This window comes from Engystomops pustulosus, chromosome 3, assembly GCF_040894005.1.
Source record: "Engystomops pustulosus chromosome 3, aEngPut4.maternal, whole genome shotgun sequence".
NCBI lineage: Eukaryota > Metazoa > Chordata > Amphibia > Anura > Leptodactylidae > Engystomops > Engystomops pustulosus.
This window is the reverse complement of record NC_092413.1, coordinates 199,968,737-200,257,094: the sequence shown is the minus strand read 5'-3', so window position 1 is coordinate 200,257,094 and position 288,358 is coordinate 199,968,737. Positions and strand designations below refer to the sequence as shown.

Here is a 288,358-nt window from a genome sequence, read left to right as displayed (position 1 = left end):
GTATTTAGTATACAGTTAGTGTGCAAATTTGAAGTGTGTATACTGTATGAGTTTGTATATATGTGTATAAATGTATTTGTTTACATAAATGTATGCATATGAGTGTATACATGTATGTATGTGGATGCGAGTATAGGATAGTGAATGTATGAGTGTAGAACTTTATATGTGTGTATATGTCTGTATAAATTTGCATATATCTTTTAAAGGGGAAGGGGGGCCCCATGCAGAAATCTGCTATGGGGCCCAGCCACTACTAGTTACGCCACTGTCCCCCAGTCTATATAGAAACTGTACAAGAGCCTTTTCAAATCTATGTAGTAACTGCCTTCAGGAAAGTCTCTAAATAGTTTGAGGAAGACTGTCTCGGACAGCCTTTAAATAGAATAGAATGGGAAAGGCTGTCTCAGACAGTCTCTAAATAGATTGGGAAAGGCTGTCCCTGGTTGCCTTGGACCTGCTGAATCTCCCTACAACGTACAATGTAGAGACTGTCCAAGATGGCCTTCGCCACTTCCCCACCGCATGTAGAGAATGTCTAGAGTGTATTGGGTACCGTGTCCTCATAGATTATATATTATTATATTTTGTATACTATAGACTATAACTACTTCTATACTCTGTAAACTATAGAGAAAAGGTCCCAACCTTTGGGCCTTGACCCAAGACTGGGCCGGAGAACACCTGGTCCTGGGCTGTGACCGAGCTGTCAGGGACTTCTGATATTATTACATTAAGTTGAAATCACCCACAAATAAAAAAAACAATCATAGACATGTTACCCGTGTCCCAAAATGGCAGGTCTATCAAAATACACAACTGAATATTCATGGTGGTAAACCCCACAACTGAAAATAACATCCAAATCGCAATTTTTTCATCATTTCGCAACACATAAAAATTTGTTATATACATGTTATGCTCACTGCAACGTGATTGGGTGCCATAGAGCTAAATGGGGGCTTTGATACTGTATGTGTATCTATATAAGTATAAGTATATAAGTGTGTGTACAGTATATATGAGTATATAAATGTGTGTGATGGTAACTCACATGTGTGAGTATACAAATATGTATACTCATACATGTGAGTATGTATATGGGGGTCAAATCTTTTATGCTCTAAACAAAATATAAAGAAGAAATCTTGGAACAACCGCCCTACTGTGGTTACTACTTACAGTATGGAGTATAACAAAATATGGAATATTATTCAAAAATATTTACCAGTTTTAAATGCGGATGATAAACTTAATGTACTTATAAAATTGACTGTACGGAATGTAACTTGTCTTATGTTGCATGGCAAGAAAACTTCAGAAACCTATCGGCGAGCAAATAAATATTAACAAGAAAAATGTTTCTAGTGCTGCGTTTCATTTTCGAACCGTTCATGATGGAGAAACCTCAAGTTTGAGGTTTTCTGGCATTGAAGACGATGCCTTTTGAACAGGGAAGGCTTTTGGATTTTATTACTATATAGCTCCACATGGTATGAACATTAAAAATGACTTGATTTTTATCTACTAATATTTTGTATGTTATTAAACTGTATGAAATAAGATAAGTGATTGTTAGAAGTGTAAGTGATTTCGTCTAGCTCCTCCCATTTCTGGGCGTTATATATGCAGCACGGTGGCTTAGTGGTTAGCACTACAGCCTTGTAGCGCTAGGGACCTGGGTTCATGTCCCAGGGTCAACATCTGCAAAGAGTTTGTATGTTCTCTCCATGGCCTTCGAGTCCTCCGGTTTCCTCCTACACTCCAAAAACATACTGGTAGGATGATTAGATTGTGAGCTCCATGGGGACAGGGACTGATGTGACAAGCTCTGTGCAGCGCTGCGTAATCTGTGTGCGCTATATAAATAAAGGAATTATTATTATTATGCTTTCACTTTGACTTGTACTAGTATCTATGATTGAGAGTCATAATAAGGCTCATTTACTACGGGTCCGCTGGATGCACTTTCATCGGGTTTCCCGACTATTTCCGTTTTGCGCTGAATTGCCCCGGAACTTTGGCGCACGCGATCGGATTTTGGTGCATCAGCGTCGGCTTGAACGTGACAGAAATCGGGGGGCGGCCATCGGACAACCAATTTTAAAATGTGATTGTGTCGCAAAATCAAGCTCTCACATGCACCGGGAAGAAGCAGGTGAACTCCGGCGAACCTCGGCGCAGAAGAGACACCTGCAGGAACTCGGGCGCACGATCTCCATGAATCACGCCAGACCCGAATCCTCGTCGGACAATGCGCCGCTGGATCGTGATAGGACGGGGTAAGTAAATCTGCCCCAATGACTTAAAACGTGTAGGATCTTTGGACCCAATTCTCTCTGATGTAATGTTCTTATGGCTTTATGAAGATGGAATAAAGAACTTGTGTTTTCATCTTATTCCCTAAAAATTGAATTTTATGGAATTAGTATATTAAAATTAATACGTAATCACATTTGCATAAAATCTCAGGCTTAACATTGATGTTGAAAATCCCATTTGGTGAAAGAGTCCCACGATGATAAGCATACTGCACCCCACATGCACACATCTGCTGATATCCCATGGGTTGTTATATAGCATATATAACATAGATATCAATGCACCATGCATGAAATCACTTGTTCCTCCGCAGCTGTTCTCCTCTCTGGCCGGGAGATTTTCTAAACAAGGGACCCCCTCTATTAACTCTAACAGCCCCTACAGGATAGAACAATTCTCCAATTTCAAAGAACTTCATGACATGTCACAAAGTATCGCTGGGGGTCTACATAGTGTGCCCCCCGTTGTGAGAGCACTCCAGGACCACATTGCCCCTATCTATGTAAGTAAATGTGTTAGACACTATTGCGCCTCTTACGGCATATAACGCAGGTACAGTTGTGCTTAAATTGGAAGTGGACCCTCTAAGCTTCAGTGCAATTGATGATGATTATACTGAGGTGCTGGGTCTAAGGGATTTCTGTGAACTCACCTTGTTACCCTTATACTGCATTCACACAATGTATGCCCGCTGTACCTTCGTCCCAGATTTGTCTCGGAAAGGCAATTGTAATGAAGAGTACAGTGAAAGTGGTCAGGAGCGATCCCGGGGTTGTCAACAGACAGTAAATAACCTTGGAGAAAGAGTCAGGGACAGCGGAACCAAGAACAGACCCGGAGTCTACAAAATGACATCATCTTCTGCCCGGACTACTGTAACTTTCTTCTATGTGGTCTCTCTAACGCCCCTCCAATCCATCCTTACTGTCACGGTCGCCCCTGCTTATCCAGGCGAGCAGGCACACTCGTGTACCTCTGTGTGCCCCCGGAGCCTGTCCGCAGGAGAACTCACCTCTCTGCGGCTTCAGCGGTTCAGCACGCGCGTTCTCCTAGGGCGGATCACAAACATTTAAAGGGCAGGCGCTGACCTGCCGCCTTCCGAGATAAATTCCCATCACCTTCCTGTGTCCCCTGCCGGATCTTTGAGCCTATGCTATAGAGAAAGCTCCCCTGCGTTATTCCTGAGTACTCCTGCATTCCTGGTTGTTCCTGTTCCCTTGTTCTTGCATTCCTGTTCCCGTGCTCCTGTGTGTTCCAGTCCGTTGCTGTGTTCCCGTTTCCCTTCTGCTTGGACCTCCTGTTGCTGACCCCGATTGGACCTGACTTTGCATCTCTGCCGCCTGCCCTGACCCTCTACCTGAACCTGACCACGAGACTGTCTCCTGCAAAGGTACCTCGACCTCGGCTGCAATCGTGGGCTAGTCGCACCTACCTGGTGGTATCCTGCCTCAGCAAGTCCAACCCACTTTGCGGCGGGCTCTGGTGAAGACCAGGTGCCACTTAGACTCCGGTCCCAGGTGTTGGCTAGTTCCATCTCCCGCGGTGGTACAGAGGATCCACTCATCCTGCATCCTGACACTTACCTCTGCTGCCCGGCTAATCCATCTGTCTCCCCACTTCTCCTCTTTCCCAGCCCGCAGGCTGTTTAAGCCTGGGGGCGGCAGGACTGGCAGTGTTCAGTCCTCCCCTTTCTGTTTGTTAAAACCCCCCCACACACACACACTCGTCCCCCTCTCATTTTCTGGCCACTTTCAGGAAGTTCGCCTGGCCACTGGATGGCGCTAGTTCAGGGCTATTTAGCCCTGAGCGCGGAGCTAGTCCTGCCTCTTTTGGACTGCTCCGCGCTCAAGAGATTCCCACCCACCCGCAGGTAATGTCTTTTTGGATTTTGTTAGGTAATTTTGTTAGGTAAATTTTTTGTTATGCATATTTATTTGCACAGTTATTTGTTTGTATATTACTTGTGTTTTTATTTGTTTTCACTGTTGCTTTTTGGTAGTCACAGCTTGGCCTGTGGTGGAAGCCGGACCCTCTCGGCTTGTAGCGAAATCACCTGTCGGGCCAACAAGGTCATTCCCCCGCGTAGGCGGGGCCAGGCATGCGAGGTGAATGATTCGGGAAGGGTCCGTTTTTTTCCCACAGGTCAGTTTAGTTTTGTAAATATTGTTATTTAATAAAGCTGTGGCCGACCTCCACATTTTTTCATCCAGACAGCCTCGATGTTGTTTTTTGTACGGGGGACGGGGGGAGTGTTTTGGGTTGGTTTATTGATACGGCCAGTCCTGCCAGCCCCTCTATTGGTTACTCATAGCACAAGAAATTTAAAATAGTTAATTTAAATAAGTTTAAAGAGTAACTGTAAAAAAAAATTTTCTCCAAAAATTAAGAGCTCTTAGAATGTAAAACAAGTTTGCCTTTTATCTTTGTTGACCATATCCAGCTGTTTCTTTGCTACCCCCCTGAAAATTACCTCAGTGCTGCAACATCTGCTTCCTCTCCCTGGGGTCCGGAGTTTGTTTACCTGTCAGTTTCATGGGAAGGAGGGGCAGGTCATGTGACAGAGCTCTCTGTGTAGGTAGCAGGTACAAAATCTCCCTGTTCCTTATTAGTCCCTCCATCCCAGAACTTTCTCTTCACCTCATGATGCTTCCCCCTCCCCCACCTTGCCATTGGCAGTATCAGAACTGTGCAGATAAGCTATTAGCCCATAGTGGTCAAACAGTAACTGGTTTACTTGTATTTCTACCACTTATTACATGTTCCCTGCTCCTCCATGTGATGGAAGCTGCCAGGCTGTCACCATATACATCCTGTATGTACTGTGCATGTCCCCTGCTCCTCCATGTGATGGAAGCTGCCAGGCTGTCACCATATACATCCTGTATGTGCACTGTGCATGTCCCCTGCTCCTCCATGTGATGGAAGCTGCCAGGCTGTCACCATATACATCCTGTATGTGCACTGTGCATGTCCCCTGCTCCTCCATGTGATGGAAGCTGCCAGGCTGTCACCATATACATCCTGTATGTGCACTGTGCATGTCCCCTGCTCCTCCATGTGATGGAAGCTGCCAGGCTGTCACCATATACATCCTGTATGTGCACTGTGCATGTCCCCTGCTCCTCCATGTAATGGAAGCTGCCAGGCTGTCACCATATACATCCTGTATGTACTATACATGTCCCTTGCTCCTCCATGTGATGGAAGCTGCCAGGCTGTCACCATATACATCCTGTATGTACTATACATGTCCCTTGCTCCTCCATGTGATGGAAGCTGCCAGGCTGTCACCATATACATCCTGTATGTACTGTACATGTCCCCTGCTCCTCCATGTGATGGAAGCTGCCAGGTTATCACCATATACATCATGTATGTACTGTACACGTCCCCTGCTCCACCATGTGATGGAAGCTCCCGGGCTGTCACCATATACATCCTGTATGTACTGTGCATGTCCCCTGCTCCTCCATGTGATGGAAGCTCCCGGGCTGTCACCATATACATCCTCTATGTGCACTGTGCAGTGTTCACTGGATTTACTTTTGGGAAACTAATTGGATTTAATGCTAAATTACTGTGAGAGAGAACACAAGACATCATAGGATCTGTGGGCAAGCTAACTGGCCTCAGCTTGAGGGCATAGACAGACAGACATAAGTCTCCACCCACTTCAGCTCTGGTGAGAAAGATTTTTGTCAAACACTTTCAGAACAGAAAATGGCAGAACTTTGGAAAGGAAAGGACGAGCAGCACAAAGTAGGCATCAAAGGGGGAATCACATATGATAATTTTGTAAAAACACTATATCTTTACAGTTACGCTAATCATGACTTATACAGCCATCCACACCCCGTCTACACACATCCATATATCTCTGACCTAATCACCCAATACCCTCCTACACAAAGGGGCACATTTACTTACTGGTCCTGCGCAATCCCCGAAATTGTGTTGTCCCACCAGAATGCACAACTGCCGTGATTCAAGAAGATCGTGCGCCCGATTTCCTGCATGTGTCGCTTCCCCAATCAGGTCCGCCGGAGTTCACCTTCTTCTTCCTGGTGCATGTAAGTGCAATGTCTGACCGTAATGCACATGCAATTCACTAAGATTGTGCGCCTGCTATCCTGCATGTGTCGCTTGATGCTTGATGTTGCGACACAAATGAAAGTTAAATCCCGCCCTCAGTCCAAATCAGTCGAATCGTTAGACGGCCCGCCCCCCTGATTTCTGTCGCATTAAAACCCGCGCCGATGGGACAAAATCTGATCGCGTGCGACACAATCCCTTGCTAAATACCTGTCCCAGCGGCTCAATCCCCGAAAACGTTGGAAAACCTGACAGAAGTGCGGCCGCGGGACCCTTAGTAAATAAGCCCCAGTGTCTCAGTTCCTTTTGGTTCCCTCTATTACCATCCGCTCTTCTTACACTATAACGAGCCGTGCACCTGTGTGACATCACAGGACCAGGGGCGTTATTTATCTACAGGAAGTAAGCAATGAAGCTTCCTATATAAAGACAGCAAGCAGAGATCTAGAAAACCTTGAGGAATTGAAATAGAAAGTATATTGGAAAATTATATAACTTTTCATTGCACAAACAGTATCAATTATTTGCTGAAAGCGGACGACCCCTTGAATGTATTGTACATCACCACAAAATTCCATAAATTATAATTAATACTTATTGTGAATTCAAAGTATAAAGAAAGGGAAGCATCAGAACCTGGATGTACAATTGGTGCAACTATACTGTTCTTGCACAGGTGACACCTACTGTCAGCGTCCACCACTGACCAGAATACTTGTCTAAGAAAGAATCAAAATAGTAGCATAAAAATGAAGCTCAAAGGCATCAACGTTGTAAATGTCATAGTGGTAAAAATGTATTTTTCCAGTTTTAAAACAGATCAAACTTTCATAAAATTGGGGTAAAATATAGTTCAATTGGAGTACAGGTGGTCCCCGACTTAAGGACACCCGACTTACAGACAACCCATAGTTACAGACAGACCCCTCTGACCTCTGGTGAAGCTTTCTGAATGCTTTACTATAGTCCCAGGCTGCAATAATCAGCTGTAAGATGCCTGTAAAGAAGCTTTATTGATAATCCTTGGTCCCGTTACAGCAAAAAATGTTTAAACTCCAATTGTCACTGGGGCCAAAATTTTTCTTGTCTGGATCTACAATTATAAAATATACAGTTTCGACTTACATACAAATTCAACTTAAGAACAAACCTCTGAACCCTATCTTGTACGTAACCCGGGGACTGCCTGTATTTGAAAAACAATAACTTTAGTTTATGACATGTATAAAAGATCAGTCTAGATAAATCTTTCCCATAATACACTTTTCAGAATATAATACCCTCCATGCAAAGCAGCCTACTACATATGGCATATACATACATGACACAAGATGCACTATACTAATAAGTCAGCTAATTAGAATAAAAAATAATAATTAGTGGCTGATCATTGTAGTGAGGATGTGAGTACTGTATTACTATTCTTTTACTGACCTCTACTGGTAGGAAAGCAGATTGCAATCATTTTAAAGGAAACCTACCACTATAAAATGCCACATATAACCCACAAATACCTTGCACCAGCTCAGGGTGAGCTGATGCCGGAGCATATCATCATTATTTGTTTAAAACTGTTTTATTCTTTATATTCCAACCCCCCTTCGGCGCACGACAATATGTGCTCGAGGCACCATGCGTGCCGGCCAGGAGTATTAGCATGATTGCTTGTTCATGTCCCATGGTAGAACAAGTAAAAAAGTAAAAAAAAAAAAATTTTCAATAATAAATAAGTCTATAAATCACTAAAAATGCACATAAGCCCCTAAATCATAACACAAACACCACATATATAGTATCACCACGTCAGTAACAGTCCGTAGAGTAAAATTAAATAACTATTGAACCAGTACGATGAACGCCGTAAAAAAAATCCCACAAAAAAATGCAACAAAAAGTGATCAACAAAACATATGTACTCCAGAATGATACTGTTGCAAAGTACAACATGCCCCGCAAAAAACAAGCCATCAACCAGCTCCGTGGCCAAAAAAAAATGTTATGCCACTTGGAAGACGGCGATGCAAAAATGATAGATTTCCCCCCACATTAGGGTTTAATTTGGAAAATTTAGTAAAATATAAGAAAAAATATTCATGTCTGATATCCCCGTAATCGTACTGACCCATAGAATAAAGATAACATGATTATTAGTCTATACGGTGAACACGAAAAAAAAAAAAGTTAAAAATCCAGTACAGAATTGATGCTTTTCTACTCGTGACCTAAAAAAAAAGTTCCTAAATTTTCAACAATAGGTGATACCAACCCCAAAATGGTAACACTGGAAAAAACATGCTGTCACGTGGCTACAATAACGAAAAAGTGAAAATGTTATAGCCTACAAAATGGGGGAGGAAACTAAAATCCTGGCAGCTGCAGGGCTCCTTCCCTTCTGTGCCTCGCTGTGCGCCCATAAAACAAGTCACGGCCACATGTGGGGGGTCTCTGCACTCGGGAGAAATTTCATAACAAATTGTAAGGTGGCACAGAAACACAGTTATTTGTGGTGCCCCTTAAGGAGCTTCTCACGGTATAAGACCGGTCCACACAGTCTTAGAAATAGTCCACAGCGGGGGCGTGTCCAGATGTTCACGGAGTCGGACGCGTGAACTGGTAGCTCCGTCCGCCCGGGCTGAAATCAGCACAGCAGCCGCCACCAGATAGCCCTGCTCGGCTTCCAATGGGGAACCGCCGCCGCACTAAAGCTCTGGGAGCCTCACCGTACCGGTCCGGCGCCTCTGTCTCCCATACCTTAGATGATTATGTGGTCCGGGAGACACGCGCCGGACCCAAGATGGCGCCGACCGCAGAGCCTGAGGTGCCTCTCAGCGCTCAAACCCCGCCTCCACCTCCAGCAGCAGCCCGGGAATCCGGCTCACAGGGGGACAAGCAGGCCGCAGCCACAAGAAATGAGGGGCTGCAGGAGCGCAGCACCCTGGAGGTAGGGCCACTCAGCCAGAGCCCCTTATCCCCACATGAGGGAAAACAGGGCAGCAATCTGCCCTTGCTAATAGACCTGGCCATACCAACAGGGGCCTTGTGCTTGCAACCGAGCCCTAGCCATCAGGCCACATTATCGGCAGCCCCATCTCCACTTCCGCAGAGGCCACGATCCAGCAATTCACAGGGACACCATAACAGAGGGCTGGAAGATATGGATTATGCTAATACGCCTCCCACTCTGAGGCCTCAGTCAGGCCCGGGAACTTGGTCCCCAGAATCGCATCAATCATCATTATCTGATCAGTTGCGGCCTCCACCAGCGGACTGGTGGTCTCATGTCCATCAGTTACCTACGAAGCAAGATTTTCAGGCGCTGATACTTGAAGTTAAAGACACTTGTCGTTCGGCTATAGCCGAAATGCGCCAGGACTTAACAGCAGTAGCTAATAGAGTGGATCAGCTAGAAGACGATCATGCGTCCTCTAGAAAGGTGGTTAATGCTCTCCACTCCCGTCTTCTGGCGCGGTCTGAAAAAATACAAGATCTGCAGTCACACGTGGAGGACCTCGATAATCGAGGCCGTAGGCACAACATCAGGGTTAGAGGAATCCCGGAGGCGCAGAATGTTGAAAATGTTCCAGAGGTCCTCAACCTGCTGTTTTCTTCCCTGCTGGGAAGGAATCCAGATGATCCAATTAAGATGGATAGAGCCCACCGCGCACTTAGACCGAAGCCAATATCTGGGCGTCCTAGGGACATTATCTGCTCCATTACAGACTTTCTCCTGAAAGAAGAGATTATGGCTAAAGCACGTAATAAACATCATATTGAATTCAAAGGTGCGCAGGTGCAACTCTTTCAGGATCTTTCCTGGGTCACTTTACAACGCCGGAGAACATTGCGCCCTTTGTTAGAGGTCCTACGAAAAGCTGACATACCCTACAGATGGGGATTTCCTTTCAGCCTGACTGCCCGCAAGGAGGGCCGAACAGCGACGCTGCGATCTCCAGCAGATTTAAACAACTTCTGCACTTCCTTAGATCTACTGACTCCAGTCATCCCAGAATGGAGTCTACCTACATCAGACCCTCCGCTCTCGCCGACCTGGCAACGCAATGCCCCCAGGAAACAGCGGAGGAGGTCCCCAGAATCAAGCAGATCCTCTCCTCCCTCTGCCCACGCGAGTTCTACATCGAAAGGACTAAGGCGCTGAGAGATGAAGATTCACAGGGTCCTTAGAGGCCCTCAGGCTGCTCACAGTATCCTTTTTATGCAAAATACAAGCCCGAGGCGGATGGCTTGGGATGGCTGGTTCAGTGCAATCCGCAAGTTGGACATCTGACATGTCACCCATAATTGGGTTGGTGTGCCTCCTTTTGTGTTGGTCCTGGCGTCAGGATCGTAACATAACTGGACGTACCGCCCGTACCTTGGACTCAGTGTGGGGTTTCGTGGACTTCACATGGGGTCTTGGGCATGTAACCAAATATGTTTTTGTTCTAATTTTTCTTTTAAATATGTTGTTGATTGTTTATACAGTTGATGTCACTACAAGGATATATAGGAATTGTATGATGCCATCTGAGAGTAGGAAACAACCTGGCACTCTTTGCGGTGTACTCTGCCCATATATGGGGATCTTGCATGATCTAAACTCACACAGTAAGAATGGTTAGGATTGTTACCCTAAATGTTAAGGGGTTGAATTCAAACTCTAAACGTCAGTTGTTGCTGCAGGAGTTGAAACGGCTTAAACCAGACATAGCTTTCCTACAGGAAACTCATTTGACGGCATCTGGATCGTTCAGGTTCGCTAGAAGGAGTTTCCCCCAGAGCTTTCAGGCTACTGCAGCAACAAAGACGGCGGGGGTGGCGATTTTGATTGCTCGCTCTTGCCCTTTTCAAGTATTAGATACTTATCCAGACCCAGAGGGACGATTTATTATTTTGAGGGGGACCCTTGGAGGGCGCCAGCTGGTCTTATGTAATGTGTATTCCCCAAACTCTGGACAATTGGGTTTTTTATCTGGAGTCTTGTCCCGTTTAGCCCAATACCGGTCGGCACCGCTTCTGGTAGGAGGGGATTTCAATATTACATTCTCTGAAATCAGAGACCGAATGTCCATACAGAATACCTCCCCATCGCAACAACAATGTAGGCTGTCACTAGGTTTTAGAAAGTTGGTGCGTAGACACAACCTCTTTGACTTATGGCGGGTGGACAATCCCACAGCACGGGGATACTCTTTTTATTCACCCCCACATAAGACACATACACGCATAGACTTTTTCCTCGGGGATATCTCTATACTTCGTACCCTACACTCTGCGGATATTGGATTAATCACCTGGTCGGATCACGCTCCGGTTACAGTTGAACTATCATTTGTGAATCCTCCGCCACGTCCCCTACACTGGAGACTTAATGAGACACTCCTATCTCACAACATCATAAAAGAGGCGTTACGCACTTCTCTACTCCAATATTTTGCAGATAACTCCCTATCAGCACCCTCCCTACCCATACTATGGGAAGCGCATAAAGTAGTATACTGCGGATATGCCATATCCCAAGCAGCCTACAAAAAGAAAGCAGTAGAGGCGGTGAGACAGCAATGTGTAAGGGAACTTAGAACCTTAGAGAATAGACTAGCTACCCATCCGTCACTTACGATCCTACAAAAAGTTTTAGCCGCTCGAGCACAACTACGGGAAATAGATTTGGTAGGGGCGGAAAAACTACTAAGATATTCTCGCCAACGCTTCTATGAATTTGGTAATAAGACACATACATTATTAGCACGCCAACTTCAAGATAGGGCGATGGCATCTAACCCTTATAGCCTTAGGGATAGTATGGGAACTATCCATTATAACCCTGAGAAAATTGCCCGAATATTTGAAACATATTATCATGATTTATACAATCTCCCTGCTCGCCCTCCGTTGGGTTCTCAAGCCCAAGGACTGACTTTGGAGCAATATCTTAGCGAGTGTAGCCTACCTAAACTGCCTTCCACTGCTATAGAGGCCTTGAACCAGGACATCTCAGAGGAGGAGTTAAGGGAGGTGATAATGGACCTACCCAATGGAAAATCCCCCGGCCCTGATGGGCTTCCATATATATACTTTAAAACGTATTTAGATATTCTATCCCCCTATATGATTAAGCTGTTCAATTCCTTTATGTCTGGTACCCCAATCCCTGAGGCTATGCTGAGATCCTTTATAACAGTAATTCCAAAACCAGGAAAGGACCCCTTAGACTATAATAACTATCGCCCTATCTCCCTTTTGAACTCAGATTTGAAGATCTTCACTAAGATTTTGGCAAATAGGCTGGGGGACTGGCTTCCACAGATGGTTCACAAAGACCAGGTAGGCTTTGTACGGTTTAGACAGGCAGGAGACAATACCCGACGGATAGCGGATTTATTGGAGGTAATAAGAATAACAGATGGGAGTGCTATTTTGCTCAGTTTGGACGCCGAAAAGGCATTTGATCGCCTAGATTGGGGATTTATGATGGCAACTTTACGACACTTTGGACTAAGGGGCCCATTTCTACAGGCTCTGCGGGGATTGTACTCTATCCCTAGCGCAGCGATTCGTCTTCCTCATGCTAACTCCCTGTTCTTTGCTATCCGTAATGGAACTAGACAGGGATGCCCCCTCTCCCCCCTACTATATGCGCTTTGTATAGAGCCATTAGCAGCGCTTATTCGAACATCAGAAGATGTGACAGGAATACGGGTGAGAGATAAACAATTTAAAATCTCGCTATTCGCGGATGACGTGCTTCTTACGCTCTCGAACCCTTTGGTAAGTCTACCAAACCTTCATAAAATACTAGATATATATAGTCACTTCTCTGGGTATAAGATTAATAGACATAAGACCGAGGCCCTCTCCATAAATATCCCCCCAGATGAGCTGGCAGCCCTTCAGGGTTCTTTTAAATACACATGGCAGTTAGAATCGTTGAAGTACTTGGGGGTCCAGATTACCCGAACTTATAAGACTCTCTATGCTGCGAACTTCCCACCAATGATCAAGGAAATTCAGGATCTCTTAACCAAATGGCAACCTCTACATATATCGTTGCTGGGTCGTATAGCAGCTGTCAAGATGTCTATTCTACCAAAGATACTGTATCTGTTCGAGACTCTACCAGTGGCAGTCCCAATGGGGGTGCTGGGTAAATTGCAGTCTATGGGGCACATTTACTTACCCGGCCCATTCGCGATCCAGCGGCGCGTTCTCTGCACAGGATTCGGGTCCGGCTGGGATTTAAGATGGTAGTTCCTCCGCCGTCCACCAGGTGGCGCTGCAGCGCCGAAAATAATCTTAACGCCCCGGAATGCACCATCCCATAGAAGGTGAAGGTGAGCGCTCCCCAAGCGACACATTTTCGGATTTTAAATGCGGCGGTTTTTCCGAATACGTCGGGTTTTCGTTCGGCCACGCCCCCCCGATTTCTGTCGCGCGCATGCCGGCCCCGATGCGCCACAATCCGATCGCGTGCGCCAAAAAACCGGGGCAATTCATGTACAAGCGGCGCAAATCGGAAATATTCGGGTAACACGTCGGGAAAACGCGAATCGGGCCCTTAGTAAATGACCCCCTATGTGTTTGAAATTCATATGGGGGGGCAGGAGCCATAGGATTTCTAAAACAGTGTTAACAGCGGGGGCTGCTAGCGGAGGACTAGCCCTTCCCGACTTTAAACTTTATTATTTAGCGACCCACCTCCGTCACATTGCCTCCTGGTCCACAATGCATGCCTATAATAGATGGACGGAGCTTGAAAAGCTATGGATGGCCCCACTACACCCAGCCACTTTAATATGGGGTCCCCCACCGGTAGGTTCTACTCTGACATTACTAGGTCCCATGCAATTTACCCGAGACATCTGGTATAGGTGCAGGATACGCTTTCAGTTGGCCTCCATGCAATCGCTCCTTACTCCGATACTATACACATCACATCTCCCAGATAGTCTCAGGCCCTGGGTGCAAGCCGGCACTTTCCAAGTCCGGACCCTGCTGGATCCCCATACCAGGAGGGTGCTCCCACTGAGGGACCTCGTGGATAAACATCCGTGTCTGGTGGGGGCAGAATTCACTTATCACCAGATTACACATTTTATTTCCTCCCTCTTAGGTCCTGAAGTCCCTCCTAGACCTACACCATTTGAATTGATTTGTTCGGAGGGTCCTTCTACTAGGGGCCTGATTTCCAGCCTATATTCTATACTTAACGAGCGGTCGAATATCTCCCATCCCTACATGACTAGGTGGGAAAAATGGTTAGGCAAATGCTTTACTCCTGAACATTGGCAGATTATTTGGGCAAGAGCTCGCCAATCATCTATTTGTACGCTATATAAAGAAAACCAACTTAAAATTTTGCTAAACTGGTATCGCACTCCTGAGCTTTTACATAAATTCTACCCATTAGTTCCTAATCTCTGTTGGAGGTGTGGAGGGTCGGATGCTACACTGTTTCATATTTTTTGGAGTTGCCCTGCCCTTCTACATTTTTTGCTGGAGGTTAGGTCCCTTGTTGGGGGGGTCCTCAATGTACAAGTCCCACTGGACCCTGAAATTTATGTGCTTAATTTGTATCCTAGATCTCTCAAGGGTCCGAGTGTCAGGTTGTTCCTTCATATAGTAACAGCGGCGAAATGTTTGATCTCTTTGCATTGGAGACGCTCTGCGCCTCCATCATTACTGGAGCTATATGCACGTCTGAGAGATCTCCGATCGATGGAATATATTACTGCTGTACTTCGCCACACTAGTGAAAAATTTGAAAAAACCTGGACTTTATGGGACGAATATAACGCTAGATTGATTTCCTGATTACTAATGTTTGATTATGCTAATAGAGATGTTATCATAACTTTGCTATTATATTGGAAATACTTGTTATATGTGACGAAAGTTAATGTGGTTCTATTTAGTTTTCTTTTTCTTTGTTCCACTGCCATAGAACCCTATATTGATTGAGGTTCTCATGTTTGCCTTACATGAAAAGCACCGATTGTATTTGTATTGTAAAAATTATGAAAAATTAAAATAAAGAGTTGAAAAAAAAAAGAAATAGTCCACAGAAATAGAGAAAATAATTTCACTATGACCGGAGCTCCAAATAATATTCTTCTCATTCGTTATCACAAATTAAAATGACGGGACGCTAGCTTTCATGTCCGCCCGACCCAGGGTTTCGCCGGCAACGCCCCGGAAGAAGCCTTGCCGGTGAAACCCTGGGTCGGGCTGACATGAAAGCCAGCATCCCGTTATGTGACTTGTGATATGCACATTTTTAATTGACTCTTGTGAGTAAGAATAGTATTGGGAGCTCCGGTCATAGTGAAATTATTTTCTCTATTTCTGTGAAATTGTATGGTGGGTTTTCTTTTTTTATCTTTTGGAAATGTGTAAATTTTAGGGCTAAATGAACGTATAACCGACAAAATTTGACCATTCTAAATTTCACCTCCATTTTGATTCAGTTACTATGAAGATCTCAAGGGGTTAACAATCTTCCTAAAAGCTGTTTCTGATAGCTTGAGGGGTGCAGATTTGAAAATGGGTTGATTATATAGGGGGTTTTAATGCTAAATATGTAAAATTTCATTTAAAACAGTATTTATCCCCAAAATAGTAAATTCGGAAAATACGGAAAATCGATAATCTATTTGTAAGCCGCGTGACATCAAAATAAATTATCCAGACATTTCAGAAATTATGAAAATGTAAAGTAGACAAATGGGAAATGTTATTCAGCAACTTATTTAGGTGGTAAATCTATCTGCCTGAAAACGCAATGATTTCGCATTTCGAAAATGGCAAATTTTTTCTTTGTTTTGTAAATAAACGCAAAACTTATCAGCCAAAATTTACCACTAAAATGAAGTACAACATGTGGGGAAAAAACAATCTCAGAATCGCTTTGATAAGTAACAGTGTTCAAAAGTTATAACCATATAAAGAGACGCAGGTCAGAAAGGAGTTAAAGAGGACCTGTCACCCCCGAAAAATACCCCCACGGCAGTAGCGCATGTATTGCGCAATCGCGGCCGGCTCTATGCGATTGAATAAGCCCCTCTCCAGTGCGCCGCATCGCATAGAGCCGGTAGCGATTGCGCAATACATGCGGTACCCAAAAACCAAAGATGACTCCTGTCTGCAGCTGCCACTACGGTGAGCTAACTACTGTATATACAGCTTTATAAAGCTTGTATTCAATGGCAGATTGGTGTGTTTTTGACCAGTTTGAATTTAGAAAATTGGTCAAACCTGTCAAAAACGCATGTGTTTTTTTTTTTTACGGACTGCTTAAAAACGGCCCTGCGCCATTGCTTCAGCCAACGGATAGACTGATACACACATAAATTCTTTAAGGTGGTTGTAACAGAACAGTGAAAATAATAAAGCATTTTCAAGATTGGGGCTATGAAACGGAGGCACTTCAGATTGAGAGGTTTTATAAATGGAGTTGCTAGAGGGAAGGGTAGCTTTATAATATAGGAATAGCGAAGAAGAGTCGTTATATAATTTTGCCGGGCACAAGAAAGAGGTATTAGAGTGATGCCACACACGGCGTTTTGAACCTGTCATAGACTGGTTTAAGCAGTCCATTAAAAAAGCATGCTTTTTTGACAGGTTTTACCAATTATCTTAATTAAAACTGGTCAAAAACGGATGGGTTTTCAAAAAACATGTGCGTTTTTCAAAAACGTGTGCGTTATTTAACACATGTGTTTTTGGGTGGACTGCTTAAAAGCGGACCAAAAACGGGTTCAAAACGCCACGTGTGTCTTCACCCTTATACTTTTAACGGAGGAAATTACATGATGTTGGGGCCACTGAGGAGACTAAATAGTGTTGGGGCCACTGATGGGGACATTACACGGTGTGTGGGTGTGTGTGTGTGTGTGGGGGGGGGTCACAAATATATATTTTGTCGGCACACTAGGAAGGGTTATTGGTGAGCTTCGAGGGTGAGACTCTTCCCAATGTACTATATGTCATGTTCACAGGAAGTTTTTGAATTGTGTTTCCAATGCATTCATACTGAGATTACATAGTGTTTATGGTAAAGGCAGTGTTAACACAATGTTTACATAATGTAATCGGATGGCAACCGCAATTCAGGAGTCCCTAAAGTTGGAAGATATGAAGATATGTTTAGGACTATTTATAGCTCATAAAATCCAATAGCAGGCTAATAACGTTAGCCTTCTGCTTTCACAGAAACATTGTGAAGAAGAGAAATCTGTAACTTATATTTACTGGAGATTTATTATTAATTTAAATGCTGCTCACATAGAGACCTCTATAAAATGTCTGCCAGGAGACACTTCTGGCAGCGCAGGCTGAGCTCTTGTGTCCGGAAAGTCAGCTCCCTGGTTCCTCCAATCAGAGCTTACATAGCAACTCTTCCAACCAATCCGAGGCTTGAGTTTCGAGTTTAGGAAATCCCAACGCCGGATTGGTTCCCGCGCAGTGACGTCGCCTGACATGTGACTGGCTAGTGGATTTGGTGGCGTGCGTTTTGCCGCGGATTTCCCGGTGACGGCGCCGCCTTGTACGGTAATAATGGCGTCACCGGCCCCTTCCACAGACAGCATGGAGGTGTTGCCCGGAGACGGGCCTCCCGACATCGACACTGAGGTAACGACGTGACCGGAGATTGCGGTATAATGTGATGACTAGATCTGTGTGATAACATTTAGGACCTTCCGATGTCACGTGATCGCGGGTGCGAGGATAAGCCGAGTTGTCCTTCTCAACCAGTGAGCTTCAGCCTTAAAGTCACGTGACGTTAATTTGTGCTTATTAGTAACAGCAATAGTGACGGCGCCATCCTGTGGTGACCCCAAATGGTAGCCTGTGATCATCAGCAGAGAAGAGTCATGTTTACCTGAGATAAGTCAAGTTTAGAGGAGGAATGTCACTATCTTCTGCTCTGTAAATCTCTAGAAAACATTTTTTTGGTGTCTTATTAAAGATATGGATATAATCTTTTATATTGGACCAGGTTTGTGCTTCTGTGATCAAGAAAACCGCAGATACAGACAGCAGCGTTTAAATTTTTTTTTTATACATCTTGTGTCACCCCCTCATCCTCATAGACTGTAAGCTCTTGTGTCACCCCCCTCATCCTCATAGACTGTAAGCTCTTGTGTCACCCCCTCATCCTCATAGACTGTAAGCTCTTGTGTCACCCCCTCATCCTCATAGACTGTAAGCTCTTGTGTCACCTCCTCATCTTCATAGACTGTAAGCTCTTGTGTCACCCCTCATCCTCATAGACTGTAAGCTCTTGTGTCACCTCCTCATCTTCATAGACTGTAAGCTCTTGTGTCACCTCCTCATCTTCATAGACTGTAAGCTCTTGTGTCACACCCTCATCCTCATAGACTGTAAGCTCTTGTGTCACCCCCTCATCCTCATAGACTGTAAGCTCTTGTGTCACCCCCTCATCCTCATAGACTGTAAGCTCTTGTGTCACCCCCTCATCCTCATAGACTGTAAGCTCTTGTGTCACCCCCTCATCCTCATAGACTGTAAGCTCTTGTGTCACCCCCTCATCCTCATAGACTGTAAGCTCTTGTGTCACCCCCTCATCCTCATAGACTGTAAGCTCTTGTGTCACCCCCTCATCCTCATAGACTGTAAGCTCTTGTGTCACCCCCTCATCCTCATAGACTGTAAGCTCTTGTGTCACCCCCTCATCCTCATAGACTGTAAGCTCTTGTGTCACCCCCTCATCCTCATAGACTGTAAGCTCTTGTGTCACCCCCTCATCCTCATAGACTGTAAGCTCTTGTGTCACCCCCTCATCCTCATAGACTGTAAGCTCTTGTGTCACCCCCTCATCCTCATAGACTGTAAGCTCTTGTGTCACCCCCTCATCCTCATAGACTGTAAGCTCTTGTGTCACCCCCTCATCCTCATAGACTGTAAGCTCTTGTGTCACCCCCTCATCCTCATAGACTGTAAGCTCTTGTGTCACCCCCTCATCCTCATAGACTGTAAGCTCTTGTGTCACCCCCTCATCCTCATAGACTGTAAGCTCTTGTGTCACCCCCTCATCTTCATAGACTGTAAGCTCTTGTGTCACCCCCTCATCCTCATAGACTGTAAGCTCTTGTGTCACCCCCTCATCCTCATAGACTGTAAGCTCTTGTGTCACCCCCTCATCCTCATAGACCAGTGATGGCGAACCTTTTAGAGACCGAGTGCCCAAACTATAACCAAGACCCACTAATTTATCACAAAGTGCCAACACAGAAATGTAATTTGTGATTTATACTCTTCTCTGTCACAGCTTTCATTGATATCAGCACCTGAGGAAACCAATAAAGCAGAAAATAGGAGAAATTTGGATGATCATTGTAGCTTCCCTCCAGAGTCCCATAAACTGGAAGAATTGTCAGGGCCGGAGCAGGAGCTCCAATAGTAATCCAGATCTGTCCACACCTTCCCTCTCCTCCAGTAGTCCCAGGTACAGCTGTCACTTTAATATAGCTCTGTGTACAGCAAGTCCTGGGCTGTCTGGGACTGCAGGAAGATACAGGGAGTCCTCTCTGGTGATGGCCTGAGTGCCCACAGAAAGGGCTCTGAGTGCCACCTCTGGCACCTGTGCCATAGGTTCGCCATCACTGTCATAGACTGTAAGCTCTTGTGTCACCCCCTCATCCTCATAGACTGTAAGCCCTTGTGTCACCCCCTCATCCTCATAGACTGTAAGCTCTTGTGTCACCCCCTCACCTCATAGACTGTAAGCTCTTGTGTCACCCCTCATCCTCATAGACTGTAAGCTCTTGTGTCACCCCCTCATCCTCATAGACTGTAAGCTCTTGTGTCACCCCCTCCTCATCCTCATAGACTGTAAGCTCTTGTGTCACCTCCTCATCTTCATAGACTGTAAGCTCTTGTGTCACCCTCTCATCCTCATAGACTGTAAGCTCTTGTGTCACCCCCTCATCCTCATAGACTGTAAGCTCTTGTGTCACCCCCTCATCCTCATAGACTGTAAGCTCTTGTGTCACCCCCTCATCCTCATAGACTGTAAGCTCTTGTGTCACCCCCTCATCCTCATAGACTGTAAGCTCTTGTGTCACCCCCTCATCCTCATAGACTGTAAGCTCTTGTGTCACCCTCTCATCCTCATAGACTGTAAGCTCTTGTGTCCCCCCTCATCCTCATAGACTGTAAGCTCTTGTGTCACCCCTCATCCTCATAGACTGTAAGCTCTTGTGTCACTCCTTCATCTTTTGTTAACCCTTTCTATTTTGTTATAATAAGAGCAGTTATTCCCTATCGGGGCAGCGGCGGGAGCTACAGCCAGTCTCTAATATAAATGAGACCTGTGTCCTGGGTGTCCTGTCCATTCTCTACCTTCAGGCCATGGACGATGCAGGACACTTTGCCTACGAGGCCTTAGGCTACATTCACACGATGTATGGCTGCCGTACCGTAGTTTGCCGGGTATACATCGGCGCTGCGGAGAGGAGCAGGGGATTAGCGCTGCTCACCCCGCCCCTCTCCATAGGGAGATACGGCGCCGTAATGCGGGGAAAGATAGGACATGTCCTATCTTTCCCCGGGCTACGGAGCGGTACGGTGCCGCACGTGTGCTGCACCGTACCGCTCCCGTACAGGGCCGTGAGCCCATAGAAGTGTATGGGGGGGCGTATATCGCCCGTATATACGTCCCCCATACTGTAGTGTGAATGTAGCCTTAGGCTTGGTTTGTACAGGTTCCCTGTGATGACTACATGTTGTGCAGGGCATTGGGATACACAGGGTCCTGGCACCCATGGGGGGATGTAGTTATTATGTGAGTAGTGATGGGGCAAGACACGTTGGGCTCCTCTTCTTCTCCCGTGTTCTGATCTGGAATTTGCTGGCACCTTCTACGTTCCGTTCTGTGTGATGATATTGTGTAACCGACATTTGGTTCTAATACAGACGTCTTGTTTCTTCTCGTACCCTCCGCAGGCCATGGCAACCAATCCCGATGATGAGATCAAGATGTCTACGAAAAGTAAGTGCCCCCCGTGTGCTCGTATTCTTTGATGAAGACATGTTGAATATTAATCACAATACAGGCAGTCCCCGGGTTACATACAAGATAGGTTCTGTAGGTTTGTTCTTAAGTTGAGTTTGTATGTAAGTCGGAACTGTATACTTTATAATTGTAACCCCAGTCAAAAAATTTTGACAATTGGATATTAAATATTTTGGATTGTCATAAGAAGCAGGATTAACAATAAATCTTCACTACAGACGCCTGTGATATCTGTTACAGATGTTTCTTGTAGCCTGGGGCAGTAAATTACCAAAATCCTGAGGTGCGTTTGTAACTAGGGGTCGTATGTAAGTCAGGTGTTCTTAAGTAGGGGACCTCCTGTATTCCCAGATCTCTGCTTCTAAAGTTCTTCTTAAAGGGGTTGTACCTGGTCAGTAAAGGGTTACATTGCAATTAGTTTACAAAAAAAAAAAATTGGAACCTGTCGAGACATTTTGGGACACTACACCCTGCACAGGTTCTTGTGGGCCTTTGGTTTGGCTTCTCGTGGTCCGAATTTGGTTAAGTAGCTGTAACTTTTTTCCTTGTCCCGTATCACAGGGTCTTTGTCCTTACCCCGCCCTCGTTTCGATGCCTCGCTCTTCTACTTAACCCGAAAATTCATGGACATCATCCGCTCGGCACCGCAGGGCGTTGTGGATCTGAATGACGTGGCCAAACAGCTGGGGGTGAGGAAGAGGCGAGTGTACGACATCACCAACGTACTAGACGGGATCCAACTCATCCAGAAGAGATCCAAGAACCTCGTCCAGTGGGTGTAAGTTGTGTCTCCTCTGGGTTCTTCTAGTTAATACCTGTGAATAATTTATTAGCCATTTCTGCCTGTAGGAAGGAGGTCACCACTTATGTTGTGTGTACATGTGCTAATGCAGTCCAGTGATTGATATCCCACCAGTAATAGCTCTGCAAGTTTACAGCTTATGTGTACTACCTCATCTTACCACTAGGGGGAACCATATGATCTCCTGAAATATACTGACCTACAGTACGCTACACAAATAAGATAATACCTTACAGAGAAATAACATTGTCATATGGAACAATAGGAGTGAGGGTCCTGCTCACAGGAGCTTACGGTCTATGAGGATGGGGGGTGACACAAGAGCTTACAGTCTATGAGGATGAAGGGGGTGACACAAGAGCTTACAGTCTATGAGGATGAGGGGGTGACACAGGAGCTTACGGTCTATGAGGATGGGGGGTGACACAAGAGCTTACGGTCTATGAGGATGGGGGGTGACACAAGAGCTTACAGTCTATGAGGATGAAGGGGGTGACACAAGAGCTTACAGTCTATGAGGATGAAGGGGGTGACACAAGAGCTTACAGTCTATGAGGATGAGGGGGTGACACAAGAGCTTACAGTCTATGAGGATGAGGGGGTGACACAAGAGCTTACAGTCTATGAGGATGAGGGGGTGACACAAGAGCTTACAGTCTATGAGGATGAGGGGGTGACACAAGAGCTTACAGTCTATGAGGATGAAGGGGGTGACACAAGAGCTTACAGTCTATGAGGATGAAGGGGGTGACACAAGAGCTTACAGTCTATGAGGATGAAGGGGGTGACACAAGAGCTTACAGTCTATGAGGATGAAGGGGGTGACACAAGAGCTTACAGTCTATGAGGATGAGGGGGTGACACAAGAGCTTACAGTCTATGAGGATGAGGGGGTGACACAAGAGCTTACAGTCTATGAGGATGAGGGGGTGACACAAGAGCTTACAGTCTATGAGGATGAGGGGGTGACACAAGAGCTTACAGTCTATGAGGATGAGGGGGCGACACAAGAGCTTACAGTCTATGAGGATTAGTGGGTGACACAAGAGCTTACAGTCTATGAGGATGAGGGGGCGACACAAGAGCTTACAGTCTATGAGGATGAGGGGGTGACACAAGAGCTTACAGTCTATGAGGATGAGGGGGCGACACAAGAGCTTACAGTCTATGAGGATGGGGGGGGGGTGATACACAAGCTTACAAAGTCCAAATCTTTGAAAAGTCTGACTGCAGCACCTGATAGGTTAAAGGGGTTGGCCACTTTTACATTAACTGTCCATGTGTCTATATTGCCTTAATAATGATCATCAGTTGATTTATCATGCCTGATGATTCCTTTACTGCTGTCTGTAAAATCTTTGTTTATACGTCTGAGCACTGAAGAGTAGTAGGAGCTGCAGTAGGAGATTATGCCAAATCCTTCTCAATATGACAGTGAGACGGACTGAGAGGGAAAATGGAGACAGTGGGATGGATGGAAGAGGGAGAACGGGAAGTTGTATAGTGATGCAGAGGGCAACATGGTGAGAACAGGGAAAGGTTGAAGCTCTTATTGGAGGCAATGTACAGGGACATACACGTGCAGAGACCTGTGTAATGGAAGAGATTTTTTTGGGCCAACCCCTTTAACTTCTATGATCCGCGCCAGTACCGGCAGTTGTATAACACAGAGAACACCCGCCATGTGTAGAGTCTGGTTTATAGCACCCTGACCACAGCAGATCAACCAAGGAGATGTCTGGTAGTTTCCAAAAACTGGGCACCTGGCAAAGCAGGAGAACAAGTGTTGCTTGTAAAGTAGACATTTATTATTTTCTTTATTTCTCATAGATTGATAAAAAAAATTGATACAATTCCCCAATGTTCTTGTGTTTAGGGGGACAGACCTGAACCTCGCAGGCACCGAGGTCTCGCAGCAACAACGCATCCGCAATGATCTTGGCGATTTATCCGCGATGGAGGAAGCGCTGGATGAACTAATCCTGGACTGCGCTCACCAGTTATTCCGACTGACTGACGATGGAGCCAACAAGAAATATCCTTTTCTGTTTTTGCTTCATCTGTGTACAGCTCTCCTGGCATCCACTTACCTTCATGCCGATCCTTTCACATAGGTTGTCTGGTAATGTGATTCATTGTCATGTGCTAGATCCATACATGACTCTCCTATGGATGAGTAGTACTATAGGAGGTTCTCTTACATGTTGTCACTAGATTTTACTTGTTCACATTCAAGCAAGCTCCTGCTCCTTAACATGGGCAACATTTGCATATGTAACGTATCAAGACCTCCATAATATTGACACATACAACGAACAGATAATTTTTGCTGTGAAAGCTCCGGAAGAAACCAAGTTGGAGGTGCCAGCCCCAAATGAGGTGAGTCAGCCATGTACAGGTGAATGAGCCTAGTGCACACTCAAATGCAGATATTTGTATGTTCTCTCCTTGTTTGCGTGGGTTTCCTCCGGGTCCTCCTATTTCCTCCCACATTCCAAAACATACTGGTAGGTTGATTAGATTGTGAGCCCCATTGGGGACAGGGACTGATTTGGCAAACTATGTGCGTAATCTGTGTGTGCTATATAAATAAAGGAATTACTAAATATTTATATGCCTAATATCTATGGCTTTAAAGGATTTGTCACAAGTTTTATTGTTAGCTCTTATCCTGTGTATAGGGTATAACAATTTGATCTGTGCTATGACTGTGGGGGACCCTTACCGATCATAACACAGACCTGTTCCTACTAAATGATAAATCAAAAAAGCTTCATTATAGACTCCTTACAAGACAGTGCCGTGGAACAACCGGTCCTGGGGTATGGTCAAAAACTTTAAGGGAAAAAAAACTGCACTTGCTCCTCTTGACCCTTAGACTTTGACTTCATCTCTCCTCAGGTTCCAGCAGGGCATTTATTAGGGGCGGGGAGCACTGCTGGGGGCATTTATTAGGGGCAGGGAGCACAGCTGGGGGCATTGCAATGAAAAGCCAAAGACAAAATGGACATTATAGGTGTGTGGGTTTTTCTATAGAAAAAGGGCTATTATTATGTCCCCTTTTCTGTAGCCGTCTTATCAAGTCATTAAAAGATGGCTACAGAAAAATGGGCACTATATAGGGGGGTTGAAGAAAAGGGGGCATTTTAGACCAAGTGCTGCAGGAAATGGGACCTTTCGAAAAGTTTGGGGAACACTGCCTTGCAGCTGATCATTGCAGCCAGGACGAAAGTAAAGCATGGGCAGAGAGGTCCGTATGTAACTAGGGGTTATCTGTAAGTTGGGGACCACCTGTATTGTGTATCTTGTGATGGATCTGGAACAGATACAGTTAGGCCCCTTCCACACTAGCGTTGCGTTTCACGTCAGGGTGCAATGCGTGAAAAACTGACGTTTTTGGCTGCGTTTTTGTTCCATTTTTCCTTGGAGTAATTAGCGTTTTTGCGTTTTTCACGCGCGTGTTGTTAGCGTTTTTTTTGCGTTTTCGGCGCGTTTTTCACGCGCGAGTCAATGGGAGACTCAAGCATTTTTCAAAGTGACCATGGTTTGGGATTAAAATGTGTTATTTAATTGAAAAATAATGTCTTCTGATAAGTTGCAAACATCTGCGATCTATTCTTCACTGTTCCCCGTGTATATTATCTCCCGACAAGTTAGCAGATGTGAAGAACAGTGAAGAATAGAATAAAAACAGTGAACACAGGATCATTTAAGAGAAAAACACAGTGCAGAACACTATAGTGGAGAAAGCAAGAAGCGGCACTCACCGGACTCGTGCAGAAGATTTATTCAAAACCACAGAGTTCAGACGTTGGACATGGTGCAGACCGCGGCAAGCGACGGGCCGTTTCGCGCCTGTATGGCGCTTTCTCAAGCCTACAAAGTCGCGTCTCCGGAGCTGTTCCTCTTAAAGTCGACTTCCGGTGGCGTGCCGGTCATGTGACGCAGCACTTCCGGGAGTCGGGAGGAGGTGAACGCCCCAGGTGACGCCACGTTGCTCAGCAACACAACAACATAGAAAACATTAAAGCAGTATTCATGGGAATGCCCTTGCGGTAACGAGATCGCCATAATTATGCTAAGTCTGTCAAACAAGACCGGACTAATCGATCGATAAAGGCATAATCACTAAGGGGATATAGGAAATACTTATGCCTATATAGTATATATGTCCTAGCATAATGGGGTATAGAAAAAGACCACCTGAGATAGTGAAAAAGAAAAAACAGTGTAAAGAAAATTAGTGAGTAGGCGATCTCGGTGAGCAAAGGGTAAACCCAGGAGACAGTCAAACCAGATGCACAGATAAAATGTACAAATATACGGCATTATGACTTTTTTCTATTGATCTTCTTGGTTATACGGACATATGTTTATCTATCTAAATGATGGCACAAGTGGGGAGCTGTAAATCGTAGCACACAAAGGTACTGCAGTCTCGTTTATTCAAAGGAGATGCAGTAATCTCATTTAATATTCCTTTTTATGTTACATTTTATTTTTTATTTTTTTGCTCCTAATCGTCTTTTGACCCTCCGATAATAGTACTTAGAATAGAGGATGTTATATATATTACACTTCTGCTCAACCTGTGCCCAAGAAGACACTAAGGTCATTTCTATCATTAAGGCCCAGCCTCCCCATGGCATCAAACCGTATAATGTGTTTTGCCTCACGGCGTAACAATTCTTTTTCCTTGTTACCTCCCCTCGGATCCTTTTCCACCCTTTCGAGGCCAGCAAATTGGAGTACCTCTGGGTTACTTCCATGTTGTTCCCTTATGTGTTCAATGATTCTGGGGCAGCCGTTGCCCGTCCCTATAGATCTACAGTGTTCCCTAAAGCGTACAAAGAGACTACGAATAGTTTTTCCTATGTAGAAACGTCTACACGGACACCAGATTATATATACCACATGTGTGGTTCGACACGTTATGAAGGAGTTGACTTTCCATTTAATGCCACCCATATCGATACACTTAGCCTGACTGTTAAATTTGCAAAAACTACAGGATCCGCATCTAAAATTCCCACTAGGGATGCTGCGCTCTAGCCATGTATTTTTTGTGTTTTTTTGAGAAGAGAACTGGCTACTAACTAGATGGTTCCTGATAGTTTTACTCCTTCTAAATGAGATAACAGGTCTCTGCATAGTAATTTCATTTAGTTGGGGATCGTTTTTCAGAAGGTCCCAATTTTTGTGTATGGCCGTTCGAATAGCATCCCCATGTGGGCTATATCCAAAGGAGAACGCAAATCTCTCGCTCTCCTTCGGGCGTGCCCCTTTAGAATTCTCTGAGGTTCTGACTGTGTCATGCCTTTGGGGGGAGTCTATGGCTTTTTTTAAAGCTGTCTCGATGACTTGTGTAGGATACCCCCGCTCTAATAATCTAATCTTTAAGTCATGTGCTTGTGATCTGAAGCCTGTCTCAGTGTTGTTAAGTCTCTTTATTCGTAAAAACTGGCTATAAGGTAAACTGTCACGGGTGTGCTTTGGGTGAAAACTGTCGTATCGTAATAGGGAATTAGTGGCTGTGGGTTTTCTGAAGGTGGTCGTAATGAGGGTTTCCCTTTCTATATTGACTCGTACATCCAAGAAGTCCAGCCTCTTTCCCCCAAATACAGAGGTAAATCTCATATTCATATCATTGACAGTATTCAAATATCCCACGAACCGTGAGAATTCATCCTCTGGGCCATCCCAAACTAAAAACACATCATCTACAAATCGCAGGTAAGTTTTGATATATTTAGTGAATGGGTTTTCAAGAGAGAACACAAATCTGCTCTCAAATACTGCCAAAAAAATGTTGGCGAACGTGCAGGCCACGGGAGTGCCCATGGCCGTACCGGTCTTTTGAATATACCATTTCTCATCGAATATAAAGGCGTTATGTGTGAGCACGAAAAGTAGACCTTCACAGACGAACCTGATGTACTTTTCCTCTTTTTTTGCATTTTCTAATACCGTACGGACACTCTCCACCCCCGCCTGATGCGGGATACGCGTATAGAGGCTCTCTACGTCGATAGAGGCCAGATGAAAAGTATCTTGCCATTCAATATCTCGTATGGCCTTCAAAAATTCGCCCGTATCCTTCAAGTATGAAGGGATATTTTCCAAAATGGGCCGCAGAAGCCAATCGAGATATTGAGAAATAGGTTCAGTGAGTGACCCAATACCCGCCACAATGGGGCGCCCAGGGGGGTTGGAGAGTGTCTTATGTACCTTAGGTAAAAAATACCAGTTGGGGTATTTTGGGGAGGTGGGGAGGAGTTTTTTTGCTGTTTTTTCAGAGAGTATCTAATTTTCGACACACCATCTAAAGAAAGAACGTAGTTGTGTCTGGAACTTCGTTGTAGGGTTTGAACTTAGCATACTATACGTATCTGTGTCTCCCAGTTGTCTATGCGCTTCCTGCGCATAATAGATTCTGGTCATGACCACGACATTGCCCCCCTTGTCTGCCGGTTTAACCACGAGGTCATGGCGGGATTGGAGCCAAGAGAGGGCTCTTCTCTCAGCGCCAGTTAAGTTATCCCTGACCTGTGGATAGAGAAGAGCTTTAACGTCTTCTTTTACTCTAGTGGAGAATAGCTCGATCGGTGACGGTGTGTGAAGAACAAATTGCAGATGTATTTAAACATCTGCAATTTGTTCTTCACACACACATATATATTGTTCTTCACATGCTATTTTGGGCGCACCGTTCCGCGCGTATCTCCCGACATGTAAGCAGATGTGCCGAACATCTGTAATCTATTCTGCACTGTGTTTTTCTCTTAAATGATCCTGTGTTCACTGTTTTTATTCTATTCTTCACTGTTCTTCATTGTGTTTTTTAATTAAATGATCGTTCGCGAGCAGGGGAAATACTGTTATTCTGGTCACCTAGCAACCCTTACGTTTAAAACGCATTGCACTCGCATTGCACTTGCAATGATTGCGAGTGCAATGCGTTCTTGATGCATCTCCATAGACTTGAATGGGGCGTGAAAAACGCGCGTGACTCGCAAAAGTAGAGCATGCTGCGATTTTGACGCGCGTGAAAACGAACGCAAGCACGTGCGTGCAAAACAACGCTAATGAAGAAAGACCCATTAAATACAATGGGACAGAGTGCAATGCAAGTTCTGCGCGTCAAATGCACACGCAGAACTCGCGCGTGAAAAACGCCAGTGTGGAAGGGGCTTTACTGTGTTATGTCTGTGGGAGACACTTGATTCCACATGTGAAAGCACCAAACCCTTGACTACAAGCCGTTCCCCTGCTCACGTTTGGCTATGGAGATGTTGAGGCAGTGCTGCTCCTGCTGCTGCTGAGTTTTCCCACATCTCCTCCTTTGTTCTGTGTCAGTACATGTAATCTGTTCTGAATCTTGTTCCATTTCCCCTCCTGCAGGACTGCATAGAAATCCATATAAAGAGCACGAAAGGGCCGATCGACGTCTTCCTCTGTGAAGTGGAGCACGAGAACGCGGATGAGAAGTCTTTTGAGAAAATAACAAAGACTATGAAGATGGAGCCAGAGCCAATCCCTATAGATGAAGGTACAACACTAAACATCCCTCATGTGACCACGTCCGTTGTGTGCCCTGTTTCTGCGGTCCCGGTGTGTGGCACTAGGACAGTAGTAAGTAGGTTTTTAAGTGAACCTTTAATTTGAATATTGAGGCTCCTTGCATACCAGCGTATGCTCTGCTTACCCATCCCCTCTCCGTAGAGAAGCGAGCGGCCGGTGCCGTAGAACTGTGAAATAAAAGACACCGTGCGACTAGGCAACGAGTGTCACAGGCATCAATATTGTGTATGGGGCCTAACCCACATTTTTATACATTTACAAGACCTTGCCTCTGTTTATCTGATTCATTTTACTATATACTGATATTCTACTGTATAGAGTAAAAGGTGTTTTCGACACAAGATCTGTGCAAGTGGCACATTGTAACAGATTTTTTAAAAAACAACAACAAAAAAAAACAAGCCCTTAAGACTGCAGATTGTACTCCCGTCACGGGGAGCAACGATCACAGCCAAGATGGTGGTGCCCAAGCCTCGCCGACTGTTACCTGCCGCCAGCAACATTGCTGTCTGCATTGATAGAGTTGATGCCCGTGAGACCCCTTCATACACCCCTTGCAGTGCCATGATATTTGTGTATGTCCTGGTGTGTCAAGGGGTTAATTAAAGCCATAAAAAAGCTGATGCTTTGGTCATTAAGGGGTTAAACATAAGTAAATCCAAACCTGTTGTTGCACATCCTATAATTTTCCTGATATTTATGTGACAGTCTCATGTTGTACTGTAAAAGCCTCTGCGTTCGCTGCCTGTACACGGCTTATTCCCTGTATCTCCAGTTATCCAACTCTCACTCCTTACTTGGCTCCGTCCTCCTGTAACCCACACGCAGTCAGTAAGATACGACGCAGATGTGAGATTTACGGCATTAGCTTTTGGTTGCTCTGTTACCTGTCTGTGTAATGACACATGGAGGGCGGCCGGGGAAACATCTGCGCGCTGCAGATAGCGAGGAAAACCTCTGATAACTAATTCCAGGCTGATGGCCCATAAATCTGGAGCAGGAGCTAGACTGGGCATCTTTTTTATACACATACATACGTTCTATAGGTTTGTTCTTAAGTTGAATTTGTATGCAAGTTGGACCTGTATATCTTGTAATTGTAACTCCAGACAATTTTTTTTTTTTTTTTTTTGTTTCTGTGACAATTGGATTTATAAAATCAATAAAGATTAATAACAGACGCCTTTAATAACTGTTATAGCTGTTTATTGTAGTCTAAGGCTAAAGGATAGTAAATTACCGTTTGTAACTAGGGGTCGTCTGTAAGTTGGGCGTTCTTAAGTAGCGGACCGCCTGTACATAATATATTGACTGATTTCTCGTCTCTTTTACAGACTGATCTATGATGGATGATTGCGACAGTCTTCCAGTGTGTTATACAGACATTTGGAAGGGATTCACTGATTCGCTGACCACTAATCCGCTCGGCCCACGCTATCTGGATACCACGGATGCAGGAAGCTTCAGTCTCATCAAAGAAGATTTAGTAATCTTCCTACAGGGAGTACAGGTTGTCATTGTCTGCCCCACAGAGATCCTCATTTTTGACTTTTGCAATGTGGAGGTTTGTTTTTGTTTTGTTTTTTTTTAAGATTTCCCAGACAGCTGCTAAGAGTTTTGGGGTACGACCACATGGAACATATATGCAGTGGAATAGCTTCTAACCCACAGCATGTTCTGCGTCGCATTGTGCAGTTTCCATTGTGACTTTTGGAGAATTGACGTTTTGTGAATTTAAACTCCTATTTTTATTTAGCAAAACTTATGAATATTCGTTCAGCAATCAAGAAGTTTGTACAACCAGTGTTCTGAAATAAGGACAAGTTCACAATATCGTTCAAACCCGCATTAAAAAAAAAAAAAGTTAAGAACAATGGTTTAAAGGAAATCTACCACCAGGATGAAGAATTGTAAACCAAGCACGCTGACAGACTGGTGTGTGCCCCAATGGGAGGATCTGCTCTTCTTTTATCTTCTTCTTCCCTGTTTTTTTTTTTTTTTTTAAGAAAAAAAGGCTTTAAAAATTATGCAAATGAGCCCTAGGGGCTTCATTAACACCTATGGAGCTTGGAGCTCCTTTGTCTTGTTTGCATAATTTTAAAAGCCTTTTTTTCATCTTTTTTTTTTTTTCTTTTTCATGTGTGGCACCATATTGCCGTCTATGTGGTCGTATATGTGGCAGCAAATTTGGGGCCACATATACATCCCCCACAGACGGGTGTGTGAATGAGGCCTAAGTCATACGTTACTGGGATATCAGGCAGTGGCGTCCCTGTTAGGGCTATAGAATCAATAATAATAATCTAAATGTAAATATGTACAAACAAAATGTCGATAAGGAAATACAACAAAGCAAAAATCGTAACTAAAGTCAGCAGCCCCAATTCTACATGTGAGACATGAAACTAAGTGTATAACACGATGGTGACAATATCCTGGGAGACGTGTTGTAAAGATCTACCCACCTCTCCCAGTATCTGAGGGATAGTTGAAATGGCCTATTAGTAATTTATTCGGCTTTATCCGGATCCTAGATCTGTCCCCATTTATCTCAGTGATTCGGATGTAGTTTGCCATAAATATGGTGCTTGCTATTCACCGGAGGTATCTGATAACTGGGAGCGAGACCACCGCGATCCCAAGTGGTCATTACTATAACTGCATCTGTGCTTCTGCTCCATTCACACAGGGACTTCTGTTCTCCTGAGCGCAGAGGGTCCTAATGGTCCTAGCACCAGCTATCAGACATGTCTGCAATCCTAAATGTTACTTGTGAGAACTCCCCCTCGAGTATCTGCAGCAGGTTTACATCTCATTCATACAGCGTCCCATGTGAACACAACCCTACAGTCACTGCATCTCCACAACCATGTGACATCCGAGGATGTCCTGCGATGAAATTATACATATCGTTATATCCGGATAATAATTATACTGGACGGATACATTCCCCATGATGCACTGGGGCTAATTGTACCTTTCCTGTAACCTCAGAGGCGAATCACATGAATGGGGGTGGGTAATGTATTTGTACATGGGTTTATTTCTCTGTAGATCGGTAAAGTCTGTGTAGTAGTTTCTGGGAAAGTTTGGGTTACGGAGGGTCTGATCCGGGCTCTCCTGGATCCTAGACTGGCACGGGCTGTGGTGGGAGACATTACTCTGGGCATTGTACATGTGGGAGTATCTCGGCAGAGGAGATGATACATATCATAGCAGGCGCCTCCGGCCTCCTTATCATTCATCTTTTTATCATGACAATACAGTATCCAGATCCAGTGTACAAGGAGAGATGTATTACCATGTAAACTCGAGTATAAGCCTAGTTTTTCAGCACAAAAAATGTGCTGAAAACCCAAACTCTGCTTATACTCAAGTAAAAAAAAATATAGGTTTTACCAGGTTTTTGTGGTAAAATTAGGGGCCTCTGCTTATACTTGGGTCAGCTTATACTCGAGTATATTTCCATCTATTGTGTTGGCTGGGGGGAAGGATGAGGATGTTGCACATCAAAACACCCAAAAATTCTCCCAATAAGGAGAAGGGTCAGTCATTCCCTGTTCTTGTATGTGTATGAAAAGATCAGGAGGAAAAGGCTGTGATCACAGGATGATTTGGTGATGGCTGTGTAAGGTCTAAGCCATGTCCCCCCATTAATGGGACCCTACATGAAGACCACTGCCTATAGACAAGAATCAAGTAGTGACTGGTTGATAATGGCCACAATCCCCAATCTCCTCTTCCCTCCTGACCTCTGGGAAACCTATTTCAAGTAGTTATAAAATTACCAAGCCCACTCGGCTTGTTATACACTGGGAACATATTTGCCCCCGTGATGGCAAAGGAGCGAGAATAGCGGCCATATTGGTTTTCACAAAACCTCTGGACAATCCCTTTAAAAGTTATGAGTATCAGAGGTCTGATGTTACACTAGATAAGTTCTGCAGCCCTTGAGCTCAGAGTTTGAAAAACATGACTGCTTTCTTCTAAAAACCAGAAGCACCCCTCACAAATGGTTTGTGTCAGTATCTCGGATGCATAGAGATGAATGGAGCTTACTTGCAATACCGGCACATGCCATGGTCAGGGGTGGCGCTGTTTTTAGAAGAAGAAAGCCATGTTTTTCCACCTCTGGACAACCCCTCAAACATACCCCTTTCAGGATTGCCTTTTTTATACAACAAATTCTGTCTATGACATAAGTTCACGTCTCGCCTCTTCTTACATGCCGGGATTCACACCTGTATTGTCCTGTCACCGGCAAACAAGGATTTCCCTGTCTTCCTATTTGTATTGTTTTGTACAGATCTGGTCTGTTTTATACAGTGTTTGTACAGATGTAAAGTTTTGTAAACTGTAATAATAAAAAAAAAAAGCTACAATCTACATTTCATTGTCCTCAATACTACAGTTATCTGCATTCTAATCGAGGGGAAAGGAATCTACCTAAATATACCCATCAGGATAAACCAGGGACATTACTCATAGATCCAGGCACCGGGACTGTGGTCATCTTCTTATATGATATAATCCATGGGCACCTTTTACAATCAACCTTTACAATTATGCTAATGAGCTAAAAGGGCAATGGGGGTTGTTACCAGAGCCCCTCCATGATGTTGCATTATGCAAGAGCACTTCCTCTGCTGCAGTGAGATTGCATCAGGCAGAGGGAGAAACGAGAGAACGACTGAGGGAGCAGAAGGGGAGGCAGTCTAACAGCCTGTGAATCTGCAGCATGGAGGAGCTCTGGTAACATCCCCTAGAGCCCTTTTTGAATCATCAACATCATTGTAAAAGTTGATTTTAGAAGGAAGGAAGCCATGGATAGCAAATATAAGAAGGTTATCAGTCACGCTGCCTGAATTTATAGATTTCCTGTAATATGGACACCAAAGACATGTTTCAAGGTTGTGTAGAACCCAAGACATGGACATCTGTAGTTACATCCCCTCGCAGCCTCTAAAAGTGACTCATCGCATGTAAAATATGACTCATCTGTTCTCTTTTCCTTGAGACAATTATTTTATAGGTAAACAGATGAGATTTTAAATAGGAGGGTCGTTTCATCCCTTGCCTGAGGGGAAGGTAGTGCAATGGGATAAAATCTGTCATCCATAATATAAATGAAACCCGAAGATTGCCACAGTCACGGAGCCTGGCTCTATGAGTAAGTGGTTTATCATGATGGATTTTGATGGTAGATTTGAGGGCAGTCTAACTTATGCGACTAGTGTTATGGTCTAAGGCAGGTTAAAGGGCATCTACCGCCAGTATTACGGATTGTAAACCGAGCACACTGACATGCTGGTGCGTGCCCCCTCTAGCGGGATACCTGGTTTATTTTTTAATATGAGGACAACTTTGCTCCATGGATATTAATTATGCTCAGAGTCCCTCAGGCTAATTTGCATAATTTTTAAAGCCTTTTTCTGAAAGGGCAGCTAAAATAAGAGCAGGTACACAGCAGCATGTCAGTGTGCTTGCTGCTGTACATATACCATATCTCTCTAAGTTGGTTTTCTTCATATAGTTCAGAAACCCCTTTAAGCAGGTAAAATTAAAGGGAACCTGTCAGCACAAAATGCTGAATAATCCCTCATTTCATCAACGTCTGGCAATGATCAATTTGATATGTAAAGTAGCTCTCATTAGCCAAGGAGGTGGTAACCTTTTATATTCATACACACCCCTGAAGAAATAGGGTGACGCCCCTATGTCTAATAGGTGTTATTTCACATATGGGTGCTATATCTATGGGACCGGGTGGACAGATGAGCGACCATCTTGTAAGCATGGGAGCGATGACTACAGAAGGATTGGGAATGAGGGGGCTGTAGCAGTAGCTATTCCCTCTACCTATTTGGGACACATGCAAAATTGGCCGAGCATGCATGTGCTGGGAAGGAGTCGTGGGAGTGTAAAATGGCAGCGCTATAAAAGCTTCTGTAACTGTAAATAGCTGTGAAGATGTAAGACATAGGGGGCACATTTAGTTACCCGGTCGCTGGAGTTCTCTGAAAGTGCATTGTCCCGATGATGACTAAGATCGTGCGCCCAATATCTAGCATGTGTTTCTTCCCCACTCAGGTCCGCCGGAGTTCACCTTCTTCTTCCTGGTGCATGTAAGTGCATTGTCTTGCGACACAATTTGAAAGTTCAATCCCGCACTCCGTCCGAATCGGCTGGATTCTCCGACGGCCCTCCCCACCGATTTCTGTCGCATGAAAGCCTGCATAGCTGTGCCAAAATCCGATTACGCGCGACACAATCTTAGCGTAAGCGTAAATACCTGTCAAAGCTGCAAAAATCCCCAAAAACTACGCACAGTCGAACAAAAGTGCGATCCGCGACCCTTAGTAAACGAGCCCCACAATCTAGATTAGAGAGACAGGATTTCCCTAAATGAAGTAACCCCGGCCTAACTGTACAACAGGTAGCGTTCAGTTACACAGCAAAAACGTGTCATGCGCCTTTAATTCTTTCCTTGAGCAGATCTCCCTCTCATCCTTATAATAGGAATTACAAGATAGTTATGTCGGCAATGCGACTCTACAGTCTCCGCAATGCTCCGAGGGAGAGGAGGCAGATATGGGAATCCCCCCGCCATAGTCTGTAGTGCTGACTCTGAGAAGAGGTAATGGAGTCATATATATTTATATACCGTCTCTGCCCTCCCCTGTCCTGGGGATGAAATGTAAGATATATATAATCTCCTGTCACATCATCTATTTGGGGAAGATCATGCCATTCATGTATCGTAAAATGCTGGATAATGTCACAGAATTTACGCTGTGAGGTAAAATTGAGTTTTTGTGAGGTAAAAAGTTTTTGATTTAAAGGAATTTCTAGCTGCTTCAGGTAGGAAAGGCTTCAGTCAGCAGACTCTGCCATAAAGCCCTGACTGCCGGAGGCTTCAGTGATAGTTTACTTTGAAACTTTCTCCCGTGTCCTTACTGCTCTAGAGCTCTGCCACAGTGATCTTAGGGTTCTTCTTTACCTCTCTCACCAAGGCTCTTCTCTCATGATTTCTTAGTTTGGCTTGCAGAAAAGTTGTGGTCATCCAAACTTCTTCCATTTAAGTATTATGGAGGCCACTGTGCTCTTAGGAACCTTGAGTGCTGCAGAAATTCTTTTGTAACCTTGGCCAGATTACTGAGCTCCTTGGGCAGTTCTTTAGACCTCAAAACTACACTTTTTTTGGCCATTTTACAACATATAAAGAATGTAATAAAACGTAATCAATAGGCCGCACAGTCCTCAAAATGGTAGCATTGAAACGTCAAGTCATCTCGCAAAAAAAATAATGAAACGACACACAGCTCCGTACACTGAAGTATGAAAACGTTCTTAGCGTCAGAAAATGGCGAAATTAAGAATTTTTTTTTTTTGCACAAGAGGTTTTAATTTTTGTAAATGTATCAAAACATTCTAAAACCAATATAAATGTGGTATCCTCATGATCGCACTGACCCAAAAAATAAAGCAGACCTGTAAAATTGAAGCCCACAAGAAAACGGCGTAACTGCGTTTTTTTTTTTTACCAATTTCTCTGCATATGGAATTTTTTTTCCCGCTTCCCAGTACATGTCATGGAATATTCAATACCATCACTGCGAAGTGCAATTTGTTACACAGAAAATAAGCCCTCACAGAGCAGCATGGAGAATTGTCACTGCCAAAATTAGAGCTGCCCGAGAGAGGCGCCAGGCGTATGGAGACTTCCTGCTCGCTTACATTGTGGTGAGGCTGGGGGATGATTGATATGTGCTTATCCCACCACACGACTCCTTATCTCTACCTCTGTAGCACTTGCGGGTGACAGGGCTTGTTATACATCTTACACTTCACACTATGAGCACACTCCAAAGACCAATAGTGGTCAACCTAACAAATTAGGGGTTTCAGATGTGGCCCCTCAGTCCATCCAAGTCCCACATTGTTAATTCAGAGTCTGGCTTTCTGCACCTATGAATCTGCTCAATGTATTTTCTGTCTATTCTGTTTAATGTACTGAAAATGGGGGGCGCTGGTCAGAGGGGTCACGGTAGTTGTACTGGCACCAATATATACTCCTAGATAAAATAAAAAAAACTTCGGAAACCTACCATTTGATTTGATGCATTATGAAGCAAACGTACATTGAGAATACTGTAGCTACACTGATGCAGGATCATATCTTGGTTAATCCCTGTGCTGAGTGGCTTTGCCGAAAAAACAATTATAACATTCAGAAGCTTGGGAAAGCTGGGTCAGGCTGGCTGACATAAAGACATTACACACGGGAGCTTGTAATTACAAATGGAGGTTAGTCAAGACATGACTAATCAATCTGAGCTGGATCACTCATACACAGCAGCTGATTGATGGTGCAGCAATTGATTATTCTGCCTTCAGCCACAACCCAGGGATTACATCATCCTATGAAGCAATGAATAACTAATGTGCTAGGAGAAGCACTGACCAAGCCATAGAAGAGACAGAGCTTCATTATCATAAATTTTATAATGGTTTTATCACCAAAACCACTCAGCACAGGGATTAACCAAGATATGATCCTGCATCAGTGTAGCTGCAACATTCTCAAGGTATGTTTGCCTGAGATGAGTCAAGTTTAGAGGCTGCTGGGGGAGTGTCAGTTCAGAAGCCCCTATCTTCTGTTCTATCGTACCTAGAACCATTTTTTGGTGTTGAGTTATAGATGGGATGCGAAAGATGAGATTCTTATCAGTCTTGCGGTTCTTTGAGCTACAGAACCAGAGATACAGCCAGCTAAACTAATAGGAGGGAACTGGATCTTGATCTGCAGTATGCTGTCTGTATCTCTGGTTCTATAGGTCACAGAATGACAAACATGGGATCTGAAAGATGATATTCTTACTATAGAGCCCAACATATGGCCATATGACTCATCTCATGGCTCTTCTCTGCTAATTTTCATATTACTTTGGGGGAGGGTTTGTTAGGACATTGCAAACATTTTTAGAACCCTCTAGCCGTGGTTTGTCTCAATAGGTGGCCCATGTATATACTTCACCAAATGTTTTACTCTCTGGATGACTCACAAGAAAACCAGCCCAAGCTCAGAGCTGCCTACGTGAACATTGCCAATGACAGCAGTGACCTGCTGTATAGATGACTCCTTAAATATCTATATTGTGCCCCTCCCAGTAGTCACAGGAGTGATATAAAGTTCACAGTAAAGTTGTATGCCTACTCAACCTATAGCCAACATACTGTACATAGAGATCATGTCAGCAGATTCATGGTTAATTGTATTCATGGGTGCTATGAGACACCCCTAGATGTCTCCTTATAGGGTTATCAATCATAATTTGCAGTGCAGAGCAGTGCATATGTGTCTTTCTGCTTTCTCTAAGCATTTGCATTACAATATAATTGTGTTCTATAACTTACCTTGCACCCTGACAGAATCCTCTGTGTAGTCCCAAGGGTTGGGCTTTGGTTTGGATGCATTTAAAAAACAACCCATGACTTTTCTATGCTGCAGACTCCTCAGCTCTGAGCCCCCACCTTTATGCTTCTGTACAGCTCCTCCCTCCCCCACTGATCATCTCACCAGGCTGTGACCTCTGTGAAGGAGCATGATGGAGGAGTTGTACAAGAGCACAAAAGCGGGGGCAAGGAGCTGAGGAGTAAGCTGCACAGACAGGTCACATGTTTTGTTTTTTTAAATGCATCCAGATCACAGCCCAACCCCTGGCACTACATAGAGGATTCTGTCAGGGTGCAAGGCAAGTTATAACATTGTAATTATAATTGTAAGTTATATTGTAATGCAAATGCTTAAAGAAGTCAGAAAGACATATTTGCACTGCAGGTGTGATGGGCTTCTGCAACCTGTCTTTAGTGAAAATGAAGTCCCTGGTGACAGGTTCCCTTTAATAGTACTGGATGTGGAAAAAGCTCCTTTTTAAAGCGAATCTGTCAGCAGTTTGAACCAAGTTAAACATGTCAGTGTTAGGAATTGGTCTTAGAGAGCTGTGAACACAACGCAGCCACTCCACTCTGTGTAGCTGTAGTATTCAAACAGAAGCCTTATATAGCTGACTAAAAAGAGACAACTCTCAGCTCGTAAACAGCTCTTCATGAAATTTATTGAGAAACATTTTTAGGGGATTTGCCACCCAGATCCACTCTGATTTTATCCCGATTTTATCCCGTGATACAAGGGTTGCAGTCACCCACTTAGTGGCAGGGTTAATTGAGCCTCCATCTCGTTGTTAAAGGGCATCTACCACCAGGATGAAAGACTGTATGCAAATGAGCCTGGAGCCTTTCAGGCTCATTTGCATACAGTCCTTCCTCCTGGAGGTAGATGCCCTTTAAGTAACTAAAAGTGGCAGCTCGTTCATGGACAAACAATCACTAGGGGGGAGAGGCTTTGCTGTGTTCATAGAAGAGATCTAGCAAATCAGAGTACCTTAAGTCCAGCCACAATCCTGGAATATAAATGCACTTTTTACATTCCTGCTGCTACACACACATAGGTATGCTTACACAGGCCAATAGCTTGGGTGCTCTTCATGTACAACTCCCAAGCTGATCATCACATAGGAAGTGCTTATTAATGGGGGGTACAATTCCCATACATTACAGCTGTAATCCCAGCGCACACTTTACCAATTATAGTATTGATTCCCAGTCACTGTGGCAAAGGTCAAGTGGTTGCGGTTTTATTATGATGTTTCCTTGTGTTTTAGCAGTAAAATCAATAAAAGCCGCCGTCTACCTCCGATCACGTTACGAGGAAGGTAAAGCTGTTATCACCTGCATCATTTTAGGGTAATTCAGAGTTTGAACCACATTCTTAAAATTTGTGGGGGTCCTAGTGGTCAGATCTCCAGCACTTATATACTTACTCCCCATCCCTTAAAGGTCTATAGTGGCCCAACTTATTTAAAGGGGTTGCACACTCAGGTTTTCCTATATTGTGCTGATCAGTAGGGTCCCAGTGGTGGGAGTCCCATGGATCAAATGTACAGGTTTCCGTCATACTTTCAGATGGTTGCACATGCACCCTGCTGCACTATTCATCTATAGGGCACTGGCGGAGGTAACCGAGCACAATTTTTGTGATCCGTGGGGGTCCCACCAATGCAGGTTATCCGTTATACTATGAAAAAATTGAGTTGGCTTGACAATTTTTAGGTTGATTAGATTGTGAGCCCCATTGGGGACAGGGACTGATCTGGCAAACTCTGTGCAGCGCTGTGTAATCTGTGTGCACTATATAAATAAAGAATTATTATTATTATTAGCTGTTACACTGTGTAGGAGCACTTCCCCCTCCCACTGTGGGAGACTACAGCAGGCAGAGGGAGGGGTGAAGAGCCCTTAATTTTAGAAGGAAGGAGGCCATGAATAACAAAAATATTTATCCTGGACAGTGGCGTAACTAGGAAGGGCCCCATAGCAGGCTTCTGAATGGGTCCCTCCTTCCAAAAAAAATTATTAAAATATATATTTGTATACCCACACATGCAAGTTACAATCACATACATTCATTCATATATATATATATAGTGTAATTTTACACAAATATAGTATATACATCACATATATGCTATATACATACTTCTATACAATGTGAAGCATAATATGTATATAATGGTGAACCTCCTCCATTCTTTAATATGTCTGATCGAATGATGGGGCCCCTTGACACCATGGGCCCCATAGCAGCTGCTACCACTGTAGCTATGAGTAAGTGCCCTTGGATTATCATGCTTTATTTTTATGGTAGATTGGGGTTTTCCCATGAAAGAAAGTTCTCAAATTTTGATCCCCTAGTGATGTGTACATGATAAAGGGTTAAAAATTATCTCTAATTTGCAATTTTACTCTATCACTCAGTGATGGTCAGTGTAAGATTCCAGAGTGTGGACGTGATTCTCTAAGCAGACTCTTCATGATCCCTCTGTGCTATGAGATGCTGTGTGCTGACAATGTGCTTAGATTATCAGAGTCCGGGGTTATACACACTTTTATTTAGCTTTTGTACTACCAATATCTGACACATACAATAAGAGATGAGACAGATCAGATGAGAGATCCATATAACACACAGTGACATTCTCTGCTAACTCACCTAATCAATAAGTCAGCTCTGCTTCCCTCTGCAGATATTAACCCAGGACTCCAGTGCTGCAAGGCTGCAATGCTAACCACTAAGCCACCGTGCTGCACTAACATAAAATAAGGAATGTCTCAAGGAAGAAGAAATAAGTTTTGATTTTTACCCTAAATTTACAGTACGAACTTCAAGTTCCCACAAATTCCTGCTCCCTTACATGTATCTACAGTCACTCTGAAAACATCTCATTTGTTCCTGAGGTCAACATTCCATATGGAACTTTACCCTGCGACACATGATGACTGCGTATAACATGGTTCCATCTCCTAAATACCCAGTGCTGTCATTGTTGTAGCATGTATCCCTTCTATATCTGGCCTCCTTTATCTCTTCTACAGTATGTAGGGCTAATGTAGCGCCGATCTCCTGGGATTAGAGGCTTCCATTAGGCTTATCATAGAAAGCTTGCAGTTGTGCTATTCATTGGCAGTAAATGGCATTATACATGCTCGGCTCAGCTAACAATAGAGCTCACTTACTGGTAGTGCATATCTCTGCACTTATTACTTGGTTTTTCATTTTTAATTTTTTTTTTTTTTGTATCGATGTTTCTATTATGATTGTTTTATTCATTTAACAAAATGCTGCGTTTGCTGCCATAACCAATAATATAGGGACTCATCATAAGCAAAAGGACATAAACTGGTGCATAGAATTTTAGTCTAAAGGTTGAAGTACAGGCAGTCCCCGGGTTACGTGCAGGATAGGTTCTGCAGGTTTGTTCTTACGTTGAATTTGTATGTAAGTTGGAACTTTATATTTTATAATTGTAACCCCAGGAAAAAATTTTTTAGTCTCTGTGACAATTGGATTTTAAAAATGTTGGGTTGTCATAAGAACCAGGATTATCAAAATCTTCATTACAGACACCTGTGATAACTGTTACAGCTGTTTATTGTAGCCTAGGGCTAAAGTACAGTAAATTACCAACATCTAGAGGTCTGTTTGTAACTAGGCGTTGTCTGTAAGTCGGGTGTTCTTAAGTAGGGGACTGCCTGTAATACCCTATATTGGGGATAAGGATATGATCGGTAAGGGGGCAGGTTGCTGGGACCCCCACAGTTGTCCGCATTATTGTAAGCTCCCATAGTATGTCGCAGGATATAAACAAGACCTGCCGCATCATACAGTTAGTGAGAATTAGATTTTTGTTTTGTTCAGCGATGGTCATCACTTCCACTGATCAGATGGTTATCCCCTATTCTGTGGATAGGGGATAACATCTGAAGTTGGTACTACCACTTTAAAGGAAATCTACGATTCAAGCATGATATACTAGGGACACTTACTCATAGATCCAGGCACCATGACCGTGTTAATCTTCTAATATTTCTTATCCATGGCCTCCTTCCTTCTAAAATCATATGTTAAAATTATGCTAATATGGGCAGAAGTGCTCTGAAGGGCGTGCGTCAGCAGAGGCCCTCTGTGTAGTGCTGAAGGAACAGAGCTGGAGGGGGAAACTGTATAACAGCCTGTGAAGCACAGATTCGTTTCATCAATAATATTTATCCCCTACCCGCAGGTCTCCCTGATCTTCTCTATAGCACAGGGACTTGTGGGTTTCGGTCGTGTCGTAAGCCGATCTGGAAGTCCCATAGAACATCTTGTGCTACATTGACTTCTGTGGGACTTACTGGCCAAAGTGCAGAGTAGATCAGGTGAAATTTGGATTTTAGGTTATGCTGATTGGAAGAGGGGGAAACCAATAGCCGAGGCCATGATCTTACATTTATTATAAATATTATTAATGACACAGCCCGTTGAAGTTGCCATTAGTCACTTTTCCACATAAGTTCCAACGCACATCCAACCTGAATATGTTCTTCTGTCTTCTTCTGGTAGGTCCAGGGTCAGCTCCAGGTATCAGTAGGCCCCTGGGTGACAGCCTCAGTGGGCCCCTTTGCAGTGAACTCATGTGGCAGCATTAAAAATTCAGAAACTAAAACAGTCTCCTGTTCCTTAAAATATTCCCTAGTTTATCATCCCAAACAGCCCCCTCATGGTTATTTTATATAAGTCCCCCTCACACACTATGAAATCATTAGATACAGCCCCTCTCACCCCCATGTATTCCCTATGTACAGCCTTATGTGGGCCCCCCCCAGCAGCTCTGGGCCCCGGCACTTGCCCAGGTATGCCCAGCGTTGGCGCCAGCCCTGAGTAAGAGACAAAGCAACTACATGCGAAACGAAGTATACTGGCACAGGGTATAACTGTAGTGGATGTGAAAGTAGCACAAATAAGGAGATAAATACTAAACTGTACAATATATTCATGGACCTGGTACAGATTTTGCATCGGAGGACCCAGAAGCTCCTGGTTACTCCCTTGTTTCTAAGCAATGATAGCAAAGTTTATATAAATTGAAAGTCTTGGATTTCCGAAAATCAGACTCACTCGCAGAATTCTCTGTATGTTTAGCAGATTAACACTGTGTGTGTTCTGTCCCAGTCATACGCTTCCACTGGATTCTGTCTGTGACCACGCTCATATCCTCATCTGACACGCCGGTAGTAATAGGACCAATTATATTTCATAGTTTAGGTATCCGATGTCTGCATCTCCGCATGGTAATATAATCTGAAAGAGTTGATGAAAAGCAGAATATATCTCTGGCCCCTATAACCACAAAGTAAGTCAGAGGCAGGAACACGGTGTAATCTTTCCATTACAGGCCACTGCTCTAACGTGACACCTCGGGCACATCCAACGTTAATCGGATCTTCTGTCTTCTTCTGGCAAGAAGATGTACTTACAGTATGATGGTACGGGGTGTAACCATAGTGAAAGTAGCAGTCATCATCTGGGCCATTGTGTATAAGACACATAAGGAGGAGGCCCAAGATCTTTAAAGGAGGTTTCCATTTAACAATTACTGATAATCTATACATAGGTCACTTGCCCACGAGTGAGTGCAGTCGGCTGACTCCTGTATCACTAGACTCAACTCAACATGTCGATTCAGCCCCAGAAATCTCTCCACTGCAATTAGCTATTTTCTTCTTTGGACCCCAAACTGCCTACAGGAGGGCTGGGGATTTCATTGGCTATCTCAAATAATGCTTGGCAGCCACTGGCCCCCATGCGGCCTTCAAGGGGTGGGCTCAGGCTGGTAAGGGGGTCCACCCTAAAGTTATAAAAATCAGGAGGACACGTGGGGGTTTCTCTTTCCTTCTGCCCTCAGGAGTGGAGCCAGATTTTAGTTGTCCAAATTCCTGCAGTCCTGACTGTACTCTCTCGTGGCCAAGTAGCCTTATGATAGCTCCTCAATATCAGATTGTTGTAGGTCTGAGGCCTAGGATCAACGGTGATTATTAGTGTGAAGAAACAATATGACTATCCATTCATCACCACTTTCCATGGCACATATGCCAGGTCATTTTGAGATGGTAGAGTCCCTTCAAAGGGAACCTGTCACCAGGAGGCCCCTTTTTAGCACAACCACTCCCCTCCTCCCCCCCCCTGGCCCCGTAGAGCGTTGCACATACACTGCTAAAAAAATTTTTGTATGAAAAATCGGTTTTACAGAACAAAAGATAACGTATATAAAACCTTTGAATGATATGTGCTGTGTGACTAATCAAGTCGCCCCCTGGGCGGGGCTGAAGAGGAGACGTTTCCCTTCATCCTCGGGAAACCGCCCCTCCGTGTGTGATTTTAAAAGAATAATCCTGCCCTTCTCCTTCATTCATACGCCGCCTGGCTCGCTCCACCTACCCACATCACACCCGCTGTCCGGAACTCTCACATTCTCGCGCCTGCGCAGTCAGCATGTCTCGTGGCATGCGCCACACTACGCTGCCGACTCTGAGTAGCTAAGTAGCTCCTGACACCTCACTGTCTACGTAGCTACTGCAAGTCAGCAGCGTAGTGTGTAAAAACGATTTTTAATACAAAAAATGTTAAGCAGTGTATGTGCAATGCTCTATGGGGACGTGGGGTGGGCAAAAGGGGGTCTCCTGGTGACAGGTTCCCTTTAAGGGGTTGTCCAGGAGTTGCTTTCTTCCAATAGCAGCTCCTCTCCTGACCATGGGTAGGGCATGGTATTGCAACTAAGCTAACTAACAGATGTAACAGATTTGAAAAGTACATGGAGAGCAGGGTGGTTGGCCAGGCTGTGAAGAATATAATTCAAAGTATGGAGTAAACAGAGAAAAGTTAGCTTAGGGTGAGGAAATGTTGAAGAGTTTCATCAGGAGATATGATATGTTTGCCTAGGGCATGTCTGAAACTGTGGATGGTGAGGATTGAGGTGATTTTCCAGGGAAGAACATTCCAGAGAACTGGTGCAGCTCAAGAAAAGTCATGAAATTGCCTGAGGTCATTGGAAGAATGGAGAAGATGAGTAAGGTGAAGACAAAGGTGGATACAAGTGCGGCATTTCATGTGTATTCTGTGGTTGATTATATATCAGTGATGGCGAACCTTTTAGAGACCGAGTGCCCAAAATGCAAACCAGACCCACTTATTTATTGCAAAGTGCAAACACGACAATTCTAGCATTAAATTATTAAAATCTTCTTGCTCCATGCTATACCACAGCTTTCAAGGGTCCTGAGGACACCAATATCTTTTACAGAAGGTGAGAAAATTCAGATTGCCATTGGAGCTTCTCTGAACCTGAAAAATTGTGGGGCCAAGAGCAGGAGCTTCTTGGCTCCAATGATAATCTGACCATGTCCTCACCTTCTCTTCCTGCAGTCTCAGGTAGACCAAGGTGCTTCACGTTTTGGGCTACTTGGGCCTGCAGGAGGATCCCTCAAGTCCTGTCTGGTGAATTCTGTGCTGGGGCAACAGCCTGAGTGCCCGCTGAGAGGGCTCAGAGTGCCATCTCTGGCACCCGTGCCATAGGTTCGCCATCACTGTTATATATGATGGGGGCAACATTATGGGGTATTTCATATGGGGTCCACAGGAAGGTGGCATAATACAGAGGGGGTTGTCATAGAAAGAGGTGATTATACTGTACGGGGGGCATATACTGTGTACAAGTATGTGGGGTAAGGGATAGTGCAATGTGTGTATGTCCCATCTCATGGTCTACTTGCATTTGGAAGATATAGGTCAGTCCATGACCCTCTCCAGTTTATCACTGGCTTACATATTTTGTAATATTGGCGTCACTTATTTACTTATGTTTTAGCGCTAAAGTTAATAAATCTCCTTTCAATCTGAAATCTGTATGTATATAGAAGTGACCCGTACTGGGTCTTCCCTACAGAAGTGATGGATTACTCTGCCCCCCTCCTATGATTATACATGAGGGCCTGTCAGAAAGCCATGTAGTACAGCCGGGGGAAATTCAATATTGACCGTCCCTCTATTGCCATTTTATTGTATGCTCAGAGTAAAGTCAATACAATTAGCAAACATAGCAGACAAATAGTGTGACCCGCTCCCTTCCTGAGCGCTCACAGACTGATAGTGAGGACTTCACTAGCGAGCTTCCGGGGAGTGTGCTGGACTTATCTCCGGAGGTATTCCTTCATGATATGAGATAGGATCCCTAGGATTAGGATCATTGCGCTCCACCCAGTTTTACAGTCACAAGAGCCAAGTTTTCATCTAGCTGATATAAAACCAGAAATATTCCCTGTATTCTGTGTCGTAAGATCTACTTGGACGACCGTATACGGTACATGAAGTAGGGACTATGCCCTGGATATTTATGGGACAGAGTGCAGCCCTCGGAGCAGGAATCCACACACTGAAGCATCATAGATTTCACTTTTCAGTAGAAGTGGTCCCCTACTTAAGAACACCCGCCTTACAGACAACCCCTAGTTACAGACAGACCTCTCTGCCCACTGTGACCTCTGGTGAAGCTCTCTGGACTATACTTACTATAGTCCCAGGCTGTAATAATCAGCTGTAAGGTGTCTGTAATGAAGCTTTATTGATAATCCTTGGTCCCATTACAGCAAAAATTGTCACTGGGACAAAAAAAAAAATTTTGTCTGGAGTTACAATTATAAAATATAGTACAAACCTAAAGGACCTATCTTGTACGCAACTACCTGTACTGCCTGTTAAATTAACGCAAAACACCGGCGGCTCGTTCCCGATCGCAGGCGTTTCCATAGAAACGCAGATGTGATCGGGCCGAGGCCCACCCCGGTGGGCGCGACTTTGTCTGCGTTTGCAAGCGCAGACAAAGCGCCACGTGTGGCGCCGGCCTTAGGGTGGTGACACACATGGCGTTTTTAGGCCGTTTTTGGGCCATTTTTAGTTAGTGCGTTTTCAGATCCTTAAAAACGCATGCGTTTTTGACAGGTTTGACCAATTATCTTAATTCAAACTGCTCAAAAACGCTTGCATTTTTCAAAAACGCATGCGTTTTTTAACACATGCGGTTTTTTCCAATCTAAAAACGCTCTACTAAAAACGGCCCAAAAACGGCCTAAAAACGCCACGTGTGTCTTCACCCTAAGGCTGCGGTCACATGTTGGGTTCTGTTTGCATTTAACACATGCATTTTTTACAGCTGAAGAGGAGATTTGCCTAATTAGATTGTTGTCAACATTGTGTTTGCAAAACGCATGCGTTAACCGTTTGTTATAGACTGCGTTAACACAATGTTAACGTATGTGTATGTTAATGTTGTGTTGACGCTTGTGTTTTGTAAATGCAATGTTGACAATGTAATTAGGCAAATCCTCTCTTCAACTGTAACCGCAACCTAAAATGGAAAAAAATTGGAGCATTTCCCCCATCCTTCTGTGCTTAGTACCCCATAATGAGAATGTGAAAAAAACTGTAAATTTATTACAATAAAAAAAAATTACAAATTAACTTGGACATAGACATAAGTTGATATTAAAGGGAACCTACCACCCCGATTCTACCTATAAAGGTAGAAGGGGTGGTAGGTGGATGAATGGGACATGAGGATAGCCCTTTTTGGGCTAATCCTCACGTCCCGGCTATCTTTTTATAAAGTTTATTGCGGGCATATGCAAATTTATTTATGCGGCTACTGGGGCGTGGAGTAGCCGGACATGAGGCTACTAGTTGCGGCTACTCCACGCCCCAGTAGCCACATTACTCCGCCTACCATTTAATCTTCGGCGCGCAGCTCCTCGTAGCTGCGCGCCCTCGTCCGAGTCCCCCGGCATCTGCGGCCTACTGCGCATGCGCAGTAGCTCCGGCCCCGGAGCCGCGGCTGCGCAGCCAAAGGCCTGGGTTCTGCGTATGCGCAGAACGCAGGGGACTCAGACGAGGGCGCGCAGCTATGAGGAGCTGCGCGCTGAAGATTAAATGGTAGGCGGAGTAATGTGGCTACTGGGGCGTGGAGTAGCCGCGACTAGTAGCCTCATGTCCGGCTACTCCACGCCCCAGTAGCCGCATAAATAAATTTGCATATGCCCGCAATAAACTTTATAAAAAGATAGCCGGGACGTGAGGATTAGCCCAAAAAGGGCTATCCTCACGTCCCATTCATCCACCTACCACCCCTTAAACCTTTATAGGTAGAATCGGGGTGGTAGGTTCCCTTTAAGGGCGTGTTCACACGTTCAGTCTCTTAGATGCAGTTTTCAATGTCCAGACAAAGAGTGGAGTCAAAAAATGGAGTAGCAGCACCTCTCAATGATATGTTCTCACCCATTATTATCCACACCTGCTTTTGGCTTTGAAAACTGCATCTGAAAGACTGAGGGTGCGGTCACACGTCGCGTTTACCGCATGCGTTAAAAACCGCATTGGAATAGCTGGAGAGTGATTTGCCTAATTAAACACCTCTTAACACTTGTGTTTACAAAACGCATGCGTTAACCGCGATGTTAACGCATGCGTTAACAATGCGTTAACGGTTGCGTTTTGTAAACACAGGTGTTAGCAGCTGTTTAATTAGGCAAATCACTCTCCAGCTATTGCAATGCGTTTTTAAACGCATGCGGTAAACGCGACGTGTGACAGCACCCTGAGGCTGCAGTCACATGTTGCAGTTAAAACTGGATCACAATTAGTTTTGGGTTGGTTTTAGGTGGTACTACTTATTTTAACAAGTGAAAGACATCAAATCAGCAGGTGAATGACATTTGTGGAACAGCTTTCTCCTTCAAAATCAAATTCACCCATTCAGATCATGTCTTTCACCTGTGAAATTGACAAAACTGCAGCTAAAACCACCTCAAAACTAATTGTGATGCAGTTTTAACTGCAACGTGTGAACGCACCCTCAACGTGTGAATGACCCCTTATCTCTGGGGGGTTGCACTTGATCACCCTTTTTGTTTCTACACTTTAAATTGAGCCCACCTGTCGTACATTCAATTGACTGAACAAGATTTCAAATGATGCAACCCGAGGGGTAAAAAGTCACAATTTTTGTGCAAATAAACTCCAGTCCAGAGCAGGCGTAGGCAATGGATTGCTGAAACATTTTAGACTTTTCTGCGACTTGCATACAAAAGTCTCAAAAAACCAACACACTTGCCTGCCTCATATATATCAACCACCAAGAGTAATGCCACACTTGGCGTTTTTCGTCAGTTTTTAAGCATGCATTTTCAGTCTGTTTAAAGAGAATCCGTCAGGCAAAATAACCCCCCTAAACAAAATATATTTTCATAAACTGCCATTAGAGAGCATTGCCTCTATCCCTTCATTGCCCCTCTACATGCCTGTAAACTTAAGCAATGAGGTCCTAAAGCTGTATGCAAATGACCTGTGAAATGTCCAATGAATCATTAGCATATTCAAGCTGTCCAGCTTATTCATGAGTGGGAGGCACAGCCACACTCTCAGTGCTTGACTGACAGTCTGTATAATGATGTGAGGTATAATGGTGTAATGGCTCCTCCATGTGCGTCCTGGCGCTGGCGCCCCCTGCAGCCTGTATGAGAACCTACTATACACATGACTGACAGCCTGTATAATGGTGTGAGGTATATTGGTGTAATGGCTCCTCCATGTGCTTCCTGGTGCTGGTGCCCCCTGCAGCCTATGTGTATGAGATACTTCTATACACATGACTGACAGCCTGTATAATGATGTGTGGTATAATGGTGTAATGGCTCCTCCATGTGCTTCCTGGTGCTGGCACCCCCTGCACTCTGTGTATATGAGATACTCCTATACACATGACTGACAGCCTGTATAATGGTGTGGGGTATAATGGTGTAATGGCTCATCCATGTGCTTCCTGGTGCTGGTGCCTCCTGCAGCCTGTGTGTATGAGATACTCCTATACACATGACTGACAGCCTGTATAATGGTGTGGGGTATAATGGTGTAATGGCTCCTCCATGTGCTTCCTGGTGCTGGCACCCCCTGCAGCCTGTGTGTATGAGATACTCCTATACACATGACTGACAGCCTGTATAATGGTGTGGGGTATAATGGTGTAATGGCTCATCCATGTGCTTCCTGGTGCTGGTGCCTCCTGCAGCCTGTGTGTATGAGATACTCCTATACACATGACTGACAGCCTGTATAATGATGTGTGTATATAATGGTGTAATGGCTCCTCCATGTGCTTCCTGGTGTTGGCACCCCCTGCAGCCTGTGTGTATGAGATACTCCTATACACATGACTGACAGCCTGTATAATGGTGTGGGGTATAATGGTGTAATGGCTCATCCATGTTCTTCCTGGTGCTGGTGCCTCCTGCAGCCTGTGTGTATGAGATACTCCTATACACATGACTGACAGCCTGTATAATGATGTGTGGTATAATGGTGTAATGGCTCCTCCATGTGCTTCCTGGTGCTGGCACCCCCTGCAGCCTGTGTGTATGAGATACTCCTATACACATGACTGACAGCCTGTATAATGGTGTGGGGTATAATGGTGTAATGGCTCATCCATGTGCTTCCTGGTGCTGGTGTCTCCTGCAGCCTGTGTGTATGAGATACTCCTATACACATGACTGACAGCCTGTATAATGGTGTGGGGTATAATGGTGTAATGGCTCATCCATGTGCTTCCTGGTGCTGGTGCCTCCTGCAGCCTGTGTGTATGAGATACTCCTATACACATGACTGACAGCCTGTATAATGATGTGTGGTATAATGGTGTAATGGCTCCTCCATGTGCTTCCTGGTGCTGGCACCCCCTGCAGCCTGTGTGTATGAGATACTCCTATACACATGACTGACAGCCTGTATAATGGTGTGGGGTATAATGGTGTAATGGCTCATCCATGTGCTTCCTGGTGCTGGTGCCTCCTGCAGCCTGTGTGTATGAGATACTCCTATACACATGACTGACAGCCTGTATAATGATGTGTGGTATAATGGTGTAATGGCTCCTCCATGTGCTTCCTGGTGCTGGCACCCCCTGCAGCCTGTGTGTATGAGATACTCCTATACACATGACTGACAGCCTGTATAATGGTGTGGGGTATAATGGTGTAATGGCTCATCCATGTACTTCCTGGTGCTGGTGCCTCCTGCAGCCTGTGTGTATGAGATACTCCTATACACATGACTGACAGCCTGTATAATGATGTGCTTCCTGGTGCTGGCGCCCTCTGCAGTCTGTGTGTGTATAGGAGAGATACAACAGCTCCAGGCTGCAGCCATGTTATAGCAGAGCATGTCAGGTACATGTGTAGCTGATGTCTGTGTCTCTGTGTATTAGGAGGGAGAGAATGTCAGCAGATGCAGCACACACACTAGCCATGCTTTACTATACATTACACACAGACATGAGCAGGGGGAGGAGAGGGGAGGGGTAACAGGGGTGACATCACTGCCTCTGACCATGTGACCAGCCTCATTTACATAATAAAGAAAAGATGATTTTATAATGATTAATGTATGAAATAACTAGATAAAGGCTGGGATGGGATCCTTGTGAGCTGCTCCAACAGGTAGAAGTGACAGGACTAGTGGCAGAGACCTGATGACAGGTGTCCTTTAAGAAACGCATGCATTTAAAAAAAGTATTTTACTGTTTACCATGCATTTAGCTGCTTCTATTAAGATAAACAGGATCTAAGCAGCCAAATACATGGTGAGGCCGCGTTCACAGGTACCGCTAGGCGTCCGTTCATAACGCGACGCTAGCACACAGGGGGCGGTCCTCTGCCCGAACGCACATGCGTTTTCAGGGAAACGCATGCGATCGATAGGCTGATCGTATGCGTTTCCCTGGAAACGCATGTGCATTGGGGCCGAGGACCACCCCCTGTGCGCTAGCGTCGCGTTATGAACATGTGACCGCGCCCTCCGCGGTCAAAAACTGATACGCTTTAAAAATGTTTTTAAAGGGACTGAAAACGCTTGCTTTACATCCTAGGCCTAGGCCCGCTCATGTGAACGCATGCGATCTGTAAACAGAACAATGCAAGACACTAGGTGCTGGTTACTAATCGCATGGGTTTCACTAGAAACGCATATGTAATCGGGCCAAGGCTCGCCCGGGACGCTTGCATTGCATTTTATGACTTGTTTTCTGCGTAACAAATTGCACTTCACAGTGATGATATTTAATATTCCATACCGTGTACTGGGAAGCATGCGTTTTTTAACGGACTGCTTAAAAACGGCTTAAAAACTGGTTCAAAATGCCAAGTGTGCCGCCGGCCTTACCGGCTAAGGTGCGGGCTTACCATGCACCCGCACCGGACGTGTGACGTACTATTACGTCATATGTCGGGAATGGGTTAAGGCACACTGGCTATTTTCTGTTCGGTCTCGCCCCCTTTACCGAGGACGTGCCCCTTTTTCAGAGAAGTCAAAAAACAGACTAATGCTCCATGCACATGTCCGCGAGATAGGACGTGACCTAGCCGGAAAGACGTCAGCTAGCTCAAAGCCGCCTTAAGCCTGGACCCCATGGTTCGAACATATTGGGGGAAATTTATTAACGCACTTGCGCCACAATTCTGGTGGTTATGTGTAAAAAAAAAAGTTTAACCTGCCTTGCACCACATTTGTCAAGGCTTTTAGACCTTTTTTTGGCCCATAATTAAATACCCCCCCCCCCATTGTGTCTCACTGCACTGTGTCCAACCCGTGGCTATTGGGGGGGGGGGGGGGGCAGTTCTCACCCTTCCCCTATTCTCCAGGCTGCAGACGTGTGCATGGAGCCTTAAAAGACATCTACCACTAGGATGAAGGATTGTAAACCAGAACACTGACATCCTGGTGTGCGCCCCGCAGGATCTGCTCTTCTTTTAGTTTCTTATGTCCTGGTTTTGAAAAAATCATGCTTTTAAAATCATGCAAATGAGACCTGAGGGGCTGTGGGCTTTCAGACTCATTTGCATAATTTAAAAGCTTTTCTCTTTTTTCCTTAAAAACAATCCTTCATCCTGGTGGTAGATGTCCTTGAATGGTCTAAAACATTCAGTAAATTTGGCACGTAGCATTTCAGGTGCAAATTACTCCAGTTTTCTGGTATAGACAGATTGATACATTTACCTGAAGAACTCATTGACATTAACTATGTGCAAAACTCAGAGACATGAGGAGAGAACTACCTGTAGAGCTCAGTGACATGAAGAGGAGAGAACTGCCTGCAGAGCTCACAGTCATAAATGCCACAGGGACGGGCTTTTCCTGCCTGCATATGTGTTTTCATTGAAATGCATGCAATCGGTAATGAGCACCCGATGTTTTACATTGTTTACATAATTCTAAAAGCCTTTTTTGTCCAATTGAAGGCATAAGGAGCAAAAAACAAAAGAGCAGCTCCTGACCGAGGTGGCACACACCAGCTTATACGTGTGCTTTGTTTACAATACATGATCCTGGTGGTAGATTTTCTGCTAACTGTGGTATTCTTAGTTGCACAGTGTGGAGATGTTCTGTGCGGAGATGAAGATATATAGTGGAAAATGCTGCCACATTGGCCCCCATTTAGCAAAACTAGTGCAGTACTGTGCTTTGGAAGTGGGCGCCATTTTTTATTTTGGTACACTTTGTTCATGCTGGAGAATTGTGGCGCACGTCAGTAATAAATAGGGCACATTTTTTTGGAACCCCAGAATCAGTTTTACTTTTGGGCCCTAGGTACCCCAGAACAACAATGTATGTAGGAGTCAGCATTTGCCTGAGAGCCTATGTCTCACTGTGGTCCACCCTTAATTTAGTGGGGCACACCAATAAGTAGCCTCGCCACTTATCTTGTGAACATTTGGGGTTAAAAATTTAGTGGGGAGTTCAAAGACGTGATAAAAGAACATTCTGTAGAGCTCAAAGACATGAGGATAGAATTGCTTGTAGGGCTCAGAGCCCAGAGGAGAGAACTACATGCAGAGCTCATAGGCATGAAGAATAAAGAACTGCCTGGAGAGCTCAGAGACAAGAGGAGGGAATACCTGCCTGCAGAGCTCAGAGACATGAAGAGTAAATAACTGCCTGAGGAGCTCAGAGACAAGAGAAAGGCAGGCCTGCCTGTAGAGCTCAGATACAAGAGAAGAAAACTGCCTGTAAAGCTCAGAGACAAGATAAGAAAACTGGCTGTAGAGCTCAGAGTCAAGAGCAGAGAACTGCCTGTAGAGCTCTTAGACAAGAGAACTGCCTGTAGAGCTCAGAGGCAAGAGACGATAACTGCCTGTAGAACTCTGAGACAAGAGAAGAGAACTGCTTGTAGAGCTCAGATACAAAAGGAGGACATACCAGCTGGTAGAGCTCAGAGACAAGAGAAGAGAACTGCCTTTAGAGCTCAGAGACAAAATCAGAGAACTGCCAGTATAGCTCAGAGACAATAGATGAGAACTGCCTGTATAGCTCAGAGACAAGAGAAGAGAACTGCCTGTAGAGCTCAGAGACAAGAGCAGGGAACTGCCTGTATAGCTCAGAGACAAGAGCAGGGAACTGCCTGTATAGCTCAGAGACGAGAGATGATAACTGCCTGTATAGCTCAGAGACAAGAGAAGAGAACTGCCTGTAGAGCTCAGAAACAAAAGCAGAGAACTGCCTGTATAGCTCAGAGACAAGAGATGAGAACTGCCTGTAGAGCTCAGAGACAAGAGCAGGGAACTGCCTGTAGAGCTCAGAGACTAGAGAAGAGAACTGCCTGTAGAACTCAGAGACAAAAGCAGGGAACTGCCTGTTAAGCTCAGATGGATGAAGAGGAATGAACTGCTTGTAGAGCTCAGTGACATGAGAGATTTGCCTGTAGAGCTCAGTAACTGTCTGCAGAGCTCAATGACACGAGAGACATTAGGAGGAAATAACTGTCTGTAGAGCTCAGAGACATGAGAGGGCGAGAACTGCATTTCGACCACATAGATTAGTGAAGAGGCACGGATCTGTAGAAGGGTGACCGATTTGGCAAGCTCGGTGCAGCGCCTGCGGAATCTGTAGGTGCTATATAAGTAAAGAATTATTATTATAATATTATTGAGGGTACAAAAAAATGGACCCACTGAATGTTCCCAGGGGCGTAGTGGCCGTCATAATTCTTAAATGGAAGAAGTTTGGAACCGCCATAAAACTCGCTGCGCCACCAAAGTAACCCAAAGTAGAGACAAAGGGTCCTGGTAATAGAGGTGACAAGGACCCAGAGGTCATAAGATCCCCAGTACAGACTGCAGACATTCTGCTATTGCACACGGTATAAGGGGGAGTTGTTGGCAAAATCCGGACAATTACTTGAGACCACCTACGTCTGGATGGGGTATACACAGCCATGGGAAAAATATTATTTTTTGGAAAATTCGGGACAGTCATCCAGTTGTTTTGTTCTCACAGTATTAGATTATTGCTTTTTGGCCATCCCTGGATATAACTACAGGCAGTCCCCGAGTTACATACAAGATAGGGTCTGTAGGTTTGTTCTTAAGTTGAATTTGTATGTAAGTCAGAACTGTATATTTTATCATTGTAATCCCAGCCAGAATTGTTTTGGTCTCTGTGACAATTGGATTTTAAAAATGTTGGATTGTCATAAGAACCAGGATTAACACTAAAGCTTCATCACAGACGCCTGTGATAACTGTTACAGCTGATCATTGTAGCCTAGGACTAAAGTACAATAAATTACCAATATCCAGAGGTCTGTTTGTAACTAGGGGTCGTATGTAAGTCGAGTGTTGTTAAGTAGGGGACCGCCTGTACTCTCATATTGTACTGGAGGTGGGTGTGATAAGCAGCTGATGATACAGTCATTACTGAGTATCCTCCCGAGACGGATACATTTTCCACAGTTACTTAGGCCAAGGTCTCATCGGCTGTCACATCTAAGAATACCTCCTGATCTCAGCACGGAGTCACCTGCGTTGTTTACGTTGCTTACATACATTACACCTCAATTATCTTCCAAATAGAAGCTGCCGGTACATGAATCAGATGTATGCGGCTGTGTATACAGGTGGTCCCCTATTTAAGGACACTCGACTTACAGACGACCCCTAGTTACAGACGGACCTCTCTGCCCCTTATGACCTCTGGTGAAGGTCTCTGGATGTTACTATAGTCCCAGGCTGCAATGATCAGCTGTAAGATGTCTGTAATGAAGCTTTATTGATAATCCTTGGTCCAATTACAGCAAACAAATTTTGACACCCCAATTGTCACTGGGACAAAAAAAAAATTTCGTCTGGATCTACAATGATAAAATGTACAGTTTCGACTTACATACAAATTCGACTTAAGAACAAACCTATGGACCCTATCTTGTATGTAACCCGGGGACTGCCTGTAGCAGGTTTTAAGTATAGACAGGGGTGGATAAGACACCCATGGGCCCTGGATTGTATGGATATTATAGCCCCTACAAGTCTGGAGTCACTTCCTACATCTGGTACTAGAATAAACCTTCTTGGGGAATGGCGGATGTGTCCCTTCTGCCTGATTTCAATTTACAGATTCAGGACCATCGGAGGACCTTCAAAGGTCCTGTAATGGCTCTTGTGTACATTGTGTATTGACAGCAGGAACAAATGTACAAGTATTTTATTGGTGAAGGTCCTTCTCAGTATAAAATCTGGTTTCCTATATTCTAATCTACTAGAAAGGGAATCTGAGGCACCATTTAATATTCAGTGAAATGTACTGGGGCTTTTAAAAAATCCACATTTAGTACAATAGACAAAAAAAAAACCCGCAGCTGACCCATTTTATTACGGGCTAATAGTTTTCACCATTGAGTCCAACTGATACCTCCTTTTTATTCTCTTGATCAGTATGATGTTGTAGCTTCACAGGCTGTTACACTGTGCAGGAGCACTTCCCTCCTCCCACTGTGTGAGATTACATCAGGCAAAAAGGTAGTGCTGAGGGAACAGGGGAGACACTGTAACAGCATGTGAAGCTACAACACGGAGCTCTGGTAATAACCCCTTCCCCCACCCCTCCCTGAACCCTTGGTTTTAGAAGGATATAACAAATATAAGATTATCACAGTGACGGTGCCTGGATCTTTTTGTTACAATTTTTATGGGTGGGAATATTTTTTTAAAAAGTGGAGATTTGGACATTTGGATGTTTTTTTTTTAATTTATTACAGGGTTCACTGTATGAGATAATTATTTTTATATTTTGTTAGGTTGGGCATTTTGGGATGCATGTATATGATTTCATTATTTTTTTTTATAAATGTGTTGTAGGAAAAGGGGGGGGGGGTGTTTAGAATTTTTACTCTTTTATTTGTAATCTAAGGCGGCATAGTGTGCGTGCGACTGCAGGGGTTGCCAGGAAGAGAAGAAGATGGGGCTGCATGGAGAATAAAGTGGAGGTAAGTATAAAGATGTTTTTTTTTTTAATTAGGGGGCTCTGCAGTGGGCATTTCATTATAGGGGGGCTCTGCTGTGGGCATTTCATTTAAGAGGCAGCTCTGCTGTGGGCATTTCATTAAAGGGGGGCTCTGTAGTGGTCATTTCATTAATGGGGGACTATGTAGTGGGCATTTCATTAATGGGGGGCTCTGTAGTGGTCATTTCATTAATGGGGGGCTATTTAGTGGGCATTTCATTAATGGGGGGCTCTGCAGTGGGCATTTCATTAAGTGGGGCTCTGCAGTGGACATTTCATTGTAGGGGGCTCTGCAGTGGACATTTCATTATAGGGGGGCTCTGAGGTGGGCATTTCATTAAGGGGGTCTCTGCAGTGGACATTTCATTATAGGGGGGCTCTGCAGTGGGCATTTCATTATAGGGGGGGCTCTGCAGTGGACATTTTATTATAGGGGGGCTCTGCAGTGGGCATTTCATTAAAGGGGGGCTGTGCAGTGGGCATTTAATTAAAGGGGAGGCTCTGCAGTGGGCATTTCATTAAACGGGGGGCTCTGCAGGGGGCATTTCATTAAAGGGGGGCTGTGCAGTGGGCATTTAATTAAAGGGGAGGCTCTGCAGTGGGCATTTCATTAAACGGGGGGCTCTGCAGGGGGCATTTCATTAAAGGGGGGCTCTGCAGTGGGCATTTCATTAAAGGAAGGCTCTGTAGTGGTCATTTAATTTAAGGGGGGCTCTGCAGGGGGCATTTCATTAAGGGGGGCTCTGCAGTGGGCATTTCATTTAAGGGGGGCTCTGCAGAGGGCTTGTCATTAAATGGGGGCTGTGCAGTGGGCATTTAATTAAAGGGGAGGCTCTGCAGGGGGCATTTCATTAAAGGGGGGCTCTGCAGTGGGCATTTCATTAAAGGAAGGCTCTGTAGTGGTCATTTAATTTAAGGGGGGCTCTGCAGTGGGCATTTCATTAAAGGGGGGCTCTGCAGGGGGCATTTCATTAAAGGGGGGCTCTGCAGTGGGCATTTCATTAAAGGAAGGCTCTGTAGTGGTCATTTAATTAAAGGGGAGGCTCTGCAGTGGGCATTTCATTAAAGGGGGGGCTCTGCAGGGGGCATTTCATTAAAGGGGGGGCTCTCCAGTGGGCATTTCATTAAAGGAAGGCTCTGTAGTGGTCATTTAATTTAAGGGGGGCTCTGCAGGGGGCATTTCATTAAGGGGGGCTCTGCAGGGGGCATTTCATTAAAGGGGGGCTCTGCAGTGGGCATTTCATTAAAGGAAGGCTCTGTGGTGGTCATTTAATTTAAGGGGGGCTCTGCAGGGGGCATTTCATTAAGGGGGGCTCTGCAGTGGGCATTTCATTAAAGGGGGGCTCTGCAGGGGGCATTTCATTAAAGGGGGGCTCTGCAGTGGGCATTTCATTAAAGGAAGGCTCTGTAGTGGTCATTTAATTAAAGGGGAGGCTCTGCAGGGGGCATTTCATTAAAGGGGGGCTCTGCAGTGGGCATTTCATTAAAGGAAGGCTCTGTAGTGGTCATTTAATTTAAGGGGGGCTCTGCAGGGGGCATTTCATTAAGGGGGGCTCTGCAGTGGGCATTTCATTAAGGGGGGCTCTGCAGAGGGCTTGTCATTAAATGGGGGGGGGGCTCTGCAGTGGGCATTTCATTAAGGGGGGGCTCTGCAGTGGTCATATCTCTTTTTATAATTCGTCCCTGGAAAGTTTGTAGGGCTGACCACATTGCCACACAAGAATAGAGCTGGACTGAGATGGCGGAGTGCAGGAGCGCGGCCGGGCGTGCACATACATGGCAATGACCTGTGGCGCGCTATTTGTGGGCAGGGTAAAGTTTAGGGCAGCAGTGAGTGTCTCCTCTCCCAGGCGGCATGGGTGTGTGAGTGTGTGCAGGAAGAGGAGGGCCTGTGCTCAGGGAGGAGGCCGGCTCTGTCACCGAGCACTGCACGGCTATGGACGCCCGGGAGGCAGCGTCACACCCGGCAGGGAGCGAGTAACGCCGGAGCACAGTGCACACACAGCGGCTGCGGCAGCGCAACGACTAACGCAGAGAACAGCGCAAACTCAAAAAAGGCGGCGAGTGCTGGAGCGTCCGGGAGGGGGAGCAGCCCCTGGAGGAGGAAGAGGAGGGCGCACAGGAGGCGCCGCAGCTCACCCGCAGGACACGGGACAACCAGCCGCACTCCAATAGTTTGCCAGAAATTTTTGGGGGTCTTCCCCAGGAGGGAGAAGGAATCTGCTGCTTGGAAAGTGAAGGATCCCAGCCCCCCTGTGATGCTGCGCTGTGACCCTACACTGTAAGGGGTGCTCTGCACTTTATGGGTGCAGGTCTGCAGGGGATACAGGGTAGACTTGTAAAGTGACAGCCTTCTTATGGGACTATAAAGTAGGACCCTGTGCACACTCTGCGACTTCCTGTACACAAGGAGATCTTTATAGAGTATCACTTTTTATACAAAAAAGAAGAGTGCAATTCTTTTATTGATCCTCTAGGGGGCAGCCCCCATGTTGCCTTCTCCCACAGGAGGGTGAAGGGGGCTTCTGATCATCCAGGTGGGACCCTCCTAACAAAGCTGATATAAGATGTCCTCTGCACTGGAGATAAACATGGCCAGCCGGCAGCACAAGCTGGAAGCCATCCTGAGGAACCCACGCTCACCCATCAACGTGGAAAGTCTGCTGGTAAGTGTGTGCTGGGGTGGGGTGATATTGGCCCAGTGGGCAGTGCCATGAGCGGACAAAGTTGTCGGAAGGTTCTGTTACAAAGTTGTCGGAAGGTTCTGTTACAAAGTTGTCGGAGGGTTCTGTTACAGACACCGGGGTATTGTGCCATCGATGTGAATGTATAGACCTCTGCCCCACAGGGTGGCATATGCTGTGCCACCCTCTCTAGATTGACTCTCAGTGATGCCCTGTTCTAGAACAAAGTTGCCTGCAGTTTTGGTTGCTGTAACTCCTATATAAATAGTTTCCCTCTTCTATCTTGAGCCGCGGGGCATGTCGAGGCTGTGCCCATGAATGGTACAGTTGGCACTAGTATAGCAGAAGTGGGCGCTGATCTCACTCGTGTGACTGCGCTGTGCCATGAAGGAAGACATTGTACGTTTAGGGTCGAAGTCTCCTGTGATTATCGGAGGAGCAGTCTCCTCCGTGATAAGGGAACGTGTACAGTGTACGGAGAACCTCGCCGGCCGGGCACCTTAACCCTTTAGTTACTGGAACGTATAGGCTTCTGTATAGTTGGCATCTATGCGCTGGTGGCATCACTATCGAATAATCTGTGTCCTGGTAACAAGCTGCCATCTGCACAAGGCAGGTGGCATATTAGCAATTTTTGGCACCAGCGCTTCTGGTGACCCTGCTGGTCACTATTCTTCTAGGGTTCTATAAAAACGAATCCTTAGCGGGTGCCCACCTTTGTTTCCTGGCGGCATCATCCCATGGCTAGTGCCCAGTTTCTTGATTTTGTTACGGTTATCTGGTGGGGTCATGGACTTGTCACATGAGGGGATGAGACCCTCGTTGTGGTCATCTCAGGCCTGTACCCTCACCACAAAGATATTACTACCTTGTGTGACGGAGAGGGGGCCTCCATAACCATGCAGATGGCACACGGTAGGAGGTGATTTGGTGCCCTCCCGCAGAGGCGTTTCGAGAGAAGATGATGATGACAAGGTGTCCATGGAAGGAGTGCTTCTAAATCTACTTCATCTATGATTCTGGTGTCCATACTTTTGGAGTGTTGGGTACCTCTGTCTGCACGTGTAAAGCATCGGGATCCATGAAGAACTTTGGAGACTGTCTACTCCATGGACATCCTAATGTATGAATATTTGTCTTTTGTGCATTCGCTTTATGTGGTTGTGTAAATCCAGCCTTATACTGAAGCGAGAGACTCTCTGGAGGGGTCCTGAGTGGGCACCTCGGGACATCTATGTGCCTGAATCGTCCATATGGACTGGTGGTACAGTCAGAAGTGCCAAGATTACAGATGAGCTGTATTATAATCCGGTCCTCACACTATATATTTTTAGGTATACTATAATAGGACTTGTATAGATGTGTAATATAGACTGTGACTGGTATTGCCCTACATTTATGTGGCATGCTCTAGTCCCTATCATGGGGATTGTGCCCAGCGAGGTCATGTATTTTGTGCGGATGACACAAGCGTTCCGATGTCTGCTGACGCCATGGAATGCTTATAGGACGGTGGTCCTAATCCGTGTATCCACACGTCATGCACAGGGCTATAATGGGATTTCTATCGATGAGTTACTCATCCCGGTTATGTCTGAGAGGATATGAATCGAACCCCTGTAAAGGTCGATGTGGATGATTCCTGTACATGTAGGGGAAGATTTAATGGGGTGATCTAACTTTTTCCAAACTTATGTTGGGATCACAAGTGCTGATGAGAATAGGTGCCCCTTTTAGTGCCCTACATTGATGCCTGAGTAGCGCTCTGTTTACTTGTATGGGTCGCGATCTCCTGCGGCCCCTAGGATCCATAGGTCATCCTCTATCCTGGTGTCATTAGTGGTACAAGCCCTTTAACATTTATAGCATATACAGACTGAGAGGTTCAGGTCTGATCCCTAGGGACCACTGTCTCGTACGAAGGGGTCTGCAGTGCCTTTAGCTATCCGACATGACGCCGAAAGTCTGTGCGTGGCATTGTAGCCCAGTGGCATCATTGGCATAATTGCGGGTACTAGATGCCAGAGAGTATTGGTGCGTAAATGAAATTTGGTCTCTTTTACTGAAACTAGGTTTTGGATGTCTCAGAAAACCCTCGACCCTTCCTGCTGTTATCTTGTGGCACTGATGCGACATCGGGCAGCATGTGGCATCTGTGTTGGTGGACCAGAAGTGATGTTGGTGTGGATGTCACATCCTCTCTGCGTAGTCTTGGTTGTACAATAATAGGTGGTATCAGGGGATGCTAGTCACAGTGGCACGCTGCACCACTTGCCATGTTAGGGCATACAGATGTCGTGGGGTGGTGGGCTGTCTTTTGGGGCCTATTCACAAGACGTGCTTCAGTGCCCACAGAGACTATTGTGGGGGGTTGTGGCGTGTCTCAAAACAGAAGACAAAACTGATGCCACCAGGCGCATTGCAGGACCCTGTTTTAAATGATGCAATTTTTACATTTTTTAATTTTCCGTAGTTAAAAATAACGTGAGGGCTGGCTTAACGTGAATCGGCCGTTACACATTTTATTTAGTCATTTTTGGCATAGGCTCCGCAGACAGATCTGCCTTGTTACACTGTGGCATATGGGTGGAGCGATGAATCACTGTATATACCGTATACTTGGGAGTCTGGCAGAGCTGGGTGGGAGCAAGAGTGGTGGCCAAAGACGTTATTACTTACTAGCTATCCCCAGTAATACACATGATATGAAATGGAAGAATTCAAATGGGAAAATGCTTAAAGGGGTTTTCAAGAATTTCAAGAACATGACTTTCTTCCAAAAACTCACCCAACGCCATTCGCTTCATTGAGCTGTAACACCAGACACAACTTGTGGATAGATGCTGTTCCTCAAAATTAAAATATATGTTTTGATCAGTTTGATCTGAGTGGGAGGGGGGTGGTTCTGTCTGCTGGGACCCCCACTGATCATAAGAATGAGGGTCCTGTTCTCACTAATTGATAGAGCGACAAATCGAGCATTTTTTCCAGCCAACCAATTCAATACTATGGTAGTGTAGGAAATTGCTGAGCACAGCGCTCTGTTATCTCCAGCTCTCCCTTTCACCGTCTATGAGGGTGCAGGAGATACCTGACTGTTGTGCTCTGCAATTTCCGGCGGTCCCATAATATTGAAAGGAGTGGCAGGATTCATGATCGACCTAAAACTTTATTCAGTTACTGAGAATGGGACCCCTGATCATAACGGGGGTCTCGGCTTTCAGACCCCAACTCATCAGATTGTTATATAAACAAACTTTATACAACCTCTTTAAATACATACCAATAACTTTTTTTTAAATTCAGAACCATTAATATAATGGTCATCGCAATCAATTTTCGGAGATATTGCTCCAGAAACGATGATCCCTATGACCAGCTGTAGATCGTATATTCACATCCTTGTTTGTGGAAGTGCTGACAGTTTTCCATTCATGACACTGATCTTTCTCTTTTCTTTTTCTTTTTTTAATGTTTGTTCTTGTATGTGGGATCTGGTTATTGTATCTGGGATTTTTCATCTGTATTCTGTGTGCTGTCTGTGTATTTCACAGCATGATTGGGATTTTTCTGAAAAACTAAGAGTAGAAAAAAAAAAACAATAGTACGTTTTGATAGATATATTGAAACCACTGGATCTATTTTCTGTAACCACTGATGTGTCCAAGTCCTTAGACCTTGGTTCTAGATCTGTTTTTCTAGGCATTCATATTGGACACGATGTCCAGCTCGTTTTAGTATTTCGAATATTTGAGACTTATCCAGAAAGTGACAAATTGATTGTGAACTTCTCCTCGAACCGTTCAAGTAGCCGGCGAAACACTTGGTTGTGCGTCTTTGTCTGTGTCGACCCCTATCTTCTGTCCGTGTTGTTTAATACGAGGGTCTTCATACATAACCCTTTAGTAATGTGTCTTCTGACAGGAAAGCTTCTGCCGCTGCCAAGATTGTGTCTGCGGAGGAGCTGTGAGCCAACTTCCTCTGCCCCCAGACTTCACAGCAGTGATCTGTTCCCAGGCCTGTCCTTCTCCTCCCCGCTATTCCGTCAGCACAGATGACACTTCATTCCTTGTCACAGCTGCCCGTTCCGTCTTTATCGCCTGGAATATTATTTCTGAACTCTTCTGCTGTCTCCAGTAAGTACAGATAGAGACGTCCATAGATCCCAGACCCCAGTGGCGTAACTAGAAGCTGATGGGCCCCAGTGCAAAGTCTGTGCCAGGCCCCCGACTATAATGTATGGTTTATAGTAATAGTCTTCTCATATAGGAAAGTGACGGGTGCGACTGCAACCTCTGCACCCCCTCAAGTTACGCCCCTGCCAGACCCCCTCATCTGTATGGCCTCTGTATAATACATTTCCACTTTTAATAGCAATCAATTTATTGATCATTTTTTAAGGGGTTGTCATTTGATTACATAACATTTGCCTCAGTCCTTGCCTCCACTTCTGCATATGTACACATTCATTTCTATGGGCTCTTACACACGACTGTCTGTAACCACCAACACTACCCTATGGGGTCCCCCATAGAAGGCAATGGGTGCACGGAGCAATACGGCGCTTTACACGTGCGGCACCATACTGCTCCGTACACGGGAAAAAGATTGGACATGTCCTATCTTTCCCCATGTTATGGGCCGTATGTAATGCATTGCTATGGAGAGGCGCAAAACTCAGAGCAGGTCCTGTTCATGCAGTCTGGACAGTCTTAGGGTGAAGACACACATGGCGTTTTTGGGCCGTTTTTACTAAGTGCGTTTTCAGATTGTTAAAAACGCATGCGTTTTTTGAAAACGCATCCGTTTTTAAAAAACGCATGCGTTTTTTGAAAACGCATCCGTTTTGTCCGTTTTTCCGAAATTGCGCAATGAAAAACTGACAAAAACGCATGCGTTTTCAAAAAACGCACGCGTTTTTAAAAAACGGATGCGTTTTTTAACGCATGCGTTTTTAACAATCTGAAAACGCACTTAGTAAAAACGGCCCAAAAACGCCATGTGTGTCTTCACCCTTAGGGTGAAGACACACATGGCGTTTTTGCACCGTTTTTGGGCCGTTTTTACTAAGTGCGTTTTCAGATCGTTAAAAACGCATGCGTAAAAAAACGCATCCGTTTTTTAAAAACGCATGCGGTTTTGTCCGTTTTTCCGAAATTGCGCAATGAAAAACGGACAAAAACGCATGCGTTTTCGAAAAACGCATGCATTTTTGAAAAACGGATGCGTTTTTTAACGCATGCGTTTTTAACGATCTGAAAACGCACTTAGTAAAAACGGCCCAAAAACGCCATGTGTGTCTTCACCCTTAGGCTGCATGGAGGTACGGTGCAGCACACATGAGGCACCGTTCTGCAGCTGGGGAAAGATAGGGCATGCCCTATCTTTCCCCGGGATATACGGCGCCATGCTCCATGTTTCTCTATGGAGTGGGCCGAGTGGAGCACCCTCCTCCTTTCCCTGGTGCCGACATGTGCCCGCCATACTACGGGCGGGCACACGTTAGTGTGAATGTAGCCTTAAATACATTTATCATCGTGTGAGCAGACCGCACACTCTGATGACACATGGGCCCAGAGGTCGCACTAACATTTTTCCAGAAGGGTAATAATACTCCTCTCACAATTTTTGAGGAGTATTTTTAACCCAGGAGGAGTACGAAATTTTCACTAATAAATGTATAACTCCTAGGCGTATATATAGTGTTAAGAGACGTCTATTAATACAAGGAAAAAGTTACAGCTCCTGTTTTCTGTGCTTAAAAGGGTTTTCCCACAAATTCAAGTTAGGCCCTATCCACGGGATAGGGTCTAATTTGAATTCTCGGGAAATGCACACGTTTTTTAATGCGTTTCTGACGCATCCAAAGGCTTCACATGTTGAAGTAACACTGCGTTTTAGCAAATGCAATGGAAACGCAATGTTACTTTAACATGTGATCAAGGTTGAAGCCTTTGGAATGCGTCAAAAACGCAACGCATCGTGTGAAGGCTCCCTCAAATAGCAAGTATGTATTAAACGAGTGGTGCACAACATTTTTATGGTGTGTTCACACATGGCATTTTCAAACACATAAGAACAGCTGAGAAGAGATTTGCATAATTACATTGCTGTCAATATTGTGTTAACAAAACGCATGCATCAACGCAATGTGGACAGCAATATAATTAGGCAAATCTCTTCTCAGCTGTTGTGATGCGTTTGAAAACGTATGTAATAACCTCACCCTTAGGGCGCTGTCCCACGTTGCGTTTGCAAACGCAGACAAAACCGCGCCCACCGGGGCGGTCCGCGGTCCAATCGCATCGACGTTTCTATGGAAACGCCTGCGATCAGGTACGAGCCGCCTGTGTTTTGCGTTAAATTAATGCAATGCACTGGTGGCTCGTTCCCGATCGCAGGCGTTTCCATAGAAACGCCGATGCTATCGGACCGCCCCGGTGGGCACGGTTTTGTCTGTGTTTGCAAACACAACGTGGTACAGCGCCCTCAGGCTACATTCACACTACCATATGGGGGCGTATGTAAAACCACAAGCTTGTGGCTGTACATATGTCCCCAATAGATGGCCACACAGAGTGATACCGCTCAGTACATGGGAAAATGACATGTCTTTCCCCGTGTACGGCCAGTACCCAATGCATTTCAATGGAGAGGGTCGGGGTCACCTCCTCCTCCTCTCCATGGTGCAGACCGTACGCCTGCCTGGCTCCGGCCTGGCGGGCATACGTTTGTGTGAATGCAGCCTTATTGTCTACCCAGCGGACTATGGCTGACGGCGGCCCCCAGACCAGTCCGGGGCTGATGCTGCTGAAATTTTATTTAATTCGGTTTCTGCGGTTTGGGAACATAACCCTTTTTTTTTTTTTTTCATTATACAGGGGCACATTTAGGGAGGAACACATAATATATGTGTTCCCTGTTTTTTTTTTTATATAGATGACAGATAACAGTGATCTAATGGTAAGAGCCCATTGGATCACTGTCATCAGTGATCTGTATACAGAGACATGCAGAGAGGATGCACAGCACCTTCCCTGCAGCCTCTCACTGTATACAGGGGCTGCTGTGACAGGGGACCGATTATTATCAGTCCCCTGTCACATTACACGATCGGGCTGTCACATAGACAGCACGATCCTGTTACTGGCTGTGTGCACACCGATCAGGAGCACAGCCCCGGTAACAGATATCCCTTCCCCGCTCGGCTCCTCCATCTCTCACCCCCCGCTTGGCTCCTCCATCGCTCACCCCACCCCCCGCTCGGCTCCGCCCCCACCACTCGCGCGGCTCCGCCCCCACCACTCGCGCGGCTCCGCCCCCACCACTCGCGCGGCTCCCCGCGGGAGAGGCACGGACGGTGAGCTGGAAGTCCCTCCCTGTCCTGCCTCCAGCCACTCAGCGCTGCGATCCTGCAGAGAATATCTTGCAGGATCGCAGCCGGCAGTGTCACCGCTTGGAAGCGGCAGCTCACAGGAAAATCACCAAGCGTATTAATACGCTTGGTGATTTTTTTGGGGAGTAAATCAGCCTCTAAGCGCGTCTATGACGCGTGTAGAGGCGTTATCGCGACCTCTGCATGGGCCACATGTACATATGAGGCCTTGGGCTTATCCAGACAATCCACAACCCTAGCTTTGCACCATATGTTGTAGAGCACGTTGGGCGGATTGCCAACGTGTCCTGAACAATTTATGGCATAGACACATACAATAGGATACATTGCCCCCCTGAATGTGGAGGAAGGAGTGAACAATGGCAGAAGCCAAAAAACTTGGGGTGTCTCCCCTGTGATATCACTGTCCTTATACGGACCGTGACGTCACCAGGTACCCCCTTCCTGCTGAGCGATGTATCGTAGCAAGGCTAAGGGAGATACAATACGCTGCATCCGCTCTCCATAGCCTTCTAGTGCTTCCGCTGAGCGAATACATCATGGAACTGGATGGAAAGACCTCGTCTGCCATCTCTTTCCACCCTGTCTTTTTTTTTTTTTTTTTTCCTTTACGGTATATGCCTCCTTCTGCCTGTATATGCCAATGTGTGCGCTCAGCGTGTACGAAGAGACATATATACGCTGAGCATATCCAAAAAAACGTGACGTGCCCCCAGCCTTATATATGAAATAGTTTTCCACAAAAATGCACAGGATTTACAGAGTCACATCTGCAATATTGGTGAAATCTTGCTGTGTCTGTAATCACTGGAACATGTCACCAGATCTGATTTACTAAGCAATGAGGAATTTCTAAGTCGCTAAGGTATTACATTGTGCCATGTATTAGATTCCCAAGTGAGATCAGTGAGATAAAAGTACATTTCCGAGTTGGAGTTGTTGTTGGATGCGGGTCACAACTTTTTTTTTTTTTTCTGCTTCAATTTCTCATTGACGTTTAGTGACGTGACTATCATGTGTAGTTTAATGCATATATGTATGGGAGTACCTTGGGTACAGGTTACACTGAGGCCAAAATTGGAAACTTTCTTAAAGGAGTTTTTTTTTTTAATTAGACACCCATGAAAGTTGTCACTGTCTCCACAGTTTGTCCATGTTTCATTGTTATCTGTTGACTGTAGACAATAATCTGATGGGGGAATGACATCTGGGACTTCCACTGATCATTAAATTGGGAGGTCCGTCCTCCGCCCATCCGTATTTATTGATGGGCGGTAGGCCTTATCACTGAACATCCAGGATGATCCCTGGATTGGGGATAACTTGTGACTGGACAACCCCTTTAAGTATGCCTGTACACCTTTTTTTAGCTTTTATTGAATATAAGAAAGCCACATCTTGTTTTTGCTTTTTAGATCTTTACCCCATGCCTTTTGATTGATAAAATAGTTAGAAAATGCCTATAACGCAGCACTGCGGTACGTGACTGGAAATGACTAATAAAACAATAATGATTAAAACGCCGGAGAATGAAACTTGGCAAAATGACAATAGCTGCAGATGGAAGCCTCGCATTAAATATGAATGCTTGTGGCCAAAAGTGATCGATCTGTAATTATAGTGATGGAAGGGCTTACCCTGACATGATGAATTGTGCTGAGTGTGAGTTAAAGGGAACCCTTAGATTTATATTAAGTTGTTTGCATTGATAGAAATTCCCAAATTTCTACATGTACGTTGAGAAAAATATATTGCCATTTAAAAAAAAAAAAATTTTTTATATGACTATAAAACATAGCCTTGTGTAAATTTAGTGTGAATAAACCCATGGGATCAGTAGATGTTATTGCCTTCTCCTCGATTCTGTCACGTTGTTATGGTGTGTTTCCTGTTTTTTTTTTTTCTTTTTCTTTTTTTTCTATTCTTCCCCGTAAAATATTTTATGTCGCTGTCTGTGCAGTGCTCTGCAATCTGCTCTGTGATCTCACAATGAAGGCATTTGGAGAAAAAGATAAACAGCGAGTACCGTGTATGTGAGGATCATGGGATTGACTGAGCGGTGATTGTCTCTCCTGAGCGGCAGGAAAAGGCCACACCTCAGCCAAAAATGTCCCTGGGAGCTATAGCTGGGCGGCCTGAGGTCTCTGAATGCTACCCTCATCCTCCCATCCTCCCTCCTCAAAAACTTTACCTCAGAAATAAGGCTAATAAGTGAGAATTTTATATCTGTTGTATAAAAGAAAACGCTGCTAGCAACTGAGGCGCCCTCAGGCAACTTTAACACAGCTGATCTTCACAGAGAAGTCACATTATTGAAAAGATTACCCTAAAACTGTGCGATCCTCTTATCGCAGACGTCTGGGCTCGATCTAGTGGTGGTCATGTAAAATTTATAAGGTAGTGTGTCCTGCCAGTGAAAACTTTAGTGCCAAGGTTCAAATTTTTATTGCTTATGAACATAACATGTACGGTATTTGGCAACTTCATAATTTGTTAAAAAGAATACCAAACGTGGATTTTCAGGGCTTTTAAGATATCAACGTTACAGTTAATATGTCGCTATATCTCAGGTGTTTAATCTTGAGTGGATTAGTGGTTAAAAAGTTAATGTGGTTAGGTGAGATTAGCCCCCCCCCCCCCCCCTCCCGAGCCAGCGAGATTGCTTCTCCTTTAAATTAACTGTTTCCTAAATCACATTAAGCGTGGTTGAGCTTGGATTGTCGGGTTAGCGCTGCGATGTTTCTATGGATGCAGCTTTGTCTTATCAGTGTTGTTAGTGCGGGCACATTATAAGACTGTGAATGACGTCCAGTTGCAGGCCGCATGTTTATTACTTTTCAGCTGCTGGCATGTGGACAGGCCTCCCGAAGCTTTATACTCGGCGTTTAGCAACAAATAAACAGACAACAGAACGAGTTTCTAAATCACGGACATGGAAGCGATTGCCTCACTTGTCGTTATTAGGAGCTGTTGTTGTGAATTCTGAGCAATTTACTCAAAAATTATAATAAAAAATGAAATTTGGTGACAGAACGTTGTATGGCGGTTTAATAGTCATCGCTGCTGTAGGGCCTGATGTGTCCAGGGCCAGCGCAAACCTCCAGACTCTTATTTTGGTGACCACTCTGAGTATATTTTGAGGTAATAATTTGGGTCAAACAACGGTCATTGAACGTTTTTTTGGCCAGTGTGAGATATGGACTAAAATATGTATTGCTTCATTGTTTACACCTGATCATTTATCAAACTCGCTCTTTATTTCGGGAAAATGCTGCAGAATCTCTACCGAATTACTGCTGACGCTCCCCTTGCGTATGGAGATACAATAAGGCTTGGGACTCCCTTGTAACAAAAGCTCGACCTCAAAATGGATTTTTTTTGCAGTGGAAACTCTCATCCAGCACCATGCAGATTTTTTTATTGCAAAATTTGAAATCTACAATAAAATCTGAATTATTGCGTTTAAAAATCTGCAGATCTTTTTACGTAAACGTGGCAACTAAAACATTATTATCTATATAGTGCACATAGATTATGCAGCACTGCACAGAGCTTTCCAAATTGGTCCCTGTCCCCATGGGGCTCACAATCTAAACAACCTACCAGTATGTTTTTTTGGAGTGTGGGAGGATACTGGAGGATCTGGAGGAAACCCACAAAAACACGGAGAGAACATACAAACTCTTTGAAGATGTTGACCATAGTGGGAATTGAACCCAGGACCATAAACGTCTTAGTGCTAGGCATCCGTGGTTTGTTTGTGCAGTTTTATTTCATCTGTGTAATCTGTTGGCAATCCATAGGTCCTTGACTCATAGTTATGTCCTCCATTTTGGTGGATTCACAAAACATGGTAAGTTGGCAAAAGATGTTGTCCCTACCACATGATTGTGTTTTGCCTATAAACTGATCCGCAAGTTTATGGCAGCACACAGGTGAAATTGGTGTGGCATCCTGCATTTTTCACGTTCCCAAAAACTTCCATGGAAAAGCTGCGAACACAGGCAGAAATAGGGACGGCTCTTGGTTTTCTTCAGCCTCCATGTTGATCTGAGAAATATACATTCATGTGCATGGAGCCTTTGAGATGTTTGTGTCGGTGTGATATTAGTTAAAGAAACGGATGAAAACAACATAAGTGATATATCATTTAAAAGATTATTTATAATATACTTATCAGTACAAAAATACTCAAGACGTTACTTGTCAAAGGGTTAAAGTCGTTCCTGTAGCAGAATATTAGTGGGTATGTGTGTCACGCCTTGTTTATATATGTACATGGCAGATAACAAGGCAATTGCTTGCATTCGGGATGAAAAAAAAAATCTGATTTAAAGGAAAAATCTTAAAGGGGTTTACCACTGAGCCCTGTGTGGTTTGCGACGTTCCCATTTGTTAATCTCAGTCAGTTTTGGGATCATAACACGAGACGGGGGATTATAGACGAGAGCTGACGTCACAGTCGTGAAGCAGCCAGTTTTTCCTATGGGTGGGTCCGCTCTGTTTGGCAGGCCAAAGTCTGCGCGGTCTGGCCTTTACTTCCAGCAGCACGCGCACAAATTTACCAGGAAAAACTTTGACCGGTGGCCAGAAAGAAAGGGTTATAAATAGCTGCACCAGCCTGAAGAATTTGTGGAAGTTTCTGCATATTTTACAGTCTAACACTCCGGTGTCATGTTGGTACTAGCAGAGCTCTGTCCTGAGTTCAAGCCGCATGTTAAACATGTTTGCTCAGCTCGGTGACTTTTTCCATGTTTTTTTTTTAACCCCCAATCTTCTCCGTTATTTGTGGTAATTATGGGAATTTTTTTGGAAGTGTCTGCTTAGGATCATGCAGGCTAAACATCATTACATCCTATTCCGTCTTATCAGGTCTTGGGGGCAGTTTGAGGTGAGTTGCTATACCTGTCTGTCTTATAGGTCCTATAAATTTTGCCGAAACCATCAGGATTGGTATAGCGGCTTAACAGTATAAGGCCTCATTCATATGGCCATCTGGGGGGATGTATATGCGGCCGCAAATGGGGGCCCGGCGGTGGTTCACATGTGGCACTGATCCGTGCCGTACACGGGAAAAAGATAGACCATGCTCTACCTTCCCCCGTGTCTGCGGCTGCGTTTTTTTTCTATGGAGGGGTCACCTCCTCCTCTCCACCGCACAGCATACGGCTGTATGAATGTACCCTAAGAACCAATTTTCTATCTCCAATTTTACAACCCCTTTTATCTCCTCAACCTGAAGTGAGTGATGGTGAATGTAAAGAGGATTTGTCTCAAAATACTTCAAGACGTCATTAGTGGTCGTGTTTTGTTTTGTCTTTTTTTTTTTTTTTTCAAACCTGCCCACCCATTCAAAAGATATGACCCTGTGGGGCACATTTACTTACCCGGCTCTGTCGCGATCCCCGATCTGGGTGAAGATGAAGTCCAGCGCGATTCACTGAGATTGTGCTCCCGATTTCCTGCATGTGTCACTTCCCCGCTCAGGTCCGCCGGAGTTCACCTTCTTCCTCCCGGTGTATGTAAGTGCATTGTCCTGCGACACAATTTAAATGTTCAATCCCACTCTCAGTCCGAACCTTTTGGATCGTCCCCCCCGGATTTGTGTCATGTGAAAGCCCACGCGCCAAAATCCGATTGTGTGCGCCACAATCCCCTTTTAAATGTGTTGCAATCGGAATATCCGACCTTTGTGCGGTCCACCCACCCTTAGTAAATGAGTCCCTGTAAGTCTAGCTGAGAATAAGCTCCTACTAGACATGTGGAAGTTAACCTTTTAGTTTCATAAAGTGCACAGACACACCCCTTAAAGAAAATGTGTTGCACCCCATTGTCTATTCATATAAAACCTAGGCTAATAGATCTGACTCAGAGTTGACTTTTTGGGTCCACACTGTGGAAAAACTTGTGAACATTTTTAATTCTATATTATGCTAAACCCTTTTAAAGGGGTTGTCTGAGTTCTGAAAAAAAAACTAAGGGTGGCCGGGAGGTATCCAGCGCTGCTGTCGCTCTGGTCCGGGCGCCATGTAAACAAACATGGCCGCCGGAGCAGCGCTGGATTCAGCTTCTGGCCGCGGCCGGGCACACATATCCGTCCCTATTCACTGCATTGTGAATGCGGGCCGGAAGGTTGTCGGGTCCGGCCGGAGCGCTGGATACCGCAGGGCACCGGAAGGTAAGTAGGACTTTATTTTGTTAAGCAGCGCCCTCCCAGCCACCCTTAGTTTTTTTTTCAGGACTCGGACAACCCCTTTAACCATTACTAGTTATACATTGAGGAATTCTCCACCTTCTCTGATTTTTGTCTTTTCTTGGAGCCCTATGTTCAGCATAAATTCAAAAAATATTCATAGGTCTCCATTCACCTAGTGGTCTAGTCTATGGACGCCATAGATGATACAACATACTCCAAACATCTACATTTTAAAAAATCCTCTTTACCTGATGTCCACAAGGCCCTAATCTTAGTAGAAATACCAGCGCATGGGATGAATGTTTTTGGAGACTCTGTCGAGGTAAGACATACGTTTTCTGAGATAAATGTATGTGCTTTTTCTAGAGATGTTGTCACGTCTTAACTATGAGGACCATTCCTGAGATGTCAACTTGATGACATCAGAAGGAGGTCTATTTAAAAAGTTGGCCCAGCAGGCCCATCTGTATATAATTGAATTCGGATGCTGTAGGATGGCTGAATTGGGATATTTTAAGTTGTCTCATTGTACAGTTACACATTGGCAGCTATATGTGTACATTCTCACACAAGGTCCATAGTATCGCTGCACAAGACTAATGTGTATGAATCGGTATTTCTGGACCAGGAATGTGTGTGTGACTCCCATATGACGTACGTAAGGTCCCGCTGTGCCTCTACATATAGACAGGTCTTTATTTTCTCCTATAGTATGTCAGTGTTGTACTCCTCTGACCTAGTGGTTATGAATGAATGGTCGGCCTCGTACAGTGTCAATTCTCTCTAGTATGTTCCTCCTGTGTGTGTTGAAAGTGCCTTATTATTCCATGTTATCGTAAATCCAGATTTGAGAACATGCGAAGCTAGATAAAATATTGAATTGAAGTAGTTAAGTTATTGCCTAATTTTCAAAAATTTGGCCACTAGAACACAAATTTTTTTTCTTCTCCAGTCCCTTGTCCCTTCTCTAGTTCCACGACCCCAACGCCAGGCACAAGCTATTTTTTATGAAATAATGAACGTATCGAAACATTGTCAAGCATGCCAGTCCTTCAAAGTCTGATTTACGCCGGAGCTCATCTTCAAATTCTTGGTGGAATTACTGGTTTAGGTGAACATCTCCTAGAGCAGTGATGGCTAACCTATGGCACGGGTGCCAGAGGTGGCACTCAGAGCCCTTTCTGTGGACACTCAGGCCATCACCAGAGATGACTCCAGGTATCTTCCTGCAGTCCAGACAGCCCAGGACTTGCTGTGCACAGAGCTATTTAAAGTGACAGCTCTACCTGGGACTATTTTCTGCTTTATTGGTGTCCTCAGGTGCTGGTATCAATGAAAACTGTGACAGAGAAGGGAGTATAAATCACAAATTAAATTTCTGTGTTGACACTTTGCGATAAATAAGTGGGTCTTTGTTGTAGTTTGGGCACTCGGCCTCTAAAAGGTTTGCCATCACTGTCCTAGAGGTTTTATTTACTGTCAAACAATGCAAAATAATAAAAAATTAGGACTTTTTTTTTTTTTTTACAGTGTTTTGTCCATCCATGGTTTTATATTTCAACTTCATTTAGGCTCCTTTATGTATTTTTGTAGCCAAAAGGTAAAGAATATGACTAATTGGGAAAGTGTGGCAGAGTTTGAGGTGGCAGAGAGGTGAAGCCCTGGTCTAGCTCAGGTTGTGTGTTTTTTGGTCTTTGATTTTTTTTTTCTCTCTATATATTTGCTCCTCCTAGATAGAACCTTAATCAGTCCAGAAACTTCAGGAAAGTTTTATCCCCTTAAACATGGAGATGGACCTTTATTCTTTAGTTTTTCCCTGGTTCTCCTGTGTTTGTAGACCCATGGGAGCTAGGCTTGGGTTTGTAGACTTCTTTGATATCGGAGAGGATAAGCTCTTTGCAGCTGGGACACTCTGAGTGTTTCTTCTCCTTGTGAAGAGCCCGATTAACATTCTGCCAAGCCTCCGCACACTTCAGATGATGCTTTTATTTTTATTTGACTGGAAAATGAGAACTTTGTTTCCCCTGACCTGCTTCTGTCACTTGTAGAAGAGCTCAGCTTTTTGAGAGCTCGGCAGCTGTCAGTGGTGAAGAGACTCTGTGGTGACAGGCATGGCTTCCCGCAAAGGATCCTTACGAGGAGCTAATTTTGTTGTCCTCTTTATTTTCTCTTGCTCCTCTTTGATTATTTCGTTGGGTAGTTTCATGATACTAGCACTATGGTGATGGGGACTGAACAATATCCATCATCATCAGCAAACCGTTTTTGGGTAATGATAGTTTTATCTGTAGAAAAGAACCCCAAAATTTTGGTTCTCCTACATAATCAAAGACTATTTAGCTTTTGACATTTGTCCAGTTTAGGCTACATTCACGCGACCGTACGTACGTCCCTCATAGACCGACAATGGGTGCACAGAACGATATGGTGTGGCACCGTACCGCTACATACAAGGAAAAAGATAGGACATGTTATGGTGACGTGCACCATGAAGAGGGGGTCACCCTAACTCCTCTCCATCGCGGCGAATGTATGAGGCCTTATAGTGATTCCTTATTACACCATCTGTCCTCCAAAGAAGATATTCCTGAGTGCGAAGAACTAAAGAACTGTGACCACACCTATGTTGGGGCGACATAAAGCATCTCCTTAACAATGTTGTCCTCATTGACGTCAGCTAGTTGAGGTAGGTCGTCTTTACTGGAGAAATCCTGTGCGATCTATCACGGTCTGCTTGACCGTGTACATTCAGTAGTTAATAATCTCGGTCCTTGTCTAGAATTGGCCTTGTCCTTGTCTGTAAGATGTTTTGTGGAAGCTACAGAAGACCACAGTGGTGCGTTGGTCATCTTTTGAAATTTGATGTGACCCTTCTGCTTCTCCTTTCTCAACGATGATCCTTTTGGTCCTTGCTATAATAAATTTTTGTTTTCCATAATCTGATTTTCGGGGGGGTCTTTGAAAAAAACACAGCAGTCAATTGGAGGAAGCAAATCGGCAGGGGGAGGGACATAGTTTTAACCCCAACCAATGGTAAGACTGTGTCTCAGACTGACTATAGATACTGTGACTAGTCCGTAGTCACAGATCATAGCTGTATATTGTCTATGTCTAACTCTGATGCCTTCAAAGATGTAAAATGGACCTAGACTGCTCCAAAGCATTACCTTTGGGTACACCCTAACGACGTTCATCTATCAAAGGAAACTTGATCCACCCCTCGTGACTTGAATCTTGCTCATGATCAATTCTTTTTACAGTGCATGGCTTCCTAACACTGTCTGTCTTGGGGTATGAAGTCAAATGGAAGTATTTCTATTTTTGGAAGAGATATGACTGGGTCATAGAGTAGAGGGACATGTAGTAAACTATTATTTGGCACCCTACTGTTGACCTTGGGTCCTGTTGAGTGGGTGCTAGCATGTCCTCAGCAGAATTGGTTGGAGCCACTTACTGTGACAAGTTCCATAGACTTTTGCAGTGTCATATATTCAGGTTTTGGATAGACAGGTGCTGGGTGCCCCCCCTTCCGTGACCTCTTTTGAGGCCACACTGTAAAAACATCAGACTTGTCAGGATCTTTTTGCCGTTGCACCATGAATTATTTTTAGTTATGAGTCAAGCGTGGAGTAAGTAAATAAGTGTAATTGAACTGATGTAATGTATCGTGCCGAGAGCAGAGGAATAATGAGTTGAGTTTTCCAGCAGTAATAACCTGGCAGCACACGGCGTTACCTGCTTTCTTCACTGCCTAGGACTGAACATGTACATCGTCCGTTCACACCAGAACAGCCATTGAATCATTCTGGGTACACGTGCACAATTATGTACTAACCAGGGACGAGGGACTTTCACCCCTTCTGACGTGCCGGTGTTAATAGAAGCTGGTGCACTGGTAAATGGGCGCTGGGTCTCCCCCATAGCCCCGTTCCATCAGCAAAGGTCCTTGTCCCGACCAGATCAGATTTAGTGACAATGTCGGTACTCATAGGTCCATCCTTCTTGCTGATGTTCATTTTCACCATTTTTTCAAACCATCCGAGAGTGGTACCAGGGGACCATGCCAAAGGGTTTTGGAGAAGACTCGCAGCTCTGCCGCATTCATTCAGTGACACATGCACAGCTCTGCCGCATTCATTCAGTCACACACGCACAGCTTTGCCGCATTCATTCAGTCGCACACGCACAGCTTTGCCGCATTCATTCAGTCGCACACGCACAGCTTTGCCGCATTCATTCAGTCACAAACGCACAGCTCTGCTGCATTCATTCATACACAGGCACAGCTCTGCCGCTTTCAATTATACACAGGCACAGCTCTGCCGCTTTCAATTATACACAGGCACAGCTCTGCCGCTTTCATTCATACACAGGCACAGATCTGCCGCTTTCATTCATACACAGGCACAGCTCTGCCGCTTTCATTCATACACAGGCACAGCTCTGCCGCTTTCATTCATACACAGGCACAGAGGTCGCGTCTATGACGCGTGGTGAGGCGCCATTACCCCCCAAATAATTGCCATGCGTAAAAGAACGCATGGCAATTATTCCCTGTAGCGCGCAGGCTGAGCGGTTCAGCGCGCGCTGCAAATTAGGGAAATGTCTATAGAGCGATCACAGTGCGCGCCGAACCGCTCAGCGGGACACGTGACTCAGTGTCAGCGGCGGGCAGGAGAGACCCGCAGCAAGAGCGCAGGCCCCAGGCGAGGCATGTGGGCAGCGGGGCTGCCGCTCCCCGTCCTGCTCCAAATGCTGCCTGCGTTTATGTGATCGACGGGACCGGGTGAGTGTGTGCAGTGTCCTGTGTGAGTGTGCAGTGTCCTGTGTGAGTGTGCAGTGTCCTGTGTGAGTGTGCAGTGTCCTGTGTGAGTGTGCAGTGTCCTGTGTCCTGTGTGCAGTGTGCGAGTAGTGTGCAGTGTCCTGTGCGAGTAGAGTGCAGTGTCCTGTGCGAGTAGAGTGCAGTGTCCTGTGCGAGTAGAGTGCAGTGTCCTGTGCGAGTAGAGTGCAGTGTCCTGTGCGAGTAGAGTGCAGTGTCCTGTGCGAGTAGAGTGCAGTGTCCTGTGCGAGTAGAGTGCAGTGTCCTGTGCGAGTAGAGTGCAGTGTCCTGTGCGCGTGCAGTAGTGTGTGTGCGCGCTATGTGTGCTATGTGTATTACAGAAATTTTCATACTCCTCCTCGGGTAAAAATACTCCTCAAAAATGGTGAGAGGAGTATTTTTACCCTTCTGGAAAAATGTTAGTGCGACCTCTGCACAGGCACAGCTCTGTCGCTTTCATTCATACACAGGCACAGCTCTGTCGCTTTCATTCATACACAGGCACAGCTCTGTCGCTTTCATTCATACACAGGCACAGCTCTGTCGCTTTCATTCATACACAGGCACAGCTCTGTCGCTTTCATTCATACACAGGCACAGCTCTGTCGCTTTCATTCATACACAGGCACAGCTCTGTCGCTTTCATTCATACACAGGCACAGCTCTGTCGCTTTCATTCATACACAGGCACAGCTCTGTCGCTTTCATTCATACACAGGCACAGCTCTGTCGCTTTCATTCATACACAGGCACAGCTCTGTCGCTTTCATTCATACACAGGCACAGCTCTGCCGCTTTCATTCAGTTACACAGGCACAGCTCTGCCGCATTCATTCAGTTACACAGGCACAGCTCTGCCGCATTCATTCATTCATACACACGCACAGCTCTGCCGCATTCATTCATTCATACACACGCACAGCTCTGCCGCATTCATTCATTCATACACACGCACAGCTCTGCCGCATTCATTCATTCATACACACGCACAGCTCTGCCGCATTCATTCATTCATTCATTCATACACACGCACAGCTCTGCCGCATTCATTCATACACACGCACAGCTCTGCCGCATTCATTCATTCACACACGCACAGCTCTGCCGCATTCATTCATTCCCTACTGTCCCAACATGAATAATACTGCAGGACCTTGAGTAATGTCAGAAGCCTGTTTCTTAAAGGGAACCCGTCAGGTGTGGAGGCTCTGCTCTCCCAGAGATCGGGTGAAGTGCTGATGATGCATTTTACCCAATCTCCAGGATAGTGTTCTGCAGGGTCATGCAGTGCTGGATCCTCCTGGTCTTCAGAGTATAAGACGTAGGCATTTTTTAAGCAACATTTTTTTTTCATTTGAAGAATACCGTACCTTGTGGTATGTCCATGAATGGTGAAAAGTCCAAAAAGTTACACTTTTTAGCATACTGTCAGGGTAATTTCCATATAGATTTCAGAGACTCACAGATTCTCCACTTAGAATTCCGTGACACAGAATCTGCAACAAATCCATCCTTAACCTTCTTTGTAAGTAGTCGGGATGAGATCCTCTCCCAACATAAATATCCAGTATCTCTTATACACGACTCTTCCCTAACTCTAGGAATAAGAAAAATATTTGAGTCTTGGGCTTTCATATACATTTTTTCATCTAGTTAGGGATTATAGTGCTATAAACATTATTTCTAGGCTCCTGCAGATTGCCTGGGTTTATATACAGTCTCGGGGTTGCTATTGGGATACATACCATTCAGGGGGATTTATATATGGTGACAGTGTTTCCATCAGCTTGTTATAGACTAATAAAAGCTACAGTTGGCGTATTATGTATATACGTCCGGGGCTAGCAGTGATAATATCTGAGGAGTTATGATATCTTTATGTCGTACTGTCTCCACATGTGGCTGGATATTTCTGGAAAAAGACTGTGTTGTGCTGTATAGTGGTAGGGACTGGCACCATTTCTGTAGGTTCTGTAACTTTGATTAGGGAAATGTTGCAGTGACGGACCTCCAGCTATGGTTATGCTTTCCACCCTTTTGCGGTTTTCTTTGGACATCAAAAAGTGTGGGAGAGTCCTGATTACCCCGCCCACACACAGTGGTAGGCACGGAGAGTCCTGATTACCCCGCCCACACACAGTGGTAGGCACCGAGAGTCCCGATTACCCCGCCCACACGGTGGTAGACAGGGAGAGTCCCGATTACTCCGCCCACACACAATGGATGGCAGGTAGAGTCCCGATTACCCTGCCCACACACAGTGGTTGGCAGAAAGAGTCCCGATTACTCCGCCCACACACGGGTAGGCAGGGAGAGTCACGATTACTCTGCCCACACACAATGGATGGCAGGGAGAGTCCCGATTATCGTGTATCCTTGTTGTCCACAGGCAACTTTCAGACACTGTGCGTGGGGTTAATCGGGACTCTTTCCTGGGACATAAATGACACAAAAGCATTTTTCTATGTGCTATAAAACCAAAGATGGGGTCTTCAGAAATAATACTACCCCTGAAAACACTAAACTTAAATCGTCTCATTTGAAAATGGGGTGGATGAGTCATATTTGCCTGACTTTAGGGGAGTTGTTTTTTTTTTCACAAAAAAATGGAATTATAGAAAGGATGTTTCATTCCTTACCTTAGGGCACTAGTAGTCTAGTGGGGTAAAACCTTGACAGGTTCCCTTTAATATTATCCCAGATTCCCTACAAAAATTGCAAAAAAATACATGTCCTATTTGTTTTGTTACTTCTACCACATGCGCACATACGGTATGATAGGGGTAAGTACAGTACCCTGGCCTCTGCTGTGGAGCCGGAGGTCTCTTGAGGACTTGTTGCATTGATCCTGGATCTTGCAGATGTCCTCACTTACCCTGTACTGTATGTACGATGTGCTGAATCACAACATGTGTGTTATGTAAGACTCATTGTCTGTCTGTATTCACACTTGACCTTGCCTGTAACCATAGACGAGGCCCTTGTGTACTGTATATACGGAGGAGAATCAAAGCATTAAAGGGAACCCGTCACCACTATTTTCACAAATACAGGTAGTGGCAGGTTCCCATAGAGCTCTAATAACTATCTGACACCCTGCTTTTAGCTAAAAATTGTTCCCCTCAGATCCCCATAAAATCAGAGTTATAATCTTGCCTGGTATCTATGCAGCTTTGGAGCTAGTCCACGGGGGCGTGGCCTAATGTCATGTGACCAGGGTGACATCATCAAAGGTCCTTGAGCTACTTAATATGAAAACTATATCCCATGTACATATCTGACCACATAAAACCATCACAGCAGCCTCCATGGACTTCTACTCCTCTCCATGCAGGCTGCTGTGATTTCATGTGATAAAATATGCTGTGATTTCATGACATATATGCTTAGTGTACAGCTCCTAATGCTACAAAAGCTATAGGACCTGCGATGATGTCACCCTGGTCACATGACATTATAGCAGCATACAGAGATAGGGATGGGGAGGAGCTGCTGGATTCAGCCCGAGGAGGCCACGCCCACCTGGACTACATGTAGCCATGCTTAGTTACCAGATAAAACTATAAAGTTGAATATATGGGAATCTCAGGGGCATAATTTTTAGCTACAAGCAGGGTGTCAAATAGTTATTAGAGCTCTATAGGAACCTGTCACTAGCTGTATTTGTGAAAATAGTGGTGACGGGTTCCCTTTAAGTTGCCTTTAAGATAAGGACACCACACTAAGTTTGCAGCTTAAACCTGGTCTTTATTTATTTCTGGGAGACACTATTCCTGCATTTTTTTTTCCCAGGAGTTTACTATTGATGACCTATGGATAAAATATTTGGTTGATCAGCCCTTTGTACTGATACCGGATCTTGCACTGCTCCACATAACGTGTAGTGGCTCTGATGGGTATTGCAAGTAATCTTACATTTCATATAAAGGAGACTCCTTACTTCTGACATGTTAAAGTTAACAAATATTGTACTATATACAATAATTGTGTTGCCGTTCCTCTGTTATTACTCTTGGAAATGTATGGCTGTTAATTACGTTGCTGCAGATTTCACCAATTTGAAGTGTTAAGAGTAAGAGTTAACACAGAACTATACATTCCGCCTGGAACATGGGGACAGAATTTCCTCTATGAACCGGTAATTTGCTACATTGTATCGGGCTCATAGAGCTGGATACAAACTGCTCTGTTTAAATAGCAAAAAAAATCCCTTGATAATTGGGCTTTCCTCCCGCACAGTACTAATCACTATGGTGTTATATTTCACAGCAGTGATAATGTGCGCTATCTTTACCCCCCCACCCAGTATTTAGAGATATCAACCGCGTCTCCTGATGCCTCACCTTCGTCTAATGATGTGGGTATTACCGCATTCCTGTGTGGCCTCGGCGCATTCCTGTGAAAATATTTCTGCACATAGCAAGGTTATAGAATGGAAAAAAACCACCTGGCGGCAGGGAGCGACGCTCTGCAGAGCCAGGTCTGTGACCGTGCTGGATAATGAGGGACTTTCCTCTATTGATCACTGATGGAATCGGAGCGACAGACCTCAGAGGATGACATCACATCGGGGATCAACTTCTTTGTTATATACAGGGAATCTGAGCTATTGTCACTCATTTTGGATTGAATTTTTCGTAAATAGTTCCACTTTATTATCCCTCCGATCTCGCTTGGTGAGCTCTCCAATCTCTGATTAGAGCTGTAAAATATTTACATTTGACTTGTTTCTATTTTATTCCTCCTGCAAATGTGAAGATAAATTGGCACCTGGTTGTTACATTAAAAACTCCTGCTTTTCAGGCTACATCACGGGCACTACAAAGGGGTGTGATACCTAATAAAAGAGGAACTTTGACCAAATTCCCCAATTTCTTGATAAGGTTCCACTGATTTTGCTGTACCGTACTTGGAATCTTCTCTTTTTGTCCTCATCATTCCAAAAAAAGAAGTTAAATGCTGATGCACATGCACATTCAGAGCTCATTTCTCCTTTGGGAATGTAGGAAACGGCTGTACCAAAGTTTAAGAGTAGTGAATGGTATGCTTGTTGTGCACACCAGTCCTTCATTAATACGTAGCACCTGCAGGACCTCTACTGTCATATGGGTGGAGTCTAGCCATCTACTTCAACTCTGGACAACCTCTGGAGGGGTCTGATCCTTAATTGAAGAGGAACTTTGGCCAAATTCACCAGGCACAAATTCTTTCATACATCGCTACTATTTATTTATTTATTTTTTAATATACAGGCAGTCCCCTACTTAAGAACACCCGACTTACAGACGACCCATAGTAACAGACTGACCTTTCTGCCCCCTGTGACCTCTGGTGAAGTCTCTGAATGCTTAACTATAGTCCCAGACTGCAATGATCAGCTGTAAGGTGTCTGTAATGAAGCTTCATTGATAATCCTTGGTCCCATGACTGCAAAAATTTTGAAACTCCAATTGTCACCGGGGCAAAAAATTTTTTTATCTGGATCTACAATTATAAAATATACAGTTTCGACTTGCATACAAATTCAACTTAAGTACAAACCTATGGAACCTATCTTGTACGTAACCAGGGGACTGCATGTAGTTGGAATTGTCTCTTTACACTAGACTTTAAGGAGAGCTATTTCCTCTATTCTCGCTGAGAAGTGAGCTCTGAATGTGCATGTGCACCAGCACTCCATTGATATGGAGAAGTTGGGGGATTTGTGGTCCATTTTTCCCATACTGTAAATACTGGTGGACGCAGTGGTCTGGCTGTGAATATAGAATATATTACATTGTAACAACTCTTCTGTAACTTATTGGAGATTCCCAAAAAATAGGGTGACCTCTAATGGTCCTAGAAGTGCAGTTTCTTCTCATCATTGCTGATCATTAGACTATATTTTGGTGAATAACTCATTTATATGGCTTTACTTGCATCCTGCATTTAGCTTATTTCAAAACTCCTACCCTCTGGATATTAAAATGAAGAAGCTCCTAAAGATTGGAAGGAGCAATTATTGTTACCATGGTAACTCGCAATGTGTCAAAATGCGGGGAAGATGTTGTTTTTTTTTTTTTTTTTTTTTAGCCTCGCTGTTAAGTAATCTCATATGCCAGAACTTAATGTAGATACATAGGGAAAAATCCCGGAGCTGCCAGGTGCTGGATTATGTAATATTCTGCTGAATCACATTATATTTCGGTGGAAGTTATGGAGGGAGGTGGATTGAATTAAATTAATATATGATGCACTTGCTTAGTTTGGGGGCGTACAGGATTTAGGATACACCGGCGCCCAATAAATAAACTTTTGCACACAATTAAGGTAGCCTTAGCATGTTCTCCTTCACTGACCACCCAAAAAGATGAGCATACCTGAAATTAATGGTCCTAACAACTAGCCAACCCCCTGCCTCCAGCCCAATCATAGCCATGGCTTTTCAAAATTTTCCTCTTGCGTCCTATTTAGTTCTCTTATTTCTCATGTGTGGATTATAGGACCTATTCTAGACCCCTCGCTCACCAGCCTGCACCCAGTCATCTCTCCGCTCTCGGCCATCAGATCTCAGGTTCATGTGAGTTCAGGGCACCCCCTGCCAAGAACGTAACGTTAGCAGCTGGTGGAACGGCCGGCTACGATTATTGTGCAAGTAGAAAAAAAAATTAGGGTCATATCTGCGGCTTTTCCGAGGCTGTGGATGAAATGACTAAGCTTCTTACTTATGCTTCGTAGGATTAAACAGGTGGTTGGGGGGGGGGGGGTCGGAGATCAAAAATTGTGGCTTTGAACTGCGTTGAATGTTAAAGGCCAGCACCCATTGCCTCAAATGAATAAAACTATAACGGGATCCCACAGACCATGATCAGACACCTCATATCTAATGTCAGGCCGGGGTCTTGCACAAGCAAATTAATCAGCAAAAAGAAAAAAAAACTAGCACATCCTGACTTTTTGGTTTGTTTGAAGACAATACAGTGTGTTCTCTTACTCCTGAGCTCTCACAATTGTACTTGGATGTGACCCATATTTACAGAAAATCTGCCAAGCCGTCCCATATATCCTGTGTGTGATGTCGGAGCGCTCCGCTTTCATCATGGAAAGTATCGTGGAACGTCTGCAATGTTTACAAACAGGTGATTGGACGTGTGTTGTACTTGTCCTAATCCCAAAAATATTTACCAGGAAAACTTTCCCTTTTCTCTCTCTCTCTCGGTTATAACTGCTGTTCACCCCTTTTGTGATAGCTTTAGTTTAGCCCGTTTGGTGTTCCTGGGCTTAGGACCGATGTGTCCTTCTACAAAATGCTGCAGTGTTAGGTGTTGGCCCTGAGAGTCTTTGTAATCGTACCTTTATGGCTGGGTTGATATCTCGTTTTCGTACACGTTTAGTGGAAAATATCCCATCGTACACACTCAACATCTGCTCGCTATACGTTGCATCAAGCAGTACACTCAGCGGAGGCCATGATAGCTTATGGAGAGCTGATGTTGCCAGAGGTCGCAATTAACGCCTGTGCCATGGTCTATGACGCTTGAACAGGGAGATTTACTCCCCCCAAAAAAGCATTACGCCTGTGATAATTTATTGTTCACAGGCTGGCGTCTCTGAGAAGGAAAATACTCACCGGCCACTTTATTAGGTACACCATGCTAGTAACGGGTTGGACCCCCTTTTGCCTTCAGAACTGCCTCAATTCTTCGTGGCATAGATTCAACAAGGTGCTGGAAGCTCCTCAGAGATTTTGGTCCATATTGACATGATGGCATCACACAGTTGCCGCAGATTTGTCGGCTGCACATCCATGATGCGAATCTCCCGTTCCACCACATCCCAAAGATGCTCTATTGGATTGAGATCTGGTGACTGTGGAGGCCATTTGAGTACAGTGACCTCATTGTCATGTTCAAGAAACCAGTCTGAGATGATTCCAGCTTTATGACATGGCGCATTATCCTGCTGAAAGTAGCCATCAGATGTTACAGGGTACATTGTGCTCATAAAGGGATGGACATGGTCAGTAACAATACTCAGGTAGGCTGTGGTGTTGCAACGATGCTCAATTGGTACCAAGGGGGCCAAAGAGTGCCAAGAAAATATTCCCCACACCATGACACCACCACCACCAGCCTGAACCGTTGATACAAGGCAGGATGGATCCATGCTTTCATGTTGTTGACGCCAAATTCTGTCCCTACCATCCGAATGTCGCAGCAGAAATCGAGACTCATCAGACGTTTTTCCAATCTTCTACTGTCCGAGTGGCACCCGGTGTGGTCTTCTGCTGCTGTAGTCCATCTGCCTCAAAGTTCGACTTACTGTGCGTTCAGAGATGCTCTTCTGCCTACCTTGGTTGTAACGGGTGGCGATTTGAGTTACTGTTGCCTTTTGCCTTTCTATCAGCTCGAACCAGTCTGCCCATTCTCCTCTGACCTCTGGCATCAAAAAAGGCATTTCCGCCCACAGAACTGCCGCTCACTGGATGTTTTTTCTTTTTCGGACCATTCTCTGTAAACCCTAGAGATGGTTGTGTGTGAAAATCCCAGTAGATCAGCAGTTTCTGAAATACTCAGACCAGCCCTTCTGGCACCAACAACCATGCCACATTCAAAGGCATCAAATCACCTTTCTTCCCCATACTGATGCTCGGTTTGAACTGCAGGAGATTGTCTTGACCATGTCTACATGCCTAAATGCTCTGAGTTGCCGCCATGTGATTGGCTGATTAGAAATTAAGTGTTAACGAGCAGTTGGACAGGTGTACCTAATAAAGTGGCCGATGAGTGTATTCTGTGCAGGATGGCAGCATGTGGCGACACCGCTCGTCAGCACACGTGATGCATTGCCAACACAACCAATACTTAAGCTCCTTATACAATAGCATCTAAGGAGCTTTGTTATTGGCGGACAGTGCATCAGTCTGTAGAGGGCTGGAGCGGTGAGAAGCACTTCCCCTTCAAATGGCAGTGTGCACTCCTGCACACCGAGCCATCGACAGGATCAAGCTGTCTATGTGACCGCCCAATCTTGTACTGTAACGGGGGGACAATTTTATCACTACCCTATCACAGCAGTGGGGAAATACCCTGAACTTTAGCAGCAGCCTATCCCGGATGCCGATGTTCACTCTTCCTCTGGGGGGGGGGAGCAGCTGAATTGGAGGATATATCCAATGTATGTAAATCTCTGCTTCCCTTCATTTAGTTCTTATAACTGAGTTATAATTCACCTCTACAGCTCTTGCAAGGGCTCTGGTGCTTTCTGCTCTCTGCACTGTCATGTTCCTGAAGTGTGTCATCAGAGGCTTATAGATCAAACCTATAGGATATCGCCGATGCACAAAGTCATAAGGCCATACGGCCTCAATAGTGCCGGGTGACGCCGACCGATGCACACACAAATATGACTTTGTGCATCAGCGATATCCTATAGGTTCGATCTATAAGCCTCTGTTGGGGAGAGTAGAAACGCGTCAGGTGGAGGAGAGATATAGGATTAGCTAGAGTGCATATTATAAGAATGTAAATAGCACTCTACTTGTGTGTGTTGTGTTGGCAGTGTGCAGTGACCCAAACTGGTTAAAAATGACTGCATGTATGCGACACAATCTCTAGTCAGTTGTATGTTATATAGAAAAACAAAAAAAAGGGGGGTGATATTTGTAATTGGGAACAGCAACATACTCCCGATCCCCACACACTGATTTGCCTGATATACTGAATTTTTGTGGCTGAAGAGTGGCCTTTCTTAATTGATTGAAATAAAAATTTAATATTTTAAAGGAAACCTACCATTTAGAATGGCCGGGGTAAGCTGTAAGTACCGAGCACCAGCTCAGGGTGAGCTGGTGCCGGTACTTGCTTACGTTAGTGTCATAAACCGCGGTATTGCGGTTTTAACACTTTTTAAACTTTAGAGCAGGAGAGGCTTCGGCGCTGCACGCGACCGTGCAACATCTCCGCTATTTCCTATTTAGGCGCGCGCACGCAGCGCTGAAGCCTCTCCTGCTCTGAAGTTTAAAAAGTGTTAAAACCGCAATACCGCAGTTTATAACACTAACGAAAGTAAGTACCGGCACCAGCTCACCCTGAGCTCACCCTGGGCTGGTGCTCGGTACTTCCAGCTTACACCGACCATTCTAACTGGTAGGTTTCCTTTAAGTGTTCTCTCTCTCAGGCAGTGACTCTTTGACACTTGAACACAAATCTTTCTATCTATATTTTGTTTTGAATTAATACATTCACGCACATGTATGGGGGATGTATATACAGCCGATATACGTCCCCCATATACTTCTATGGCCTCGCGGCACTGTACTGCTCCGTAGCCAGTAGAAAGACAGGACATGTCGTGCGCTGTTTATGCCTATGGAGAGGGGCGGGAGTAAGCTGTGCTCATCCCCTGCTCCTCTCCGCATTGCCGATGTATGTCTGCCATACTACGGTACGGCGGGCATACATCGTGTGCATGTAGCCTTATAGGGGATGTCTACTCTGAACATTCATCTTGTTTGAACTGGGCAATTGGGACTTTTTTTTTTTTTTTTCCTTTCGGAGTCTGATCAGAATTTACTGTAATGAAAGTAGCAAGCGCAGCTACTACGCCATGTACAGAGCTGTACTTTTCTACATTGTGCTTGATCTGTAGACTAGTCCTTTAAATTAGTGTAGTTGTCCCTGCTCATCTTGTACGGGTCATCTATCCTATGGGTTGTTTAGAGTCCATTCGGCCATTATCACTTCTGCACAAATTATTGGTATCACTTTGTGGCAGCCATATTGGCTGTCACTCACTGATTTAATTATTATATGGAAAATTTATTTATTTATTTATTTATTTATTTTTTTGCTTCTTCATCCTCCTCATCTTTATTTTTGGAGCTTGAGTCCCAGCTGGTTTCATACTCCTGTTCTACAAGTGTGTGGAAAGGCCTCAATGCCTTAAATAGAGGACCGGACTAAATCTGTCCCACCCGAAAATAACTTTTCATGGAAATTTTATTTGAATGATGTGACAAATTTATTGTGCTTGGAACTTTTAGTAGGCAAAAATAGATTGGGCAGTGGCACAGGCGCATTTTATACTTTTAGAAGCTTTTCTTACTTCTATTATACTCCAATCACATCCAAAGCTGTTACACATGTAACAACCCTGGGAAGGCTTCTTCTAGATTCTAGAAGCTTGTGTCTATTATACTTTTCATCATCACGCCGCCTTGCGATGACCTTGGAGTGTAGCCGATCCCCTGGCATGCAGATTTTGTTTTCTCCCCTTGTCATACAATGAAAAATCAAGTATGTAAAAGAGGAGAGCAAGACGTGGAATAAAACCAAAATATTTCCTCTCGTTCTGGATGACACCCCGGAGGATTGTTCACATTTTTCCCATGGATCTGAATGGACTGACAGCAGTATTTTTACTTTTGCATATTTTAGGTTTTCACAGTTTTTTATTTTTGCTTTGACACTTTCTTTAAAGATGCGGTTTGCAGAGTTTTATAGATGGATAAGTCCAAGACACAAACATATATAGTGGTGTCTTGCCATTCATGCTCTAGAAAACTACATTTTTATTTTAGTTTTTTTTTTTTTTAATTTTTAAAAATGTTTTTTTTTTTGCTTTACTTCAGTGACTTAAAGGGGGGGTTCCACTTTCTATAGAATGATAGAATGTAATATTGAATGGGCTGTCCAGTAATAAAATGCACTCTGCAGAGGGGGCAGTAAATAGTTTAAAGAGGACTTACCGCCTCTCCCTGACTGGACAGTTCTGAATACACCTTGGTCCCCACCCCCCTGCCCTGATGCTTCCTGGTCCCCATTTTACTTCCTATTCTTCTATCAGTACAGAAAACACTAGGTATGCTCACACAGCAAATTACCAGTGACCCACCTCCGCCATTGATTGGTTTGGTGGCCTGTTTTACAATCGGGAGACACCGGTGAATTTAAAGCATTACTCCACATTTATAATGATTTTAACAAATTGTCATATGTGATTCCCCATTTAAAAACAAACAGAATGATGTCCATATTGTGTTACTCACCATTTTATTTACAAAGTTCTGGCAATCTTTGTCCTTGAAGTGTTTGACAAAAAATTTTGTTACGAGTGGTAAAGTAGGCGGAGACTAACCACTTCCTGTATCTGCCCTTAAGCTGAGTCCAATTCACTCTACCCACAGATCCCATGATACCTTGTGTTTTTTCATTCAGTAATTTAGCAGTAAATCCAGTCAGATTTCTATAACAATAATAATCTTATAAAGCGCCATCAAATTCTGTAGTGTAGTGACACAAGAGCTTACAGTCTATGAGGATGAGGGGGTGACACAAGAGCTTTACAGTCTATGAGGATGAGGGGGTGACACAAGAGCTTTACAGTCTATGAGGATGAGGGGGTGACACAAGAGGTATAAGAGCTTGTATAATTGTCCAGCCATTATATATGGTCCATTCATTTTTTTAATGAAATGGAATAAAATTAATTAAATTTTTAAGAGCACGCTTGAAGCATTTGAGGTTGGGTATTAGTCCGGGGAAGATCATTCCAGAAATTTTTTGCAGTTTGGAAGAACACACAATATAAGATCTGTGGTGGATCGAAGAGTATGGATTGGGCGGTAGACCGAGATGAGAGAGGAGGATACCAGAGAAACTGGATATAGTAAACAAAGATAATCGGCAAAGTTGTTCTACATCTCAAAGGCTATTAAGTTGTGAAAAAAAATTAGTTGTGCTTTAAAGGCAGCTTTGTGTAGATAAGTGGTCTACTCCTTTAAGTTGTCTGCTGGAGTCTAGCAGAAGACAAGCCACTGGAACAGAGCTCATATTTTCCTGATTTAGTATGTCTGCTAAATTTTTGGATTGGATCTCCAAAATAATAGGCCAAAACAATCATCTCTAATCCATAGAAGTTATTATATTGTTCCACCCTTACTCTGCCTTTAAGGGCAGAAGAATTCTCCAAGTCTTCCATTCATGGTATGGACATGATCGGACATGATGGGTTATCTTCAAGGTCTTTTGAGCTCTGTTGAGTTCTCCTTAAGGGTCTCATCAGATTGCATTGTTTTCATAATTTTCATTTCTTCTATGAATTTTGGGATAATCATTGTGACGTACATAAACTAATGCTACGTCAAATGTCTCGCTGCACAGGAGAAGCCTGGACGGGTCTGTCCCAGCATGGGATGAAATTCCTTGGATTCTTTGCATTTTGAGAGTGACAAGTAAAAGACGTGGAGCTCCAGTCAGCTACATTCCCAGTTTCAGGTCACTAGAAGACTTCCGGCTGGAGAGGACCCTGGAGATACATTCCAGCTGTCCCTGCAATGTAAACATGAGCTGGTCTCCAGAGTTTATAGCACATTTTATAGGCCTGCTTAGGGGTTTGTTTGTCCTCCATAATGTGCAGTTAGTGTATAGTCAGCTACGCCTGTCTGCCTTGTGTACTAATGAAGAGATCTGATATTTACAAGGAAAGTCCCCTCTACAGTGACCTATTGTCCTACAGGGTAACTAATTTCTTTGTTACCCTCTGACTCTTGAAGTACGCCGTATGTTAAAGGGAGTCTTATAGGTCTAAAATCTGTCCCAAACCCATAGTAGAATCATGGAGGGGCCTTAAATAGGAGCAGAAATTTACTATACTTTTTTTATCGGGCCTTTTTGCAAATATTCTGGCTGCCTTTTGGAATTGGTCCCAATGCAATCATATCAAGATAAATAAAAGAATTGTTATTATTAAATCTTATTTAGCACAATGAGTTTCACAATTTAATCAACCTACCAGTATGTTTTGGAGTGGGAGAGGAAACCAGAGGACCCGGAGAAAACCCCACGCAAACTTGGAGAGAACATACAAACTCTTTGCAGATGTTGACTTGGATGGGACTTGATGCCAGGACCCCAGCACTTCGAGGCTGTGCTGCTAATCACTGAGCCACCGTGCTTTAAAGCTATCTGTGGGCAAATATGACAAATCGGGCCCGTGTCTAGTGCACTTGCAGGTCAATGTTTGGATCCTGATACCGGATCTCCGTCTTGTATCACGTGTTATACAGTATAACCCGTATCGTCAGTGCAGATTTTGACGTTTTAGATTTCGAAGTATATATGGGTTAATTTCCTGAGTGGTCTAGAGGTGACTGCAGAAATACTAAGGAGTCTCCTGGGGCTGGAGGTGCGGGGCCTGTTTCCTCTCGGTCACATTATTATTGTGCGTCTGTACAGTCATCTCTTTCTCGAAGCTTTGAGACTTTACTCCGTGAAAGGCTTTTTTTCTTAGCAGCTTGTGGTGACCCTTCAAACAAACCTATAAAAACATGCAGCTAGCTGTGGCGCAACGTGCACCGGTACCAAGCGCCTCAGGTAACTCTGCAGATTATCTGCCCACATGTTTATAATAACGCGTCCATGTATCGAAACAAGCAGGACTTTCTGTTCCCCGTACACATGCGTTACTCAGTCTGTTGGATGCACAAACAATGGGTTATTTTAGTAGCCGGTTCCCTCCTGAGACTGCTACCGGTAAGGTCTGTAAAATATCAGCTGCTATAAACGGACTGATCATAGGCGGAGCGCCTCAAATTCCTTGCTGCTGCTTAATATATGATTTTACGTTTGTAGTTATTTTTGGTCAGAAACTTGGTATACGCACGTGGTGGCCAATGGCTGCTCAATCCTTTGTAGCAGTGGTGTGGTGGTACTTTGGACCTCGTACTGGCCAAAATTTTGTTGAGCAATTTATTATGTCTTTTTGGAGAGCAGAACGTCCAGATATTTGGGCTGTGTGCTAACCGCATATACGGAACCTGGAAAAGGGCCCTATAGACTATAATGTAAAATACGGCTCTCTAAATGAGTTCCGTATAACCCTCCGCATTGTATATAGAGCAAGTCTTATTCTTTTCCAGATCTGCACCTGTTTAGTCCCATAGAAGTCTATGGAAACGTAAAAGGTTGTGAGCCGTATGTGACCCGTATTTGTGGATAGTTACCGGGAAGACCAGCAGGTGGAAGGGCATAGTCTGGCAGGGGTTTCCAGAGCATCAGAGCTGTATTTTTTGCGGATACGGATCACATACATTGCATACCAGTGTCTTGCAGTCCATATTTGCAGTCTGTAAGGCTACATTCACACTGCCATATGGGGGATGTATGTAGGCATATAGACATCCCTTATAGACGGCAATGGGAGCAGTACGGTGCAGCAAACGTGTCCTATCTTTCCCCGGAATACGGTGCGGTGCCACACGTTTCCCCATGGAGAGGGGCAGGGGTGAGTGGTACGGCGGGCACACGTTCGTCTGAATTTAGCCTAAATACGCGACCGCAAATACTGAAAGTAAGAAAATCTGGATGTGTGCATGAGGCCTTAGAGGTCAATGGCCCCTGGTCTAGGTTCTTAAACTCTGGCTGTCCAATTCCCAATATATGGACGTTTACCAAAATCTATTTTGGGAAAGTCAATTCGCTCCTCTCTATTTTTGAGGCTGGGTACATGAGGTAATACAAGCTGATCTACTGTAACAACCAGGTTTCTTCTCGTTAGACAAAGGCCGAGCAAACGAAGTGTTAATCCCGCATTGTCGTTAATGGTTTATCAGCGGCCGGTGACAGGAATATTTCTTGTTCCTTGATTTATGGACTCAACATTCAGAGGGCAAACAAGTAAAAGTCTGAAATAAAAAAGGATTAACGTGAACCTTTCCTCCCGTCCCAGGGTTACTCGACGTCTTAGACTAAGGTAGTATTGACTCACGAGTGATTTAATGAGAAACCTGGGGTGATAATGAGTGGCCCGAGGAAGTGTTTGACTGAATGGAACAGTTATAAGCCGGGACGGTTCTGGCTCAGGACCAATCTGCCAGAGAAGGAATGCGACCAAACCTGAAATAGCGGTGTGTGCCGGCAGGAGATGCCGTGTTCTCACTTTTAGACTATGTAAATTTGTGTAGTCGGTACCTGCAGCACATTTCCATATGCACGTGTTGCCGGTTGTTTACTGACAGGCCTATTATTTTGCATCGTCAAAGTCAAGGGAATGAAATGGGGGCATCTATTTCAGTAGTGTTTTAGGGTTTTAATTTTTTATTCTATAAAAGTTTTTAAAGTTGTCAGTTTTATTCTTTTGGGTTTCCTTACTGCATTTGTAAAGAGAATTTGCAATGTTTTACCTTAAAGGAAATCAACCACTTCTCCAAAAACACCAAAAAAAAATAAAAAAATACCCACCTCTCGATATTGCTGCTAGTTATAAGTTTCTTTTCTAGGTGATCCCGGCGTGTCAAGACTAGCAATGGACAGTCCCGGGATCACCTAGAAAAGAAACTTATAAATAGCAGCACGGAGCGCGAGGACAAGATGTCCGGTGCTCCGGGCTGCTAATAATGCACCCCCCCGCACCGCCCTTGAAAGGTGTGCATTCACCTCACTCTTTCCTGCTCCCAGCATGGGAGAGGGAGGAGCAGGGGTGGGGGTGCATAATTAGCAGGCCACGCTCCATGCTGCTAATTATAAGTGTCTTTTCTAGGTGATCCTGGCATGTCAAGACTAGCGGCGGGCGTATTTTTGGAGGGAATACGTAGTTTTTAACCCCTTACTACTGCTCCTATTTTGCACCTTTATTTACATAGCACCATCATATTCCGTAGCGCTTTACAACTCATATAGGACATATACAAATAAAATACTACAGTACAAAGTCATATAGAACAAAAGGATTGCGGGCCCTGCTCACAAGAGCTTACAGACTGAGGCTGTGACACAAGAGCTTACAGTCTATGAGGATGAAGGGGGGTGACACATGAGGTATAAGAGCTTGTATAATGGTCCAGCCATTCTTTGTAAGGGAATGTAATAAAATAATTTAATAAATAAAGATGCTGCTGCTTGAACCAGCCATCAGCCGCATCTTATATACAAAGTACGAGGTGAATGTGACTGCAGAGAAGCCTGAAGCTTGGTATCTGGTGTTTATCAGGCGGGAGGAGGACCCAGGATGGGTTAGTAACAAGAGAGTTGAAGTTTCATGCAGTCAGCGTGTGATAAGCTTTCCTAAAAAGATGGATTTGAAGCTTTGGAGGTTGGGTATTAGTCTGATAGTTCGGGAAAGGCATTCCAGAGAATTGGTGCAGCTCGGGAGAAGTCCTGGAAACGTGCATGAGAGGTTTGAATTAAGGAAGAGAATAATGTTAAGATCACTTGCAGATCGAAGAGAATGGGTTGGGTGATAGACTGAGAATAGAGAGTTGCTGTAGGGAGGTGCAGCATTGTGCAGAGCTTTGATGATGAGGGTTATTATTTCAAACTGTATTCAGATGGGGAACCAGTGCAGTGATTGGCACACACTGGAGGCATCCATGTAGATTTTGGTCTAGAAGCCTTATTTAATGTATTTTTAGGACAATAAGATGTACCTTCCTATAAGACACCCCACCCCAGATTAAATCCAAAAAGAAAAAATATATTTTACACCAATTAAAAATTCCCTGTTGGTCACACACAAACACAGCACACACAAGTCTAATGCATCCATACACTCACACAGTTCTACTGCATCCGTTCATTCATTCATTTATTCTCATATAAGCACACACACAGCACTGCTACATACATTAACTCATATGAACACACTCTGCACTGCTAGACACACAATTGTTGTCTTACCCAGTCCAATCTGGCAGTGTGAAAGTTTTTTTTATTTCTGGGGCCTGGAGCATGTGATCAGTTACATGCTTCTGACATGGTCCTGCAGAAATATTTGTCGGGAAGTGGGAAGAGAGCAATGCAAAGGCTCTGCTCTCTTGAAGCTTCATCAGGGCTTCAAGCGATCTCCAGGACAGCAGTCAAGAGGGTCTGGCATTGCTTTATCCTCCTGAACTTAGAACTATAATATGCAGGCAACTTTTTAGCAAGATTCCAAAAAGTACATTATCATAGTCATAATAGCTGTATGGGGTCTTGTTTTTGTCTTTTTTCTCTCCATTTTTTATTTAGTCCATATTCCATGTTTGTTTGTTTTTTTTCTTCTTCTTGTATTGGAAGTTGGGTCCCATGCAAATCTTGAAAAGGTTTGTGAAGGAGCTTAAAAAGCCCAAAAACTAATAGGCTTATATAGCTCCAAGTGTTAGATCGGGTGTAATGTAGCACATTGATGACCTTCATTAATGAGCGTCATGAGATGCCATTAAGTAACCACATTATAGCATCATTATTGAAAAGAAATGAGTAACGTTGTCATTTTAAAGGAAATCTACCATCAAAATCCATCATGATAAATCAGGAGCACTTACCTATAGATCCAGGCACCGTGACTGTGGTAATCTTCTTATATCTGTTATTTATGGCCTCCTTCCTCCTAAAATTAACTCTTAAAATTATGTTAATGTGCCAGAAGGCCGCTGGGGGCATTAGGCAGCTTCACGGGCTGTTACACTGTGCAAGTACACTTACCTCCTCCCTCGGTGTGCGATTACAACAGAGAGTAGGAGGGGGCAGTGCTAAGTGGGAAAAGTGTAAGAATCCTTTTTGTGGGAAATAGTTTTGTAGCCTTGGATGGTACCGTTGTAAAAGCCCCAAAATGTGTATTTTGTGGCACTTCTTGGTATTTTGGTATTTACTTTGTCCAGTAAGGGGACACTGATATGAGATCGCTTGTATAATACACTGCACTACTTATTCAAGTTCTTGTAGACTGTGGAAAGCATCTCCACAGTTGTTCACCACCACCACCACCACCACAACTCTCCTCTGAGTAAATGCTGTAGAAGGCTTCTGGTTGGATACTACAGAAGTCACTCAGCAGGGTGGAGGGGCGTAAAGTCTATCTGTGCATGGTGACTCCAATGTACTTGAAAAGCTACAATCCTGGAATTGAAATCTTTAGAATATTCTTGCTGAAATCCTAAGGCCCCAAAAAAGGGGTCGTTACCCTTCTCTGATTACCTCATTGTGTTGATATTTCTGGTCTTGATGCCTGCCTGGCCTCCTCTGACCATTTGATATGTCTTCCTTTAACATCACAAATGACGTCCCATGGACCACCCTGCCAGTCTAGAAGTCTTTTATCGACCAAAAACATTATATTATGGTCTTTTTGGGAGGGGCTTACAACAAATGTCTTATGTTTATGGGCGTCTCAACTATACAATGCTTTCCTGAGAGGAAACTTTCCTGGTGATCAGTTGATTACCATGTGATATTTATGCTGGATCAGTTTGTAATGGGACCTCCTGGTCCTCCTCTTATGGTAGGTAACGAGGTGAGAAAGCTCAGGCGTTTGGTCTTCAGCGTTCCCACTACTTTATTTCATGATTACAAGCCACTTTTTTTCCTTTTTTTTATCCTTTTTAAGTATGTTGTTGTTACAGTTTCCCATTTTAGTTGGTTTCCCACCTAAATTTATATTTGGAAATATGTTGAGAAGAGGAGATTAGTATAACCAAGCGTCCTGCGTAGTTGTTCCTTTCTAACATTTTTCCCCAGCTTTATCTGAACAGTAGGTCTGACAGCTTGAGGTAGTGAGGCAACTTGTCCTTAATGCGGTAGTTAAGCAGTGTACCCCTTAGCAACGCGTCTGTCTCAGAATAGGCCTTCAGGTTAAGATGGTGGAAACTGTACCAGATTGTTCACAACCCCTTACCTTAAGTTTTGACGAAAAACTCCTTAGTATTCCTTTTGAAGGCCTAAGTTAGTAGTTTCAGCAAATATTTAACCCAGAGGACATGGATAAAAAGCAATAAGATTTGGGGGACACAAGTCAGAGAAGTAAATAAAGGAAACTCCAAAAATCTCTTGTTGAGGTAAACCATGAGCTAGGTTATATTGTCTTCTCTAGTCGGTGACCCATATTATGCTCTGTAGATTTTCTGATATTGACATACAGCCAGAGAGATGGTGGTTGTTGGGAAAGATGAAGGAAATACTTAGCATTTTTTGGAACTGGATCTTAAGGCAAGGCCTGGTGTTTTGGAATATGATGATTTAACGGTTCTATGGGTTAGGTGTGGCAAAAGAAAACATGGCTTCTCTCCTCCGGATTAGTGCGACTTTACTGCTAATTCCTGTCAGGGACTTAAAGGGGACCTGTCCCTGTAAAACCAACCACAAAATACTCTGAAAGATGTGTATGTACAGTACAAGGGTAATGTAATTCTGTCAGAACGCTGAGTAGTTGCTGAAGACCCTACTTTCCATGTAATTGATAAGCCGCCATTCGGACTCTTTTCGGCTTTGTGTATAGAGGAAATATGTATAGACATAGGGTAGCATGTTTCTATTAAATATCAAGAGACTTTATTGTAGTCTTCTCACAGTTACAAAGGTTAAAATGTGAATGTAAAATCCTTGAGGACGACAATCATCAATGCCTGAAGCTGGGTTTTCCAAAGCTTCTATCGGGGCATGAACTGTTCTCATCTTTTCCATACAGTTTTTATTATAAAAATCCAATTTCAAGCTGGAACGTGTTTTCTTCAACGACTTTCTCGGCTCCCTCATTACCCACTCCCTCAGGAATTTCTCTACAGCCACTCAATGTGTGACTCGGTCAACATCTCCCTCAACTCTCCCCCCCCCCCCCCTCGTATGAGAGCGACATTGGCCGAGTCATACAGTGACTCACTGAAGAGAATTCCTTAGAGAGGGGGTAGGAGTGAAATGAGAGAGATGTCAGCTGTATGCGACTTTCTGAAGAGTAATTCCTGAGGGATAGAGTAATGAGTGAGCTGAGGTAGATGTTGAAGAGAGAACATTGTTATTTAGTGAGTCTGCTGGCAAGATCCCGGGTAGATCTCGGGTAGTTGACGTTGCTTGTTTACTCCTAAACAAAAATATCTGTACAATCTGGTTGTGACTTTCTGAGGACCAACAAACCATTATATTAAAATTAAACCTTCAGAGGTTTTGAGTCAACCCAATGTGGAGCCAGTGACCACTTTTAAAGGAAATCATGATAAACCAAGGACACTTATCCATAGATCCAGGAAACGTGATCTTCTCATATTTGTTATCCATGACTTCCTTACTTTTAAAATAAACTTTTTAATTTTATGCAAATGAGCAAGAAGGGGGTCACCAGAGCCCTTTCATGCTGTTACTTCACAGGCTGCTTCACTACAGGAGCACATCTCACCTCCCATTGTATAAGACTACATAAGACAGATGGAGCGGGAATTGCTCCTGCACAGTGTAGCGACCTGTGAAGCACCAAGGGCTCTGGTGACACCCCTTTCATTTCCACCAGAGCCCTTTCATGCTGTTACTTCACAGGCTGCTTCACTACAGGAGCACATCTCACCTCCCACTGTATAAGACTACATAAGACAGATGGAGCGGGAATTGCTCCTGCACAGTGTAGCGGCCTGTGAAGCACCAAGGGCTCTGGTGACACCCCCATCATTTCCACTAGAGCCCTTTCATGCTGTTACTTCACAGGCTGCTTCACTACAGGAGCACATCTCACCTCCCACTGTATAAGACTACATAAGACAGATGGAGCGGGAAGTGCTCCTGCACAGTGTAACGGCCTGTGAAGCATGAAGGGCTCAGATGACACCCCCTTCATTACAATCATTTTAAAAGTTAATTTTTAGAAAGGAAGGGGGTCCGGAATAACTAATATAAGAAGGTCTTGATTTTGATGGTAAATTTCCTTTTTTAATAGCCAGATAATCAAGCATTAGGTAGAAATAAATGTGGACACCAACAGCAATTTTTCGGTGCTTTGGATACCTCGATCCAAGGATTGTTCAGACTAAACAACTTCCAGAACGAAGGTCTGAAGCGACTTTTACAGTGATTTCCTAAATAGGGCTCGGTGTAGGGAGGTAAATGTACAAATGGTAAATCCCTGGTGTAATATAACAGACGAGGAGCAGAAGATAATTCCATAAATTCTGACGTAGCTGCTTAAGCTGCTTGACTTTAGCCGGGGTTTATAACGTCAGTGAAGAAAACTTTAAATCATCCGGGGAAACTTTTTTCCCTGCCAAGTCGCATAGTATTCTGCCTGGATGTATACACAAAAGTATTACACAGCAAACTTTAGGCTTGTGGCCACTCTCTGTACCTGGAATTGAGGTAAAATTAGTGGAATTGAAGTAGTGGTGAGAAAGGGTCAATGCGCATTTAGGGTCAAAAAGCCTAAATCTTTAAATTCTCTGATTACCAAACCCAGAGGTCACTGCCTGGGTAACCTCATTGTTGGACAGCATTGTTCTACTTTTTGTGGCCACTGAGCCGCCCGGCCAAGTTGGCGGATTCAACGAGAGATGGGAGGGCTGTGCTATTGAACATAGCGCCACACACGTCCTCAGGTTGTGTGTAGTATTGCAGCTCAGATTAATGAAATAATCGCTAGAATTATCCGCCTATGCTAATGTACCTTCAAGCTTGTAGGCCATGTGGGTGAGGGCACATTGTTAATAGGGTTGTCAATACTTCATATTTTTTGTAATGTGTGAGGGGCAGGATATTGGGTAATTTACCAATATACATCTGTTAATAGCTCTGCTCCGCTTTCTTGATATGTAAAGTGAAGCCTGCTAATAAACCAGACATTCCTGACCATAAAATGGCTGTAGATGGAGCGTCATGTGATCTCTACCTGTACATGAGCAATCGCCCTGCCAGGACCTTCATGTTATATTCATGAATACCATCATAAGATCAATTGTTCATGGACAGAGATCACATGACCCTCCATCTGCGGCCATTTTATGGTCAGGAATGTCTGGTTTATGAGGTAAAATACATGAGGCTTCACTTTACATATCAAGAAAGCGGAGCAGAACTACTAATAGATATGTTTTGGTAAATTACCTAATATCCTGCCCCCCTCGACACATATACACACATTACAAAAAACATGAGGTAAAATGGCCAACCCCTTTAATATGCTACATTGACTTGATCTCCCCTTCCAATGTTTCTTGCATTAAAAGGAATATCTACAGGATTTCTAAGTAACAGTTTGTCTCTTTTTTTTTTTTTTTTTTTTCTTTTCTTTTGTCCTTATTCTATGTTTGTTTTTGTTTTGTTTTTTTCTTCTTTTCTTATATTGGAAGTTAGGTCTCCATGAAAATCTTGAAAAGGTTTTGGAAGGAGCTTAAAGCGCCCAAGAAACTGTATAAGCCTATTAGTTTAAGTGTTAGATCGGGTGTAATGTAGCAAATTGATGAGCTTAACTAATGAGCTTAATGAGACGCCACTAAAGGACCACATTATAGCACCATTGTTGAAAAGAAAAAAAGAAGAGTAATATTGTCACTTTAAAGGAAATCTACCATCAAAATCCATCATGATAAACCAGGGACACTTACTCATAGAGCCAGGCACCGTGGTTGTAGTAATCTTCTTATATTTGTTATCCATGGCCTCCTTCCTTCTAAAATCAACTCTTATAATTATGCTAATGAGACAGAAGGGCCCTGTGGCCAGTGCTGAAGTCCTTCCGTGCTGCAGCTTCACAGGTCTCTAGGTTCACTTCGGAGAAGTTCTGGACTAGATACTTACATGCTTCCAAGTGAGTAATTTTGTGAATATATATATCCCTTTCGGGACAACTGGTTGTTGTATTACTGCAGACACACAGATTATTATTCTTACTCTTTCTTACCACCTATCTATAGTAAAAAATCTGGTGGAGGCTCCTTAAAAATTTACCTGTTGGGCCAAGGATGAACTTTTTTTCATGGACTCCCCTTGGCTACAGCAGAACCTGATAATATGCGCCTTGGCAGATGGTGGGGGACCCCTCATCCCCGCCAATGCTAGCTGCCTTGGTTTGCCCTCTCTATAATCCGTCCCTGTCTACATCTAATTAATCGTAGAGTATTTTCTTTTCTCTCCCAATTTGCCTAATGTCTTAGAGAACATTGTGGTCTGTTTTTTTTTTTTTTTTTTAATGCTTGTATCTTCCCACAAGAAATTATGTACTGGGCTTTCTGCATAGAACTGGTGCACAGCTTTTCCTATCTGCTCTGAGTAAAATCTGCAGAGGGCTTATAGTTGAATACTACAGCTGTCACTCAGAGCAGTTAACTGCATAGGGGCAAGCGAGCAACAGTTTCCACCTTCTCTGCACAGAGAGGCCTAAAATTGAAAAGTTAAAGCGTTGGCCAGGAATTACTATTGATGACCTATCCTTCATATTGGCCATCAATAGGTGATCAGTGTGGGGAAGTCAGTAGTTATTCTACTTGTAGCAAACTAAGTAGTCGCTGCAGCCGTTGCTCCCATTGAAAGTGAATTTGTGCTCTGAGTAAAAGCTGCAGCAGGCTCCTGGTTGAGTATTACAGCTGTCTCTCAGAGCACAGGTGCCTTTGGAGCAGTTTATTGCAGAGAGCTATGAATTTCTGTACATTATTCCTCTGTTGACTCTGATGGCTGCTGTGTACTGTCCCGACCACTGTAACCAGTCTGTGACCGGAAGAGTATTAACTTGATACTGTGACAATATGTAGCACGATCTGCTTGAAGAGCAATGAGCAGAACCTGAATCTTGGGCCTATTTTTTTTCAAGTCCCCTTGGTCCCGCTCCCACTTTTTTTATTTAAACTTTTTATAAAGTCAATGAATTACACTGTCAAGTTCACTTTTTGTGTTGGTAAAGTAAGAACTTTTATAGGCCCCATTATAAAACATAGCAAACTGTCTGCTTGATTCCTGGAATTTGTCCAGGCTCTATCAGATCTTGGGCGAGTGCCACGATGAGCGCTGTATGTGTATATGTATAACATTTATAGGGACCTTACCGTTTAAAACAATCTTTCCCTTCTGTAAAGGGGTTGTACTAAGTTATATTCCTGTCTTCTATCCACAGTATAGGAAAGAGCATGATGATTGGTGGAGTCTTACAAATGGGACCCCTACTGATAACGAAAGCAATGGTCCCATTTTTCACTAATTGATGGAACGGCAGGTTGAGCATATGCTATTTTTTTCTGACGTAGTAAAAATTTTTAAAAAAACTCCAAAAATATATAATAAATTGTTACAATTAGTTGACTGCAGTATGTGCTAAATAGCTTTGGGGGTAAATTCTGGAACGTCCTATAACTCCTGTTCTATTCCTAATTTAATGATGTAGGTTTTTAGTTGAGATGGATGTGGATGCACTTTTTGCTCCTGCTCAGTAGTGAAGCTCCTCCCCTACAGATCAGAGGGCAAAGAATGTCCACACTTACCGTAAAACCGCTAGAACGATCAGGAAAACAGATTAAGGCAGGACTGTCCAGTGTATGTTCTCTCTTTATACTGCTTTATGTTTTAGTTTACTTTTCCTCTAACTTCATGTTTGTAAGAAGCTATACGTTGAATATGAGGGGAAAACCGTTTTGTAACCTTTCAAATTCAGAAATGGGTGACACCCCATGGCCAATCATAGCTATTGCTAGGCGCGCTAATTTGCCCGTTGTTCAGCACTCCGCCACTCCGGCGATATGACCAGAGAGTGCGGGGCACACCCGAACGGAAACTTCATCTCTAATAAGTACTATATGTATAGAAGCCAAGCCTTCATGTTATCTAGCACTGCTAGACTGTGCAGCATTATCATGTGAAACACTCAGTAAGCATTTCCCAGAGAGAAGTTTCAATCAAAACTGTTCATGAGGCAATTCCTCTATATCCAGAAATTGTTATAGATGTTGCCTGTGTGGTTACCACATTGCCCCAACCCAAGTCAGTGTAAAGAGCCTGTTCTCTAGCCTCCAATTAATTGGGTCAGATTTGAAGTCATCTGTGAAGGAGGAAATAATGGAGGCGATACTGTTTCTAAAAACGTATTCATAGACTAACTAAACAAATATTATTCAGTACATTTTTGTTGAAAACTCTTTCCCCCCCCCAAAAAAAAACATATTTTGCATTATTCAATTTATTAGTTATACTTTAGTTCTAACGTTTTGCAGTATTCCAATAAATATTTTTTGTTCTGCATAAATTGTATCCTATAAAACCAAAAAAGAATCAAGAGTATTCCGGTCCAATTAAATCAATACTTTATTAAGAAAAAAGACATAAAAATAAATATGAATAACACACACATCTATATATTAATGTATACATTATGGCCATGGTGCCATAACGATTTGTATGTTGAAAGAGTATTGTTTCCCCATTAGTATTTATATATTTTGCACTTGCACTTTTTTCTGCAATATATTCCCTGGGTTTTAATCGGGCTAGATGGCAATATAGTCTATTTTGGAGAACCATCACTGATGTTTTTTTAATGTATGTTTTTCATATTTATTTTTATGTCTTTTTTCTTAATAAAGTATTGATTTAATTGGACCTGAATACTCTTGATTCTTTTTTGGTTTTATATTTCTATGCAAAGAGTTGGTCATACAGATTTACAGGCTGACACACATGTCCCTTCTATCTATATATATAACATGTGCCTGTAATAATTGGATGATCATAATGGTGATAAAAAGCCGTATTATGACTGTAAATGCATCACTTCAACATGTCCTATATACGTGGGAGTTTGGGGAAAATTCAGGAATCGACAACTCCACAGCCCTGAAAGATACTCCCCTTGTAGTTGGAAAACCCTTTTGGGAAGGTTCCGTTCTCCTCCTCTCTGTCACTTTTCCAGAGTCCTATTATTCTTTTGTTGTTTTTTTTTTGTTTTGTTTGGTTATATTTCTATACTTGGCCCCTTTTATGTTTTAAGAGGCTGGAATTAATGACCCTCGATGATAGATAACACACAAGTGTTTGGGTTTACGGTTGGCTTTTCGATTTTCACGGAGTACATGATGATTAATGGGTTTTCTTGAATGTATTTGCCAACACATTTGTTTTGTAGTAATGTATTTGTTTAGTTTGAAGCATGTTTCCTCTGATATGTATGTCTGGGTTATAGCGAGTGTTGGGAGAATTTGAAGTGACAGTAAGTGAGTATCTGTACAGGAAATTGTGCGCAGCCTTCTCTACAGATGGCCCACAGGTTCATTACTGTCGGGTTATCAGTACATGTGCTTACGCTTTCTTCCTCTTGTATGTGGTGTCTCCAAGTCACTTGTATCTCTCGTTGTGTAAATCAGTCCGTATCATGGCTCTGAGGCTATGTGGGCACCAATATTTAGGCCTTAAGATGATTGAATGACTTTTTGGGCTTTAAAAAGGTGTATGTGTGTCTAACATCTATCTATGCAATTTAATAGTACATCACTGTGCCGTTAAGGAGGTTTAAGGATGTCACAGACTGAGCTCTCTTCAAACACAATGGGTGATGTTAGAGCTTGATATTTTTGAAGATTAGTTCCAGTGTTCCAGTGGCAAACTGTAACAGACCTTCAGCAAATCCACCATATACTGCAATACTTGTGTAGCAATATATGTTAGTTACGATCAGACCCCCTAGGGTTAAAGTACCCTAGGGGGCCTGCAAATACAGTAAACAAAAAATGTAAGATAAAAATAAAAAAAAAAACACACAGTTTAAAACCCCTCCCTTTCCCTAGAACCGATATAAAAATAAACAAAAAATCATGAACATGTCGGGTATTGGTAATTTTTTTTTCCACCATTTTGCAACTCAAAAAATACTAAATGATAAATTGATTAAAAGGCACAGTCCCTAAAATGGAATCCTGCATAAAATGACACCTTACACAGCTCTATCCAGTGTGAAAAAGTTATTAACGCCAGAATATAGTGAATTTTTATTTTTATACAAACGTTATTTTAAATCTTTTTAAAGTCTTTTAAAACCTAAATATAATATTATATTACACATATTATAATAATTTGGGGGAGGTGTCATTTAAAGTACACAATAAAAACGGTCCAAACTGGGTCCATAAGAAAAGGTACAAATGTGTTTTATTGCCTACTTCGCCACTTTTTGGATTTTTTTTTTTCTACTTTCCAGTACATGCCATGGAATATTAAGTTCTGTCATTAGAAAGTGCAACTTTTTAGGCAGAAAACAAACCCTCATACAGCTCAGTACACAGAAAAATAAATAATGGATTTTTAGTGGAGGGGAAAAATTGAAGTTGTGTGTACATAAGATATCCCCCATTTCTACCCCTGCATCACAGTTTCAGAACTGGTTGGTGGAGACTAGCTACTATGAGGTCTCCATACAATGCATTAGCAGAGGACACAATAGAGAAGTTTTAATGTGATGAGATGTAATATAGACTTCAGCAGCCTGTGGGGGAGCAGGAAAAGAACCTGATAAGTGAAGAAAGAAGGATTCTTCCTTAAATGTATTACAAAAGTTTCTCGTGTTTAATGTGTACTATTGATGTGTGCAGAGTTTGCTGTTAAAAGTTAGTGACGCTCCTCACCCCAAGGCTTTAGTGACTAATATGACACTCTGCCGTCATAATAAGTATTGTATATTCTGCTTCCCTATTTCTGGCGGATGACCTCACATCGCTGCCTTGTTTGGTATATTCAGCAGTTTTCCTTCCGCTTTTTCCGCTTTGTACTTTGTCCTGTTTATCCGGGTGACTGGTCTCGTGGAGTTTTTAGTACTTGGCCAGTTTGTTCACTTGAATGTCTCCCAGGTCTCTAAAGACAACAATAACATCTGATGTATCATAGGTGGCCCACACGTCATCGAGAAGCACAACGTGAAGTGGAAACGTACTGGTCGGGTTTTATTTTGGTTTGGTCACATGCACATGGGATTTCTGTGTGTAGACTGATGCGGTGGTCCTCAATAGGTCCACACTGTGTGACTGTGTATGGTATACAGTTTTCCACCGGTAAATGGGAATTAGACCCTTGGCTGCAATTTCAGTTTTCAACCAATGAAGAGACCCAGAGCCAACTGCTTCCACCTCCCATGTCTTGTGGTTAAAGGGGATGGGACCCCCATGAATTCGTTGTACCCCAGATCAATGGAGCAGCCGTTCACTGCTGCTCTATTTGCTACCTATGGCACTGATGAAGTAGTTGTGCTCGGCTATCGCCATAGAGATGCATGGCGCAGCAGGTGCATGAGCTACATCACTGGTGGCGAACCTATGGCACGGGTGCCAGCAGTGGCACTCAAAACCCTTTCTTTGGGCACCCAGGCCTTCAACCCATCACAGAGTTTGCCAGATAGGACTCAAGGCTTCCTCCTCTGGTCCAATACAGCCCAGATCGTGCCATGATTATTTTAAAGCGACATCCTTGGGTGCCAGGACTAGAGGAGGAGCAAGAGGGGGGTGGATAGAGATGGATTGTCATTGGAGCTCCTGCTCTGGGTCCCCTGATTCTTCATCTTCAGGAGCCCTTGAAGGGAAGCTACAATCCAAATTTCTCCATCATCTTTCTATTGTATAGGTGAACTTAGGACGCCAATACAATTAAAACCTGTTATACAGCAGGGATCAATAAGTTACTGCTGAAATTGTCATGTTGGCACTTTGAGACATATAAGTGGGCTTTGGTTGTAGCTTGGGCACTCTGTCTCCAAGGTTTGCCATCACTGAGCTACATGGTCCGTTTGGTGGTACATTGGACAACTGCGACCCCCCCCCCCCCCCACCGATTTAGATTTCCTTGTTAATAGGTGTAAACTTCACGTAGATGCCCCAAAATTACTTGCTCGTCTGTCAGGGGATGATCTCTCTTTTATGAAGTCCTGGGACAACTGTCTTGTTTTAGAAAACACTTTATAAAGAAATTAAAATGAGCCAGTGGCGCTCAGGGCTACGTCACCCGAGAGCCTCTCGGCTCTGCCTCCTGCTGGTATATGCACAACCCCTTCCATGTTCATGGCGCTTGGCCCTGTCCACCGACCCGCTGACAGCATGAACGATGGACGGGGACATGCACCATGAACACTGAGGGGGGGTGCATATATTCACAGGAGGCGGAGTCGAGAGGTGCTCGAGCGATGTATCCCTGAGCTCCTCCGGCTCGTTTGAATATCTTTATCAAGTGTTTTTTTAGAACAAGACCATTGTCCCAGGACTTCATAAAAGTGAGATCATCCCCTGACAGACGGAATGAGCAAGTAAGTTTGGGACTTCTACCGTCAGTAAATCTGATAGTAATGTCCTTTAACATGATATTTGTTTTCCATGGCCTCCTTCCTTCTTCTAAAATCAACTTTTGAAATTATGCTAATGAGTTGGGAGGTGGAAATGCTCCTTCACAGTATTACAGCCGGTGAATCTACATCATGGAAGGCCTCTGATAAGCACTGAGCTCTTCTGGCCCATTGGCATAATTACAAAAGTTGATTTTAGAGGGCAGGAGGCCATGGATAACAAATATAAGAAGATTACCACAGTCACGGTGCCTGGATCTATGAGTAATGTCCCTGGTTTATCATGATGGATTTTGATGGTAGATTTACTTTAAGGACCTTTGTCTTTGTGCTGTTTTTGTTGGTGATGTCATGAGTAAAAAATAAAGTAGTATGAAATGCTGGGCGCATTGTGTACTCTGAGCGCTCCTACTGTACGTGTAATAATGGCTTTGGAAAGTCTGTAGCCTCTGATCCGATTGTATGTTTAGCAGCGCTCTCTGCCAGCGCGCCCACACGTCATTTGTTTGAACAGAAGGATAATAGGAAGGGTCCGGGGTTTACAGTCCTGTCATAGCGCAGAGGAAGGAGAGCATGAAATCATTTCACATGCAGGTTTCCTGACATCTGGAGAAGAGACTGCCGGCTTCCTGCTTCCCCACATATCTCCGCACCAGCTCGCCGCTTTATAAAACTCTCCATCTTTCCCGCCATTACTAGTAGTTAGTGAGTGAGTGTATGCGTGATGTACCCTGACTACAGCCCTGTTCACACTGGGGGCACTGCTTGTGACGCTACTTTCTAAAGCTTTTCTAAGATGTGACCTTCCTATATGACCCACCTCCTAGTTACTGATTGACAGGTCACGCTGCTATGATATGCTGCTGTAGAGAACATTAAGAGAGAGCTCCGTTACATCATTGGGTACTTGGATATGTATCTGATCACATGAAATCACAGCATTCCATGACTCCATGTGATCAGCTACATACATAGGGTGGACGTTGCAGATGTAACAGGACCTAAGATGACATCACCCTGGCCACATGACTAAGTGCCCAATGATGTAACAGAGCTCTCATGGGGCATGGGGAGTAGTAAATGGGAGGGGCCGGAAGAGCTGGACACTCCCCCTCTGATGTCACGGAATATGACATAAAGTTGTTTAATGGGGATGTCTTCATCCTTGTGCCCTTGACCTACAGATAACCTTATAGCTTCATCATGGCCTCTATGGATCGGCCCATGTTTCCGAACATTTGGTTAGGAACTTTATTCCTGATAGCATAACCATGATCACTCTCTACATCAGAATTTTTCTTTCAAGAAATTTTTTGTCAAAACATAATTTTGTAAACGTATAATTCTCCCAAATTCGGTTAAAAGTCTCTAATTTGTTATACTCGGTGTCCGATCATTGATGTTCCCTCAATCATTTACATCTATGGGACTTGTAGGACTACTGGAGTCAGAGTTGGCACATTCCTGCTGGCTCCGATGTCACTGCCTGGAGCATCAGTCGGATGATGGCTACACTATGATGGCTGATGAGCCAGAGGTTGGAGACCCCAGGCCAATGTACAGCTATGGGTTGTTTCCACGACACTCACATTTTTGTATCTTTTTGTACATAAATTTATGTTTATATCATTAAATATGTCATTTAATAACGTTACATCTTCTGTGTCTTGTAGGATGGACTCAATTCCCTGGTCCTTGACCTTGATTTCCCTGCACTACGGAAGAACAAGAACATTGACAACTTCCTAAATAGATGTAAGAGTTGATGCCTCGATTTCTATGTTGTTGTTTGTCCTTTATATATGTGAATGGGAGCTGAGCTTCTGGCTCCCCATATTGTGAATTTTCTGCCTTTGGACCCCGGGGCAAAATTCCTAATGGGGGCCCCCCAGACCATGACAGGGAAATAAGCTGCCTGTAGAGAAAAACAGCCAGCACATGTCCTAATGCAACGATCGGCCTTAGGCTACATTCACACTACAGTATGGGCGATATACGTCCCCCATACACTTCTATGGACTCACGGCCCTGTACGGGAGTGGTACGATGCAGCACACGTGCGGCACCGTACCGCTCCGTAGCCCGGGGAAAGATAGGACATGTCCTATATTTCCCCGTATTACGTCGCAGTGCACCATTAATTCCTATGGAGAGGGGCGGGGGTGAGCAGCGCTCACCTCCTCCTCCTCTCCCCGCGCTGCCGTGTGCCCGCCGTGCTACGGTGCGGCGGGCTCACGGCAGTGTGAATTTAGCCTTAGGTTGTGTTCCCAGCATGTCCACATTTAGATGTACTGCCCTCCACTGCTCGTCACTTCCATCTTATCCCATGTTTAATCCCTCGATTTTTAGTAAGCCTGTGCTGAACTACTGCTGCTGCAGTATCTCCTAATACACACCTCTGAAGCTGCTGCAGAACATCACAATACACACCTCCGTACCTGCTGCAGAAAATCACATTAAACATCTCTGTCCCTGCTGCAGAAGGGTTGAGGGATTTTGTTTTATTATTTTATATTTATTTTATATGTTTATTAATATTTTACATGTATGTGTTGTGTTTTTTTTTCATATTTTTTTATGTTCCCCATGATGTCATAAAAGATCCCTGGGGGACATTTTACATTTTCTCTTTATTACAAGTTTTCCAGTCTCTCTGGCTCCAGTTACAGGGCAAAAAGACCCCCAGAGCTGTACTAGATCTGCTTAAAAGAGGACCTGTCACCGAGAAGCAGCTCCTAGTGCCGAATTTCTTGGTGACAGGTCCTCTTTAACTCTTTCAAAGCCTGCGAGAAAGTGCCCGCTGGGTCTATAGAGCTGGGGGCAGTGCCTACATCTGCAGTCACTGCACAGCGCTACTTTATAACATGTCACAGTCCAGACCTAAATCCCCCCCAATCTGTGGTGTGACTGGAAAATACTATTCAAAAACATTCTCAAAACCAATATGGTGGAGCCAGAGCGATGCTGAAAAGAAGAACGGGCAAGCATTCCATCCTCTAGATGTGCAAGGGGAGTGAATACTTTTGCAACTCTTTTTATTTGACTCCCAGAAACCCAGACTGAGACACATGGGGGGAGATTTAACATCAAGTTTCTGAGGCAAAACTGCCCACGGAAACCAATCAGAGCTCAGCTTTCATTTTATAAACAGCTGTGGGGAAATGAAAGCTGAGCTCTGATTGGTGGCAGTGGGCAACTAGAACAGTTCTGCTCTAAGAGACTTAGGATAAATCTCCCCCTATAAAAGGTGCATTTGTAGAATCGGCCACCGCTGTGTGAATAAAGCCTTAGAAGGTAGAACACCAGAGGATGAAACTGGTCTTTGTTAAAGAGCATCTACCACCAGGATGATGAACTGTATGCAAATGAGCCTGAGGGGCTCCATGCTCCATAGGTGTTAATGGAGCCTGGAGCCCCTCAGGCTCATTTGCATATAACCTTTCATCCTGGTGTAGATGCCCTTTAATGCTCCTCCGTAGAGACTCTCATCTTATATATTCTCAGGATCATGTTATGTGTGTGACCAGCTATGTGCCGCTCCTAAGCACGAGCACAGTGTTACCATCTGGTGGATTTAGGAGAATTCTGCTGCTATATGGGGACTAGGATTACATGACTGGACAGATGTGTCATCTGTAAGGCCTGCAATGTTGGCCACAAGGGGTTCCCAAAAAACATGCGACTAAGGGCTCATTCACACAGGCGGTTTTTGAGGTCTGTATGCTTTCCTTATATTTTTTATTTTTTTTGCGTCTGGCATATGGACCCAGTGATTTCTATTGGTCTGTTCACACGGTTTAATTTTTGCACAGCTGGGCGCACAGTGAGAAAAATAATTGCAGCGTGCACTCTCCAAGCACGGATCTCCATAGAAGCCAATAGATCCGCACAAAAAAACGTGGGTGCTGTTTTTTTTTTTTTTTTTTTTTTTTTTTCCCGTCAAAAGTTACTAGGCAACCAACTGGACAGGGCAAAAAAGTAGATTAGAAACCCATTATACGGGCGTGAAAATAAACGGATGCGGATACAATACAGACTGAGCCCATCTGAATGAGCCCTATGACTTCTCAGAGGAGTGCGGGGACTTTCTAGTTTCACTAATTTGTTTTACGTTTTTACTACCAGAACTCAAAAAAAAATTACTTTTTTTTTTCTTCTTCTTTCAGATGAAAAAGTTGTGGCCGATGTGCGCAGACTACAGATGAAAGCAGAAGATTATGACGTCGTAAAAGTCATAGGGCGAGGAGCCTTTGGGGAAGTCCAGCTGGTAAGAAATTGTCTCTCCCCCCCCCCCCCCCGGCAATGACTTTTTTTTTTATTTTAATTTTTTTTTTCAATTTATTTTCAAATTTTTTTTTTTTTAATAAATATGCCCCCAATAAATGTCTGTCTGTCTGTTACTGGAGAAAACATACTGGGGGTCATTTACTAAGGGCCCGATTCGCGGTTTCCCAATGTGTTACCCGAATATTTCCAATTTGCACCGTTTTTTCCTGAATTGCCCCGGGTTTTTGGCGAACACGATTCGATTGTGGCGCCAGTATGCACGCGACTGGAATTGGGGGCGTGGCCGAACGAAAACCCGACGGATTCGGAGAAACCGCCGTATTTTTTTTTAAAAAAAAGTGTCGCTGGACACGCGCTTACCTTCACCAGGGATAGGATCGTGAACTCTGGCCGACCTCGGCGGACTTCAGCGCAGCAGGGACACCTGGTGGATGTCGGAGGAACTGCCTTAGTGAATCGCCGGAAGACCCGAATCCACCGGTGGATCGCGAATTGACCGGGTAAGTAAATCTGCTCCACTGTTTACACCAATTACACCACTACAAAGGGCCTAAATAATACCCCCACACAGTGACTCCATATTGTTAGTGTATAATAGCAGCTCTGGGCCAGTACTTTTCCATCTGGTGTCCTAGCTGTAGCATCTTCATGTACTTTCCTTCCAGCCCAGACCACAATGATGACTACTTCCAGCTATAACTTGTGACTATCCTTATACTACTCATAGATACTGAAGTCTGATCTACATATATCCATTTATATACATATATTTATATAATCTATATCTGTATCAGTCTAATATTTTCATTTATTTCTCATTTATTGGTTAAAATGTCTTGGGTCTGCCGGTATGTTATCATTTTGTGGCACTTTGCTTTGACAGGCTTGCCAGGGGCAGGCTTCAAGCAGCGGTATCTTCTGAACTGTGGCACATACTGTTCTGGTGTCATTTTAAAGAGGAGAATTGCCAACTCCACATCAAGATTGTGTTAGTAGGAGACACAGACATGGAAATATCCACTGTTAACGTTACAGTCCGGAGTGAGTTCTGTACGTAAACATTTCACTCCCTACTAAATTTAACACTGTGTCTGTGGAAACGCAAGCCTCGTGTGATATTGAAGGGGAGATTTCACTCTTTAAAATGACACCAGAACTGTGTGTTTGCAGGCGCCACAGTTCAGAAGGTATAGATAGACATTTGTAACTAGGGCTCATTTGTGGAAAAATCTAGTATGCACACTGCTGCCAGACTGGTTTAGGTTACCTCATCAGTGACATTTTGGACTTTGTGCCCCAATGACCGTCACATTACGGCAGCATACATCTAACTTCAGTGTAATTTGTCTATATAGCAATCTGGGTTATGGGTTAAGTTTTTATTTATTACTATCTTGATTTTTTTTTTATTTTTTTATAGGTTCGGCATAAAAACACACAAAAAGTTTATGCAATGAAACTGCTTAGTAAATTTGAAATGATAAAGAGATCGGATTCGGCCTTCTTTTGGGAAGAAAGGGATATCATGGCATTTGCAAACAGTCCCTGGGTAGTTCAGGTAATAGTTATGTTACCGATTTTCTTTTTATTGTATTGTTTTCAACTTTTACATACGATTACTGTATTTTTCGGACTATAAGGCGCACTAAAAACCCTTTGATTTTGTCAGAAATCAAAGGTGCGCCTTATAGTCCATTGCGCCTTATATATGAACTGTACTTACAGACAACAGCTGTCTTGAACTGCGCACAGGTCTGCCACCTGCTGGTCATTCATCCTTATAATCAGGTGCGCCTTATACTCCGGTGCGCCTTATATATGAACCTAGACATTTTGGCAGGCATTTATTGATGGTGCGCCCTATACTCCGAAAAATATCGCATATCCCAAAACTGATGTCAAAATGTCCTTTTTTTTTAATGTTTTGATCAAAACTGTGGGAGATGTATAATGTATGTTTTATTATTGTGCGCTGTTGTGTGCGCTGTTGTGTAGCTATCTCACCTCCAGTAGTGATGACTGTGTGTTGCTTGTTACAGCTGAATTGTGCCTTCCAAGATGAGAAGTATCTGTACATGGTGATGGAGTACATGCCTGGGGGAGACCTGGTCAACCTTATGAGCAACTACGACGTGCCCGAAAAGTGGGCAAAGTTCTACACCGCCGAAGTGGTCCTAGCCCTCGATGCCATTCACTCCATGGGTCTGATCCACCGAGACGTCAAGCCAGACAACATGCTACTAGACAAATACGGCCACCTGAAGCTGGCGGACTTTGGCACGTGTATGAAGATGGATGAAGTAAGTCCAAGAAACTAATATTTTAGACTGATGGTTAGAAAAAGAATTGCCGCCAAAGTCATATGCAAATTAACTGGGAAGAGTCTCTCGTTATCAGAGATGAGTCGCGCTGAGAGGCTAGGGAGAGAACCACGCTTCAGCTGCTGTTTTCTCAGGTTCCGTAGCACTAAGGACCATGCTTCTGATGCTGTTTTAAAGGGATTGTCCGACTATTACAAAAATTTGTGAGGTGGGCTGGCAAGGGTTTTTTCCCCCAAAAAATAAAGCTTTACTTGGCTACTCCGTCACTCCCATTGCCCCCTGGCGTGGTCTGTCAGAGCCGTTCCCCAGTTTGCTTACAGGGGCATGGAAGCTCCGCTCCAGTAACCTCTAGGGCGGCCAGATACATCCACCCGTCTCCTGTGCCAGCGCCTGATACATCGGGAGTGACTGAGGAGGTGAGTATAAGTTGTTGTTGTTGTTTTTTTAAAGATTTTTTTTTAAAAGCCTTGCCAGCCCACCTGGTACATTTTTGTAAAAGTCGGACAACCCCTTTAAAGAGAATTTGAGAGTCTTCAACTATGAAGCACAGTGTTATTGTAGGTATTTTTTTCTTAATATGACCAAAGATCTAGTTATGAATGTGAAACCTAAAGATCTCATTTCTGAATATGACTTCAAAGGAAACCCGTCATCGGCTTCTACCCCACTAAACTAGCAGCAACTTCAGGCAGGGTGTAAAGTGTCCTTTCTAGAATTCCCTTTTTTTTAATGGGAATTCTCACTAGTTTACATATATGTATGTATAGTTATGAAGGGTAGGATTCAAGATACCGTATAAACTTCCCCAGCGGCGCGTCATACTATGTGCCTGCCAGCCGGGGAAGATCAATGGCGGCACCCTGCAGAAGAAAGAAGACGGCGCGGAAGCCAGAAGACGAGCCGCATGGACATCGGGGGAGCAGCGCTGCACACCGGGGCCACCGGAGGGGGAGTATATAAGTTTTTTTTTTTTTTTTTTTTAATGCTGGGCTGTATACTACTGGGGGCTGGGCTGTATACTACTGGGGGCTGGGCTGTATACTACTGGGGGCTGGGCTGTATACTACTGGGGGCTGGGCTGTATACTACTGGGGGCTGGGCTGTATACTACTGGGGGCTGGGCTGTATACTACTGGGGGCTGGGCTGTATGCTACTGGGGGCTGGGCTGTATGCTACTGGGGGCTGTGCTGTATGCTACTGGGGGCTGTGCTGTATGCTACTGGGGGCTGTGCTGTATGCTACTGGGGGCTGTGCTGTATGCTACTGGGGGCTGTGCTGTATGCTACTGGGGGCTGTGCTGTATGCTACTGGGGGCTGTGCTGTATGCTACTGGGGGCTGTGCTGTATGCTACTGGGGGCCGGGCTGTATGCTACTGGGGGCCGGGCTGTACGCTACTGGGGGCCGGGCTGTACGCTACTGGGGGCCGGGCTGTACGCTACTGGGGGCCGGGCTGTACGCTACTGGGGGCCGGGCTGTACGCTACTGGGGGCCGGGCTGTACGCTACTGGGGGCCGGGCTGTACGCTACTGGGGGCCGGGCTGTACGCTACTGGGGGCCGGGCTGTACGCTACTGGGGGCCGGGCTGTACGCTACTGGGGGCCGGGCTGTACGCTACTGGGGGCCGGGCTGTACGCTACTGGGGGCCGGGCTGTACGCTACTGGGGGCCGGGCTGTACGCTACTGGGGGCCGGGCTGTACGGCTATATACTGGGGGGGGGGGGGGGGTCTGTGAACAATGCATTTCCCACCCTCGGCTTATACTCAAATCAATAGGTTTTCCCAGTTTTTGGTGGTAAAATTAGGGGTCTCAGCTTATACTCGGCTCGGCTTATACTCTAGTATATACGGTATCCTCTTTTAGTGTGCGTTGGCTGTGTTTCTGATTAATAAGCATGCAATGGATGACTCGGACAAATTGCTGATGCAAGATTTGCTAATGCTGTTACCCCAGGGCAAAAATCAGCACTGTGTAAGCTTTATTTGGATCCACAAATCTATATAGAAATTTGGAAAGAAGCAGAATGGGGCAGAGAATTGTTTTGGTTATGATCCACGATGTCGGCGCCATCTTAAAATGTATTCTCTGTTACAATGCTTTTAGGAAAATAGGACAAGTAGAAATGACAGGATTTGATCAGCTAGGTTTACCTTAACAGTTATGGTTGTGTATATATATGTAATATGTAGCATGTATGTATATGTGTGATAATGAGCAGAGAAGAGTCACATTTTACCTGAAATGAGTCAAGTTTGGAGGCTGAAGGGGGGAGTATCTTTTACCCTTTAGTACAAAGCAACATTCTTTTTGTGTCATGATATGATAATCTCATCTTTAAGATTCCATCAGACTTGTGGTTCTGTTAGCTACAGAAGCGGAGATATGTGACATTAAAGACTTATTTGGAAGAGCGCGGAGCTGCAGATAAAAATAAAATTCCCTTTTTTAAAAAAAAAATTTTGTATTTTTTTGGTTCTATAGCTCACAGAACTTGACACATCTCTAGTAAAATATGACTTTAAAGGGGATTTTTTTTTTCATTTAGTTTTTTTTTTTTTTTTTTAAACAAATAAACGGGTGGTATTTCACATTAGTGATTATTTTGGAAAGGGCGTTTTATCCCCTACCTGAGGGGGCTTCTAGTTTATTACGGTAATATCTGTTGAGCGTAAAGCTTAAAAGCGGAGACTTTCATCTGTAAACTGATATCGGAACCATCATTTTATGTACTTTGGAGCCTAAGGGTGATGCCACACAATGGCGTTTTGAACTTGTTTTTGGTCCGTTTTTAAGCAGTCCATTAAAAACGCATGTGTTTTTGACAGGTTTTTACCAATTATGTTAATTTATAACTGGTCAAAAACGGATGCGTTTTTGGACAGACTGCTTAAAAACGGACCAAAAACTGGTTCCAAACGCCATGTGTGGCATCACCCTAAAGTATCGGCATCTGAAGTAACACTCCTCTTTCCAGCCTCTCCAGTGTGACTCCTCTCAGAGAAAAAGTGACTCATTTGGATATGACTTTGTTAATAATTTTTTTTTAATGTAGGGAACTAGACAATTTTAACATTAAAAAAGGGATGATCTAACGCAGTGATGGCGAACCTTTTAGAGCCTGAGTGCCCAAACTTCAACCAAAAGCCACTTATTTATTGCAGAGTGCCACCGCAGCAATTTAAGCAATAATTTATTTATCCTTGTTCTTTGGCAACTTTCAATCGTTCAGCCTCCTAAAGAGACCAACGCAGTTGAAAAGAGGAGAGCAAATCATTGTAGGAAGATTCTTTGAGTCCTGTCAGGTGTACTTCATGCTGGGGTGATGGCCTGGGTGCCCACACAGAGGGCTCCGAGTGCCGTCTCTGGCACCAGTGCCATAGGTTCGCCACCACTGATCTAACGGATATTTCATTTCCTAATACAGTGAAGTAACATGAGTTTGTGGTGTTACAATGAACGCTGCAAATTGCCGTCAGTCCGCCGCAGAGAGATTCTCCGACGTGTCTGACGGCCATTGTGTGACTTGGCGAAGCTCAGTGTTGTGTTTTTGTTCTCATCGGATTGTATACATTTAATAGGCTCATTATATTGGGGTTTTGTCTCCTAATTACAGAGGTGCGGCAGTAGCCATTTGTCTGTGTTGGTGCACTGGCAGCAGTGTGATAGATGCTAATTGCTGGCTGCTTCCATGGTCTTTACATGTCGGAGTGTGGATCCCCCCCTCCCCAGTGTCACAATGAAGTCTTAGTCTATGCACATTCCAGGCGCACATGCCAGAAACCTGTATTAAATTCTTCCTGAAGCCGTCACAGTCGCTGCTTCCGCTCCTGAGGGCTCTGCACTTTTTAAGAACAAAGTACAGAATGTGCCAGCCAGCTCTTTCCGGCCTCGCTTGGATGTTGCCATATAGGAGCAGGATATATGCGAGGAATGAGGCTGATTAATAGAATATTTTAGGGATTATTTTCTTTTTTGGGAAGTCTGATGTGATGAAATGCTGAGGATTGCATTGCTATTAGCACCAGCTAGTGGTTAGATGGCGGTATAACATGGTGCTAGTCAGTGCCGTTTTATAAATGAAGATGAATATTGGTGGATGTGGTTTTTTTTGTCTGTTATCTATTGTCATCTGCTTATTTATATACATCTGGACTATATACTGATGGATTGGTGGGATTTAGTCTCCATTAACAATTTATTTAATGTGAACAACTAATCGAAGTCATTATCTAAAGGGGATGAATATCAGATAATTACTTTCTTGAATGGATTCTTTCTTCTTTTTTTTTTTTTTTTTGGCCCTGTTCAGTTAGGCCAGAACTTCATGACCCCATCTCCCACGCTGCAGTCTCATTTCACTTGATAAAGGAGTTTAGACAACTCCCAAACGCATTGTGACCCCAGATATTAAGTAAACGTTTCACCAAACCTTACGACGTGAAGCTTTCGAATCACTGTGTGCGCCCTCCTTGACAGTCCCCCACGTACTCCACTAGATATCGAGGCCAGAACTTTGACAGGTTACTACAGTCAGTAGCGGGTAATAATATGGGCGGTTTGGGAGGCCGCCCGGGGCTCAAGGATTCTAGGGGGCCCATGACCACCTAAACTAATCGCCAAGTTTGATAGTACCATTTACAGATAATAAAGAGAAGGAACTTCAGCTATGAAATCCTCATGCTTTCAACACATACTTATACAAGGGTCCTCTGAAGGTCCTCCAAAGGTGCACAAACCATATGAAGGAAGAAAATGCCATTAAAAAATAACTTGTAATACAGCCCCAGGGCCCATGGCTGTCTAATCCACCCCTGACTACAGTTTAGCCACTGTGCCTATAGGAAGTCACTGGTAGACTAAGACACATCACTTCTCTATTATTGGGTTAGGTTACAGCTCTCTCTCTTCTCATTGGCAGATGCACACCAACCAATCAGCTAAGAAATTGTATTACTGCTACAGTAGCCGGTTTCTCTAGTGCCACAATCGGCCATAAATGGAAACCTGTATTCTGCTGCCCAGTCTTGGGGTATTCACTACCAATCAACTTGTCCTTTCACAGATTAGTTTCTGAAATAATTAGTTAAAGAGAACCTGTCATGCAAAATAACCCCCTAAACTAAATATATTTTCATAAACTGCCATTAGAGAGCATTGCCTCTGTCCCTTCATTGTCCCTCTACATGCCTGTAAACCTAAGCAACGAGGTCCTAAAGCTGTATGCAAATGACCTGTGAGATGTCCAATGAAGCATTAGCATATTCAAGCTGTCCACTCTATTCATGAGTGGGAGGTACAGCCACACCCCCAGTGCTTGACTGACAGCCTGTGTAATGATGTGAGGCTGTATAATGATGTTCTTCCTGGTGCTGGTGCCCCCTGCAGCCTGTGTGTGCATGTGTGTGCATGTGTGTGCATGTGTGTGTGTTTAGGAGAGATACAGAAGCTCCAGGCTGCAGCCATGTTACAGCAGAACATGTCAGATTCATGTGTAGCTGATGTCTGTGTCTCTCACCTGTATATTAGGAGGATGCAGCATGTCAGCAGATGCAGCACTCACACTAGCAATACTTTACTATACATTACACACAGACATGAGCAGGGAGAGGGGAGGGGTAACAGGGGTGACATCACTGCCTCTGACCATGTGACCAGCCTCATTCACATGATAAAAAATAGATGATTTTACAATGAATAATGTATGAAATAACTAGATAAAGGCTGGGATGGATCCTTGTGAGCTGCTCCAACAGGTAGTAGTGACAGGGCAAGTGACACAGACCTGATGACAGGTGTCCTTTAATAAATGTATATAAAATCCTATGAAAAAGACCTTTTTCTATACTTGATTCCTTCTCTGGCTTCCTTGACCTCTCAAAACTAGAAAAATATCAGATAAAATACATTACAAATGTGTTAAGGAAATTTGAACTAAAGGGATTGTTCACTTAAACTAAACTTTAAAAGGGTACGTATACAACTTATACTTAACAGTCGTGGGTTCATGACTTCCGAGCAGCAGGACTTTATGTCATGTCCTGTGTCCTGCTGGCTACCAACGGATGGAGGAGGCGGTGCAGTTATCACTGTATGGGTGTATCCACACACCCCTCCAACCACTGATATGGGAATGGCTGTGATGCAGGGTGTCTGTATATAATAATGAGTGCACAGCCGCCTCCACCGGAAGACAGCAGGACAGGGGATGTCACAGGAAGTCACGAGTCCTGCCGACCGAGGGTCTTGTGATCTGTGGCGAGCTGCAAATGTTACCAGGGTCAATATTACATGGGTGATATACTGACCCAGTTAGGGAATAGTATAAATGGCCAATCCTGAGGGGCTGTCCATCATTGATATTTATAGGCACTGTGTAATTCCTGTGGTGAAGGGAAGGGAAGACATATTCTGATGAACGTATTGTTAGGGGATCCTTTTCCAAAGTGGAGAACCCAAGGGGTTTTCTGGGAATTTGTGGTAGGAATAACCCAAAGTAAGTGTTCTGACCATGCTCTGGTTCCAGGGTTGGGGCACTTTAGGGCCATTTTGGCCAATCATTGGTTTCAGGATGTCACTCCGGCCATGATGGAAGCGACAAAGACCAAGAGACCACCAAGACGCTGGAGCTGAGAGGCAGCTTGGTAGCTTTGTCCCATCCCCTAGTAACCGTGTTTTAATGTCCACAGGGACGTTAGGATGATTTCCGTGGGATTTCCCAGACCTTTACCAAACTGCAATGAGCTACTTGTTTGCTACATGGCGCCCCCTACAGGGGCAAATATACAAGATAATACAAGTTTTTCATTGTTAATCCAACTTCTTCAAGAATTGTTGCAGTTATATGAAGACATATTTGTCTACCTCTAAGTTGTACTAGATATCATAAAAATAAATCGGTGCCCGCGATAAACATTAACCCTTTTACATATATATGTATATGTGCGGTAGGCATGCATTGCACGGCAGAGAATATTGTATTAGGGAAGGCATATAATGGTTACTTGCAAAACCCAAACATATAAATGAAGTTAAGAGCCATTTAACAAGGTGCTAAAGGCTTTTACGGGAGCGGCGAGCCGTCCCACCGCATGTTTTTACTAGAGCCTGGCACTGGGTTTTATTGAATCCTGGCCTGGCAGTGCCCCGGGGTAAGCAGGCGTTGTGGTTAGCTGTACAAGATAAGCGGCGGATATCAGTTGTCTTGAGAAACACAGGCATTTATTTAGCTGGGAGAGCGTGTTCCAATGTCAATATTCCCCGCGAGCTTCTGGTCGTCTCTACTAATGGGATTGTGATGAGTAACGTTTCACTAGGTGTGTGGAGAAGTGACTGTGCCTGGATGAAGGACCGGTGTGACTGGCACACTTGTGTTTTTTGGCTTTGATTGTAGTGTGGACAGGTTTATGATTTGGGACACACCAAGATAAGATTTTCAAGTTTTTGGGGCAGCTGTTTTAAGAAGAATTTGGTTCACTGTAGATGCCAGTCAAAAGTTACCGGTAATGTAGTAAATGTTTCAGTTGGTGACGAGATCAATCACCCTGGTTACATAGGAGGAGCAGTCACCCCCTCTCTATTCTGTAGATTTTAGGTGATGGCATAAACTTAGCCTAGACTAGATAAATGTAGGTATTTACCGAACCTGAATGATGGACGGACACAAACCCTACTAAAAACTCTTGTTCTCACTCATGAACCTGTGTTCTAGGGCCGGAACGAAAGTGATTTACTCACCATTGATACTTATTACAGTTGAGCATGTGTGATTATCTACTATTCTTCTTTCTACCCCGTACTCATCAATTTCAACGTGGAGATTGTCGGGGTAAGAAAAAAACACTCTCAAAACCACTGAAATCCAATCTACTGATCTTCTTTGCCTCGACTTTTGCTTTCAAGGGAGAGTTGTAAGCTCTCATGCAAATTAGATGGTCAATTAGCCCGTCGAAATTGGTGGGTTTGGAGAATCTTGATCTAGGGGTGAGGACAATTCAAAACAATAGAAGATCCCTACAGTCTGAATGAGATGCACTGATAGCCTTAGGGTCCTACAATGAGTAGTAGGAGATGTACCTAGGTACTGAGCCAACCAAAGGCATTCTACCAGTTGCTGTAAGACATATTGGTCTACAACGGCTTCACAGATTAGTCTGTATTACCTGTATTTAGCCCGAAAAGCAGTAGTTTTTTTTTTTTTTTTTTGTTTTTTTAAAGTACTTTTCATTATGTATTTTTTCTGATTTATTTGTATATGGAGAGGGGACTAATTTGTGTGAGGTCGATTCTTTCTGCAATAGAAAGTCACCCCTGATAATTGAGTTGCGGTAATTTTGAATTAAATTGAGTTTGTGCCATGTAGTGGAAAATTGAGTAGATGCTTGAGTTTTTCTTTTTTTAATGGAAAAGTTAGCAACCCTGGCTCTTATCGGTTCCCGTTCCGTGCGTGTTACCACGTGCCACATACTACCAAACAAATAACCGTTCCAAACCGATGTCACCGAGCCCAATAATAGTTGCTAGAGAAGATGCAGACAGCTCCTGGCCACATAGGCCTACCGCTAATGAACTGAGGCATGTACGTCTTGATGCATTTACTAGCAGATCTGTCAGGACGCGTACGGTTGTGACAAACAGTGCTGCTTATTTATTACTAGAAGAAACGGATAAAGTGTTACAGAACAGGCTGTCTGGATGTTTGTGGTTGTGCAGATTGGAGCTCGCTGCATATATGGTCATGCCCTGGGAATGTTCTATGGTCATGCCCCGGGAATGTTCTACTACAGAATTGGGTAAATGAGAGAAGGGATGTGTTTGGAGTTCTCCTTCAATATATATGATGCAACATGCATTCAATTTAATAGATGAAATTCCTTTGACTTGAAGAATATAACTGGGTAACAGGCAAAAAAAAAATCCTAAAAATTGGGTCTCTTTAAATTTTGTACGCCCACTTTTCAAAAAGAGAATTTTCTCATGTACTTCTATAGTTTTATTTGAGAGGAAACCGAACCATTTCCGTTTCTGCAAGCCGACTTATCTCCTGTTGGAAAACTTCTTCCATTAGACTCTTAAAGGGTTAGATAAGACAGTCTGCGGTGACATAAGAGCAGGAGACGTTGACTGCAACATGACACAGGAGGCCGAAAATGGAACATGAGTCACCGCCGACTAAACTTGCGGTGTTTCCGGTCACAGTCCAGGCCTTCCTGTCACCATTCACTCAGTGACTCGCACATAATGGAAATCCTCATGGCGTTCCAAAACAATAGTAAAAATAACAAAGGGAGGCTCCAGCTCTGGTGATTGCCTGCTCTGCTTTGTATCATATGGCCATCATTTTGTAGATGTGTTCTGAACAAATGTAAGAACTTGATCCTTCTTTACCCAACAAGGGTCAGCACTGGAGATGCCCTTAACCACACAACAAGCTCTGTACCAAAACGATGATGTCCCCCCTCCCCCATTCACTGACTACACTGTGTGCTTAGTTGTATGCCACACTCATGCGATTTTCCTGATGTCCTAGACAGGTATGGTGCGTTGTGATACTGCCGTGGGAACTCCAGATTACATATCACCTGAAGTGCTGAAGTCTCAAGGAGGAGATGGCTACTACGGGCGGGAATGTGACTGGTGGTCGGTCGGGGTCTTCCTTTTTGAAATGCTGGTTGGTGAGTAAATAATTTTTTGTGCATGAGGCCTTGGGCTATATTCACACGCCTGTTACTATTCTCAGCCGCAGGTTTCACAGCTGAATGTCACTAAGAACTCTGCTTCCATTTTCTCATTATGTTGTAATAAATGAAAGCTGAACTCTGATTCGTGGCCATAGGGGACACTTTCTATCAGACTTGTTTTGAATATCTAGTACTCCTGCAAAAAAAATCATCTAGTGCGGCGCCATCTTGGAGAATGATGGCATTGAATACATCATCTCATTTTGAAAAAAATTAAACACGGCAAACGGCTCCGTACTTCGAAGTATGAAAAAGTTATTGGCTCCAGATGACTGCAAAATGAAGGATTTTTTTTGTTGGTTTTAAAGGGGTTTCCCCACAAACTAAAGTTAGGCCCTTTCCTATAGAGAGGGTCTAACTTTCTGATCAGTGTGGGATTAATGGAGCAGAACGGTCATGCTCGGCCATCTGCTCTATTAGTCTGATGGAGCGGCAAAGGGTCTGACGGACCCCCTAGTTTTCGTGACCTGTTTCGTATCAGCAAGTCAGTCCCTATCCCGTGCATAGGGCATAACCCCTTTTAATTTTTGTAACTCTATGAAAATATTATAAAACTTTTACAAATTTGGTATCCCTGTGATCATAACGACCCAAAGAATGAAGTAGACATGTCATTTGGGGCTCACGGTGAAAGCTGTCAAATCCAAGCCCACAAGAAAATGGCACAAATGCCTTTTTTCACCAATTCCCCTGCAGTTGGAATTTTTTTTCCCTGATTTCCAGTACACGGCATGGAATATTAAATACAGTCACTATAAAGTGCAGTTTGTTACGCAGAAAACAAGCCCTCATATAGATCTTTACATGGAAAATTTTAAAAGTTATGGATTTTTGAAGGTGGGGAGTGAAAAATGAAAATGTAAAATTGAAAAAGGGTCTGGTCATTAAGGGGTTAAATTGCCACATCCCCGTTTTTTTTTGGGGGTACAATTTGATCTTTTTAATCAATACCTCATAAATGTTGAGATAAACCCTCTGAATGCCAATAGACCAAATAGAATTTTAAATTTTAATTTTATTTCTAGGCCCAAAGCTGTTTCTGAGGTAAAATAAACCATGCTGCTCACAGCAACCAATCATGGATCAGCTTGCATTGTCCACACAGGCCTGGAAATATGAAACATGGCCTCTGATTGGGTTCTATGGGCAACATGGTCACATCTCTGTTTTGTTTAGGGTACATTCATACAGCTGTTTGCCCGCTCGGCCACAGCCAGGTGGACATACCACTGATCACTGGAGAGGACGAGGAGGTGACCCCTCCATAGAGAAGAGCTGTGCACGGCCGCACACACACTGGGAAAGAGAGTGCACAATTGTGTGGCACCGTACTGCCACCGGGCCGCCATTGCCGTCTATGGGGACGTATATGCGCCCCTAAATTTGCGACCGCGTATACATCCCCCAAACGGCCGTGTGAATGTGCCTAGTCATGACTTCTTAAAGGGAAAGTTTAGATTCTTATTCAAAATAAATTGTGAGTGAAATCTCTGGGGGTACGGGTATAATCACAAATAAAAGGGGATGTTGGACGATGGCACATGTAACTTACATCCACGTGTCGTGTTATTGTGAATATTTTGCGGTTTGATCGCTTGGCTCGGGCTTTGTTCAGCAGACATTTAGTTTTGCTATAGATTCTGTTCATTCCATTATAATTCCCCATATATTATATTACGCTCCTGTAATATTCTGGTTTCCTCTGGGTTACTCTTATCTGTTATTTGATCTCCCAATGTTCCTGAACTCTGGAGCTTGTTATAGATGTATAATCGGCTCTAGATGTGTGTAACCTCTGATGTGAACCCGGTCGAAGCATATGGGAATGTTCATAATAAAGTAACCATAATCTGCTATAGGCATATACAATAACATGTTATGAACTCCCCTTGTCTCTGTGCACATAGTCATAGAGACAAAGGATCTGTCCATGGGTTCTGTGGTAAAACCGGGCAGGAAGAGCTAAACTTATCTACAGCGCCACCACATAAGAAATTTGGGAATTACACAGTCTCCATTAAAATCGGTGGAGCACCACTTGAGCCTCGGGCTTCTACAAAAAATTTTTTTTGTTGTTTGAGTCTCTGACTCAAAGCCTAGAGCTTTCCTCAGGTCTCAGCTATAATATGATGCACCCCATTGAGCTAGGATTCTAGAGATTCATTGGTGGTCCTAGCAATTAGGCCTCCATACATCAATTGGTACTATGACATCACTTAGTCGAGTTGTAGCACCCCTTTTAATAGATGTAGATCACCTAATAGGGTTTGAACACATTATAGATACCTGTAGCTGACTAAAGGCACCACTTACTATGCAGTTACAAAAGGTAGAAGAGCTCTGGAACACGTGATGCTTAAAGGGATTCTACCACCTCTGTCAAGCGTTCTAATCTGCTGGCAGTGTGTTGTAGAGAATTACACTGCGATTTCCAACAAACCTTTATTATTTTTGTCCACTATGATGTTTCTGAGTTATTCCTACTTTAATCTGTATGCTAATGAGTCGGTCACTGCACCCGATGCACCCGAAGTACTGCTGTTCCTGCATAAGGGACTTCCCTCTTCTTCCAGTGCCGCCCAATGCTTTTCACAGGAGTATTATCCTGCTTATAGAGAGATTAGTGGTGCAGGCGAGAATAGCATCGCTCTAGGTACTGAGGACATGCTTTGGTGCACCAAATGCCTAATTAGCATACGGATTAAACTGGGAACTTCTCAGAAATGGCATAATGGACTGACATAATAAGCATTTATTATTTCTCTACAACATGCTACCTATAGATTATGTTTTTTAGGGGAGGTTTTGAAACTAGAATACCGAAATAATTTTTTTCTTTTGGAAAGCCACAGAGGCAGCCATTTTGGTTGTGACTCGGCTTCCTCAGTAGCAGCTCCAAACTTTTTTTTTAAATGTTTTTTGAGTTTAGTACAAATGCACTCAAAAATATTTTCTTTTTTATTTCATTGTTTCACTTCTTTTTCTCATTTCAAGGGGACACTCCATTTTATGCGGACTCCCTGGTTGGCACTTATAGTAAAATTATGGATCACAAGAATTCCTTAAACTTTCCTGAAGATGTGGAAATTTCTAACCATGCCAAGAACCTCATCTGTGCCTTCTTAACAGACAGGTAAGTGGATGAAAAAGGGATTCAGCAGCTGGAAATGTTCCTCTCTGCTGTGTTATCGGAATCTTAAAGGGGGTTTCCCACAAGTTCGGCGCACTAAACACGCTCGGCAATCTCGTTCGGCTCCATAGCGATGAATAGAGCAGAACAGATATGTACAGCTGTCTGTTCCAGTCATTTTGGGGAGCGAAGAGGGATCAGACGGAGGTACCTCGGGCCCCGTTGGAAACCCCCTCCCCCCCCCCTGTTCTCATGATCTCATTGATCTGCAAGTAAGGCCCTATCCCAAGGATAGGGCCTAAGTTGTTTGGTATGAAAACTCCTTTAAGGCATACCTGCAAGATTCTTGCCTTTTAATAGAAGTGCACTGCTTTTCTGAGTCTGGGTTGTCTATGGGTCCAATACCTTGAGATCCTTGCTGGACTTACACCTAGACTCCATTCTAGCACCTAGAAGTGTGCTTCAAACCTGTAATTTGCCCTACTGATTTTGTCTTCTGAAGTAAAGTGCAGTATCTCTTTTAAAGACTATATTACGAAGGTGCTTAAAGGGGCATTCCAGCTCCACAACTAATTTTGATATTTGTGATATATCTTTAGGATAGATCCTCAGTATGTGATTGGTGGTCTAAAACTTGGACCGTATGCCAAACAGCTGGGGGAGCACCACGAAACACAAACTTGGGGGGAGATTTATCATCAAGTTTCTGAGGTAAAACTGTTGTAGTTGCCCATGGAAACCAATCAGAGTTTAGCTTTAATTTTATAAACAGCTGTGTATAAATTTAAAGCTGAGATCTGATTGGCTGCCATGGGCAACTAGAACAGCTCTGCTCTGACACTTCTGATAAATGTCCCCCTTGGTCTTTAAGAAGATCTGCTTATGCAGTGTTTTTTTTTTTTTTTTTTAATAAAAGGAATGTGTCATCAGCATTTCACATTTCCACCTAATGACAGGTTCCCATAGACTTTTTAATATGAAATCCTAATCTGATTTTATAATTTAATATTTACGGTTCTGCTCACTTTTAAAAGTAGTTAAAAGTTTACCTGCCAGAAAATGTTGTCGTCATCGTTCTCTCCCCACAGCTCTCCCTCCAGCCGATGTGATGCAAGAAAATCTCATGGGCGGGGGGGGGGGGGGGGGAATAGAGAGCTGTGAGAAGATAATGATGATGACAATGCCAGGGACTCACCAGTTTGCTGTACCGTAGCCAGGCACACTTTTATATAGTGGGTGGAGCCAGTAATGATAATTATAAAACCAGATTAGGAATTGGTATTTAAACGGTTATGGGAACCTGTCATTAAGTAAAAATGTGAAATACTGTTCCCTTTAGGGTTTCTTCAGACGGACGTGTCCACAAAAAGGAGGATGTGTGTGTTCACTCTGTAATGTATCCGCGTCTGTTTTTTCACATCAGTGTGTGATCCGTTCTTTTCCTATCCGCAAAAAAAAAAACTGTCTCTCTAATGTATATTCTGAGACAGAACGGACTGCATATGGATGTCATCCCTGATCTTTTTTTTTTGCGGCTCCGTTGACTTTTTTGGAGGTCCTTGGACCGCATGTGAGACAAAAATACTGCATGCTGCATTTTGTCCTCACTTTCTGCACCTCCGTGAAAAAATAAAAAATCACTGTGAACAAACCCATAGGAATCAATGAGTCGGTATGCCATCCGCAAAAAAGGTAAAAAAACGGATAACATAAGGACCTCAAAAACTCCTGTCTCTTAAGCACATCCGTTCCCTTTGAACATCTCTCTATAGAACTCTGCATTGAGATGTTCATCTGTTATTACTCCTGGAAATGTGTTAGTGTAGGACAGCTGAATGCATAAGAAGATTGAGACACCGGGTGCTGCAGCTGCCCTGGGACTCAACCACCCGCCGCTGGGAGGGGCCCGGTAATGTGAAATAAACTTTTATAAAGCACTGAAATGATTCAGAATGCCAACAAAGGCATTTTTTAAATCCGCATGGAACCTGTCACCAGTTAAAAATTGTGGTGACGGTTTCACTTTAAATTCTGTTTTTATAATGCGCCTTAAAGGGTTGATTCAGAGCCTTAGTCATCTCTGCACACCTTTTCATTCAGTGTTGGCATTTGAGCCATCGGACACAGTAAATTTTAGGATGAAAGCGGTTAAAAAATGCAATTTAATCTCCGGAGATTAGAGATGGAACTGCATGTATGGATTATTTGTCCCCAGTGAGTATTACGTGGAAACCAGAGGCACACACTCGCACACCTCGTGCCTCTTAGATAACTGAAGGTCCTGTTCTTCTCCTCGCACTGAAAGTTTTAGCGGCCAGTCCAAATATTTAGATTTGGCGGGGTCCTATAATTCGATCCCCCTGTACAGTAGTCGGTAATAGCAGATAATTCCTTGCACTGTGTGTCCCTTTATATCACTGGCAGAATTGTGCGATGGCTGTGGAAGGGGTTAAGGCGTATTGGCGCGGCTGTCCTCAGCCCCTCGTATACATCCTTTGCCGTAGCACTTGGCAGTCGCCTTTCAAAGGATCCTTTTCTCAATTTAAGACTCTGGCCCGTGTTTACTGAACTTCCCCTCGAATCAGAATGGAAAACTGCTTCATTCCACACGTGGCGTCTTAAGAGCGGAGAGAAAAAATTACCGTCGCCTCTCCTTGCCGGGAGATATTAGACACATAGTTAGAACCACAGAAGCCACTCTTATGGACTGGCCGTGGGGACCAGGACGCTGCAGGACCTGAGAGGCGGAATTAACCCTTTAGTTTTATGGTGCATTCATAACACGGACAGCTGAAGGTTTTCCTGATGTAACTTGTGCTTCTTCTGCTATGTATAGGGAGGTACGACTTGGGCGGAATGGTATAGAGGAAATTAAGCAGCACTCGTTTTTTAGGAACGACCAGTGGACGTGGGACAACATACGAGAAAGTGAGTACTGGATATACAGTGTATATTTCTGTGAACTGTTTGTGTTATGTTACTTGTGTAAGGGCTTATAGAAGTGTGATGTTATAGGTGTGTGTGTGATAGATGTCCCTTTTATATATGATATGGTTATGATAGATGTGTGTTAGTTTACGTATCATGCTATAGATTCCTTTATATATGTTATAGATATGTGTTATGTTTAGTATAGTTGTAGTATTTTATGATATAGATGTGTGGTGATATATGATTTTATAGATATATGTGGTTATATATAATGTTAGATGTGTGTTTTGTTTTGTACAGGGTTATAAATGTGTTATGTTATGTATGCTGATATAGATCTCTGGTTGTATATGATCATGTAGATGTCTGGTTGTATATGATCATATAGATGTGTGGTTGTATATGATCATATAGATGTCTGGTTGTATATGATCAGGTAGATGTGTGGCTGTATATGATCATGTAGATGTGTGGCTGTATATGATCAGGTAGATGTCTAGTTGTATATGATCATGTAGATGTGTGGCTGTATATGATCATGTAGATGTGTGGCTGTATATGATCAGGTAGATGTCTGGTTGTATATGATCAGGTAGATGTGTGGCTGTATATGATCAGGTAGATGTGTGGCTGTATATGATCAGGTAGATTTGTGGTTGTATAAGATGATAAAGATGTGTGGTTGTATATGATCATATAGATGTCTGGTTGTATATGATCATATAGATGTCTGGTTGTATATGATCATGTAGATGTCTGGTTGTATATGATCATGAAGATGTCTAGTTGTATATGATCACGAAGATGTGTGGTTGTATATGATCACACAGATGTGTGGTTGTATATGATCACACAGATGTGTGGTTGTATATGATCACGCAGATGTGTGGTTGTATATGATCACGCAGATGTGTGGTTGTATATGATCACGCAGATGTGTGGTTGTATATGATCACGCAGATGTGTGGTTGTATATGATCACGCAGATGTGTGGTTGTATATGATCACGCAGATGTGTGGTTGTATATGATCACGCAGATGTGTGGTTGTATATGATCACGCAGATGTGTGGTTGTATATGATCACGCAGATGTCTGGTTGTATATGATCACGCAGATGTCTGGTTGTATATGATCACGCAGATGTCTGGTTGTATATGATCACGCAGATGTCTGGTTGTATATGATCACGCAGATGTCTGGTTGTATATGATCACGCAGATGTCTGGTTGTATATGATCACGCAGATGTGTGTAGTCACTGATTTAGGTAGTTGTATATGATACAGATGAGTGTTTATGGATAATATAGGTGTGCATAATGTATGATGTAATAGTTGGGTATGACTTGTATATGATATTGCAGATGTGTGTTGTAAGTTACGTTATATATTTTCTGTATGTTTTGAAGAATCCGGCTGGACTATATTGGAACATAGCCCAATGACAGTAGTTGCATTCAGTTTTATGTAATGATTCTTGGTTATTTGCGTAAGTTATTTGTGTGTAATGATGCGCTGCAGCAGCTGTGGCATTCATCTGTATATAAACTGCTCCCGCTGGGAAACCTCTTTTAAAAGATAAACAAAAACCCTGCAGATTTTGGCTACTAATAGAAAAAAGGTGGCTATGTGCTGCCGGTTATCTCTAGAATTCCCAGATTTTGATGACGGAATGTTGTGTGATACAATGTTATTCACGTTATTGTGTGTATATACCTATCATGGAGTAAGGTGTTACCTCAGACCAAAGATATGTTTGCCTCCTGATCCTATGTCACATCATTAGCACCTCATCCCGTGACATAGTCGTCTCCGCTTCATCCGGCCCAGTCTGTGTGTGTGTACATATACAGCACGTCGGGTATATAACCATTTCCTGGTATGTTTGTGTTTTGCGTCTTGTTGATCTTCACCCTGGCGAGGAGTTGTCTGACTTCTCTAATGAATGAGGAGCTTGTTAGGCATCATGGACATTTAAAGGGTTATACAAAGCGCCCACTATGTGCCACCTGTGTGAGGCAGACTTGTGTGCCCTGATTCATAGACTATATGTAAGGAAGTGCGTGTGCCGAGCGCTGCTTCACCTGCACTGAAATTATTATAGGACCCAGTATATATGGTATGTATGTGTGTATACTGCTCAGCTCCTCCTGCTCTATGACTTACTGCCTGCAGAAAGGACACTAGGTAGAATATGCTCAGCTTCTCCTGCTCTATATCCTGCTCCCTGCAGGTAAGATATTATGTACAATCTGTACAGCTTCTCCTGCACTATAACATGCTGCCTTGATATAGGACACTATGCACAATCTTCTTAGCGCCTCCTGCTCTATAAGATACTGCCTGCAGATAGAGCACATACAATGTTCTCAGTTCCTCTTGCTCTATAACATGCTGCCAGCTTAGAGGACACAAAGTACAATGTGTTCAGCTCCTCCTGCTCTATAACATGTTGCCTGCGTATAGGACACTATGTACAATGTGCTTAGCTCCTCCTGCTCTATAACAAGCTGCTAGCTGAGAAGACACTACCTACATACAATGTGTTCAGCTCCTCCTGCTCCATAACATGTTGCTTGCTGAGAGGACACTATGGACAATGTGCTTTGCTCCTCCTACTCTATAACATGCTGCTAGCTGAGAAGACACTGCCTACATACAATGTGTTCAGCTCCTCCTGCTCTATAACATGTTGCCTGCGTATAGGACACTATGTACAATGTGCTTAGCTCCTCCTGCTCTATAACAAGCTGCTAGCTGAGAAGACACTACCTACATACAATGTGTTCAGCTCCTCCTGCTCCATAACATGTTGCTTGCTGAGAGGACACTATGGACAATGTGCTTTGCTCCTCCTACTCTATAACATGCTGCTAGCTGAGAAGACACTGCCTACATACAATGTGTTCAGCTCCTCCTGCTCTATAACATGTTGCCTGCGTATAGGACACTATGTACAATGTGCTTAGCTCCTCCTGCTCTATAACAAGCTGCTAGCTGAGAAGACACTACCTACATACAATGTGTTCAGCTCCTCCTGCTCCATAACATGTTGCTTGCTGAGAGGACACTATGGACAATGTGCTTTGCTCCTCCTACTCTATAACATGCTGCTAGCTGAGAAGACACTGCCTACATACAATGTGTTCAGCTCCTCCTGCTCTATAACATGTTGCCTGCGTATAGGACACTATGTACAATGTGCTTAGCTCCTCCTGCTCTATAACAAGCTGCTAGCTGAGAAGACACTACCTACATACAATGTGTTCAGCTCCTCCTGCTCCATAACATGTTGCTTGCTGAGAGGACACTATGGACAATGTGCTTTGCTCCTCCTACTCTATAACATGCTGCTAGCTGAGAAGACACTGCCTACATACAATGTGTTCAGCTCCTCCTGCTCTATAACATGTTGCCTGCGTATAGGACACTATGTACAATGTGCTTAGCTCCTCCTGCTCTATAACAAGCTGCTAGCTGAGAAGACACTACCTACATACAATGTGTTCAGCTCCTCCTGCTCCATAACATGTTGCTTGCTGAGAGGACACTATGGACAATGTGCTTTGCTCCTCCTACTCTATAACATGCTGCTAGCTGAGAAGACACTGCCTACATACAATGTGTTCAGCTCCTCCTGCTCTATAACATGTTGCCTGCGTATAGGACACTATGTACAATGTGCTTAGCTCCTCCTGCTCTATAACAAGCTGCTAGCTGAGAAGACACTACCTACATACAATGTGTTCAGCTCCTCCTGCTCCATAACATGTTGCTTGCTGAGAGGACACTGTGTACAATGTGCTTTACTCCTCCTGCTCTATAACATGCTGTTAACTGAGAGGATACTACAAACAATGTGCTCAGCTCCTCCTGCTATATGTAACATGATTTTTTTTAAATACACATAACTTTCTCTTTGATTAATTTTGTCAACTACAAAAGAGTTATAAATGCTTGAATGATTTTTTTTTTCTTGGAGTTTTCTTTACTTTTAGGGGAAAGCACCTATAATTGGTCTTGCATTGGTTGGTTATCCTGTATAGGACATGTGTTATTGGTCTTATAACTGCTTATGTGTCACACATGTTTGTGTCCCCCCCTATAGCGGCTGCCCCGGTGGTCCCTGAGCTGAGCAGTGACATTGACAGCAGCAATTTTGACGACATTGAAGATGATAAAGGCAACGTGGAGACATTTCCTATCCCAAAAGCTTTTGCAGGGAACCAGCTGCCGTTCATTGGATTTACCTACTACCGGGAAAACCTGTATGTGCATTGATGTGTTTGACTCGCTTTCCGCACATTTGCATGCTGATGATTGTCTCTTAGAGGTCTCTGTAATCCAGTCTCCTAAGCAGTTCATGATCATGATACTGTTGTTTATCGCTTTCTTGTGTAGTATAAGGTACTCTAAAAATGTAGAGAAGTCTGTTCAGCATATGCCACATACTACGGGAAAGCTATATTTTCCCTCCTGCTTCCCCACTGCTGAGCAACATATACTGTCAGCGGAGGCCACTAGAAGCAACGAAGGACAGATGCAAAGTACTGCACCTGTTCCCAGCCTCCGCTGAACATATGCTTTGGGAGGTTTCCAGTGATGTCATTTGCAGCAGCCAATCACTTGCTGTTGCCGATGTTCACTCCTCCTACTTTCAGGTGGGATACATCCTTAGCCTCTGTAAGAAGTGTAAGAACACTTCGAGAATCCTCTGACGGATCCCTACAAGGGAGGGTAAAATTGTATTGGGAATGTGACATTACTGCTCTCATTGTAGTATGGGATATCACATCACCAAGTGCCCCTCTTTAAGTTTTATGGTTCAACTGTTTGGATCATATTGGGAGAGAGAAACTTGTGGCCCTTAGTCAACCACAATTGGTTTTCTGAAATCATTCCTGATGTCTTTCCTCCTCAGCATTGTGTTATAACTCACCTGAATGCTCCAGACCGGGATACTGACGAAACTTCTGCTTATATAGAAGTGGTCACACTTACTGGGGATCAATTAATAAATGGCTGTTATTTACCCTCTTATTTCATATGGAAGAAACAAGGTTGTACTTAGTATTTTACACACTGCTTCTAGTCTTTGTTAATGTATGGATTTCCCTATGTCCCGGGCGGTACTACTCGCCTCTCCAATGTATGTGCATCCAAGTCAATAGGGTTCATACAAACAAAAGACAGATCCATAGATTCCAAACTGAATTACTACAGTGTTGATTCATATTGTTGTTAGTCGGCCTGGGAGCCTTGAAGAGAACCTGTCACCAGGTTTTACGCCACTAAAATACTAAAGGTAGAGTATAAAATGTCCTTTCTAAATTCCCTCTTATGTGAAAACTCGCCCGTTTGCCGATAAAAAAAAATCTCCCCCAAAGCCTGGAAAATATGACACTTCTCCCCTCACATGAGATGAGTTAAGATCAGGGGTAGTGTCACTTCACAAGACGCTATCTTCTGTTCTATAGCACCTACAAACATACTTGTGTAATATTAAAGATAAGAATCTCGTCTTACAGAGGCTATGGACATTCATGCAGTTAAAGATCTTGTTCCCGCCAATAATTTATCAGCAACTTCCAACTATGTCTTTAGCTGTCTCAATCTCTGGTTCTGTAGCTCACAAAGCCATAATCCTTATCTTTAATATGACACCAGCTGCATGTTTTTAGGTGCTATAGAACAGAAGATTGAGGGGTCTAAAATGGTGTTCCCCCTGCAACCACTAAACTTGACTCATCTCATGTGAAAATGAGGTAAGGCGAGTCATATTGCCCTGATTTTACAGGTAAATGTGTGAGATTTCACATAAAAGAGGAGATTCTAAAATGGACTTTTCATCCCCTGCCTCGTGGTGCTGATAATTTAGTGGAATAAAACTTGGTGACGGGTTCCCTTTAACCCTTATGTGTATGGTATCATGCTGGTGGTTTGGTTGTCCCTGATATCACAGAGGGCTGATGCAGTAAGTAGATGAGCTGCCAGATAGTGATCACTAATAAAGTATATGCATATAGGTTCTACTAATGGGTTTCCATTTAAGGGAAGAGCCCCCATGGTATTTTATACATCTATATAGATGAAGGAGATCAAATCCTTGTGCAGTGCATTCTGGGAATCGTTAGTTTATTCTCTCCTGATACAAGGCATTAAACCAGCCCCTCTCTCCACATGTGTCTCTCGCCCCCGAGGCTACATCAGATCATCCTGTGACCCAAATGTTTACCAAACCACCTCCTCATCAGTGATCCGGACTCTGTAAACTGTTTAGATACGTGACCCTCTGGCCAAGTATTTTTATGAGTAAGAACAGTCCATGTCTTCTGTCTCCTTTCCTCATGTTTTTCCATTTTTGTCTTTCTTGAAACTTTTTGCAGATTGTTGAGCGACCCGTCTAAGGGCCGCGAGGAACAGAACTCATCCATAAAGCTAACGAAAGAGGTAAGTACGCATGCAATTGGTTACTGTTCTCATGTGTTTCACTGGAAACGCATATGCGATCGGGACAGGGACCACCCCTTGCGTTTGTAAACAAAGCACTAGTGGCACGTGTGAGCGCACCCTCACTATCCGTGGATAGAAATCTGTCCATGATCATCTGATGTCACGCAGAAGTCGGTGACAGATTTTCCATCCATATATACTTGAGTATAAGCCTAGTTTTTCAGCACAAAAAATGTGCTGAAAACCCAAAACCTAAAAAAAATATAGGTTTTACCAGGTTTTTGTGGTAAAATTAGGGACCTCGGCTTATACTGGGGTCGGCTTATACTTGAGTATATGGTAATCAATTCTTTCTATAGCAGGACAGCAAGCAGAGATCTAGAAAACAGTGAGGAATTGATACAGAAAATGTAATGGAAAATGTTACACAATGTTACACACACAATATCAATTATTTGCTGGAATGTTGCTTAAAGTGGACAACCCCTTTAACTTTATCATTGCATTTGCTGATTTTTAATATCAGTGAGGATCTGCGCTCTTATCCTCAGAGCTTTGTCTTGTGTGTGACATGATTTGTTCTTCTCGCTGTGTAGGAGTCTGCAGAACATCAGAAAGCTATTCAGAAGCTGCAAGAAAAACTGCAAATCGAGCTCCAAACCCGAGAAGAAGTCGAGCACAAATACAGGTGACCCAGTGCTCCCTATTATTAGTCTTTCTTCATTTGGCTTACAGACAGATGTTTTATTACCTGCTGCCACTATGACTGACTTGGGTTCTCGTCTATGTGAATGTTTCCCTATCTGGACACCATAATGCAGTACCACATCTGACCTGTGGGCAGGTGTGGCACTGTTTTAAAAGAAAAACCTATACCTATATTAAATATATATATATGAATCTCGTTTCTACAATGTAGAAGCCAAAACATCACCCAGATATAAAGTGCAACATTTTTCACCAAAACATAAGTGTCATATGACACTTTTTATTATTTTTTTTTACAAAATAATCACTTCTGGAAAAGGGAAACCCATTAAATGGTTCATGTCTCCAAGGCTAAGGTCTATTTGGCTTCAAGGGGGTTTAAAACTGTGAAATCTATAATGAAACCTTTACCCTGAATATTGGCTATCCCTCTCATCCTCCCTCTTTCGCCTTTCCTGTCTTCAATAAGACAAATTTATTGATTAGTCCCCTTAAAGGAAATCTACCATCAAAATCCATCATGATAAACCAGGGACACTTACTCATAGATCCCAGCACCGTGACTGTGGTAATCGTCTTATATTTGTTATCCATCCCCTCCTTGCTTCTAAATTCAGCTTTTAAAATTATGCTGATGAGCATAAAAGACTCTCCTGGGATCACCAGAGCCCCTCTCTGCTGGAACTCCACAGTCTATTATACATTTGCTTCCTCAGGGTCTTTCTGCTACTATACATCTATCTATATTTATTTCACGTAGCGACCTAGAAAATGTTTTTATTATTTTTTACAGATCTGTAAATTCCCGCCTGGAAAAGACAATGAAGGACCTCGATGAACAGGTAATAACACTAAGACAAAGATTTCAACATCAAAGACGTTCACGATACTCAAAATCCATCACGATAAACCAGGGACACTTACTCATAGATCCAGGCACCGTGACTGTGGTAATCTCTTAATATTTGTTTTCCATGGCCTCATTACTTCTAAAATCAACTTTTAAAATGATCCTAATGAACGAAAATTGCTGTATCCTCACACTCTGTTACACTGTATGGGAGCGTGTCTAATGAGTGCAGCTAATGAGTCATAAGTGCTCTGGAGGGTGATTAGCATCATTATAAAAGTAGATTTTAGAAGAAAAGAGGCCATGGGTAACAAATATAAGAAGATTACCACAGTCACGGCACCTGGATCTATGAGTAAGTGTCCCCTGGTTTATCATGATGGATTTTGAAGGTGGATTCCATAACTTGCAATTATTATCTAATCATTCCAATTATCATTCCATATTGTATCCACAGTGATCTCCTAAACAACCAGTGAGACTGCAGTTTTTTTTCTATGCCGCCACAGATACAATGTGAATACATGTGTAACATGTCATCGCTTATATGGAAGGGAGTGCATAGGGGATAGGAATCTTAACTGTCATGTTTTCTTTGTTTTATAGATACATTCGCGGAAGAACTTGGAGTCCACCAGCCGGCAGCTAGAGCGGGAGAAGGCTCTGCTACAGCATAAGATTGCCGAGTACCAAAGAAAAGCTGAGAACGAAGCGGAGAAGAAACGCAGCCTAGAGAACGAAGGTCTGAGAGCTCAAATTGTGCAAACTCAGATTATGCCTCCTACTATAACAAGTTCCCTGTAAGGAGCTGTCCCCAGCATAGAAAACTTGGGCTAGCTTCAGCAGTCCTAAACATCTTGGACGTGCTGCTCCATTCATTAAGGGAGATAGGACCTATCCAGTTGTGTGTATTGGGAGTCAGGACACATTATATGGTTGGTTTTTTGGAAGAAAAAAAACACTGACTTTCATGACCGTTTCAGAAAAGTGTGGTCGATCTATGGGTCATGGACCATGCATTGTCCTGTTTCACGGACTGACCACAGTGCACAGGACTGGACTCCGAGCATCACAGTGATGTATGATACAAGGAATCCCTTCTACATCATGGAACAGCAGCGCCAAACTGTTATCATGAATACCGTGGGAAGGCAGGGAAGTTTTGTATCATATGTCACTGTTGTCGGTCCCTGAAATCGGGACAGTGCACGGTCCATGATTAGACTTGAAACAGCTCTTAGAAGAGGAAACTCTACCTCCAACTTTCTATATGACCGATTCTTTTTAGAAAAGTTTCCTTTATTCCCCACTTTCACAACCTGTCAGCCTATTTCTTAGCCAAGATCCCAAAACTATACTTGTAATGGGGGTAATCGACCACCAAGGTGTCTGACAATGGCGTATCCTCCTCCTTCCAATTCATAACACATGCACCTGCCAAGCTGATCATTCGTATATAGGGGAGTGGTTTGTAGCAATAGCTACCATTCTAGTGTACGTAATATTATCTGATAACGTTGTGTCGCTCTTCAGTGAATAGCCTAAAAGATCAACTTGAAGACATGAAAAAAAGAAACCAAAATTCTCAGATCTCCAACGAGAAAATGAACCAGCTCCAAAGACAAGTAAGTAAAATCATCACCCGCTTTCTTCCCCAGCCTGTGGTTAACAGGTCTTTAATCTTATCGTTGTACGTTCCTCCCGTAGCTGGATGAAGCCAACGCTCTTCTCCGCACAGAGTCGGACACCGCCACCCGCTTCCGAAAGAATCATAACGATATGTCCAAACAGATCCAGCAGCTGGAAACCAATAACCGAGAGCTCCAGGACAAGACTTGTATGCTGGAGAACGCCAAGCTGAAGTTGGAGAAGGACTATATCAACTTACAGTCAGCACTGGAGTCCGAAAAGAGGGATCGGTCGCAGGGTTCAGAAATCATTACTGACCTTCAAGGTATGGAGGTCCGGATCACAGTCCCAGATGTCCTACAAAGAAGTCATTGCATGTGTTATACAATGTATAATCCCATCCAATGTGTGTTCTCCACTCTCCTCAGGCCGGATATCTGTATTAGAAGATGATGTCAGGAAAGGAAAGGACCTCCTTACACGGGCAGAGTCTGAGAAGAGGCATCTACAGGAGAGACTGGCCTCCCTGGAGAAGGTGAGGACCTGTGCTATGAGTATTGGGTATAACTCTTTATCCAGAGAACTGTGTGGGGGTCTGACCTTCCGCTGCAGCCATGTCCATAGAAAACTACTAAGGGGGTCAAGGCTGACATAAGTTTAAAAAGGACATTTACTTGCCCCACTCTGCTTCCTGGTAACCGTGTCCTTTCGATACTTATGGTGTTAAGTCTGCGTTTAACTGGGGGTGCAGGACTCATCCAATGAGTCGTCTCCAAGAACAGGGGACTTCACTTCATGTGAATATTTGGGTACGCTGTTGCAGATGAGAATGAGGGTTTTTTTTTGTTTGTTTTCTTCACCCAGACCCTGCCATGAATATGGAAACCCCCTTTAATTTCCAATGGGACTGATGGGGATGGCCTGTGCCTGTGTTTCTGGTACAGGCAGTCCCCGGGTTACGTACAGGATAGGTTCTGTAGGTTTGTTCTTAAGTTGAATTTGTATGTAAGTCGGAAATGAACCCCAGCCAAATTTTTTTTTTTGTTCTTTGTGACAATTGGATTTTTACAAAAGTTGGAATGTCATAAGAGCCAGGATTAACAATAAAGCTTAATTGTAGACACCTGTGATAACTGTTATAACTGCTCATTGTAGCCTATGGCAAAAGTTCAGTAAATAACCAACATCCGTCTGTAAGTAGGGGACCGCCTGTAGTCCAATAGACCACGCATTCACCCCATGGACCCCTGTTCTTGTGGCATATCAGGGTTGTCACAGTAAAACCTCCACTAATAAGAATTTTATCCCCTAACCTGTGCATAGGGACATCATCCCATCTCCAGGTCTATAATGCAGATGGAAACATCCAGGCCCCATGCTCATCTATACTAATAGACACTGACTGGAGCGGTGCTTCAACAATAATCTGCAAAAACCTGTTTCAAATTAATCAAAATGTTCTGACTATAAACGATCGCTTGAGATCCATTATTTATCATTGGTTCCAGCTGGCTAAGTATACCGGCTGCATACGAGTTTCACCTTGTTCACATTGCCGGCTGATTGCCTGCTAACATTCCCCAATTCATATCATTGTAGGAGAAGAACAACCTGGAGATCGACATGACGTACAAGCTGAAAGCTCTGCAGCAGAGCGTGGAGAAAGAAGAAGCCGAACATAAAGCCACCAAGGCCCGACTGGCCGACAAGAACAAGATCTATCAGTCAATTGAGGAGACTAAGTCTGAAGCCATGAAAGGTAACGTTCTCCATGAGTATGACTGGTTTAGGAACATGGGGCGTACTTGTTGTCAGTGTTTCTGCAACTGTCCCATTTATCTTAATGGAGTGTCCACAAAATTCATGCACTTGATGCAGAAGAACCATCTGTAACTACTCCTAAAACTACTAATACTCAAGAAATCCTGAAAACATGACCAACCCATACTAACCCAAAAAAATTTAAATACAAAACTAAGAGTACCTTATACTAGAAAGCACCCTGTTCATCTGGGTTCAGCCCAGATATAGTTAAAAATAGTAAACCACCCCTTTGCACTTCCATGGTAACAGACTACAAACATGCCTTGTGTAGTCAGATCCTACAGTGATATCCTTCTGTTGGGTTTTAGAATGCAAGAAAGTTGTAAAACACCACCATCAGAGCTCGGGGGTGAAAATTATTATTGCCATCAGTCACCATTACCTGATGTTCCTGGGCAACTAGTAACCTTGGGTGAAGTGCATTGAGGCGAACGAAAGTGTGTGTGTGGGGGGGGGGGGGGGGGAGTGGTTACTCAGAGAGCTAAAAAAGAAACTAAGTTGAAGGAAATCTATCATCAAAATCCAGGCACTGGGACTGTGGTTATTTTCTTTATATTTGTTATCCATGGCCTCCTTCCTTCTAAAAATCAACTTGTATAATTATGCTAATGAGGAAGAAGGGCTCTGTGGGGCATTACCAGAATCCCTCTGTACTGTAGCTTCAAGTCTGTTGCACTGTGCAGGAGCACTCCCCCCTCCCACTGTTTACAGCAGACAGAGGGAGGTGGTGAGGGAGCCAGGGAGGACAGTGTAACAGCCTTTGAAGCTAAAGCCCTTCTCATTAGCATAATTTAAAAAGTTGATTTAAAAAGGAAGGAGAGCATTGATAACAAGTATAAGAAGATTACTACAGTCACGGTGCCTGGATCTATGAGTAAGAGTCCCCAGGTTTATCATGATGGATTTTAATGGTAGATTTCCTTTAGCTGTAGGATTGTATCAACACACAACAGGATTGTGCTACCAGGACTCGTGTGTACAGCACATCTAGTGGTCAGACTTATTATTTAAAGGGGTAACAAATATAAAGGAATATAAAAAGTTAGCATATAATATAAAGGATATAAAAAGTTAGCATATAATCTGTAGCTGCAATACCTGATTTCAATACACCCTCTGTAATCCCCTTTAAATCTGTCATGCATAGCTCTGCATTGGAGCTGTAGACCGTACCCAGCACTGTAATAAGCTTAGGACCTGACGCACTCCCTTTAAACAAGTCTCTAACAATATGAATATTGCCTGAGCTCCAAATGATGCTTTATCTGGCCAGGTAAGGGTTACGCGGTTATCCTTGAAAGCCTGTATTATACGAGGGAATGGTTGTAATGCCATAGCTGTGACGCACAGCATGCCATTACAAGTCAACGTAAAGCCCAGCCACAGGAATCTCAGCTCGGGTTTAGTCTCCGGGGGACTGGGAGAGGTCAGATGAAGTCAGGGCTGGATTCCTCCTACATGGTGCACATAGTAGGGCTTATTCTGGGCGTCTCTGCCATGACTGGACCCCACACACATTGGATTTAGGAGACAAAGGTCTAACTATACCTGAGCCAAAACAAACACAGTCTGCAGCCTTCAGGCCTGGCATCTATAAATAAGAGCCATACACTCGCCCGTCCGCTGGGTATTCAGGGTTTTTTTCCCTCCAGATTTTTGCCGAGTTTTAAATTGCAATTTTAAATACCGAAAATTGTAATTAAATCTCTGTGTGTTGTGTTTTATGCCCTGTTCCTGTACCTGTCACTGCTATCCCCCTATAATGGGAGAGGTCAGGTTGTCACTGCAGACAGTCTTAGGGTCACAGCGGTCCTGGTTTATAGAGGATTAGGGTTGGTCAGTAAAGGGTGCAGCTATTTTTATGTCTTCATCGTGTAATACTTTTTTATAACTTTATTTTTATGGATGGGAAAAATCTGCAAAGTTGGCATTGATGGCTGGGTTTTGTTTTTACACAGTTTTACTCATAAATAAAGCTTTATTTTTATAGCGCCATCATATTCCGCAGCGCTGTACATAAACATTACAGATTAATAACCTGGTCAGATGAAACAATAGGAGTGTGAGGGTCCTGCTCCCAAAAGCTTACAATCTATGCAAATAATTGACATCAGGCTTGAGCGATTATGGCTCTTAATTTAATTTGAAAACAAAAAGACAATTCTCCACCCCCCATTTCTTTAGGCTATTCGCCTCTTATCTCAAAGGAATTTTACCATCAAAATCCATCATGATTACCAGGGACACTTACTCCTAGATCCAGGCACCGTGACTGCGGTAATCTTCTTAGTTATTCATGTCCTCCTTCCTTCTAAAATCAACTTTTCAAATTATGCTAATGAGCTTGAAGGGCTTTGGGTTGTTACTAGAACCCCTATGGTGCTGCAGTTTCACAGACTTTTATACTGTGCTCTGTGTAATCTTACAGCAGGCAGAGGGAGTAGGGAAGACCCTCCCCTGCACAGTGTAACAGACTGTGAAGCTACAGCATGGAGGGGCTCATTAGCTTTAATTTAAAAGTTGATTTTAGACAGAAGGAGGCTATGGATAATAAATATAAGAAGATTGCCACAGTCACGGTGCCTGGATCTATGAGTAATGTCCCTGGTTTATCATGATAGATTTTGATGGTAGATTTCCTTTAATCTTATGATCTTATCCCTCTAGGCCCCAGGTGTCAGTTCACACCTGCGTTTGGGCTTTCCAGTATAAGGAGAAGCTAAAAACGGAAGGGACCTTCCATCATCTTCCTTTATTGACGGTGGGGGAGGGGGGGGAGGAAATGAGGTGCAGCACAATTTTTATTCATGTATAAGAAGTTCTGTGATATCCTTGAGCTTTTATGTCCCCTGTAGACATGGAGAGGAAGCTGCAGGAGGAGAGACTGTCCAAGCAGAGACTGGAGAACAACCTGCTGCAGGCGGAGAAGCAGTGCTCCATGCTGGACTGTGACCTCAAACAGGCCAAGCAGAAGATCAACGAGCTGGAGACCCTGAAGGACAAGCTCCTGGAAGATGTAAGGAACATTGATAGTGTTTGGAAGATGTGGCTGTGGGAAAGGGTACAAGATGGAGAATTGACGTAGAGTACTCTAATAGGGTGGTTTTGTCTTGCTCTCCGATGCAAATTCTAATTAATCTCTATTTTTGACGACTTTCTTAGGTTAAAAACCTCACCCTAAAAACTGAGCAGGAGACGCAGAAGCGCAGCCTGACCCAGAATGACCTAAAGATGCAGCTTCAGCAGGTGAACAGTCTGAAGATGTCCGAGAAGCAGCTCAAGCAGGAGATCAACCACCTGACCGAGATCAGAGCGAGCCTAGAGAAACAGAACAGCGAGCTGCGCAAGTAAGAGGCTCATTACTATCTTATCGATTCCATGAAGCATCTTCTTACTTTCTACACGCTGTCCAACCTGTATGCAACATGTTATAGAGCAGGAGGAGCAAAGCTGATTGGACATAGTGTCCTATCCACAGGGAGCAGGTTATCGAGCAGGAGGAGCTGAGCAGATTGTACATTGTGTCCTATCTACAGACAGCATGTTATAGAGCGTGGGGAGCTGAGCAGATTGTAAATAGTGTCCTATCTGTGGACAACAGGTTATAGAGCAGTAGGATTGAAGCATATTGTACATATTGTCTTTTCTGCTGGCAGATTGCACACAATGTCCTATCTGCAAACAGCATGTTATAAAGCAGCAGGAGGAGCAGAGCAGATTGTACATAGTGTCCTATCTACAGGCAGCATGTTATAGAGCAGGAGGAGCCGAGCAGATTGTACATAGTGTCCTATGTGCACACAGCATGTTATAGAGCAGGAGGAGGTGAGCAGGTTGTACATAGTGTTCTATCTGCAGGAAGCATGTTTTAAGCTGGAGGAGCAGAGCAAGTTGTACATAGTGTGCTTTTTTTTTGCAACTTTACACAAGAATGTGTTGCACAGTAAATCCAGATTTTGACATAAGAAATGTAGTAAAATTAGAAATTTGATGAGTTTCCTTATTGCCTTGCCTTGATTTTGCAGAGAACGCCAGGATGCAGATGGTCAGATGAAAGAACTTCAGGATCAGCTGGAGGCTGAGCAGTACTTCTCTGTAAGCTATGCTTCATTTATCTTCAAAAACACAATATGCACTCACCCAGTTCCTAAAGTGACTGCCATAGGGCTTAATGTTACCTCCCAGTGTGTGGCAGGGGCAGCCACTAGTGCAGTGACACTCCGTGATTCCAAAAAGGAATCTCTTTTTATTCCACAACACGACTCCACTTTTATATATGGGATGTCTCCGGTATTACAACCCCGTTTAATTTAATCGATTTGAGCTGCGATAACAGACATCAGATTATATATAAATGCCTTTGTGTAATCCTGGAGGACTTAAACCTTAAAAGGGGTATTCCCATTTCAGCAAATTAATGTTAATGTTTTTATGATTAAAAAGTTATACAATTTTCCTATATACTTTCTGTAGGAATTCCTCACGGTTTTCTAGATCTCTGCTTGCTGTCATTCTATAGTAAGCTTCTGTGTTTACTAGCAGTGGACAGAAATCTGACCATGGTCACGCGGATGCACGGCTCGTATATCACACAGCTCTCTATGATAGAACAAGCCGTGCACCTGTGTGACCATGCTCAGATTTCTGTCCACTGCTAGTAAACACGGAAGCTTACTATAGAATGACAGCAAGCAGAGATTTAGAAAACTGCAAGGAATTGACACAATATATTGGAAAACTTTTTATAAACTATAACATTAATTAGCTACAATGCCCCTTTAACTAAAATTTACACTTCGTTTTAAAAAAAAAAAAAAAACACATAATTTTCTTTCTTGCTCATTGTTTGGACAGACGTTGTACAAGACTCAGGTGCGGGAGCTAAAGGAAGAATGTGAAGACCAAGGAAAACTTTCTAAAGAGATGCAGCAGAAAGTTCAGGAGCTACAGGAAGAGAGGCAAGTCATTTGAATCATTAAAGGGGGTTTTAGAAACATGGCTGCCACACCTGACCATGGGTAATGTGTGGTATTGCATTAAAGGGGTAGAACCATTTCAGTAAAGAAATATTACTGTTTTAATAATACAAAGTTATACAATTTCCCTATATACTTTCTGTATGGATTCCTCACGGTTTTCTAGATCTCTGCTTGCTCTCATTCTATAGGAGGCTTTATTGTTTATTTCCAGTGGACAGAAATCTGACCATGGTCACACAGGTGCACGGCTCGTTATATCACACGGCTCTGATTACTCTCTGTGATACTAATGAGTTGTGCACCTGTGTGACCATGGTCAGATTTCTGTCCACAGGAAGTAAACATAGAAGCTTCCTATTGGATCTCTGCTTTCTGTTATCCTAAAAACCACAAGGAATTGACATAGAAAGTATATTGAAAAATTGTATAATTTTCCATAATACAATCAATAACATTAATTTGCTGAAATGGTAGGACCCCTGTAAGTTCTGTTTATTTGTATACAGCTGAGCTGCAATGCCAGAACTTGCCTTGGTCAGGTGTGGCGCTGATTTGGAAAAGGCGGACATATTTTTGTAACCTCTGGATAACCCCTTTGACTAACACCACTTTTGTAATTTCCATGAGACCATATTCATGATAATGAGGAAAATTTGAATGTCCCAAAATTACTAGACAAACTCCCAAAATGGACATTTTTTAATATAGCCTGCATTTTTAGTGTAATGGTTTTGGGCATTGTTCTCCTACAGTCCTTGTAATTTTCGTCTTGTTTCACTTTAATTAAAAAAATTCTCCGCTATTTGTTTGTAGTCTGCTACTATGGCAACACTTAGGTACTCATAGGAGGTATAGACCAAATTTATTCAAAATAAACTATTTAATTAAAATGTAACATTTCCTATCTTTATTTCTAGGGACTCACTGGCTGCTCAGCTCGAGATCACATTGACCAAGGCCGACTCCGAACAGCTGGCACGCTCCATTGCTGAAGAGCAGTACTCCGACCTGGAGAAGGAGAAGATCATGAAGGAGCTGGAGATCAAGGAGATGATGGCGCGTCATAAGCAGGAGCTCGCAGAGAAATACACCACCATTAATTCTGTACGTGGGTTCTTGAATGTTGGTGGGAAGCTTATAGGGACTAGTCTAAAATTCATCACCTGTTCAACACCTAGTCTATTGCTTGCTACTATATATCAATCTGCATAGCAGCTTGAGATATAGTCTGGGGGATAAACAAATATTAAAGGGACACTTCAGTAATTCATTCATTGAGTAATGCATGGTGCAGGGTCTGAAGGGAGGAGCATGACTAGAAACTGGAGTCATGCTTCTCCCTTCAGGCTAAGCATTAGGTATAATTTTAATGAACCGGCTTTCACTGGAGTGTTCCTTTAAGTGTGGAGTGTTCCTGTTGTGAAAAATTAAGGATTAGTACATCATCAAAGACTACATGCATTTGGTGTGATGATAGACCTGGACTATGGGTGATTATTAACCCAGGAGGAGGAGCCCAATGGCTATTCTCCTCCCCTGTGACTCCTTACTGCTAATGTGAATATAGCATTTAAAGATCAATTTCTGTGCAACACAGAATCCTCCAGAATATAGAAGGGCATCATTGTGATCCTGCCATTGTCCTGAATAACAGGTTGGAGGCTGTTTGTGGCCATATTGCCACATACCTTTAAGATAATGTGATGGCTCAACATCCTTTACTGGAAAACTCATTTATGGCTAGCAATATACCGAGCACAATTGTAACAGTCTTTTTCTATCCTATCTTATAGCTTGAGGAAGCCAACAAAACATTGACTACTGATGTGGCCAATTTGGCTAATGAGAAGGAGGACCTGAACAACAAACTCAAAGATGCCCAAGAACGTAAGTTACCTTTTATTAATGGAAATGAGCTAATTTGTTATCTTCCGAGAATCGATTTTCTAAGAATGTACCGTATTTTTCAAACAATTGGACACATTTTTAGCAAGAAAAAACCTCTTTATAAAAGAGCGTCTTATAGTACGAAGGGCAGGAGGGCCCAGGACTGCCAGACCCTCCTGACTGCTGTTCCGGAGATTGGGTGAAGCGCTGACAAAGCTCTTCACAGAATCTCTGAAAGAGCAGAGCCTCTGCACCGCTCTCCAACTCTCCCTGCCCAGCATGTCCGGACATAAATATTACTGCAGTACCTAGAGTGATGTCAGAAGCATGTGACCAATCACATGCTTCCTGCATCACTGTGAGGTCCTTAAACCCTTTCATGCTGCCTGGGGATGGGGCCCAGAGAAGTTGTGGCTGGTAAAAAAAAGAGGTTTATGTGTGTATATATACATATATGTATTAGTAGTGCAGTGTGTGTATAGCAGTGCTGTCTCTATATAGCAGTGATATGTATGTGTGTAGAATTACTGAGTGTGTTTATGTATGTAACAGTCTGTGTCTATGAATGAATGGGTGTAGCAGAGCTGTCTGTGCTGTGCTTGTGTGTGACCAACAAGGAATTGGTGTAAAATATAACAAAGAAAAAGAAAGTTTTCACTTACCCTGGCTTGTCCTGAGGTGGTGGAGGCTCCTATGGCTGGAGTGCACACGTATAGCTGGCTTTATGCATGCTGGATCCAAAAAAGAAGAGTTCCGTAGCACATCCAGATAAAATAACGATTCTTTCCTTTATTTTGTCATCATTAAAAATTGTACATGGTGTACAGTAGGTGGAACCACCTGCACGTTTCGGTGATTACTTAAACCAGGAGCAAGGCTTAGGTAATAGCCGAAACGCGTAGGTGTTTGGACCTACTGTACACCATGTACAATTTTTAATTATGACAAAATAAGGGAAATAATCATTATTTTATGTGGATGTGCTACGGAAATCTTAGTTTTTTGGTGTAAAATATATTTTTCCTTTTTTGGGTGACTAAATTCTGGTGTGTCTTATAGTAAGGTGAGTTTTAAAGTCCAAGAATGATGGTAATTCTTCCATTGTATTCTATACAGTTTGGAATCTTTACAAGACTTCTTAAAGATGATTCATTTACACAATATCTGAAATGCAGGAAAGTTAATGTGAGAACAGAGTGTTTTAACCCTGTTTTGTTAATTTTAAAGAAATTCAACATCTGAAGGAAGAAGGAACCAATATCATATCCATTAAGACACAGTTTGAGAAGCAACTGCTGACTGAGAGAACCCTTAAGACTCAGGTAACATCACCTATTGAAGCCACTTAGTGTCATAGTTGTCACAATATACTATGTACATATAGTATGCACGATATTCTGCAAACTATAAGCATATAGTATACACGATATTCTGCAAACTATAAGCATATAGTATACACGATATTCTGCAAACTATAAGCATATAGTATACACAATATTCTGCAAACTATAAGCATATAGTATACACAATATTCTGCAAACTATAAGCATATAGTATACACAATATTCTGCAAACTATAAGCATATAGTATACACAATATTCTGCAAACTATAAGCATATAGTATACACGATATTCTGCAAACTATAAGCATATAGTATACACAATATTCTGCAAACTATAAGCATATAGTATACACGATATTCTGCAAACTATAAGCATATAGTATACACGATATTCTGCACAATATAAACATATAGTATACACAATATTCTGCCCACCACTCTAGGGATTTTGTGCGCTTGTCACCCATAGAGGCACATGTGGCCGTTACTAAACCGTTTTGTCTCGCTTCTTTTTTTATAGGCCGTGAACAAACTAGCCGAGATCATGAACAGGAAAATTCCCAATTCCAAGGGAGGACCTGACACTGATGTGCGCAGGAAGGAGAAGGAGAATAGGAAGCTGCAATTGGAGTTGAAATCAGAGAGGGAAAAACTTTCCCGCATGGTCATCAAGTACCAGAAGGAGATGAATGAGATGCAGGCGGTAAGGAGTCCCGGGACTTCTCTTGACTGTATGGATGTCATGTGACAGAAATGGCCGGACTGTCTGGATTTGATCCAATTTGCATAATTTTCTTTCTTTACAGCAAATTGCAGAAGAGAGTCAGGTTCGCGTTGAGCTGCAGATGGCGCTAGACAGCAAAGACAGCGACATAGAGCAGCTGCGCTCACAGCTACAAACCATACACATAGGCTTGGATAGCACGAGCATCGGCAGCGGGCACGGAGACACGGACAACGATGACGGATACCCAGGTAAAACCACTAGTCTCACCACTTACCCTCTTGGAGAACACACACTTGCCTTCTGTTATGTTACTAGTGTAAAGGGTCATGTATCACTTTACACGACTTTTTACCTCCAATATGCACTTGATGGTCAAGTCACACATATGTCACCATTTACTATTAACTGTGACTGGAGAGAATTTGTATGGGTGCAACTTAAAAGGGTTTACCTGTGACAAGAATTTAACCCCTATCCTGTGGATAGGGGCGGACTTGTTGTCATTGGAGTACCCTTTTAAGATGTTGTACATACAACAAAGCTGCCCTCATTCCTATGGAATATACCGTAAATGTATGATCAGTTGGGAAAGATCTCATCGTCAGACAGTAGAATAAATGGTGTGAAACGATTGTCTTAATTTGTATTCAAGCGCATTGCCCTACATGTAATTGTGGCTTTGCTTGGTACTGCATCTCAGGTCTTACTGAATGTATGCCCATTCAAATACGATCAGCCACAGCCACACTTGTATGTACAGCACTACCTACTGAAAAATACAAAGGGGCCATGATTACCTCATTCTACTAAAAAGTGCTTCTCTGTGTCTTTTTTTTCCTGTCTTTTCCTCCTGTTCTTTCTCCTGTAGTGAGCAGTGTATCTGAAAGCCTTCAGCTCTCCATCTACTTCAGAGCGATAAGGAGGCTAATGATTAACTCTTTCCATACCTAGAGAATATTTCAATTAATGATTTGTCTCTGAGGAGATAAGACTATCCATAGACTGTCTGTAAGGAGATAAATCATTAGACACTTTATCAGCTTCTCCTTATCACTCAGCTACAGGACAGAAAACTGATTTACACAAATTGCGTAGAAAAACAAAGACGGAGGAACAGATTTCCATGATAAAGTATATTACATACTTTACTATTATCTGCACAAGTTATTTGTAAACTGTTGAGAATTCAATTAGGCTTAATAGGGCACCACCAGTTCTGAAATCTTACAGTGGTAGTTCTCTAGAGTGACAGAAGTTTAGGAACTAGTCAGAGTCTTCCAGTAATGGAAATCTCTACACCCCACAACTATTAGGACATTGTAGACCTACTTATACTTTGTGGCTCTGTTACTGATGTACTCAGACAGAGGGGAGGCCTTTGTTTTTTGGATCAGCTGAGGCTCTTTCATTAGAGGGCCATCAATCCTAAAAGCAAAGACCTAGGCTTTGTGAAGGAGGCATAGGGTATAAGATGGCATTATGATAAGTCATGTCTAGGAGATCTTTTCCCTTGCAGGACATGTATTGCATTCCTGTTTTTCATAATCTTGTTATTTTTTTTTCCTTCCTTTACTTACTTGGTCATTACATAACTTTTCATCTGCACTTTTCCTTCCGGTCCTGTGCCGGGTTTTCCAGTTCACATCACTCAGTCCCGTACTATGGAGTCCATGTCTTTCACCTACCAGCGCTCCTCTACTTCTGTCCGCATTGGCACTAAGCCCTCCCGTGCTCGCTTACTTTTCAACTCTGATTCTGAATCGGATTCAGAGGAGGAATCCGTACCCCGTGCACAACCCCCTACAGATCCCGATAGCGATGACAACGAAGGTGACATCGCTGTGCAACAGTGTGCTGCACTGTGTGACCCCATAACCTGTGACCTGCCCCTGTCTAACCCCTGGATCACTCTCCTAATCACACGGGGCGTGGGATTGGCATGGCATGAACACTGACCGCATGCTTCCTGTACTGAACAGTCTTGAAATTGGGTTAAAATATCAAATATTTGTTTTATATCTGCTGTATATAGGACTTTTTACCCATTGAAGGAGTCCTCCACTGTTGAAGAGCTTGTCCACATTCAGCAATAATTGTTTGTGTAATGAAAAGTTATACAATTTTCCAAATTACTCACAATTCCTCAGTTTTTTTTAGATCTCTGATGTTCTATAGGAAGCTTTATTGTTTACTTCCTGTTGGTAAATATCGTTTCCTGGTCATGTGATGTCACACAAGTGCACGGCTTGTTATATCACACAGCACTGATTACTCTTTGTGAACTAATGAGCCGTGCACCCGTGTGACATCACATGACCAGGTATATAACGAGGGATATGGCTGCCAGCCCCTCTTTCTAGGGCGTCAAGCCTGTCTACAGATAGGATTAAGGAATGTCGGACATCGGGATGAATTGCGCTTCTGTTATGTCTATTTTGATGATGAGTTGGTCTTGTTAATTTTGTGTGTGTGTGGTTTTTTTTTTTTTGATCTTTTAACTTAAATTCATTCTTTACATTTTACCTCATGTTTTGTGTATTGAGTGTAAGTGTATGGAGAGGCAGGATATGATGTAATTTACCAATATACATCTAGTGATTGTTCTGCTCCGCTTTCCTGATAGCCTCCTGAAGCCTCCTGTCTTTTACCTCATCAGCCAGAGTTTCCTGACCATAAGGGCACATTCACATGGCCGTCTGCGGGGACGTACATACGGCCGCAAATTTGCGGCCGCATGTACGTCCCCATAGACGGCAATAGCGGCGCAGATGCGGTGCCACACATGTGTAGCACCGATCCGGGCCGCATACCGCAAAAAGATAGAGCATGCTCTATCTTTTGGCGTGTGTGCGGCCGTGTGCCGCTATTCTCTATGGAGGGAGGAGGGGCCGCCTCCTCTCCAGCACACGGCGGGCATACCGCGGATGTAGGGTCATGTGATCTCTAACTGCACATGATCAATCGCCCTGCCAGGACCTTATGATAGTATTCATGAATATAAGATTAAGATCACATGACCCTCCATCTGCAGCCGTTTTATGGACAGGAATCTCTGACTGATGAGGTAAAAGACAGGAGGCTTCACTTTACATATCAGGAAAGCGGAGCAGAACTATTACTAGATGTATATTAGTAAATTACCGAATATCCTGCCCCCCACACACATATTACAAATATATGGGGTAAAATGGACCAAGCCCTTTAAGCTGCTTGCTATCTGTGGTCCCTATGGAGAATCCGTACACGCTCTGCCACACCAAACATGCACATTTAAAGGAGGTTTTGGTGGAATAGCTGCTGTCTAATTTGTATTGTCACCTTGGATAAAGGATGAGGGCCTCATACATATGACTACCTCACAGAATGTTTATGTTCGGAGTCATTGTGGGGCAGCTAGAAGTGCGGCAGTGCCAACTACACAGCCTAAGGGCACTTGGGGACAAATCGGCCCAGTTTTCTGATCCAGTGCCCACTCATTATATCACCTCCATGTATAACACCACAAATACAATATTCACAGTACGAGATATAGGAATTTAAGATGCCTGTTAATATTGCACATCCATGTGTATTCGGTGCTGTTCACAAAATACCCACAATTACAATACCCTTTCCACCCAATATATGAATTGTTGAGATTAGAACTATTGGAAAAGATGGCAGGACGCTATATTTGGTTATAATTGCAAGAATGTAGCTCTACTTAATGCACTCCCCTCCCCTCTGCTGTAATATCTAACCAGAAGCCTGACCACAGCAGAGGGGAGGTGAGTGAATTAAGTCTAGCTACATTCTTGCAATTATAACTAAATATAGCGTCCTGTTATGTTTTCCAATAGTTCTAACCTCAACATTCCCCTCTCCTCTGTGATCAGGCTTCTGGTTAGATATTACAGCACAGGGGAGGGGCTAGGGCGCAGGTTGACTTCAAAGATCAAAAAACACAGCTTTGTTAGAACAGTCCAGCTCCAATCCTGAAATATAAATGCATTTTCACAGTCCTGCTTCTTCATACATGTTTAGTTATACAGAACTCCAAGGACAATTCCGAACAATAGCATCTTTTTATGGTCAGAATGGCTGACAAGGGAAATCCATCTTTAAAAATAAACTCTCTCTATATATTTTCTCCTGAAACCAAACCTAATGGCAGGCTCCTGTTGACACCTCTGAGTTAATACTCCGTATCCTTTTGACTACATCTAAATTATTCCCTGTGATATTGATAAGGCCACACACGTAAAAGCATGTTGGCTGAGCAGCTATCTCCTCCAACTCCCTTACGCACATGCACTCTTGGCTTGTAAAATAATCATCAGATCTCTACTGATATTGTATATTTTGCACCAGAACACCCATAGGTATTCTATGTATCTAGTATGTATAACACCAGTATAAACCAGTGCAGGGCGGGGGAAATGATGGGTGAGCGCTGACTACATGATCGGGCCGCACACTCGCTACAGGATTGCTTTGCCTTGTGTACGCTTCTCGCTGCTTGGACACATTTTGGGATATAAATCTGTATTTGATGGAACTATTGCTAAACTGATGATATTCTGTGTTCACATCTCTACAGAATCCAGGCTGGAGGGATGGTTGTCGTTACCTGTGCGAAACACTAAGAAGTTTGGCTGGATTAAGAAGGTGAGTGCATCATTTTGTCACGTTCTTGGTTGATAATGAGCATTAAAGGGATTGTACAGGATTAGATGTCTGTCTTTCAAAAAATAGCGCCACACCGGTTCCAGAGGTTGTGTGTGGTACTGCAGCTACTTTCCTATAAAAAGGCTTAGCTGCAGTACCAGAGTTAATCCATTGACTAGTGTGGCACTGTTTAGTCTTGCACATTGTCCCATATATGTGTGTGTGATGTCCATTTACTTATCTGTGCTTCTCCTCCAGTACGTGGTGGTTAGCAGCAAGAAAATCCTGTTTTATGACAGTGAACAAGATAAAGAACAATCCAATCCATACATGGTATTGGATATAGAGTAAGTATTGTCTCCAATCCTAAATTCGAAAGTGGCATATTTGTTATTTATCCCGAATTTGTACAATTGGTATTAAAGTTTTGATGAGAGCAAATAAAAGAGAACAGTAAAAAAAAAAAAAAAAAAAAATTGCAGTTCTCATATTGGTCTCTAGGTGTCACTGCTGTAGATGTCAACACCAGAAAGACATCTCCCTTTACAGCATGCTGCAAAACAATATAAATAATTGATTTTTTAAGACAAATATTTGTTTCCCTAAACTCTGCTCTTTTTCTATTCACAGTAAACTATTCCACGTGCGGCAGGTAACACAGACAGATGTGTATCGGGCGGATGCTAAAGAGATTCCAAGGATTTTCCAGGCAAGTGGTGTATATTTAATACCTACCAAAATCATTTTTAGGATTTTACTGGATTTACTGGATTTTACTGAATTTGGCGAGTGTGATTGGTGCGGTCGATCCTCAATAAGAAGAGATCATTTAGGCCAATTTATATACACAAAAAAATTCTTCTAGTTTTTTTTGTTAAATTTATATTACAGTCACATTATGTATTTTCCTGCCCAGAGTGAAAACATTTTCACACGCACCCTCTTTTGGTATTTATTTTGATATATATCTTCTTTCCCTTAGATTTTATATGACAATGAAGGAGAAAGCAAAAAAGAGCAAGAATTCCCAGTGGATCCGGTGGAGAAGTCCAACTATATCTGTCATAAAGGACATGAGTTCATTCCCACGTTATACCATTTCCCAACAAGCTGTGACGCCTGTATGAAGCCCCTGTGGCACATGTTCAAACCCCCTCCTGCCTTAGAGTGCCGGCGCTGCCATATCAAGTGCCACAAAGACCATATGGACAAAAAAGAGGAAATGATAGCACCTTGCAAAGGTATGTGTCACATGTTTACTCTCCATGCAGGATTTCCAGAGTCTACAGGTTACATTTTAGACTTTAAGACTCTCCAAGATGGCCACACACACACATATGGAACATAAATGCAAGCTCATCACTGATGCATTCACACGCACCGCCCTTTCTGCAGTCACTCACACGCGCACCGCCCTTTCTGCAGTCACTCACACGCGCACCGCCCTTTCTGCAGTCACTCGCACGCGCACCGCCCTTTCTGCAGTCACTCGCACGCGCACCGCCCTTTCTGCAGTCACTCGCACGCGCACCGCCCTTTCTGCAGTCACTCGCACGCGCACCGCCCTTTCTGCAGTCACTCGCACGCGCACCGCCCTTTCTGCAGTCACTCGCACGCGCACCGCCCTTTCTGCAGTCACTCGCACGCGCACCGCCCTTTCTGCAGTCACTCGCACGCGCACCGCCCTTTCTGCAGTCACTCGCACGCGCACCGCCCTTTCTGCAGTCACTCGCACGCGCACCGCCCTTTCTGCAGTCACTCGCACGCGCACCGCCCTTTCTGCAGTCACTCGCACGCGCACCGCCCTTTCTGCAGTCACTCGCACGCGCACCGCCCTTTCTGCAGTCACTCGCACGCGCACCGCCCTTTCTGCAGTCACTCGCACGCGCACCGCCCTTTCTGCAGTCACTCGCACGCGCACCGCCCTTTCTGCAGTCACTCGCACGCGCACCGCCCTTTCTGCAGTCACTCGCACGCGCACCGCCCTTTCTGCAGTCACTCGCACGCGCACCGCCCTTTCTGCAGTCACTCACACGCGCACCGCCCTTTCTGCAGACCTTCTAATCTCCTCCTCTGTCTCCATCCCAACATGACTATTACTACTACTTCTGAGTCTCTTCTTTCCCCCTCCTCAGTAAACTACGATATTTCTACGGCGAAGAATCTACTTCTATTAGCGAACTCCACGGAAGAACAGCAGAAGTGGGTGAGTCGGCTGGTGAAAAAAATCCCCAAAAAGCCACCAGCTCCCGATCCCTTTGCCCGATCCTCTCCAAGAGCTTCCATAAAGGTACAGCCAAACCCGTCGATGAGGCGGCCTAGTCGACAACTTCCTCCAAACAAACCCAGGTAATAAAAAAACTACTGTATGTTATGTGTAAGATATCCCAGAACTTTGTGTTGTATTGTTTTGTCTCTAAAAATACACCATTTAAAAAATAAAATGGAGCACAGAGGATTTTGGGTTTCTACGTTGTATAGATCCACGAGATGGTTGTAGATGCTATTGTAAGTTACATTTACTTTTATAGTATCGCTCCACCTGCAGGGCAGCCAATAGAAATAGCTTTTTGCCCTGCTTGTCAGGAAAGGAGCGAAGGCTCTGAGGTAATAGTCAAAGGGCACTATAGAAGACCTAGGCTGGTTGTACCGTACGCAAGCAAGTCTGTTCAGACATATTGCTCCGTCTGAATTTACCGTCTGAAGTTATCCATTCAAATGTTCCGCGCTCCAGGCAGTAAATTCCATAGACAAACAAGGAAATTTGCTGGAAAAATCTGTATTCAAACTTTATTGTGAGCCGCCAGAGGGGGAAGTTGACTGATTCTGTCCAAAGTCTGTACCCTGCAGCACCAAGGAAGCCAAATATAAGGAAAAAAAATTATGAAAATTGTCTTTTTTTAATGATAACACAATGTACATTTTTGTAATTGTTACCAGTTTTCTTCTTTTGAGATATGAAAATAATTTAAGAGATTATCCCTTTGTGTTTTTGGGCCTATGATGATTTTCCATTGGTAGGGGAATAGACTGTTCTTATTCTACTACTGGAGAGTTTTTTGAGTTTTCTGCACATGTCCACCCTTGTTTTTTTTTCTCCCTCTACCCATCCCATCCATCTTCCTGTTACTAATTTTGTTTCTAGCTCTGGTCCTGCCCTCCGCATCATTCTCCATTGACTTGACTTTACTTTTACCGTTTTCAAATGGTACAGTAAGTAATATTGGTCAGATCTGATATGTTCCCAGCATGCATCACTCTTCCGCCAGCACTAACCTGCTATGCCAGCGTCCTCTCTCTACTGTCTATATCCCCCCCTCCCCGGTTGTTTAGTTTAGGTGTTTATCTAATTGTCTTATTGGACTTTTTTTTAGTTTTTTTAGTTTTTTTTTTGTTTTGTTTTGTTTTGTTTTTTGTTAACTCCAAAATCATTTATATCAAGTTGCCTTTTGTCATAATGTCATTTTTATGCTGTCTTGCATTTTAGGCCGTACCAGATTTTGTCCTTTTTTTTCCCCTATCATATATAATATATTTTCTACAGGAGATGCCAGTAAGGTCTCATACTTGTCGCTCTGCCTCCTTACCTTCATGCTGAAGTGGACATTCATACATTTGTATGAGAGTATGGAAGCAGTTGAGCGCACAGCAATCCAAACTTTTTGGGACATATGAGGGGAAATGCTGCAAGTGCAAACTTTTCAAGGAAATCCACCGTTAAAATCCATCATGATACACCAGGGACACTCACTCATCCAGGCACAGTGACTGTGGTAATTTGTTATCCATGGCCTCCTTCTTTCTATAATCAATGTTTATAATTATGCTAATGAACCAGAAGGGCCCTGAGGGGCGGTACCAGAGCCTCTCTGTGGGGCTGTTATGCTGTTCAGGAGCTGTGAGATTTTAGCTGAGGGAGAGGTAAGTGCTGCTGGGGGAGTGCTTCTGTACAGTGTAACAGCCTGGGAAGCTACAGCACGGAGGGTCTCTAGTAACATCCTCAAACCCTTCTGGCTCATTAGCATTATTTTAAAGGTTGATTTTAGAAGGAAGAAGGCCAGGAATAACAAATGTAAGAAAATTACCACACGTCACAGTGCCCGGATCTATGAGTAATGTCCCTGGTTTATCATGATGGATTTTGATTTGCTTTTAATATAGGAAGACAAGTTGTCCTGCTGTAACCTTGTGGATAGTAGGGGGTTCTCCTGAATTAAGTTTTAGATTGGTCGGGACACCCTTGTCACTCACTACTCCCCAGCCACAAGTCCACGTGTTGATGTGTGGAGTAGTATGACCCATCCGCCATGTGTATGGTATGTTCTCGCCTCCCCCCGATAGACACCACTGATAACAATGGGGCGATGGTCTTCATCATTACATTTCTCTTACACCTCGCCGCTCCCGTTGCAGACTGCTTGACCTGGCCTTTAAAGACTGGGACTGGTCTCTGGATGACGTAGAGGATGATGGGGATGATGTTTTTGATTTCTGAAGCGGTAACCTTGGGTAAATGTTTTGCTTAGGAGATGGGAATGCGTATTTGATAGACGTGATACAATCTTTCTGCCTGGTTTTGCGGTTTGACGTGTGCATCCCTGGTAAATACGCGCTACTCCTACAAAATCCCAAACCCCCATCTATAAGCCCACAACTTAGTGATGGGACTTAAAGGTCTTGCCGCCATTGTCAGTGATTTTGCTTTGGAATCCAAAAAAATGGGATGATCCCAGATGGAACTTTTATGATGTCCGAAAGTTATACTGTTCTGTAAGGCTGCCATCTGCACCCTGCTGGGGCTTCTATATCCATGGAATTGGTTATCAATATCTGATTGGTGGGGGGCCAACAATTGTGATCAGCAGAGAATGGGGCAGGAAACAGACAGCTCCGTTTTCTGTGTGGTGGTCGGATCAGGTTACCGTAGATTTGAACGGTAAGCTGCAGTGACTTGGTTCGACCACTACACAGAGAATGGAGCTGTTCTAGTCTCTCTTGCTGTTGGGAACAGCCGATTTGTATAGGTTCTGGGTGATGTTCCCCCTCTAATCTGATATCAAGGACCTATTCAATGGAAATGGAACAAAGTGTATTTTTTATGCATGTAGAAGAATCGCATGAGAGGACATTTCAAGGAAATCTACCATCAAAATCCATCATGATATACTAGGGACACTTACTCATAGATCCAGACACTGGAAATGTGATCATCCTCTCATATTTGTTATCAATGGCCGCCTCCATTCTAAAATCAACTTTTAAATTTATGTTAATGAGCCTGAAGGGCTCGGAGTCTCACAGCTTCACAGGCTGTTGCACTGTGCAGGAGCTCCTCCACTGTGTAAAATTACACAGGCAGAGGGGGGGGGGGTTAAGAGCTGCAGCACACAGGTGCTCTGTTAAGGGCCCCCCCCCCCCCCCAGTGCCATTCTGGCTCATTAGCATATTTATTAGAAGGAAAGAGGCCATGGGTAACAAATATAAGAAGATTACCACAGTCACGGTGCCTGGATCTATGAGTAACGGTCCCTAGTTTATCAAAATAATGATATTTTCCCCTCTATGACCTAGTCCTGAATCGGCTGTAGTTCATGCAGGTTGCGGTTCGCAGCACATCTACATTGCAGATTTTGCTGTGTGCTTTTTGCTTTTTTTGTGTGCTAGTTTTGGAGTGTTTTGTTTTGCAGTGCTTATTTTTTTTCCTTAAAAATTAAGTTCGATACAAATATTTTAGAATGTTCGTCTATTTTTTATTTTGTTAGATTTTTTGTTAAATGGGGTTTTACGATCATTGTAACATACTGATGGGTGCAAGTCGACCTGCTGGATCCAGCATTACGGGGAAAGGGCTGCCTGTTCTTACATATGGATGGAGCAGCAGATGAGAGTATTTGCTGTCGCTCCATTCAATGCTGTGGGAGCGTCAGAAATTGCAGAACGTAGGCCCAATAATTTCCCAGGCTTCTATAGTATAGAGCGGCAATACTCAGTGGGGGACCTGCCAGTCCAACAATTACTGATCTTGTAAGGCTCTTAAAGGGAACCTGTCACCAGATTTTACGCCACTAACCTACTAGTTCCCTCAGGTCAGGGATGAAATCTTGTTTCTAAATTCCCTCTTTTATGTGAAATCTCAAACTATAAAACTATAAAACAAAAAATGTCCCTCAAAGACAGGCAAATATGACTCTTCTCACCTCATTTTCACATGAGGTGAGTCAAGTTTAGTGGTCACAGGGTAGTCTCACTTCTATAGCATCTAGAAAAGCTTTTAGAAAAATCTGCAGATCGCATCAGGCTGTGAACTACGGAACTGGACATACAGGTGGTTACAAAATAGGCGGGAACTGGATCTTTATCGGCAGCTTTAATTTCAAACCATGTATATAGCTTCCTGTATCTCCGGTTCTGTAGCTCACAAAACCATAAGCCTGATGTGATCTGAAAGAAGAGATCCTCCTCTATAATATGAGACAAAAGGCTCGTTTCTAGTTACCACAGAACCAAATATAGGGACTTCTGAATTGATTGCAACCACTAAAATTGACTCATCTCTTGTACAACAAATGAGGTGAGAAGAGTCATATTTGCCTGACTTGAGGGGAGATTTTTTAAAATAGGTAAACGGGGTGAGATTTCACATAAAAAAGGGAGTTTTAGAAAGGATATTTTGGTGAGGTAAAATCTTGTGACAGGTTCCCTTTAATTAAACAATGGCGTCTTGAAGATTGTTACGGTTTTGGCTTGAGCTTGTGGTGATATTTTTGCATGGATTTTTTTTGTCGTCCTCTTTGTCTCTAATCGTCTCCTTCTTTTCTTCCAGTTAACTGCCTTCTGTGAATGCAGTGCCCATTTCAAGAAGATTTCTTTACACTTAATGGAAAAAAAAAGTACAAAGACTGAAAGCAAAATAAGGTGTCCAAAATATCAAGAAAAAAAAAAAACTATATTTTTCGAAAAAGACTGTGTGCATTATATATATCAGAGGTTTACAAAAAAAAAATTGTTGCTGCAATATAGAAAGAGAGAAAAGAGATAATGTTATTTCCTTATGAGTGGCTCAGGGTGGTCAGAAGTCACTGTGATAACGTTAGACCCCTACCTGGGATTAATACCCGGGTTACACTCCCTATGAAACTTTTCCGAAGCTGAGTTCGACGTCGAAGCTTGGAAAGAGGACAACGAATAGGTGGAAGATGACGACGGACGGTTCCCCAAAAATTTTCTCCTCAGAAATTCACACTACAGATGAAGGCCGGACTCACAGCCAATGGCTTCCACAACGGTTTTGGTGCTTCGCGTAGCTCAGCCTCGGCCTATAAAATGAGCTCCTCAAACCGTGTATATATATATTTGTAGCGTACTGTACCGCCGGAGGATTTGTGAGAACGCCCGCCCCTTGTATTTTTTGTAACTCCTTGACCGATTCCTGCGGTTGTGACTATGCACATGTACAAAGCCATAGCGTCCACCCCTCTGTCTGACTCCCAGAGAGGGAAAACGACGACAACAACAACAAATTGCAAAATTTGGACGCAAGCACTGAGCACATTCAGTCTCCAAGCCTGTGTAACTACCGATATCTTCTTCCAAAAATATCTGGATGCCTTAATAAAAAAAAGAAAATGTCAAACTGGGTTTTGACCATTCCATCACTAAGCTCCGGCCTTGTTGGCTTATTAGCTCATAGGGGGCTGAAGTGTCGCACTAATTATTCTTTTTTTGGGGGGAGGGAGGGTCTCTTTGAATGTATTTGGAAAATTCTATGAATATACCATAATATCATTAATCTTCACCCTTTTCGATGACGCGTTTCTTTAACTGCCCCCCTCAGTATTAGTCATAAATGAAACGAAAATGGACCCAAGTAGCGGCAGCCATTTTGTGGGCGGGGTATGTATTTGTGTAAATGCAGCAGATTGACACCTAATCCTACCTTATACATATAGTTTTATTAGAATATCGTTATTTCTCGACTTATCGGTCTTGGCTTCGTGTTTGGGCGACCACAGTTTTTTGTGGGGAAATTTTGTCCGCTACACAGTAGACTCTGCCCGCCCTAAATAGGGGGAGACATATTGTAGTGTATGTAAATAGACGGCGGTATTGTACAGGGAACTGTTGAAAAATTTGGGTAATTTTGACTGATTTCTTACCCATTTCTGGTGCCTTAGAGATGGCTGTATTCTCATGACTACTACGATAACCCACAACATGGCTGCCTCTACCATTTCCGCCCCTCCCGGGAAGAAGAAGGTATCCAATAAGTGCTATTTTTTTTTTGTTTTTCCAGTCGCTTGCCTCGGTTTGTGTTTTTATCTCCTCAGAGAAAGGATTGAATAAATGTTTTTTTTTTTTAAGTGTTTTTCTAGCGCACCCACACACACGCACATAAAACACGGGCTGTCACGAGCATCCGTCATACTGTAGATGTATTTTAATATTTCAGGAAACTGTTCTCCAGCACCGGGCTCGAGGTTATCGAATACATTTCATATCGAAGTTTTTTTTTGAAGAAGAATGTTTAGCCGGGTTGTAAAAAGGAAAAAAAATACAAAAAATAACTGAGAGTAATAAGGACCTCGGAGGTGCTTATTGGAATTATTTTTACATGGTCTTATTAAGAAAAACAAAGTATATATATAAATATAATTTATGTGGGCTCGTTCATGCTGTACGCCTAAATATCCCTCAAAGTGCATGTTTTATACAGAAAAGCAGTATGATAAAATGTTAACCATATTGACAATAAAATATAACATGTAGCCTTGAGCGCCTCGTGTCTCTTATGTGCTCGAGCTGTCACTGAGTGCCCTGTGGCCCATATGTGCTCAGAGCGGTGCCTCATGTGCCTTATATCATGCCCTCAGCTGCCACTTGTCCTTTATGTGTTAGCAGCTGTAAGTGCCTTATTTCTCCTTAATATGTGATACGAGCCGTCACTCCGTGCCTCATGTCTCCTGTATTCTGATACGAGCTGTCACTCAGTGCCTCATGTCTCCTGTATTCTGATCCGAGCCGTCACTCCGTGCCTCATGTCTCCTGTATTCTGATCCGAGCCGTCACTCGGTGCCTCATGTCTCCTGTATTCTGATACATGCTGTCACTCAGTGCCTCATGTCTCCTGTATTCTGATCTGTGCTGTCACTCAGTGCCTCATGTCTCCTGTATTCTGATCCGTGCTGTCACTCGGTGCCTCATGTCTCCTGTATTCTGATCCGTGCTGTCACTCAGTGCCTCGTGTCTCCTGTATTCTGATACATGCTGTCACTCAGTGCCTCATGTCTCCTGTATTCTGATACATGCCGTCACTCCGTGCCTCATGTCTCCTGTATTCTGATCCGTGCCTCATGTCTCCTGTATTCTGATCCGAGCCGTCACTCGGTGCCTCATGTCTCCTGTATTCTGATCCGAGCCGTCACTCGGTGCCTCATGTCTCCTGTATTCTGATCCGTGCTGTCACTCAGTGCCTCATGTCTCCTGTATTCTGATCCGTGCTGTCACTCAGTGCCTCATGTCTCCTGTATTCTGATCCGTGCTGTCACTCAGTGCCTCATGTCTCCTGTATTCTGATCCGTGCTGTCACTCCGTGCCTCATGTCTCCTGTATTCTGATCCGAGCTGTCACTCAGTGCCTCATGTCTCCTGTATTCTGATCCGTGCTGTCACTCCGTGCCTCATGTCTCCTGTATTCTGATCCGAGCTGTCACTCAGTGCCTCATGTCTCCTGTATTCTGATACATGCTGTCACTCGGTGCCTCATGTCTCCTGTATTCTGATCCGAGCTGTCACTCAGTGCCTCATGTCTCCTGTATTCTGATCCGTGCTGTCACTCAGTGCCTCATGTCTCCTGTATTCTGATACATGCTGTCACTCGGTGCCTCATGTCTCCTGTATTCTGATCCGTGCTGTCACTCAGTGCCTCATGTCTCCTGTATTCTGATCCGTGCTGTCACTCAGTGCCTCATGTCTCCTGTATTCTGATCCGTGCTGTCACTCAGTGCCTCATGTCTCCTGTATTCTGATCCGTGCTGTCACTCAGTGCCTCATGTCTCCTGTATTCTGATCCGAGCTGTCACTCAGTGCCTCATGTCTCCTGTATTCTGATCCGAGCTGTCACTCAGTGCCTCATGTCTCCTGTATTCTGATCCGTGCTGTCACTCCGTGCCTCATGTCTCCTGTATTCTGATCCGAGCTGTCACTCAGTGCCTCATGTCTCCTGTATTCTGATCCGTGCTGTCACTCAGTGCCTCATGTCTCCTGTATTCTGATCCGTGCTGTCACTCAGTGCCTCATGTCTCCTGTATTCTGATCCGAGCTGTCACTCAGTGCCTCATGTCTCCTGTATTCTGATCCGAGCTGTCACTCAGTGCCTCATGTCTCCTGTATTCTGATCCGTGCTGTCACTCCGTGCCTCATGTCTCCTGTATTCTGATCCGAGCTGTCACTCAGTGCCTCATGTCTCCTGTATTCTGATCCGTGCTGTCACTCCGTGCCTCATGTCTCCTGTATTCTGATCCGAGCTGTCACTCAGTGCCTCATGTCTCCTGTATTCTGATACATGCTGTCACTCGGTGCCTCATGTCTCCTGTATTCTGATCCGAGCTGTCACTCAGTGCCTCATGTCTCCTGTATTCTGATCCGAGCTGTCACTCAGTGCCTCATGTCTCCTGTATTCTGATCCGTGCTGTCACTCAGTGCCTCATGTCTCCTGTATTCTGATACATGCTGTCACTCGGTGCCTCATGTCTCCTGTATTCTGATCCGTGCTGTCACTCAGTGCCTCATGTCTCCTGTATTCTGATCCGAGCCGTCACTCGGTGCCTCATGTCTCCTGTATTCTGATCCGTGCTGTCACTCAGTGCCTCGTGTCTCCTGTATTCTGATACATGCTGTCACTCAGTGCCTCATGTCTCCTGTATTCTGATACATGCCGTCACTCCGTGCCTCATGTCTCCTGTATTCTGATCCGTGCCTCATGTCTCCTGTATTCTGATCCGAGCCGTCACTCGGTGCCTCATGTCTCCTGTATTCTGATCCGAGCCGTCACTCGGTGCCTCATGTCTCCTGTATTCTGATCCGTGCTGTCACTCAGTGCCTCATGTCTCCTGTATTCTGATCCGTGCTGTCACTCAGTGCCTCATGTCTCCTGTATTCTGATCCGTGCTGTCACTCAGTGCCTCATGTCTCCTGTATTCTGATCCGTGCTGTCACTCCGTGCCTCATGTCTCCTGTATTCTGATCCGTGCTGTCACTCCGTGCCTCATGTCTCCTGTATTCTGATCCGAGCTGTCACTCAGTGCCTCATGTCTCCTGTATTCTGATACATGCTGTCACTCGGTGCCTCATGTCTCCTGTATTCTGATCCGAGCTGTCACTCAGTGCCTCATGTCTCCTGTATTCTGATCCGTGCTGTCACTCAGTGCCTCATGTCTCCTGTATTCTGATACATGCTGTCACTCGGTGCCTCATGTCTCCTGTATTCTGATCCGTGCTGTCACTCAGTGCCTCATGTCTCCTGTATTCTGATCCGTGCTGTCACTCAGTGCCTCATGTCTCCTGTATTCTGATCCGTGCTGTCACTCAGTGCCTCATGTCTCCTGTATTCTGATCCGTGCTGTCACTCAGTGCCTCATGTCTCCTGTATTCTGATCCGAGCTGTCACTCAGTGCCTCATGTCTCCTGTATTCTGATCCGAGCTGTCACTCAGTGCCTCATGTCTCCTGTATTCTGATCCGTGCTGTCACTCCGTGCCTCATGTCTCCTGTATTCTGATCCGAGCTGTCACTCAGTGCCTCATGTCTCCTGTATTCTGATCCGTGCTGTCACTCAGTGCCTCATGTCTCCTGTATTCTGATCCGTGCTGTCACTCAGTGCCTCATGTCTCCTGTATTCTGATCCGAGCTGTCACTCAGTGCCTCATGTCTCCTGTATTCTGATCCGAGCTGTCACTCAGTGCCTCATGTCTCCTGTATTCTGATCCGTGCTGTCACTCCGTGCCTCATGTCTCCTGTATTCTGATCCGAGCTGTCACTCAGTGCCTCATGTCTCCTGTATTCTGATCCGTGCTGTCACTCCGTGCCTCATGTCTCCTGTATTCTGATCCGAGCTGTCACTCAGTGCCTCATGTCTCCTGTATTCTGATACATGCTGTCACTCGGTGCCTCATGTCTCCTGTATTCTGATCCGAGCTGTCACTCAGTGCCTCATGTCTCCTGTATTCTGATCCGAGCTGTCACTCAGTGCCTCATGTCTCCTGTATTCTGATCCGTGCTGTCACTCAGTGCCTCATGTCTCCTGTATTCTGATACATGCTGTCACTCGGTGCCTCATGTCTCCTGTATTCTGATCCGTGCTGTCACTCAGTGCCTCATGTCTCCTGTATTCTGATCCGTGCTGTCACTCAGTGCCTCATGTCTCCTGTATTCTGATCCGTGCTGTCACTCAGTGCCTCATGTCTCCTGTATTCTGATCCGTGCCTCATGTCTCCTGTATTCTGATCCGAGCTGTCACTCAGTGCCTCATGTCTCTTGTATTCTCATCCGTGCTGTCACTCAGTGCCTCATGTCTCCTGTATTCTGATCCGTGCTGTCACTCAGTGCCTCATGTCTCCTGTATTCTGATCCGTGCCTCATGTCTCTTGTATTCTCATCCGTGCTGTCACTCAGTGCCTCATGTCTCCTGTATTCTGATCTGTGCTGTCACTCAGTGCCTCATGTCTCCTGTATTCTGATCTGTGCTGTCACTCAGTGCCTCATGTCTCCTGTATTCTGATCTGAGCTGTCACTCGGTGCCTCATGTCTCCTGTATTCTGATCTGAGCTGTCACTCGGTGCCTCATGTCTCCTGTATTCTGATCCGAGCTGTCACTCCGTGCCTCATGTCTCCTGTATTCTGATACATGCTGTCACTCGGTGCCTCATGTCTCCTGTATTCTGATACATGCTGTCACTCGGTGCCTCATGTCTCCTGTATTCTGATACATGCTGTCACTCGGTGCCTCATGTCTCCTGTATTCTGATACATGCTGTCACTCGGTGCCTCATGTCTCCTGTATTCTGATCTGTGCTGTCACTCGGTGCCTCGTGTCTTCCTGTATTCCTGTTTCCTTATGTTATCTGAGCTGTCACTCATTCGCAGCACCAAAAAGAATATGCCATAACGTTATGCAAATCAAGGAAGCAGTGACTATCGCCAATGAGGAAATTATCAAACATCTGGCACCAATCTGTGACATATAGGAGGGGTATAAAATTTCAGATTATAAGCAAATTTTTGGAGCCACATGAAACCTCAAAAATCAGATCAATTCTAGTGAGATGCCTCCTGTTCATTGACGTTCCAGTTATCACATATTTGCTACCAAGGTTTCAGAAGCCCCCTGGGCAACAGGACCTCAGTGGGCCCCTTTGCCATGCACTCACGTGGCGGCATTAAAAATGTATAAACTAATTAAAATATTCCCTGGATTATCATTCCCAAGCAGCCATATCATTATAGTTTATTTATATACAGCCCCATCGTGTTTCTATTATATATGCTGCGCTGCTGGGGACTGAGATTCGGCTGCAGGGCCCCGCCAGCAGCTCTGGGTTTGCCTGGTGCTGAAGCCAGCCCTGTTTGTTGCAAACTGAGAGCACCAGAATCGTTGAAGTGATGGATCACGATTCCACTACCAATCACCACAGACGTAGCCCTCCACCAGTTTAACAATGCAAAGTGGAATTATCGAGAGGTGGCGCGGAGGGATCACCAGATGAATATGATGAATTGTCGTCATACGTTCTATCGGACCTTATGTACCAAGTTTAGGGGGTCAACAGAAGGAGCTTGATTGACCTTGGTCTACCAGCCAGACGTTGAACGATAAATGTGGCAATGACCTGGCGCCTCTGTTCCTGGTCTATAATGCTGTCTAGAGGTCTATACTCTTCAGTTATGAGTCTTGGGACTTTTGTCTCGGACACATTAATAGTTGAAGATTCCATGTGTTACAGCTCATGGCGCTTTTACTAAACCAGTTAAGTTGAATCTATTATTTCTTAATTAGTAAATCATTAAACGTGTCTTTTGTTCCATTCATTTCCACGCTCTCAGATGACATGCACAGTATTTCTTTGGTTCAGTACAATCTCGGAGATGCCAGATTTATATAGTTTTATAATACCATTAACGCTAAGACCTTTTTAAAGAGGACCTGTCGCCCAAAATTCCGGAAGCCTCCACTAACACTGCGGTGGGGTACAATGTAGGAAGCGGGGTTGGGGCGTGGGGCATGAAGAGAGCGGGGCGGTCCGGGGAAGAGGCAGCACCTCGGACCTCCCCCTCATGAATACATCGAACCGCTTTGCGAGTGGTCCGATGATTACACTGTACCCCGCCGCAGTGTTAGATAGCGTTACCGGAGGTTTCCAGTAACGCTATCCTTCTAACACTGCGGCGTTTGTTCAAGCACTAGGAGCTGCTTAGTTTAGTAAGCAGCTCCTAGTGCCGAAATTTTGAATGACAGGTCAAGTTTTTGAGTTTTAATTTTTTACTCCCCACCATCAAAACTCTATAACTTCTATTTTTGCATGTGTAGAGCTTTGTTGGGCCTTGTTTTTTGCGTGATAAATTGTACTTCATAGTGACGGTATTTAACCGGTTCGCGACCGCCCGCCGTGTATTCACGGCGGCGGTCGCATTCCGATGCATGGAGAGGGCTCGCGGGCCGAGCCCTCTCCATAGCCGTTAAGTCTCTGCTGCATATTGCCGCAAAGGCTTACCGGTAACACCCGCGATCGGTGCCGGCACCGATCGCGGGTGTTTTCTTGCTGATCGCTTGCTGATGGGCGCCGCCATCTTTCCGAGGATCGCCGCTCCCCGTGATGTCATCGGGGAGCGGCGATCCGTCGCCATGGTAGCTTCGGGTCTCACGAAGACCCGAAGCTACTTCGGGTTAACCCATTCATTACAATGTGCTATCAGCACATTGTAATGTATGAGGAGTAAAATCGCCATATACTGCCATACTGTAGTATGGCAGTATATGGTAGGATCGATCAGACAACCTAGGGTTAAAGTACCCTAGGGAGTCTGAAAAATGGTAAAAATAAAAATTAAAAAAAAGTAAAAAAAAATATATATATATAATAAAAAAACCTAAAAATTCTAATCACCCCCCTTTCCCTAGAACTGATATAAATATAAATAAACAGTAGAAATCATAAACGCATTAGGTATCGCCGCGTCCGAAAATGCCGATCTATCAAAATATGATAACGGTTTTTCACTGCGTTTAACCCCGTAACGGAAAATCGCGTCCAAAGTCAAAACTGGCACTTTTTTGCCATTTAAAAAAAAATTTTCAATTCTATAAAAAGTGATCAAAAGGTCATACAGTCCTAAAAATAATATCATTGAAAACATCATCAAAAGTCGCAAAAGATGACACCACCCTCAACTGCATACAACGAAGTATGGAAAAGTTATAAGCACAAGAAAAAAAATTTTGGTTCACGAGGTTTTAATTTTTGTAAATGTATGAAAACATTATAAAACCTATACAAATTTGGTATCCCTGTGATCGTACCGACCCAAAGAATAAATCAGATGCGTCATTTGTGGCGTGAAGTGAAAGCCGTAATATCCAAGCCCACAAGAATACGACAGAAATGTGTTTTTTCACCATTTTCACTGTATTTGGAATTTTTTTCCCGCTTCCCAGTACATGGCATGGAATATTCAATGCAATCACTATGAAGTGCAATTTGTTACGCAAAAAATGAGCCATCACACAGCTTTTTACGTGTAAAAATAAAAAAGTTATAGATTTTTGAAGGTGGGGAGTGAAAAATGGAAATGAAAAAACGGGAAATGGCCCGGTCCTTAACCGGTTAATATTCCATGGCTGGGAAGCGGGAAAAAAATTCGAAAAGCAATGAAATTGGTGGGAAAATGAATTTGCGATGTTTTCTTGTGGGCTTGGATTTTACGGCTTTCACTGTGCGCACCAAATGACAGACAGGTCTACTAAATTCTTCGGGTCGGTGCGATCACAGGGATACAAAATTTATACAGGTTTTACAAAAATTAGAACCTCCTGTACAAAAAGAATCTTCATTTTGCTGTCTTCTGGCGCTAATAACTTTTTCACACTTCGGTTTCCGGAGCTGTGGGTGGTGTCATTTCTTGCGAGTTTACATGATGTTTTAAATGCTATAATTTTGAGGACTGTACGGCCTTTTGATCACTTTTTATAGAATGTTTACAAAAAGGCAAAAAGTGTATTTTTTTATTTTTGGCGCTATTTTCTTTCACAGGAGTAAACTCCTAGAATAACCAGTATTATATTTTATTACATCGGAAATTTTGGGATGCGGCGGGACCTGACTTGTTGATGATTTTTACATTTATATCAGGTTGTCTGTCTGATCCTAGCATACAGTCTGGCAGTATATGGGGATTTTACTACAAATTTATTACACTGTGCCACTGGCACATTGTAACAAATAGCCAGAAATCATACAGCCTTGGGTCTTACAAAGACCTGAGGCTTTCACGGAGACAGATCGGCACTCCGCGATGATGTGACTGGGAGTGACGATCAAAGCCAAGATATGCAGCAAAAACTGGGGCTCTGGGGCTCATTAACTAAGGGTCCGTGGACCTTTGAGTACGGAGCTCGGCAAAGTGTGCGGGATGACATATTGCTCTCATTTGGACAACTGTACAACTTTTTGGACAATTTTTTTCTTAAATTTCTTAAATAGCAAAAAAAGCGTCCATTAGGAGGGATTGTTAATGGCATTGGATAAAAGTTTTGAACATTTGCAATGTGTTTATGATTATTATCAGTTTATTTTTGTGTGTTTTCCAGAGATGGGGTGATTTTTGAATTTTCATAACCCCCTTTTTTTTTTTGTTATTTCACTCTACCTAGGGTACTTGCATTCCAGTAGGTCTGAACACAATATACTGCAATTCACATGTAAAGTATTTCATTATATTGAGAATATTCTGCTTCTCTAGTATATTCTGCCCCCACAAGTTAGGCGATATATATGGGCCTCCCTATTACGGTCTGCTTCCACAGGATAGGGAATATATATTGCCTTTCTATTACGGTCTGCCTTCACAGGATAGGGGATATATATACAGTATCGCCTCTCTATTACGGTCTGCCTTCACAGGATATAGGATATATACTGCCTCTCTTAGTCTGCCTCCACAGGATAGGTTATATATATACACTGCCTCTCTTTTAGGGCCTGCCTCCACGGGATAGGGGATATATAATGCCTCTCTATTAAGGTCTGCCTTCACAGGATATAGGATATATATTGCCTCATTACAGTCTACCTCCACAGGATAGGGGATATATGCCGCCTCTCTATTACAGTCTGCCTCCATAGGATAGGGGATATATGCCGCCTCTCTATTACAGTCTGCCTCCATAGGATAAGGGATATATGCCGCCTCTCTATTACAGTCTGCCTCCATAGGATAAGGAATAGCAATCTTATCCCTTAGGGTTCACTAGAACTGGGGACTAGTTTTATTTACTGAATAATGGGCTAGCCTGCCTTAGTGTTCATGCAGCATCACTGCTCTTTCTGTAAAGACGTCTTCCAGCCATGCACAGTTTTTTCACATGAATAAATAAATACAACACTAGGAATTAATAGGTTTCATTTTATTTATTTATCTCCAATTCCGTCACATCCAGTAGTCGGCCTGAGTTTTGTATCAAAATCTGGGAGCTAAAGAGCAACGTGCATAGAAGAGAAGATAATGGAAACCTATAGAAATCAGCTGAACAAGGAATAACAAGAATTTTAACACGTAAAAGCCTATTAAAACTGCAAAAATAAAATCTTTATATAGTGCAAACAAGCTGTGACCAGCCGCATTGTACGTCTGTATGTCCATCCAGGACCTCCTGTGCTTCAAGTAAATTGGAATGTATAGGGATCAAGGATCGGTTTCCTCGAAAAACACGGGGTCTGGATCCTGGAATATGACTACAGTCTTTCCAGGCTTGTTCCCACAAGTGAAATGATGTTCAGTTTAAAGATACTACATCAATGGATGAGCCATGAATATGTCAATCTGCCCCAAGTCTTAGGTCACCATACACATTACTTGGCTGCTGGGGCAGGTAATTTATTGTTTGAGTTGTATTGATAGGCATCTGGAGTGACACCGCCCATGCAGCCTCTAAACTTGACTCATCTTCAGTAAAATCTGACTTTTCTCTGCTCATTTTTACATGAATTTGGATGAGTTTTTTTATTATATATGTAGACAGCCGAGATTTTACATTAAAACAAAATTCTAGAATTATATTCCATTCCCCTACCTCAATGGGAGAAAAGTCTAGGACAGGGTCCCTTATACGTATTTAGGATTAAAAAGCTTAAAAGGGAACCTGTCATCAAGCTTTCACCATTAAACCTAATAACAGTTCCCCATAGAAATCTTTATACTGTGCCTCAATTTTTTTTTTTGTGTATTAAAATCCATAAATCAGTACTAGCTAAAATCACTTAAAAAAAATTGTTGCTGGCACCTTGGTAAGTTACAGGGGTGTGTCTTCTCTTCAGCAGAATGATTCCCTTATCTCCCTAAGGAATTCTCTTCAGCGAGTCACACACAGCCAAGTCCATTCTCTCTCGACTACCTCATTTATGAGGGAGGGGGGATGAGGGAGCTGTGCTGTATCACATGGTGACTTGGCTGAAGAGAAGACACACCACATGGCTTGCCGAAACTTTTTTTCTAAAATGATTTTTATCTAAATCTGAGCTATGGGGTTTTTTTTTACAAAGCAGACTGCTGCAGGAACCTGTCACTAGGTTTAATGGTGAAAACCAGATGACAGGTTCCCTTTGAAATAAAACTTTTACAAATGTAAGATTCCCCACACCCAAGCACCAGATATACATGTAACCCACGTCCTGGACCACCCACCACCACATATACATGTAACCCACCTCCTATACTCCCCATCACCACATGTACATGTAACCCACCCCCTATACTCCCCATCACCACATGTACATGTAACCCACCTCCTATACTCCCCATCACCACATGTATATGTAACCCATCTCCTATACTCCCCATCACCACATATACATGTAACCCACCTCCTATACTCCCCATCACCACATGTATATGTAACCCATCTCCTGGACCACCCACCACCACATATACACATCACATATCCCCTGTACAGTAGTCTGTGGGGGGAGAGAGAAGGAGATGTTAAAATAATGAACTAAAAATCCCTGACCTATCATTGTCTGTGTATTGTAGACCCATAGCCGGCCATATTGCCTCCTCTCAGGTCTTCTGTAGGAAGCCATGATGGAAACCCTTTGTGGGCCTCCATAGAAGATTTTTGGGACACTGGATTGTTCTCGTACAGATGTGTCCTCCTCTACCTTGTTCTGGATCTATGTGTTGTGATCAGCAGCTTATGTGTTTGATAGTATTAGACTCTGGAAAGATTTAGGAGGACACAACTGTACTTCACATGGATATTGATTTTGAGGATATTTAAGGAATTGCTATGTAAGCCGTTTCCCTACGGGGGAATAGAGAGGTTCATCAAAGGCAATGTACAATGCAAAACACTTTGTCTACATAAACGTAGTAACATCAAATCCAAGCAACTGGTAACAGATAACAGATAAACCTTTGGTTGTACGGTGCATGACCCCATTACAGACATAACCGGTCCCTATAGGGGAGAGGTCCGTGTAAGGGCATGTGACGCCTCAGTCCTCCTTCTTCTTGTCCTCGGGCTTCTTCCTATATTTCACGATGGTGATCACGACCCAGCAGTTCAGGATTAACATTACAATGAACCTCACCAGAACTGAAAGGAGAAATGGATCATTTTATTACAGAAAGTGGTTGTGTTACAAGATAAACAAATGACTTGAACTCTACAGAGGGGTGAACCAGCCATGAGGTGAGTTGAGCCTCTTGCCTCAGGCGGCACCACCTGCAGCAAGATGTGGGGCGGCATAAGGAGCAGAATCACCTGCTACAAAGCAGGACCTGACACTTAAAAATAGAGTCTCATCACACTTGAGGTCAGTATGGGCGCGAGACACTGCGTAGAGAACCCACTTCCTAAAAAAATTCTCCTGAGATATAACTACTGGATGGGACAGAGGGGGAGGCGCTCTATAGCTCGCCTCAGGCAACTGAAAGTTTAGGCTCACCCCTCGCTCTACACCTCGGATTTAAAGCCTCTTTTTCAGAAAAGATGTATGGAAAGTTCACTGAAGGCTCCAAGATCACAAAAATTCCCTTAAAGGGGCTGTCCACTTTTAGCAACTAACTGATATTCTTAGTGTATGAAAAAGTTACACCATTTACCCATATACTTTTTGTATCAATTCCTCACAGTTTTCTAGATCTCTGCTTGCTGTCCTGCTATAGAAAGCTTCTATGTTTACTTCCAGTGGACGGAAATATGACCATGGTCATGTGATGTCACACAGGTGCATTATCACGTGGCTCTTATTACGCCCTGTGATACTGATGGCTCGTGCACCTGTGTGGTCACAGAGGACATCGCCTTGAATCTCCGTCTGGTGGTGTGCCAAACCAATAAAATTTTTGGGATACAAGGAGGTTGTATGAAAATCCCATAAATTCATATGTAGTAACCCAGAATATTTAGTGACTCTCCGCTCCTGTGACTTACCTGCAATGTCTCCCGTGGTCATCCATGTTGTAAATATCCTCGCTGAAAGTAAAGAAAAAAACTTTTAGAAGATTTCCACTGGATTCATGTCATTTGGCCTCCTCTGGGCACCGCTGCATTGGTGGAGATGGTGTAAAATGTTTCATAAAAATGTGATTAAATATATCCCATCATTTCGCTAATGTAGTATTTGTGCAACTCCTTCACCTAGATGTCTGTGCTGCTGCTGCCTGCACCTCTATGCTCTACATCCGTCTATAAAAAGGAAGACTGCATAATCATACTCTTGTGTGTGTTTTGTTGGTAGCAGCAGGACTGTGAAAAATAATTGTAGTTGTACTTGGAGCATTGAGGAGTCTCCTCACACTGCTGTGCTCTTGGTATTTGACTGTTTCACCACCCTGCCCTCTGCTATGGTATATGATATTTATATACAGAAAAACAGTGCAGCATTTCCATATAGAGAGCCAAGAGCACAGCAGTGTGAGGACACGCCCCCTGTGCACTTCGAGAAGCTACAATCCTGAAACCTCACACCCACCATGTATTACTGGATGTACCTGCTCCATATATGTCTGCAACTAGTGGCAGATTGTAAACAAAAAAAATACAAAAAAAATAAAATCAAAGAAAATTGCTACCTGAAAATATAACAAATTTTTAATAACCAAGGGGAAAAAAAACTATTAAATACATTTTTTTCAGAAGGTTTCCAACACTCATAAAATCATTATTTTCCAAGTGATTCCAGGTATTTACTAAACTTCAAAGGAAATCCACCATCAAAATCCATAATGATAATCCAGGGACATTAATCATAGATCCAGACACCGCGACTGTGGTAATCTTTGTTATCCATGGACCCATTCCTTCTAAAATAAACTTTTATAATTATGCTAATGAGCCAGAAGGGTTTGGAGGTGTTACCATAGCTCCTCCATGCTGTAGTTTCCAAAACTGTTACACTCCCCTCCCCTCTGCCTGATCTAATCTCACACTTTGGGGAAGGAAATACTTCTGCGCAGTGTAACAGTCTGTGAAGCTATAGCACAGATGGGCTCTTACTCATTAGCATAATTATAAAAGTTGGATTTTAGAAGGAAGGAGGCCACGGATAACAAATATAAAAAGATTACCGCAGTCACGGTGCCTGGATCTGGTTTATCATGCAGAATTTTGATGGTAGATTTCCTTTGATGGCCTGGGAGCGCAATGTTATAAACATATCATCAGAATCTACCTTATAATGAATGGTACTTACTAACACAGGTGTACGTGGCCATGGCCCATGTCAGTGCACTGGCCTGGCCCGAGTCCTGTGTGCGCCAGAGATGCTGCAGCTGGAGGAACTTGCTGGATGCACTTATCAAAGTACATAAATTCTGCGAGAAGAGATAAGATACAGCAGTCAGAGGAACTAGTCACAAGTATATAAGGTATCCTATGCCATAAGTGTATATACTGCTACTATATAGATACAGAAATCCCATTTGATTTCATCTGGTGTTGTAGCTGTTCCCTCCTGGGCTGTGCTTCCCTATACTCTGTATTGGAATGAATAGTGTAGTTATGGCTGACATCCAAACATTACGTTAGAATGGATTTCACCTTGTACTAATCCATCTTAACATATATATTTGCATATGTTGTTAGTAGCAACAGGAGTGTGAAAAAACTGTATTTATATTCCAGGATTGTAGCTTGACTTGAAGCACTGGAGGGATGTCCTCACACTGCTTATGTTATTTGAGCTCTGCATGCAAACGGATTCCCAGCCCCTCACATAATATCTAAACAGAAGCAATGAGGAGAGGTTGTGCTGTGAAGAGGTCTCACACACCAGTGCAACAAGTCCAAGGCTACAATCCTGGAATGCATTTTTTCACAGTCCAGCTGCTAAGAACAACTCACACAAACAAAGATTTGTCCTTAGTTGGATTAGTACAAGGTGAAATACATTCTAAACACATATCTTTGTGTGTGTTAGTAGCTGCAAGTCCCATAGGCAGGACCAGTATTTATGTGACACTTATGGCATATGATGTATTGGGGGTAGTCCGATAAGAGATGATACTCACCAGGGCCACGTCTATGATCCATTTCTTCAGCACCAAAATGTTCCAGAGACCAAAAAACCTAATGTGCAAGTTAAGATTTCCAAACAATCCCTTAATGAGACGCGGGGCCCCTGCCCTGATGTATCATATGGCCACATTCACACGCTCAGGATTTAGGCTCAGATAAAGGATACATCCCGGAGTAGGACAAGGCGCTCCGCATACTGCCGCTGTAATACAGGATGAAGAGTACAAGCACAGCGTCTGCAACACACAAGAGGATGATGGGAGTTATACTTCTACCAGGACTGGTCTCCAGGACTTCCCATCCCATCAGGAGGATCTTACAGTCCTGCCCTAATCCACCATTTATGAAGTAATGTCCAGCAGAGCCCCCCCCCCTTTATAAAGTAATGTCCAGCAGAGCCCCCCCCCCTTTATAAAGTAATGTCCAGCAGAGCCCCCCCCTTTATAAAGTAATGTCCAGCAGAGCCCCCCCCTTTATAAAGTAATGTCCTGCAGAGCCCCCCCCTTTATAAAGTAATGTCCTGCAGAGCCCCCCCTTTATAAAGTAATGTCCAGCAGAGCCCCCCCCCTTTATAAAGTAATGTCCAGCAGAGCCCCCCCCCTTTATAAAGTAATGTCCAGCAGAGCCCCCCCCCTTTATAAAGTAATGTCCAGCAGAGCCCCCCCCTTTATAAAGTAATGTCCAGCAGAGCCCCCCCCTTTATAAAGTAATGTCCAGCAGAGCCCCCCCCTTTATAAAGTAATGTCCAGCAGAGCCCCCCCTTATAAAGTAATGTCCAGCAGAGCCCCCCCTTTATAAAGAAATGTCCAGCGGAGCCCCCCCCCCCTATAAAGTAATGTCCAGCGGAGCCCCCCCCTTTATAAAGTAATGTCCAGCGGAGCCCCCCCTTTATAAAGTAATGTCCAGCGGAGCCCCCCCTTTATAAAGTAATGTCCAGAGGAGCCCCCCCCCCTTTTAATAAAGTAATGCTGCACCGTACCGCTCCCGTAGGGAGCGCCGTGCACCCATTGCCGTCTATGGGGGACGTATGTCGGCCGTATAGACGTCCCCCACACGGTAGTGTGAATGTAGCCTTACTCATAGATCCAGGAACTAGGACTGTGGTAATCTCCTTATATTTGTTATCCATGACCTCCTTCCTTCTAAAAACAACTTTTAAAATTATGCTTATGAGCAAGAAGGATTTGGGGGTGTTACCAGTGCCCCTCTGTGCTGCAGCTTCACAGGCTGTTACAAGAGTGCAAGGAGCACTTCCCTCTTCCTCTGTGTGAGATTACAGCAGGCAGAAGGAGACCACGTAAAAGCCTCTGAAGCTCCAGCAAAACAAACAGGGGCACGGGACGGAGGGACCCTGGGAGTGCCGGATGAGGTAAGTATTTATTTTTTTATGCCCGTCCCCGGCCACTCTTGATCAACCCCTTCCCAGAACGGATACTTTGCTGTTGATGGATCCATCCAGTCATCCGTTTAATCTACAATCTGTTATTTTCAAAATATGGAAACTGCTAAATGTAAGGTGTGAACTGTCTCTAAGACTGCAGTACCGCTTTTGTCCACTACACAGTGTTCAAAACTAGATTCAGTGCACATCGTTGGAGGAGAGTCTACCACCAAGCACTGGATGAGACCCCTTGGTATCTGATTTTGCTTATCTTACCTAGCGATAACACAGATCCTGTTCAAGATATCAAAGTGATGGTATGGAAACATCCTTTAAGGGAATATTCCACCTCGACCAACTATTATAATCTGCTGGCAGCGAGTTGTAGAGAAATACGCTGGGATTTCAAACATGCCATTATTATTTCTATCCGTTATGCCATGTCAAAGAATTTCCCAGTTTAATCCGTATGCTAATGAGGCAGTTGGTGGAACTAATATTCCTGCCTGGACCATTACCCTATCTGTCAAGTAAGCAGGAGATCTCTTGTGAGAAGTATGAGGAGACATTGGAAGTAGAGAGGAGTGGCCCAGGCAGGAATAGCCTGAGGACACGCCCCATATTCAGCTGCCTCATTAGCATACAGATCAAAGTGGGAAAATCCTGGAAATATTGGGCATAATGGACAGAAATAATAAAGGTACGGGGGAAATTATAGACCAATTCTCTACAAGGTGCCAGCAGCTGATTATAACATTCGGTGGAGGAAGTGGAGATTCCCTTTAAGAAAATTCCACAGATATATACAGCAACATAGGCATCAAAATGACATATAAGTAGGTATAGTTGGACCTGGTGATCCGTTGTTAGAAGACCATATATATGGTCAGATATCATCAATACAGAGAGTCCAGGGTCCTGATCCGAGGTTGACAAATTAGGAAATCATTCCGAGTTTTTTTTGGGATTTCCCTTACCTTGAGCTATCAGGATCGGATACTCGAGATACGTTTCCATGGGATAGTCATAATACATCTGGTACCTCAGGAATACGAGAAACCTGGAAAGAGATGTGAGACATGTAAGTAGGGTCTGAAAATTTCTAAAATCTCATTAACGCTGTAATGTCTGTGGAGCAGACCGTGAGAATATAGCATTGAAAAATGATCCTATAAGGAAGGGGGAGCGGGATATGCATATTATATGGTATTAGAAGTCCGGTCTGGAGAAGGAAGAGGTGGAGGTTTGAGGTATTGTATAGTTTATGCAACAGAAAATTGCATATATAGCAATTCCCTAACATGGCAGATAAACGCATGAATTCTGGTAATAGGTGGATATTCAGGAATCTCCTCTATTAGACAGATAGACATCCTCAGGAAGCGCCCCAGGGTACATACTTACATACACGTGTCCAGTTCTGCCATAGTTCTCCCTGTTTATTAGTTTTGGAGGAATTTGGTGCTTGCCCCTGGGTGACGTGTATAACGCGAAGTTACCTGTATCAGCTGGAAGCCAAATACACACACCCGAAACTTACACAGGACCTTTACTACCCGATATGAAGGTTATACAGGGATATATTTCCAGGATGAATAACAGAGGGACATCACAACACAGAGTGATAGGAGGGCTCCGAAATGGCGGAAATTAAGCAGATTAGATGGTTAGTAAGCTACGTTCACAGCGATGAGTGTGTGGGAACCTGTTTAAAGGGTTAATAAGTAGACGGATTAAAGTGTTGGGAGTCATGGAGGGTTAATGGGTACGGAGTAATAGCAGTAATAGTTACGGTAATACCCGAAGCAGGTCTGAGTTCACATCTTACCCGGTCACCTCCAGTAGGACACTGTTCAGACTCAGTCCCTCAGCAGACTTGGCCGCCATCACTGACAGGATCTGAGGGAACTTCAGCACCATGCACACCACCAGCGTGCTCCAGTTAGCAAACACCAGCAGCTCTGTCTGCAGCTCCATGTTGTTCCCTCAGTTGTGATGAGGTGAAGTTTTGAACTGTGTCACTGGGGAAGATCTCATTTCCTCTTCCTCCATGTCACTGAGGGGAGGGAAATGGCGGCTCCTCCCTAATATAACAATGAGGATGAGGAGGATGAGAAGCTGCTGCAGGGGAAGACATGAGGAGAACTTTAACAGGATGGATGATATTATTACACGGTCAGGGGGCAAAAGTTGTGTCCCACTCAGCACAGCAGTGTAAATTACATATATGAAGCTACACTACTTGTTTTAATCCCCTTAGTGGACCACCACAGATAGGACTGTCTGCAGATAGGACACTATGTACAATCTGCTCAGCTCCTCCTGCTCTATAACATGCTGCCTGCAGATAGGAGACTATTTACAATCTGCTCAGCTCCTCCTGCTCTATAACATGCTACCAGCAGATAGGACACTTTTTACAATCTGCTCAGCTCCTCCTGCTGTATAACATGCTGTCTGCAGATAGGAGACTATTTACAATCTGCTCAGCTCCTCCTGCTCTCTAACATGCTGCCTGCAGATAGGACACTATGTACAATCTGCACAGCTCCTCCTGCTGTATTACATGCTGCCTGAAGATAGGACAGTATTTACAATCTGCTCAGCTCCTCCTTGTATATAACATGCTGTCTGCAGATAGGACACTATATACAATATGCTCAGCTCCTCCTGCTCTATAACATGCTGCCTGCAGATAGGAGACTATTTACAATCTGCTCAGCTCCTCCTGCTCTATAACATGCTACCTGCAGATAGGACACTTTTTACAATCTGCTCAGCTCCTCCTGCTGTATAACATGCTGTCTGCAGATAGGAGGCTATTTACAATCTGCTCAGCTCCTCCTGCTCTCTAACACTGCCTGCAGATAGGACAATATGTACAATCTGCACAGCTCCTCCTGCTGTATTACATGCTGCCTGAAGATAGGACAGTATTTACAATCTGCTCAGCTCCTCCTTGTATATAACATTCTGTCTGCAGATAGGACACTATATACAATATGCTCAGCTCCTCCTGCTCTATAACATGCTGCCTGCAGATAGGACACTGTTTACAATCTGCTCAGCTCCTCCTGCTGTATAACATGCTGCCTACAGATAGGAGACTATATACAATCTGCTCAGCTCCTCCTGCTCTATAACATGCTGCCTGAAGATAGGGCACTATTTACAATCTGCTCAGCTCCTCCTGCTCTCTAACATGCTGCCTGCAGATAGGACAACATGTACAATCTGCTCAGCTCCTCCTGCTGTATTACATGCTGCCTGAAGATAGAACAGTATTTACAATCTGCTCAGTTCCTCCTTGTATATAACATGCTGTCTGCAGATAGGACACTATATACAATATGCTCAGCTCCTCCTGCTCTATAACATGCTGCCTGAAGATAGGACACTATTTACAATCTGTTCAGCTCCTCCTGCTCTATAACATGCTACCTGCAGATAGGACATATTAACATTCTGCTCAGCCCCTCCTGCTCTATAACAGGCTGCCTGTAGATAGGACACTATGTACAATCTGCTTCACTCATCCTGCTCTATAACGTGCTACCTGCAGATAGGACACTATGTACAATCTTCTCAGCTCCTCTAGCTCTATAACATGCTGTTTGCAGATAGGTCACTGTGTACAACCCCCTCGGCTCCCCCTGCTCTATAACATGCTACATGCAGATAGGACACTATTTACAATCTGCTCAGCTCCTCCTGCTCTATAACATGTTGCCTGCAGATAGGACACTATTTACTATCTGCTCAGCTCCTCCTGTTCTATAACATGCTGCCTGCAGATAGGACATACTTACAATATGCTCAGCTCCTCCTGCTCTATAACATGGTACCTGCAGATAGGACATATTTACAATCTGCTCAGCTCCTCCTGATATATAACTTGCTGCATGCAGATAGGACAATATTTACAATCTGCTCAGCTCCTCCTGCTCTATAACCTGCTGTCTGCAGATAGGACACTATGTACAATCTGCTCAGCTCCTCCTGCTCTATGATGTGCTACCCGCAGATAGGACACTATGTACAATCTTCTCAGCTCCTCTAGCTCTATAACATGCTGTTTGCAGATAGGACACTGTGTACAATCCCCTCAGCTCCCCCTGCTCTATAACATGCTACATGCAGATAGGACACTATTTACAATCTGCTCAGCTCCTTCTGCTCCATAACTTGCTGCCTGCAGATAGGACACTATTTACAATCTACTCAGCTCCTTCTGCTCTATAACATGCTGCCTGCAGATAGGACACTATTTACAATCTGCTCAGCTCCTCCTGCTCTATAACATGCGACGTGCAGATAGGACATATTAACAATCTGCTCAGCTCCTCCTGATATATAACTTGCTGCATGCAGATAGGACACTATTTACAATCTGCTCAGCTCCTTCTGCTCTATAACATGCTGCCTGCAGATAAGACACTATGTACAATTTGCTCTGCTCCTCCTGCTCCATAACATGCTGCCTGCTCATAGATGAGCTGCAATATCAGACACAATCTTTAGAGAGGTGCAGAGTGGTTTCTACATTTGTTGTATCATGTACATTCCTTAAATTATTATTATTATTATTATTATGGTCACTAAACCCTATAGCATAAAATAACACATCACATCTTGCTTGGAATTTGCTGTTGTTCTCTCTGTTTTCTTATCTTGCAAAAGAACATTCAGTCTTTACTCATAGAACAAGAATCAGAAAGCGGAAAACTCCTCTGTAGAAGCTGCATCCTGAAACACAACAATCCAAGCGGAGAATGACCCCTGCACAGAGTCTCTAACCCTCCCCCGGTGTTCAGTAACAGTGATAGGTAATGATTGTTTACCTGTAAGTGGAAAATCAAAGAACAAATTAAAAAGTTTTTAAAATCAGGTCAGAAGCGAGAATCTAAAGCCAACCTGAAATCCTACTGTGCGGTTTGGGGGCTGCTATAGCTTGACCTCGGGGGATCATGTACATACAACCCATAAAAACACATCAGAGAAAACAAAGAATGTTTCACAATTTTTGTTTTTATTGGTCAATAATTTTACAACTTGGAATGAACAGTAGACAAACTGCGCCCTGAGCAGGTTCTTCTGAACCAAAGTAACCGTAAAATGCTGAGAGATCTCACCACGTCCAATGATGTGCAGGGTCATCTACAGGGGGGTAACAAGTAATCAGGGCAAGTGATGATGTCCCAGAGCTAATAATAGGGTCAGAGATGGAGGGAAATAAAATACAAGACGTGCAGATAGATAGAAAAACATTGCACTAGTTCTATATATATTCAGTCGGTCCCCGACTTAAGGACCCCCGACTTACAGACAACCCCTAGTTACAGACGGACCTCTCTGCTCACTGTGACATCTGGTGAAGCTCTCTGGATGTTACTATAGTCCCAGACTGCAATGATCAGCTGTAAGGTGTCTGTAATGAAGCTTTATTGATAATCCTTGGTCCAAATACAGCAATCCAATTGTCACAGGCAATTTTTTTTTTGCCTGGAGCTACAATTATACAGTTCTGAATTACATACAAATTTATATACCATATACCACCAGGATGAAAAACTATGCAAATGAGCATATATGTTAATTGAGTTTGGAGCCTCTCAGGCTCATTTGCATACAGCCTTTCATCCTGGTGGTACAGTCATGGCCATAAGTTTTGAGAATGACACAATTATTATATTGTCACATGATCTGTTGCCCTCTGGTTTGTCAGATGTTTTTATCACATACAGAAATACAAGTGCAATCATATTATGAGTAACAAAAGCTTTTATATACAGTGAGAATGAGTTACTGCAGCAAGTCAGTATTTGTAGTGTGGCCTCTTCTTCTTCAGGACCTCTGCAATTCTCCCTGGCAGCTCTCAATCACCTTCTGGACCAAATCCTGGCTGATAGCCGTCCATTCCTGCACAATCACTGCTGCATTTTGTCACAATTTGTTGGTTTTTGTTTGTCCAGCCGTCTCTTGATGATTGACCACAAGTTCTCAATGGGATTAAGATCTGGGGAGTTTCCAGGCCATGGACCCAAAATCTCTGCACTTTTTTGCTTGATTTTATTAAAGCGATCGCCTATGATATCCTGTTACTATTTAGAGTTAGAGCTGGTTTATTTCCTTATCTTTTTTGATCAAACATTTTTTTAAAAAACATTTTTCCATCTTTTGAGACATAGGGGCACATTTACTCATCCACCTGGAGGAGTTCACAGAAAGTGCATTGTCCGTGTATAATGCACTGTGCCGCGATTCACTAAGATCGTGCGCCCGATATCGTGCATGTGTCGCTTCCCCGCTCAGGTCCGCCGGAGTTCACCTTCTTCTTCCCAGTACATGTAAGTGCATTGTCTTCCGACACAATTTGAAAGTTAAATCCTGCGCTCAGTCCGAATCAGCCTCCCCCCCCCCCATTTCTGTCGCATGAAAGGCAGCGCAGCTGCGCGAAAATCTGTTCGCGTGCGACACAATCCCCTGCTTAATACATTTCACAGCCGTGCAATCCCCCAATCCGTGCGGCCACAGATCCTTAGTAAATAAGCCCCATAGTAGACACAAGATAGAAAACACATTCCAAAGTACATAAAATAGACATAACTTCCCTCCCCCCAACTGTGAGAGCTGGTTTATTTTATTTTATTGTTAGTTTTAGGTGGTTGTACTGGTGCCGACACAAAATTTTTTCTTTACTATTTTTTTTATATCAGTTCGAGGGAAAGGCCGGTGATTTGAACCTTCAGTTTTTTTAATTTATTTATTTTTTTAACTTGTGTTAGCTCCCACCATACTACTGTGATGCATTAAATGAAGAATTTGCTATAGATGTGTAAAAGTATGCCACTGGCACACTGTTACAGATCTTCAGCAATGACAGGATAGGGCCTAACGTGCGGATTGGTGGCGGTCTCAGTGATGAGGCCCCCACAGATCACAAGAACGGGGTGTCCCATGGGGTCCAAGGTATCTCCATTGGAAGCCTTGTTGCCCCCGGAGATAAATGGAGCAGACCGTCGCATATGTTGGCAATGTCAGCTCCATAGAGATGAATGGAGCGGAACGGACATGCACGGCTGCCTGCTGCATTCATCTTCAGGAGCGACGAGGGTTCCGACGGAGGTACCTCAGACCCCCATCACTGAGACCCCCACCGATCAGCACATTAGGCCCCTATCCTTTGGATAGGGCCTAACTTATTTAATGGGAAAACCCCTTTCAGTTATGGTGTTATAGCATTGTACTTCACATGCCATCACATAAACAAGTTACCAAGTTACTTGAAGAAACCTAATTTAGAGAATGGGAATGAAATAACAAAAAAAAACGTAACAAAAAGTTTTAAACTCAAGAACGCGGATGCTTCAGTATCACCAAATTAATTAAGGTGCTTAAAAGTCTTGGATGAAAAGCCATGAGCAGCATTTGATACTGGATCTGCTTTTAATGGAAACTGAAGGAATAAAAAGGTTTAGGCAAAATGAAGATTGAAAAACTAAAAAATGCAAACATGGATTCTAAAAAAAAAAATCATATTTTAGAGATGAGAGAATAATTTCCAACAAATCTGTAACGTACGATAATAACAAAAGTCTTAGGGATCCGCTAAAATGTCTATCAATTTTACTGATTTCCCTTAGTGTCTGTTAATCTGTTATTCTATAAAATTAAATCTGTGTTTTAGAGGATTTGAGGGATTAAATACCAATATCCAAGACTATTGAAGCAACATCAGTTTGGACCTATACGATTCTGACCCAAATCTTATGAAAAAAATCAGCGAATCTCTAATATATTCCCTTTTAAGAAAATATCCTGTAAAAACTGTAGATCCCCATTGTAATTATTCATTAAGGAAAATGAAAATGTTGTATGTAGTTATGTAAGGGAACTCCATAGCTTCAATTGAAGTGGGGCCTTGTTGGAACATCTTAAACCAACTATGATAGCAGGACCCTTTTAAGGTCCCTGATTCAATCCTTATGCTCTTGTTTCCCAATCGTATAGGACCTATAAAGTGGGAATCCCTTTATAGGTAATCACATTAAAGAGGTTGGCCAGTTTTCAACGAATGCTCCTTTGAGAGCATAAACCTTTCCTCTTGATGATCAGGAGGAGTCAAAATCTCCTGCGGCAGCTCCTCCTATTCATCAGAGCTCAGACATGTAAACAAAGAAGCACGGAGAGTTTGCAAAGAACACACAGGACTGTTGAATCACTTGATAAACATTCAGGAGTTATTATTAAGGCAGTAAAGGCACATGGTCAAGGTATATAAAAGAGTGGCCAACCCCTTTAAGGATGAGTCCAACTTAGCTGGGACCCCTTTTTTCTCCCGGTACATTTAATACTCATTGTAATTACTAGAAAACCCATGTGACTTAATCTAAATAGTCTATCATGCAAACACAGAGTCATCATTTTTTGGTTTATTCATAACCCTGAGGTAACCTTTTGAGCTGCTTATTGAGTCCTCAGATCTTCCAGAATTACATTTGCATTGTATGGCTCAACAAATTTTTAAAAAATAAATACATTTGTAAACTTGTTCTTCATTCCATGAAAAAAATTGTAAAAAATATTTTTCCAACAACGGATAGTCTCTTGAGTCCACTGGGCTGGCCGGGTATGTTGGTGGTTAGCAGGGTTGAAGTTCGGTTCCTAGTTTCTTCTTTTGGTTTCCGCTGGTTAGAAGGAAATCCATATATACCAGCGTTTTACCCAGATCCGTGTTTATCCTGCTTCCAATATTTTGGTTGGTGGTATTGGGGACTTGGTCAGAAAAAACTGGAACCTTGTCCGGTAACTGCTCTACTTCTTTCTTATTCCCCTGAAATAGATGAGATGTACAAGTGAATATGTGATACTGTTCTCTTTATTATATTGTTTTCTTCATCTTCTTATGGTTATTTTTGGTGTACATTATATATTCTATAAATCTATAGCTTACACACAGGGACAGATTTATGTTGGTGGGGGCCCCTGGGTGCAAAATGTGGTGGAGGCCCCACTGAATGTGGCATACTACAAAATAGCAACTAAATCTATATACAGCCTCCCCCCCAGTAATAAATCTATATATACAGCCTCCCCCCAGTAATAAATCTATATATACAGCCTCCCCCGAGTACATCTATATATACACAACCTCCTCCGAATACATCTATATATACAGCCTCCCCCGAGTACATCTATATATACACAACCTCCTCCGAATACATCTATATATACAGCCTCCTACCCCCCAGTAATACATCTATATATACACAGCCTCCTCTCCCCAGTAATACAATTATATATACAGCCTCCTACCCCCCTAGTAATAAATCTATATACACATCCTTCTCTCCCCAGTAATACATCTATATATACAGCCTCCTACCCCCCCAGTAATACATCTATATATACACAACCTCCCCCGAATACATCTATATATACAGACTCCTACCCCCCCAGTAATACATCTATATATACATAGCCTCCTCTCCCCAGTAATACAACTATACATACAGCCTCCTACCTCCCTAGTAATAAATCTATATATACACATCCTTCTCTCCCCAGTAATACATCTATATATACAGCCTCCTATCCCCCAGTAATACAACTATATTTAGATGCCCCCTCAGTAATACATCTATTTATACAGCCCCCCAGTAATTCATCTATATAAACAGCCTACCCCCAGTAATACAGCTATATATACAGTCTCCATCTCCCCAGTAATACATCTAAATATACACAGCCTCCTCTCCCCAGTGATACATCTATATATACAGCCTCCTACCCCCCCCAGTAATACATCTATATATGCAGCCTCCTACCCACCAGTAATACAACTATATACAGATTCCTCCCCCCAGTAATACATCAATATATACAGCCCCACCCCAGTAATTCATCTATAAAAACAGCCTCCTCACCCCAGTAATATATCTATATATGCAGCCTCCTACCCCCCGGTAATTCATCTATATAAACAGCTTCCTCCTCCCAGTAATACATCTATAAACATATTCCTCCCCCTAGTATACATCTATATATATACAGCCTCCTCCCATCCATAATACATATAAATATATATACACAGTACATCCCCACAAAAATAATAACATTGTACTCACCTTCCCTTCGTTCTTATAACCGGACTGTAGCCGGGACACTTGGTGGGGGCCCCAGAATGTGTGCCCCAGCAACCCACCCCATAATCTGGCCCTGCATATACATAGCAGGAAATTAATTAAGGCTATCAAGTGCACTTGAGGTGTAGTACACTTGGGTGCAGATGTGTTGTCTATGTAAGGCAGCCACAAAAACAGCCATATTATAATCTACTAATCCTGACACCAGGCTGTGCTCCCCCAAACTTATCTATTGATATATACAGTATAATATTTGCCATCAAGTGCCAATCCTTTTTAATATGGGGGTCAATTTTTTAATGCTGGGTCTAGCCAAGGTCATCTATTAGGATATGGAGAGGTGACACAGATCTATCATATAGAGGAGGTCTCGCTGTACTGTGATGGGACCACATGACGCCGATCCCATGCAAGGGAATGTAGGATAATATAGTAAAAATGATTTTCTTACCAGCGAGTCATATTCTTTCAGGAAACTCCAGTTTTCATGCCTGTAAGAGAAGGATATTAGTGATTTTTTTGATCTTTGCTTTAAGTTCATCTACATCGACCGGAATGGGATAAAATATTTTACATTTTGGCCATGGAACTACATGTTCCAATAAAAATGTGTAGTAGTTGTGGATACTACCATCAAATCCATAATGATAAACCAGGGGACACTGTGGTGATCTTCTTATATTTGGTATCCATGGCCTCCTTCCTTCTAAAATCAACTTTTAAAATTCTGCTAATAGGCCAGAAGGGCTCTGAATGGTGTTACCAGAGCCTCTCTGTACTCTAGTTTCACAGGCTGTTACACTGTTTCACCCTCCCTGCTCTCCCAGAATTCCCTCCTCCCTCTGCCTAATGTCATTTTACTGCAGCAAATAGTGGGAGGGGGAAGTGCTCCTACACTGTTTAACAGTCTGTGAAGCTACAGCACATAGGGGCTCTGGTAACACCCTTCATTCATGGGTGTCACCAGTGGGGGGTTAGGTTTGGTACCTGAACTAGGACTCAAACAGGGTTTTAAAAGTTTTTCATCCGGACCCAAATTTTAACCGGTCAACTCATCACTAGTGAGGACTAGAGAAAATATTACAGACTAGAGTAAAAATTGGTGGAAAAACATGGCTGCTCTCTACCAAAAACTGCTCCTCTCCTGAACACGGATAGTGTCTGGTACTGCAACAAAGCTCCATTCATTTCTATACAGCTCAGTTACAATACTGGCACCATCCATGGTCAGGTGTGGCGCTGTTTTTGGACATAGGCAGCCATGTTTTTCAAGCTGTGGACCACCCCTTTAAGAAGGAATTGTAGTATCTGTATTTATACACTTGCAATGCAAACTTTATAGCTGACATTAGTCTTATCCAACTAATGGTTCTCCCGTGACTGGAGAGTAAATTGCAGGATCTGAGCGATCCTCTGGGCTCAGCGCTAACACAAGAAGCTCCATTCAGCTCTTCTCAGGGAGAGGATTCATGGACGTCACATATTTCCTGCATGAAAGGATTTTTCTCCATTAATCAGCAGACTTGGGAGAAGATTCCTTTCCAGTCCTCCCTGAGTACCATGGCGCTCCGGAAGACGCGGGCCTCATCCATTTATGTTTTACAGAACACAGGAAGGATTTATCACATTACTGCTGACAGCTAAAAACCCAAAGAAGATGCAGATACTCAACAACAAGTGCACCAGTCACAATACAGGGGAACAGTGATGTCCTCATTGTATAACTGTGCACCATGTTATAAAACGATGGAGGAGCTGAGCAGACGAATATGTACACAACCTGATTGAGCAGCATATAAGACAGCAGGAGGAGCTGAGCAGGCTGTACATAGTGTCCTATCTGCTGGTAGCATGTTATAGAGCAGGAGGAGCTGAGTACATTGTACATAGTGTCCTCTCTGCAGGCAGTATGTTATAGAGCAGGAGCAGCTGAGCAGATTGTACATAGTGTCCTATCTGCAGGCAGCATGTTATAGAGCAGGAGGAGCTGAGAAGATTAAACATAGTGTCCCTTCTGCAGGCAGCATGTTATAGAGCAGGAGGAGCTGAGCAGATTGTACATAGTGTCCTATCTGCAGGCAGCATGTTATAGAGCAGGAGGAGCTGAGCAGATTGTACATAGTGGCCTATGTGCACGCAGCATGTTATAGAGCAGGAGGACCTGAGCAGATAAAACATAGTGTCCCTTCTGCTGGCAGCATGTTATAGAGCAAGAGGAGCTGAGCAGATTGTACATAGTGTCCCATCTACAGGCAGCATGTTATAGAGCAGGAGGAGCTGAGCAGATTGTACATAGTGTCCTATCTGCAGGCAGCATGTTATAGAGCAAGAGGAGCTGAGCAGATTGTAAATAGAGTCCCATCTGCAGGCAGCATGTTGTAGAGCAGGAGGAGCTGAGAAGATTGTACATAGTGCTCACTGCCCTTGGCTCCTCTTGCTCTATAACATGCTGGCCTGTAGATAGGACACAGTGTAAATCTGCTCAGCTCCTCCTGCTCTATAACATGCTGGCCTGTAGATAGTACACAGTATACAATCTGCTCAGTTCCTCCTCCTCTATAACATGCTGCCTGCAGATAGGACACTATGTACAATCTGCTCAGCTCCTCCTGCTCTATATCCTGCTGCCTGCAGATAGGACACTATGTACAATCTGCTCCGCTCCTCCTGCTCTATAGCATGCTGCCTGCAGATAGGACACTATGTACAACGTACTAAACTCATCCTGCTCTATAACATGCTCGCAGCAGATAGGACTCTATATATAATATGCTCAGCTTCTTCTATAAACTTCTGGCTTGAGAAACTTTTATAACCACACAGCTTTCCTTGGAACAGATAGAACTTGCCAAGGACAAGAGAATGATTAAAACTGGTAAAAGTAACAGAGAACTCACCATAGTTTTTCTCCTCGTCTTTCAGCCTCTACAAACTCCCTCCAGACATGGTCCTTCCTGACCGCATCGCCCCAGATTTGCTTCTCCTTCTCTTTACCAGACAAAGACGTAATCTGTCTGGTCCCAGGTTGCGATTTACTTAAAGAGACGGAGGAGGTGGAGGTAATTTTTGTGGCAGTCCTGTCGGGCATCCTGTACCCGGCAGAGGTGGCCCTCCTGATAGAGATCTGTTTGCTGCCCATCTTCACCAGCCAGGTCCTATAGATGATCCTCAGCGCCTGCAGGACGGTGCGTGCGAGTGCGAGGCGGCGAGTCGCCAGGTGGAGAGGAGAAGTTTTTGTTGTGTTGCTGAGGATGAAGTCAATACTAGAGAGGGACACACACATTTACCGCTCTCTGTTTACTGTCTCCCTGGGAAACCGGATCCACTGCAGGGATCATGAATAGCAGAACAATGGGACTAAGCAGCCAAGACGAGCGGCGGGACCTCACAGCAATCTCCACACAACACGGCGACTAACAAATCCCCCGCATTACATATACACAAGCATTTACACTACAGACATCTTATCAGGGGCGTAACTTGAGGGGGGTGCAGAGGGTGCGGTCGCACCAGGGCCCAAGAGGTTTAGGGGGCCCTTATGGTGAGAAGACTATTACTATAAACCATACATTATAGTCGGGGGCCTGGCACAGACTTTGCCCTGGGGCCCCTCAGCTTCTAGTTACACCACTGCATCTTATAGAAACAATCTATATCTGTCAGAGATAGCAGGTTGTTGGGTGCAATGGGAACACAATCACAGGCTACCGGTGTCCCAAAGGCATAAAAACATGGGGAGTCATTTATCTTAGTCTGATGCACCTTGTTTGGTTGTATTTTAGTGACTTTTTGAGGGTATTTGCGCAAATCTTTGCGCCTTCTTCTAGCAGTTCGCAATTTGTAGCAGTGATCCTGGTTTGCGCCTAATTTGTCTTTTTATTTCCCCTTCTTCCAGATGATTGCGCCTAATAAGGTGAAAAAGTTTTTTATATGGCGACATTCATGCTACAATGTGCCCGCTGTGCTAAGGTACAAGTCGGCGCCCGGGAGAGGAGGAGGGGGTCACCCCCGCCCCTCTCCATAACGATGTATGGCGCACAGCGCCTTATTACGTGGAAGGATAGGAAATGCCCTATTTTCTCCCGTGTACGGAACGGCACCACTCCTGTACGGCGCCATGCGCCCCTTACTGTCTATGGGAGATACGGCGTATATATGTCAGCCGTATATACGTCAGCTGTATATATATATATGTCCCTCATACGGCTGTGTAAATGTAGCTTTAGACAAAGACAAAAAATAGACTCACAAAAGGTGCAAAAAAGAGCTCAGGGAAGGGGGAAATTAGATAAATGACCCCCCTGGACGCTGTATATAAGATGCGACTGATGAATGGTTCAAGCAGCAGCATTTTTATTTATTAAATTATTTTATACTGGTCCCTTATAAAAAATGGCTGGACCATTATACAAGCTCTTATACCTTTTCCACCCACCCTCATCCTCATAGACTGTAAGCTCTTGTGTCACCCCCTCATCCTCATAGACTGTAAGCTCTTGTGTCACCTCCCTCATCCTCATAGACTGTAAGCTCTTGTGTCACCCCCTCATCCTCATAGACTGTAAGCTCTTGTTTCACCCCCTCATCCTCATAGACTGTAAGCTCTTGTATCACTCCCTCATCCTCATAGACTGTAACCTCTTGTGTCACCCCTCATCCTCATAGACTTTAAGCTCTTGTGTCACCCCCTCATCCTCATAGACTGTAAGCTCTTGCGTCACCCCCTCATCCTCATAGACTGTAAGCTCTTGCGTCACCCCCTCATCCTCATAGACTGCAAGCTCTTGTGTCACCCCCTCATCCTCATAGACTGTAAGCTCTTGCGTCACCCCCTCATCCTCATAGACTGCAAGCTCTTGTGTCACCCCCTCATCCTCATAGACTGTAAGCTCTTGTGTCACCCCTCATCCTCATAGACTGTAAGCTCTTGTGTCACCCCCCTCATCCTCATAGACTGTAAGCTCTTGTGTCACCCCTCATCCTCATAGATTGTAAGCTCGTGTCACCCCCTCATCCCCATAGACTGTAGGCTCTTGTATTACCCCCTCATCCTCATAAACTGTAAGCTCTTGTGTCACCCCCTCATCCTCATAGACTGTAAGCTCTTGTGTCACCCCCTCATCCTCATAGACTGTAAGCTCTTGTGTCACCCCCTCTTCCTCATAGACTGTAAGCTCTTGTGTCACCCCCTCATCCTCATAGACTGTAAGCTCTTGTGTCACCCCTCATCCTCATAGACTGTAAGCTCTTGTGTCACCCCTCATCCTCATAGACTGTAAGCTCTTGTGTCACCCTCATCCTCATAGACTGTAAGCTCTTGTGTCACCCCTCATCCTCATAGACTGTAAGCTCTTGTGTCACCCCCTCATCCTCATAGACTGTAAGCTCTTGTGTCACCCCCTCATCCTCATAGACTGGAAGCTCTTGCGTCACCCCCTCATCCTCATAGACTGTAAGCTCTTGTGTCACCCCTCATCCTCATAGACTGTAAGCTCTTGTGTCACCCTCTCATCCTCATAGATTGTAAGCTCTTGTGTCACCCCCTCATCCGCATAGACTGTAAGCTCCTGTGTCACCCCCTCATCCTCATAGACTGTAAGCTCTTGTGTCACCCTCATCCTCATAGACTGTAAGCTCTTGTGTCACCCCTCATCCTCATAGACTGTAAGCTCTTGTGTCACCCCCTCATCCTCATAGACTGTAAGCTCTTGCGTCACCCCCTCATCCTCATAGACTGGAAGCTCTTGCGTCACCCCCTCATCCTCATAGACTGTAAGCTCTTGTGTTACCCCCTCATCCTCATAGACTGTAAGCTCTTGTATCTTCCCCTCATCCTCATAAACTGTAAGCTCTTGTGTCACCCCCTCATCCTCATAGACTGTAAGCTCTTGTGTCACCCCCTCATCCTCATAGACTGTAAGCTCTTGTGTCACCCCCTCATCCTCATAGACTGTAAGCTCTTGTGTCACCCCCTCATCCTCATAGACTGTAAGCTCTTGTGTCACCCCCTCATCCTCATAGACTGTAAGCTCTTGTGTCACCCCCTCATCCTCATAGACTGTAAGCTCTTGTGTCACCCCCTCATCCTCATGGACTGTAAGCTCTTGTGTCACCCCCTCATCCTCATAGACTGTAAGCTCTTGTGTCACCCCCTCATCCTCATAGACTGTAAGCTCTTGTGTCACCCCCTCATCCTCATAGACTGTAAGCTCTTGTGTCACCCCCTCATCCTCATAGACTGTAAGCTCTTGTGGCACCCCCTCATCCTCATAGACTGTAAGCTTTTGTGTCCCCTCTCATCCTCATGGACTGTAAGCTCTTGTGTCCCCTCTCATCATCATAGACTGTAAGCTCTTGTGTCACCCTCTCATCATCATAGACTGTAAGCTCTTGTGTCACCCCCTCATCCTCATAGACTGTAAGCTCTTGTGTCACCCTCTCATCCTCATAGACTGTAAGCTCTTGTGTCACCCTCTCATCCTCATAGACTGTAAGCTCTTGTGTCACCCCCTCATCCTCATAGACTGTAAGCTCTTGTGTCACCCCCTCATCCTCATAGACTGTAAGCTCTTGTGTCACCCCCTCATCCTCATAGACTGCAAGCTCTTGTGGCACCCCCTCATCCTCATAGACTGTAAGCTTTTGTGTCCCCTCTCATCCTCATGGACTGTAAGCTCTTGTGTCCCCTCTCATCATCATAGACTGTAAGCTCTTGTGTCCCCTCTCATCATCATAGACTGTAAGCTCTTGTGTCACCCCCTCATCCTCATAGACTGTAAGCTCTTGTGTCACCCTCTCATCCTCATAGACTGTAAGCTCTTGTGTCACCCTCTCATCCTCATAGACTGTAAGCTCTTGTGTCACCCCCTCATCCTCATAGACTGTAAGCTCTTGTGTCACCCCCTCATCCTCATAGACTGTAAGCTCTTGTGTCACCCCTCTCATCCTCATAGACTGTAAAGCTCTTGTGTCACCCCCTCATCCTCATAGACTGTAAGCTCTTGTGTCACCCCCTCATCCTCATAGTCTGTAAGCTCTTGTGTCACCCCCTCATCCTTGTAGACTGTAAGCTCTTGTGTCACCCCCTCATCCTCATAGACTGTAAGCTCTTGTGTCACCCCCTCATCCCCATAGACTGTAAGCTCTTGTGTCACCCCCTCATCCCCATAGTCTGTAAGCTCTTGTGTCACCCCCTCATCCTCGTAGACTGTAAACTGTGTCCAAACCTTCTGGTTTGGTTTCTATGTAGTAAGCTTGGTTTTGGTAACATATCTATGTTATAAGATTGGTTCCGGTACTGTATCTATGTAGTAAGATTGGTTTAGGTTTTGTCCACGTGTAAAATGTTTTATTATGTTATGATTTCTATTCCGCAAGTTTTGTTATATTACTGTTTTTATGCATTTGGGGCATTAATTGTGAGATTAGATAAATCCAACAAGGAAGGTGACAGTCACCCCAAAAAGCGGCACTTAAAGAGGACCTTTCACCACCCCACACATGTGGAGATTAGCATGCCATAGGAGCTGCTACACAGATTCACGGGCACTTTGAATTTTCCTTCTAGCCCCCATGGTTGCAGAGTTATTAGACTCCAATTCTGACCATTATAATCTGTGTTTGGTCAGAGAGGAGGAGCTGGGGGCGTGTCTTATGCTAATCTTTTCTCATACTGTCAGTAGTGAGCTGTAATTTCTCTATGTGTATCTAAAGGCCATGTTCACACACATTCCGCTAGTGTTCTGTTGACATTGCGTTTATACCGAGATACAAACAAAGTGTAAACGTGAGCACAGCGTAAATGCACATGCAATGTAAACATGATACAAGTGTAATATAAACACAAGGTAAACGCCATGTAAATGTAAATGCAAACACAGTGTAAACACCATGTAAACGTAAGGGCAAACGCCATGTAAATGCAAACGCCACACAGACGTGAACGAAAATGCAACATAAATGCCACATAAAGTATAGGTCACAAATACAACGTAAATGCGAATGTGACATAAATGCGACACAAATTCCATGTAAACGCAAATGCGATGCAGATGCCACTTAAATGTTAATGGTATGCAAATGAGACACAAATAAAATGCAAACACGACATTAATGCAAACAACATGTAAATATTTGAATAAACATGACAAACACAAATGCCACATAAACGTAAGTATGAATGTAACATAAAAGGTAAGTGTAAATGCCATGTAAGCATAAACATAAGGCAAACTCGTCACAAACGCAAAAGCTGCGTAATCATAAACGTGACGCACACACCACAGAAGCATAAACGAGACACAAAGGAAAACCCCACATAAGCACAAACATGACTCAAACGGCATTTAAGCGTAATCGTGACTCAAACAACGCAAATGGCGCATAGACGTGACCCGAACATCACATAAGTGGAAGCATAAACGCAACACAAACGTGATCCAAATGCAATGCAAGCATAAACACAATGTAAACATAAACACTGCACAAGCGTAAACGCGATACAAACACAAATGCCGCATAAGCGTAATTGGGTTGCAAATGATGCATAAGCATGACGCAAATGCCACTTTGGCGTAAATGCTACGCAAACACCAAGTATGACTAAACGCAAAAAACGTGTAATCGTAAACATGGCACATGTAAGAGTAAACATGCCACAAAAGCACGTAAATGCAACACAAACACGTAAGCAGAAACGCAACGCAAATGCCATGTAAGCCGGAAAGCAACTTAAACGCCATGGAAGCGCAAGAATAAACACGACACAAATGTGATGCAAATGCAACTTAAACGTAAACGCAATGCAAACACTGGCGCCGCGAAAGCATAAATGCAAAGCGAACACTGTGTAAGCGTAAACACGTCATAAATGCAATGCAAATGCTATTTGAGCATAAACACAACGCAAAGGCTGCGTAAGTTTTAAAGGAAACCTACCACTTGAAGTGGCAGGTTTCAGAAGAAAACACCGAGCACCAGCTCAGGCTGAGCTGGTAGCAGTGCTTATTTTTGTTAGTGTTTTAAACTTTTTAAACTGTATAGCCGGCGCATGGAGGCTATACCATGGCTATACCATGTACCCACAAATGTAAGGCAAACACAAATGGTATGTTAGCACAAACATCATTTAACGCCATTTTGTAGCTTTAGGCTGGTGCCACATGTGCCGTTTTGTTCGCGCATCGGCGTTTCTATCGGGAACAAGCCGTCGGTGTTTTGCATTAAATTAACGCAAACACAGACAAAACGGCACGTGTGGCACCAGCCTAAGACTCTTTGGATTCTGACCTGCGTCTCTTTATTTGGTTATAACTTTTGAACACTGTTACTTATCTAAACGATTCTGAGATTGTTTTTTCCCCACATGTTGTACTTCAATTTAGTGGTAAATTTTGGCTGATAAGTTTTGTGTTTATTTACAAAAAAAAGAAAATATGATGAATTTTTTGAAAAATTTGCCATTTTCGAAATTCAAAATCATTGCGTTTTCAGGCCGATAGATTTACCACCTAAATAACTTGCAGAATAACATTTCCCATTTGTCTACTTTACATTTTCATAATTTTTGAAATGTCTGGATAATTTATGTTGCATAGGCTGGCACTGTGTCAGTAACAGACGCCATCTTAGCGGCAGTTCTCTGGACCCCAGAGTTGCTATAGCAACGATCGGCACCGCCTGAAAACGGTTGGGGGGGGGGCGATCGTGGGGAAAGACCCCCAGATGCATGTTAGATGCCGCGGTCGCGCTGACTGCAGCATTTAACGGGTTAAGCAACTCCAATCGCGGTTGTTACACTGGGGTGCCGGCTATCAGTCACAGCCGGCACCCCGTGTTTCCCGATGCCGGTTCAGCTCAGATCTTGAGCTGAACTGGCATCAGCTAAGGCACTGAGCTCACTGGGGCACTGAGCTCAGCATCCGATACATCGGCCGCTGAGCATTAAGCGGTTAAACATCATGTTATAAAGTTTGCATTTACATTGTGTTTGTGGTAACATCGAATTTGATTTCACAACTTGTTCGCAACTTAAACGGAATGTACACGCAATGCAACCGTAACATTGTGATTATATAAACGCAGTGGACACACACAGGGGCAGATTTACTTACCCGGTCCATTCGTGATCCAGTGGCGCGTTCTCTGCGGTGGATTTGGGTCCGGCCGGGATTTATTAAGGTAGTTCCTTAAAAGCATCGGAACGTGCTGGAGTTCACCGGCTCGGGCTGAGTGAAGGTAAGTGCAAGCTCCACTACAGATTTTTTGTTTTAAATGCGGCCACGCCCCCCGATTTCCGTTGCGTGCATGCCAGCGCCGATGTGCCACAATCCAATCGCGTGCGCCAAAATCCCAGGGCAGTTCAGGGGAAATCGGCGCAAATCGGAAATATTCGGGTAACACGTCGGGAAAACGCGAATCGGGCCCTTAGTAAATGACCCCAATATGTCAACAGAATATTAGCAGATTGTGTGTTAGCATAAAAAAAAAATCACAGCTCACTAGTGTTCATAGTAGCTTCTCAGACATTGCCTTCCACTGATTGGACAGTGTGAGAGACTAGCATAACACACGCCTCCAGCCCCAGCTCCTCCTCTCTAACCAAACACAGATTACGGTGGTCAGATACTGGGACTGATATCTCCGCAACCGTGGGGGCTTGAAATCCGTGTAGCCGTCCCCTACAGAATGATATGCTAATCTCTACCTGTGTGGAGGACACAGCCTAAGGCTTTATGCACACAAATATATTTGGGGACTGCGAGTTAGACATTGTTTCAGCAGCCGGGACACTGCCCCATTACCTTCTATGGGCCCGCGCATGAGCTGACTGGCCGAACCGTAAAAGATATCCTCCAGCTTCTATAAAGTGAAGCAGTATAAAACACTGAAATGGGGGAGGGGTTAGTCGGATTACCTGCTTTTTTGGTATCATTCTGTGAGGCTTGTTTTTTGGACTATAGACTATAAACTTTTTTAGAGCTTATTGAGCCGAGCTTTTTACAGCTCTTATGTAGAAGCGTGTGCAGGCTGCGTGCCCAGTGTGATCTGTATACAGTATATACGGTAACTACATCTTTCATCCAGCACAAGATAACCTTTTAGTTTGGAGAATGTCTTCATATATTGCCAGTAGGTGGCGGCCTCCTCCTATAAATATCTGACTGCTAGTCCTGATGTACCTGAAGCTGTGGCTGAGGCCTCTGCCCACAAGGAGTCATTGAAAATCGCTCCATGTGCTGAACGGATCTTCCGACACGAACCTCTGATCACTGGAATGAGCTCAGAGCGTCAGCTCATACTGTACATGTCATGTGAGGTTCGGGTCGGGAGATCCCTTCAGCGCACAAAGAGGCCTAACTCATAGACCCATTGGGGGTTATTTATCATACACTTGCTCGTGCGCTGGTGTATAATAGCTCCACTGCTCCGGCACAGGCACATACAACAATAGGCTCCGGCCTCTATTTACATATGAAAAGTGCCGCAAAGTTTGACTTCTCCCAACTTCTCCCAAGTGTGCCAAAATGTATGGGCCATGGCACTGAAGGGAAGGGGCGCCACTCCGAGAAGATTCAGAGAAGCCTCATAAAGTGTCTAATGACTAAACTCTTATAGTCCCTGGATAGTCCAATCTCCTCAGGTTCTCCTCCGAATCATCAAAGGAAATATTCTCTAGGTCTACCTCCTTGAAGGGAACATACCACCACGATTCTACCTATAAAGGTAGATCGGGTGGTAGGTGGATGTATGGGACGTGAGGATAGCTCTTTTTAGAGCTAATCCTCACGTCCCCTCTATCTTTTAAAAATCTTGAAAACCCTAATAGGTAAAGGTTTTCGGATACACTGCTCAATACCCGAGAAAGAAGCAGAAAAAAAGCACAGAGAAGCTGCAAAACGAATATTTCCAATGATTAATCTGAGGAATATAAATGGTTTAAATTTCTTATACTACTACTTACTACTAATACTACTTATATTTTGGGATTTTCGTCCACTTCTATACCTTCGTGCCTTCTTCCTTTGGATGGTGTGGTATAGTCACACATACCGGTGCTACAAAGATACAGATGATACAAAGATACAAGAAGAAGATGAAGCTTACTGTATGTTCCATCAGGTTGTCACTTACTTACCTGATCTCTCATGGCACGATACAAAACAGGCCTCCCACAGGGAGAGGGAATGAATGGAAAAGACCTGCTACTTACACTATTACTTGTGCATGAACATTTGATAAGTAATCAGTCTCCTATCAGAGCGGATCATGTAATTCAGTAAGAATGGACTCTGAATACATTAAAACAGGAAACATGAAAGTGTTTCTCAGAAACTAATTCCTGACACAATTGCCTATGTTCTCCAAGTTGCTCCTCAAGTCCCCATGGACTGAGATCTCATCACGTCAGGAACATTCACCAGCTCTCCTTTGCTAATCTTAATCAAAGACCTGAAACTTCGCTTAACAGTGTGGTCTAGAATTATAGCAAATCTCTTCTACATCCTGAGCTATATGTGTAAGAGGGATGTGTGGTGCCCTGAGGAGCATTAAACTTTGGACATTTGTGGACATTTGAATATTTCCTTTATGCAAACTCAGCAGTTCTTACTTTATTTTACATCAGGGGTTAAATTGTATTAATATATAGTGTTTTGATATATACATTCTGTTTCTTAGTATTGTATCTGTATAGACTAGTAGAATAGGTTAATGAACATTGAGAGACTTTCCTGACTGGGCATCTCTAATAAAAGATAAGTCAGTAATTTTCCACAGCTATAGTATAGATTGTTTTGCAGAAGAAAAACAGACTTGTTTACCAGACAAGCAGACAGCTTTACCTTTAGAATGACAGGTGATGTCTGGAAAGTTGTTTACCACTTTAGAATCTTGCTGTCATAGAATATTATGGAATCTATGGGAAACGGTTTGTCATTGTTTTTGTGCTAAATTGTAGTTACTCGTCCCCTGGTAGACGACATATAAGGAGAATATTCCCAGTCCTTAGTGTCTTGCAGAGCTTGGAGTGCCAGTCTACCTGAACAACTAGAAGAAATATCTGAGACAGGGATACCCTTCCATAGACCCTGGGCTCCTAGCCTGTGACCAGGGCACCGGTCATCAGAGAAAGAGAGAGACAGCTAGCCCAGGCCTTTCCTCAGTGTTAAACCTTCTACCACCAGGGAGGAGATTGGAGAAGTCAGTCCTATGCTTTGCTTGCATTGTTTTGCACCTGAATTTCTTCAGTAAGGAAGGAAGATGTTCACTGCAGACCCAAGAGGACTTATCTCCAAAAAAGCATATATAAAAACAGCACCAGAATCTAGCATTGTACATATACACAGCAGCAGAACCAAGTTTCTTACATAAATATAGAACCAGAAGAAGCTTAGTACATCAATACAGCACCAAGACTAAGTGTTATATATAAAACAGCACCATAATCAGACCCTGTATAGAAATAGAACAACCAGAACAATGCTTCCTACAGAAATACAGCGCCACAACTGGGCTTTGTACAGAAGTACAGCACTAGAACCAGAATCTGCACAGAAATAAGGCACCAGGACCAAGCTTAATTTATACATAGACATAGTGGGGGTCATTTACTAAGGGCCCGATTCGCGTTTTCCCGACGTGTTACCCGAATATTTCCGATTTGCGCCGATTTCCCCTGTATTGCTCCGGGATTTTGGCGCACGCGATCGGATTGTGGCGCATCGGCGCCGGCATGCACGCGACGGAAATCGGGGGGCGTGACCAAGCGAAAACCCAACGGATTCGGAAAAACCACCGCATTTAAAAAAAGAAATGTGTCGCTTTGGACGCGCTTACCTTCAATCAGCCTGAGCCGGTGAACTCCAGTGCGTTCAGATGCTTTTCAGCGCAGCAGCGCCACCTGGTGGACGGCGGAGGAACTACCTTGATGAATCCTGGCCGGACCCGAATCCAGCGCAGAGAACGCGCCCCTGGATCGCGAACGGACCGGGTAAGTAAATCTGCCCCATAGACTCTGCATAAGTTGCATTACACACTTCCCTTTATGTTTCTCTGTTAGTTCGGAACGCACGTCTTTCAGGGTTTGAGCACAACAATGGGGCACATTTACTTACCCGGCCCATTCGCGATCCAGCGGCGCGTTCTCTGCACAGGATTCGGGTCCGGCTGGGATTTAAGATGGTAGTTCCTCCGCCGTCCACCAGGTGGCGCTGCAGCGCCGAAAATAATCTTAACGCCCCGGAATGCACCATCCCATAGAAGGTGAAGGTGAGCGCTCCCCAAGCGACACTTTTTCGGTTTTTAAATGCGGCGGTTTTTCCGAATACGTCGGGTTTTCGTTCGGCCACGCCCCCCCGATTTCTGTCGCGCGCATGCCGGCCCCGATGCGCCACAATCCGATCGCGTGCGCCAAAAACCCGGGGCAATTCATGTACAAGCGCCGCAAATCGGAAATATTCGGGTAACACGTCGGGAAAACGCGAATCGGGCCCTTAGTAAATGACCCCCAATGTCTCTGACAAGAGATTCAGGGTTCCTTTCCTTCCTGCATTAAGCACATTGCTTGAAACATATGGTAATCTATAACCTGGCACCTGACAAGGTTTCACAAAGACAGCTTTCCTGTGGGAGAGGCGAGCAATTATACACCGCTGTCATAGCATAGTGCGTGATCTGACTATAATTTTAACTGTTTCGCTTGAACTGGTAACCAGAGAAACGGCGCTCGGCGAACGCAGCGGCTTTTGTTCTCATCGATTTATCTAGCAAACTCCTACAATCCACGTTGGATGTTCTAATTATTTGTTGTTCTCTACGTCAGTGCCTGGGAGAGTCCCGCTGACTTGTGTCAATAACCACTGTACAAGCGGACGATAACCTGCGTTCTTCCAGACAACGTGCTTATTTAGCGCGGCCCTCGTTATTTCCTTTAATTTGCATGTGATTGGTAACAGTATGCAAAACAGAGCTGGTTTTGGACATCTCCCAGTGTTTGTAATGACAGCTGTAGTAGCCATATTGCAATAATAAAACTGGGCGAGGAAGAAAATATGTAATTGGCACTGCAGATCCATGTGCACAGACCCACTAACGAGTCCTTATGGGCCCATATGACACCATGTATTATACTCTTACCAGAACCCCTGTAATAGTGATATTTATCCCAGATTTATATATTATCTGTGAGATGAAGCCTCTGCCTATTGTGTATATTATATGCATCACAAGGTGACATAGTTAAAACCCAAAGCAGGCTGTAGGTACCGGATGGCAGATCTGTACTACACAAAAACTGTAAGATCTTTCTTCTCAAACAACTTTTTACAGAAATATGAGAGATGGAGAATTACTTGGTTTCAGAAATGTCATGATTAAATGCCCTCAAGTGCTCATGTAATGTCCTTGAGTTGGACCATTATGAAATTTAGCCCTGGAGTTCTTGCTTAAGGGACCCAGTAGGACTGATCACCTTGTTGGGTTCCTAATAAGTTTCATTAGTTTATTTCCGTAATCACATACAGTATTATAAATCTGCCTGGTTAGGCTGCATATTACAACATCACCTCCAAGTGGCAGGAAAAGGGTAACCTTAAAGAGTTAAAGGGGTATTCCCACAAAGACAAGATTCTTTAATATACTCAGGATATCAAAATAACACATTCTCTAATTCAATATTATGAACAAAAATACAGCATTTCACAGACATAATTCCAATCGGTCTCTATCAGTCCTGGTGTACATATTTTTGGTTGCCCCGGGATCCAACCATAAATCTTCTGATTATGGTCAGGCATGGCAGATACTTCTCATGAATAGCTTCTCCTGTCTGCACATTGCAGTGTGATCTATGCCATTCCCCCTCCATTATAAGACCAGCTCACACACAGCATGCACAGACTTACTCTACAAGCTACAGCTAAGATCAAGTATTTATCCAGGTGGGAAGGCACTGTGTGTGTTATAGCTCAGATGTAGCAGGGCTGAGAATGTCATGTGTTATATGCATCTCATAGACTGCATTGTCTTTTATCTCTTATCTGTCTTATCTCTCTTTTTTATGTGTTAGATATTAGTAGAATCGTCAGGAGCTAAAAGAAAGTGTGTATAACCCTGGACCCTGATAATTTAAGCACATTGTCAGCACACAGAATCTCATAGCACTAGAGGGATCATGAAGTGTCTGCTTAGAGAGTCCCTTCCCACAATTTTACACCTACCAACACTGAATGATAGGATCTAATACAACAATAAACTAGTAAAATTGCAAAGTAAGGGGTTAAATGACCTTTACTATGCAAACATCACTAGGGGATTCATATTTCATAACTTTCTTTCATAAGCAAACCCCTTTAATGGTTTTATTTCTATTATGTATGTATCTTTTGTGGCTTTCCTGAGGTATAGCAGGCTGTGATTCTTTGGCAGACTCAGAACTGTCTAGGCAGAGCAAGTTTATAATTATAAGCTCAGTGTGGGAATTAGAGTCTCTGTCCGGAGATTTCTGTGTGAGCACAATGGCCCAGATATATCAAAATGGCTGCAGCAGTTTTCTGTCTCTGCATTGAAAAGAACGTGCAAACTGCTTGAACATGTATTTATAAAGTGCATGCGCCAGTTTTGTGTCGCGGCTGCTCTGTGTCCGACAAGAAAAAATGTGCACCTAAAGGGACTGTTACTGCTTAGCCAGAGTTGGTGACACATTTATTATGTGTGTGTTAAAAGTGCAACAAAATGATAGTGGTACACACTTCCCGAGCAGTGCAGGGAGCGCCTGATAATCGATTCTGTATTCAAAAATCTGCCGCAAACTGCGCATTCGGGGCCTAGCCTTTATCGTGGCTTGGGGAGGCTGGGGCTCTAGGTACCTGAGTGGCTGGCTAGTGCGGCCTATCGCTCATCACTGGTCACAGTGCTTGGTACCAGGGAATGGAGGCCTCGTCCACAGCCTGGCAGGTCTCCAGCAGGTGGAAGTACAAGAACTGGAGGGAGAAGCTGAAGGTGTAGGTGAAAAAAGGTGTTTTTTCCCTAGGGAAACCCAAAGGTGTATATACGGATCCCTGGTGATGGAGGATGGGGCGCCCTTGGTGGTAAACAGCCTGGCACAGGGATCACTCAGAGGCAACGTTGGTAAAACATTCAACTTCTAGTCCTTTATTGGAACTTGGCAATGGCCACAACAGCAGCAACTCCATGGGTGGATACGGTTCCTCAGGAGCGCTCTTAGCCTGGTGAGGAAGCTTCAGGCTGGAAGGAATAGTTGGCTGCTTCAGCTGCAGGTAGGGCAGACTCCTAACGGTGGAGGTCTGCTTGGGCCCGGGCTTCTCTCACAGGCCAAGACACCTCTGCTTCTCAGGGAACTCTCCTGGACTGCTCTCAATAAAAAAAGACCTGGAACTTTCCACCCACAAGGGGTTTTATAAACTCCCCTTGTAAGGTGACAAGCTTGTTATCCAACCGACTTTCTCCTGGCATTACAAATGTTACAATACTTCCTATTGGTCAACATTATTAACATTGCTCCACATTCAGAGAATTATCAGCTGCATTACCATTATCCAACACTTTGAGTGAGACCATTAGTTTTGCAACACCAGATTTAACCGTTGCATTGGCAGGGGTGTTGCAATTGCACTTGGTGCAGTTTTCCTCACTTTTGATATGTCTATAAAATTTGGTGGGTGGTTTGGGGCCTGGGATATCGTCCAAATCACATCTATTCTACACAGATCCAGATTGAGGGACAAAACCTCAATGTACTCAGCACAGAATACTTTTTCTTACTCTATTACAAGGCACAGTGACTTCTGCTAATTAAATTCAGAGCAGTAATTCCTTACATTTCCTCCTGTCAGTCACATTGTGTGACTCTTATTACAGATACATATGCATTGCTTAATTAGCAGCCTAAATTTTTCCATTGACCCGACAAACAAATTAAATCCTATTCACTTTCTGATGACACCGTGTCATATTTCTATCATAGCAGAGCTGTTTTTTAAAGAAATCATTTATTTTGTGTTCATCCTTACCTGAATATGAGATACGACTTGATTGCCAATTTACATGTCAGTGTTTGTGACATCTGTGAACAGCGACATAAGAAAGAGGAGGCTGCTATAACTTAGGCACCTCTCTAGGCGCAACATAAGACTAGAAATAAGTCAAATATGTAAATGTGTGACTGGCGCCTCATAAAAACTTATCTGAGAACTTTATATATTTTTTTACAATATTGTTAAAGAGTTTTCGAGGAATTGATAATGGCGGCTCATCCAGAAGGAAGAGAGAGACGCCCAGATGTGACAGTCTCAGTGTCATTGCTGCTCATCAGTGTAAGGAACCGCAAGGCCATAAAACATGAGGGTGATATCCATCCTTGAGGAGATTGTCACTGTCTTTTCCCATGTTGGAAAATGTATTTGCATAATTTGTACCCAGAGTTCTCGGCCGCACCTGCATGACCTTCAGGACCCCGTATCCCTGAAAATTCTGTCTTTCTGAGACCCTCTTCTTCCTAGCGAGCTCTATGTAAATTTGGTACCTCTGTGATCATAGAGACTCAAAGAATAAAAGAAATGTTAGTCATTTTTGACAAGATGGTGAAAGCTGTATGAACAGAGCACATATGGAAAGCAGCTCCAAAATCTGGGTGTATCCCGCGTGATCCAGGACATTTGGGAGGTATGCATTACTGAATACATTATACTGAGACTTCGCTGTTTTTACTGTATCCATGTTCTGTGATATAATATCTCTGTGTATTTTATTTCTGTACTGTGACATCACTGTGTGTATTATTCCTGTACTGTGACATCACTGTGTGTATTATTCCTGTACTGTGACATGACTGTGTGTAGTATCCTGTACTGTGACATCACTGTGTGTATTAACTCTGTACTGTGGCATCACTGTGTGTATTATCCCTGTACTGTGACATCACTGTGTGTATTATCCCTGTACTGTGATATCACTGTGTGTATTATCCCTGTACTGTGACATCACTGTGCGCATTATCCCTGTACTGTGACATCACTGTGTGTATTATCCCTGTACTGTGACATCACTGTGTGTATTATCCGTGTACTGTGACATCACTGTGTGTATTATCCCTGTACTGTGACATCACTGTGTGTATTATCTCTATATTAGTTTACACCTAAAAAATTTAGTAACCTTCTTGGTGCACGTCTCTTTCCCATACAGCCACCATCCCCTTTCATGGGGGGGAACTCACCGTTTTTGTTGTTGTTTTTGAGTCATAAGTGTCCAAAAATGTCTTTATCCCTTGATTATATTGGTGCATTGTAAACCAGCTATGGCACAAATGGCGTCTTGAACACACTGATAAATCTGCACCAGTGTTTTTAGTATTTCCCACAGTGGTTGCCGTCTTGTTCACAAGCCAAAAATACCAGAATTTGAACTTTGTAAATTTGCATCTTCATTAGGTAATTGGTGAAGAACATTCATAATATTAACTTATTTTACTTATTAGTGGGGGGAAAATCCAACGCCTGGCGGATTCAGCTTCACATTGATAGGAAAAGCACACATCGAATGATTATAAATCAAATCGCTTGCCCGCCACAAGTCAGTTATCCCTGTGGTAAAACCTGCTTAAAAGTCTACTTAAAACTTAAAAAGTCTGAAGGACGTTGTGGTCCCACTTTCCCGCTCTGTATTCATACTAAAAATCAAGATGAAGCGAGCTCTTGCCCTACTGCCCCAGGGGAGCCTGCTTCTTCCCTGTGCTATATTTATTTTAGACACATCTTATTTTACGTTTTTTTCTTTCTGTCCATGTTTTTCCAAGCGTAAATAAAATATAATTTGGCTTTTCACAAAGCTTCACCTCAACCTTGTACCAAAATAATTAAATCCTGGAGGAAATTAAAGTGAGGATTTCGAGTTGTTTCATCCCAGGATTTTTTGTGTACAAGGTTGCAGACAATTATATACACGGCAAACAGAAAATGAAAATTATCCTCCAATTGACTGATTTGAGAAAATGACTTTTATTCATGAATGGTTGGCGCTGGTACAATTCGACTGCAACAGGGAATATATAGACTCTGTGAACTTAGTGATTGACTCTGGAGTAGATATTAGAGAAATCAGAGTCTACACCATTCAGGGCTTCTTTCGGAGTTTGAATGGGATCCTTTACTGTTAGGAGTGCTCCTGCCTGGATAAACATTCCTCTATACAAACCTCTTAACTTTTGGGCTAGAGAAAAGTTTCTCAGAAACCACGCCCATTGCCCCACCGCCAAACATAGTAACATATCGACTTTAATGGTCCTCACATAGAATATTGTCCCCTTTTTCTGGCCAACGCCCCCTGAGGACCTATATAATACCCCCTAATGCAACTCAGCAACATATAATAACCCTCTTTAATTTAATCCTCCCTTTACTTTTGTCCTCCCTTCTTGTCTCCCATCGTCCTCCATTCCCCCTCATATTGTGGCCTTCTGCCCTCTTCCTCCCCTCCCCTTATATGTTGGCCTCCTGTGCTCCTCCATCTCCCTCATATAGTGGCCTCCTGTCCTCCTCCATCTCTCCTCATATAGTGGCCTCCTGTCCTCCTCCATCTCCCCTCATATGGTGGCCTCCTGTCCTCCTCCATCTCTCCTCATATAGTGGCCTCCTGTCCTCCTCCATCTCCCCTCATATAGTGACCTCCTGTCCTCCTCCATCTCCCCTCATATTGTGGCCTCCTGTGCTCCTCCATGTCCCCTCATATTGTGGCCTCCTGTCCTCCTCCATCTCTCCTCATATAGTGGCCTCCTGTCCTCCATCTCCCCTCATATTGTGGCTTCCTGTCCTCCTCCATCTCTCCTCATATAGTGGCCTCCTGTCCTCCATCTCTCCTCATATTGTGGCCTCCTGTCCTCCTCCATCTCTCCTCATATAGTGGCCTCCTGTCCTCCATCTCCCCTCATATAGTGACCTCCTGTCCTCCATCTCCCCTTGTAGCTGTCTTCACCTGTTCCTGGGTATTAAACAAAAAATAACTTACCTATCTTTCCTCTCTCCTCTGCAGTCCTGCTTCCTTCTCTCCCCCAGCCAGAGGAGGAGCTACCTACACACATCACTTCTGTAGAACACAGCAGAGACGTGTGGGGGCAGCAGGAGCTAATCCTTTTGAGGACCGTCAAAGGTCCAGTTAAGGCTTATGTGTAGAGAGCTAAATTACATTTATGAGAATTTCAGGTATCAAACATGGTGGGTGGTTTGAATGGTCAATGAGCCCCCTTGGAGCCTTAAGATATTCATTTCTGACTCATTGTATCTGGAGGAGCAAAGGACCCCTAGTATGTCATCACTTCCTCATTACCATGTAAACTAAATGGCTTGATTCTTATCTCCTCTGGAGGCCCTATACACATTAGAAGGTATTACAGTCCCACCAAAACTGGATCCACTTCAGGATCTAGTAATGATGTGTCACAGCCATTTTGCTGCAGTATCTGGCACAGCGACATCATACATAATGTGGCATTGTTGAAAGGTGAGGAAGTATTCCAGCACTCCCCATGGCTGTACGCTTTTAAATGTGAAGAATAAAATGCTATGATTTTAGAAGATTTTGCGAGTGCTGGAATACTTCCTCGCCTTTCAACATGTTCCGGTCAGCCGACAGGACTGCCTAATTCCCTGCACCGGGGGCTGTACGAGAAACTGTGATTCTCCACACGCTGCAAGCAACAACGTGAGTGATCGGATATTTCCCTTTCTTTTTTCTATTTTTACATAATGTGGCATTGTCTGGTACTGGAGCAAAAAAACTCTATCAATAAGAGCTTCTTAAGAAGCATCAGTTTCACTGATGGTAGACTAGTCCTATGTACAAACTCATGCGGAATCCTTCTCAGAACTTCTTTTATTATAACCCTGTATTCTACGATTTCAGCAATATAGAGTTATAAAAATTATGCTCATCAGTCTAAGACACTCCTTCTTACATCAAGGAGCACTTCAGCTTGTAATTTATTCACTCCCTCATTACTCTTCCAAAACTGACTGGCTCCTCCCAGTCCCGACCATTTACATTGCAGAGGGACGGTGACGTCACGTACCAGACGGGACTGGGAGAGTAATGGGGGAGTGAATAAATTATAAACTGAGACTGATTAGTATAATTTACATAACTCTATATTGCTGAAATTGTGGTTTTCCAAGGAGGCCCCATCTAGATGCTGCCCCAGCTCCTGAGGTTGCCGTTATGAAGATGAAGTTGATGATCGATGATGATGACACAAAGAACTGCACGACCATAATCAGGATGAGTTTATGGTTGGATCCCGTGAGTCTAACTGCTGTGGTGGGGAAAATATTTGAGGGGTTTATTAGAGATGCTATCCTGGAGTATCTCACTGTGCACAACCTTATAACCCAGCGTCAGCATGGGTTTATGAGAGATCGGTCCTGTCAGACTAATCTGATTGGTTTCTACGAGGAGGTAAGTTCAAGCCTGGATCTGGGGGATGCTGTGGATGTTGTATATCTGGACTTCTCAAAGGCATTTGACACCGTGCCACATAAAAGGTTGGTATATAAAATGAGACTGCTTGGAATAGGAGAAAATCTGTGTATTTGGGTAAGTAATTGGCTTAGTGATAGAAAACAGAGGGTGGTCATTAATGGCACATTCTCAGATTGGGTTGATGTTACCACTGGAGTGCCACAGGGGTCAGTATTGGGGCCACTGCTTTTTAATATTTTTATTAATGACCTTGTAGTGGGTTTACACAGTCAAGTTTCAATATTTGCAGATGATACTAAGCTGTGTAAAGTAATAAATACTGAGGTCGATAGTTTAGCATTACAGAGGGATTTGTTGGAAGCTTGAGGGATGGGCAGAGAAATGGTTGATGAGGTTTAATGTAGATAAATGTAAAGTTATGCACTTGGGCCATGGAAACAAAAAGTATAATTATGTTCTAAACTTTCAATTACTTAGTAAAACTGAAGCTGAAAAGGACTTGGGGGTATTGGTGGATGGTAAACTTAATTTTAGTGACCAAAGCCAGGCGGCTGCTGCTAAAGCAAATAAAATAATGGGATGTATCAAGAGAGGAATAGATTCTCATGATAAAGACATAGTTTTGCCCTTATACAAATCCCTGGTCAGACCACACATGGAATATTGTGTACAGTTTTGGGCACCAGTGTATAAAAAGGATATAGTAGAGCTGGAACGGGTGCAGAGGAGAGCAACCAGGATTATTAGGGGGATGGGGGAACTAGAATACACTGACAGATTAAAAAATTTGGGATTATTCAGTTTAGAAAAAAGACGACTGAGGGGAGACCTCATTACAATGTACAAATACCTGAACGGACAGTACAAGGATCTCTCCAAAGATCTTTTTATACCTCGGCCTGTGACCAGGACAAGGGGGCATCCTCTACGCCTAGAGGAGAGGCGATTCTACCCATCACCATAGACAAAGGTTCTTTACTGTAAGAGCAGTGAGACTGTGGAACTCTCTGCCGCAGGAGGTTGTTATGGAGGACTCTATGTACATGTTCAGGAGAGGCCTGGATGCCTTTCTGGAGAGAAAAAATATCACGGGTTATGGGGATAAAACATTTATTTAATTCTTAAAGGTTGGACTTGATGGACTTGCGTCTCCTTCCAGCCTTATATACTATGATACTATGATACTATCCCTGGGCAACCAAATTCCACATAAGAAGAACTGATGAAGAGAGGTTCTATATATACCTGGGAAACACTTGAAATAAATTTTTAAAGGGAACCTGCCACCAGGGACCCAATTTTCACTAAAGACAAATTGTAAAAGCCCATGACACCAGCAGTGCAAAAATGCCTCTCTGCCTTTTCTAAGCATTTGCATTACAATATAATTGTGAGTTATAACTTACTCTTGCACCCTGACAAAATACTGGGGTAGTCCCAGGGGCTGGGCTTTGGTTTGGATGCATTTCAAAACACACCATGTGACTTGGCTGTGCTGCAGGCTGCCTCCATCTTTGTGCTCCTGTACAGCTTGTCCCTCCCCCACTGATGTCAGGCTCACCAGGCTGTGACCTCTGAGAAGGAGCAGGAGGAGGAGCTGTACAGGAACACAAAGGTGGGGGCTAAGCTCTGAGGAGTAAGTAACACAGACAAGCCACATGTTGTTTTTTGAAATGTATCCAAAACAAAGCCCAGCCTCTGTGACTACCCCAGGATTTTGTCAGGGTGCAAGAGTAAGTTATAACTCACAATTATATTGTAATGCAAATGCTTAGAAAAGGCAGAAAGGCAGATTTGCAATACAGCTGTAATGGGTTTCTGCAGCCTGGTGAGGTCCCTGGTGACAGGTTCCCTTTAATAACATCAAATTACTAAATAATTGTAATAAAAAGTATTGTGTATTGTGTCTCATTGTGGCGCTATAACATACTCAATTATCTCACAATTTTTTAGTAATGCTACATTGGTAGAGTTGCTCTCAATTTGGTACTTTTAATATTAGTTTTTGATAGTAGGAAGTGTGATTGTAGAATCAGACTACACAGTGTCCTGAGTATCAGTAAAACAAATTTTTAATTCAGACAATTTAAAACAGGTTGTCCCTGACTTAAATGAGTTGTCTGAGACAGTAAAATAAAATGTTGGTGGTCGGGAGGGGCCTGCTTAAAAAAATAAACATGTACTTTCCTCTGCGCTGCGATCTGCTACAAGCCACCCGAAGTGGTCGGCCACGCCCACCCGTCCTGGATTATACAGCGCTGGGAATAGGGACAGGAGGTCGTTGCCGGGCACCTCAGTTTGTTTACATGGGACATTGATCGAAGAGATGGCATTCTGGGATGCCAGGAGGGACAGCGGAGGTGAGTACATGTTTATTTTTACTTACTCGGACAACCCCTTTAAGAACAACCGACTTACATAAGCTCCCCGAGCACATCTATCACTGCCTGTATATATTTATAGGAATTGAAGGTGATTGCTGCCAATTTACTACAATAGCCAAAGAAAGGAAGGTTGAGGACCATTGTACTATAAATAATGTATATTTTTTACAGTTTATTTTACTGTGATTTTGAGATTTCCAGGTTAGTTTCTGTCAAACTGTCAGACTTGGGGTGTTAATCGGATTAGTGATCCACATGAGTATATACAATACACTTTCTTTCTGTTTCTCACCTTGTGATTCCCTCCTCACACATGACTGCTCTAATGCAGGAAAATGACAACAGAAAACCCTTGTGTATTGTCAGGATGACACGGGTCAAGGGCAAACTATTTTTGCTTCATTTGTCAAAATGCATTGTGGGATTTTTACCCCACTGGCAGGGCCGGTTCTAGACAAAGTGGGGCCCTGGGCAAAACTAAAAGTGGGGCCCCAAAATAAAACTATTTTATGACCAGTCACAGTCAGTAAGAGTCTCCCTTTAGTATGGTAAAACAAACTGTAATATGGGAGAATTTTATAGGAGATAGATAAATGATAGGGAGATTTATGGGCAGCATGGTGGCTCCATGATTAGCACTACAGCCTTGCAGCGCTGGTCAACATCTGCAAAGATTTTATATGTTCTCTCCGTGTCTGCGTGGGTTTCCTCCGGGTCCTCCGGTTTCCTCCCACACTCCAAAAAATTACTGGTAGGTTGATTAGACTGTGAGGCCCATTGGGGAGAGGGACCGATATTTTCTGAAAGCAGACACTTGCCCCATTTTCAAAATTGCAACAAAGATTTTATAGACATAGGCGCCTTCATGCAATTTTGATTCAAATTGAAACATTTTATTAAAAATACTTAAAATTTGACTTTGATGGCAAAAAATTTGATCCAAACAGAAAATGTTTACCTTCACATCTCCTAAATGTAATACATGGACATTTGTAGAGTTCACAAATGTGCCCTATTGATATGTTCACATGAATAAATCCACATAATATCACTAAAACTGTAATAACTAGATATCTGCTTTTCAGCCAGACAGTTTTAGACAGTCACAACTTGCAAAATATATCAATAAAACAGAATAAAAAGTAACGGCGCCATAAAACCTATAGAATTTTGAAAGCAACAACCAGGAGATGCATTTGGCAATTAACATTCAAAATTTCCTCTAAAATCTGTACAAATCCAGATACTTATATAAAGAAAATATACTTTCCTAAAACAGTAAGATGTGAGGAGAGCATACATACCCCACATGTGTATATTCACCAAAATATGCAGCAAAGGGAACTGCAGAAAAATCACACAGATGTATCATTGTCTGTTCCTTACACAATGGTCACCCAAATAAATAACTATATATCCATAAACCCCTCTAATGAGATAATAAAAGTCACTTTTAGATGTCGCCATTGTATTAGCTGCACAATAACAGAACCCTCCGCGCTTCATAAGAATGAGAGTGAGAATGTCATAACATAGGTGTAAATAATGGAGGATGATGGGAAATAAAAACTTTATACCAGGACATGTGTGTGTTTTTGGTGTTACATATAACTTTATGGACATGTTCTGGTCGCGGTGTAGTCACATTAGGCGAAGAGGATTGAATGTTCATCGTATCAGTCAATTTTCCCAACAAAAAATAACTAACCACAAAATAAAAGGGAATAAGAGAGAAAGGGCCACATTTATCACTTTTGTGCGCCTAAGTGTAGTAGTTGCGCCTATATTCTGTCGCACTGTTTTCCAGAATTATCACAAGCTACAACCATCTGTGATAAGTTAATTTCCTGCCTCTTATTAATCACTTTACTTTAACACAGTTTAGGCGCAATTTTGGCGCAGTTTAGGCGCAATGTTAGATTCAGGCACTTACATGTGATCCTGCTACAAGCTCCTCTCTGCTTCTCCCGCAGCCCAGAATGAAGATAACACTCACAGCAGCACCCAGGTGTGTGACACCCTGCACCCAGTGACCTCCTCAGCAGGGGATTCTCCAGGAGGGGATCCCCCAGTGCTGGTTTCCTGCTGCACCCCTGTAATTCTGCACAGTATCCCCCTCATATACACTGGTGATACTGTGCAGAATGACATGGGGGACACCTGTCAGTACTATGTGCAACATACTGTAACGTTCTCTTCTCTCTTGCTTTGAGCTCAGGATTCTGCAGAATGTTTTGTAAATAGAAGGTGATGAACTGTAAATAGAGTCTGCAGCTCCTGTCTGCAGAGTATCTAATATATGTTCTAGTGTCTGCAGAGTATCTCATGTCTGTATGATCTGTTCTAGTGTCTGCAGTGTCTAGATGAGCTTTGCTTCTAGAAATGAGCTGTTCTGCAAAGGGGCTCAGTGCTTTCTTCTCAGATAACGCCAGCTTCGGGCTGGAGTGTTTTTGCGCCCGTTTTTGCGCCTAAATGAAAAGTTGCAAGTGATGAATATCATCAGGCGCATCAAAACATCTGGATTGCTAGGATAAATGAGGGAAAGCTGGTTATTTTTGCTGCGCAGCTAGCATTTAGTCGCATTTAGTCGCAAAAATGGCACAAAAACGGTGCGCCTGAATGAAAAGGCGCAAAAACAACAGAAAAAAACGATTGATACATGTGGCCCAAAGTGTGTTCTTATATTTGCATAGAGAAGGGTTAAAAACATGAATTAGTTGATATTATCCCTTCTCAAAATGTAGTACTAGTAACATATAAAGTGAATATTTCCATTATCTGTGAGGTGCAGCAGCTCCTGAGTGCAGCAAATGCTCCTGCAGCCTGATGGCTAAGAATCTGGAGATGGGGGAGACACTTCACGGGGCTGTATCTCTGGTTCTGTGACTCATAGAACCTCACTTCTTTTTTCCTATGAAAGAAGAGAGTCTCCTCTTTTATATGAATCTAAATTTGTGTTTCTAATGTAGGAAAACTGAGATATTTATATATAAAAATGGCACCTGATATTCTCACTTTAAACCTGAATATCTCTGGATCCATAGCACCTAGAAACAAAATTCAAGATTCATTTGAAAGAAGAGATTCCCCCCTTTCTTCCCAGGGGCCCTGGGCAATTGCCACATTTGCCTACCCATAGCGCCGGCCCTGCCCACTGGTAGCTGGATCATCCAAATCTGGTAAGATGTATTTCAAAGTTACTTGTTTTCATGTGAACTTTCTGCCACAGCAAAGAAGTTTGTTAAAAATTAAGTGACACAAGGCAATTTCACAAGAGGAATGGTAACGCCCAGTTGTCAAATTGTCTTTACATTTCTAGGAGGAATAAAAAATAAGGCCTCATGCACATATTGTTTAGTTTATTTGTCTAGTACCTGTCCTTATGCATTTCTATGGGTTCATGGCCACTGCCAGGCTCATCCTGGCCAACATCTTAACAGATGGATCCACCAATGGGCTCCTGAGATAGTTGGGCCCACAGTCCCAGTAGTAATGGACAGGGTAGCCTCACTTTACTTCATACAAATATTCAGCATACTGCATCTCTACCATCCTATGTATACATACAATTACAAGATATGGGTACATGTTGATGGACAAGATTTTACTGTTTTACTGGTGGGTCCTTGGCATCACAGTCTGACGTTACTATCGGCTGTGGTTTCCACAGTCCTGTGTTTGAGATTACTACACAGGCCACAAATTATAGATCTGGTCCTATTCCTGCCCATGTTTTCATGTCATCAGTATGCGAGTGGAGCCACAGGCCACAAACAACGGACCACAGGAACTGCTTACATTGGTGGACAATGAAGACCTCTCTGGAAAGATGATTTCTACATAGACTGTGACACCCAATAATAAAGAGGATGGGCACCACTCAGGACCCGATTTACTCCTTCCAAGGCGCCCATAGCAGCCACAGCCCTGACAAAGACCCCATGTAGGGATTGAAACGTTGCTAAATGGAGACATTTCTGCTTCCCCTTGCCTAGAGGAAAGCTTATGAGCGTTGAAAGCACTAATTGATGTTTAGTAAAGTCAATGGAGATATACATTTGTCCAGATACAGGAAATCATTAGCGAATGATCCATCCTGAAGGCATTTTATCATCAAAATGAGAATCTTTCACAAAAAGAAGGAAATGTGTTATTCCGCCCACCTACAGAATAATGACTCAGGCCAATTTTGTAATTTTCCGATGGCATTTTAACAAATGTCACCCAATGTGTTTCCTTCACGCGTAGAAAACAGACAATGGACAACAAACATTATGAGGACTTCTTAGTCATACCTCTAGATAGAGACGTATAGTGATCCCCTCCAGGTTTGATTCATTATCATGAGGTCCAGAGTGACCCAAAAGCCCAACGTGGGAGAAACCAAGCATCAACATGTGATCAATACGCATTTTATGATTAACAGAATGAGAAAACCATTGATTAAACAATAAAATTGTCATGGATTTCTACATTAAGGGAACGAGACAACTATTGACTTTCTGCTGGTGGGAATGAAACTGTTATCGATATTATCGATTATCCTTCCTGCTGGATAATAGGGAAAAACCAAAGATGCTTCATTGTTTACACCTTTGTCTTTTATCTATATATAGAAATAAGGAAGCGATGAAAACAATAGATGTCACATAACAATCGATAGTAAGCACCGGTCAAAGAAAAATAATCCAATTGTGACTATGTTTAATCTCTGATATTGAAGAGGTCAGGATTTTTTTCTTAATTCTAAATTATAAGAGATGTACTGTGAACGTCCAACCAGCAGGTAGGTGACTAATTTTGGTAGGTACTAAACTAGTATTGAGTGACTAGATGTAATGTTTGGCCAACCAGTATCCTTCTTTCCAAATTATGCGGGATGTACTTTGGACTTACAACTAGCAGGTGGTTGGCTTTCCTTGGACCACTTTTGGTAGGCACTTACCCAGCATTGGGGGACTGAGATGACATCTAGATGTAATGTCTGGCCTACAAGTGTCATTCCTTCCTGGACCTCATCATCTCAGTCATGCTATGGAGCCCCAATCTTCTGGCAGCATCTTAACCCTTACTGCTACCTGAGGTGTTGTGGACCTGTATTCCTGTCTCACTAAGGGCAACTAAGTTGAAGGCAAGAACCAGTGAGCAAGTTACTGATTGGGCCACCAGGACCTTTGCAATCCCAGAAAAGGGCAAGATAGCTTAAACTGAATAGAAGTTCAGTTTGCAACGCTTTAGGAATTTGCGAATGAGAGTCGGTGGGAGCCTTAACCCCTTATCACCGACACTAGTTTTAAGCTTAATGACCAGACTCAATTTTTCAAATCTGCCCTGTGTCACGATAATTGGTTATAACTTCGCAACACTTTAACATATCCAGGTGATTTTGAGAATGTTTTCTTGTGACACATTGTACTTCATGTTAGTTGTAAAATTTAAGTGATAAGTTTTGCGTTTCGGTCTGAAAATTTGGCAAAAGTTCGTAAAAAATTCTTCATTTTCCAAGTTTGAAATGTTCTGCTTTCCAGACAGGAAGTAACTACCCAAAAAGCTTGATAATTAACATTTACGGAATGTCTGCTTTATGTTGAGATGATATTTTATGCATCCTGTCATTTTTCTAGGATGTTATGAGGTGCAGAACTTTAGGTGCGATTTTTCTCATTTTCATGAAAATCCCCAAAACTCACATTTTGAGGGACAACTCAGCTTCCAAAGGCCTAAATAATAGTAAAAACCCATAAATTACCCCACTATATAAACAACACCCCTCAACGTATGTAATACAACTTCTATTAAGTCTATTAACCCTTTAAGTGTATTTGGCAAATAAAGTTTCATAATAAATTAAATGATGAAATACTCTGCTCTGCGGATCGCAGAAACGAGGGGTCTGCCGGACCATCAGATTAATGGAGCAGATGGCCGCGCATGACCGTTCTGCTCCATTAATCTCTGTGGAGCTGACGGAGATTGGTGAGCGCACACTACGCACAGCAGACATTCAACTTCCATTTGTAGGAAACAACAATGGAAAAATAAAAATTCATTTTCTCGTAAATCACTTAGTATGCCATTCAAACATTTATTGACTATGTTGGAAGCAAGTCACAGGGAAAAAAAATAGCAGGACAATTATGACAGCAAATAATAGCCCTAAATATCTATTGTAAAATTTTGACACAAAAAGCCCGAGCCACACACCGCGCAATTAATAGCAGGTCACAGACTGAACTTCAGAATAAGTGATGGAAAAATCAAACTATGCGCTGAATACAAGCCCCGCACCTATTCAAGTCTATACCCCTCCACACTATTACTCCGAAATGCCAGCCGCCGCAGGAGGCCTCTCACAGACAATACGTGAAAACCACAGATGGTCACGTGGAGCCGCCAGTCTGAATGGAGAAAGAAGAAAATATTCAGACAGCAAAGTGTTGCCTTAGGGCACTTACTTGAACTTACTTGACTTGCTTGAAAACTTTTAATGTGCATGTTTTGTCCTTGGTGCTTTCCACAACTGACTTCCGAGTCATTATAATATATAAAGAACTTAAAAGTAGGAGGAAAGTAAAAGTATAAAATGCATCGTGAAGGGCAAGTCACTGCAAACAGAAATTATATCTATTTCCATCTTTCTATTAAATAGGATATTTTTAAGCCGCATTCGGTTCTAGAAGGGATGAAACCGCTATGATGTTCTCCCAAATTCAGGAGCACTGCACCCTATTCCCCAATCCACTATGTACACTGAGGAACAAAAGGGGACAACGCTTTGAACGTTTGACTTTCAGGCTGCTAATCTCAAATCCACTGAGTTCTGAAAGAGAGACTGCAATTATAGAAAATCATCTTGGCCATCTCGTGCATGAATTTGCCTTGTAACTATTTAGCATGTGTTTAGTTAATTCTTGTCACGGAACTGAGACAGACTGTAGAATAGAAGCAGTATCTACACTGTACTGCAATACAGTTGTATTACAGCATATTATATGAATGATCAGACTCCCTAGGGGTAAAGTACCCTAGAGGGGCTAAAATAATAGTTAAAGGAAACCTGTCACCACTGTTTGCAAAAATTTAGTTGTGGGCAGGTTCTCATAGAGCTCTTATAGCATAAGGGCACCCTTTTTCACCTAAAAAAAAAATCTCTGCTCACAAAAGGATAAAATGAACATTGATTCTCTGCCTGGTATCCAGGCAGAGAATCGAACAAGTAGGCGTAGTACACTGCTAAATGCTTTGCCTGGCAGAGAATCAATGTTCATTTTATCCTTTTGAGAGCAGAGATTTTTTTAGGTGAAAAAAGGGTCCCCTTATGCTATAAGGGCTCTATGGGAACCTGCCCATGTCTAAATTTTTGCAAACAGCAGTGACAGGTTCCCTTTAAAAAAAAAGAAAATATAAATAAATACAAAAGTTCCCCCCCTTTCCCTAGAACACATGATATACGTGTTCGCCACTTTGTTGCCATTTCGCAACGAATAAAAATTTTAATCCAAAGAAAGTGAGCAAAAGGTTGTAGAATCATCAAAATGGTGTCAATAAAAACGTTAGCTTGTCCCACAAAAAGTTACACCTTACACCGTACACTGAACTGAATAATGAAACAATGAAAAACTGGAATTAGAATTTGGCACAAATGATTCTAATATTTTTAGAATGAAAACATAATAAAACCTAAATAATCACACTGACCTAATTAATAATGGGGATGTGTTACCTGGACCGCTTAAGAAAAGATTTAAAAACAAAGTGCATATAAATATGGCGCAAGCGTGTTTTTTTTTTCCCAGCTTTCCTGTATAATGAACAAAATATAAAGTACAATTTGTCCTGCAGATAATAAGCCCTCAAATATATCTATATTTTTAAAATATGGCTTGTGGAAAGAGGGCAGGGGTGTAACCTAAAATGTAGCAACTGCTAAGGGGCCCACGGCATCTGGGGTATTAGCTATGTATTGGGTGTGTATATGTGATGTGTAGGTCAGACTCCCCATCTTCCTGAGCTCTGTAAGTTTAAAAGGGGCTATAAAGTGTATGTCTGTGTAAATGGTACTGTAGGTAAGTTTGTATATATATATATATATATATATATATATATACTGTATATACATGTGTGCGATTGTAACTCATATGTGTAAGTATATAATATGTATATTTTTTAAGGAGGATGTGGGGTTCCATTCAGTAGTCTTCTATGAGGCCCTGCCTCTTCGAGTTACGCCCCTGAAAAAGTAAAATATAGAACCACAAAAATGGTATAGAGCCCGGTATGCAAGTGGTTTATAGGGGAGGATTTTTAACTTATTACAGTTGGTTGTAGCTTGTGATAATTCTGGCAAAACAGTGCCACAAAACTGGCCACAATAAAGAAGGGGACCTAAAGATACAAGCCACCCTTAAATCCAGTAGTTGCTTGCATAAAACAATACCGGCATTATAATTTACAGGATATGGCAAAAATGCTGTAGACCTCACTACTCGGGAAAACAGAGGTCTTATAACCAGGGATGAGTGAACCTGAAAGTTCTGTTTGGGTCCCAAATGCTCACCCCTGCTTCTTGGGGTTCCAAACACTCACCCCCTCGTAACACTCGCATATAGTGCTGGCACGAGTGCACTAACATTATCCCGCTGGCATTTTTCTAAGGGTCGTAGCTCCCCATGACGTCATCGGAGATCAACAAACATCAGAAAGCTGCCAGCGGCAGTTAAAGTGTTTACCAGCAGGAGGTGAGCCGACCACTGAAACCAGACTTTTAGCTGAAGTCCGGTTTCGGGTTCGACGCGGACCCAAACATTGTGGTTCAGTGCCGCTCATCACTACTTGTAACCCATCATTCCTGATTCAAGCTGGCCATTTGGTAATATCCATGGTTCACACTCTACCAATGAGTGTACCAGAGGTGGGTACGATAAGAGTGGACATAACACCTATGTTATGGAAAAGATGCAATCCAGCTGCAAAAGATAGAATCCATGAGGGAAATTAGATTAAAAAACTTTCAATACTTTAATGTGGGGGCAATTTTACTTACCTGGTCCAGTCTCGATCCTCGATTCGGACGGTCCGACGAGGATGAAGTCGGGCGCGATTCATGAAGATCGTGCGCCCGAGTTCCTGCATCCGTCGCTTCCCCGCCGAGGTCCGCCGGAGTTCACCTTCTTTTTCCTGGTGCTTGTAAGTGCGTGTCACAATTCTAAATGTTAAATTTTGCGTGTTGTCCGAATGCGTCAAAATCTGATCCCTTGAGACACAATCCCCGGCGCGATGCGGTGCAAAATAATAAAATAGTAAATGAGCCCCATGGTGTGCAGTACCGTATCGCTACGTGCGCCCATTGCCGTCTATGGGGGACGTATGTACGACCACAAGCTTGCGGCATAAATACGTCCCCCCAACAGTCGTGAGCATGGGGCCTTACATTGGTGGTCAGACTCCTACAATGTTCTATTGATTGTGGTCCTAGTAAAACCATTTTACCAAGACAGACTTTATATTTAATTATATGTCTTAAAGGGTTATCCTTCATCCCATGAAAATTGTACTGATGCTCTCCAGGACATTACAAGTGCAGAGATTTTACTTCTGCGACCACAAGTGCTTCACCTGGGATCATCCTATATTCATAATAATTGAGATTGTATCCTCTATCTATTATATCTCACCCCGAGCACTTGCCCGCTATGTAATTAGATGATGGCTCCTACACAAGCTCTTAAAACCGTTTCCCGTCCATGGAAAGTCACAAGGCGTCCACTGAAGGAGACAAAGGATGATAAAGTGGTGATGATAAGAACTGTTACAAAAACCAGAGTCAGTGAGTCCAAAGAAACACAAAGGAGACATAAACATAGAATAGTTTGGAAAGTTGTAAAACATAACACAAAAGGTAAATATTAAATGATAAATGAGTTATGTCCTTTGTATAAGGAAAACAATATTAATATTAGAATTCTGCTTATTCTTGATTTCTTGTATCTTAAAATAGGCAAATATCATTCCTTATATTTTTAAGTTTCTCAAGACCCCATTATGGTTTACCGTAAGATGAGCTATAACATACAATGTTAAGCAGAGGTAAAGCTTAAATCTCAAGGATGAAATTCAAAATATGATCCAGGGTCTACACCCTCCTTACTATGTGCCATGTATAATACCAGTGACGAAGGTGACAAAGTGGTCTTTGGGCCCCTTAGGCACTAGGGTCAGGTTGTGACTGCTACCTTTGCAGCCCCTATGGCTAGGCTGTAGCAGAGATAAATCGGATATACCTGAAAACATTTTTTTTTTTCCAGTGGTATAATCAATGCAACACTGATACTTAAACCCAGTTGATTTGACCATAGGAATGATTGTCAAGCTTAGAAAACCTAGATTTAAATACATAATTGCAAATTATGAGTGAAGCAGGTGGGTCCTATGTTCAAAAATATCATATTTTTGCAGGTCTGATGACCTCTGTACATATCCTCGCCTATTTTCGGCAACCCCATAAACATGAATGCAGAGTGGCCACACATGTGTATCAATGCTCCCTGGCCAATCACAGCCATGACAAGTAGCTATGGGTGTCAATGTGCCAGATTGGCTGCAGGCCACCAAACCGGCAATATGTTCAGGTTGCCCGGATCCACTCATCACTAGTCATAAATATTAAAGAAAATTTACCACCAGGATGAAGGACTGTAAGCCAAGCACACTGGCATACTGTTGTGTGCCTCCTCTGACAGGATCCACTCTTCTTTTAGCTTCTTATGCTCTTTTGTTTACAAAAAAAATGCTTTAAACATTATACATATGAGCCTGAGGGGCTTTGGGCTTCAAAGCTGTTAATTGAGCCTGGAGCCCCTCAGGCTCATTTGAATGATTTTTAAAGCCTTTTTTTTCTAAAATACAAGATCATAAGAATCTGAAAATAGATGGCAGATCGTGCCAGAGGGAGCACACACCAGTATGTTAGTGTGCTTGGTATACAATCCTTCATCCTGGTGGTAGATTTCCTTTAAACATGATTATAATCCTTTAACCCCTCTCTTGGACAAGCCTAAGGTATGTTTATTCAGATTACCCTTATTCATCTTAAAGGGGTATTCCTCCCACGAAGACAAGTTTCTTATATATACTCAGGATAACAAAATAACACATTTAATTCTCTGTTATTAACAAAAATACAGCATTTCACAGATATAAGTCCAACCTGTCTCTATCAGTCCTGGTGGACACAATTTTAGTTGCCCCTAGATCTGACCTTGGATCTACTGACTTAGGGTCGGGGGAGCCATCTTGCTCTCCTGTCTGACAAAGTGGAGCTGCTGCCTGCCTCCAGCCCCCACCCTTAAATTCAAAGAAACTCACTTCCTGCCGGCAAACACATCACAGCACATCCTGAGGAGAGGAGAGCTGCAAGCTACAGACAGATAAATTCTTTATCCTGGGGAAGGGGACGGATAGTTGGAGAGCACAAAAAATGTGCTGAAAAACGTCCCCTTGGCTTATACACGAGTCATACATAAGTCATACAGTCATAAAAAAATAATAAACTTATATACTCACCCTCCGGTGGCCCCGACCTGCAGCGCTGCTCCCCCGATGTCCGTGCGGGTCCTCTTCTGGCTTCTGCACCCGTCTTCTGTCTTCTCTAACTTCGTGCCGGGCGCCGCCATGTTATTCTCCCAGGCGGCGCCTAGTATGACGTCAGCAGCGGCGCGTCATACTAGGCGCCATCCGGGGGAGAACAATGGCGGCGCCCAGCACAAAGTTAGAGAAGAAAGAAGACGGGCGCCGAAGCCAGAAGAGGACCTGCACGGACATCAGGGGAGCAGCGCTGCAACTCGGGGCCACCGGAGGGTGAGTATATAAGTTTATTATTTTCTTTAAATGTTGGGCTGGCTGTATATTACTGGGGGCAGTGCTGTATACTACTGGGGGCATGCTGTATACTACTGGAGGCAGTGCTGTATACTACTGGGGGCTGTGCTGTATATTACTGGGGGCAGTGCTGTATACTACTGGGGGCATGCTGTATACTACTGGAGGCAGTGCTGTATACTACTGGGGGCTGTGCTGTATACTACTGGAGGCAGTGCTGTATACTTCTGGGGGCTGTGCTGTATACTACTGGGGGCTGTGCTGTATACTACTGGGAGCTGTGCTGTATACTACTGGAGGCAGTGCTGTATACTACTGGGGGCTGTGCTGTATACTACTGGGGGCAGTGCTGTATACTACTGGGGGCAGTGCTGTATACTACTGGGGGCAGTGCTGTATACTACTGGGGGCTGTGCTGTATACTACTGGGGGCTGTGCTGTATACTACTGGGGGCTGTGCTGTATACTACTGGGGGCAGTGCTGCATACTACTGGGGGCAGTGCTGTATACTACTGGGGGCAGTGCTGTATACTACTGGGGGCAGTGCTGTATACTACTGGAGGCAGTGCTGTATACTACTGGGGGCAGGCTGTATACTACTGGGGGCAGTGCTGTATACTACTGGGGGCAGTGCTGTATACTACTGGGGGCAAGCTGTATACTACTGGGGGCAGGCTGTATACATACTGGGGGGGTTTGTGACCAATGCATTTCCCATCCTCGGCTTATACTCTAGTCAATAGGTTTTCCCAGTTTTTGATGGTAAAATTAGGGGTCTCGGCTTATACTCGGGTCGGCTTATACTCGAGTATATACGGTATATGTGTTACATATATACATATTAGACATCAATAGTAAAGTGCATGTGCATATACATAATTATCTTGTACATCTCAATCCTCATCGTGTTTAAAATTAAAATGCACAGTGGTAAAGGGAATTAAAATGCATAGTGTATACAATGGGGCTTATTTACGAAGGGTCGCGGGTCGCACTTTCGCCGGACTGTTCAGGGTTTTCAGGATTTGACAGATATTTAACAGTGGTTTGCGCTGGGATTGTCTCGCACGTGATCGAATTTTGGTGCATCCACACTGGCTTCCATGCAACAGAAATCGGGGGCGGTGCTGTTGGACGATCCAACTGATTCAGACTGAGCGCGGGATTTAAAATTAAAATTGTGTCGCAAGATCAAGCACTTACATGCACCAGGAAGAAGAAGGTGAACTCTGTCGGACCTGAGCGGGGAAGCGACACAAGCAGGATATCGGGCGCACAATCTTAGTGAATCGGGACAGATGTGCATTATCGTCGGACAATGCACTTTCGTGAACACTGCAGGACCAGGCAAGTTAATGTGCCCCTGTATGCAGCTGTCTCATCATCCACTCCATCCCTGATGTGTACAAACACAAAACGTTGCTGCTCACTTGGGTATGGAATAAAGAGAACAACTCACTTTTTTACCGCCATCAACTTGAGTGATGCTCTTTTCTACTTGCATAGTGTGAGAGCTGATATGTAGCAGTGCTGCCAGAGTGTCATTGTGTCTAATACGCATCTCATGGATCTCATCATCTCTCATCTGTCTTATCTCTCTTTCTATGTGTCAGATACTAGTACAATGTTCAGAAGGTAAATGAAAGTGTATATAAACCTTGTACCCTGATAATCCAACCACAGAACTAGATGGATCATCATATGTCTGGATAGATAGTCCCTGCCCACACTCTGAAATATTGTTTCATGGGGAAACTCCTTTAAAAGCAATTTTACTAAAAAAAATGTAATGCTGTTCAACTCGGTCCAACTCTCTAACCCTTTCTATCTTTCTTACTTTGCTTTTTATTATAATAACCATTGTCACACTGCAATTTATTTCTCATTTATAACATTAGGTCAATCCGCCATTTGGTAAAAGCGGCAACCGACAAGTGGAATCCACCCCTAAGATAATTACCGACTTTACCTTTCTATCAAATAATACACATCCCTGTCTTAATGCATTTAGCTACCAATTATTTATGAGAATACATACATTTTCTTTTTCTATTTCAGCCTTTTAATGCAATTCTCTACAAATAATGATACACTTCAGAATATTCCACAATCAAAAACATGTTGCGGAGCACTTCGGTACTTTTCGAGGCAATTTAATCGGCCATTACTACAACCTCTTTTTGTTGTGAGTTTTCAATGCAGTTTTGTGAAAGACGTTTTTGCTCCGTACAGACGCCATCTATTATTCTCCCTCTTGTTCTGTAACTGTTTTAATTGGTTTCTTGTTTTTTATATGACAAAAAAAACTTTAGCAGTATAAGAAAACTTTTTTGACTTTTTGTTCGAGAACTACAATCTCAAGCATTAATGTTCATAAAAATTTAATTGCAACCTTTGCCTCACCGTTCAAGCCATGTCAGGTGGCTTTTTGTGACACAGGGATGCACTGAATGAAATGACACATGGATAGAATCTAATGGGGAGATTTATCATAAAGTTTCTAAAACTGTTCTAATTGCCCACGGAAACCAATCAGAGCTCAGCTTTCATTTCATAAACAGCTGTGGGGAAATGAAAGCTGAGCTCTGATTGGCTGCCAGGGGCAACTAGACCAGTTCTGCTCTAAGAGACTTATGATAAATCTCCCCCTTAGTCTTGAAACCGACAGATCGAAAACTAGAGTGGGCCACGATCAATCTCAAACTACTGGGCTACAGACCAACACCCCACGCGTGCCCACTCTGCCGCTGAGTACGCTTCACGTGTAGCGTGAAGGGGAAAATAATTCCGATTACTGACGGCTTTCAAGAAATCATGATTACTTCAGGTTTCGTACACCAAAAAAAACTGGTGTACGCAGTACAAGTACTCTTAGATGTTCCATAGATGTCATAGATGACATGGTATATTCAGCAGGTTAGCAAACACGACTTCATGATCAGACTACACAGGGCTTGTTTGTAGTCTGTTACCACGGAAACACCGGTTTGCATAGGAACTGTATCTAAATGGAAGAAGTTGGCAATTTCACTTTTAGCCATTGTTTGCCTTATTGAGTTTGGGACTTTTCTTTATCAGTACTTAAAAGTGGGAACAGTACAACTCACAGACTAAGCCTCTCAATACATGTGAAACTATAGAAGCTTAGATCATATCACCAAACTGTAGACCAGCAAAATATACTGTATTTGGCTCAAAATATACTGGGGCACATTTACTTACGCGTCCCGTCGTGATCCCCGCCGTGCGTTGTCCGACGAGGATTCGTGTCCTCCGTGATTCACTAAGAGTGTGCGTCCAATTTCTTGCATGTGTCGCTTCCCCCGCTGAGGTCTGCCGGAGTTCACCTTCTTCTTCCCGGTGCATGTAAGTGCTGATATTGCGACACAATTTGCTTTTTAAATTCCGCTGTTTGTCCGAATCATTTGGGTTGTCCGACGTCCACTCCCCCGATTTTTGTTGCATGCAAGCCGGTGCCGATGCACCACAATCCGATCGTGTGCGCCAAAAACCTGGGGCAATTCAGCGCAATGGAATGCGGAAAACTAAAATGCGCTGTTCGGACCCTTAGTAAATGAGCCCCAATGTATTTGGCTTTAATAGAACTATGTACATGTGTCCAGAGCAGCTAAATATGAATATTTGACTATGAAAATAATGAATGGGCCTACAGAAGTGATCCAGTTTGGGACCCTACACCCCTGTCGCATAAGGACATACTAGTGGTTTAGGTGTTGAGTTCCCTTTAAGAAGCACTTTAACAAAAGGGTAGATCTTAAAAAAAAGACTTGTAAAGTGAAGAATTGTATTAAACATTTCCCTAAAGCTCATTAATTCGTAGTGGAATAAGAAAATATACATTATCTTCCAATAGGCATTTCAGCCTCCGCCCGTCCGTGAATTATGAAGATCATTTATCTGGATTTGCAGATGGAAAGGTCATAACAGCGACAATTTATAAGAAATTGAGTTATTCCTCAAAATGTGCCCTATCACTTCTAATGCTGCATCCATAATAATCCAGCCACATGTTCATGATGTATATATTGTGTTCCATATTACACTTATAAATATTCATTATGAGTCTTGCTATAGAAAAAGATGCTGTAAATGAATGTACTGTCAAAGCCAAAGTCATTTTCAATGGTCAATTTTATGTATCACACAAATTGGCCAGAGCTGGAATAAGCCACCTGAGTATTACAATAAAGGGGTCATTCTCTTCCATGAAACAGTGCCACCTTTTTTATCAGGGCTGTTGCTTTTTATTTTTTAAATAAAAAAAAATTAATATATGTTTCTCGTACACAGACACAAAAAAAAACAAAAACACACAAGTAGCAAAAAAGTAAACACATTTTTTACATTATAGTACAAAAGAAGTACCCTATTCCTAGCCCCCCTACTGTAAATTACAAAAAACTTGAGTAATATGACCAACCCCTTTAAGTGCTGCGGTCAAACACATGCGCTTCAACATAATGGGGCTCATTTACTTACCCGGTCCTGTCACAATCCAGCTGCGCGTTCTCCGGCGAGGATTCGGGTCTTCCGGCGATTCACTAAGGTCGTGCGCACCATCCTATTCCTGGTACATTTAAGTGTGTGTCAAGCAACACTTTTTTTTTAAAAAAATAGCGTGCTTTTTCCGATGGCCATGCCCCCCTTTTTCGTCGTGTGAAACCTGGCACCGATGCTACACAATCCGATCGCGTGCGACAAAAACCCAGGGCAATTCGGAGCAAAACGGTAAAATTCGGAAAACCCGGAGGAAAAAACGTGATTCGGACCCTTAGTAAATGTGCCCCATTGGATAGGATAGTCAGACCTGATAGTCAAATCAGGGAGCAGCAATCTGTTGCTGCGGCAGCCAGGAGTATTATATTACATATAGTACATTGTATCAGCAATCAGACCCCCTAAAGTTCAGAAACCATAGAGGGACAAAACTAATTTTCTTGAAGAAATTAAATTTATTTTCTTCAAAAAAAACCCTAAAATTTCAGTTCATAGAATGGAAATAAAAGTAAACAAACAGCCGGAGGAGTAGATGTGACAGATCCTCTTTTTTTTGGGAGTCAAGTTTGAGTCATTTATACAGTTTTATTGTTTCTTGTAATGTTATAATTTTATCTCCTTTTTTGATCTGTACAATGTAACACGACGAAGACATAGTATTTCGGTAATATATGGAAGGATTGCAGTACATTCATTAATGGATTTGTACAGGGGCGGACTGGGAAATTAAAGAGGCCCTGGAAAAAATTCTAAGAGTGGCCCTATGTTGTGGGTGGAGCCAAATGAAGTAGGCGGGGTCATGTGATGTGGGTGGAATTTGCAAAATGTTACAAGTCACATTGTTAGTGGATTGACTTAATTTAAACAATGTTTTGCTAATGAGCAGGGTAAATCTTCATAGCAGTTTCAGCACTATATCCTCCTACAATCAATCGAGTGTTTCCAAGGATGCTTTGCTTTTAAGATCATGCATGCGCCCTGGGATACCCACGATTGCGCATGGCATCGGCATGCTGGCGGGTGCAGTGATGAAACCACTGCCTGCGCTACAAGAGAGAAATGCTATAGAGCTTGTGGGTAAGCATCCTTGGTTACCTGTGCTGTCGTATGTCCTTATGTACAAGAATATAACTACTATAATACTGCCCCCTATGTACAAGAATATAACCAGTATAATACTGCCCCCTATGTACAAGAATATAACTACTATAATACTGCCCCCTATGTACAAGAATATAACTACTATAATACTGCCCCCTATGTACAAGAATATAACCAGTATAATACTGCCCCCTATGTACAAGAATATAACTACTATAATACTGCCCCCTATGTACAAGAATATAACTACTATAATACTGCCCCCTATGTACAAGAATATAACTACTATAATACTGCCCCCTATGTACAAGAATATAACTACTATAATACTGCCCACTATGTACAGGGATATAACTACTATAATACTGCCCCCTATGTACAAGAATATAACTACTATAATACTGCCTCCTATGTACAAGAATATAACTACTATAATACTGCCTCCTATGTACAAGAATATAACTACTATAATACAGCCCCCTATGTACAAGAATATAACTACTATAATACTGCCCCCTAAGTACAGGGATATAACTACTATAATACTGCCCCCTATGTACAAGAATATAACTACTATAACACTGCCCCCTATGTACAAGAATATAACTACTATAACACTGCCTCCTATGTACAAGAATATAGCTACTATAATACTGCCCCCTATGTACAGGAATATAACTACTATAATACTGTCCCTATGTACAAGAATATAACTACTATAATACTGCCCCCTATGTACAAGAATATAACTACTATAATACTGTCCCCTATGTACTAGAATATAACTACTATAATACTGCCCCCAGTGTACAAGAATATAACTACTATATTACTGCCTCCTATGTACAGTAATATAACTACTATAATACTGTCCCTATGTACAAGAATATAACTACTATAATACTGCCCCTTATGTACAGGAATATAACTACTATAATACTGCCCCCTATGTACTAGAATATAACTACTATAATACTGCCCCCAGTGTACAAGAATATAACTACTATATTACTGCCTCCTATGTACAGTAATATAACTACTATAATACTGCCCCTATGTACAAGAATATAACTACTATAATACTGCCCCCAGTGTACAAGAATATAACTACTATATTACTGCCTCCTATGTACAAGTATATAACTACTATAATACTGCCCCCTATGTCCAAGAATATAACTACTATAATACTGCCCCTATGTACAAGAATATAACTACTATAATACTTCCCCTATGTACAAGAATATAACTACTATAATACTGCCTCCTATGTACAAGAATATAACTACTATAATACTGCCCCCTATGTACAGGGATATAACTACTATAATACTGCCCCCTATGTACAGGAATATAACTACTATAATACTGCCCCTATGTACAAGGATATAACTACTATAATACTGCCCCATATGTACAAGAATATAACTGCTATAATACTGCCCCCTATGTACAAGAATATAACTACTAAAATACTGCCCCATATGTACAAGAATATAACTACTATAATACTGCCCCCTATATACAAGAATATAACTACTATAATACTGCCCCCTATGTACAGGAATATAACTACTATAATACTGCCCCCTATGTACAAGAATATAACTACTATAATACTGCCCCATATGTACAAGAATATAACTACTATAATACTGCCCACTATGTACAGGGATATACCTACTATAATACTGCCCCCTATGTACAAGAATATAACTACTATAATACTGCCCCTATGTACAAGAATATAACTACTATAATACTGCCCCTATGTACAAGAATATAACTACTATAATACTGCTCCCTATGTACAGGAATATAACTACTATAATACTGCCCCTATGTACAAGAATATAACTGCTATAATACTGCCCCCTATGTACAGGAATATAACTACTATAACACTGCCTCCTATGTACAAGAATATAACTACTATAATACTGCCCCCTATGTACAAGAATATAGCTACTATAATACTGCCCCCTATGTACAGGAATATAACTACTATAATACTGCCCCCTATGTACAGGAATATAACTACTATAACACTGCCTCCTATGTACAAGAATATAACTACTATAATACTGCCCCCTATGTACAAGAATATAGCTACTATAATACTGCCCCCTATGTACAAGAATATAACTACTATAATACTGCCCCCTATGTACAAGAATATAACTACTATAATACTGCTCCCTATGTACAGGAATATAACTACTATAACACTGCCTCCTATGTACAAGAATATAACTACTATAATACTGCCCCCTATGTACAAGAATATAACTACTATAATACTGCCCCTATGTACAAGAATATAACTACTATAATACTGCCCCCTATGTACAAGAATATAACTACTATAATACTGCCCCTATGTACAAGAATATAACTACTATAATACTGCCCCCTATGTACAAGAATATAACTACTATAATACTGCCCCCTATGTACATGAATATAACTACTATAATACTGCCCCCTATGTACAGGAATATAACTACTATAATACTGCCCCCTATGTACAGGAATATAACTACTATAATACTGCCCCCTATGTACAGGAATATAACTACTATATTATTGCCCCCTATACAAGATATTTCCATGGAAAATATTAATCTACAGTGGTGTGCAGAGGAGCAATACACAAAGCCGTTTAGATACACAACACTCAACCCTATAACTTTAAAATTTTACCATGTATATACTATATAGATTCGAGTATAAGCCAAGTTTTTCACTACAAAAAATTTGATGAAAAACCCTAACTCGGCTTATACTAAAGTCTAGAAGAAAAACAAAAAGTGTACTTACTTTCCAATGCCCGCAGGCAGTTCCTCTTCTATCCACCGATGCTCCAGCATCAGCTCCATGACCCTGCGCGGTCAGCAGCGAGTGGCTGACATCATAGTGCCTGCAACGGACAGCCGAGGACTCGGAGACGATGCTGGATCATCAATGGATAGAAAAGGACCTACCGGAGAATTGATGCATAGAAGGTAACCTGCCTTTGGCATCGGAAGGTGAGTACACTTTGTTTTTTTCCTACAGGCGTTATTTTGGGGACAGTGGCTGCAGGCTATATACTGGGGGGAGCAGGGGCTGCAGGCTATGTACTGGGGGGAGAAGGGGATGCAGGCTATATACTGGGGGGAGCAGGGGCTGCAGGCTATATATGGGGGGGAGCAGGGGCTGCAGGCTATATACTGGGGGGAGCAGGGGCTGCAGGCTATATACTGGGGGGAGCAGGGGCTGCAGGCTATATACTGGGGGGAGCAGGGGCTGCAGGCTATATACTGGGGGAGCAGGGGCTGCAGGCTATATACTGGGGGGGAGCAGGGGGTGGCAGGCTATATACTGGGGGGAGCAGGGGGTGGCAGGCTATATAAAACAGGGGCTGGTGGCTATATACTACAGGGGTTGGCCGGCTATATACCACAGGGGCTGGCCTGCTATATACCACAGGGGCTGGCGGGCTGTATACCACAGGGGCAGACGGGCTGTATACCACAGGGGCTGGCAGGCTGTATACCACAGGGGCTGGCGGGCTGTATACCACAGGGGCTGGCGGGCTGTATACCACAGGGGCTGGCGGGCTGTATACCACAGGGGCTGGCGGGCTGTATACCACAGCGGCTGGCGGGCTGTATACCACAGCGGCTGGCGGGCTGTATACCACAAAGGCAGGCGGGCTGTATACCACAGGGGCAGGCGGGCTGTATACCACAGGGGCAGGCGGGCTGTATACCACAGGGGCAGGCGGGCTGTATACCACAGGAGCTGGCGGGCTGTATACCACAGGAGCTGGCGGGCTGTATACCACAAAGGCAGGCGGGCTGTATACCACAGGGGCAGGCGGGCTGTATACCACAGGGGCAGGCGGGCTGTATACCACAAGGGCAGACGGGCTGTATACCACAAGGGCAGGCGGGCTGTATACCACAGGAGCTGGCAGGCTGTATACCACAAAGGCAGGCGGGCTGTATACCACAAGGGCTGGCGGGCTGTATACCACAAGGGCTGGCGGGCTGTATACCACAAGGGCAGGCGGGCTGTATACCACAAGGGCTGGCGGGCTGTATACCACAAGGGCTGGCGGGCAGTATACCACAAGGGCTGGCGGGCAGTATACCACAAGGGCTGGCGGGCTGTATACCACAAGGGCTGGCGGGCTGTATACCACAAGGGCTGGCGGGCTGTATACCACAAGGGCAGGCGGGCTGTATACCACAAGGGCAGGCGGGCTGTATACCACAAGGGCTGGCGGGCTGTATACCACAAGGGCTGGCGGGCTGTATACCACAAGGGCTGGCGGGCTGTATACCACAAGGGCTGGCGGGCAGTATACCACAAGGGCTGGCGGGCAGTATACCACAAGGGCTGGCGGGCAGTATACCACAAGGGCTGGCGGGCTGTATACCACAAGGGCTGGCGGGCAGTATACCACAAGGGCTGACACCTGCTCTGTATTGAGAGCTCAGCCTACAAGCTTTCTCCATACAATGGCAGCAGCATTACTAGTACATACCCAGACCAGACATTACATATATATATATAAACTCACATAAATATGTCAATAAAATGTAAGAAACTACTTTACACATTGCACTTACTATTTATGAGAGTAACAAAGTTCTTTGTGTGGAGAATCAATGTGCAGGGAAGCAGCTGTCAGGCAGGGCTGAGATCTCCATACACATGGCTTGTGTCCCTCCCCAGCCTCTCCGTCCCGTCTAGCAGCCTCCTGCTTCCTGGTTATGGGAGGAGGGGCCGGAGCAGTGCCCTGTGCCTGACCTCAGTGCTGTCCTATCTGGAGCCTGCAGAGCTCCGTGCAGCTGTAATCAGCTGTCTGCTAATCACAGGGGCAGCAGCTTCCATAGGACTCTCTGCTGCTGACCCCAGTACAGTGCACGGGCGGCCTGTAGTGTATGTAGGTGAGGCTGCTCTCTGTGCTGACAGTGCAGTGCAGACATCCTATGTCACATGCTCCTGCACGGACCGGCCCTAGATCACCCAGACAGGTCGGCCCACCGGGATTTCTCCCGGTGGAGTTAATGGCCAGTCCGCCCCTGGATTTGTATCTGTTTTGCGTTGGGTTATCACAGGTTACTTTCATTTGTGCAATTTTAGGAGCATAATAAGACCAACAAAAAGCGAGTCAAAACCCCTTCATGAATGTGATTTCTTCTTCTTCCAGTGCGCCAAATACATAAAGGCCATGAGTCAGAATAAAAATTCACAGTTAAAAACAGTGCCAAAATCATGCGCCATAGCAACAAAAATAATAAATGCCCCTTATTGAGTTCACCAAAGATCCTTTTGGCACTGGCTGTTGTATATGGCCTGAAGGTTGTTATTCCGTAACAGGAATCCATTCTTTCCTATTATTCTTATTTTTTCGACATCACGAGTTTCATAGGTTTTTAATAGGAAAAACCATCACTGTCCCAGATTGTATACACTTAAAGGAAATCTACCATTTGCTTTTATGCATTGTGAACCAAACATACCTTGAGAATGCTGTAGCTGCACTGATCTTGTTTAATCCCTGAACCAAGTAGTTTTGCTCAAAAAACAATTATAAAATTCAGGACCTTGGGAAAGCTGGGTGCAGTCTAGCTGCCGTGGATAAACACATTACCTCCACATACACAGGAGCTGACCTGAACTGTCTGAACTGTCCAGACAGGACTAATCAACCTGAGCTGGATGACTCATACGCAGCAGCTGAGGCATGGTGCAGCGATTGATTACTTCTGCCTATCAGTGACAACACATTGATGATCTATTCTCGGCTTATGCTGGGCAGGACGAGGGTGAGGAGAGCACCGGACTAGCCACAGGAGCAGCAGAGCCTCATTATCATCATTTTATAATTGTTTTTTCAGTAAAACCACTCAGTTCAGGGATTAAACAAGATATGTTTCTGCATCAGTGTAACTACAGCATTCTCAAGGTATGTTTGCTTCATAACGCATGAAAACATGGTAGATTTCCTTTAATCACTGCAAAATATTAGCCATGATAAAGGTTAGAGTAATATCCATGAGCCATGTAGATATAACAATGACACATCATATAGAGAATTTATAAAATTCGTATTTTCCGTGTATGGATAAAATAACTACAACCCATAAAATCCTCCTGTCCAAATAGTATGAAACATGTCATAATACAAAAAGTATTAAAAAAGCTGCTGGCCTCTAGGGATAAAGTATGGGGTGTACAAAACTGCCTCCACAGTGACATAAAGCCATGAAGCTTATTAATAATTTCTGCTCCGTTTACCTGATGGATGTGACCCTTTGTTTTCTTTGTAGTTTAGGTTCCCCCCCTCAGGGAAGGATTTATCTTTCCCCACTTAAACCTCAGCTCTGGCTGTTAATGATGTGTGTTATGTCATGCATTACATAGTGAGCGATATGATGGCACAACCATTATTACACACAGAGCTCTATGTACAAGCCGCGGAACATGCACTCTCCTGAAAAATTACTTTTATAAAACAAGAAAGTAATTAAGAACAAAATAATTCCAGTGAGCAGAGTTAATATGGTTTACTTCCTAATGGGAGTATTTGGCATCTGTGGGGTTAATTCTGGGTGCCCTCCTAATGCAAAGCTCGGTTCTAAATAGCAGAGCTACACAAGCACATAACTAGCAGAATTTGGGCACCATAGCAGACTTCTGAATGGGGCCCCCCTCACAATATATACATATTTGCATACTAACACATTTATACACTCATGCGCACACATTTATGCAGTGATATATACATTTATACACTGATGCACACACATTTATGCAGTGATATATACATTTATACACTCATGCGCACACATTTATGCAGTGATATATACATTTATACACTCATGTGCTCGCATTTATGCAGTGATACATATATATTTATACACTCATGCACACACATTTATGCAGTGATATATATATTTATACCCTCATGCGCACACATTTATGCAGTGATATATACATTTATACACTCATGCGCACACATTTATGCAGTGATATATACATTTATACACTCATGCACACACATTTATGCAGTGATATTTACATTTATACACTGATGCACACACATTTATGCAGTGATATATACATTTATACACTCATGCACACACATTTATGCAGTGATATTTACATTTATACACTGATGCACACACATTTATGCAGTGATATATACATTTATACACTCATGCACACACATTTATGCAGTGATATTTACATTTATACACTGATGCACACACATTTATGCAGTGATATATACATTTATACACTCATGCACACACATTTATGCAGTGATATTTACATTTATACACTGATGCACACACATTTATGCAGTGATATATACATTTATACACTCATGCACACACATTTATGCAGTGATATTTACATTTATACACTGATGCACACACATTTATGCAGTGATATATACATTTATACACTCATGCACACACATTTATGCAGTGATATTTACATTTATACACTGATGCACACACATTTATGCAGTGATATATACATTTATACACTCATGCGCACACATTTATGCAGTGATATATATACATTTATGCAGTGATATATATATATATTTATACACTCATGCACACACATTTATGCAGTGATATATATATTTATACACTCATGCACACACATTTATGCAGTGATATATACATTTATACACTCATGCACACACATTTATGCAGTGATATATATACATTTATGCAGTGATATATATATATTTATACACTCATGCACACACATTTATGCAGTGATATATATATTTATACACTCATGCACACACATTTATGCAGTGATATATACATTTATACACTCATGGTGGTGACCTCCTGCCTTTCTGTGCTTCTGCCGTGTCTTCCAGGGTTCCAGCCCAGCGGTGCCTTCACTCCTACCAGTGTTACACATGCTCCTCTGCGTTCCTGCTGTCTTCTCAGGTTGTGACTGTTTCCTGCATTTATTACCTTGGCTGCCACCGCAGGTCCCATACCATCCCCCGCGGTTGTCCAGAGGGTCCACAGACTCTTCCCAAAGAGACTCTCAGACGGTTCGCCCCTCACGAACCGTGACAATCATTGAGACCTGAGTCTAGACCCTGGTCTAGCATTGACGCCATCAGTACCTTGGTGGATGACATGTCTGGACATTTACCATCATCAGGAATCTCAATCAGTCCCTAAACTTCTAGACTATTTACCTATGACAATTCTTCTGTATTCTAGTGACATGTGAGAATGAGGTGATCTTAGTTTACCAACTAGCAGAGGTCTCGAGCAAAGAACCCCAAATTGTAACGCAAACCAACCATTTCGCTGACATCAGTGTCGCCCTGGTTGTTGTGTGACTCAAACAATGGGGACAATATGTATTTACAGTGTAAGGGAATTCTCTATAATTTCACAGTAAACATGGTGGAGCAAATACCTTCCATCCATTGGTAATTACTGGAGATAACACTAAGCAGATGGCAGGATTTCTCTTGACAGATGTGACGTTTGCAGCTTCACCACAGGCAACATAAATGAAGACATTTTAAGCGGCTGCCACCTGTGTGTGGACCGAGTCCTGAGGCATTCTCATTATTTATAGAGATTCTGCCTGTAACATTGAATCAGAGCCACACATTTATCCGCCTATTAGAGATAATTCTACAAACTAATGAAAAAGAGACAAATGCATTACTAATACAGCTGCACATGAGCTGCTACTAAGTGCACAGCTCAGTATAGTAGATACTGTGTAGAGCTAATGGCAATAGTGGTACTAGATGGTATAAAAAGTATGAATGCAAGAGGCTGAAACACGCAGTGTCGGATGGGCCCACCAGAGCATCGGAGAATCCTCCGGTGGGCCCCAGCTTCTAACACTTTGTAATGGGTCCCAAAGATCTTCATTTGGAAATGAATGGAGTAATAATTTGATATTATGATCTATTCCATATAGGATGATTCCAATACAGTATATTATACAGTAGATTATTATATCTTGTTGGTAGGCCTCTGGTAGGCCCAACATATGGCAGTCCAATTCCGGAAACAAGCAACTGTCAATCAGGAAACTATGGCAGAACTCTGGAAGGGAAACGTATAAGGATCTTTATGTGTACATGTTTATTGAAAGCATGAACAGATGTACGAGGATTTCATGGGTGAAGGTCTGAGTATAAAATTTGGTGGGTGGTTTCGGTGTTCCAGGGTCCCTCTTAAATGCCTGGACTCTGGGCTATCACCCATTTTATGATCCACTACTGATGATCTTTCCCTGAACTGTTGATAATTAGAATAAACTTAGAATTCTGTCCCCATAATGGTCCGCCAAAATTTGTTTGGCCCCCCATGACCACCTGTCATGAACTTGGCCCTCGATACTGAGCTCTTTGAGAGTAACTGAAACAGAACATAGTTGAGCAGATAATACACTAAAGTCACTTTTTTTTACATTAAAGGGGTTTTAAGTTGTGGGGCCATTTTTGATACAGTTGACCTGTCCTCAGTTGACCTATAAGTCATCAGTATAAAATCATCAACACCTCATTCCCTCACTGATCAGCTGTTCCAAGCAACCTCGGGCTCCAGACTCTGTACAAGGGAAATATCTAGGAGCATATGGTTCTCTTTAAAGGGAACCTGTCACCAGGAGACCCATTTTTACCACTCCTCCAGTCCCCACAGAGCATAGCACATACACTGCCAAAGAGTTTTTATATAAAAAGTAGGTTTTACAGAGAAAAAGATATGTTATATAGAACCTTTCAATACCATGTGCTGTGTGACTAGGCACTTGTCCCCTGGGAGTGGCTGGAAAGGAGCAGTTTCCCACCCTCCTTTGGGAAACCGCACCTCCATGTGTCCTTTTCAAATAAATTAATTACTCCAATCACTCGGGATTGACTGTAGATGAGCAGAGGGTGTCGCTAAGCCAAATGATGGGTGGTTTCATGTATTTATAAAGGACACACGGAGGAGCGGTTTCCCAAGGCTGCGGGTGGGACTGTTCCTTTCCAACCACTCCCAGGTGACGAGTGCCTAGTCACACAGGACATGGCATTGAAAGGTACAATATAACATATCTTTTTTTCTGTAAAACCTATTTTTTATACAAACACTCTTTGGCAGCGTATGTACTATGCTCTGTGGGGACAGGTGGAGTGCAAAAAATGGGTCTCCTGGTGACAGGTTCCCTTTAAGCTATATTGGCTTGGCCATGGAAATGCAGCAATTTTGTCCAGGGGTTGTCCAGGGAAACATTGATTCACACTATTAAAATAAACTCCCAGCTACAAGTAATGTACTTATATATAGTCAGTTTCCCTGCTCTTCAATCTAATCTATAGTTATGTGATGCAGGAAGTAGCATCACAGGACCACATGCTATGACATCATGACCTTAGATTCTGTGATCATAAAACAGAGAAGGAGGTTTTTATTTCTCTCAGTGTCAGATAATTCTAGTCACATCATTACAAGGAGCTGGTTGAAATTGCGTGACCTGTGATGTCAGACCAGATGGGAGGAAGAAATATTCAACTTAATTTCTGTGCCGTCCCTAACCAATCCCATTGCAGTCGTGTGCCTTGACATGGAAGGTGATGGGCTGAAAGTAGTGATGCAGGTTGTACCTATGCTGGAAGATAGAAAGGAAACCATGTGGAGAGAAGCCTCTCCAACTATCCTGGAAGTTTAGCAGGGACAATAGTATGAGAATAGGGCTCCACAGATGAAAAATCTGGAAAATCTGGGCTGCAGCACCTCTATTCCAATCTCCATCAGCTACATTGAGATGAATGGAGCAGAATGGACATGCCCGACCGTCACCGTCTGCTCCACTCATCTCGGGGAGCAACGAGAGGTCCGATGGAGTTACCTCCAGCAAGTTAGGCCCTATCTCGTGTTAATAGTGCCTAACTTGTTTGGTGGGGAAATTTTTGGAGTTTGTTTTTTTTTCAAGTCCCTAGATAACCCCCTTTAAGCACTCGAGTTTGCCTAGAATAGTCAATCAGTGCATGATTCCTCAGACCTCAGCCTGAAAACCCCTTTAACTAGAACATACCAGGACTTATAGCAAAATGCCCTTTAAAAATATTCTTTTATTTTGAAATATATTTTCTGGGAGTCCCTCCCCTCTCAGTGCTGGTGTTTATGTCCCTAGGGGTTTCCCTTGATGCAATTACATATAAATTAATTAAATTTAACAGTAATGAGAATGTGAAATACACATCATGCTAATATGTTGTACTGTGCAGAATCCACGGGGTGCTAATACTTTGTGCTCCCCACTGGAAATTATTTATGCTTCTCTTTTTCATCCTGCAGTAGATCGTCCGGAAGTCAATCTCGATTAATTCCATTAGAAACGGATGTGTTGGTATTTATAGATCTATATGGCGGTATGTAACATGAGAACTATTTAGAGGAGGACCTCGTGCCCCAGTCTTTGCATCTCACCTTAGTGATCCTGGTCTTTAAGTGACTCCCAGTGGTTTATCCTCCACGCTGATAACTAAGAGGCTTTTAGCACACTGTACACACAGAGTTAAGTAACCACATGGTTGTTACGCAGCGTTGCATAATCTGTACCCAGGGAGATGCCTCATACCGAATCTGTGTGAAGAAGAATATATGTAAGAATGTAATGCCAGCGTCTTCTATGTGTGAAATAGAGATCTCAATGGCGATTGACCCGTCAAAAAGGCAAAGATAGTAAAAATGAATATTAGAGGAAATTATAAACACTGGAGGCATCAGGCGCAAATCGTGATTTTCCCTCTGGCACACAATACACTCAATATGAAAGAGACATCAGCTCCTAATACACCGAGATGAATTTTTCACCAGGTACGGCCTGCACCAGAATCTTGCTACAAACTATAGTAAATGTGCCAGCCCAGGGGACATCCTGCCCACTCCCTGTCCTTCCCTGCCCACTTGGCTATGGAGGTGGCATAAGGGGAGAAAAACAGGCATGCAAGTAATGATTAGTTTCCCCTGTGTCCAGTAAAGGATTATTAAATAGGTGGTTTGGGTGGTAGCCCGGGTCCAAAGCCTTTTAGGGGGCCTACGGCAAAACTGCCAAAGGCATGTAAATCCTGGTGGCGCTGCCATTTTGGATTCAATTAGCACCCTCTTGCGAGCTCATTGGGGGGTGGCAATCAGTCAGATATGACAGCCTTGGATCATACGAAGACCGAAGGCTATCTAGTTTTAACTCATTGATTACAATGTACAGTCCTCAAAATGGTAGCATTAAATACATAATCAAAAGTTGCAAAAAATGACACCACACACAGCTCCTTACACCGAAGTATGAAAAAGTTATTAGCGCCAGAAGATGCCTCCCACACTCCAAAACATACTGGTAGGATGATTAGATTGTGAGCCCCATTGGGGACAGGGACTGATGTGACAAGCTCTGTGCAGCGCTGCATAATCTGTGTGTGCTATATAAATAATTTTTTTTATTATAATTAAAATGAAGAATTTTTTTTGTACAGGTTTTAATTTTTGTAAATGTATGAAAACATTCTAAAACCTATAAAAATTTGTTAACCCCGTGATCGTACTGACCCAAAGAATTTAGCAGACCTGTCATTTGGGGCATACAGTGAAAGACGTAAAATCAGAGCCCACAAGACAAAGGCACAAACACATTTTTTCCCCAATTTCACTGCTTCCCAGTACACGGCATGCAATATTAAATACCAAATACCGTTACTATGAAGTGCAATTTGTTACACAGAAAACATGGAAAAATAAAAATGTTATAGATTTTTGAAGGCGGGTAGCAAAAAACAGAAACACAAAAACGAAAAAGAGCCAAGTCGTTAAGGGGTTAATAAAGAACCTTGGAATGAGACATTTGAAACAAATGACTGGAAATCGGAATTGTCTGCTCTGTTAATGACTGCTCTCTCCTTCAATCATTAACCCATTGTATTCTGAGAAATATTTGAAACCATTTAATTAAATGATAAATGGACCCAGCCGCCGGCATGTAAATGGGCCTATTACTGGATTCTGCTTATTCTACCATTCCCCAGACAGACATATATTATTACTAAACACATCTTCACTATGTTAGCTGCATATTTAACATCCCGTGTAACTACAGTACATTGAAAGGCCAATTTTGGTTGTCTTATGAGGTTTCAGTTCAAACTCGTTCTCATTAAAAGTTAATTTCAATTATTTCAGCCAAATGCTCTCAGAGTCGGAATGTATGAATAATGGATCGTTACTTAAAAATGTAAAAAAAAAATTGTATGTTTTCCGGCATCATAGCACATCCCCCCATAGGCACTGAGTGGAAAAACTTTGCGAAACATCAAGGGCACGGCGGCGGTGGCGGCGGTTTTGATTAAATAATTAGGCCGGCCATTTTCAAATGAGCGAGTGTGTGGCATTAATCACTTTTTATGCCGCAAAGGAGGAATATTAAACGCGGGTGGTGATGTATATAGAAAGTAAAAAGCGCTGTGTTGGGTGAAATCACATAATCTCATAAGCGGAAAAGCTAGTTACATTATATTTATCAAAGATAATAAATTACCCCGACCATCATACTAATGAATGTTTCACTATGGCTGATAAAGTTTCTGTAAAACTCTGAAGTTGTAGTGGCTTAACTTTGACCATAGTCTTAAAGAGGTTTTTTTTTTCCATATTTATAGACCTGGACACAGATAGGGGGTCACACTTCCCAAAATTGATGAGATGCACCATCCACCCTTCCGCTGTATCCATTCTCCATGGCACTGCCTGAGATAGCCGAGTGCTGTGCTTGGCCAAGTTTCTCCAGAGGTTTAATAGACTGGCGATGGCGATGATCAGTTCGTTTGTGGCTAGGGGTTCTTGATTCACAAACCTTCCAACCATCTTGGATTCAGTAGGATAAAGCTGGCTTTCCAGGTCTGTCCCTACATTCCAAGAGCGGGAAGTATGTCCCAGGAGGCATCTCCACCTGTGTCCCCCAAATGCCACCCAGTTCCTGCTTCACCATTCAATCTATGTTGCTTCAATACGTGGAAGAGGGCAGCAGGAGTTTTGTGATGAAGTCCTTCTGACTTTTTGACTTCGGCAGTGACAAAGAAGACAGTAGATCTGCTGTGCGAATAAGGAAAGTTGGGTATCAGATTTCTATGAAAAAAGGCGGGACACAATATATGTTGGGAGGCAATGGAAAGTTATGGCATAAATGTTCTAAATGTTGATTGAGCTGCAGAGAATGGGGAATTTAAAGGATGTTTTCCACTAAATAAGTTAGGCCCTATCCACAAGACCCCCACAGATCAAAAGAACGGGGGGTCAGATGTGGTCCCTTGTACCCCAGTCTGACCCCTTGTTGACCCCCAAGATGATCGGAGGAGCCGGCATGTCTGGGCTTCCCTGTTCATCTGTATGGATCTGATGGAGATTTCAGAGACCCCCAAAGAGATTGTGTCCTCCCCAATGGTCTAGGGTAGGGGTGGGCATCTAATTTTACCAAACAAACACATGAGAAATTGACATGGTTTTTGAGGGCCAGAGTAAAATTCCTATCGCAGATAGAAAGATTTTACCTAAGTTAACAATCTATTGCATCATCAAGGAATTCAAGGAGAGAAGTTCCATTGTTGCCTAAAAGGCTCCAGGGCTCCCAAGAAGGACCAGCAAGCGCCAGGACCGTCTCTTAATAGTGTTTGAGCTTGGGGATGGGGCTACCAGCAGTACAGAGCTTGCTCAGGAATGGCATCAGGCAGGTGTGAGGCATCTGCACGCACTGTGAGACTGCGGAGACTCTTGGGGCAAGGCCTGGTGTCAAGGAGGGCAGCAAAGAAGCCACTTCTCTCCAGAAAAACATAAGGCACAGAATGATATTCTGCAAAAGGTACAGGGAGTGGACGGCTGAGGACTGGGGGAAAGTCATTTTCTCTGATGAATCCCCTTTCCGATTGTTTGGAACATCTGGAAAACAGCTTGTTGGGAGAAGACAAGGTAAGCGATACCACCAGTCTTGTCTCATGCCAACTGTAAAGCCTCCTGCAACCATTCATGTGTGGGGCGGCTTCTCAGCCAAGGGAATCGGCTCTTTCAAGACGCCTAAAAACACATCCATGAATAAAGAATGGGACCAGAATGTCCTCCAAGAGAAACTTCTCCCAACCGTCCAAGAGCAGTTTGGTGATGAACAATGCCTTTTCCAGCATGATGGAGCACCTTGCCATAAAGCGAAGGTGATAACTAAATGGCTCAGGGAACAAAACATAGAGATTTTGGGTCCATGGCCTGGAAACTCCCCAGATATTAATCCCATTGAGAACTTGTGGTCAATCATCAAGAGACGGGGGACAAACAAAAACCAACAAATTGTGACAAAATGCAGCAGTGATTGTGCAGGAATGGACGGCTATCAGGCAGGATTGGGTCCAGAAGGTGATTGAGAGCTGCCAGGGAGAATTGCAGAGGTCCTGAAGAAGAAGGGGCAACACTGCAAATACTGACTTGCTGCATTAAAGGGAACCTGTCACCAGGAGACCCGTTTTTAGCACTCCCCCAGTCCCCACAGAGCATAGTACATACACTGCCAAAGTGTTTTTGTATAAAAAATTGGTTTTACAGAAAAAAAGATATGTTATATTGTACCTTTCATTAGCATCTGCTGTGTGACTAGGCAGTTGCCTAATGGGAGGGGCTGGAAAGGAGCAGTTCCCCCCCACCCTTGGGGAACAGCTTTTCCATGTGACCTTTTCAAATATATGAAAACACCCATCACTGGGCTTGGCGACGCCCCCTGCTCCTCTACAGCCAATCCCGAGTGTTGGGAGTTATTCATATATTTGAAAAGGTCACATGTTTCCCGGGGGGGGGGACTGCTCCTTTCCAGCCCCTCCCATTAGGCAACTGCCTAGTCACACAGCAGATGCTAATGAAAGGTACAATATAACATATCTTTATTTCTGTAAAACCTATTTTTTATACAAAAACACTTTGGCAGTGTATGTACTATGCTCTGTGGGGACTGGGGGAGTGCTAAAAATGGGTCTCCTGGTGACAGGTTCCCTTTAACTCATTCTAACTGTCAATAAAAGCTTTTGTTACTCATAATATGATTGCACTTGTATTTCTGTATGTGATAATAATCAAGATTACTACATATATACCTATATGGTACAATACACATGCTGCCCCCTTTTCCCTATTTTTGGTTTGTTCAACTTCATTGTCATGATAAATATCTTGTAGTATGAGAGCATCTCCATGTAGCTCCCATTCTAAAGATGAAGATAACAGAGAGTCACAACACAGAGGAGATGCTGCAGAATTGTGAGCTCATGGGTAATACTAGCACTTTCTGTAAATCGGGTAACAGAAAGATGACATGTTTGATCAGATGCGTGATTTTCTTCTTCTACCTGGCTGCCACTTCAGCTTCTTCAGGCTATGACTTGTGTGTGCAAATTTAGCAATACAAAAATTATAACACTTTCATAACCCAGCCATGCCGTGCGCCAGTTTTCTGTTGGACATTGCACGTTCATTCTGGTGTAAACTGCTTGCACAGGGTAAGTGTCGGCACCACAATTGTGTTGCACGTAACCCTTTTGTGGCACGGCTGCGCTAGTCTTCATGCAAAATTTCTGCACTGACCGTGCGCCATATTTAGCATGCAAAGTCCGACAGAAATGCGTCATGAGCCCCATGTTAAAGACGCACCAAAAAAATAGTGGTGCACTCTGTTGGGGCAATGCAGGGGGCGCCAGGTTCATGAAGGACGCGCGCCAGATACATTTTGCTGCACATTGTATAACATATATAGCATATGTAATAACATACCGTATTTTTCGGACTATAAGACGCACTGGACCATAGGACGCACCTAGGTTTTAGAGGAGGAAAAATAAGAAAAATGTTTTTTCCCCAAATAGTATGCCAAAGTATTTAATAAAGTAACAGTAAATAACTGGGCAGTGCAGCCATGTTCCTCTTTGGAGAGGGGCAGGGGCGAGCAGCCTATCTTTAGATAGAATTATGCTGGCACGTAGTCAGGGGGTCTCAAGAGTTACCAGGGTTGTATAGGTATGAGTATATGAGACAATGGTCACAAGAGCTTACAATCAATGAGGAGGAGGAGGACACAGGAGATGACAGTGCTTGTACAATGGCCACAAGAGCTTACAATCTATAAGGAGGAGGGGACACAGGAGATGACAGTGCTTGTACAATGGTCACAAGAGCTTACAATCAATGAGGAGGAGGGGGACAGAGGAGGTGACAGTGCTTGTACAATGGCCACAAGAGCTTACAATCTATGAGGAGGAGGACACAGGAGATGACAGTGCTTGTACAAAGGTCCCAAGAGCTTACAATCTATGAGGAGGACACAGGAGATGACAGTGCTTGTACAATGGCCACAAGAGCTTACAATCTATAAGGAGGAGGACACAGGAGATGACAGTGCTTGTACAATGGCCACAAGAGCTTACAATCTATGAGGAGGGGGACACAGGAGATGACAGTGCTTGTACAACGCTCACAAGAGCTTACAATCTACCAGGGGGACAGCAGCCACTACATACCAGGCAACAAGTGGTTAAGAGTGTGAGAGCAGAGACCCGTTGGAAGGGAGCACTAATCACTTATCTGATCCTGTGCTGGGAGAGAAGTTACAGGTCAGACACAGCGCTGTACAGGCTCGGCTCCTCTCGGGCTACTTACAAGCGGGGATTGTCAGTGATTTTCTCCTCCCCCTCTCTCTCTCCACTGCTGCCATAATTATCATGTATATCAGTGCCCTGATATACATGATATACATCAGAGCTGGCAGAGCGCAGGGGTGCAGCCCTCCATTCCCTCCAGCAGTGGAGGGCTGAGAGGAGGAGAGGAGCGCAGCGGCACTCAGCACAGCCGCTGCGCTTCACTGTGAAGGGCTGCGCTTACTGCCAGCATTAGCTGGCAGAGCGCAGCCAGATGCCCTCCATTCCCTACATCTGGACTATAAGACGCACCACTGTTTTTTTCCCATTTTCTGGGGAAAAAAAGTGCGTCTTATAGTCCAGAAAATACGGTATGTAATATAACATATATGTGATGTATACTGTAAATGTATGAATCTATGTGATCGCATGTGTGAGTATATAAATATGTATATTTTTTAAGTTGGAAGGGGGCCCCATTCAGAAGCCTGCTATGGGGCCCTTCCTCCCCTTGTTATGCCACTGTCAAACTCACCCTATGGTGTCCCTGCAGGCTACCAACTGCTTAAAGCACATAAACTACCTTGATTAGGGCAAACCTGCTATAATGAACCTAGCTAATGGACCCTGAGAGATCCTGTAAGGTGAAATCTTATTGTTGGATGGTGGAAAGGGCAGGTAACAAGAAGTCAGCGATAGACCACTATTCACACTGCTACACAGAGGGACAAACAACAGACACAGACAATTGGAGTAAAAAAAAGATGGTCGCGAAGGCACAAAATCGCATCACTAGAGTGAGGTCAAAAAAATGTAGCAGAGGTCAGATAAACAGAAAAGCAAGAATCACAGAGTGTGAGGTGGCCAGTAATACCAGCAAGGTACAATGGGACTGGCCAGGTATATAGAGGAGTTCCTGAACGCCGCCTCCAGCAGCCGACTGGCCATCCATCATTCTAGTAACCCTTGCTGGACAGGGCTGGGCTGCAGAGGAGCTAGGTGTGGCTCAATCAATCCCAACACAGCAGCAACTTTAGCCACTGTTCACACACACACAAAAGCCGCCTTCTGTGGACAGAAAACAATGCTGGCACGGATGTTACAACCAGTTTGTGAGATCTCCTCAATGTGCTGTTGTATACACTCTCCTCTCAGGGTGGGATCTCTTATGGGAAGAGATCCCTCACACCAGTGCACCAGAATAATCCAAGTCCAGCTAAAATCCTGGAATATAAAAAATAAACTTTACACATTCCTGCTACTACTAACAACACACAATGGTATGATTACATAGGAAAATACCTAATACTGTCTGCAGCTTTGTATGGTCCAAACTCTGGACAGATTCCCTTTAAATCTACAATCCTAAAAGATTGGTCGGGGGCAAGCTGCCCACTTTGTGGCAAACTCAAACATATGAGAAATAAAAACTCTTCTACCCTGGAGAGTCTGATACCGTACAATACACCATAATATATCTGTGATTGATGTCATTTACATTCCAGTCCGATGTCAGATATTCCAGGATATACATTCCTGTTGTAAATAGTAACGTCCATCTATGAGCTCGGAGCACTCTGGTGGGTTGTGTCTCTCCTTTTGGCCTGGGGTCGTTGTGCAGATTATCCACTCAAAGATCAAGGGGAAAACATATTATGCAACCTTTCATCTCTGCAGGCTACATGGATTACCATAGAGGTAATATTACTTATGCATTGCAGAACAGCAACTGTGATAACAGCTCGTATACGGCCGACTCTATAAATATCACACTATTTGGATTTCGTGTGTGCATTAAAATGTCTTTACGATAAGATAGACCGATGTATGAATGTGAGACTATATACTACCTACTACCCAGACATTTGGTTTACTATGTATAATAATAGCACATTTTTGTTCAACTGTATTTTTATTAATTTTTCATAATAAACATAAAGAAACCACATCAAAACAGTCATAAGTGGGGTTTCTATTAGGCTATCATAGATAACAATCTTGATACAGCACATAGGACTTGAAACTCGTTTGTCTCTCCAATTCTGAAGTAGGGTTCAAGTGCTCCCCCTTGTATTCTAGAACAGAGGTTAATACAGGAAGATGGAGTTTGCTTGTTTCCATCCAGTCAAAATAAATCACCTGTTGTGGTAAGGGGGCGTTAAAAGCATTTTTCAAAGTTTAGCTAATAACAGCGGCTATAATAGTTTCCACTACTCTCCTGAAGGGGCTAATGGGGGGAAAGGTCCAGAAAATATGTTGCATTGTGACCCCCGATCCAGGGTAAGAATGCCTGGTGCCGCCCCCCTTTGTCGCCAGCCATGTACCTTCACGCCCCCCCCCCCCATGCCCACTTGGAGTAGAGGTAGCCTATTTCAGGGCTTCTACGTTAGATTTCATTCCATCTCTGATAAATGCGCCCCATTGAGAGGGTCTAAGCAACTTGGTCCCAGATCAAAGGCCACATAGCTGATGGTAGCTCTTTTCCCCAAAAAATATTAAACAGAACACGTCATAGTAATAGGCGTTCATGGCGGATGATGGTGAACATAAAAGAGAAGACATGAAGAGAAGACTTGTATGCCATTCACCTGCCCCTTAACCTAACCCTTAGTATTCTCACCCAGTATACTGCCCCCACTGGTGACCCCTACAATGCACCCTTTTCTATCACATCCCACCATGTATAATGCCCCTACCACTGTGGCCCAACCACACTGTAGATTACCCGCTGCCTTGTATGACGCCCTTTTGTCCCATCTGAAGCCTGGGACATACTTCTCACTGCATGGGACAGCAGGACAGACCCCAAAAATCAAGGATTGTCCAACTGGATAGTGGGTGTTTGGGAGATGGGGGTATAACCTGTTATGTAACTGCTCTGCTTTACCAAAAAAGGTGACGAGCTTGCCCAAAAGTTTATAATCGATAGAAAATTGTGGATGCTCTCCAATGTACTGACACGGATTATTTGGGGAACATAACATTCCTTTTCTGTATGTGCAGTGTACACCTGTGATCCATCTTGTCCACGTCCTATTGTAATGATGGGAGTGCGTGCCTCAGCTGTAGACCACACGGCCTCATTCTAAATATTGCAGACAAGTTTTGGACACCCCGGGGAATGGCTGCGCCGCTTGTGTGGCCCAGTTGCTGAAGTGAAAGCTGACGTTGAATAGATAAGACAGCGACCTGATTTCTCACCCTTACAGAAGTTTCATGAAGCTCGTAGTGAGGATGGAGGAAGCATCTGTAGAGGTTTGTATGGTAACAGTGAGGGGGACAGAGCACTCTCCGACACATTGTTATCATTTGTGTCTAGAGATATGCATTTTGCATATACAATTCCATAAATTATGCCACAACCATAAGGACCTACTGACACTACCTACTGGAAGAAAGCAGAAGATATTTAGGTCAACAAGGGTGGGGGGGTTTCATTCTTAAGATCTCTCTCTAGTATCTACTATTTGTATTTCTATAGGACTTGCCACGGTTACCCATCCTATGGTTCTTTGTTACTACAAATGGGTCTTTAGGTAACTTTTTCTAACACCCCAACTTATGCTCCTTGATCGCTACTTACTGGTAAGACTATGCTGAATCAATAAGCTGTAGTAATAGAATTCTTGAGACTCCTTTATAGAATCCTTTAAGGCTATATAATATTATGGCATTATATAAATACAATTCCTTATTATTAATATTGACCCAACTCCAGGCCCCCAAAAATAACCTGCCGCCTCTACCTCAAGAACACTAAGATGAACCAACAAGCTATAGTAGTAGAATACTTGAGACTCCTTCGTCGAACCCTGGATTTACTCAAATTCTAGCTTGGTTATGTTGTCGCACGCATTTGTCACACCCTAAAGGTAATCTACCTTCAAACTCAGGGGCACCGAGTTAGATCCAGGCCCTGTGACTGTGGTAATCCTCTTATATATGTTATCTTCTTTCTAAAATCAACTTTCTATAATTATGCTAATAAGCCAAAGAGGCTATAGGAGGCATGACCAGAGCCCCACTCTATGCTGCAGCTTTACAGGCTGTTACACTGTCTCCCTCCCCATGCTTCCTCAGAATTCCCTCTCTCTGCCTGCTGTAAGCTCACACAGTAGGAGAAGGGATGTGCTTCTGCACACTGTAAAAGCCTGTGAAGCTACAGTACAGAGAAACATTGCTAACACCTCCATACACTTCAGGCTCATTAGCATACTTTTAAAAGTCGATTTTGGAAGGAAGGAGGTCATGGATAACAAATATAAGAAGAGTAAGTTTATGGTAGAGCTCCTCCTAATTTATATGACCGTTTGTACTGTGGGTAAACCTTTTTTACGCCACTTCCCAATAACTATTGTTTTTAATGAGGTTGTGCAAGTTCTGACAATGTCAGATTTAAAGTTTATTTTGTCATGTTCATTTACATGTTGCCATATAGAGATATATCTTAAAGGGAAAATGTCATCAGATTTTACCCCATTTGACTAAACCCCCCCCCCTGGTAAGGTATGAAATATCCTTTCTAGAATTTCCTCTTTTATGTTAAATCTCCCCCATTTATCTACAAAGAAAGTTCTTCCAAAGTCATGTGACAATGAGCAGAGAAGAGTCAGATTTTACCTGAGATTAGTCAAGTTTAGAGGTTACACCCCTATTTTTGGCTCTATAGTACCTAGAAATATGCTTTTCATGCCATATTAAAGCTAATAATCTCATCTTTTTGTTCTGTGAGCTACATAACTTGAGATACAGGCAGTTAAATCATAGTTGGAAAACAAAATTTCTCGGCTGTATACTCTCAGTTCCTTTGGGGTTAAATTGCTAAATTTGCTTGTACTAAAAATCCCTAAAATTTCTATTAAAAATTCAGATTGTTCTCATATTTATTTTTTTCCTGAACGTGTTCAAATTGCCCCATCCCAAAACTTTCCAGCGATGCAGGCTCTTTGGCGATGCAGTCTCCTATCTCTTGTCTCCTAGTGAATGACCCTGTAATGATTATAATTAGAACCTGCTCTGCGCTGTCTGGAACATGTGACGCTAATTACATACGAGGCCGTCGCCATCCATACACATTGTACTATTGTTATTTTAAATAGGACTTTATATGTCCCTTACTAAGACGCATGTTAGGCTAATGCAAATCTTTAACATTCGGCTCCCCAATAGAAGGGAATTGGTTCATTAAAATTCTGTGATTAAATGACCAATTGTATAAATCTCTGAGATATTATAAAGTGGCAGTCACGGCAAATTAGTGTCAGTGGTATAAAGCTGTGGCCTGTCATTTGCAGCCTTGATGTCATCTGTGTGTGAGGTCCACTCTTGCATCAATGACAACAAAAAAAAGATTGCTTGGGCAGAAATAGGACCTGATCTATAATTTACAGCTTTGGTGGTGAAACGTTATGTCACCAGCGTGAGAGCAGCTGGATTCCCAGGGACAAAAGTGGCTTGTTGTAGTTCTGGCCTAGTGCCAAAATATGTCACGGTGGCTTAGTCCACGGGATCAGGTCTAGTCGACCGACAGCTCGGAGATGCAAGAAGAGGGAGAGGCCACGATATACATAAAGGGATTCCCTTGGGGCACTCACAATCTGCGCCCGCATTTTCATCGGGTTTCCTGACTTTTCGGGGATGTTGCCGGGGTTTGTGTCGCACGTGATCAGATTTTGGCGCGTCGGCGCCGGCTTTCAAGCAACAGAAATCGGGAGGGGGCAGGCCGTCGGACTATCTGACGGATTAGGACAACACACAGGATTTAACATTTAAATTTGTGTTGCAAGCCAAGCACTTACATGCACCAGGAAGAAGAAGGTGAACTCTGACGGACCTGAGCGGGGAAGCGACACATGCAGGATATCGGGCGCACAATATGCATTCCGGCGGACACTCCGGATCAGGGATCACGCAGGACTGGGTAAGTAAATGTGCCCCAATATGTGTGTTTTTTGAATTGAAATACTAAGTCAAACAAAAAATACTAAGTCATACATAAATCTGTGTTTCGGGAGGCTAGACCAGAATTATATACCAATTTCTAGGACAACTGTGACAACATCTGATCATTCTGAATAGATGCCCAAAGCTCTTGTCTAGAAATCCAAAGAGATAAATGCTTGTAGCAGAAAGAGAAACACATATATTTTTTCGCACTACAAACGTCCTATAGGGTTTCCGCAAGTGCCCACTTATGTTCTATATGACATCACTGGAGTTTGACTACCACTCCATTATTTTTATGGGACTTCCCTTAGGTCTATCTCGCACAGTCCCATTGAAACAAATAGAGTCCTAATTGAGAAATGTTAACATTTTTGTAAATTCTGTCCAATAATTGTTAGAAAGACACAACCCCTGGCGAATAGAATGTTCTGTACAAGCTGATACTATTTCTTATCTTCCATTAAGTATTCAGAAGCCGCTGGTGCTTTTATCTTCCATATGCAAAAAGCAGATAAAAATGAAGAAGCCTTCATTACCGCTCCACATAATAATTTTTTGTTTATGTAGAATTTTAAAAGCTTTATACACAGCGGAACGCCAGAACTCTTTTTAGACAGTTGTAGCTTTTAAGGGGGCGATTCCATTGTCAGCCTCGGTGGGGAGGCTGCTTCCATGTAAGTGCAGCATAAAAAAATTTCTGACAGCTGTCAGACAAACAATGTCACCTAAATATTATAAGAGGCACAGACTGGAAAAAAACGGAATGTGATTGTAGCTCGGCATATTCCACATGTTCTGGGGAAGAGAAAAGGAAATTAGAGGAATTTTTTGCAGAAGTGAACGGATCAAGCTGTTCCCTGGAGGTGAATGTCACTCATTGATTGAATGCGGCGCTGTGTCATTGACTACTGTACGCCGTATATACAGGACATTTTCACCAGTTGATCTGGTGTCAGTAACTTTTTAATAACCTATTTTCTGATATATGTTGATTTCTATGGTATAATTGCCAGTTCTCTGCTGCCTGGGCGACAAAAACGAGATCGGAAGCGAAGAAGCGATGTGAGGCGGACAATTATTGCTTTTGTTTTGCAAGATGCAGTTGAATTAATCATATGGTTGCTAAAAGGGTTAATGTTTTTATATGCTGGTAGTAATAGGGAAAATATTTTGAAAACATAATTTGAAGGGGTAGCACTACTAAAACCAGTTAACAACTACCCAATGAGAGGGACCAATGACTTCTGTGAAATTCACTTAATGTGCACCTTATGGGCGCAGAGGGCGATGTAGTCTCATGGTGACTCCCTGTGATTTTCATGGCTTTCTTGGGGGCGGGGTTAGGGGCATGGCTTAAAGGGGGTTTCTGGGGCCCTCTAAGGCCCCTTCCACACTAGCGAGTGTGATGCGATGAACTCGCATCACACTCGCATCGCAAGCTGCCGGGAACGCACAGCCCGAACGCTGCACCGCGGGAGTGAACTGACATGCTGAGTTCACTCCCGCGGTGCAGCGTTCGGGCCGTGCGTTCCCGGCAGCTTGCGTTGCGAGTGTGATGCGAGTTCATCGCATCACACTCGCTAGTGTGGAAGGGGCCTGACACTGCAGGCCCCATAGCAGCTGCTATAGCTGATTTCCCTGCAGTTACGCTCCGGGAGGAGGTCCTACGTGCACCCCAGGGATCATCTTGCAATACATTGCAGTATACTGTAACTAGATAATCAGGGATATGACAAAGCAACCCCATGGAATTCATTGATGACAGCCATATTAGGTTTCCCCAAGATTGAACAAGTTCCACTTCTGTTACCAAACAATACACACTGACAGACCACACAAGACAAACCTGACAAACACATATAGCTTAATGGACCTTCATCGTCAAAAAACGAAGGAGCGGTCGCAAACACAGATGCTCCAGATCCAATAACACGAAAGCTACGCAGCCAGAAACAATAAGGAATACAGTTGATGTTCTGAATCTTTCTTCGCATCAACTAACAGGATCAACTTGAGGTACTTTCGATGGGCATGAACTTCGTTCCCACCGAACAATTTAATCTTTTTTCTACCTTATGTGATATAAATCGGTTTGTACGGAACTTACGGTAACTGTTAAGAGACATTTTCTCTCTGATGAGTTTCTCACCTCTGAGAACAACAATGAAATTACCGGCTTTTCTGACAATATATTTTGTGATTTTAATTTTCAAGAACAATTAACATTGCTGAACCTGACGTCGCTGGACAATCTAGAACCCCTTCCATGAATGTATTCCAAGAAAAAATAATGCGTGATCTTTACACACTACAAAATGCCAATCTATCCTGTGGCAGGAGAAACTTGTCCATGGGTCAACTCCGAGCCCTCTCCGAACTTCAAAACCTGACTGAGTTAACCATTAAAATGTCGGATAAGGGGGCACGGTAGTGTTCATGGACAAGTCATTCTATTGTTTCCAGATAAACTCTATGTTGTCTGATTGTAAAGTATATAAGGAGTTGACCCCCAACCCCACCAACATATTTAAAGAAAAATTTTTTTTCCATTATAGATGATGGTTTTTCTTTGGGTGTGTTAACTTCTAAACAAAGAGATTTTCTAAAGGTTCATGAGCCTCGTATTCCCATTATACACGGCCTCCCAAAAACACATGAAAACATTTTCCCTCCACCCATGAGACCCATCATCTCTGGCACAGGTTCAATCCATGAGAATTTAAGTGAATGGCTGGATAGTCTTCTCCAACCTCTAGTAGTAAGAGTTCCTGGTTATTTACAGGACTCTTCAGATGTATTAAGAATTCTTAACAATTATGTCTGGTCTGACAATCTCAGCTGGTTAGGCTGCGATGTTGTCTCGCTTTATACTGCCATCCCTTACACCATTGCCATGAAAGCCTTAGAGTTTCATTTACAGACATACAGTAATTATACTAACGATCTTAAAGAATATATTTTACATATCATCTTATGTCGCATAACTATTTCATGTTTGCAGATAGATTCTATCTGCAGGTCCAGGGGGTGCCAATGGGGACGAAATATTCGCCTTCATTGGCAAACCTGGTCATGTCATGGTGGAAACTGCAATTCATCTACAGTGAAGAGAATCCTTATCTGGAACACATTGGGGCAGATTTACTTACCCGGTCCATTCGCGATCCAGCGGCGCGTTCTCTGCGGTGGATTCGGGTCCGGCCGGGATTCACTAAGGTAGTTCCTCTGACGTCCACCAGGTGGCGCTGCTGCGCTGAAGTCCGCTGCAATGCACTCAAGTACACCGGCCTATTCCTGGTGAAGGTAAGTGCAAGCTCCACGACACTTTTTGTTTTTTAAATGCGGCGGTTTTTCCGACTCCATCGTGTTTTCGTTCGGCCAAGCCCCCCCGATTTTCGTCACGCGCATGCCAGCGCCGATGCGCCAAAATCCGATCGCGTGCGCCAAAATCCCGGGGCAATACAGGGAAAATTTTCGCAAATCGGAAGTATTCGGGTAACACGTCGGGAAAACGTGAATCGGGCCCTTAGTAAATGACTCCCATTGAGTGGTATGGCAGATACACCGACGATCTCCTCCTCATTTGGAGGGGCGATGTATCTGCCATACCCTCATTCATACAGTACATTAACCACAATGACTGCAACTTAAAGGGAACCTACCACCACAAATCTACCTATAAAGGTAGATTGGGTGGTAGGTGGATCAATGGGACGTGAGGATAGCCCTTTTAAGGGCTAATCCTCACGTCCCTGCACTTTTTTGATAACTTTTATTAGATATATACTCAAATTTACTTATGCGGCTACTGGGGCGTGGAGTAGCCGCATCTGAGGTTACACGAGGCGGCTACTCCATGCCCCGGTAGCCTCTTTTCCCCTCCTACTCACCCATCTTCGGCGCGCATCTCCGCATAGCTGCGCGCCCTCGTCCGGCGATCCTGCCGCCTGCGCATGCGCAGAAGAGCAGGCCCGCGCCTGCACGGTCACCGCTCCGAAAGACGGCAGGATCGCCGGACGAGGGCGCGCAGCTACGCGGAGCTGCGCGCCGAAGATGTGTGAGTAGGGGGGAAAAGAGGCTACCGGGGCGTGGAGTAGCCGCCTCGTGTAACCTCAGATGCGGCTACTCCACGCCCCAGTAGCCGCATAAGTAAATTTGAATATATATCTAATAAAAGTTATCAAAAAAGTGCAGTAACAACCGCAGTATAACTTTACCTCAGCTGTACACTAAAACACAACTGCTCACATTAAACAACAGGTGACTTTCTATACAATTATACAAAACATATTAAAGATAGTAATATAATAATAAAATATGTGACTTACCAGGATTTTCTCTGTACCAAGCATCCGAATGTGGTTCATAAACTTCAAATAACGCAGATTTGTTGGATTCTCTGTGGAATTTAAATTACAGTTCTGACTGGGGTGGCAAATGGAGAATCTATTCGGTTTTGGGGTGGCAGTTAATATTAAATTACCAAATTAACAACTAATGGATCTTAAGTTCTTCGCCGTAGTAATACAGGGTGGAACTGTGAATAATGTATGAAGAGAGCTCACAGGGTGAGCCGTCATTATACAGACTTGGGGTTTGCTGTATATTGCAGCAAACACACACCGCTAACACCCACAGTCGGTACTCATAGCTCTGTACATGGAAAAATGAAAAATGTATAGATTTTTGAAGGGGGCGGGGAGCAAAAAATGAAAGAAAAAAGGTTGCGGTGCAAAGGGATTAAAGGGAATTTATTAAGTGTACAATACAGGGAAATATAAATAAAGGGTAAACCAATTAAGGGACACAGACAAAGGAAGTATACAGGTAGAGGATAGGGAAGGAAGTGCCTAAGTAATGAACTATATACAATCTTGGCCAATCTGAAGATGGTGTAGAGTCCTTGGTGGCATCTTTGACTTCATATCTTGCAGGACACATCATTTGAGTCTATGCTCCCCCCTAGAAGAGTGGCGGCGAACCTATGGCACGGGTGTCAGAGGTGGCTCTCAGAGCCCTCTCCATGGGCAACCACGCCATCACCCCAGTGCAAAGTTCACCAAACAGGACTCAAGGCCTCCTGCAGTCCCAGGCAGCCCAAGACCATGAAACTACATTGATAATCCAAACTTCTCCTTCTTTCTACTGTATTGGTGTCCTCAGGTGCCTATACGATTTAAACCTGTGAAAGAGCAGGTTACTGCCTAAATCGTCATATAGGCACTTTGCAAAAGATCTGTGGGTTTTGGCTGTAGTTTGGGCACTCTGTGTCTAGAAAGTTTGCCATCACTGTCCTAGAACTAGGAGAATCCCCAGGGGGCAATACCATATAGCTGTTTATCCAGTAATCTTTATTAGGAGCATTGTAGGAATATATGGCCTAGTTCTCCTTCTGTCCATGTTACATTGTCCCAAGTCACATCATGTTGCACATTCCAACAATGACCCAACATTTCTTGACATTTCAATGTCGTCTAGAGCGACAGCCATTTCCATAACATTATTATAATTCCTTTGGATACGAGTCGCTTTAAGTGCCTAAGAGACAGTGAATAATGTCCCTCCAATCATAGTGTTTAATGCCACATTATAGGAAAAGAGATAAGCCATAGTAAGATGCATTAGGCTACTATTCAGCGGAGCATTGATCACAGCCAGAAGTCTCCGGGATCCACATGAATGCAATCAGCTGCACTTAGTTCTGCAAAAAATGTACCAGTGATTTTTGATATTTAATTCCCCCAGCATTTACAAAAGGAGAAAAAAACAAGTCAAATGACATATTCCAAAAAGCTAAAGCAGTGTGAGCTTTATAGAAATGGCTTTTTAGCTTCTCTTCAGCAGACGGCTATTACCCATATTACAGAGCGTTTTCTATTTAATTGCTGTGAAGTGCTTTCCTATAGGTACACGCCGCTCCCCCGGTATAGTACATTACTGCGGCAGCAGCAGCGGTGGTAAATTATTCTGCTATATGATGTAAACATTAACTGGTCACATTGATGCAATTAAATGTTTCCTCTGTAAAATACATAAACATTACCAAATATACACTAGAAGGAGGAAAGTATATGGGGGGAGGGGGGAAATGTATTAGTGCCTTATGCAACACCCCTGCCAACACATAGGTAAGGTGGTTGTTGTGAATAGTGCCCTCTCCATACCAGGAGTTGTTACGGAGAATGATCACCTCTCTAGGAGGTCTCTAAGTACTGGAGAACCTTGTAATTGATGCTATAGCCACTGCCTGGAGTTAAACAATGCCAAATGTTATTGTCCATTGATAGCACCTGACCAAGGGAGTATAAAAACCTCTGCTGGGCGGGAGCACATGGTCTTGGATTCCAGTCAGTAGATAGAGAAGCAGGTGCAGTGTGCAGCTCCTGCCGAGCTGCTCTCCAGACCCACTACCAGGAAGAAGAGATATCTCAGGCCACTGCCTGTTACCTGAGAGCAAGTCAGGAGGCTTAAGCCCCAGAACAGGGGTCCCCATCTTCACTCAGCTCCATTCCTTCCAGCCCAGCCTGCAGTTCTCACCAGGCTGAGAGTAACCTTCCTACGGACCTCCCACCAGCTTGTTCAATCTACTGTTATCATTTGGACGTTGCCTGCTGTTGACTAGAGAACTGTAAGTGGATTTGCACAACGTTGCCTCCATCTAATCCCTGGACATACCCCACCTTGTTCTTTCTAAATTGCGCTCTTCACTCATTACTTCAAATTATTTGGCCACAATGAAGTTACAACAATGAGGAATCACCCCCCCCCCCTTTCCAGATGTTGTAACTTAAAGGAACAAAGGCAGCGCAAAAGGGACATGGCTTAGACTCATCCTAAACTAGGGGCAGTTTAATGATATGAAATGGGAAAAAAAAGAACAAAGTTCTTAATGGTGAAGTAATGACCACTGTATTCATAGGTTTTGCTCAAATATGGAAGCAGACAAAAACATAGGGCCAGACCTATACCCCTCTAGAATGTACACAGGACAGACACAAATCCAGAGCAAAACCCTGTGTCTTTTTGAAACGGGTCAAAGTCATTGAGTTCGGCAGATCTGATCAATGACTCCTGAAGGGTTTTTCAGGGTTAATTGACCTCCTGGGTTATGCTCTCGCCAGGATATGACCTCTATGTTATCTGCTTACATAACAAGTATCTGACGTGTGTCATGCCGACAAGTGAAGATGACAAATAGTGTGGTCTCCATTCTCCAAGGACAACCTTCATCACTTGTCCTATCCTTCATGTATCTATTCTAGTTTTTGTATTGATCGCACAATGTATTTATATCTGTGCTTTTGGTGCCCTAAAAGTAATACTTTGAAAAGCATACAATGATAAGATTTGGCCTTAAAGGGGGTGTCCGGAATCCTAAGAATAGGCCATTAAAACTTCATCAGTGGGTGGGCTGACAATTGAAATTTTAATATATACTGTTTGACGTTAGTACACTTCTCGGTGGTACCTTTGACTTGGGGAAGTCATTGTAAGTGGGTGATAAGAGTAAAAGTTTGTGTGAGACAGTCTCAAACCCATCAGTTAGGGCAAGGTTAGTGGTTGGTGAGTTTTGTCCAGTTTGACTTATGGGTGAGCATTCTTGCCTGCATCCTTCTTCTCTTACTTTCTCTCTTAGTGAATGCCCAAGGGTCTCCTGAGGAGGTTCCAATTCCATGTGGTGTTTAAACATTGTCTCGAATTGGTGGGATTGGACGATAGCGAGTTGGGCATCCATTCCTTTCACATGAGTGGCGTCATAAAGGTCAATGTCCTAGGAATGTGGGAAGATGGCATCAGACGGCTGGGCAGATGGTGTTCTGCATGTTAGAAATATTACATTACTAATATATTGAAAATAAGAAAAGAGATGTGTATGGATGACACATGAAAAACTTTATTAGTAAAGCATTTAAAACACACTTAAAAACCCCAAAAATGGGTGCATATCACAAAAACTCCCCAAACAAAAACATAATAGATGACAAAGAGTTATCACAATGAATAATATCAAGGTAGGTAGTGATCTTAAAAAGTACACAAAAATACCTAGGACCAGGGGTCAGAAACTAATTAGTTACACAAAAGGTGTATAGTATAAACATGAGGTCCAGTGTTAGTAAAGTGCAAATGAATAAGGTGCAAATCTACATTACCATATATGTAGTGCAGTCTGGGGAGGAAGAAATGCCCCACGCGTATCGCCCGGCTCGTGGGCTTCGTCAGGGGATGCCGGCACATAATGAATGATATGCTTATATACACCAGCCGTTCCGCCGCGGCTCAGCCCACCCACTTCCGCTCCATCATGAAGTAATATCCGGACATGCGCTATACAGACCGGAAAAATGGCCGTGCGTTCAACCCGGCCGGAAGCGCCCAAGAAAAATATGTAAGACCTGCGTTCCACCGTGCCGGAGGCCGTAAGAATGATGTAAAGGTCTCCCTAAACCCTGACTGTGCCTACAAAAAAGTACCTATATATGCCGGTAAAGGTAACGATTGAAAAGTAAAACAAATAAAGTATGTTTAGTCTAAAAAATTGACGATTATTGTGGTGCGACATATAGTATCTTGCGTCGACAATAGAATCAAACTAGTGGTACGAAGTATACGATAGTTATATACAAAAATGGCTATGGAAAATAGATCAAATATCGGCGAATACACAGAGGTAAAACCTACAAAGATAATGCTGCTATTAGTTAAAATGTAACACGTCCTCTGCATATTGGTTAGTCATAGACATGCAATATATACATTGTCAATTTCCCATTGTTCGTGTCCGACCTTCTTTAGGTTTTGGGTTCTTTTATGCTATAAAAATGTGATCGCTTGTTTATTATATATTCATATTATATCACAGTCAAGGCCGGTTCTAGACAAAGTGGGGCCCTGGGCAAAACTAAAAGTGGGGCCCCAAAATAAAACAATTTTATGACCAGTCACAGTCAGAAAGAGTCTCCCTTTAGTATGGTAAAACAAACTGTAATATGGGAGAATTTTATAGGAGATAGATAAATGATAGGGAGATTTATGGGCAGCACGGTGGCTCAGTGGTTAGCACTACAGCCTTGCTGCGCTGGTCAACATCTGCAAAGAGTTTGTATGTTCTCTCTGTGTCTGCGTGGATTTCCTCCGGGTCCTCCGGTTTCCTCCCACACTCCAAAAAATTACTGGTAGGCTGATTAGACTTGTGAGGCCCATTGGGAAGAGGGACCGATATTTTCTGAAAGCAGACACTTGCCCCATTTTCAAAATAGCATCAAAGAGTTTATAGACATAGGCGCCTTCATGCAACTTTGATTCGAAATGAAACATTTTACAAAAAAATACTTAAAATTTGACTTTGATGGCAAAAAATGTGCTCCAAACAGAAACTATTTACCTTCACATCTCCTAAATGTAATAGATAGACATGTGTAGAGTTCACAAATGTCCCATATTAATATGTTCACATAAATAAATCATCATAATATCACTAAAACTGTAATAACTAGATATCTGCTTTTCAGCTACAAAATTCACACAAATCTATCATTGTATGTTCCTTACACAATGGTCACCCAAATAAATAACTATATATCCATAAAACAAGCTAATGAGATAATAAAGTCACTTTTAGATGTCGCCATTGTATTAGCTGCACAATAACAGAACCCTCCGCGGATCATAAGAATGAGAGTGAAAACATCATAACATCGGTGTAAATAATAGAGGATGGTGTGAAATAAAAACTTTATTCCAGGATATGTGTGTTTTTGGTGTTACATATAACTTTATGGACATGTTCTGGGTTTGAATGTTCATCGTATCAGTCAATTTTCCCAACAACAAAAAACTATCACAAAATAAAAGGCAATAAGAGAGAAAGTGTGTTCTTTGATAGTTCTGCATAAAGAAGGGTTAAACACATGAACATTAGTTGATATTATTACTTATCAGAATGTAGTAACATATAAAGTGATTATTTCCATTATCTGTGAGGTGCAGCAGCTCCCGTGTGCAGCAAATTCTCCCCGAAGCCTGATGGCTAAGAATCTGGAGGGGTGCACACTTCAGAGGGCTGTACCTCTGGCTCTGTGACACATAGAACCTCACTTCTTTTTTTCCTGTGAAAGAAGAGAGTCTCCTCTTTTATATGAATCTAAGTTTTAGGAAAATGGAGATAATAACTGTTGAACTGCCATTGGGAGATATATAAAAGTGGCACTGATATTCTCACTTTAAACCTGAATATCTCTGGATCCATGGCACCTAGAAACAAAATTCAAGATTCATTTGAAAGAAGAGATTCTCTCCTTTCTCCCAGGGGCCCTGGGCAATTGCCACCTTTGCCTACCCATAGCGCCGGCCCTGATCACAGTTTATCTTATATATTAGTTTTTTGTATTCTTATGCATTTTGTAATGTTCTCGTCGTGTGCCCTGGCCGTTCCGCTGTGGCTCAGCCCCTTGCTTCTCATTTCGCTTCCGCTTTTGCCTGCTATTCCCATTAGTGTCACACAACGTTAACGATCTAGATAGACAGCAAATTCTGAAGTTATATCTTTGGAGACTATGGGGGTCATTTACTAAGGGCCCGATTCGCGTTTTCCCGACGTGTTACCCGAATATTTCCGATTTGCGCCGATTGTACCTGAATTGCCCCGGGTTTTTGGCGCACGTGATCGGAATTTGGCGCATCGGCGCCGGTATGCACGCGACGGAAATCGGGGGGGCGTGGCCGAACGAAAACCAGACGTATTCGGAAAAACCGCCGCATTTAAAAAAAAAAATTGTGTCGCGAAAATTTCACTCACCTTCATCCTGGATAGGCCGGTGTATTTCGAGGCATTCCAGCGGACTTCAGCGCAGCAGCGCCACCTGGTGGACGTCGGAGGAGCTGCTTTGATGAATCCCGGCCGGACCCCAATCCAGTGCAGAGAACGCGCCGCTGGATCGCGAACGGACCGGGTAAGTAAATCTGCCCCTATATATATATCACCACATTATAGCCATTATACTACACCTATCCAGACACTAAACACCACATACGTAGATACCGTCAGGCGTGAGCATTTTTAAAACTGCTCACACCTTACAGTTTTTATTGATACCATACACCCTGGGTATAAATTTTTAAGGCGTGTCTTATGCGTCCGTTCGCAATGTAGCCTTTTTATATGATGCATTTAGGGGCTATCAGTCTCTTTTCTAGAGGTTTCTAATATCATGTTTATACACGAACCTTCACTTTATTATCCTTTGCGTCTTGTCATACTTCTTATAAACTTAGTCCCGATTGATGATTTCTTCGAGAATGCTGCCTTGTGTGTGTTTTAATGTCCCTCTTACCTTCGCCGCTTTAATACCATTCTGATACTGTGCCTATACAATGACTTTACCGACAGCAGACGAATATACTATATATTTTATACTCATATCGTTCGATGCTCTTAGCAGTATACTTCGCCGCCTTTGGAATATTTCTGTTAGAAAATGTCTTTGTAGGTTTTACCTCTGTGTTTTCGCCGATATTTGATCTATTTTCCATAGCCATTTTTGTATATAACTATCGTATACTTCGTACCACTGGTTTGATTCTATTGTCGACGCAAGATACTATATGTCGCACCACAATAATCGTCAATTTTTTAGACTAAACATACTCTATTTGTTTTACTTTTCAAACGTTACCTTTACCGGCATATATAGGTACTTTTTTGTAGGCACAGTCAGGGTTTAGGGAGACCTTTACATCATTCTTACGGCCTCCGGCACGGTGGAACGGAGGTCTTACATATTCTTCTTGGGCGCTTCCGGCCGGGTTGAACGCACGGCCATTTTTCCGGTCTGTATAGCGCATGTCCGGATATTACTTCATGATGGAGCGGAAGTGGGTGGGCTGAGCCGCGGCGGAACGGCTGGTGTATATAAGCATATCATTCATTATGTGCCGGCATCCCCTGACGAAGCCCACGAGCCGGGCGATACGCGTGGGGCATTTCTTCCTCCCCAGACTGCACTACATATATGGTAATGTAGATTTGCACCTTATTCATTTGCACTTTACTAACACTGGACCTCATGTTTATACTATACACCTTTTGTGTAACTAATTAGTTTCTGACCCCTGGTCCTAGGTATTTTTGTGTACTTTTTAAGATCACTACCTACCTTGATATTATTCATTGTGATAACTCTTTGTCATCTATTATGTTTTTGTTTGGGGAGTTTTTGTGATATGCACCCATTTTTTGGGTTTTTAAGTGTGTTTTAGATGCTTTACTAATAAAGTTTTTCATGTGTCATCCATACACATCTCTTTTCTTATTTTCAAGATATTAGCATTCTTTAGATGTGTGCCAAATTGTCATTTCATACTATTACCCCACCTCTTTAAAAGGTGTCAAATATTACATTACAATATGACATCTGGTGGTTCTGTAGTATTCATCTGTCTTTTTCCTTTCCTTTTTTCCTTCTCACAGGTTTTGATTCCAGTTTTACTGTTTATTTTTTGCTGGGCAGATTCTGCCAGGTAGCAGGTATGCTTGCTTGGCCATTCGGGGTTTGAGAGATGTTCGGGGTTTGAGGTGGGTGCAACTGTTGGCAGAGGTCATGGCTATCGGTCAACAATGTTCTAGCCCTACAGTCCCTGTTGACAATGACCATCCTGTCCCATTTATGTGAGTTTTTCGTCGAGGTTGTTTTAGTCTGGTCTGATGTTACTTCCTCTACACCCTGGAGGGTTCCAGCAATGTGGGAGCCATTGAAAAGTCAAGGTGATTTCTGATTTTTGGGTGTCTAAACATTTTCGATCCACTGGTGGCATTCCTATCCCCTTAATTTTGTAGGTTAAGGCTCAGTCCCATTTTTTTGGATTCTGACTTGCGTCGCTTTATATGGTTATAACTTTTGAACACTGTTACTTATCAAAGTGATTCTGAGAATGTTTTTTCCCCACATGTTGTACTTCATTTTAGTGGTAAATTTTGGCTGATAAGTTTTGCGTTTATTTACAAAAAAAAAAAAAAAATGATGAGTTTTTAGAAAAAGTTGCCATTTTCGTAATTCTAAATCACCGCGTTTTCAGGCAGATAGATTTACCACCTAATTAACTTGCAGAATAACATTTCCCATTTGTCTACTTTACTTTTTCATAATTTTTGAAATGTCTGGATAATTTATTTTGACGTTACGCGGCTTACAAATCGAATAGCGATTTTCACAATTGACTATTTTGGGGATAAATACTGTTTGAAATTAAATTTTACATATTTAGCAACAAAACCCCCTATATAACCAACCCATTTTCAAATCTGCACCCCTCAAACTATCAGAAACAGCATTTACAAAGATTGTTAACCCCTTGAGATCTTCATAGTAATTGAATCAAAATGGCGGTGAAATTTAGAAAATTTTGTCGGTTATACGTTCATTTAGCCCTAAAATGTACACATTTCCAAAAGATAAAAAGAGAGAAACACACCATAAAAAATTTGTTCTACAATTTCTCCTGAGTGCAGAGACCCACCACATGTGACCGTTACTTGTTTTATGGGCGCGCATCGAGGCGCAGAAGGGAAGGAGCCCTGCAGCTGCCAGGATTTTAGTTTTCTCGTTGCCCCCTTTTGAAGGCTATAAAATTTTCGCTTTTTCGTTATTGGGGCCATGTGACGGCATTTTTTTTGCGGGACGAGATGCTTTTTCCAGTGTTACCATTTTGGGGTTGGTATCACCTATTGTTGAAAATTTAGGAACTTTTTTTGAGGTCATGAGTAGAAAAGCATCAATTCTGTACTGGATTTTTTTTTATTTTTTTGTGTTCACCGTATAGCCAAATAATCATGTTATCTTTATTCTATGGGTCGATACGATTACGGGGATACCAGACATGAATATTTTTTCTTATGTTTTACAAAATTTGCCAAATAAAACCCTAATGTGGGAAAAAATCTATCATTTTTGCATCGCCACTGCGGCGTTTGATCAAGCACTAGGAGCTGCTTACTTTAGTAAGCAGCTCCTAGTGCCGAAAATTTAGGTGACAGGTCCTCTTTAAGTGCAGAACACATTGAAAGAACACTATTCTTCACATTCCAGATGTGCACGCACATCTCCTAACTTAGCGGGAGACACGCACGAACACCTGCAAATTGAAGAATAGTTTTATTTCAATGAGTTCTTACAAGGAAAACATCTGTAAACATCTGTAATGTGTTATTCTGCACTGTTCTTTCAATGTGTTCTTTCAGTGAAAAATGCTCGCGTCTCCCATTGACTTCAATGGGGCTCGTTATTCGATACGAGCACTCGAGCATCGGGAAAAGTTCGTATCGAATAACAAGCACCCGATGCATATTTTCCCCTACTTTTGTGTATGTATGTCTGCCAGTTTATAGTTATTTTTGCAGGTTTTTATTTATTTATTTATTTTGGAAAATCAATACAGTCTGCGTAAAGAAATGGGTCCCCTGACAATGATAATAAATCACTATCCACTATCTGTTTACCGAGTCCACATAGGATGAGTTAGAGATATCATTAGTATCACAGCACCCACACACGCCATGTCAATACCTACAGGGAATAGCCGATAACTCCTGCTATAGAATCAGTATACGGCAGGCTGGATGGAAGCAATCTCCTTGAGAGGCTCAGTCTACAATGTGTTAAGTCCAATGGTGTGTTCTTCATAGATAAGGGACATCTGGAGGGATATGACGGTATCCGAGTAACCGAGTGCAGGATATACTTTGCATCCGCATATCTCTCTTTATCCCCGAGCTTCCAAAGTTTCCATGTTACAATGTATTCCCAGGGCTTTGTTATCTCTTCTGTGGACTTTGAAGACAGGGGGGGCTGAATATGGCAACTACATGCATGGAATCTTAGTATTTGTATTGTACAGAAAGATACACATATTCTGTATTTTATATTCCGTACAATACATATGGAAATTCTGATTTTATTGTGGGAAATTTGTGCACTCCATGTCAGCTTTTTATATTCTACTTAATTTTTGAAATGAAAGTATTTCTGTGTGACTTTGTGTCAGTATTTATTTTTATTAGAATTATTTTTTATATTATTTTATATATATATTTATATATTATTTATAATATTTCTATATATTATTATTTATATATTGTTTTTTTTATATTTCTTAGATTCGAAGGAATCTGCCATTTTTCAAGCACCAAATGGAAGCTTAATCTTTTCTGATCCCGGACGGATCTTTATAAAATGGCCTCTGGCTAATACTGTCATTCATCCCAGAGCAGGATGGGCAAGGGTAAATGAAAAAATTTGTAAAAAAATCTAACCATATTCCAATTTCCAGGAGAATTGGAGCAACAGTTGGATAAAAATAAATTCAAACCCAAAATTTGGCAAAAGCTTCAGTGACGTGAATCTTGGATGATTCACTTGACGCTACATACTAAATGTACAAAGTAAAAATTGTTTCCAAAACCACTGAAAGAGTCATTACCATATGACCAGCTCCATCTCTTGATTCCAGATGAAGATGGAGTTAGATGGGTGTTTCTGGGCTGGAGAAGACATCCTTGCACTGCCCACCTGACTATACAGAGCCTCTTTAGAATACTTGGGGCCACATGTATCACTCGTTTTTTCTGTTGTTTTTGCGCCTTTTCATTCAGGCGCACCTTTTTTTCGCCATTTTTGCGATTAAACGCCAAACTAGCCGCGCAGCAAAAATAACCAGCTTTCCCTCATCTATCTTACCAATCCAGTTGTTTTGCTGTGCCTAATGATATTCATCACTTGCAACGTTTTCATTTAGGCGCAAAAACGGGCGCAAAAACACTCCAGCCCGAAGGTGGCGTTATCTGAGAAGAAAGCACTGAGCCCCTTTGCAGAACAGCTAATTTCTAGCAGCAGAGCTCAGCCAGACACTGGAACATATAAAAGATACATTAGATACTCTGCAGACATAAGCTGCAGACTCTATTTACAGTTCATCACCTTCTATTTACAAAACATTCTGCAAAACGCTGAGCTCACAGCAAGAGCAAGAGAAGTTTGCAGAATGTAGCAGAAACGACATACAAGTGTCCCCCATGTAATTCTGCACAGTGTCTGAGGGGGATATTGTGCAGAATTACAGGGGTGCAGCAGGAGACCAGCACTGGGGGATCCCCTCCAGGAGAAGCCCCTGCTGAGGAGGTCACTGGGTGCAGGGTGTCACACACCTGGGTGCTGCTGTGAGTGTTATCTTCATTCTGGGCTGTGGGAGAAGCAGAGAGGAGCTTGTAGCAGGATCACATGTAAGAGCCTGAATCTAACATTGCGCCTAAACTGCGCCAAAATTGCGCCTAAACTGGTTTAAAGTAAAGTGATTAATAAGAGGCAGAAAATATACTTATCACCGATGGTTGTAGCTTGTGATAATTCTGGCAAAACAGTGCGCCAGAATTTAGGCGCAACTACTACACTTAGGCGCACAAAAGTGATAAATGTGGCCCTTGGTGTTGAAACTAAGAGCACCATTTGCTCCCGAACAGTGGGGACTAGAGAAAAAATCTGCCGATTTCACTAGTATCTATTAAAGGATATCAAGTAATTGGAATTGGTAGAGGAATTGGTAAGGTCCTGGTTTAGGTGGCAGTTGAACTAGGTAGGTCAAGAGACATTTATTTACAAGTCTGTCTAGGAAATCCATTTTCAAGTATTTGAGAAGATTGGTTTCAATTATTTTTAATTCTTCTCCATCAGATAAAATAAACACTTTAATGCATTATCCATTGGGAGAAGTGCAATGCCACATTTAACCTGCAAGGTTGCTGTAGGGAAATTGAAGAGGTGTTGCACATGCTTAGGGTCCTGACAAATGGGACCCAGGGTTGGCTCCAGGTTACATTAGGCCCCTGAGCGACAGAGCCACAATGGGCCCCTTTGCAGTGAAATACGTGGCAGCATTAAAAATTCAGAAACTAAAACAGTCTCCTGTTCCCTAAAATATTCCCTAGTTTATCATGCCAAAAAGCCCCCTTATGGTTATTTTATATAAAACCTCTCTCACCCTCTATGGATTCATTAGATACAGCCACCCTCACCCCAATGGATTCCTTATGTACAGCCTTATGTGGGACCCCTGGAGCTCTGCCTGGGTATACCCAGTGCCGGCACTGGCCCCGGAGGACCCCACTAGTAAAAAGAGATGGTCCAAATCAAACAACTCCCTTAAAGGGGTTGGCCACCTATAGAAAACTTTAGCAGGTTAAGTATAATACCCCAATAGTGTCATCCATATTATAATTACCTTAAAAGGTTTTTTTTTGCTGCCAGGAGCTGTGTCTCTTGTAGCCCCTCGAGACTCGAGACTTCCTGTGACGTCCTGTGTCCTGCTGTCTTAAGACGTCCTGTGTCCTGCTGTCTTATGGTGTATGGAGGCAGCTGTGCAGTTGTTTCTGTCCGCCATAACCTCTCTGATATCAGTGGCTGGAGAGTAATGAGGATGTCCTTGGAGTGGTTATGACGGAGGAGCCATGCATACAGTAAAGGCTGCGCATCCTTCTCCCTATACTGGAAAGCAGCAGTACACGGGACATGTACCACGTGCACAAGGGTCATGTGACCCGCAGCTCGTGGCCGCAAACGAAAAATTTCTTCAAAGCAATAATATTGTGGGTGATTCTATTAGGGTCTTATACTTAACCTGTTAAAGCTTTCTATAAATGTCGGACCCCTTTAAATAGACCCCCCCCCCCATATAAAAATGGGAGCTTTCTCTTACACATTACCATGACAATAAAACCAGCTTCTATCTGTAGCTCGTGCTTCTTTTTCCTCACAATTTAACCGTTATTGCTAAATCTCTAATGTGTCTAATAAAAGAACCGGAGACAATTCCTATTAAATTACTACGTGTTGAAAAAAAAGAAGAACTTGTTAATACTCTCTAAGCCGCATGTTCCAAGGATGCGTCTATTTATAATAATCTGTAGGTGGAAAACACCTCTGGATCTATAAACTTACATCTCCAGCTTGTCAGCCTTTCTTTCTGTCCCCGGTTATTATAAAGCCGTTTTGTTTCCTTGGTGTAATCTCTTAGAAATAACGATCTACTGTCTCTTACACAAATCCCCTCCGCCATTCTCTCCATTTAATTCCCTTCCTTTGGGTGAAATGAATATTTATGGATATTACACTTAACTATAATCATAGCAAATGGCCTTTGAATCCCATTCTTAGAGGTTCTTACCGTATTCCCGGTGACTTATTTTACACGATTGTATAAGATCTATTAAATAGGTTGTTGTTAACACTAATGTTCTGCTGTGTATTCCCTGCAGAGGCCGTGCTTCAGGATTTCTCTCTCTGGGAATAAGATTGATACTTAGTAAGAGAAGGAAACAGGTTGCAGCTAATTTTCATGTGTAATCTATTTATCTGTCTCATATATCTAAATATCTAATATTATATATCTAAGTATGTATCTTATAATATCTACTGTATATACTTGAGTACAAGCCGAAGCCTCTAGTTTTACCACAAAATACTGGGAAAATTTATATTATATTATACAGTATAAAAAATATGTAGCATTGGTCACAGCCCCTCCCAGTAATTAAATGCCCCATGCAACCAGCCCCCCACTCCAGTAGTGAAATGTCCCATGCAGCCTCCTCCAGTATTGTATTGTACAGCATCTTCCCCCAGCAATGAAATGCCCCATGCAGCCTCCCCCAGTAATATAATGCCCAGCAGCCTCCCCCAGTAATGTATTGCCCAGCAGCCTTTCGTAGTAATGTGGTGCCCAGCAGCCTCCCCGAATAATGTAATGCCCAGCAGCCTCCCCCAGTAATGTAATGCCCAGCAGCCTCCCACAGTAATGTAATGCCCAGTAACCTCCCCCGGTAATGTAATGCCCAGCAGCCTCCCCCAGTAATGTATTGCCCAGAAACCTCCCCAAGTAATGTAATGCCCAGCAGCCTCCCCCAGTAATGTAATGCCCAGCAGCCTCCCCCAGTAATGTAATGCCCAGCAGCCTGCCCCAGTAATGTAATGCCCAGCAGCCTCCCCCAGTAATGTAATGCCCAGCAGCCTGCCCCAGTAATGTAATGCCTAGCAGCCTCCCCCAGTAATATACTACCCAGCAGCCTCCCACAGTAATGTAATGCTCAGCAGCCTCCCCCAGTAATGTAATGCCCAGCACCCTCCCACAGTAATGTAATGCTCAGCAGCCTCCCCCAGTAATGTAATACCCAGCAGCCTCCTCCAGTATTGTATTGCCCAGCAGCCTCCCCCAGTAATGTAATGCCCAGCAGCCTTTCGTAGTAATGTAATGCCCAGCAGCCTCCCGCAGTAATGTAATGCCCAGCAGCCTCCCGCAGTAATGTAATGCCCAGCAGCCTGCCCCAATAATGTAATGGCTCATGCAGCCTCCCCCAGTAATGTAATGCCCAGCAGCCTGCCCCAATAATGTAATGCTCAGCAGCAGCCTCCCCTATTATCTATTAAATAGGTGTTGTTTACACTAATGTTCTGCTGTGTATTCCCTTCAGAGGCCGTGCTTCAGGATTTCTCTCTCTGGGAACAAGATTGATACTTAGTCAGAGAAGGAAACAGATTTCAGCTAATTTCCATACAAATGTAATCTATTTGTTTATCTATCTCATATATATCTAACTATCTAATATTTCATATATCTAATTATGCATCTTATAATATCTACCATACATACTCGAGTATAAGCTGAGAACCCTAGTTTTAATGCAAAATACTTGGAAAACTCATTGGGAGTAATTTACTAAGGGCCCGATTCGCGTTTTCCCGACGTGTTACCCGAATATTTCCAATTTGCGCCGATTTCCCCTGAATTGCCCCGGGATTTTGGCGCATGCGATCGGATTGTGGCGCATCGGCGCTGGCATGCACGTGACGGAAATCGGGGGTTTGGCCGAACGAATACCCAACGGATTCGGAAAAAACGCAGCATTAAAAAAAAAAAAAAGTGTCGCGGAGCTTGCACTTACCTTCGCTAGGAATAGGCCGGTGAACTTGAGTGCGTTCCGATGCCACCTGGTGGACGTCGGAGGAACTGCCTTAATGAATCCCGGACGGACCCGAATCCACCGCAGATAACGCGACGCTGGATTGCGAATGGCCCGGGTAAGTAAATCTGCCCCATTGACTTATAGAGTATAAGCCTAGGATAGGAAATGCATTGGTCAAAGACTCCCCCAATAATGTAATATCCAGCAGCCTCTACCAGTAATGTAATGCCCAGCAGCCTCCCCCAATAATGTAATGCCCAGCAGCCTCTCCCAGTAATGTGATGCCCCATGCAGCCTCCCCCGGTAATGTAATGCTCAGCAGCCTCCTCCTGTAGTGAAATGTCCCATGCAGCCTCCCCCAGTAATGTAATGCTCAGCAGCCTCTTCCAGTATTGTATTGCCCAGCAGCCTCCCCCAGTAATGTAATGCCCAGCAGCCTCCCCCAGTAATGTAATGCTCAGCAGCCTCCTCCAGTATTGCATTGCCCAGCAGCTTCCCCCAGCAATGAAATGCCCCATGCAGCCTCCCCCAGTAATATAATGCCCAGCACCCTCCCCCAGTAATGTAATGCCCAGCAGCCTTTCATAGTAATGTAATGCCCAGCAGCCTCCCGCAATAATGTGATCCCCAGCAGCCTCTCCCAATAATGTAATGGCCCATGCAGCCTCCCCCCAGTAATGTAATGCCCAGCAGCCTCCCCCAGTAATGTAATGCCCAGCAGCCTCCCCAGTAATGTAAGGCCCAGCAGCCTTCCCCAGTAATGAAATATCCCATACAGCCTCCCCCAGTAATGTAATACCCAGCAGCCACGTCCAGTAATGTAATGCCCAGCTGTCTCCCAGTAATGTAATGCCCAGCAGCCACGTCCGGTAATGTAATGCCCAGCAGCCTCCTCCAGTAATGTAACGCTCAGCAGCCTCCCCCAGTAATGTAATGCCCAGCAGCCTCCCCCAGAAAAGAAATGCTTCATGCAGCCTCCTCTAGAAATGTATTAGCTGCTGTTGAGTTACAGCTAAAATGTTTCTATTGGTTTTGGACTACATTTTGAAATATTTTTTATAAATGAACTATACTTTGGATAGTATAATACATGTGGATACAGAGCTTTCTATGGTCATGCACTCCTGCTGGTGAGCAGAGCATTAATTTACTGCACTGTATTTCTGTGAAGGGAGAAAAAGCAGAGAAGACTGTGAACTCACCCACAACCTCAAATCCCTGCAGAATAGCCTCCCAAACCCTTGTGGTAAGGGAATACTGGTTGACATTCACTACTATAAGTGTGTGCTCAGAACAGAAGATGAACAGGGAGACCAACAGATAAATATGGGTTCAGGTTAGGGCTTTTGGATCCGATTGGGGTTCAGAGTTCTGAATTAGGAAGTATCCAGTCTCAGGTACAGGGTTTCAGATCAGGTTGGGGGTTCAAGGTTCTGGATCAGGCAGGATCAAGGCTCCAGGACAAGTTTCAGTCAGCAAAACCGACTGTAGTACTACAAATCACTGGAAAAAGTATAACCAGCCCTGGGGGAACTGAGGACTGCATAATTAAGGCATTCCTGGATGCCACCCTTGCAGTTGACACGGTTGTCCATCAATCAACCCATGCTAACATCCGGTTAAGAACCGAGATTAAACAACCCAGATTTCCACAAAACACCCACCCAACTCAGCCATGGTAATCAACTCTGCAAGGCAACTGTCAATCACAGCTTCAGCAGAGAAACCCTAGGTGTGGTTAACACGGTCGAAATTCTGCAGCCAGAATCCATTCAGAGGGTGTCAATATAAATCATTTATGTGACTTGTCCCTCTGACTACTCTGGGTCCATGTGCTGTTAATTTACCCCATGGCAAGTTGAGAAGTGTAAGCAGTGATCTGGATGCATGTTCCAGTTTTGCTCTACAACAGTTTGTATAAAGCTTATCTGCTATCCTGTACATTGTTATGCCATCTTCACGCTTCCCGTTCTGATTTCGGAAATCTAGGTCAGTCTAACCAGACTTTTTTCTATTTATTTCAACCCCAGATTGCTAAAATTTCAAGTTGTCGAGAAAATATGATTTGAGCCATAAGTTATGTGCGTTCTGAAAACAAAATTAAAGGATGACTTGTCAAAAGGATGAATTTAATGAATTTAACGATGCTGCTAAGAAGTTCCGAGCTCCGATTGACCACGGAATGTCACCGCACTATGACAACTGCTGAAAAGAAACAAATATAGCCACAAATTGCAATTTATTTAACAGCTGTTCCTGGCAAACACTTTCATTATACCCTAAGATATGGCTCCAGATACTTCGTGCCTAACAGATCCGCTAAAAGATATTTGGATTGATCCTCAAAAATGACCTCAATTAAAACGGTAACCTTAGCTCATGGAATTATGAGAAAGTTGAGACGTATGATAGGCTGTGCAGATAAATCGTATGGCGGTTCATATCATAATGGTGCAGGTCAGGGCATTCTATGGCTATTCTATCAGTGGCGGATGTTTTTCCAGCTCTGTATGTTCGCTGTCTTCTTGGGTCACAAGGTGAGATTTTCTCACTTTTACTAAAATGGAATATCCAAGTTATCTAAAAATAGCCACCTATCTCTTTTCACGGGTGCATCTGAGGCCTGGCGAGTTCACATGTGAAGCTTCTAAATTATAGATGTGTTGTTAAAGGTCAACTATAGGTTTTTCTCATCTATGAAATTCACAGATAATTAATTGTAGGGATGTGAATTGCTCTGCAAAGTGCTATATATGAAGAACCAGATATTCCAGCACATGTACTTATTATATTGTAGGGGTCCACAGACTATGATTTTAGCATGGAGAACACTGTATGAGTGTCCAAAAAAGGGGCTGTGTTGAGAAACTGACTGTTGTCTGTCAGAATCAGGGGTAGTGGACCCACGTTACCACTGTGAGCGATGACGTTAGCCGACACTTGGGAGCATAGTCTAAGTGGCACCCAGTGATCACCAGAGGCTGCCGCAAAGCGGGTTGGACTTGCTGCGGTGGGATACCACCAGGTCGCTCCACAGGTGTGACTTTGCTCGTGGTGGTGGTGGCCAAGGAGAGGTACAGAATCGTGAGGTGGAGGCAGAGTTGTGGTCAGGCAGGAGGTCAGGACAGACGGCAAAGGAGCAGAGTCAGGGACAAGGCAGAAGCTCAGGACAGGCGGCAGAGAATCGGAGTCAGGTACAGGAATTGACGTCACAACAGGAAATCACAATAATCACAGGAATAATGCAGGGAAGCTTTCTCAGAGGCACGAGGCACAAAGATCTATCAGGGGACACAGGAAGGGGTCGGGAATTTAACAGGGAAGGCGGCCGGCCAGCACCAATTATCGGCGTGCTGTCCCTTTAAATCTTAGAACACCGATGCGCATGCAGGGGTGCGAGGGGACCACCACTGGAATGAGGAAAGGTAAGTGCTGCCGCGGGGCTCCAGGGTAGTGGGGAGGTACTCGGGTGCTCCTGCGACTCCGAACATGGGTTGCAGGGGCACCCATGACATGGTCTTTTTGTATTGGCAGGTAAAATCTGCAGTTTTGGCAGGTAAAGACATCTCTGCAAACAGTATTACTGTTGGTGTCAAAAAGCCTTGAAAGTTGCAGCAAAAACTAATGTCAGACCTTTCTGACTTGACTCTTTGTGCACCTTCCTTGCTACTTGTTTTAGCAAGTAAGGTATTGCAGATCCATATTCTGGCTTGAAACAACTCCCTGGTGTGATGTTCTGTGTGAGACTTCTTGAGTGAAAGGTAAGCATCCTCTCTGAGCTTTGGGAGTGCCTCAGGTGTCAATTGGAGTAGCAGATGTTTTATTATTTGGCTACTGGTGTGGCATGGGGGTCACTGCATTTATACCTTTCTGGCTCTCTTGTGATCTTCTGCGAGAATCTACTGTAGTACTGACTTTTCTGTCTGTATCTTTCTAATCCTCTTCTTCCTTATGATTTTGTACCTCGCCGCTATCTTTGTTGTTAAATTGGGTTGTTCAACATTGCTTCCTGTCTGTCTCTTGTCTGTGTGTTTGTCTTACAGCACTGTCCTTATCCAAAATAGGGACTGTGGCCAGTTTACACCTGCAATTTAGAGCAGGACCAGCAAGTAGGCAGGGACAGAGGTTGTGGGAAGTTCAGGGCTTAGACTTATCCCTGTATAATTATAGGGTGTCATTTTGTTTAAATTCACTATTTAGCAGTAAATATCTATTTTTAAAACTGCTTTCACATATACACCAAGGGTAATACAGGCAGTCCCCGGGTTACATACAAGATAGGGCCTGTAGGTTTGTTCTTAAGTTGAATTTGTATGTAAGTCGGAACTGTATATTTTATCATTGTAATCCCAGCCAGAACTTTTTTGGTCTCTGTGACAATTGGATTTTAAAAATGTTGGGATGTCATAAGAATCAATATTGACACTAAAGCTTCATTACAGACACATTTGATAACTGTTACAGCTGTATATTGTAGCCTAGGACTAAAGTACAATAAATTACCAATATCCAGTGGTCCGTTTGTAACTAGGGGTCGTATGTAAGTCGAGTGTTCTTAAGTAGGGGACCGCCTGTATAGGAGCCTAACATTGGGAGTCCAGTCCCTGCTACACTGATAAGATTACATCTTTCTGTTTAATAACGGCAGTCATCACAAATTGTCTTATTAATTGAAAAAGCTTACTTTTGTGCAGAAGTTAGTGGAGCTACTCAAGCTGCCTAAGAGTAAGAATGTGCTTAGTTGCCCATGGAAACCAATCACAGTTCCCCTTTAAAATATTCAAGAGCACTGTTAAAATGAAAGCTTAGCTGTAATTGGTTGCCATGGACAATTAAGCACATTTTTACTTTTAGGCAGCTTTATAAATCTCCCCCATTATTCCTAGATGTGCCCAAAATAATTCACTACCCTAGAGGTATGTTTTGGAGCCGTAACTAATATTAGAGCCTAGTACAGAAAAACACATCCACTTTTTTCCCCACAAAAAGCACCAATCACTTCTATTACGCTGTGCTTCAATATCAGACACCACCTATCAACAAGTGGGGCGCTGTTTCTGGAAGAAGTCATATTTTCTTAGCTTTATCAATCCCCTATGTTTAGTTATCCTACCTTACAAAATGCTTAGTCAATTCCTTGCACCAAATACAATGCACATATTAATTTCCTGCAGAGGTCATTAGTCCATTGTATTGTTCATTCTCTGGAAAATTACACTTTATTATCAATTAACCTTGAATAGATTTCCCTTCAATTGGGCCACGCTGAATGTGCAATTTGTTATATTTCAGGCGAAAATTAGTCTAACGCTCAAAAACCTGATTTAGCCTGAACCAAGAGATCCAGTGTTATGCTACATTCAGACGGCCATATGGGAGACCTACATATGGGCGGCATATATAAGGCCAATATACGCCCCCCCATAGATGGCAATGGGCGCACGGCGGCCTACGGGAGTGGCATGGTGCAGCACACGTGCGGCACCGTACCGCTCCGTACCCCGTGAAAAGATATGGCGTCTGTAGCCTTATGGGGGATGAATTCTTCCTGTTTCAGACAAATACATGAATGATTAGGGCCCCCTAGAATAATTGTGAAGGGGACACATTTTTGCAGCCCCCCTCGGGGTCTGTCCAATTGAATGGGCTTTGACATGTTATGAGCTAATGTCTCTAGTTAATATGAATACTTCATATTTTCCCACTTTTTGCGGTTTGTTGTTTCCCTCCCTTGTCTCCTGTTGTCTTATTTCAGGTTTTATGAGGGCCTGAGGTAATCTCAGCTGTGATTGGCTCAGGGCTGGAGCAATGAAATGTGTGTCCCTGTGCAAGATTTTGTAGGCGCTATTTTGATTGGTCATTGGTTTGGGGGACTTACCTTCATTAAGAACAGTCGGCGGTGATCTTCGGCAGTTTTCTAGAAGATACAGAATAACATTTACCTGGTCTGCGGAGTTCACCGAAAGTACATTGTCCGACGATGATGCACTGTGCCGCCATTCACTAAGATTGTGCGCCCGATATCCTGCATGTGTCGCTTCCCTGCTCATGTATTGTCATGTTCTTTTCGTTGCAGTGTTTATCAGTGGGCGCTATGTCTCCCAGCTGCTGGGGAGACCTTGTTTATATTATTAAATACATTGGGGCAGATTTACTTACCCGGTCCATTCGCGATCCAGCAGCGCGTTCTCTGCGGTGGATTCGTGTATGAAGCGAATAGCCTCTCCACTAATAAATGGTATTTGTGGAAAAATCACTGAAATTGCACAATATGCTAAACAAACTACTAGGTCAGTGTTATAAACCAAAACTAATCACAAACTGGGATAAAACACAAAAATATTTTATTGGTACGTTCTAAAAACATCTAAAATCTGGCACCTCCTGATGTGCCATCCTACCACTGTAGAAATATAACAGAGTAGTCCTCCTCACTTATGCCTATCTATCTGGCAGTTTATAAATGTGGACAAAGTGCATATAATACAGGTCAAATAATCAGTGGTGATGACCAAGAGTCTGAACATCAGCAATGTTAAAGTGCAGAATGTAAAAAGATATCACCCAAGTCCATCTGTGGTGGGAGGAAAAACAATGCGGTGGATTCGGGTCTTCCGGCGATTCACTAAGGCAGTTCCTCAGACGTCCATGAGGTGTCGCTGGAGTTCACGATCCTATTCCTGGTGAAGGTAAGCGCGTGTCCAGCAACACTTTTTTTTTTCTTAAATGCGACGGTTTCTCCGAATCCGTCGGGATTTAGTTCGGCCACGCCCCCCGATTTCCGGCGTGTGCACGCTGGCGCCGATGCGCCACAATCCGATCCTGTGCGCCAAAAATCCGGGGCAATTCAGGAAAAATCAGCGCAAATCGGAAATATTCGGGTAAGACATCGGGAAAACGCGAATCGGGCCCTTAGTAAATGACCCCCATTGAGATTTTATATATTGCTTTATGTCAAATAATGTGTATTTATTAATTAATTAATTTATTTAATAAAATATTTCTCTTTTTTCTTTTGATAAACATCGCGGGCAAATTATTCAAAATATTCTTGGTGTGGTATCGATTTATTTTAAGTTATGAAATGTTATAGCTTTGTGGTGGGGCTTGTGCCTCCATGATAAACCAAAGAAAAATGTTATTACTCCTGCCAGATGTGAGCTACAGAATGGCGCCCCCCTCTGCTACATCCGGTAGTAATATATCAGGTTATTTTTTTTTAGTAAGTGGGTTCTCCTTGCAGTTTCTCCTATCAATGCTGACATCAAATATGAAGGGACACTATTTTAAGTGGCAGGTCCATCTTTGTTGGAGATAAATGCTGGGGTCGCATGTAAAGAGATGAAGGGGTTGTCCACTTTACCTCATGTATTTTGTAATGTGTGTATACGTGTGGAGGGGGGCAGGATATAAGGTAATTTACCAATATACATCTAGTAATAGTTCTGCTCCGCTTTCTTCATATGTAAAGTGAAGCCTCTTGTCTATTACCTCATTAGCCAGAGATTCCTGTCCACAAAATGGCCACAGATGGAGGGTCATGTGATCTCTATCCATCCATAAACAATTGCCAGTTAGAGATCACATGACCCTCCATCTGTGGCCATTTTATGGTCAGGAAACTCTGGTTGATGAGGTAAAAGACAGGAGGCTTCACTTTACATATCAAGAAAGCGGAACAGAACTATTAATAAATGTATATTGGTAAATTACCGAATATCACTTACACACACATTACAAAGCACATGAAGCAAATTGGCCAACCTCTTTAATCTCTTGCTCCCCTCTACTACCTGGCTCCTGCTATAGTACTGGAAGAGGGTAGGTAGGAGACAACTTACCCCAGCATGATAATCATATACATATTCATACACCCTAGAATGGGAATACATGAAATATCAGGGCTCTGAAGTTAATTCATTTTGATTAATGATTATAAAGTGTGAGTAGAATATATATATATATCTTCATCTGAAGACATGCGCTGGATAATGAGAGAAAATGTGGACATAGCGGGAAGTAATATCAGCGCTGAAATAGATGTAATAGATTCAGGGGCTGCATAGGAGATTTTCATAGACACAATCAGGAATAACGCACCCGCTTACAGCTTTCATTACTTTTGACATTTGTATTTGAATTACAAGTAAATTGCATTTTTGGTTTCCCAGGCTCAGGTGCTATAAGGTCACATAACGCATCCAAAAAGAATATGGCTTCAGATTTTTACAAAAAGTTTAACGCCTATTTATCAGATTATTGGTACATAAATTATAAGAGTAGTTATGTGATCTTTAAATCCAATCAATTGTTAAAGGACACCTGTCATCAGGTCTGTGTCACTATTTCTGTCACCTCTACCTGTTGGAGCAGCTCACAAGGATCCCATCCCAGCCTTTATCTAGTCATTTCATACATTAATCATTATAATATCATCTTTTCTTTATTATATAAATGAGGCTGGTCACATGGTCAGAGGCAGTGATGTCACCCCTGTTACCCCTCCCCTCTCCTCCCCCTGCTCATGTCTGTGTGTAATGTATAGTAAAGCATTGCTAGTGTCTGTGTTTTATCTGCTGACATGCTGCATCCTCCTAATATACAGAGACAAGACATCAGCTACACATGTACCTGACATGTTCTGCTATAACATGGCGGCCTGTAGCTTTTGTATCTCTCCTATACACACACAGGCTGCAGAGGGCGCCAGCACCAGGATGCACATGGAGGAGCCATTACACCATTATACCTCACACCATTATACAGGCTGTCAGTCATGTGTATAGGAGTATCTCACACACACAGGCTGCAGGTGGCGCCAGCACCAGGAAGCACATGGAGGAGCCATTACACCATTATACCTCACACCATTATACAGACTGTCAGTCATGTGTATAGGAGTATCTCATACACACAGGCTACAGGGGGCATCAGCACCAGGAAGCACATGGAGGAGCCATTACACCATTATACCTCACACCATTATACAGACTGTCAGTCATGTGTATAGGAGTATCTCATACACACAGGCTGCAGGGGGCGCCAGCACCAGGGAGCACTTGGAGGAGCCATTACACCATTATACCTCACATCATTATACAGACTGTCAGTCATGTGTATAGGAGTATCTCATACACACAGGCTGCAGGGGTTGCCAGCACCAGGAAGCACATGGAGGAGCCATTACACCATTATACCTCACACTATTATACGGACTGTCAGTCAAGCACTGGGGGCGTGGCTGTGCCTCCCACTCATGAATAAGCTGGACGGCTTCAATATGTTATTGACTCATTGGACATTTCACAGGTCATTTGCATACAGCTTTAGGACCTCATTGCTTAGGTTTGCAGGCATGTAGAGGGACAAGAAGGGATAGGAGCAATGCTCTCTAATGGCAGTTTATGAAAATATATTTAGTTTAGGGGTGATTTTGCCTGACAGGTTCTCTTTAAAGGGTAAACTCTAAGAGTCCAGGGGATTCCATTAAAGTTGTTCCTTCTTTGGACAATTGTTTTGATGGGGTGGGGTGGGACATTGGCTTTAATACCTACTCAGCGGTCTAATCTAATCTGATAAGAGATGATCACCCATTACATTGACGTGACCAGTGTCCTCATGCTTTACCACACCCATCAATAAAGGTGAATTACACTAAGTTCCGGTGGGTACCGCTCTGTTTCTACTGCATTCAATATCTATATGATGTAAAATTTATAACATTAAGTATGCAACAAATGATGGCACCTATATTTAGTACAACTGCTCCTTTAAATAAAGCATCACATAGCGAGAATAAAAAAAGGTTACGATACACAAAAACAAAACAAATTTAAAACTCCTAGGGGTTGTCTAGTACAATAACATTATACATACAGGGGACTAACATTGCATCCCCAACCCTCCCTAACCTGTGTGTCTTCTGTGTGGGGTCAGGATACACCTAGGACAGTGGTGACAAACTCAGAGCCCTTTCTGTGGGCACCCAGGCCTTCACCCCAGCACAGAATTTGCCATACGTGACTCAAGGCTTCCTCCTGCAGTCCAAGACAGCCCAGGACGCACTACGCTTAGGTGTGGACAGAGATGGATTAACATTGGTGCTGCTGCTCTGGATCCCCTGATTCTTCCTCTTCAGGGGACCCTGGAAGGAACCTATAATCCAAATTTCTCCATCTTCTTGGTACCGTATTGGTGCCCTCAGGACGTCAATACAATTGAAACCTGTGATACAGCTGGGATCAATAGGTTTCTGCTATAATTCTCACTTTGGCACTTTGCGACATAAAAGTTAATTTTGGTTGTAGGTTGGGCACTCTGTCTCTAAAAGGTTCGCCATCACTGGCCTAGGAAGTTGTAGTGCAAATCAGATGCATTGGTAATAGAACCGAGGAGCGGCAAGTAGCAGTACTGATTATTTTAGTGGCCCCCATATGGCCCCCTCTTAGTATCATTTTATTAAATTGCACAAAACCTTTCAATGTACTGTAATTTCTAACTAACCTGAAACAACTTGAGTTTTTTTCTTTATGACAAGTTGTATTTTTATTCGAATTTTTTTTTTTTTTTGGTTGGTTGGTTGGGATTTTATAAGGTCACCATATAAAAATATTAAATATCACCCAGCAGAAATAGATTTCAGGTAGAAGCGATGACAGGTGTAGAACGCAGACAAAAGTAGAATGGTTGCCCATAGCAACCAGAATCCAAATGATTTTTCTAGTGTAAAGCAAAGAGGTTCTCTAGTTTTCATTTAACAGCGTCCATACATTATATTTTTTTATTATTATTGAATGTCATTTTCTAATGATGTAGAGATTTTAAATAAAAATGC

General features: G+C 43.3%; 4 protein-coding genes across 8 annotated transcripts; 2 read left to right on the top strand and 2 right to left on the bottom strand.

The window, feature by feature from the left end:
- Nucleotides 1-17,840: 17,840 nt before the first annotated feature.
- Nucleotides 17,841-31,822, top strand: E2F6 (E2F transcription factor 6). Of its 2 annotated transcripts, none has more exons than XM_072139652.1 (7): nucleotides 17,841-18,039; nucleotides 21,376-21,421; nucleotides 22,007-22,223; nucleotides 24,124-24,284; nucleotides 24,514-24,626; nucleotides 29,649-29,796; nucleotides 31,163-31,822. In XM_072139652.1, the coding sequence occupies exons 1-7, from the start codon at nucleotides 17,965-17,967 to the stop codon at nucleotides 31,165-31,167; spliced, it is 765 nt and encodes a 254-aa protein (XP_071995753.1). In that variant the 5' UTR covers nucleotides 17,841-17,964; the 3' UTR covers nucleotides 31,168-31,822. The 2 variants fall into 2 exon arrangements, with proteins under 2 accessions (XP_071995753.1, XP_071995754.1); XM_072139653.1 differs by lacking the exon at nucleotides 17,841-18,039 and adding an exon at nucleotides 18,211-18,336.
- Nucleotides 31,823-60,428: 28,606 nt separating this feature from the next.
- Nucleotides 60,429-165,957, top strand: ROCK2 (Rho associated coiled-coil containing protein kinase 2). Of its 4 annotated transcripts, XM_072143590.1 has the most exons (34): nucleotides 60,429-61,304; nucleotides 111,407-111,488; nucleotides 113,900-114,000; nucleotides 115,441-115,578; nucleotides 116,060-116,320; nucleotides 125,868-126,012; nucleotides 129,073-129,211; nucleotides 132,045-132,136; nucleotides 136,248-136,407; nucleotides 138,526-138,589; nucleotides 139,189-139,280; nucleotides 140,094-140,142; nucleotides 140,757-140,892; nucleotides 141,684-141,775; nucleotides 141,858-142,104; nucleotides 142,208-142,314; nucleotides 143,379-143,538; nucleotides 146,459-146,619; nucleotides 146,766-146,950; nucleotides 147,629-147,698; nucleotides 148,458-148,561; nucleotides 149,500-149,686; nucleotides 150,376-150,469; nucleotides 151,697-151,791; nucleotides 152,334-152,516; nucleotides 152,620-152,788; nucleotides 154,179-154,370; nucleotides 157,120-157,187; nucleotides 157,446-157,534; nucleotides 157,818-157,896; nucleotides 158,170-158,428; nucleotides 159,323-159,536; nucleotides 161,601-161,696; nucleotides 164,011-165,957. In XM_072143590.1, exons 1-33 carry the CDS (start codon nucleotides 61,206-61,208, stop codon nucleotides 161,680-161,682), a joined length of 4,395 nt encoding a protein of 1,464 aa, XP_071999691.1. In that variant the 5' UTR covers nucleotides 60,429-61,205; the 3' UTR covers nucleotides 161,683-161,696; nucleotides 164,011-165,957. The 4 variants fall into 4 exon arrangements, with proteins under 4 accessions (XP_071999691.1, XP_071999692.1, XP_071999693.1 ...); XM_072143591.1 differs by lacking the exons at nucleotides 161,601-161,696; nucleotides 164,011-165,957 and adding an exon at nucleotides 160,333-160,423; XM_072143592.1 differs by lacking the exon at nucleotides 161,601-161,696 and having other exon boundaries at nucleotides 60,430-61,304.
- An 8,883-nt stretch (nucleotides 165,958-174,840) lies between these two features.
- SLC66A3 (solute carrier family 66 member 3) lies at nucleotides 174,841-183,482 on the bottom strand. The gene is made up of 7 exons (XM_072143589.1): nucleotides 183,184-183,482; nucleotides 182,333-182,415; nucleotides 180,141-180,210; nucleotides 179,968-180,025; nucleotides 179,151-179,271; nucleotides 177,890-177,931; nucleotides 174,841-177,049 (listed from the first exon to the last, which is right to left on the bottom strand). The coding sequence occupies exons 1-7, from the start codon at nucleotides 183,330-183,332 to the stop codon at nucleotides 176,949-176,951; spliced, it is 624 nt and encodes a 207-aa protein (XP_071999690.1). The 5' UTR covers nucleotides 183,333-183,482; the 3' UTR covers nucleotides 174,841-176,948.
- A 5,746-nt stretch (nucleotides 183,483-189,228) lies between these two features.
- On the bottom strand, nucleotides 189,229-194,860 carry CIMIP5 (ciliary microtubule inner protein 5). Its single transcript, XM_072139651.1, has 3 exons — nucleotides 194,398-194,860; nucleotides 191,952-191,991; nucleotides 189,229-190,188 (listed from the first exon to the last, which is right to left on the bottom strand). Exons 1-3 carry the CDS (start codon nucleotides 194,781-194,783, stop codon nucleotides 189,997-189,999), a joined length of 618 nt encoding a protein of 205 aa, XP_071995752.1. The 5' UTR covers nucleotides 194,784-194,860; the 3' UTR covers nucleotides 189,229-189,996.
- Between the last annotated feature and the right edge of the window lie 93,498 nt (nucleotides 194,861-288,358).

Coding starts and splice junctions, on each gene's coding strand:
- E2F6 (XM_072139652.1), top strand. CDS start 17,965: ATGGCGTCACCGGCCCCTTCCACAGACAGCATGGAGGTGTTGCCCGGA. Junction 22,224..24,123: donor AAGAACCTCGTCCAGTGGGT/GTAAGTTGTGTC, acceptor TCTTGTGTTTAG/GGGGACAGACCTGAACCTCG. Junction 24,627..29,648: donor AGGTGCCAGCCCCAAATGAG/GTGAGTCAGCCA, acceptor CCCCTCCTGCAG/GACTGCATAGAAATCCATAT.
- ROCK2 (XM_072143590.1), top strand. CDS start 61,206: ATGTCCTCTGCACTGGAGATAAACATGGCCAGCCGGCAGCACAAGCTG. Junction 140,893..141,683: donor ACGCAGCCTAGAGAACGAAG/GTCTGAGAGCTC, acceptor GTCGCTCTTCAG/TGAATAGCCTAAAAGATCAA. Junction 152,517..152,619: donor AGATGAATGAGATGCAGGCG/GTAAGGAGTCCC, acceptor CTTTCTTTACAG/CAAATTGCAGAAGAGAGTCA.
- SLC66A3 (XM_072143589.1), bottom strand. CDS start 183,332: ATGGAGCTGCAGACAGAGCTGCTGGTGTTTGCTAACTGGAGCACGCTG. Junction 180,026..180,140: donor GCCTTGTCCTACTCCGGGAT/GTATCCTTTATC, acceptor CTTGCACATTAG/GTTTTTTGGTCTCTGGAACA. Junction 177,932..179,150: donor GGCCACGTACACCTGTGTTA/GTAAGTACCATT, acceptor CTTTACTTTCAG/CGAGGATATTTACAACATGG.
- CIMIP5 (XM_072139651.1), bottom strand. CDS start 194,783: ATGTGTGTGTCCCTCTCTAGTATTGACTTCATCCTCAGCAACACAACA. Junction 191,992..194,397: donor AGACGAGGAGAAAAACTATG/GTGAGTTCTCTG, acceptor CTTCTCTTACAG/GCATGAAAACTGGAGTTTCC. Junction 190,189..191,951: donor TGAAAGAATATGACTCGCTG/GTAAGAAAATCA, acceptor CATCTATTTCAG/GGGAATAAGAAAGAAGTAGA.